This window comes from Mauremys reevesii, linkage group 1 (assembly GCF_016161935.1).
Source record: "Mauremys reevesii isolate NIE-2019 linkage group 1, ASM1616193v1, whole genome shotgun sequence".
NCBI classification, from domain to species: domain Eukaryota; kingdom Metazoa; phylum Chordata; order Testudines; family Geoemydidae; genus Mauremys; species Mauremys reevesii.
In genome coordinates this window covers 256,319,157-256,526,342 of record NC_052623.1, presented here as the reverse complement: position 1 = coordinate 256,526,342, position 207,186 = coordinate 256,319,157, and the positions used below count along the sequence as shown (strand labels likewise).

At 43.0% G+C, this 207,186-nt stretch overlaps 1 protein-coding gene and 1 long non-coding RNA gene across 6 annotated transcripts; one reads left to right on the top strand and one right to left on the bottom strand.

Annotated features, from left to right (window-relative positions):
• Window positions 1-48,228: 48,228 nt before the first annotated feature.
• CHRM2 (cholinergic receptor muscarinic 2) lies at window positions 48,229-189,723 on the bottom strand. Of its 3 annotated transcripts, XM_039485087.1 has the most exons (6): window positions 189,219-189,723; window positions 184,523-184,750; window positions 173,845-173,977; window positions 136,695-136,825; window positions 66,974-68,425; window positions 48,229-48,452 (listed from the first exon to the last, which is right to left on the bottom strand). In XM_039485087.1, exons 5-6 carry the CDS (start codon window positions 68,377-68,379, stop codon window positions 48,395-48,397), a joined length of 1,464 nt encoding a protein of 487 aa, XP_039341021.1. In that variant the 5' UTR covers window positions 68,380-68,425; window positions 136,695-136,825; window positions 173,845-173,977; window positions 184,523-184,750; window positions 189,219-189,723; the 3' UTR covers window positions 48,229-48,394. The 3 variants fall into 3 exon arrangements, with proteins under 3 accessions (XP_039341021.1, XP_039341030.1, XP_039341039.1); XM_039485096.1 differs by lacking the exons at window positions 48,229-48,452; window positions 184,523-184,750 and adding an exon at window positions 58,749-66,075 and having other exon boundaries at window positions 189,219-189,722; XM_039485105.1 differs by lacking the exons at window positions 48,229-48,452; window positions 184,523-184,750 and having other exon boundaries at window positions 66,948-68,425; window positions 189,219-189,722.
• Window positions 68,223-112,139, top strand: LOC120370428. Of its 3 annotated transcripts, none has more exons than XR_005583735.1 (6): window positions 68,223-68,361; window positions 69,054-69,120; window positions 71,191-71,315; window positions 109,575-109,635; window positions 110,495-110,635; window positions 111,972-112,139. It is a non-coding gene; the product is annotated as an uncharacterized LOC120370428 (long non-coding RNA). The 3 variants fall into 3 exon arrangements; XR_005583733.1 differs by having other exon boundaries at window positions 110,495-110,687; XR_005583734.1 differs by lacking the exon at window positions 71,191-71,315 and having other exon boundaries at window positions 110,495-110,687.
• Window positions 189,724-207,186: the final 17,463 nt, after the last annotated feature.

Below are 207,186 nucleotides of genomic sequence, written 5' to 3'. Positions count from 1 at the left end.
GTTACAAAGAGCTCAGGAAGGGTCTGGGGGAAAGGCCTAAATAAAGGCTAATAATAGGAAGGACTCCTTGGAGACAGTGGCAAGGTGTCTGACAGAGCAGACCTTGGCTGCTCATTCTAGGGTTCCTGGACTGGAGCCCAGGATAGATGGAGGGGGAGAGGTGGTCCTGAGTTCCCCTACCAGCCACTGGGAAGGTGGCATGAAGCCCTCTGACGTGAGAGGACGTGGATGATTTAGAACCCTGAGAGCGTGGCATAGGGCCGCTGGGCCCAGAGTCAGGGGCTGGCGATCCAACACAAGGTCTTGGAATTACTTGTTGGACTTTCTCTTACCCTGAAAGCATAGAACTAAAATGTTACCTGGCTGGAGGGTTGGGGCAACAACTGAGACCATCACAGGACCAGCGTCGCCATTGGCAGGAGGCGTGGGAGATGAGCTGCTGTACCACACCCAGCCATGAGGGTGTGCACCTGCAGTAAGTGCCCTATTTCTCAGTGGGTCATGAGGAGAATGTGTGGAGTGGCAGCAGAGTCCCTCCAGACCCAGCAGGGAGCAGGAGGCCATTGCAAGCCCATGTTGAGAAAAAGCAGCCCAGATGTGCAGGAAAAGACAGCTGGGCAGCGCTGTTGCCCAGGCCTGGGGGGACAGTGGGCGCACTGGAAAGAAGCAGGGAGATACCCAGAATGGAGGAAGATGATGCTTAAGTCAGGACTGTTTTTATAGGATCATATCTGTTTGTTTTAGGGAATTGATTGGAAAACACCCAGAGAAAGCAACTTCGTAAATACCAGGGAACAAAAGATAGCCAGAGATCAGGATTAAAGCTGGGAGGTGCAACAGAGACAGTCCAGTTTAGCGAGTCCAGGAATTAAAGCCCCCTAAGGCTTGAAAGTGCTGGATGTGAAAGCCTCTGAATTGAAGAAGACAGGCATATAATTTTAAGAGCATAGGCAGCCCAAGTGTAAAGCAGTGAGGAAAGCCTTTGTAAGTCTACACTGGGGGCAGGGAGCAGACTCACATCAAGTTGGTGATCAGGGCTTTGAACGAGATACCAAGCGTGTTTGTGTTCCATTTGTCGGAGAGAGCAAATATCCAAATAGTGAGGATTGACTGAGATGACAGAGCTCCCACCTGTGGGAGCGAGCTAGAGTCTGAGGCCTGGTCTACACTATGACTTTAGGTCGAATTTAGCAGCGTTACCTCGATTTAAGCCTGGACCCGTCCACACGATGAAGCCCTTTTTTTCGACTTAAAGAGCTCTTTAAATCAATTTCTTTATTCCACCTCCGAGGGGATTAGCACTGAAATCAGCCTTGCCAGGTTGAATTTTGGATAGTGTGGATGCAATTAGATGGTATTGGCCTCCGGGAGCTATCCCAGAGTGCTCCATTGTGACCGCTCTGGACAGCGCTCTCAACTCAAATGCACTGGCCAGGTAGACAGGAAAAGGCCCGCAAACTTTTGAATTTCATTTCCTGTTTGGCCAGTGTGTTTGCAGAGCTCATGCAGAGCTCATCAGCATGATGTGCATGTTGCCGGGGCACATTGCTGGGCCTGTACTTTGTGAGAAGTCTATGACCATGTTCCTCTCGTCACCGCACTGCCGTCACCTCCTAGCCTGGTTTTGTGTGAAACAATTGTCTGCCGTTGCTCTGACTGAGGGAGGGGTGACTGACGACGTGGCTTACAGGGAATTAAAATCAACAAAAGGGGTGGCTTTGCATCAAGGAGAAACACAAACAACTGTCACACAGAATGGCCCCCTCAAGGATTGAACTCAAAACCCTGGGTTTAGCAGGCCATTGATTTCACAAAACAAATCAGGTAAATTTCTTGTTTTGATCCATCTATCTTTTACATCTTAGGCCGGCATCAGACGGTGCCATACGACTGCAAGCCATCGTCATCTCCTGGGTGCTCGGCAGAAGATACTGCATTACGATTGCTAGCCATCATCATCTACTGGCTGCTCGACAGAAGACGGTGCAGTACGACTGCTAACGATCGTCATCTCCTGGGTGCTTGGCAGAAGATGGGAATGACCTGGCTGAGTCACTCCCATGTCTGCCCAGGTGTCCCTGACCAACCTCACCGAGGTCGGCTAAAAAAAGCACCCAGGAAGATGATGATGATGGCTACTAATCGTAATGCACCGTCTGCTGCCAAAAGGCAATGAGCTGCTATTGTGTAGCAATGCAGTCCCATATCTGCCAGCACCCAGGAGATGTACGGTGATGGTCAGCTGAATGGGCTCCATGCTTGCCGTGGTATGGCGTCTGCTCAGGTAACCCAGGAAAAAAGGTGTGAAACGATTGTCTACCATTGATTTCACGGAGGAAGGGAGGGAGGGCCTGATGACATGTACCCAGAACCACCTGCAACACTGTTTTTGCCCGATCAGGCATTGGGAATCTCAACCCAGAATCCCAACGGGCAGCGGAGACTGCGGGAACTGTGGGATAGCTACTCACAGCTACCCACAGTACAACGCTCCGGAAGTCGATGCTAGCCTCGGTACTGTGGACAAGGTCCGCCGACTTAATGCACTTAGAGCATTTTGTGTGGGGACACACACAATTGACTGTATAAAAACGATTTCTAAAAAACCGACTTCTATAAATTCGACCTAATTTCGTGGTGTAGCCATACCCTTAGTCACAAGATATAAACTGCTGTTAAAGAGAGTACAGTAATTGGGAAGGAACTAGCCTAGACAGTGAGGAGGCAGACTAGTGCCATCCACTAGACTATATTAGCCCTGAAAGCCATGAACTGCCATTGGTGTTTCAATGTAACTGAGTTTGGTATCACTGGGAGAGAGGTGTATGTGTGTTGGATGGAGTGCAGTGTATGGACCATAGATTTTTTTAGAACTGCACTGTTTTGGCCAGACTTCATTATAAGTAGGTTGCCTCTCTGGGAGGCACATAAGCTCAGTGTTTAAATCAGTCAAGACTTAAATGGTTCTAGAGAGAAATATAAAAGTGTTGTAAAAAGTGTGAATCTGCTTCACTGGGCCACATTCCCAACTGGTCTAAACTGGCATTGCTCCATGGAAGTCAATGGAGTGAAGCTGATTTACACTGGCTGAGAGTCTAGTTTCATGTCTCTTTAATGCTGCTTAGTGTAGCTCTTATGTGTGTGTGTGGGGGGGGTTATGGTGGTGGGGGGCTGGGAGTTGGCATGTGGATCTCTTAACAGCAATCGCCATTGAGCATATAACATTTTTATTCTTTCTCTCTTTTTCAAATGAAGGGTGATGTCGATAAGAAAAAGTTTCCACTAATCAGTTTATAAAATCACCCAATCATTTCTCTCTCCGCCCTTTCAAGACACAAAAGCAAACCAAACTGGCCAAATAAAGAGAATGAAAGACCTTCTCCGCCAGACTCCGCACTCTCACATCCCCCCCCCCTATTTTCCATAAGAAAAAGAATGGATTGAATTGTGAAAGCTGGGCACTCCAGCATCTCAGATTACAAGGAAATTCAACACACTTGCTTCCTTTATCAGGAGACAGAACTGCCCTGTAGTCACCATTTTAAATAGCCCCTTTCAAGGAACTGATAACAGCAGACTGGCTAAACATGGCAGTTTGACAGAGCTGGACTGCTTTTTATTGTTTTGCTATCTCTTTCCATTAAGGTTTCTGTCATTCTGACTGTTTTGCTACTGTGCAGGGGCAGCAAATACTTCATTTCGTACCTTAGTGCCTATCTGCCTATGGTAAATCTAGTATATTAAATCATGCAACAGACAAGTCATGAAACAAACGTGAATGTTCCCACAGCAATGTGACGTAAACGTCAAATTGCACATATGGAGTCATTTCAGTGCAGTTACCCAGCAGAGAATTTGGCTCATGATGTAGTATTTTGTTTACACCATAATATGTATACCTTAATGCATACACATACTGTAGCCAAATTAATGTTGCTGTGGGAAGACTATGTCCTGACTTTAGTACATTTTGTTCTCAACTTCAGTGTTTCATTAACTTTTTTTAGCTTTTGATATTTCATAGCAAGGAATGCAAGAAATACTCTGCAGTAGTCTAAACTGCAGATGATTGTATATAGGTGTATATAGGTGGGACATCAACAAAGAGACATCAACATGCAATAGGAATGGAGAGGACAGGATGGATTATGCAGATATATTGTAGAGACTTTTTAAGAAGCTGTGAAAGCAGCAGAAACAATATTTAACAGTGACCTGGATGTAAGGCATGAAGGAATCAAATGTGACATGGAGATTGTGTGCCTGGGATTTGAGGAAGATGGTGGAATTATTAGCCATGGTGGAGAAGGGAACCAGAGGAGAGCACATGGGGGAAGATGAGAAGTTCTGGATTTGCCATGTGGCGTTCGAGCTGACAATGGGGCATCCAAGAGGTGTTAGAGTTGCAGAAGTGAAATGAAACAGATGAGGAGAGGGCAGAGGTGAATAGGCATCAGGTCAGAGATGGTAGGTGAAGCTGTGAATCAGTGAGGACACCCAGGGATGGAGTAGAGAGGGAGAAGAGAAAGGAGGCCAAGGAAGAATGGAGAGTGGCAGAGGAGAGGATGTGGAACCACCAATGAAGCCACTGAAGGAGTAATCTGAGAGACAAGAAGAGAATCAGCCAAGCACAGATTTGCGAAGACTTGGGGAGAGGAGATCATGTTCAGGTGGACGGTATGAACAAATATAACTAAATAAAATGTTCGAAAATGAATTAGAAAAGTCATGGAGTATAGGTCCATCAATAGCTATTAGCCAAGAGGGTCAGGGACACAACACCATGTTCTGGGTGTCCCTAAACCTCTGACTGCTAGAAGCTGGGACTGGATGACAGGGGATGGATCACCTGTTAAATTGCCCTGTTCTGTCCATTCCCTCTGAAGCATCTGGCACTGGCCCCTGTCAGAGACAGGATACTGGACTAGATGGACCATTGGTAGAAGCCCATATGGCCATTCTTATATTCTTAAGATAGTGTTAAACACATCAGAGGAGATTGAGGAAGGACAAGAGGCCTTTGGACATGATTCAGAGGAGGTCAGTGACCTTCGTGATTGCTGTCTTAACAAAACTGAGTGGGCAGAAACCCAGCTGCAGAGAATCAAGAAGAGAGTTAGCAGAGAAAAGCAGGCATAGGACTGGTCAGAAAACAGGATGCCACTTGTTTTTATCAAATGTTCTAAATTCATAAATTTTCAACCATCTATCAGACGACAGCATGTTCAAAGAGCTAGGGAGTGAGCAGCCCCGCAGTCATGTGCAGAGCAGAGATGAGGCATCAAGGAACTGCAGATAAATCTCAGGAGAGGTAGGAGAAGGGAGAGCAGCCAGTATATGGCTGTGGATGTGTCTGAGCTAGTCCAGAGTGGGGCTGATAAAAGGGAAGGAGCTTAGCAAGGAAGCAACTGTGCAGCAATAGGTGGACCCAATAGAACCTCTGGGGAGCTGCTGAGGAACATCTCTGACTAAGAACTAGTGCCAAGGAAGCTGCCCCAGTGGCTGCAAGGGCAAACATGGGAGCCATCGACATCCTTAGATGCTGCATGGGTCCCAGGCAACAAAAGGTTGGACATAAGAGAATCCTGGTCGGAAGCCTAGCCCAGAGTCTCAAGGTTGTCCTAAAACATGCCATTTGGTTTGCCCCCTGAATCATATTTAGGACTTTATTGCTGAATGTGTCTTCTCATTGGGAAAACAAGGAACCTAGCATTTGAGGTGCCTACAACACTTGCCTCAGAGTGTAAGGCATGCCTGGCAAGTCACCAAGGAGATTTTTGATGCCAGGGTCTCTAGTGCAGTCCAAAGATACCTTGAGACATCCCAAAAGCAACTCACCAGTGATGGTGCCATTAAAATATCTTGCCACAATCTCTCTCTTGTTTTGTGTAATTAGTTTTTTTTTAAATGATCAAGGTCCCATTTTTTCCCTTATAAAACCATCAGCCTGACAAAAGAGAGAAGGAGCTGGAAAGAATTCCTCTTCCTTTCACCCTCTCTGGCTTCTTTCAAACTGAGCTATGTGAAGCTCTGTTGCAATCTGACATGTCTTAACTGAGGAGATTTAACAGACACTTCAGGAAGAGTCAGCAGAGGTGACTGGCTATATGTTCCAGCGGGGTCTTTGCCTCTAACTAGAGTATCTAGGAGTCTCCCTGAGGTCCTCCAGGAGAGGGAGGGATACTGGAAGCAAGTGCTGGGTGGCAATCAGTTTCAAAATGATATGAATCAGCTTACAGACTTAGAAACCTATACATAAAATGAATGTGTGTCCATTTAATGCTAGAGAAAGGTGCTGTCTTAGCAGCCGGGGAAATGGAAGCCCTTGTTTTTATGATGGGATTTGACATGGCAGAGGTGGCAGCTGGACCTTAGTCACTATCTGGTGCATTCTGATGTTGGAGTGCACTTTCCTGCTCAGGCAAAGGACCTGTGTTATGGGTCTGCCTTTGAACCTGGATTGAAAGCTTACTGTGCAATGAGCAGCCCATTCTGTCAATGGCCATGTTAGACATAATACTCTCTTCTTCACAGCTATCGATAAAATGGCTCCTGTTGGTTTGTTCCTCAGCTTTGTCCCCAGAGATGTTCTTGGTGTAAAGACAGTGGAGAAGAAGATTTGTAGAATCCTAGTGGAAATACTCCTGATTTGAATCAGACCAGTTAACCACAGAGTTTGTGAAGTCATCTGTGTCATGGTTGTATGGGAAGCAATGAGAGAATTTCTTTCTTTCATCAAAAATCTTGAAAGTTCTGGTAAGTGGACTTGGTGGTAAGTCACCTCATTGTAGTGGTTCATGCCTGTGTCACCATTCACCTTGAGAGCGGACTGTGGCAATGCATTCTATTTGGGGTTACACCTTACAGTCAGTCATACTTCAGCTGATGCAGAGCATGATGGTTGGTTTGTTAAGAGATCACTTTTTTTCAGGGAAGACATTACACCTGTTCCTCCCAGTTTGCACCGGTTACCAGTTTGTTGCAGGGTTCAATTAAAAATACTAGTTTACAAAGATATATATAAATAGAGAGATAGACTTTTACTAGTCTATCCAATTGAGTGGACAGTAGATGCCTGACGGAAAGCAAGCTATTTACAAAACAATCTTCTTTGATGCCATCACATTTTGTTCTTATTTCCCCCAGGAATTCAAACCCTTCTTTAGTTTACATAGGGCAGTCTGTTCTAAGCCATATGTAGCCATAATTAAATGGGAAGAGACAGAAAATCATACTGCAGGTATATTATGTCTTCGTTTTGCCACCATCATGAGCAGCCATTGGTTTTAGAGCTGGAAAAATGTCTCCTTAGTTGTCTTTAATTCAGAGGTATCACTCTTCCAGCTGAGGTGCATGGGATGAGACTGTGAGTTCAATTCCAATTTTTAATTGGATGCTCTGGTGGGTTGTTCCAACCTTTTCCTATCTTTTGAGAAGAAGGAATTTAGCCAATGCACAGATCTATCCCAATGCCTTTACTAGCATCTACAAAACCCCAGTGTCACTGCAAAGAGCAGTCAATGGAGTTATGACATAAATATAAGATGCCTAAAAGGAACTGTACTTCCATCGATTACAGTCTCCACTGTCTCTGCAGTCTTGGCCCCTAAGTCCCAGGTTAATGTACCTCCTTCCCATTGGGCAGTGGCTGATTCTTATGTCTAGTGCAGGCTCCTAGTGACCATATAACTTGGGCCTCTCCCTCAGCTCTGAGATCAGGCTCTGTTGGCTGGCTACATCCCTGCAGTGGCAGCACATGCCTTCTTCTGCAGCCTGCCCAGTCTGTCTCAGATCATGCCCCCCTACTCCGATGGGAAGAGAGTTGACAGCAGGAACTAGGGATGGGTGAGAGTGGTGAAGTCATCTTCTCCAGGCTGCCCATCCCCTAGCCAATCAGAGTATTGAAGGCAAGGCCAATCTTCACAGCAGTGCTGCCGATCGGTGGCATAGGGTCCAAACAGAGGTAGAGCAATATGAGGTGCTTTCTTTAACTCCCTTTCTCCTGTCTCTTCCTGGCAGCTGAGCATGTGGCAGCTACAGCATTTCTAGGCACACCGCTTGCTTTTCAATTTTTTTTTCTCTCTTTCCAATAGAACTACTCAACTTGGATTCACAGGAGGTAGAGCTGAATGAGACTAAACTAGGCCCATGCCCCTGCCAGTGCAGGGCTGGTCCCTATAGTATATTCATTATAGGTAAATACTCAAAGCTCTGTGGTTAAAACCCATCTGGAAAAACAGGCATCTCTTGTTTAGGAACTTAAATATGGCATTTTTTGTCATACTCCTCCTCTTGAATTGTCTTGACTCCTTACCATTAGGTGTCTGGGGCCAGACACAAAGCTCATTAATGTCAACTGGAATGCAGCTATTGATTTCACTGAGCTTTGGATCGGGCCCCTGGTGAATGGGAGACTTTGCTGTATTGTACAGTTTGTGTAATTCATAGGAAGGCAGGCTATGGAGTTATAATAATGGCAGTTAGAGTTGCTGGACTTTTCGTCCGAGCATTCCTGGACACAATGGCAGCAGTTTGCTGATAATCTGTAAGTCAATAAACAAGCAGCAGTGCGCTGATTCATGGCAAGAGAATACGGGATAATGACTGTGACTATTAACACTTCAATCCATTCCCATTCTGACAATATCTGATGGCAATCATTTTTAAAATGACCTCTGCTGAGTGCACACCTGCAAGGAAATAAATGTGAGCTAATGCACCATATAGATTTGTATGGGGGTGAGCTCAAAAATACCTAGTACAAATTGCTGACAACAAAAAATAAATAAAATAAAGCCAGTTCTGATAGCACTGCTTAGAGGCAGACTTAGGCAAGTAGATGCTTTGCCAGTGCACTTCAAGCATGATCTACAAGATGCCCTGCTATTCCAGCGCTGAAACTTAGATCCAACTACAAATAAAGGACTAAGATTGTGCAACCCTTACTCTTAATAGCAAAGACTTACTCACACAGGCATTCCCTGCCACCCCACAGAAGCAAAAAAAAATACATGAGTGAGTAAACGCTCCCCAGTGTGATTAAGGGTTGCATATTATAGCCCGAATTAATAGAGGAGAAGAAGAGTGGAGAATAGAGTATGGCAAAGAGTGGTTTTCAGTGTGTTCTTTTGGGGTGGGGGGAGGGGAAACAGACCCTTCAAAGGAAAACAGCCTGAGTCAGCCCAGCATTGCAGCCATTCACAGGATAAGAGGTGCTTCTGGACATTGCAGCTGAAACTCAGGCTTCTGAGTACAGCTGGGAGTGTCTGAGACCTGGCAGCAAAACTGTTCCTGTTTCGTATTTAAGCAGTATCTTTAATTTTAAGATATTACAAGTTGTCCCTGTTCCTCATTCTGTGTCCGATGCAGAACAGAAGCCAGTTTATGGTATTTCCTGCTCATACCTCCTCCAGATTCCACAGCAGGGCTTTGCAACAACCTGAGCAGAGTTCCTCCCAACCTGAGTACACACCAGGTGTTAGGCTATCCCCAGTGCATGCTGAAGAAGCCTTTGGGGGGTTAGTGACTAGCACTGACTGCCTCCCTTAAACTCAGCTGTGTGGGTCCAGCTACCACCCAGGAGAAAGAAGTGGGTGGGCTGGGAAAGGAGTGATGGGGTAGAGTTGTGGCCGGAAGAGTGAACACTGTTTCCTCACTATCACCATGGAGATGAGGGTGCAAAGGTAATGTAGCCTCAGGCAGGATTAATTTTCCACAGTAGGATCGTAAAGGGGATCCATAGGCAGCCCTGGGCTGGGCAAACCCTGGTAGCATGTCTCCAATGGAGCCCACCTGCCAGAGAGTGAGGGTGGTTGCCTGCAGGAACCACACAGGCACCTTGGAGGCCAGGGCCTACACATAAATTAGCCTGGCCTGCTGCACATCCCTCTAGATTAGCATGTTTTGTGGACCAGATCTGTAGTCTTTTCTGCTTTTCTGGTGGAATAAACACAGAGGAATTCCATAGGTTTGGTTTCTGGGTTTGTCCCTCAGTCCCAGGATGATCCTTAATGGAAGAAGTGTCTCTTGTGGTTCTTGAACACTTTCTCCTCCTGCCCTCTTCACTCTCCAGCTACATCATGGAGTGGTGTTGAGCACTGAATCCTCTTTGCCTTGAGAAGGGCTACACTAATATCAGGAAGTAAAGTGGAGGAAAAGTAACTCTTCTCACAACCTCCCTCAAGCCAAAAACTCCTTCTGTCATAAACACAATTTACGTTTGTGAGTTCTCTCACCTATTGAATTTTCAGAATATTACACTAAATAAAATGATGGTAGCTCTGCCCGCCCCCACCCCACAGCTAAAGGGTCAAACAGAAAAACATCAAAGGTCCTTCCCCGTCCCTCAAATCAATGAAGCAATGATCAATGCAGAAACTCCTTATGAGAGATTTTGCATTCTCCTCCCCTGGCATGCATACTGAGGATTGTTATGCAATGATATACTATATCATCTGACTTCTTCACCACCCAATCATCATCCAATGGAAATACTCTCCAGGTGGAAAACTGAGTCCAAAGAAGGATAGCCTTGTGGTTCTGGGTGAGATTCAGGAATCCTGTTGTCTATTTCTAGCTCTGCCACAGATTTCCTTTGTGATTTTGGACAAGTCGTTTGATCACCCTGTGCCTCAGTTTTCCATCTGCAAATGGGGGTGAGCCTGCCCTACCTCAAAGCAGTGTTGGGGGATAAGTTCACTGTTTGAGACACTGAATGCTATGGTGATGAGGGCGGTATAAGGACATAGGTAGATAGATCGAATATAGTTGATACAAAACAAACAAAAATGGCAGATAACGTCCTGTGTGCCACATGCATTTCTCTTTGTTCTGTTTTGATTATTTCTGAATAGTTCTTTTTCTTTCTTTATCTTGTGTTGTTTTGAATACTCCATACTGCAGTGACTAAAACTATTCAGTGGGTAGGTTTGCTTGACAGACTGTGGCATCTTATGATTGGTTGCAGGGCCGGCTTTAGGAAAGTGGGGCCCCCATTAACAGTTTTTTTGGGGGGGCAGGCATGAAAAAAAAAAAAAAAAAAAAAAACCCCCTTGATTGCCAAATTGTTTAATCGGTCTTCTGCAATCGTTGATCGATATGTATGTTTTAGATTTATTAGCTTTGAGAAATTCTCCTCTGAGGCTACAGTTACTGGAATAGTCAGGAAGATTGAATTGCTATAATAAAATTTAAATCCTCTGATCATGTTATTATATATATGCAATTAAAGAATTTTTTTTTTTTTTTTTCAATCCTGCAGCAGCTTTTCGGTGTCCTTCCTTGGATTTTTTTTTGATTTTAAAAAAAAAAAAAATTTCATGCTTTTGTAACTGTTTCAAACCTTGGTTCAGTGACTGTAAAGCTTTGTCTAACAAACTGTTTTTTCGTTTTGCAAACGTTTAGTAGTGGATACTACTGGTCATCTAGATCTTTTGCTGGCATTTCATTGGCACCAACAACACTTGAAAACCCTTCTCCTCTCTCTATTTTTTTAACCAGTTACAAAGCTTTTCAAATGAAGAAAATCCTGCAGAAATATCCATTGTATCTTCACTCTCTCTCTCTTTGAAATTCAAAAAAGTTTGGAGAGGGGCTGGGAGCCAGACCAAGGCTTTGCCCAGGCTGAGAGTGGGTGGAGTGCGGAGGGTGGGTGCAGGCTGGGGGACAGAGGGGGGGGGGAGGAGGGTGCTGGGGGGGCTGGGGAACTGACTGGGTTTTCCTTTCTTCCTCTGTGCCGATGGAGCTGCCCCTTGCAGTGTTTGCAGGAGTGGTGGCTGGGGGGAAGTCAAACTCTGGTTTTACTCTTTTCGCTGACGACGGGTTAACTAAACTTATATAAACTCCACCTCTCTCACTTCTCTACTGGGCTTGTTTGTTTTTTTTCTTCGGTGAGCCAGATGAAAAACACCAACCCCAGTGAGAGCAAGAGGCTGGAAGACTAGACCACCCCCACCATCCAGCCCCATCCATCCCCCAGCCCCCAGAGCAAGGTCCCCCCCCCCACCCCAGGCACCCCCACTCCACACCCCTCCCTCTCAAGCTGCCAATGATGCTGTGTGGTGTGGTGGGATTGGATTGATTTCCCAATTCCCCCCCCCCCCGCTAAATTTCTGCAATTATTTGGCAATATTCTGCCTTCAACCCCTCTAGAATATTATCATGCCCCCCAAACCTTTAAATATCACAAAGCTTTGGGGCTATTCCCATCAAGCCAGTCTATTTCATTGTTGTGTAGCAAAAGAAGGAGCCCATAATTTAATGGAAATATTCCCCCCAGCAGTCAGCTTGCAGCAGGAAAGCAGAGTTGATGGGGGAAACAGGGTCTGTATGGAGCCCCGTCCTCCTCCTCCTTTGCAAATAATTTGGAGAGAATTTTTGATCCAGTCAGTTCCTCTCCTCCCCCGGAGGAGGAGAGGGGGAGAAAAATGCCTGCCTGTGCATGCATCCTCTCTCTCTCTTTTTTCCTCTCCTCCTCTCCTCTCTCTCTCTCTCTCTCTCACCTGGAGTTCACAGCACACTCGGCTTTTTTCTTTTTGTTTTTTTACAGTTTAGGATTTTTTGAAACTTTAGTTTTGACAGACACAACCAGGCACACCACAAAAAACAACCAAAAAAACAACACAAGGGACCTAGGGGGGGGGGAATCACAAACACCTCACCTCTCCCCTGGAAGCCAGCTGATCGAGGTCAACTCCAGAGATCCCCACTCCCACCCCCCCCTCCTTCCTCCTCTCTCCAGGGGGTGTCCAGGGGAGGGGAGGGGGGGGGCTCCCCCCCCCCCCTCTCTCCCTCCTGCAAGTTCAGCCAGCCCCAGCCAGGGCCTCTGCCTCGCCAGCTCGTTCTCTGCAAGCTGCTGCTCTAGCCGGAGACGCAGCATCGCTTCCGCGGACGCTGACGGTGCGGGTGCCGGGCGGCGGGCCAGCCGGGGGGGGGCAGGCATCGGGCGGCGGGGCCCGCTCTGATTGGTTGTTAAACTCCTTGGGATCTTGGCTGTATTGTTTTCATTTTTTTTCCTCACAGGAGTTTCAGGAGCACTGTAGAATAACAGTTTAGTCAATACTAATTCCTTCTGCACTTATTAATATTAATTGCCCAAAGTTAGTGTTAGTGTGTGGGATGCAGTGAGTAATGCCTAAAGAATCCTGTTGTTTAATCAATGCTGGGCTACAGCCTATTTTAGGGTTATTGAAATTTGAGTTGTGAACCTTTGCAGACATCAGCATTTTGTTTCATCTGGTGTAAAGCTCAATGACGGTAAGTGACTCCTAGCTGAGGCAAAGCCTCCTGCCTGGGGCCCCAACTCAGCAAAGCAATTAAACACATGCCAAATTGTAAACCCATGGTTAACTTTAAACATTTGCTTAAGTCCGTCCCTATTTTTGTAAAGCACTTGAACATGTACTGAAGATTAAGCACATGCTTATCTGCTTCGCTGGATCAAGGCCTTTGTCAGGAATAGGCTGGCTCCTGGGGTGGTTCTACCTTTGGGACACCGCATCCACTGCCTCCCTCAGAAAAATGAAATCACGTACATTAAATGTACTTTTATACCACAGCTGTGTACCATTCCCAGCTGGTACATTAATAGAATAGAATTTCCATTTTCTGGATGAAAGATCTGTGAATGAGCAAGCTGCTCCTCTGATCCAGAGTGTGTCATGCACATTCCAGAAGACCTCCCCATCAAATAGCTGCAGAAATAACATATTTTGGGGTAGGGCACCTGTGTTCCCTTGCACAACCCAGCAAACACATGGAAGACTAACAGACACTTTCAAAGGTAGTGTAGTTTTTTCATACTCTAGGAAACTCTCTAGCGCTTCATCATGATTTTGGCTTGTTGTGCCAAAGACAAGAGTCATCTCTGTGGTCAGCACATTAGTCACAGGACTGATTATTTCTGTCAGGCAACCACAGATATTCCATATGACACTCTTTCACTGGGCCTGATGCTAACGATTGGGAACTGTGGTGAGGTGTCTGAATTCAAGGTCTGGCTCAAGCTGATGGTAACCCTTGTTGAGATCCTGTTTTGAGAATCCCTGTATGCTTCTCCACTGAGGCATTAGGTTCCATGGCATTCTCATTTAATTGCTGCATTTGGATGATACATGTTCACAGCAGTAAAAGTGGTTTTGTTCTCTGAAGGCTACTACAACTGGAAATATCAGCAGGATAGCTCCATGGACTTTCTCAGCAATGTCTTGCATTCCTACTCCTGGTTCTGTAATTCTCTCTCAATTATTTTTGGACACCTCTGCTCTTGGGCTAAAGGTATGATAGTTTAATCTATTTGTAGAAAAGCCCTTTGCTTTACCCAAGCTTTAAATATGACATTGTCATGGATTCTGCGCAGCCAGGATTGATTCTTGAATACTGTATCTTGATCAGGTTATTGTGATGATTACTGTATTCAGCTAATTGATTACCAGGTTACTTGGGAAATGCACCCATGAAGGGGGAGGTGGATTCTAACATATCCTTCACAAGTAAACATCTGAGCAGGGCCTGCTCCAGACCCCAGCGCGGCAAGCACGCGCGCGGCGGCCTTTCCTGGTGCGGCAGGCTGGGCTGGCGCGGCCTGCGCAGTCATGCCCCTGCGGAGGAGGCCGGGCCAGATGGATGACCGACCGCCCAGGCATGACTGCGGGCGGCGCGGCTGGTCTCTGGCTCTGGACCTCCCGGCTCTCGGCAGCTCAAGCAGAGCCCCGCCGACAGCGGCGCGCCCGCCCAGCGCGCGGACAGTCAGGCGCGCGGCCCCCGCCGGCCCCGGCGCCTCGCGCGCCCCGACTGTGGGCGGGCGCGGCAGCTAAAGCCGCCTGCCCCCTGCATCTGAGACAATGCAAAAGCCATTCACTTTGATGCTCTGGCTTGCCCTCTAGCAGAACTCACCAGATTGGACGTACTGCCCAAAACCAAGCCCACAAAATGGAGAACAAAGGGAGATGAAGGGTTTTTTTGAGACTGACACTCAGATTTCTAAAATGTAGGGCTCTGTAGAAAGATAGGCCTGCCTAGGACTCCAGGTAAGTTAGACATGCGTTGTAGGTCTTTTTGTTTTAAAATCCCTTTTCACTTATGCTGAGCTTTGTTCCTACTATTTAGATTAAACAATACCTTGTTTTAAGAGGGTGGTATTGAATCACTGTATTCATTCACCACTGGTCACTAACTGCTAAAGGGATGAACAGCAGGGACAGAGTGGAGTAGGTCCTGTTGGGGGGTAAGCATCAGTACACATGGTACTGAAACCTAATACCTGGACTCAGAGTGACAGAATGGTGGGATTCTACTCCGGGAAGGTGGTTGCATGAGGTCTTTCTGGGGTGCACCCAGACCAGAAAGGCTTCAGAGATGCAGCTAACCCTGTAACTGTGACAACGTATCTGTTTTCAACATCTGATAGGCTTTGACTTAAAAGGGCTACACCATGACGTTGACTAGCCAGCTACATCTGAGGAAGCCTTTCTCCAATCAGTAGAGTTTCACTCATTGTTTCATAAACTTTACATTCCTGTGCTGCTAAGAACGTTTGCAGTGCTCCACTGGTGGCTTGTTTTTATTTTATTTTTTTGAAGTGTGTGTGTGGAGGTGTGAGGCTGATCTGAAAGAACTGCAGTCTGCCGGCAAGGTGGGTCACAGTTTGAACCCTAACTTCACTAATGTGCACATTTATATACATGTTGGGAGACTCCCTCCATTCCTTAAGGGTGCTATAGTATCTGGTCATCAAGCAGGTTAACTTGAGGAACCCGAGTCTTTTGTCTTTGCCTTTAGACTCAAGTTGCATTTGCTTAGTGTAACCAACTTTGCTTTACTGTAACATTAATGACTTGGTCGAGGCAAGGAAGAATAATTGAGTTCAAGTACCTTGACCTTTTTTTTTTATCTCCACTCATATTTTAATCTCCATATCAATTATGTATTACAGGAAGCCAGAAGCAGAAGTGTCGGGAAAAAACAGAAAAGAAATTGCTTGAACATGAAGGATTCTCTTGAGCCAACTCATTCCACCATTACGTTAAATACATTTATACAAGGTTCTTCTTGTCTCATCATTTTATCCTTTAACTGTGGTTTAGTAAAAGAAAAGAGTAGAAAAATACCACATGCTGCAATGGACCTGTGTCTTTCCTGAGGCTGTTACATTGTTCCATTCTCAGCCTACTGGACAAGCTAGTGAGCTCTGGACCATTTTGTACTTCTGTGTAGTCAGATCAGCTGCCATCTCCTCCTCTTCTCCTCCTCCATAATAACATAGGTGGCCCATCTGTGACAAAAGGAATATAAAAAGCAGTAACACCTGCAACATTGTGCAGCTCGGCAGTCACTTTTCATAAAACTCATGGCTGCTCCCTAAGAAAGATCTAAATTAAAGTTCAAAATCAATCAAGTCATTTCTTTAAGGGGTACATGTTCAAAGTGTATCCTGTATAGGAATCATGCATCTAGCAGCATGCAAACTGCTTTGTAAATTCATGGGCCAAGAGCTTGGTCTGACTCCCATTCATGTGTATGGGAGCATTTCCATTAATTTCAGTGGGAGTTGGATTACTTCCTAAGAGGGTATGCTTCCATATCAATAGAACATATTTGCATGTGTACATGGGAGAACAGACTATATTAAATGCAGTAATTTTTAAAAATAACTTTTATTCTATACACAGTTCAGTGTTAAATGCCACTTCTTGCATGTAGCTGGTACAGTAATGCTATATGTGCCAGTATATGCATATTTGTGCAGCATTGCTATACATGATTAGGCCCATAGTTTAAGCTGGATGTACACCAAACATCCACAAGGCTTATCTGTTATGTGTTGCTATTCTTTGGGATTTGCATAGGACTAATAGTCTACTTTAATTTTATGGGATGGGACAAGCCATCTTAAACAAATGTAAATGTAAATACCCATAAAAGTTTTTTTGCTGACCTGCAGCTGGTGTATCTTATTTAGTAGAGTCTGTTTATAGACTTTATTTAATAACCTGGCTTATCAAAAAACCTGGGTTTGTCAAATGGGGCTAGAAATCATCCCTTAACAACCTTTCTTGAGGTATCTTGGCACTTATTCATTTCTGTGCCATGAAATGGCCAATGCTTTAAATGATACTCATGTCATATAACTTTAACTCTTTAAACAGGTGGTTGGGGGACGGAGAGAGAGAATCATTAATGCACATGGATCTCCACCTTCCCCTGAGGAAGGGTGATTTGACAGCCTCTGAGATACAGTTCTCCTTGTTCTAGGGCAGTTCCTCTACAAATCTGGGAATCATGATTGGGGAATATCTAGGAGGGGTAGGACTTGCGGTAGGGTGTGTCAGGGGTGCACATGATCTGTTGCCCAGTTACTAGTGTTAAGTCTGGAACTGCAGCCTAACTTGCTCTGTGCATGGAAACCTGTGGAGCATCTTAAGTTATTTGCAGGGTTTCGTAGTGGCACTGTCCTCCTCATGGAATGGTTTGGGGGAAACTGTGACCTCAGGGACCCCTTCTGTGGGTTTTTCTGGAGGTGTGAGCAAATTCCCCCTACACCCTCATAACATAAAGCATGATCCAAAGCCCACTAAAATCAGTAGGTTGACTTCAGTGGGTGCTGGATCAAGCATTTACTACATTTTTACGATGTTGTGTGGACAGCCTTCTGCAGTCTACTTGGCGGATGCTAACGTAACTACCCTGTAATCTGCACTGTGCTACAGGAGAGAGAAGTTGCAAGCTATCCTGCTGTTCACAGAAACACTTGGTACCACTGATCCAAGGCAAATGTAAGCTGACGATCAAGAAACAAAAGCCGCAGTATCCATTACTAGTCTCCTGAGCCATTCACTGCCTCTGTTGTTTGATTTTGAGTATGAAATTCTTGTGTACACACTGCTTCCTTAGACATCTAGTCTCACCACAGTGTTAACACAGAGGGCTGCAGTGTGCACACACTGAAGGGAGAATACAACCCTGAAAACACCTGGTCCCTATTCTGTGTGTGACCCTTGCTCCACAGCCAGTGTATATTGGCATAAACGTTGACTTCAATGGCATTATGTTGATTAATACCAGCTGAGGATGTGGCTATGTTTAGAGCTTCAAAAATAGTTGCAGGAACAAGCATAGTGAGTCTGAATTTAAAGCACCTTACAATGAACCCTTCTTGTCATTCCTTCTATTACGTAGCTTACTCATGTCCAAAATGACTGTGTGGTTCTCTTTGGGGGAAATAACTCTCCCATTTCAATTTTGGTTTCTTCATTCTGCATGCTATGTTTATGAGTTTTTCCAGAAGATTACTTCTCAGCAGAAGACTCTGGTATCTTGGGTGAAAGTCAGTGGGCAGAAACACAATCTGGTAATTTGCAAGGGGACTGGGTATCAAATTACTCAGCTTGCTGTAGAAAATAGTCATTTTTATTCTGGACTGTGCTTATCTATTTTTGCAAGTACATCACTTTAGAAAGCTACTTGCTCAGCTAATCTGTAACTGTCATGGAAATGTAATTTTTCCCTCCTCCAACCCAATAACAGGCACCTGGCAAGCTTGCTTGTGCACCCGTGCATTCAAGTCTAGCAGTTTCCATGGAAACCCATCAAGCTGTCGCACTAGTTTTGTAACATGCTGCCACTTCACAAACACAGGACAGGCTGTTTTGCACAAAATTTTCTTATAATGTTATTTTCTCTTTCCTCCAAAGACAATTCAGAAAAGACAGTGTCTGCAGAATGGAAGAATTACTTCTTATCCCAGAAAAGCAGTTTGTATAAATCAGAATATAAAAATGGGGGCTTTCACAAAGTCACTCAAAAATAAATTTTAAGCAATTGAAACCAACCTAGAAATGGGAAAAATGGAAAGCCCCGTCTCAGATTATTAATGTTTGTACCCTGATTTCATTGGTTCACAGTCTCTTTGAGAATCTGTCACCCCTTCAGAGTAAATATATGAATTCCAAATCCAAAATGAGGGACATGGCTGTCTCCATGAAGAGATTCTAATTCCAATACCAGTCTAAGAAACATGGCTCCTCCTGTTTATGGGCAGTTCAGAATTCAACCCTTGGCCTAAGGTGTCCATTGACTCCTTCAGGGGGCTCCAGAATATCAGCTAAGCAATAGGAACAAATCTCGTTCTTTTCTTGTATAAACTTGTGAATTCTGGCCCACTCTGAGAAACCTCGCTTCTCTTCATGGAGATTCTTCATTTGAGGAATAGTCAGGTGCTCCAAGTCAGAGCTCAAAAAGTACTCCAGCCAAGTGATGACAGTGAACAACCATAAACAGCTTGACGCAATCAAGTTTTGAATTAATACAGTGATTGCTCTTAAAAATGTCTTCCATTTTGAAAGTTTCCACCAGTTTAAGAACTTAAGAACGGCCATACTGAGTCAGACCAATGGTCCATCTAGTTCAGTATCCTGTCTTCCAACAGGGACTGGTGCCAGATGCTTCAGAGGATGTGAACAGAACAGGGCAATTTATCAAGTGATCCATCCGCTGTCATCCAGTCAGAGGTTTAGGGACACTCAGAGCATGGGTTTGCATCACAGACCATCATGGCTAATAGCCATTGATGGACCTACAGTCCATGAACATATCTAATTCTTTTTTGAACCCAGTTATATTTTGGCCTTCACAGTATCCCCTGGCAATGAGTTCCACAGGTTGACAGTGCATTGTAGGAAGAAGTACTTCCTTAGATTTATTTTAAACCTGTTTCCTATTAATTTCATTGATAACCCCTGGTTCATGTGAAGGGGGTAAATACCACCTCCCTATTCACTTTCTCCACACCATCTGTGATTTTATAGACCTCTATCAAATTCCCCCAGTCATGTCTTTTCTAAGATGAACAGTCCCAGTCATTTTAATCTCTCCTCATATGGAAGCTTTTCCATACCGCTAATAATTTTTGTTGCCCTTCTCGGTACCTTTTCCAATTCTGATATATCTTTTTTGAGATGAGGCAACCAGAACTGCATGTGGTATTCAAGCTGTGAGTGTACAATGGATTTATATAGAGACAATATGATATTTTCTGCCTTATTATCTAGCCCTTTCCTAATGGTTCCTAACATTCTGTTTGCTTTTTTGACAGCCGCTGTACATTGAGTGGATGTTTTCAGAGAACTATCCATGGTAATTTCAAGATCTCTTTCTTGAATGGTAGCAGCTAAATTAGACCCCATCATTTTTATGGGGATTGCTTGGGATTATGTTTTCCAAAGTGCATTATTTGGCATTTATCAACATTGAATTTCATCAGCCATTTTGTTGCCCAGCCATCCAGTTTTGTGAGATCCTGTAACTCTTCACAGTCTGCTGTGGGCTTAACTACCTTAAATAATTTTGTATCCTCTGAAAGCTTTACCATTTCACTGTCTACCTCTTTTTCCCAAATCACTTATGAATATGTTGAACAGCACTGCTCCCAGTACAGATCCCTGGGGGACCTGCTATTTACCTCTCTCCACTGTGAAAACTGACCATTTATTCTGACCCTTTGTTTCTTATCTTTTACTAGTTACTCATCCATAAGAGAACCTAACCTCTTATCCCATGACAGCTTCCTTTGCTTTAAAGCCTTTTGAGAGAGACCTCTACACTCTTAGAACTGGTAATCTCTCTCAAATGAGTAGAACCCTTTTTGGCCTGATTCTCCTCTCACTTATGCAGAGTATAACTATTGATTTCAGCAGTGTTACTCCTGATTTACATTGGTGCAAGAAGGGAATCAGGCCCTTTAAATTCATCCCTGGTAATATAAATAATGACCATTAGAGAAATATGCAGTTTAAATCAGTGTCTGGATTAAAAGAAAGTAAGAACCTACTCAAGAATATAGGCAGTGATTAATTTCTAATGTTGGTATCAGACATAGGGTTAAAGTACAATAATATACACAAGATTGTCTTACACAATGGATATTTATAATTGATAGCAGATGGATCAGGAAACCAGAGGGCAGAAAAGTTTTATCAAGGGTTATGTTTTAGCAAAAGAACCCTCAAATTGTGTAAAGCATACTATATATGGTTGAATCCACTTAATATCAATTTGCTTAATGGAAAAGTTTATCTATACCATTTAGTGCTAATATGCCCATTTAATAACAATTGATATTAAGCAGTTTCCCAGTTAACGCTAACTGAAAATCACTCTTCTTGAGCTCCAGATAGCACTTAATGTTACTTATAGCAGGCAGAAACAATGGATGTAACAAATCTTGTTACCCCACGCTTTACAGAAAGTGTAAAGTAAAGGTCTGCTCTTCAATTTTTATTAAAAGTTTTATTTAACTGCTTGATTATTGAAAAGAACCAATGAGAAAAGGCACCAAAGGCATTAAAGCTTGGCTAACTGCTGTGAAAACCATGGACTAGTCCAAGTGATTTAGAATCACTGCATATTTGTAGATATTGTTGTGGATTAGCATGGATGGGTGGCAGGAGGTGAGGATCCTTGCCTGACCATCACCATCTCCAGTCTGAAGTTAGGGCTCACTTTAGTTCTCACCAGGGCAAGTGGTCTTGATTTATTGGTCTCCTGGAGTTTGATGGACCCAAATTGGTTTTAATGTCAGTTAGGCATAGTGCTGTACAGCAGTGGAGAATTCTACTGACAGTTTGATATTATGATTATTGCTTATCCATGACAACTCATATTATGGCTCCTAAAAAACCTTGTCTTCATGTACCAACCTCATGCGGCTCGTTGGTGGGTAGATGACCTGTGAGAGACTAAATATATGGAGTTAGAGGTTAAAGCACAGATGGTGGCTGACAGATTCAGAGGTCAACTGAGGTGTAACAAAGGGGATATTTATTTTATCCCATACCTGATGTGGAGGAAAATAAAGTGTTCTTTTCTCCTCCATTATAGCATCTGCTGTCATCCAATCCCATTATTCATGATGATCATTAATGCTTCCTCAGGGAAACCAGAGAGTTAGCATTCCTCACACAAGTGATTGTTATGCCCTTGCCCAAGAAACTCTCTGTTGAGATTTGTGATCTAGCTAATGTCGTGTCTCTAGATTTTCCTTTTAGGGAAAAGTTGTTGAGAAGGTTGTGACAGGCAATTTTTGAAGGCTTTAGAGATCTAAAATTGCGATTGATACTATGGGCTTAGAGTTGACTTGACTGCAAATCCTTGCATGAGTCGATGGCATTGCTCTTAAATGGTTCCTTTCTGTCTTTCTTCTCAGAAAGTGCAAAAATGGTTATTCTGCCCAAACAATTCTATCTTGTAGGGTTCTACAGAGTTCTGTTCTGTCATCCCTTATGTCCTATGTGTACATATGGCTTTGGTTGGAAAATGGTAAGATATTTGTGCTGCAGAAGCCTCTCTATGCTGATGATGCGGCACTGAATTATTTTGCCCTACACAGGTGGTGTAATGTCTGAGCTGCCTCAGTGCCTGGCCATGATATGGACTTGGATCAGGGTAAACTGAAGAGTTTTACTCCTGGCAAAACAGAAGTGGTGCTGGTTTGCTGGGAGTTTGATTTGTCTTTCAGTGTGACTTAGGTTCCTAAGCACCTAAGCCACTTTTGAAAATGGGACTTAGGATCCTAAGTCACTTAAGCACTTTTGAAAATTTTACCTCACTATACTTCAATGGATGTTACTTCTAACCTGGCCAGGGTTGGGTCATAAATATTTCTTCGTCTCTTTCTTCTTTTATGTATCCATCTGTATGTATGAATACTTGTTAGTGTGTGCTAGTGCAATATAATGTTCTTGTCATAGGTTTATTCCCCACATTGAACTTTAGCGTCCACAAGCTGGGGACCTGCATCGACTCCTCTAAACTTAAATCCTAGTTTAAATCTGGTTATGCTGCCACCAGCTAGAAATTCCAGTGTCTAGCACACTCCCTGTTCCCCCAAAACTTTCCCTGGGGAACACAGATCCAAACTCCTTGGATCTTAACACAAAGGGAAATAGCCCATTCCCCCACCTCCCCCTCCCTTAGCCGTCAGGAGAGATCACCTTGATTCAAACTCCTTGAATCAAACAAAGAGGGATTCCCTTTCCCCCTCCTCTTCCCCTGAGATTCCAAACAAGGGAAGAAATCAATCAGATTCTAAAAAGAGAAGATTTTATTAAAAGAAAGAAAAGAAAGTACACTATTTTTGTAACACCAGGATGAAAAATATTACAGGGGTCTAGCTTATAAACCAGAGGGACTTCCCCTCCCCTCTTCTCAGAATAATTAAAAGTAACAGCAAACAGAAATAAATGTATTTGCAAATACAGAAATTAATTAGAAGACTAATCTGCCTTTCTAATACTCACTATACTGAATAGAAGAGAATACTTCAGGAAACTTGGAGAGCCTGGATATACGTCTGGCCCCTCTTAGATCCAAGGAGAGAACAACCCCCAAAACAAAGAACACAAACAAAGACTTCCCTCCACAGAGATTTGAAATTATCTTGTCCCTTGATTAGTACTCTGGTCAGGTGTCCTGTGTCAATGGAGTGGTATGCTTGTTCAGTCTGTCCTGGGGTGGCTGAGAACAAGGGGGTGAAGCAAGTGCATAGCTCCTTGATCTGCTGCCGCTGCAGACGTTCCAGGGTTGTGGAGAGGTTCACCTCTTCCACGCCACCATCACTTTTCCCTTCATAGTAGACACCTTCAGGCCACTCAGCGTCATCTCCTCCCTGGGCTGTAAACTGACAAACCTGTAATTCTCTGGAATAAAAGGGCTTTAGAGAGTTAACATGGTACACTTTAGGCTTTAAGGAGGAATTAGGAAATGCTATGAGGTAGTTAACAGCTCCCAGGCGCTCCTGGACCGTGAATGGCCCTTCCCATGACGCTTCCATCTTATGGGCCTGTTGCGCCTTCAAGACCATAACCTTGTCTCCTACCTTGAAGGAACGCTCTCTGGTATGTCTATCATACCAGGCCTTTTGCTGTTTGAGCATCCTTTAGGTTTTCTTTAGCAAGGGCTAAAGAGTGTCGGAGGATGCTTTGTAGGTTGCTTACCAAGTCCAGAATGTTAGTTCCTGGAGAAGGCGTAAACCCCTCCCATTGCTGCTTCACCAACTGTAATGGCCCCTTAACCTCGTGGCCATACACAAGCTCGAATAGTGAGAACCCTAAACTGGGATGTGGTACAGCCCTGTAGGCAAACAGCAACTGCTGCAACACTAGATCCCAATCATTGGAGTGTTCAAGCACGAATTTATGTATCATGGCCCCCAAAGTTCCATTAAACCTCTCCACCAGGCCATTGGTTTGGTGGTGGTAAGGGGTTGCAACCAAGTGATGCACCCCATGAGTTTCCCACAGGTTTTTCATGGTCCTGGACAGGAAATTAGTTCCCGAATCTGTAAGGATGTCAGAGGGCCAACCTACCCTGGCAAAAATGTCAGTTAAGGCCTGGCACACAGTTTTAGCCCTGGTGTTGCTTAGAGCTACTGCTTCTGGCCATCTGGTAGCAAAGTCCACAAAAGTCAGTTTGTACTGCTTTCCTCTGGGGGTCTTCTTTGGGAAAGGACCCATAATATCCACAGCTACTCGCTGAAATGGGACCTCAATTATGGGGAGTGGCTAGAGAGGGGCCTTGACCTGGTCTTGGGGCTTTCCTACCTTTTGGCATACCTGACAAGACCAGACATAATTGGCAACATCCTTGCCCATCCCCTCCCAGTGGAAGGACTTCCCCAACCTGTCTTTGGTTCTGTTCACCCCAGAATGGGCACTGGGATGATCATGGGCCAAGCTTAAGAGCTTTTCCCGGTACTTAGTTGGAACTACCAACTGTTTTTGAGGATGCCAGCCTTCCTGGTGTCCACCAGAAAGAATCTCCTTGTATAAAAGTCCTTGTTCTACAACAAACCAGGATCGGTTAGAAGAGCTGAGAGGCGGTGGGGTGCTCCGTGCTGCCGCCCAAGCTTTCTTAAGGCTGTCATCTGCTTCCTGCTCAGTCTGGAACTGTTCCCTTGAGGCTGGAGACATCAGTTCCTCCTTAGACTGTGTATTTGGGCTTGGTCCCTCTGGAAGCGGTGTAGGTGATGAGGTTGTTTCCGTTGACTGTGAACCGCTCTCTGCTGGTGCACTAGGTGATATTTCAGGCTCTGGTTGAGCCTCTTGGGTAGGGTTGTCTGCTGCTTTTGCCAGTTCAGGCCCGCTGGCGCCCTCTGGCGATGGGGTTGGAGATGGGTTTGCAAGCGCTGGCGTCAGTGCTGGCAATGGTTCTGATGCTGGTTGCTCTTCCAGTTCCGGTTCTGGGACTGGATGCACTATGGCGGTTTCAGTTGTTGGCATGGAATCCGGTTCCACCACCTCTGTCTGGGTCTCTGGTAACACAGACGAGGCCCTGGTGGACGGCTCAGGAACAGGGATGGGAGTGGAAGCTTGTTTGGCCTGGCTGCGGGTGACAACTCCCCTGCTCTTGGCCAGCTTCACATGGTTGGCCAAGTCGTCCCACAGTAGCATGGGGATGGGATAATTGTCATAGACAGCAAAAGTCAACCTTCCTGACCAGCCCTTGTACTGGACAGGCAATTCAGCTGTAGGCAAGGTTACAGATTTTGATGTGAATGGGGAAATTGTTATTTGGACCTCTGGGTTGATGAATTTTGGGTCCACTAAGGACTGGTGGATAACTGACACGTGTGCCCCGGTGTCTCTCCACGCGGTAACCTTCTTCCCGCCCACTCTCAAGGTTTCCCTGTGCTCCGGGGGTATTTGAGAGATATCTGGGCCTGGGGATCCTTGGTGTGATGATGGTGTAATGGACTGTACCGGATTGGGGTTCTTGGGGCAGTTGGCCTTTATATGCCCCAGTTCATTATATTTAAAACATCGCCCAGCTGACGGGTCACTGGGCCGAGGTGGGTTGCTGGAGACTGGTGAGGTGGGACCATGGGTAGTCTGGGGCTTTCCTTGGGTTGTAGCTGGGGTCTTGGGTGGCCCCTTGTTATATTCACTCCCTTTGATAGTAGCTTTTTTCTTTTCTGCTATTTCCACCCATCTGGCTCCAATCTCCCCTGCCTCAGTTATAGTTTTGGGTTTCCCATCTATGATGTACCGTTCTATTTCCTCAGGAACACCATCTAAGAACTGTTCCATTCTCATCAGGAGGGACAGCTCTTCAAAATTTTGAACCTTTGTTCCTGATATCCATGCATTCCAATTTTTGTCAATGTAGTAGGCATGTCTGGGGAATGACCCATCTGGTTTCCACCTTAGGGCTCTAAACCGCCGACGGGCATACTCAGGTGTTAGCCCCATTCTGATTCTGGCCTTTGTTTGAAACAGTTTATAATCGTTCATGTTTTCCTTAGGCATTTCAGCTGCCACCTCTGCTAAGGGTCCACTGAGCTGTGGCCTCAGCTCTATCACGTACTGGTCTGTAGGGATGTTGTACCCATGGCAGGTCCTTTCAAAATTTTCCAAGAAGGCCTCAGTGTCATCACCTGCCTTGTAGGTGGGAAATTTCCTGGGATGGGAAACAGTGCCTGGAAAAGGGTTGTTAGGGTTGGCAGGAACATTCTGCTTAGCCTTTTCTAATTCCAGCTCTTTGTCTTTTATCTCTATTTGTCTCCTGTGTTCGACCTCTTGCTTCTCCATCTCTCTCTTGTGGGCAGCTTCTTCCCTGGCCATTTGTGCATTAATTAGTTCCATCTGTTTCTGATGTTCTTTGTCTTTCTCTGTTGCTTGCAGCCTAGCTAGTTCAAGTTTGTCAACTGTTTCACTGGTACTCATGTTTGTGTGCTTTCTGGTGCTGGCCACACCCCTCTACAGTCAGTGAATTGACTATGTTGCTTGATTTACAGTTTCCTAACTTTTCTATTCCCGACTGAATAAAAAGAAAACAAAACTTTTCATTTGCAAATGTTTTTTGCTGTGGTTGCTGGCTGAGAAAGGACCAGAAAAACTGGTTTGTCCTGTCTCTCTCAAACTTGCTAATGCTCTCTCAGTGGGGGTCCTTTCTAACAAGCCTCATTAGAAAAACTTTACACCTCTTCCCTCAGGCTGTTTTTCCAACAGCCAAAAAGGAAAAACATCTCTGCTTTGGTTTCTAAAAAAAATCACCACCACTGCCTACCATGTCATAGGTTTATTCCCCACTTTGAACTTTAGCGTCCACAAGATGGGGACCTGCATGACTCCCCCCCTCTTTCTCAGAATAATTAAAAGTAAGAGCAAACAGAAATAAAGAGATTTCTCCAGCAAACTCACATTTGCAAATACAGAAATTAATTAGAAGACTAATCCGCCTTTCTAATACTCACTATACTGAATAGAAGAGAATACTTCAGGAAACTTGGAGAGCCTGGATATACATCTGGCCCCTCTTAGATCCAAAGAGAGAACAACCCCCAAAACAAAGAACACAAACAAAGACTTCCCTCCACAGAGATTTGAAATTATCTTGTCCCTTGATTGGTCCTCTGGTCAGGTGTCCATCAGGTTACTGAGCTTGTTAACCCTTTACAGGTAAAAGAGACCTTAACCCTTAACTATCTGTTTATGACAGTTCTCATTAGCATATGTTTGGTATAGATGTATCATAGCTTCATCATTTGCAAGTAATTTATCCATCTATCTAATCTCGTGTCAGCAGAGCGAGTATCATCCTATTCCCACTGTATTTCTCAGCCATCCCTTGCACTCTGCCAGATTTGTAATTCCAGTTTGCCGTGAATGTGATGATTATGTTTTCAGTGCGTTGGCTGGTTTATTTAAAAATGTGCAATAAGTCAATTGTACCAATGTCTGTTTTCTAAGTGATGCAGAGAAACTCTAATTGCTTTGTCAGTGGATTTGTGTGTGGCTTTTTCCAGGGTGTTTCTCTTTGCCAGCAGAAGAGTGTCCTGTTGGGAATACTTCTTCCCCAGTGTAGAGTACCCTGTATTTTTGCTTGGTGATAATTAATAACACGGATGTGATTAACCTTCACTATGTTTCCTAACCTCTCCAGCAAAGGATAACATAATTTATATTGTTAAGGAAGAAAATTATGGCACAGTCTCTCCCAAAGGGAAAATGGGTTTCCTTCACAATTCTCAGTTCTCTCCCACAGTGAATATAGCCTGTAGCAGCCTCTTACAAAGAAACCTAATTGCAGGGGAGGGAGAAACCTTATGGATGGAGCTACTTTGCTGTCTGCCTGACTTGCACAGGGAAGTGAAAGGTTGAATTCAAGGATATGCTAATGATGATGAGTCCACTTTGGACAGTAACTAGAAGGGTCACTGCCAGTGATGGATCATTCTACTTCTGATGCCTGCTGACATTTTATGTCTATATTTCTGAGCCAGTCTGAGGCATTCACATGCCAGTGTAGCAGCAGTGGGTATCAAAGCTGTTGATCTCCCTGTGTTTGCATTGATAATTCATCTTCTCTTATAAGCTTTTGACAAGCATGAAATTTTGAAAAGGCCAAATTTTGGGTCTCATGAGATTACTTCCTATCTCTGCTCTGACAGTTATGCATGTAAGATACTAGTTATATGTGTTTTGCAAGACCATTAAAGAGCGGAGGCCTGGCAAGTTGTTATTAGTACAGCTGGGCAAATAATTGACTTAACGCAAACATTTTTGAATCAAAGATCATTATTAAGGTTGTAAAGTCAAGCACTGAAAAGTCAATACTAGAATTAAGGTTGCCTGTGCAACTCTATGGCTTGCTCTGTGGGGCTAGTACACATGCATTCTAGTTAGATGTAGGAGCAGTGAGGGGATGCTCAGTTGCTCTCTAGGGGTGGGGCATGCATGGTGTGGTTAGCACTAGGACCTGTGAGAGCCTGCAACATGCTCAGTGAGGGTACAAACTTCAGAGCTTTTAACTGTGAAACTCTAGCAAGTCTCTACTGAGCATGTGTGAACTGGGATTTTTTTCAAAGGCTTATAACTTGGCTACATTTGGTCAGCTTGTTATTGAGATGGCCAAGGGCATATTTCTGATAAAACGCCATCCCCCTGCCAAATTTCAAGTCCCTGCTCCAAAGTGTGTGTGTGGGGGGAAATGCACTAGAGCATTTTAAAAAAAAAAGGTCTCAAGAATTTTTTTTTAAAAATGGGCAAACAATTTATTTTTCCTTAATCTCATTCTTGGAAATGGTTAAACCATTTACCTGAAATTTTTAATAGTAATAATAATAATAATAATTCAGGTTGAAGCAGACACCTAGCATGGAAATTTTTAGTCCAAATGATTAATGTTGGTAAAGTTATAAGCAACTGAAAACACAGTCTTATAATGGGAAGTGTTAGATAACCTTAACAGTAGGTAGTGCTACCAGTTTCACCTATAACAGTGTCTGCTGTATGCTATTACCTTCAAACAGTCCATAGCATGCTACATATAGCTTGCAAAACCAAACTCATCCTAAGAATAATTTATCATGCTTTATCTTTAACAGTTTGCAGACTCTTGCATCATATTTATATCAGTGCAATTCTTTTTTTCTCTCTTGATTTCTCCTCTGGTTGTACAGTAAGTCAGTTTATTTTTTATTTATAAGTGTTTTTTAAACACTTGAACAACAGAGTCAGAGCTCCTACTAAAGAATCTCATAATTAGAAACAGGCTGTAATGTATTATGAATTATTCTGTGCACATTGTAAACTATTACAATCTTGGGCATTCGTGCTTTCTTAGCACTTTGGGGCATGTAGTAGTACACCAATAAGCCTTGCATACTTTCAAGGTCATATTCCTGTTCTGTTTCATCCTAAAACTGTTCAGGCTTAATCACTCAATGAAATTTGTCTATGACTCAAAAATTTACAGAAAGAAAGATCTGATTAACTTTGACATACTGGAGTGGTTGATTAGGAGAAAGTTTCTTATTTTGGAAAGAGACAGAGACAATGTTTCTAGCCAGCTACTTTTAGTGGGGGGGGGGGGAAACATACCTTTTCGGAAAGACCAGGTCTCTTCACATTGTGAGGAAACAATCTGGCCCCAATCCTGGGTTCTATTAGGATTGCTTTGCACTGCTCCACCATCGAAATGCAGCCCTCAAGGCAGCATAGCCAGCCCTTGGAGGAGTATTCAAGATTAGGGAGATCTTCTGGCATCACAGAGCTACCATAGCAATACCTACGCTGTACTACTCCCTGAGGCTGGTGTAGAGGGAATAGTTGAGATAGGTGTGCCCGTGACATCCCTGAGGATCCATCAATCCTCAGCAGATATACAGGTCTCAAAGCTAGTGGAACTGTTAGATTACCTCTAGAGAGGCCTTGTCATTGTCAATGGAGAACCAGAACTTTGACTATACATGGTGCAAGGCAGGCTTCAAAGTGGATGTTTACACTGCCACTCAGATTTGGTAGCATTTTACACTCACTTTGCCCAGGTGTGAATGGCTATACAGGGCACAGGGCAGTGGAAAATTAGGCCCACAATGTTCTAATCCCACTTTTTCCTCTCAGTGCTGTATGTGTATTTTTTTTTATACCTCCACAAATCATTAGAAATGAAGATGTGTAGTTTTACATCTCTGAAGATTTAAACAAAGACAGTATCTAAGACACTTATTTCAATGTCTTTAATGACGACACACAGAGGCTGATGATCATCATGAATTAAATTGGCTACTCTCCATAAAGAGAAACCCCATCTCCTCTCTTTAGGGGTTTCCCATCATTTGTTGTCATTCCACTGGGACATCTCAGACAACCTCTCTTCCTCTTCAGCAGAGAAAAGCAAAGTGACGGCTTCTGGTCTGCAGGGCCTGTGCTGCCGCACACATTGACCTGGGCCAGAATTCATAGAGGCATCACTTGTTATTTCTTCTGTAGGAAGCCAGTAGCCGTGGATCTTTGATGACCCCACTAAACATGCACACCTCTTTGGTTTTCACTTTGGTTTTGGATAGCGAGGCTTGAGCTGGAGAGACCCCCTCATGGGTTCCTTTAGTTCTGACAGATAGCTCTGCAAAAATTAGTTATTTCTCCTTTCCATCTAACTTTGGTACTTATATCCTCCCATTACCATAGGATTTGCATCTTTAGCATAGAGTATTTATTTAATGTTAGAGCTGGTTAGAGAAAGGTGAACATTTTTGGAAACAATGTTTTTTTTTAATTTTTTCATGGAATCTTTTCATTTTTGAGGGAAAAATTGTTTCAAAATTTCAATGTTTCATTTTGGTACATCTCAGTTCATATTTTTCTCCTTGGTGACACAAATCCCACTCTTTAAAAATACCAAAATGGGCACAAGGAAGTAAAAACATGAGGTAAAGTGGGAGAAACCCATTCTCCGGTGGGGAACAAGGGAAGGAAGTTATGAAGAAGTGTCATTTCTCCCACAATTTCAAAACAAATAAAATTTTTAAAAAGTTGGGGTTTTTTTGTTTTTAATTTCATCATGAATCAATGAAATTGTGTCATGAAAAGTTTTAGTTGTTGTTGAAAACATATTTTATTTAAAAAAAAATTCCAGTAAAAAAATTCCCACCAGTTCTATTTAATGTACTTGTTCCAGAAAATGCAAATGGAGTGGCTCCTTATGAAACGGATGGATAGAACTAGTATTACATACATGGCATTAGCTTCTTACTGTGTGTGTAAGGTCTGCAAAGGTATGTGTCCGGATGCGGGCAGAAGTGAACAGGGGTTGCTCTAGAACAGTGGTTTTCAACCTTTTTTCACTTGTGGACACCTAAAATTTTTTGAATGTATACCCCTTTGGAAATCTTAGACATAGTCTGTAGATCCCTAAGGATCTATGGACCACAGGTTGAAAAACACAGCTCCAGAAACTAAAATCTCTGTCCTTTTCTTTATTCATAAATCTAGAACATAAACCAATTTATCGTTCACTGATTTTCATAGATATATACCATTAAATTAGGTCTTGTTCTTTCTCAACCCATCTCCTCTTCAGTATTTGATCTTCCAGTGAAGGCATCTTAATGGTGAATGTGTGATATACATAGCAACAGAGTATGATGTCACCAGAATGTTATTCTGAAATCAGTGCATGGTGAAGCAGAAGGTGATGCCAGACTGTGACAAAAACAAGTTCTTATAAGGCCCTTGTCCATATTAGTGAGCACTTGCTTTACTGAGCAGGCCCATCAACTTCAAGTGTTTACCAAATACACTTGTTTAAAATAATGGCAAAGGGCTCAGACACAGCAGTGATGGTGGCCAGCCAGCCAGCCAGATTAGTGGTAGCAAACAGAAAAGGTGTTTAGGTCTTTCATGTTTGCTGAACAACCATTCCCCTTTTTGAATAGCAGAACTGAAACAACTGGTGCCACAGGTTTGCTGGAATCAGAATTTGTTCTGAACTCATGATGAACAGGGAGGTTGCAAACATCTCAAAAGATGTTTGTGACAGGCCTCTCCTTGAAATAAGGCATATGCTTTTAATGGTAAAAAGAACAGGAGCACTTGTGGCACCTTAGAGACTAATAAATTTATTTGAGCATAAGCTTTCATGGGCTATAGCCCACTTCATCAGATGCATAGAATGGAACATATAGTGAGAAGATATCTATACATACAGAGAACATGAAAAAGTGGAAGTAGCCATACCAACTGTAAGAGGCTAATTAATTAAGATGAGCTATTAGCAGCAGGAGAAAAAAAAACTTTTGTAGTGATAATCAAGATGGCCCATTTTAGACAGTTGACAAGAAGGTGTGATCATCACTACAAAAGTTTTTTTTCTCCTGCTGATAATAGCTCATCTTAAATAATTAGCCTCTTACAGTTGGTATGGCTACTTCCACTTTTTCATGTTCTCTGTATGTATATATATCTTCTTACTATATGTTCCATTCTATGCATCTGATGAAGTGGGCTGTAGCCCACGAAAGCTTATGCTCAAATAAATTTGTTAGTCTCTAAGGTGCTACAAGTACTCGTGTTCTTTTTGCGGATACAGACTAACATGGCTGCTACTCTGAAACTTCTAATGGTGAGAGCAATTGGCACAATGTACCAAGGCTTGAGGTGGATTCTCCATCACTGGCAACTTTTAAGTCAAGACTGGATGTTTTTTCTAAACTATATGCTCTCGTTCAAAGAGGAATTAATTCAGGGACGTCCTATAGCCTGTGTTATGCAGGAGTTCAGACTCGATGATCACGGTGGTTCCTTCTGATTTTACAATCTCAGAATCTGTTAGTAAGACATTGCTCATTGAAGTGTCAGTGAGAAATGTTCTGTTGGTTCTCACAAATAATAATACAAATACCTGTTTCTTGCTGTTGTTGTTTTTAGCATCTTTTTCTCAGCCATGCTGGTAGCACGCATTAAAGAGAAAGGACAATCACCAAGTTTGTTGTGCAGAAAAATTTGCTAAACCTTTGGGATTGATTCCTGATGCTGCCGGTGTAGTTGCCAGTTAGAAATGTGTATGAGAAAGCTGTAGGCAAGTGCTATCCCAGCCTATTAGGTATTGCAAGAGATGGATGCCTTCTGACAATCACCCTGCTGGAAGCCTGGCAGCTCAGAAAACCCCAGACAGATAGCAGGAGCAGCAACACACACAAGGATTTCAAATGATGGCAAAATTTCTCTCATTGCTGTGTCTGCTGCATGGATGTGAAGTATTCCTCACTTCTTCAGAAACAGCAATCATTCAGAAAAGTAAGGGCTAGAGTGCATTCCAAGGATACAGCCAATAGTAAGGAGCATCCCTGGGCCATAGGGAATTGCAGCTCGGGGAGTCAGAATACTCGCCTTTTTCCAAAGGAGGTCATCATTTTCTGCTGGCTTTCACCAGCAACAAATTACTTCTCTGCATCCCTGCTGTGCTTATGAGTGGTGGATTGTAGTGTGTGGATGAGGGGGAAACTAAGCCTCTGCACATTCTCCTCTTCCTTCACTGTTGGCCTGTAAGTAGTGTGACAAAGTTCCTCCTCTACCTTGGTGGGTCCTGCAGATTTGCTTGCCTCACAGATTCACCCGGTGGATTGGGAAACAGCCCAGAGACCTTCCCCTCTGGTAGAAGCCACAGTCCAGGTCAATTCCTCCTGTGTCTGATCAGGAGTTGGGTTGTTTTGGGGGAACCTGGGCCTACCCTCTACTCCGGGTTCCAGCCGAGGGCCTTGTGGACTGCAGCTGTCTAGAGTGCCTCCTGGAACAGCTACACAACAGCTACAACTCCCTGGGCTATTTCCCCATGGCCCCCTCCCAACAGGACCTTTCTCCTGGTGTCTGATAACGCTTGTACCTCTTAGTCCTCCAGCAGTATGCCTACTCACTCTCAGCTTCTTGCACACCTCTTGCTCCCAGTTCCTCACACACACTTCCTCTCCTCTGGCTTCCCCTGGCCTGACTGGAGTGAGCCCTTTTATAGCATCAGAGGGGCCTTAATTAGAGTCAGGTGCTTAACAGCCTCACCTGACTCTTAGCAGCTTAATTGGAATCAGGTGTTCTCATTAGCCTGGAGAAGCCTCTGCTCTGGTCACTCAGGGAACAGAAAACTGCTTATCCAATGGCCAGTATATCTCCCTTCTACTACTCTGCTGTTCCCAACTGGCCTAGGTCTATCACAGTAGGTTCACAGTGACCTTTATCCATGTATGCCCAGACCCAAGGACTGGGTAACCTGCGTAGGGACAAGTGGGCTGGTCTTACTCTTTCTTACGCTCCTGTGATGTCATCAAGGCTGGGCTAGAATCTGGCTCTTAATGTATCAAAGCTTAGATGGAGCTGTGAAACCAATTTCTTTCTATTTCACTTGTCCCCATGTCCCAAACTTTGGATGGGCAAGGGAATTCTTTGGGTAAACACAATGGCAATAAAAAATTAAGAGATTTGTTGCTGTTGATTTATAGAGCACTTATTGCCCTTTCAATTAAATGAAAGGGAGCTTTTGCTGTTGTTAAAAGTGAATATATGGGTGCATATTTTTAAGAGCCCATCCAGTAAGAACACTATAGTGAGTCCTCTGAAAAAATACATATTGTCAATCCTTTGAAAATTGTAAGTGAAATATATTACAGAGTAGGCCAATGTTGATGGTATTTTATGTGAGGCATATGGATGGCACAATGTAGTTTAAATATGAAATAAACTGTAGAACTGTCTATTTTAGTGAAAAAGAAGCAGGCTGCCTAGTCATATTAAATCATTTTCACACTCCCAGATGGCCATTTGAGGGGGAGCAATGCAATTTGCTGTTGCTAGAAATAATTGCTGTCAATTATTTTTGCTGACTTTTTACAAGGTAGTGGATATAAACGAAAATTAATTCACAGTGAATATCTCCAGTTCTGATATACTGCATCAGGAAATGAACAGTTATATGAAATTAGCACTTGTGTTAGTATAACCACCCTCCTTCCCCATCGCACTTTTGCCAAAGGTATTGTTTCAGGTGCCTAGCGATTTAATTGAGCATTTTGATGACTCAGTTGAATGACCATCCTCAGTGATTTGAGACAAAATTTTTTCAAGGTACTTAGCAATTCTGTCTGTCAATCATCTAACTAGTTTTTAGCTAACTCTTCCAGTGAAAATTAATCTGTTCATTAGATTTCACTTTCAGATTCCATAAATTCACTTACTTAGTCTTAGCATAATTGCTGTCATTACCATTATATGTCATAAGATACCATGATATGTCACAACATAACCAATATACTTAATAGAATTATTGGGGGCTATGTCACAACGTCTTAAGAGGTATTTGTCTCTGTATCTGGAAATCTCCTTCCCGTAACAAATGGACTGTAGCTTGAAAAAGCCTTTTCTAAGTAACATTTATGATGTATGACCAGACGTATGACCAGATTTCATAGCAAGTTGTAAGGTGATTCACCACTTCATCCTCTCGATAACCTGATGGAGTGTTATTAACCAAATGTCAATTCTCTAGTTTTGGTATCACATCTGCGATAATTCTTCTCGAAGCTATCAGGAAATTGGCATAATTTAGAGGTGACATATGGACGTTCTGAAGGCAGCTGTGTGCTCATAGCCAGTCAAGAGCCACAGTGAAATGGAATCTCAGGCGCATTATGGATTTTTGCTGGGCGATATTGAAATAACTCTGGCCAGCTGAGGTGCCAGAGCCAAGAATGAATGAAGTCCATTTGTTATCAAGTCACTGATTTATTTTAAAATAACCTGTAGGTCAGCTACAGGTGCCCAACTAATTTCTCCAATAGGGCGACGTAAATGGCTCTGGCTCTAGTCTGACAGTAGAAACAAGCTATCCCTTTCCCTTGCCAGCATTCCTGCGGGCAAAACAACAGACAGGGCCAAGGGAGTCTTTTGTGAATTTTATATTGCTGAAAGTTTAATGCATAAAAAATAAAGAGGCACAATCAGTCACATGCATTTGATCCGCTAGAAAAGAGAGCAAACACACACACCCGAGTAAAAGGAAAGCTTTTCTGATCCATTTCTATTCTTAAGTGTTCGATTGTCTCTATTCCACGGTAATGTCATGCCATCCAATCATAGCAGTCCACAGAGGCAGGAGTGGTTAGCAAGTATGTTTTCCTTTTTCCATGTCAGTAATAGGTAAGATCTCTAAACCATCACAGGGGGAAAAGAAAGAGAGAATGCTATGTTCTATGGGCCTGATTGTGCTAGGCCCTTAAGAGGGTGGGGAAGGGAGCTCACCTCTCACATGAACTTCATTCCTGCCTATATGCCTTCCTCTGTGGGATGCCAGAGGCTCACAGTGCTCCAGAGAGGACAAGCAGAGGAAGGGATGATGTGGGTTTTGGACCCATCCACCTTCTTATGCACTAGTCAAGAGGAAGCCAGATGCACTGTGGCAAGGAAAAAGGATGCAACATCCTCTAGGAAGGTGTAACCTACATAGTCTCCATTGCTTAAGTATTCTGTTGGGTGAGGGATTGTGCCACCCTGAGAAATGCACTTTCCTACCGCCCCTCCACCCCGGCCTGTATATGGCTGTGTTATATCATGCCAGCTAGCCCCAATATCCCTCCATTTGGTCAGTTTGAGGAACACTTCCCATTTTTTCAAAGAACAGTTTCAATTGGCCCTCAAGTGCACAAGAACATTGCATGACCTCATAGACCTTACTGTGATGCAAAATGTTCCTGAAAGTCCATCTAAATTTTTCTTTGCTGTAACTGAGCCTGGACGAGAGAATCCCCCCCTTAATAGCCCATCAATCTAAGTGTATTTATTGTGTCCTTGTTTCTAATTAGTACTGTATTCCCTAAAAGTGGCAAGCGCTATTACACTCTGTTTTGGTCTGCTGGTATTATCTGTTGTTTGAGATATCTGACCAGCACTAGTAGTAGAAGACTCAAGTCAGACATAGAGGGAAGAACTTGTTAATACAGGTGATTAGTGTCTTTCACTTCTGGAGACCTGAGTTTAGATTCTGTCTGAAGGCACAAGTGAAAAAGAGTCAGGCAATGAGGGGTGGCTGGGGTTTCAAACTTCCCTATTGGTGTACATTACAGTACTGTGTAGGCCAGTATTAGATTAGGGACAGCTTCTGCTCCAGTGAAGCCTAGGTTTGAAATGCATGGGTGTAAATTAGAGCAAAAATTGTCTTTTTCAGGCTGATTCTCCAGAGTTTTGCACCTTGTGTCATCATTTATATATACCTGTGAAAAGTGAGTGCAAAATGTCACTATACTGATAGGAATGGAAAACCTGTCTTATGAAAGGAGACTGAAAGAGCTTGGCTTGTTTAGCCTAACCAAAAGAAGGCTGAGGGGAGATCTGATTGCTCTTTATAAATATATCAGAGGGATAAATATCAGGGAGGGAGAGGAATTATTTAAGCTTAGTACCAATGTGGACACAAGAACAAATGGATATAAACTGGTCACTAGGAAGTTTAGACTTGAAATTAGATGAAGGTTTCTAACCATTAGAGGAGTGAAGTTCTGGAACAGTCTTCCAAGGGGAGTAGTGGGGGCAAAAGACATATCTGGCTCCAAGACTAAGCTTGATAAATTTATGGAGGGGATGGAATGATGGGATAGCCTAATTTTGGCAATTATTAGCAGGTAAGTATGCCCAGTGGTCTGTGATGGGATGTTAGATGGGGCGGGATCTGAGTTACTACAGAGAATTCTTTCCTGGGTGCTGGCTGGTGAGTCTTGCCCACATGCTCAGGGTTTAACTCATCGCCATATTTGGGGTCAGGAAGGAATTTTCCTCCAGGGCAGATTGGCAGAGGCCCTGGAGGTTTTTCGCCTTTCTCTGCAGCATGGGGCACGGGTCACTTGCTGGAGGATTCTCTGCACCTTGAGGTCTTTAAACCACGATTTGAGGACTTCAATAACTCAGACATAGGTTAGGGGTTTGTTACAGGAGTGGGTGGGTGAGATTCTGTTGCCTGCATTGTGCAGGAGGTCAGACTAGATGACCATAATGGTCCCTTCTGACCTTAAGTCTATGGATCTATGTAGTAGCATTTTACACAAACTGTTTACGTAGGTGTAAATAAGAAGACAAGATGCAGAGCAGTGGAGAATTTATCTATGTTCAGGTTGCTTAGTCTGAGTGCTACAGAGTTAGAAAATGTTCGCTCCTTTATTCTCCTTGCACTTACTGAACTGATGAGATTAGTCTATGATGATATAAGAGCATGGCCTCTTTGGAAGGGTGAAATATCCACCATGGAGCACTTTCTGTCAGTTCATTAATCAACAATGAGCTGATATCTTAGGCAAAACTGAACTGTTAAAGTTTTCATGATTGCTTAATGGAAGGGACCAAAGAAAAGCCATCCAAAGCTCATCAGCTATTTGGGATTTGAATATGCATAAATTTCTGTTCATAATTAATGCAGCAGGACACTCGGGATGAGGAGAGAAATCACAGGTTCTTCAGAAAAAGATTTTCAGATGAGTTAGGGGCACCATGTTCTATTCTGTTCGAGACTCTGCTTAAGACAATAAAAATCCCAAAGGATCCTCGAGGAGATGTGTCACATGGTCCTTTTAGATATCTCCGTAATTCAAAGTCAAACAGAGAGAGGGAGAGTGCAAGTATGCATTTCTAGGATAATTACCAGTTTATAAGCATTCATTAAATTGGTTATTTGATATAAATCCTGTGCTGTTTCTTTCTTTTTTACTTAAAAATTCAAAGCTCAATTTGGACTGGAAATGGAAATACATTTTAATAATTCGTAAATTTCCAGAAAGCAAAAGTTATTCAAGACTATCTGGTACTTCAGTAATAGAAACATAAATATATATATTTAAGCTTTAAGAATAATTCAGGATCCATTTTGCAGGGCTAATAAAGCTTGTTGGTTTTGAAAGATGATATGTCTGTCCAGGGAGCTATATCACTTTGGTCAGGAAAAAAACTTTTATTGGAGGAGCCTTCAATTCCATAAATCCCAACCCCGCCCCCAACTCAGCCCTGCCTATAATATTGAGTAGTTAAGATCGACAGGAAAGAACTTGCCAGAAATGTATGGAGAGGGAGTCCCACATTCCTACTTCCTGTCAAAACTGATCACACTCCCCACAAAGCCACTAGTTTATGTTCTGTTAGGGTCTGATCCAAATCCTTTTGACTTAAATGAGAGTTGGTCCATTCACCTCCATAGGCTTTGTCTCAGACTCTCAATTCCTCCTTAAAACCTACCTTTGCTATGAGGTCTACAACGCACTACCAGATAAAAGCAGACAAACTGGTCACACCTATCTGTGACTACCACGACCACTGTGACTATAAACTGTTTCCTTTTTTCCCACCACTCACCTACCTATGGGTCTCTTTATCCACCTTTCACATATTGTCTAATCCCTGGATGCAAGGCCTATGTTTGTGTTATTTACTTGTACAGAATCTGGTGCAAGGGGGTCCTTACGCACTATGAACTCAATTGGAATTAATAATATTAATAAAAGGTAAAAATATCAACTTCTATTCCTAGCTAATTTGGAAGCAGAAAACCTGGTATTCAACTCATTGTGGGGCAGCCTGCTCCTGTTTAGAATGTTCTCCATCCCTCGCTTTGAAGATATGCTGCTGTTGGAGGATTTTCTCTCCATCTTCTTCAAGAGCCTAGATCAGACCTGTTAGCCCTTGAGCTGCTTCTGATTAACGGGAGTTGTCCTCCCACACATTTGATAACTGCTTCTGGTGAGGATGAGAGAACAGGAAAAAGAAATACCTAGAAATGTCAGAAATACGCTCTTCCTTGTGATATTTTAATGAGCTTGAAGCTTATGGTAATCAAGAAATTCCCTCCTCTGGAAATGAAAGGGGGTTTATGTTAATCTGTTGTGACACTGATTGTTTTCCCAGTGTGAAATGATGGATCTTCTGTGTAGCTGTGTGATAGCAGCTACACACTGTGTCACCTCCTCGCCAAGCCTGGAGACTTGGGAATGGATTTGTGTGAGGGATAACAGGGAGCTATTATCTCCTTATTTTAGCTGTCGAGGTGTCTTTAACAGACCCAGTATTAAAGGACATTCCTTTTCCCCATAGATTCATCTCTAGCAGCCGCTTGCCATTCTGTGGTTTCCTGAGGCACATACACCGATTTATAGTACCAGCCTTCCACACTCATGAAGAGATTTTAAAGTGTGGAATTAAGGCTGGTCAAAAATATTTTGTCCAATTTTATTTTTTTATGGGATTTTTTAACTAAATGAAAAATTTCATGCAAAATGTCTGCTTTCTTTGAATGGTCCCTTGAAATATGTGTTAACTACTTATGCTAAACAATCTGTTCCACCCTGTAGTTAGTTCTGACCTTCTTCAGGCTTGGGAAACTTAATCAGAGCTCCATGTAAGCGCAAAAGCTTTTCTCCCATCAACAGAAGTTGGTCCAATAAAAGATATTGCCTCACGCACCTTGTCTCTGTTTCCTTGGAAACTGTTGATTTTTTTTTTTAATCAGAAAAACAAAATTGTTTGGCCAAAGACTAAAAATGTTTTATTTTGGCAGTTTTTTACAACAAATTTTTGGTTGTGAGGTTTTCAATAGAAAGTCAAAATCTTTCATGAAGACGCTCTCATTTTCCAACTCAGCTGTACATGGAATGCTTTGCCTTTGCAAAGGGAGCCAGTAGAAGTTTTGTTCAGTCCTCTGCAATGGAAGATTTCATTGTGTATCATTGACCTTTGCTCTCCACTATCTTCTTCACCCTCGACTCTGTTTTCTCTTCCACTCAGGCCCCGAGCTGTACACTTGATCCAATCATCAGCATTTCCCTTCTCCCATTACTCATCATTCTATTAGTGAATTCAAACATGTTGAAACATCCTTTCCTAATTATAGGCCCCATTCTCTACTATGCAGGAGAAAGGAAACTCTGGGAGTTTCAAGAGTCTGAGTTCCTTAGGAGTTCTTCTATCAGGGAGATGGGGTTTGCCTTCGTGGGGAAGATGACAAGGGTGCACAGAGGCACATGTGCATCTCAGTAATCAACAGGATGAAAGGAGAATCCCTACAGGTGCATACAATACAAGAGGAGTCCATACAACTGAGTAATTTACAAGAGGGGGAATCATTGTTGTAAATGCATTCAAAAGGGAAACTAGGCAGAGGTATAAATTGCAAGGAGAATCCCCTCTGTGCAGGTGGATACGTTGCAAAGGGCAACCACTCACAGGGATTAATTGCACACGTAAATTAATCATGGGCAATAGTAGTCTCACAGACATGTTCTCATACATCGTTAAAAGCTTCCCCTCAATAGCGTGACCATATTTCCCTATGCTAAATACTGGACACCTGGTAAAATGACTTGTATTCAAGTGAGTTCAATGGCAATCAATCAGAACTATGCAGTGCAAATATTCAAATTAACATCAAATTGACTGAGCCCCTGTTAAAAAGAAATACTGTGTAGTTGGATTCTTTTTATTTACCTTCTTATCTTTAAGGTTATAGGGCTCACACATGGATGGGTGACACACCCACAAGGGTAGAGGTGACACACACACACTCCCCTACATCTTTCTCATGGGGGGGGGCAGAGGGAGGGTGTTGACCGACCGACCCAACCCTCCCTGTCCAGCGCTATCGACCTTCCATGCCTGGCTGGCTGGGCCCCTGGGACAGACCTGGCTGTCCTGGTACCGCATCTTCGAAGGCAACACTTGGGGAGGGAGGGCACACATGGGTCACACTTCTGCCAGGGTTCAGAATGTGGCCAGCGACAGCCTTTTGGCACTGTGTGGAAGGGAAGTGACAGGGGTGGAGGGGGGAAGGGATGACCTGGCCTGGGTCTTTGGAGAACTCTTCTCTTCCCCCTCCCCCGCCCAGTGTGGCTGGAAGCAGCTTGTCCCTTCCTGCCCACACAGTGTCAAAAGGCAGCTAACACCTTCAGGCTGCTGCTGGCCACAGCTGGCCTCCAGCTACAGCGCAGGCAGGAAGGGGTTAAGCCGTAAGGATGCATTGTGCACCAGGGCCCAGGGAACCTGACTGCAGGGGCTTCAGCTAACAGGGCCAGAAAGGTGGCTCAGCAGGGGAAGATGCCTAGAGGACAGAGCAGCCCCACAGTCCCTGGGGGCAGGACCCAGGGTGGGGAAGTGGGGGGTGAAGAGGGTTGCTAAGCCCCTGCCCCTGGGGCTGCTGTGGAGCCTACAAGCAGGGCCATCCCTAGAGGGGTGCAGGGCCCAGGGCGGAAGTGATGGATTCTTCTCTTCCGGGACCAACCACGCTGCCCAATCGCACCAGACTGCGAGGCCCCTCAAAGCACAGTGCCCGGAGCGGTTGTTCCAATTCGCCCTACCCAAGGCATGGCTCTGCCTGCAGGTTTGGGACGTGAACAGGCTGGAAATCACTTCCTCCCTCCAAATCCAGAGCTAAGTTGAGGGGCAGAGAAGCTTCATTGTGCCAGCCCTGTGCAGGGCTTTGACACATGCCGGGCTCAGCTTCTCCTGGCCAGTGCCCTGGGCCAGAAGGTCTTTGGCTTTCCCAGGGCACCAGCCCAGCCAGAGGCAGTGGGAGAAGGAAGGAGCCCCACAGCCAGGCTGCTGGTGAGCTGAGCGCTTTGACCAGGGACTGGTTCTCCTCACAGCGCTGGGAGTGGGACCCATCCCACTAGGGGGGTTATGGAGGAGCAGCAGGGTTGGGGGGGGAAGGGGCAAAGCAGGGAGAGGACAGCAAGAGGGGGAGCACATAGAGGGCCAATGGGTGGGCAGCAGAGGTGACATGTAACTGGCCACCGCCTGGCGCCTGCCTGCACTCACCAGCCACTGCAGCTCACAGCGGAGGCTGTGCTGATGGACCAGCAGGGGGAGTCACAAGCCCCATGTGCTGTATCTTCACCCCACCACCAGCCTTACACAACCACCCCTGTTGTTAGCCACTGGACTCCCTCCACTCACCGCTGGGGGGCAGGTGGCTGGCAAGGAGGGATCCAGCCAGCAGCAGGACCCACCAGTACTGATGCGGGGGAGACAGAAAATATGGGACAATTTGCCCGTTTTTAAGAAAAAGTCAGGACATCTGCAGGAGGGCTTAAATACAGGACTGTCCCTTTAAAAACGGGGCATCTGGTCACCTACCCCTCAGTTTCTGCAGAGTCTGCTGTGAAAGAAGTTAGGAATAGTGTAGTATTAAAAACAAACAATAAAGAATCCTAACCAAACCCTACCTTTTGGGCTGGATCAGCGGCAGTCACATAACTGTCTCTTACTGCTATTGTATGGGGTGCTCTGCATCAGGATTCAGAATGCACAACAGAAGTTGGACAAATAGTTAAAAGACTAAGGAAGCCTACTTTGAGGTTAAAAATAGTGAAGCTGAGCTCTTCTGTGTTCTTGGACATGCAAGCAATTCAGACCCAAATGGTGTAATTACCTGGGAGAGCTGTTGTAAGGACTGAGCAGTGCTATGAATTTGTGTTGCCTTTAGGCACGTTCTGTCTCTTTCTCTTTGCCTGAGGCCCAGTAGTTGGGAAAAACACACAGACACACAAATCCTTCTGGCTCAGGTGCTTTCTATTTCCTGAGACAGCAAGGGAGAAATGTGGCATGACTTGTTTTCAAAGTTGGTTCTTTAAGAGAAGAAAGCAGAGGGGGCTGACTTGTGTCAACTGCCAGCTTGCAGCATGTCAGGGGACTTAAGAGGGTGTGGATGGCTCTGCATTTCCCAAAGCCCTGTTTCCAGATGAACTAACAGTAAAACAGAGGAAAAATGGATGGTAGGCGGTGTGATACAGGAGGGCCAGGGAGCAGTGGGAGAGTGGTAGAGGGGAAGTATAAGCCCTAGGCTAATTAAGGCGTGGTTCCCTGTAGACTAGGGAGGGTTGCTACAGGTTAATTGGAGCACCTGTAGTCAATTAAGGCCCTGCTCCAGCCAGTCAGGGGAGAAGGAGAGAGGACTGGAGCTTGGAGGTGTGCTGTGAGACTTGGAAGATAAAAATAATAAATGGAGTAAGGGAGACCCTGCCCCAGCAGGGGAGGGAGACTCCCCACCCCAGCATCTAAGGACTGAAGGTACCCCACCCAAGGGGGAAGAGGGTAAGAATCCACTGGAGTTGAGAGGGGCTGGGGCTCAGCCTAAGGAGCAAACCCAGACCCCTCCCCTGCTTCCCTCCTTTACCACCTTCCTGGGCCACTAGTGGGGCCCTCGGTGCCCCAAGAGCAGGGACAAGGGGTGGCATCGTAGCCCCCCAGCAAGAAAAGCGCAGGACCCACCCTACTACATCGGCCATCTTGTCACAGTGGTTATAGAATGTTGTTTTGGTTTTTTTTCTGTTCTCTTTTCTGGATGGTCTGTATGTGTCTGAGATGCTGGCTAGTGTTTCCTTTCCATTCATTTTGAATCTTTCCCCTTCAATTCAACCATCTTGGCTGTATCTCTGCAGTAAAACTTGTGCTCCAGCTGGGAGGATGAGAAATGTGTAACCTTTCCAAAAGCTGTTTGTCAGTGATGGCGATAGCATGGTTGGATGGGCTCATCTGAACAACAATAATCTTTTTAATACTGCTAAATGCAAAGTCATATATCTAGGAACCAAGAATGTAGATCTCGCTTATAGGATGGAGGACTGTGTTTTGGAAAGCAGTGACTCAGAACAGGACTTAACGGTCATGTTGGCTAACCAAATGAATGTGAGCTCCCAGTGTGATGTGGTAGCTAAGAGACTAAATGCAGTTCTTCGCAGTATAAGTTGAGGACTATCAAGCAGAAGTATGGAGGTGTTAGTAGTATGTATATAGCATGAAGGAGACCATTACTGAAAAATTGTGTCCAGTTTTGGTATCCACATTTTAAAAAAAGTCAACAAATTGGAAAGGGTTCGGAAGGAGCCACTGGAAAACAAGCGTTATAGTAAAAGACGCCCAATCTGCTGATTAACTTTAACAGAAGGTCAAGAGTTGACTTGTTCACAGTATATAAGTACCTATATAGGGAGAAGTTTCCAATAGCCTTTAACCTTCTAAAGGCATCACAAGCCACAACAAAATCAAATGACTGTAAGGGGAAGCTAGACAAATTAATTACGAATAAGGGGCACGTTTTGAATTGTAAGGATGATTAACTACTGGAAGAATTTAGAGGAAGATGTGATGGATTTTCCATCACTTGAAATATTTAAACCAAGATTATTTCAAGACAATGTCAGGGTTGAGCAAGATATCGTTCTAAAAATATACTCTAGCTCAGGGGTGGGCAAACTTTTTGGCCTGAGGGCCACATCTGGGTGGGGAAATGGCATGCAGGGCTGGAGCAGGTGGTTGGGATGCAGGGGGGAGTGTGGGGAGTGGGAGGGGATGCAGTGTGCACGAAGGGCTCAGGGCAAGGGGTTGGGGCAAAGGAGGAGTGTGGAGTGTATGAGGGGGCTCAAGGAAGGGGGTTGGGGTGCAGAAGGGGTGCAAAGTGAAGGAGGGAGCTCAGGGCAGGGGTGCAGGGAGGGGTGCAGGGTGTGGGAGGGGCTCAGGTGCAGGAGGGGTGCGGGTAGTGGGGTGCAGGCAGGGGGCTCAGGTCAAGGAGTTGGGGTGCAGGAGGGGTTCAGGCTCTGGCCCCATGACACTTACCTGGAGCAGCTCCGGGGTGACAGCGGTGTGCCACTCCCGGAAGCCATTAGCTAATCATAATGGTTCCTTGGGGCCTTAAAATCTACATTAAATAACAATTCTGTAATTCTGGTGATGTCCTCATTGGCTCTTTTCCCTCCTGCGTCATCTGGAAGTAGAATGAATGCATTTCTAGTTTCCAGGACTCAGATTAAGGGACTTTGAGGATTCTCCCTGACTTGCATCTCTTGTGCTGATAGACCTCCAAATGTCGATGTTATAGTATCACACCTCTTCTCCAACTTTCTCCCCGGAAGTGGTGTTAAGTGGTGACTTTCACTTCTCCAGAGAACTATTCCCAAGAGCAGAGGCTTGGATTCCCTTCACAGTAGTTCTTGTGGGTGGTCAGGCAGGGGTGCTTACTAGGAGCTGTAACACTACTAAAAAGGAGATTCAGGGGGTCGTTTGTTTGTTTTGTAACGTTCTATCTAGATAAAAGGAACTAGTGCTATCTATTGGGGATTGAGGAAACCTTGTAGCTATGCTGCACAAGTGGGTGCCCTATCTATGGTGTATATACTTAGTTTATTTTTCTCACTTCCCCCCTCTCGGTCCCATCATTACTCCGTTTGGTAATAATCTCTTGGAAGCAGAATGGAAACTCAATAACATTTGTATTTGAAATATGGTTTTGAACATACATTGGGCAAATGGGATTGCAATGAGACAAAAGCAGATTGATCATCACTCACCTTTCTATGTGGATTATCTAATATCTGGGACTCTGCCCAACCCAAGTAAGGAGATGGAGGGGTGACCTGTTATGGAATCCTGCAGAAGAAGTATTTTTATATTAGTGTCTTTTAGCCTTTAGAAAACAGCCAAGATAAAGACAGATAAACATGTGACTATGGATAGACAGAAGGCAATCTGGCCACAGTTGGACAAGGACAAAGTGGGAGGGAATGGTTATACCATTCCTGAATCTCTTCTGTTAGACCTCACTGGTGCCATGTTGGTGTTAGTATAATCATTCTGCTCAAGCAACTCATTTACTTAGACAATTTCATTCTTTTTCCACTGAGTTTTGTAACTTCCTTTTCAACATAAGCAGACAGTTACACATACAACTCTTTCCAAAGATAAATAGATAAATCTGCCACTGGATAGATCCCTGATGTATCAGCTACAAAGAGGTGGTCTGCTTTGTATAGATGTCCCTTCACTTTTTAAAAAAAATTATTCTTGGAGAGTCTTATGTGAATCATGGGGCTTGGGAACTACTAGATTTGCAACTTAAGCGTTCCAATTAAAAGTATTACCTATAAAATGCAGATCACTCGAGTGAAAAGAGAAAGAGAGAGAAAAGAGGGGAGGGGAAGAAAAAAAAGGAAGTCTTATTTAAAATAATGCAACATTTAACTATATTAACTATAAGACAGCCATTTTCTCATGCATTGTTTCTTGATAAACTTGCCACGTGCATGGCAGAATTCAGGAAGTTAGGGATAAGTGAATGATCCTCAGTTCAGTTTGGATAAAGATCCAGAGGTTTCTTTCTCAAGCAGGATTCCTAATATTTCACTGTGTTGTCAGGGTCAAGCATGCTATACAAAGTATTTTTCTTGGGCACACTCCCACTTATGGTGCAAGGCACAAAGAGCATGAAGATGAATGAACCCACCAATTTCATATCTCAGAGAAGTTTCAGTATGAGGATTGGGTGATGAGTCAAGCCTTTTCATATGTATCTGAACTGGGTTCTCTTATTCCTAAGGTAAGTAGCTTTGTCTAGATCCTAGATTTCCACAGATTCATAGTTTAAAGCTAGAAGAGGCCACAATAATCACTGAGTCCGGTGAATTCCACAGTGCTGTGACACAAATGGAGTCTGCTGTTCAGTACAGTCAGTGAAATATGCAATAATTCCTTCTATGAAGAGGCGGGTAGGGGGAATTTCGGTGACTTTGCTCTGCACAGTTTGTTGAATGAAAACTAGGTTTCAGTGTAATCTCAGGGGAGCCATGATCACAGTTAACAGCCCTGTTTCTGCATACTATCCTTATCTGTCTGTCTGTTTCACTTTCAGTTCACCGGCAGGCAGGATATGGTACTGTATATACAAATATCCCATTTACAGTGCTGGAAACAAAGCACTCAGAATCTGATTTGAACAAACTGACGCCTGATAGTGTTGGACAGGTGGTAGAGCACCCTTGCTTGCAATCTGGAGTCACCCACTGCGCATGTAAAAGTCCCCCATAGGAATACTTTATCATTGCATTGCATTTGCTTCTGATTAAACATCAGGCAATGAACATCTGCAGACACAGACACATTTATTATAATGAGCAAATCATGAATACACTTCTCTACCACATTACTGGAAGTAAGAGTGACTGTTTTAATATTATGAATATCATATTGGACTTCTGCATGCTTCCCATGCATGAGATAGGTATGAAAGTATCATCTGGGACTGGTCAGATGCAGAACTCCTCCGGTATCCTAATGTATTATTACTAGGAACTTTGTAAGCAGGTTTTGTCTCTCTGTCCATCCATCTGTCTGTCTGCCTTCCTATATAGACAATAAAAATATACAGATGTGTTTCAAATGATTTATTTTACTCTGAGATACTTTCCGCTAAATAGTATCTGGGCAGAAAAATGGACACCAGGAAAACCCCCCACTGTTTAATGTGTTGAGCTTTTGCTAAAATGCTGGTGGCTTGTAACCATGCTGTGGTTTAACGAGCTCAGGTCATCTCCCTTTCTGTCCTATGTCATTGTAGACTCACTCCCTGAGCAGTGATACAGCCAGTGTGGGAACTGATCTTAGGCTACAAAATGTAACTAGGAGAACTCAAAGAAACTTATTATTTAAAGGAATAAGGAAGGGAAACGCTAGCTGGATTCTTCCCCTTTTGTATGAGTTTGCTTTAGGCACCTGGCTCTCGCTCCACAGAGCCCCCAAACCAAGAGAGTTTGCTGTATGGTTTGGTAACATTATTTTTTTCGCATAGCTGTGGTTAATGACACACGAGCTGCCTTATGGGTCAGTGACAATGGGACTCCACACTCTTCCTTCCCTTTAAGCCTCCCTTTCAAATGACACAGCAACATAAGGATGGGGGTCAATGGTTGCCTTGCCAGTGAGTAAGGTTTATTTATAATTAACTCAAGGAATGAGCCAGGCTTAGCTGCTATAGAAGCCAGATAGTGCTGGTTCCTTCCTTTGTCATCAACCTGTACAGGTGTCTTCCTCTGCCCCTAGGTGATGTTGCCTTCTTCTCCTATTGCCGGACAGTGCTGAGATTTCTCCACATGCTCAGCCATGGGTTGTGCCTTACCCTAGTGTTCAGGTGCATACCCTCATGCTCAGACAGCGTTCCCACATCCTGTATATGAGTCAAACCCTATATTCTCAGAGGACACCAAGACATTGCATGTAATGTAACAGATTTTTACCTTTTTGCTTTTTAAAAAAGTCTTGTACATAAAAAAAATGTTTAAAGAACATTATTAGTTGCAAAGTCAATTTGAAAATTAGGAAATGCCAGATTTATGGCTGACTATGCAACCATAATTCGAACCTTTTGTGCATATGTAGTAAGGTATAGAATCTTTAATGACATGATTACATACTTTTTCCCCACAGGATCCCCTACCTCATTTGGTGCACATGTTGCAGTAGTGAGAGGAATTATGGGATCATGGCCAGTTGTAAACTTGACATTCTGAACTTTTGAGTGCTTGACTTAGACTATGTTAAAAGCAAGTTATTTAGGTTTTGGTGCATGTGATGTTATTTAGCTTATCTAGCCAAATAGTCTTTACAACCAAAGCCTGTACTAGACAAAAGCTGCCAGTGAGTCTATAGTTCAATATTATACTTGACTGCAATCCAAGCACTTACTCCAGGTGAGATGCCTGGAGACAAAGTTCTTGTAGCTTATCAAGCAGGACAGATATCGAGCCAGTGACTGACTGGCCCTATATTCAACTGCAGAGTTTCATGTTGAAACTCATTATATTTTTACCCTCCCCGCACCAGTGGACTCTTCTAGTATCCTTTCTACTCCTTGAAGTCAGCTTAGTGGCCAAACCAAGCTGCCAAATAGGCAAGGAAAAGTGGGTGTCTGGCCTGAGAATGACTCAAGCACTCCTCAGAGAAGGTGTTTTATGGCCCTGTTGAAGACTCCTAGTTAAGATGCAGCAGCAACAGACTTCTGATTGCCTGGTGTGGGAGGTTTCAATGAAAGATTCTGTGAGTTCAATACATTTTACAATTGATAACACTTCTTAGCACTCTTCTAGTTGTTACTGAAGTGATCCCAGACTGGTGCTTATGAAGAAAAATATCCTTTGCATGTGTGTATATTTGAGCTGTTTTGGACCTATTAATAACCATGTGAGAGGACGGCTGCGTTGTGACAGATCAATACACAGAGTAGCACCCTTGAGGGGGATGCAGGGAGTGGTTTGGAATCGGTGGTACAGGAAACATTGCTGTTTTTTGCTGGTGCATATGAGACTTCCATCTGAATAACCCTTTTTTTTTTCTTGTGAGGTTATTGTCACAAACTCTGTTTGGGGACCATACCACAGTGGGGACTGGAGTATGAAGCCAAGCTTGGCCCCTTGCTCCCTGGGCTGGCAGGGACTTGGAGTATTGAGGAAGAGGCTGGCTCTGCCTTGTGTGTCAGTGCTGAACGACCCTCCTCTATCCAAGCTACAGGCAAAGTGCTTTGTGGAACACCATATTAACACTTTGCTAGTGGGCCCAATGGTCAAACTTGCATATCTGCTGGGGTGTGCAGAGGGCTGGAAATTCTGCAGCAGCTTCAAGCCAATTGAAGAAAGAAGTGTTTAATGATTAGATATGAACATAAATACTAGTCAGCACAATAGCCTCTCTGTTATCTACATTCAGATTAAATTACACTTGCTTCACTCTAACCCTAAACTCTCAGATTTCATTGCTTGCAGATTTTTGCATCACTGGGGAATGACTGCAGTGCAGATGCTGTCAGAGGAACTTGGAGGTTTCGGCAGCTTGGTAGGAGACAATTGGGGCTTTTGTCACCCCGGAAGACATAAGGGCAATTTGGGTTAAGCTCATTGGCAGGATGTTTCTGGTAAAGTGATCAGCAGTGAAATGGTTAACAATATTGCCATTTGCAGTGTCATGATTAGGTTGCAGAATCAACACTCCATTGAAATGAACGATGCAGTTCACATGTCTCTGAGCTATTGTTTCAGGCTGCCTGCAAACTCAGGAAAACATTACTGCACTCAGTTTGTATCTTTAAAGTGTTCTTCACAACCAAAAGGGCTAGAAGCCTGGTTCTTGATTCTGCTCTCATTTACACTAAATCAGAAATAACTCCACTTCAGAAACACGTCCCTTGTCCTGGTGCCCAGTGAACCAGAACAGCCCATGGTTCATCTGGAGAAAGAAATGTGACTCTCCAGGAGGGAATGGACAGTTGAAATAACCTGAATTACTTAAGGGATGCCATTCATGAAGGAAGAGTATGGGCCTGATCCAAAGCTCATTGAAGTCAATGGGAAGATTTCAAATGGTTTCAAGGGTCCAGATTTACAAAGGTATTTAGGCACTTAAATACCACTGGCAGGTTGAGATCTGCTGATAAAAAGTGCTATATATGAGCTAGGAATTATTAATAATAGTAATAATACATGCTGGTGAAATCTGCAAAACTGACAGAACTTACATCTGAAATCTTCTAGTTACACAGCAGCAGAACAGAAAAACCATTTCTCAGGTTGGTGGGGGGCACTCCATTTCACCTGTAGTTTTTTTGCTGAGACTGCCAAAAACTGCCAGTCATGGGTGTGTTTGTGCGATGTGGTCTCCTGTTTGCTAGGAAGTGAAAAGCAGCCATCAGTTCACTTCACAGGGGCTACTGAAAAGGTGATGGATAGTGGACAAGTGATATATAGCCCTGCCCACATGAAATCTGCATTTTCTTAGAGATCTCCTTTTAAAGCCTCACTTTGAGGCAGCAGAGCCACCAAATTGAAGATATTTTGTTGCCAATGGGTGGTAATGACTTTTAGCCAGTAAAGACTAAGAAATTATGTCAAGCCAACAGCCTAGAGATGAGAAATTCTGTGACATTCATTACCAGTTACATCAGAGCTAGCTAGGGCTCTAAAGAATTATTGTTCCATGCAGGGGCGGCTCTACAAATTTGGCCGCCCCAAGCAATCATGCCGGGCGCCCGCGCCGGGCGGGGCGCGGTTGAGCGCGCGCACGCCCGCCTGCGAGGGAGGTCCAGCGCCGCCAGCCAGCGGACCCCCCGCGCGCATGCCTGCGGCAGGTCGGTCGTCCCCCGGGCTCCCTCCCCTCCGGTCCAGGCATGAGGCATGCCCGGCTGCCCCAGCGCCCCCCCTGAAAGGGGGGGCCCCTGGGGGTGGGTGCTGGCCGCTGGCCGCCCCTCCCCTGGTTCCATGCATAGGCCAATAACTGAATGAAAAATAAGAACCACAGTAGAGGTAACTTTGAATACAGGGGAAAAGCAAATGCAATGAGCGAGAACTTGAGCAACCAAAAGGTACTTAAAACCAGAAGCTTAGTGGGTTTTTTAACCTCTGAACAAGTCAAAGGATGATTCCGTATGAGTGCCTTCATCACTTCTCCATCACAGATACAGCATGAGATATCCAAAGGACCAGGAACAACAGAATCTGATATGGAATTGCCTTTCCAAATCGATTATTCTCTGTCCCGTGTGAGCAATATGCAAAAGGGAGGAGGGCTAAAGAGGAAAGCACTCAGAAATCACTGCCTGTCAGTTATTCATCCTTAAGGGCTCTGTTCTATTATCCCCTTGCAATCAGATTAGCAGCCTCCTTTGTATGGCTCATATCATTTCAGGTTAATATTCGTGTGCCGTAATATTGGAAAGTGACATTCATAGTATATTAGCTAAGATGAATATTAATATGGAGTGATGGAGAGGAGCTAATGTGATAGGGCTGTCATACTGTGTTAACATTGCAATGCCGCTCCTGCCATTTCCAGCTCACTTTATACTGTCTGAGTGTCAAGGAGCTGAGCATATTTCTCAGTGCATTTCCTCTGAAATGAATGTGTATGGAGTGGGGAGGACAGTTCCACTCCAGTGGTTCCTCTTGAGATCAGAGCATGGAAGAGAGGCTCTTTCTCCAGTCCTACATTCCTTTGAATATATATCTCAGTTGCCATCCTATTGTATTCCAGTATGTCTGACTCCAGATGTCACAGGACTAGCAGCATTTAGAAGACCCATGCAGCATCCACACCAGGGATTTACTTTTTCAAACAGGGATATGTATTCCAGATACTCCTGGGGTGGGGATGGAAATGACGGGTTTGGAGTGTGGGAGGGGGCTCCGGGCTTAGGCGTGGGGTTGGGGTGTATGTCGGGGGAGGGGGTGAAGACTCTGGCTAGAGGTGCAGGCTCTGAGGTGGGGCTGGGGATAAGGGGTTTGGGGTGCTGGAGGGGGCTCGGGGATGGGGAGGAGGGTTGTGTGGGAGAGGGAGGGGATGAAGGCTCTGGCTGGGTAGAGTTGCCAACTTTCTGATTGCAGAAAACCAAACACCCTTGCCCTGTCCCTTCTCTGAGGCCCCACTCCCACCTCCCTCCATGGCTTACTCTCCCCCACCACTCGCTAATTTTCACTGGGCTGGGGCAGGGGGTTGGGGTGTGGGGCAGGCTAAGGGCTTTGGCTGGGAGTGTGGGACTGGGGATGAGGAGTTTGGGGTGCAGGAAGGGGATCCAGGCTGGGGCAGAGGGTTGGGATATTGGAGGAGGTTTGGGGTGTGGGCTCTGGGCGGCAGTTACCTCAGGTGGCTCTCGGAAATGGCTGGTATGTCCCTGCGGCCCCTAGGCACAGGGTTGGCCAGGAGGCTCTGCGCACTGCCCCCATCTGCAGGTGCCATCCCCGCAGTTATGGTTCCAGGCCAATGGGAGCTGTGGAGCTGTCGCTCAGGGAGGGGGCAGTGCGCTGAGCCTCCCTGGCTCCCCTTCCACCTAGGAGTTGCAGGGACATACTGGCTGCTTCTGGAAGCCACACGGAGCCCCATTGTGCCACCGACCGGACTTTTAAAGGCCCGGTCATTTATGCTGACTGGAGCTGCCAGGCATTCCGGTTGAAAACTAGATGCCTGGCAACCCTATACAAACTGTACCCTGTAAATTTTCTCAAGCTGGGCACCCAGATATATGGTACCCAAACTCACTGGTTACTGATGAAAAAGTAAGTCATAATTGCCAACTCAAAGGCCTTAATTTCTAACAGTTAACCTTGTGGTTCCACACAAATGGCCCTTGATCTGTTCTCCTCAAAACTGTTTCATGGCAGCTAAACTGGGTATGTCCAGGGATGATCACATGCTTTCACTACTATCTATTTAGTTATTGATTTTGTTATAAATAGCTCCCATCTGCAGCTTCTGTATATGTACAGTAGTTAAATGTGTGTTCAGCAAAATATAAGGAGTCCTTGCATCTGCTCTGGACTATAAAATAAGCACCTGTGGGTTGAAAAGACACATTCCAAATGTTATTCCAAAGTAGGAAACAGAAACCTCATCCTTGGTTACATAAAGGACCATTGGACAAGCTCAAAAAAGATCATCCTCTCCCCGGTGTGACCCAGGGAAAGGCCGTCTCCTCTGCCCTGTTTTCCCTTTGCACTTTCTCTCTCCCATTGGTGGCACAGGGCCGTGCCCACTGGCAGAGTCTGGGCCGGAGGCTTTGCCAGCAGCTTTCTCCATCATCCTTTGCTTCCCATCCAAAAGCATGTGACTGGATTTTTTCCAAAATGTGAACTTCCCTCTTCCTCCCTGACATAAGCACCTTCTCCCTAGCACCTGGCATTAGCACCTCCTTCCTAGCACCTTTTACTCTGAGTGGTTCTCCTCCCCAGCTGGGGTTCCTCTCTGATACCCACAGGACTCTCCTTTCCACTCAGCACAGTGTACTGGCAAATCCTTTCCAGCTTTTAACAAAAATGACATATTTACAACTGGGAAATGTCTTTCTTCCAGCTACCTGACATCTCCCACACCAGTAATATTGTCATTTTTTCATGTGTGCAGTGCCAAGTGTGCCAGTTAAAGCTGCTGCTCCCTTCTGTTTATGAGTGCGTTGTACAACAAGTATAGGATTTGACCTAGCCCCCACCCGCTATTTGGAATGCTACACCCATTCCTTCTACAGAATGTCCTGAGCAATCCATGCATACTGCATTGTGTTCCTCTCCTCCCCTCTTTATACCCTAAATTCTTATCAGGAGCAAATTGACTCGTGAGAGGGTGAATGTAACTTGTACCTTTGCACCAAAAGGACAATCCAGCTAAATGGCTCAGGAATTTCTTAATTATTTGTGCTATGGAATGTAGGTATTTACCAAAGGAAACACCTGTTCCTCTGTGTTGCTGTCATTCCTCTGAGAGTACCAAAGTTTCCATATTTAATGTGTCTTTTGCTGTCTGTTACCAAGGGGAGCTGTGACTTTCCAGTATCTTGACTGGGGTGATGGTTCAATTACTTTCCCCTGGCATGTTATTTATTTTAATAATGGTTTTCAGCAGGGCCTAGGAGGCTTTTATGAGGCCAGGGTCTATTTGTGTCCATATTCCGAAAAAATGATCAAGGAGGCTGTCACCTGTAACACTCCCATTTGTTGATGTTGTTGTCACGCCCTCTGGATCCAATCACCCTTGCTTTGGCCCTATTCCCAAACATTTTACAAAGGCATCCAAGGTCATAGTTAGTGATTATGGTAGGTGTCAAGTAAAATCTATGAGTCTATAAACTTAACAATCAGCCCAAATTTAATAGCCTTTGAAATGTTCCAACTGTAGCTTCTTTCCCTCCTATCCCATTCCTCATTTTTCAGGCTACAGATACAGCTCTTAACATGATTTACTCTGTGCCTTTTAGCAAGTTTTTCAGAAGAGTGAAAGCCGGAGAGCCCATTGAAAGAGGTGGGAGAAAAACAAAGAGAGGAATCTTTTTGTACGGGGGTAAAAGCTTCTCTCTTTTTCTCTCCCCTTCTTTGAAATTATTATTCCCTCTGGATCTGTGAAGTGGTGGAAATGGAAGTTGGTAAGGCCCTGAGAGAACAAAGCGGGGAAGTCCATTTCCTTTCACAGCCAAGTGGGTTTCCATGTCTAGACAGTGAATAAAATAGCTGGCGAGGGGCCAGAAGAGAGTTAATAGATTTACAAACTATCAGTGTTTTCTCTGTATTGATTTTCCCAGGATATTTCCTGAACACAGCAAACAGTTGGCAGTTACAATGCACAGTTTGAGTTTCCGATGAATAGCTGGCTCACAGGGAAGTCACTAATGGAGACACTGCTGGAGTGGGTAACTTTATCTCAAGCACTCTCCTCCAGAATATAACACACCTGATTCGGGAGCACTGGGAAACAAGGAGCCTCCAAACGCTCACAAAACATTGAACAGGAGGAAATGCTACTGGGTTGGAAGGGAGGCATGGGTGACATTAGGTATTGCCATTGCTTGGACATGATCCAGTACCATTAAAGAGAGGGGTAATTTTGTGAAAGTCCAGATGGCAAGATGATTAGGGAAGAGTATATATTCCTTTTTGTTAGTTTGTTTGCTTTGGTTGCCAGCCACACATTCTATCTTTTCCCCCTGCCCTCTCTCCACACGCTCAGGCTGCAGAATTCTGACAACCCATCTGCTCACTGAAATGCTACTGTGAGCATTCGGGTTAGATGGTGCAGAGGAAATTAGTCATTAACTCAGTGTTGTGTGTGCACAGTCTAGACTAGTACATCCCAGTCTGATGCTTTGCATTTGCTGGTCCAAATACTGATAGGCTCAAATTTGGGTTCCCATCACCCACCTTGAAATTTCATGAAATGAATACTGAACCTCTGCCCAAATAATGTTAAAATACATGCTGGAAAGAAAAACATTTTGTCTTTGCTTCACAAAATATATGGAGAAGGATCTAGTTAGTCTTAGTGTTGTCAACTATCACACGTCCAGAAGTTGGCCCTCATACTCTCCTTTTCACTCCTCTACCAAAACACTCATCACCTGCATTTTGAGGGTGTGCTGGAGCCACACAGTAGCAATTCTCAGGTATTGCAAAGAGGAAGTGCAAATTGGGTGGATTGTACTAGTAGGTTAATAAAATGGTTCCACGGTGTAATGGTTAACACTGTGGACTCTGAATGCAGTGATCTGAGTTCATCTCTTGTTTGGATTTGCATTTCCTTTGGAGATAAAAGATGGTCCAATGTTTGGGACACTAGCCAGGGACTTGCAAGACCAGATTTCAATTACCTACTCTGCCACAGACATCCTATGTAACCGTGGTCAAGTCACTTAGTCTCTCTGTGCCTTAGTTCTCTATCTGTATAGTGGGGATGATAGTATTTCCCTCCCTGATGGGCTACTGGGAGGATAAATACTTTAAATATTGCGAGGTACTCTGATACTGTGATTCGGGGGCCATATAAGCACCATTCGTAGAATTGCCTGTCATGAAAATTTAATTGAATGTTTCACAAAGATGGTGAATTGCAGGATATCTAATGCAATCTGTGTTCTAGCCCTTATTCCAAGATCAAGGACTTTGAGGTGGAGATATGGATGAAGGTTGGAGAAATGGAGGGAGGAGAGATAACAGTGAGAAGAGATTGAGAGAGAGGCAAGCATGGATGTCAAAGCTGCTAGAAGGAGAAGAGCCAAATCAGAGAAACAAAAAGATCTTGAAGAAAGGAGAGGGCTTTAGAGAAAAAATGAAATCAAGCATTTAAACAAGGATGTGCTGGAGGGAACAGCAGGGAGCCACCTGCTAGGAAGAGTCAGGGTGATGTCCCTGCCTCTTACAGGGTTATCCCGTCTCTCGATACTGCTAAACATCCCTGCCAGAGATGATATATCCATTGTGCTCATGAAGGTCCTGTTTCTGATTCCATTGAAGTCAATGGTTAAAGTTCCCGTGACAGTAGTTGGGCACCATGATACTGGCACATTTTTTTTTTTTTGCTTTTTGAATATAGCAGATTCCATCAGTTGACAGGGATGGTTCCAGGGATGATATCTCTGGGCTTCCCCGGTGGTGTCTGTATGCAATGTGGTCATGATGTTGCAAAGTGGTGAGTATCCTATGATGTGCTGAGATCCCTCAGTTCTCACTGACTTCAATGGGAGTTGAAGGTGGCTCAACATCTTGGACGATCCAGTCCGATATGCTTTAGGAACAAATTATAGCCATTTCAAGCAAAGGGCGATTGCTATAAGTTTGTTTGCCAGTGATGCTGCCTCCCTCCTGCTAAATTGTGAACACATGCCTTTGTTTAAACAGGAAAAGCAATGAATAGCTATCCCAGTCCCTTCACTGCTCCTCTCTTGTAAGAATTGTGCCCCAAGGACATGGGACTATACCCCAAGCTAAGTCAAAGAAGAAGGGATATTTTGTAGGAGCCCCTTGTTAAAATATGGACAGGACCCTGCACTTAAGGTCTTCTGAGGGAAAACAGTGACACTGAAAGAGGCCGAGGAACAGATGTATAAAGATACAGCAGGGGAAGCGGAGAATGAAAAGAGTGAAAGGAGGACTAAGATAGTTGATCCCTATTTTGTAAAGCTGGACTACCTTCCATTCACCGGGAAGGTTTAACTATCACTAGCCACTAAAAAAGAGAAATACTGAACACCCATGTAACTCAGGCTGAGGGAGTTTAGTGACCTGATGCCTCCCATTATCCCAGGTGGGCAAACAATGTAGTTTGCTCAATAAGGGAAAAACAAAAAAACAACCACAGGTACCACATACAAAAACAGTTTTATTATTATTATATTTTGCTATTTAATGCAATGCTTCAACTAGGAATACAACTCAGCAGAGGTACATACACATATATTGCATGTAATTTTCATTGTGTCTTCAAAACATTTCAAACCCTCATCATCTCAGTCCTTGGTTAACTGTTATGCTGGAGCCTCTCCTGCCTAGCTGGCTATGGCTCTCCTCATCCTGCATAACATACTCTAATGTCCCTGTATAGCAGTCTTTGTTCCCTCTGAACTGTAACATTAAGCACAAATTCCCAGAAATGTCTCTTAACCACCCACTTCTTTCACTGTGTGAATGCTGTATATAATATGTATATATCTATACAGTATATATAAATATATATATATCTAAGGTGTGTATATATAATAACATGGGTTAGCTTTACATAGCCAACCAGAAAACTTGTGCTTATCTTATTTATATGAGATCAAATGTACGGCATCAAGAATGCTACCAAATTCCAGCAGCCCTAGTTTGTATGATTCTCATTTCTCAATCTTGCCATATGATTTTGGACACCATTTACATTTAATGCACTTTTTTCATATAGTATATTTCTTTTAAGACAAGAATACTCAATTTTGCAAATTAACAATAGGTCTTTCATACTCTTGAGATAAAAAATAATAAAAAAATTAGATTTCAAGAGGAGACTAGGCCCCTCCTTGTACATACAGTTTGAAGAGTAACTGAACATTCATTGTAGATATATTTACATTGCAACCTTATCTTGATAATATTACACATATTGTATTATTTCTGTACATAGCCAAGGTATGCTGTTGGTCATGTTAAAGCACACTGCCTAAAGGTATTTACAGTTTGACTATTAGACTCAAGCTCACCAATGACCTCCTCAAAATGGCACCAGAAGTTAAGGGATAAGTCATAAAAAGGTCAGTTTATTACTGACCTTGGCACATTCTCACTTATTATATTTTTATTATTATTATCATCATCACTATTATGTGCTTCAGAAAAGGATGGATATCTTTGGGGTAGAACGTTAAAGATGGAATCATCTCTGGAACCAAAACCTCTGAGCCTCCCCAGAGCAGATGAAAAGCGGTAATGCCAGAATGCCTGCAATCTGCCTGTCCGTTTGGAGCTTTGGGAACAGAAAATGTGTCTTGTTTCCCTGCCTACTGTGCTTTTTTCAGTGACAGAGGGTGAAACAATGTATATGTTAAATACATGGAAACAAACCCTTTGTCATGAAGGGCAGCAGAAACAGGACCTTCCATTTCAATGACTACTACAGAGATACTGCATCTGATACCCGCCAGATACCAAAGTCTCCTAGAGAGTCAGTAGAGTTGGGGATATCTTACAGGAAAAGCTCTTCATGCATGCTCCTTCATAAATACAATTCAGGGGTGAATTTTGCCCACCATATCAAAAAAGAAGAGAAATGGCAGTCTCCAAACATCAGGTGAAGGGCTAGACAGAGATATGGAGTGGGGAGTGGTCCACTTTTTTTTTTCTTTCTTCAAGCAGCGGCAGATTAATGTGTGTGCCAAATCCACCAGCTACCTAATTCAAGCACAGGGAACACTGATATGTATGCAGTGCTACTGCTTTCCCCCCTCTATAGTGAAGAAAAGGAGATGATAGAAAACTGAGGGAAGTAAAAATATGAAAGAAAATATTTGCAAGACATTGGTTGCAGTGTGTGGTACTGATCAAAATCAGACTGGCTCTGGTTACAGACCCAGTTTTGGGATTCCCTAGTGAAAAAGGCAGTGGAAGTCAGAGAGCACTTAGAATATTTTAACAGTACCTGGGTAGCTCAGGATGGATGACAGGGCCCCCAGTTTGTCATTTCATGATGCACAGACCACTGCACAGTGTTTTGTCATGTAATATTTCATCATAACAATATATAGTCTCCATAATTACCTCTGTTTTTTTCTGGTTTTGAGCTGATACACTTTTAAAAATGGGAACAGAAAGGATTGTCTTGCTTTTGTGTTTTTTCTTTCTAAAATTAAAACATTTAAAAGGGATCTTGATTTGAGGTTACTGTCTCCAGTAGTACATCTAAGAACATGGAATTGAATCAGGCTTGTTTGCACACTACAGAATGGCAACACCCTAGCAGGGCAGAAGTATCAATATACTAGCACTCACTATGTCTGAAAGATGAGAGAAACTGCAGATCCATTGCTGAAATGGCTGGGAAGGACATTAATTAAAGCAGTGAGGTGAGAGGCAACATGGCTTTATGACAGAGGGGGAGAAGTGGGAAAAGAAGGAAAAAAAGAAAAGCATAAAGTTGGGGATCTCTACCAGTGTATGTCACTGATGCAAGGGTTTATTAAATTAAAAAATGTTTCTTTTTAAAGTCTACAGTGAAGTGCAACAACATGGACAGAGGATACATTGGCAGAAGTTTTGTTCACAGCCAAAGGCACTATACAGGGAGCACAAAAGAGTTAGTAGATTTGGGTGAAAAAAGTCACACGCTTTTATCATCCTAATTTCAACTGTTTACTCTTCCGCCAGCCGTGTCTACACTGATATTTAGGGGGAGGTTTTCAGAGGCACAAAGAGCATTTAGGCACCTAACTGTCATTGACTTTGGTTGCTCAACTCCTCTTTGTGCCTTTGAAAATCTGCCATCTTAAGACAGACTGTTTGTTTATTGTCCAGCAATCTGTTCCTTGGTATGAATTTAGCTTCTCAAGCAATGAAAGCATTGACTTGTGACTTTTTGAGTTATTTGTACGGGGTTTTAAAGTAAAAATTGTGACCAGAATTGGCAGCATACACCAGCGCCAGTTCTGCGACACAAAGATGGTTTAATGGGCTGGTTAAAGCCAGGTGAATGGCTGCTATGTGTTGCAGGAAAGGCATAAAGCAGTCAGAGGGGAAAGGCTTGAACATTTGTGGCAGTATAAAAGAGTAAAATCCATCAGCAAATAGAGCCTAGGGCAGCGACAAAGCCCTGGGAGTGGGAGAGTCTTTATTTAGCGCCAGATACACGAAAGCAAAGCTAAGCAGTGGTGGAAGGGGGGAATCCAGTAGGTTTGCCACACTGAATTGCAGAGCAGCACCAAGTGCACATCCAGCTGTGAGGTGAGGTAGAGCAAGGAAGGGGCCCTCTTTGCCTGCCCTGGCCCTTTTATTAACTGTCCTCAGCCAGACAATCCAGGAGCCTGCTGCAAACACCACTAAAATCTCCTTCATTGGCTGACTGGTGTCACAAAGTAGCCGGCCTTCTCTTTCAGCCTTTTCCCACACTACCATGCTGGCTGAGTAGCCCAGCTTGCCTTAATATTGTCCCAGCATCATAAAGCAACCAAAGCACAGAGGTGAATCTGGGTCTTTTACTTCAGAAACAATTTTTTACTGATTTGGCAACTGCTTCTGATGCTATAAAAGAGGACCACTCATCAGGAAGTGAGATGGGGGGAATAGGAATATGAATTATATTATAAAGGAGATGCATGGGATATTCCCAAAGTATTGCCATGTGGTCATCATTTTTTGAAGCAGTCTGAGTGAGAAGTTAGTTTAGAGTCCCCTTCCCAAAATAAATCAACAGAGAGCTAGTGTATGACCCCTATTTCATCTGCTTTGCACCTCGCTGGCAGCACAAAAACAGCTGGAAAATTAGCTTCACTGGCCAGCTGCCACTTTCCTCAGTGTAAGGGAATCTGGAGTGGCATTACAGCCAGCATGTCTGGATGTTCATAGCCTGCTTTCCTGGCCTTGGTATGCTGGGTGAGTTGGGGGCAAGGCAAGGGAGAGACTGCTGGGGGACACTGCAGCTGGTGTAATTTTGTACACACCAGGAGTTCTCTAAATGGCTCCTCCAGGCCAGCAGCAGACGTCTGGTCTGAGGATTAGGGAAATGCAAAAGTAACGTACAGATGATTTTTTCCCCTCCATGCTGTGCTGGGTCTAAAACAACCAGTGTCCAGGATCTGATCCTTGGGTGCCAGTCTTTACTGGCATTTGAGAGAAAAAAGTCTCACATATACTGACTTTCTTTTGTTTTGCATGGCCTATTTTTCACAAGGCAACAATCAAAAGCATTTCTATGTCCAAATGGACCCCTTTGATTCCTAATAAATCAAGTAAAAATGCCAAACAGATGGCTGACCAGAATTGTTCCTTTGGTTTTTGCACACAGCTGAAAGCAGATTTCTCAATGTTACTTTGGCTGACAGTTGCAATAGCTCTACCCTTTTTTTCCCTCTAGAGTGATGTTAATGCTCACAAAAGGCGCCATATTGACATGCCTTCAGGCTGTTGTCCTCTCCTCAGAAAGCAGCTATAGACTGGACAGTGACAATTGCAAGTCTTCCTACACTGGACTGAAAAATGTGACTCAGTCCTGACCTAGAGGGGAAGAAAGAGTGGTTCAAGCTCAGTGCTTAGTCACGTCTTGTCCTCTGTCTGGAGCCTGCCAATAAGGGGGGACAAGTAGTGCTAATTGTTGTCTTCCATATTTCTTAATGAGTTACATATACAGTTTGCGAAAATTACATGTAAAGCTCAGCATGAACTGTGAAAAATCCAGCTGAGCTTCTTCTGTCATCTGCATTACAGAGATAATGGTGCTAGTATTACAAAGATAGCTGGCATTGTTGCTGATGATGCATGGACCAGAACAGAATGCAGCTTCTCTTTCCACTGCTTCATTGGTTCAGCAGCACCAACAACAGTGGTTTTTAATCAGTCAATGAAGCTGACAGATTCAGATGACAAATGAGGAGCTAAAATGGGTAGGCAGAAGGCACCATTTTCTTAAGAATCACATTTACAGCCTGCAAAACTATAATCCAAAGGGGAATGAAGTGAATGTGATGTATCCTGTAGATTTGGAAGAACAAGGAAAGGCATGGGGAGAGGGATTATAAAACTCATATAGGTTTTTTTAACAAGTGCCTCTTTGTTTGAAAGAACAAATAACTGAGTAGTCATGAGAGACTATTCCCTATGGGACCTCGCTAATCCACCCTCCAAACTGAATTTAAACCTTACAGATTGTGTGAGGCTTTTTGAGCCTCAGTGTCACAAGGAGGGTATACACAGCATGAGGAATAGGAATTTGTCTTGCACCTCAGATTAGATGATAAGGAGAGCAGCAGGGCTATCATTCCCATGCTTCACACTGAATATTGAAAAATGTATATTGCACACACATGCTCTATGCATGTGTGTGTGTTTGCAGACACATTATTTCATGTTTGGAACTCTAAAGTTTTGAAGAATGTGTGTGTATATGTGTATCAGGAGAGACATTTTACATACAACTAAGAAACATACACTAAGGGTAAAGTATAGTACAGTATGCAGTTAGTGTGGCCTCTCAACCTTTCAAATGTACTGTCTGTTAATACAATTTGAAATAAAGTCTCTCTTTTCACAGGCTCAGAGGTAGTGATGGGTGTTAGGAAGAAGCATTAGAAAGCTGTATGTTATGTTTAATTTCTTGGTGGGTCTTTGGCACAATGTCCATTTCTCTTCACATCACGTTGTGCCTCATCACATCATGAGATGTAGCAGAATGTCCTGTGATTAACTGTGTACTTTTTAACCTGAGGAGGTGTCGCATGGTGCTAAGTGGATTTGTAATTCGTGTCCTGGTGATGACTTGAGAGTTCAGAATGGAGCCTGGACACACGTCAGAGGTGCAAGATTACAAGATGAACTGTTAGTGGTTTCAGGGAAGAATAAACTGCCCCTCCACTCCCCCTTTGGGAATGTGTTATTGCTGGGAGGGAGGAACAGGCACGGTCTCTTGGAAAGCTGTTCTTTCCTGAAGAAAGGTATAGAAAGTGAACATATTTCATGCTCTTTGATTTTTGTCTCTGGATTTTTCACCATTTGGAAGAAAATAAACAACACAGACTGCTGAAACATGGCTAGATAACTTCCTTTAGGCCTTCAAGACACATCAGGTGAAAGTAGCTTTGACAGATACTCAGGGATCAATTTTGCAACCCTTACATTGAGCAGCACTTACTTAAGTGAGTAATCACAGTAAAGCTGGACTCATGGGAGTGAATGCTGTTCAGTGTAAGGGTTGCAGAATCAGACCCATAGGGAGCAAGCATTTGTTCTGTTAACTTAATGCCTTGACCTGTTGAAGTCTATGGAAGTCTTTCAATGGACTTCAAAGGGCTTTGGACCAGACCGTTAATGAGTTAATTCTTTTATTCACCAATAATGGCACCTTAAATTACAAGCCACTGCAATTCAAGAAAGGGCTGGTCAAAACATATCCCACATAGGTGCTTTTGGACCTCATTTTGTTTCATGGTTAATTTTCCCTTTCTGCCAGGAACTTTGGACTGGTACATGTCAAAAAGATCCTATTTCCAAAGTGCCCCAATCCACAGTTCTGTTGAGCATCTGAAAAAGTTAAACATTAAGTCGTCATGGTTAATTTCCCTGTAATCCAAAAGGCTGCTACTTTGAAGTTCACTTTGGAAGACTGTAATATAGAAGGATGATATACCTAGATGACTTAGTGGTCTACTTGTTTACATCATTCCAGATGATGGTGAATATTTTTGGATTACAATGAAGGAACCCCATGGAAATGTCACTATAGAAGGCTACTCTTTGGATAGCAAAATCCACGGGCATACCTTTGTAAGTGCCTGGAAGTGTCAATGAGAGGAGGAATACTGACAGATGCAAATCTCGCAGGGAATAGCTGTCTACTTTAATCTGAAGCACTTTGCCAAATTCACACAGTGCTCAATTTTGCCACAATATATATCAAATACTGCAAAAGTAGCTATTCTACAGGCAGGAGGAGTCAACTCTCTGGAGTAACTGACAATTTTTGGAACATTTTAAAATAATGATATTGCAGTGCCTATATCTGTATAACCACTGTTTTCCTCCCTGTCCCTTTACTAGTGTTATCCCCTGATAGGTAGCGATAATATTGCTCCATGCTGATACAAAAGGCAACATGGCCAGCACTGTATCTTTTCCATAAAGTATACATAGTCCCCACCATATGCCTAAGAAGGACTTTGGCTTCTTCCTTCCAGGAACATACCCAGAGTCACTTCCAGGTAGGCACAGTAATCTACATGCAGTTATTCTTGTCCTTAGAACAAATATATTAGTAGGAACCTTCTCTCTGTTGGACATTAAGATGGACTTTCTAATGTTAACCTTTCACCTCTGGGAGCCACAAGCAAATCCTGGACATAAAGTCTGTGCCCATCGGAAATGGAGATAACTCTCTCGTTACCTATTAACAACTGCTCTTGCTGGTCTCAACTTACTTCCTTGATTTGAGCCCCATGGTTGTTAATTTGATGAAAACTTCTAATTCACAGCTGGCTTTGGTTTTCAATCCTTATGCCCTGGGCAGGGAGGTGCAAAAAAGAAGAAAAGGCTGATTGAAGAAAAATACAACTTCCTGGGGGATGGTACATAAAAGAGCTTAAGTGAGCTAAATCCTCAAAGACTTTGGCTTATAAGGGCCTCAAGACAGTCTCTGTGGTACAGCAAGCTGGAAAGGACCTCCTTTTTTCCCTTTCATTTTCATATTCATTTTCATTGGCACCATGGGAGCAAACCCCCCCCCCCTCAGTTAGAGAAAGCTGATATGCTTGGAACAATGGATAGTGAACCATGGGATCCATGGTGAGATAAAGAATAATTTTGTCTGATATATTTATGGTGATGGGAGAGAGTTATAGATACTATATTAGCTGTCATAGTTAGCCTACCTTTAAGTTTCTCAACATGAGACCCTGACAAAAATAATTGTCAGCTTTTAACTTTGGAAATAATCTTTGCAAGAGGAGTTTGAATTGCTCAGTGTCTCTCTATCTCCTCTACCCTCCCCTCTCCAATTAGGTATGTTATATTTGTTGTCAAAGTGTCCTTACATTTTTTTCTTCAGACAGACAGACACATACACAAAGATTATTGTTATTCTATAAGAATGGACAAAAATCATAGACTCAAAAAGCCCTTCTGCATGATACCATGAGAGAACAAGGAACTGTGCCTCAAGTTCACATTCCCTACTGACCCCTCATTCAATCACCATTTCCCCAAGACCCATTGATAATAATAATAATAATAATTAAAAAAAGATTTTAAGTGCAGTTCTTGAAGACAGAGCTGACACCCCAGGTCAGTGACTCCACTTGGCTCCTTGATTGCATGTTCCACACTAGAGCATAAAGTGCTATGGCATTGTTTTTTAAAACTTGGAACTTTCCCCCTCTTTCCACAATTTTTATTTTTTACCTTGTGGCGCCGATGTTCTTGTAATGACACATAAGGAGGTGCTTAAAGGTTTTCTTAAAGGTAGCATTGCAGAGCGCATAGCAAGCAGGGTTGATGGTGCTGTTGATATAACAGAGCCAGTAACCAATAGTCCATACAGTGTTGGGGATGCAGGAGACACAGAAGCTGTTGATGAGAACCATCACATTGTATGGTGTCCAGGTAATGATAAAAGCCAAGAGAATAGCCAAGATAGTCCTGGTCACTTTTTTTTCTCTAGAAGGGGGTGGTTTCCTTTTGGCAGGCTGCTTGGTCATCTTGACAATTTTACGGGCCACATTGTTTTGCTTCTCGTCCCCATTTTGGCCATTAGTACCTACAATCTCCACGGTGGTGTTGGTTGGGGCACAGCAGTCACCCTTTTGGGACTTAGTGACTATCCTGATGCACGTCAGCTTGGAATTCTCCCCTTTTGAGTGAACTTGGGAGACAGAAGCCTTGGTGGCCTCTTTGGTAGCTTCATCCTCCTTCACATTGGAAGCAACCACGCTGACAGAAGTGGAGTCATTAGAGCTCTCCTTCTCTTCCCCTGGAACGCAGTTCTCTGTCACAGCCTCTCCTGTGGTTTTACCATTCTGAATTTTGCTGTGCTCCAACCCATCCCCACTCGTTGGGATGTTGTTATTGTTTGGTTTCACTATTTTACTTTGGACCAAACTGGGAGAAACTGGATCCTGGGTTTGTGCTGGTTCCTTTTTTCCTTTTTTTATCCTGCTCTTGCTGGCACGAGATATCTGCCAATAGAGGATGGTCATGATGATAACGGGCAGGTAGAAGGCTGCAATAGCAGTGCCAAAGGTGACAGCAGCATTGGAAAAAAATTGGATGTAGCACTCCCCATCAGGAACAGTTCTTCCCCCAACAATGAACTGCCAGAACAGAATCGCAGGTGCCCACAAGATGAAGGACAGCACCCAAGCAGCTGCAATCATCATACCTGCCATCTTAGTGGTCCTCTTTACAGGGTATGACAGAGGCTTGGTGACACAAAAAAATCTGTCAAAGCTGATGATGAGAAGGTTCATGACAGAGGCATTGCTGACCACATAATCAAGAGCCAGCCACAGGTCACACACCACAGGCCCCAAGGGCCAGTAGCCAATCACAGTGTAAAGAGTGTACAGGTTCATAGAAAAGACACCAATAATCAAGTCGGCACATGCCAAGCTGAACAGGAAGTAGTTGTTGACAGTCTGCAGGTGCCTGTTGACTTTGATAGACACCATGACCAGGATGTTCCCAATGATGGTCACTAGACTGAGAGATCCTGCTACCAGGACTATGAAGACCACCTCAACAGTTTTATAGGGACTCCCCAGTGCCATAACATCCTCGGCGGAGGAGTTTATGTAAGTTGAGTTATTCATTTCTGTGTCTCTAACAAGAAACCCGATGACCAATTATCACTTAAACCTGCAGAGGAAAGAAAACAAAAGGAATATCATTATGAAATTAGCCTTTTGATTCTGGCAAATGGAGCCCAGAAAAAATGTGTATGCAAAGAACTTCAGTGTAGCAGATTGTGGTTTGGCAGAACCACATGGGCATGGTTTATCTAAAACACTCTGCTGTTTGTAATTTCCTGTTGGGAATAATATATAGAGGTGATTAAATTAAAGCTTGAACCAGGATGCAAAATTTGGATCCAGACCTAGATTTTGGACACACTAATTTGCATATTTGTTGAGATCCAAATTTTTTTTCTTGTGGCTCATCATAAAACTAAGAACTATTCACAACATTTGGAACTGAATCTCAGTTTCAAGTCACTCCCTACACCTCCAAAGTTTAGGCATGCTCTGATCCAGGGTTTTGGTTCAAGACCATAGCTAAATTAAATCTCTCTTGGGAAGTTCATCAAAGAGTTGTTAACATTTTGAATGAAGATAAATTTTATTTGGAATTGGATGGTAAGGGTAACAAGTTTCTCTCTGTTTTGTAAGGTGCAACCACGAAGGCTTCTGTGAGGTACACAGAACAAGCTGGTGTAATTTCTCACAATAATTTTCTAATATTACATACCAATTACTTCTTTTAACAGTTTGAAAAGAGGCTTGCCGTGCATGGGAAACTGAAAATTTTTCCTGCTGCCCAGATGCCCCGCTGATGTAAATATGCATAGCTCCATTGAAGTCAATAGAGTTAAGCAATTTCTGCCAACTGAGGATCTGTTCATCTAATTAGAAACAAATCAGTATGTGTGCTATCAAGTTTTTTCCCCCACAGATTTCACCAAACTTTTTTAAAGTAGTTGTGTATAGTCTCTTTCCTGTCTGTGCATGAAAAAAATGCTTTTTTAACATGAAGATTTAATTGTCTAATGCGTATCCTTTATTTGTCACAATCCTCTGTTTTGTGACATCATAAGTGGTTGAAATCACTAATGTCACAGAGAACTGAGCCGTAAGGCAGGTGAACCATAAAGAAACAAAACATCCAGTTTTGTTCATATTTACCAACCTGTTTTCTGCCTTATAAAACACACTGTCAGCACTCAATAAATAAAAGTAAAATACTAGTAACATGCATTTGATAGATGACCAAGTGTTTTTGCCAGATGGTTATACAGCATCCTTTTGTGTGTCTCCCTCTGAAATCAACACAATGCAATGGAATTGTCAGTGCAGCCTCTGAGTATACGTTATTTATGTGTTGTATTCAAGGGATTATTAAGGCATGAAGGCCAGATGTGACAAAGAAGTTAGATTGTTTCTAATTGGAATGTTTTCCAAAGTTCTCCACAAGGCATCAGATCTTTAATATGTAGCTTTTAAGTTTGTGTGAGTGACATTATGTAAGCAGGGGAATGGTCCCGCTATTGTGGAGAACTTTCCTGGCTTCTCCACTACCCCGGTGAAATGGGCTAGCGGAAGGATCTGAGTCCTCACTCCCACTTCCTTCACCCAGAGGCCTTCCTACCCTTCAGGACTCCCCTTGCACTCTCCTGTCTGGCAGAGTCCTCGTAACCCCAAGAAGGCTGGGCCCAGGATTCCTGGGGGGGCTCAACCCCCAACCCTGCTGTAGTCACCTTAGTTAGGGGCTAGGGTGTCCCCACTCCGGGGTACTCTCTCTGCACTGGATGCTTTCCTGACCCACTGATCATTACATATGATTTAAAGCAATACAGTTTATTTAATTAACAATTAGTTTTAAAAGGAATAAGGAAAAATGGGAAAGGTTGAAGGAAACACATCACCCCGCTCTGTGGCAGCGAACATCACAAACAGTGTCTCTGGAATGTCAGGGCAGTTCACAGTCTGTTCCTTGTAGGTCCCAGGCCTCCTTCTCAGGCCCTGGCTGTGCTGAAGAGATGCTGCAGGTCGGACACTTGCTCTGGCAGTGGCCACACGCTCTCAGGCGCCAAGTGGCAGGACCGTTCTTACCAGCGTTGCCCCCGTCCTGTCAGGGTTATGATCCCCCTCCAGGTCTGGCCTGCAGAGCCTCTTGGCTGAGGCATCTCCCTGTGGTGGGCCCACTGCCCAGGGTCCCCCTCGCTCTCCCCAGCTGCTCATCGCACCCGGCTCCGGACTGCTCCAGCCCCAGCTCCAGACTGCCTCAGCACTGCTGCTGCTGCTGCTGCTCTGCCTTCAGCTCCCTGGGCTGCTTATCTGGCCCCTCTGGCTCAGGTTGCTGCAGCTCTGCTCCCAGGGCAGGTCTGCTCTCTCTGGGCTGTGCTCTGGCTTTGGGGCTGCAGCTCTGTTCCCCAGCTCAGCTTGGGCCCCTGCTCTCTCCTTAGCTCAGCCCCGCTCTGTCTGACCCAGGCAATTCCAGCTCACATGGAGGACGGGATCCACCCTGGCCTCCTGACTCCCTGATTAGCCTGCCCGCCCTGTCAATCAGGCTGACCTGGAGCATTGGCCTCTCTCCATTGCCCCTGGGGACTGTCAGTCTCAGGGTCCTGATTTCCCATCGACCCTTCCCCTTTTGGTACTGGGAGCTAGCAACTAAAACACCCCCACTGACTGTTAGTAAGGGGATAACAGTCCCCTTACATAAAGGAAGAAAAAAATCCACTCAACTTGCATAATGCATGTATACTGCCCTAGGAGATCAAGAGTTTCTTTCTGTGGTACTTGCTACTAACCAGGTGCCATATATGCACATATAATCCATATTTCATAACCAGGATGATCCTTTTTCACTGGAATGAAATTACTGCACTTTTTCTTTGGGGCTAGAAAAGACGAAGATGATGGGAGCGGTCAGCACAGTAAATAACCTGTAATCATAAAGAAAACCGAACAAACTTGGGCCTTTAGGGATGTTGGAAGAGTGCACCAAGTTTAAGAGTTCTTTGCCTGAGGTCAGTTTACATCATTCTAATTTATATCCGATGCAGAACAACTGACTAAAAATGGAGCTTATGTATTTGTCTCTAACATTACAATTATCTGAGATTTTTGTTTGGCAAAGGTTGAGGTGATGGGAAAACACAGCTGGGAAAAAGATTTTCAGACTCTATTGTGATGAGGGTGGCATAAAACCCTGAATGGACAGATATTCTTTTTTCTATTGATCAATCAGTGAGCATTAGGGCGGGGTTGGATGGAAGAAGAGTATTTCAGAGAAAGGGAGAGAAAGAGGCTGAAAAGAAGAGTGAAATCATTTTAATTCACATGTGTGCTTGCTATAGTATGAATAGGTTAAAGGGAATACAACAGAAGAGTCACAAAAGAATAAGAACATAGATGCTATTTATTAATAATGCTGTAGGTTTAGCAGTGTACTCTATGTATTAGACATGCCACCCGCCTGCCTCAATGGGTGAGGGAACCTGATGGGCTGGTGGTGAGGGGGGACAGTCCCAGCTGCAAGAGAGGGAAAAACTCACTGAGGGACACCAGGTAGCTCTTCCCCTCCCCCTAGGGGTCTCTGGAACCCATTGGTCAGCTGAGGGCGAGGGGTGCTGACTGGACAGCAGTCCGCAGCTCCCATGATTTAACCTAGAGAGGGCCCATGTGGAGCCTCTTTCAGCTCTATTCTGCCCAAGTAGTGTTGGCTGGAACATTTTAAATGGAGCCTATTTTAGTCCAAATATGCTGTTTTGTCAAAGCCAAAACATTTTGTGGAGATTTATTGATTTCAACAAAGTTTTCAATGGGAAAATTTGAGAGTTCCAGGGCTCTCAGGTTACTTCTCCCAGAGGGAGAAAGAGAAGAGCTGAACTGAAAACTGGACCTTTCCAATCCAAAAATGGGCATTTTGCCACAATTCCATTTTTTGGAAAACATTTGAAAGTTTTCTCCTTGTTCCTATGAGGACTGAAAGCAAGTTTTGAAACCTCAAAAGTTGTCGTATAGAATTGCTGCCACTCTATTACCAGCCTTTCCTAGCTGCACTTTCAACTCACCTTCTTCTTCCTTGGGGAATTTTGGTAATTCAGGAATAGTTCACCTGATCCACATGTAGCAGAGAAATCCAGGTTAATTCTACCTGCCAGAAGCAGGAGGTTGCTTAGCCTTTTCAAAAACAGGCAGACAAGGGAGTTTTCTCCTCCAGCACTTTCTCTTTGCATTAAACTCGCCTGCAGTGAGAAAGTCAGTACTAGCTGTGAACTGAAAACAACATGATCTGCTACTGTTAAAATAGATACTTCACTATGGGGTAAATCATTCCCATCCCTTCCCTTTGACACTAGTTGTTGTACACGGGTTGAGGGCAGAATTGATGGATTTGGTGAGGCTAAAGTGGGTGTGCACCCCTGGCGTGACACAAAACCCAGCTCCCTGAGTGGGAAGTGGGGGTTGTGGTTGGTAGAGGCAGAGTAGGGTCAGGCTGCTGAAGTAACGGGGATGAGGTCAGAACTTCGGCTACTACACAAACTCTCCATGACTTCTAGCTTGGCAGATGTTGGAGTAGCCTCCACAGAGCACCTCCATAGCTACAGCACGTTCTTGAGAGGAAAGCTTTTTTCCTACTCTCCTACTGGCTCTCCTCGCATCCAGCTGAGATATTCAGTCAGGGTTCTGAGGAGTGGATTTGTACCTATAAACTGAGGTTCACTATGAATGGGAACTGCAGTTTGCAGAATGAAACAAACTGGTAGAATTCAATATGTTCATTCTAGTACAATACAGACCCTGAAAAGACAGTAAAAAATCTGAATACATGAAGAAAAGACTAGACTCTGAAGTGCATCACCTCACCAGCATTACTATTAGCAAATGAAACATACTTGTGAATTACACTCCCATGATCTGCTTTGCCCTAGACCAGTGGTTTTCAACATTTGCAGACCCCTACATTATTTTTACTAGAGGTGTGGACCCCTTTGGAAATCTTAAATGTAGTCTGTGGACCTGGGAGTCTGCAGACCACAGGTCGAAAACCACTGCCCTAGACCCTCATGGTGTTACACCTCTAGGGTACAGCTTAACCCTTTAGCACAGGTGCAATTCTAAAGTCTTGATTTAGAAGATATATTCAACATCCCATACAAAGTTGATAACAATAATTTAGTGTATGCTCAAAAATCTGGCTGATGTGACAGGCCCACCAGAGTTTATTAGGTAAGTACTTCCTTTTTTATAAGTCCCCAGTTTTAATATGGAGAATCTGGAAGGGCTTCTCTGGTGCTTAGGACAATATACAAAGGCAAGGAGACCCATAAGGAAACAGACCTTCCATGTTTGAAATTTGGGTCCAGTGACTGGAATGGAACTACTCACAGGAGCTTAAATGTTTTGCTGATTTGGGACCAATATACTGAGCATCTTTTAGGATTCAGTCCTCAAAACACAAGCAGAAAAAAATCATATTTTCTCCCACAAACTCATGAAGAAGAGAGTTGATTTGTTCTGTCAGTCAGAATGGGTCTTAGTGTTCGCACTAATCTCCAGTCTGCATCATTACTGGGTCTCATTTCATTCCATGCACCAGTTAGAACATAAGAATGGTCATACTGAGTCACATCAATGGTCATCTAGTCCAATATCCTGTTTTCTAGCAGGTGCCAGTAGTGAAAATATTTTGCCAGTCAACTAACCACATTTGGCAGACTTCATTGCAGAATTTAAGAGATGTTATAAATTTCACCTTTGCTTTTGGTAAAAAATTCATGGAACATTCCTAAACAGCAAAAGGACAAAGTCTTCCCTGTATGAGTTATCTCAGGGAATCTGACAGAGTCAAGACTGGAGGCATCTGTATGGAGTGTCATTGCCTCTGCATTCTTGCCCATCCTCCTCATTTCTGTCTCCCCGTGGCCCCTGAACAGCACATTTTCTTCAAGGACTGTGTCCCAGGGGGTCTCCTGACCCTGGTTTTCCCTGGCTCCCCCAGAAGGGGAGTTAAGGACATACCAAGAAATCTCTGCACGTGTATTTAAACTGTAAACAGAGCACAGTTCCATAAAATTAACAGAACAAAAGCATATTCTGTCTCGCAACAGCAGAAATAAAGTAAAAATAAAAATACTCCCTTAAGAATAGTAGGGAGTGATATATGAATAAGTGGCAATGCCTGCATTGATGTTACTGCCTTAATTCCATCTTTTGGGCTTGGGGATTTGTACAGCACTTAATTACATCTTGCTCACCTCTGTGCCAATAATCTAAAACTGGTTAATTTACTGACTTTAGCACAATGATTTGAATTTAAAATTGCACAAGAGAAAGCCTGGTTTGGCAACATATAGTCGCTCTAGTTGTGGGACGCTCCAGAGAAGAAGCTGTTGTTTCCATAAGGCTCTGAATATTAATGAGTTGTTTCTTCATTATTATTATTCTCATTGTGCCCAAAGGCCCCTGTCAGGATCAGGATATCCTATTTCGTGTCTGTTCTTTAAAAGTTTCTCCAGCAGCTGTTACTTTGTGTTGGAGTATTTGACCATCTGTATGATCATGAAAGCATTTGTATTCTCCTTTTGACCTGCTAGCATCACTTCCAGTTTGCATTTCCTTGTTTACTACACTGGGCAAACCTGAAAAATACAAGGTAAACATGCAAACTTTATCTAAGCATTTTGTCCATAAAACTGGACTTTACCTCCTGGAGCAAAACACACACCATCATTCAGAGATGTCCTTCTCCCTGCATACAAAGAGTCCTTTTTCCATAGACTAGTGAGAAGATCGTCAAATCCCATCCTAAGGAGGTGAGGTTGTACCTTGACTACTGTGTGCAGCTTTAGGCACCTGAAAGATGTTTACAGAGTGGAGGGGATTTGGAGAAAGGAAATTAAAATTAAGGGTCTGATTTACCACTGGATTACTTCAGTTGTATACTGGTGTAATTCCGTTGACTTCAATGAAAATAAACTATTCAGAGCACTTTGGCTGTGGAAAGCTGAAAAAAGAGACAGATTGGTTATTTTTCCTATTTCATGTAAGGTTGGAAGAAGACTCTGGAAATCTAGGTGGCTGCGATTATGGGACATCAAATGCCAGGAAGCAGTAGAAAGGAGAAAGTGTATTGTGGATTTGTTTTTATGGATTGAGAGGCAAACGTGAGCTGTGACTTTAAGGAGAAGGGAAGAAGCTATTGTTGTTCTCCTCATGCCTTCAACATTGACTGATTCTGTGGTATTTCACCTGACATCTACTTCAGCTACAAGCAGAAGGCTCTGAAAAACGAGACTGCAACCTCACTGCCTTCCAAATGGACTCCTGTTCATTTCCCTTTTGCATCTCAAAGAGGGACGGAAAAGGAAAGGGAAGGAAAGAATGAGCAAACATTGTCTTTTATTTGCTGGGATCCTTTTGGGGGTAGACTTAGGAGATGATGGCCCTTGGGCTGCTGCCAAAAATCATGTCAGCTTGGGAATGGGAATAGTTACAGTGGGATGGAGAACTGTGCAATTATAAGAGCCTTTAATGAGGCGCCTGGGCAAAAAAGGACCTAGAATGCCAACAATGAAAAAGGAAAAATAATGCTGAGAGGAAATTTTCCAGCAGAATGTTTTTCCATCAGAAAATGCTGATTAGTTGAAAGTGAAACATTTTGTGGTGAATATTTATTTTGGAAGGAGGGTCTTAAAACACATTATTCATCCTGGTGACGTTCAACCGTGAGAGCATCTGTAAAACTACTGGCTGCTGCATTCTGTGCTTCCTGCATTATGGACAAAACATAAATGGGAGCACAGCAGACAAAAGAATTGCAGCAGTCAAATCTTGACAAGTTGAAAGTATTGTACAATAACTAAGTGAAGGTCTCCGCATGGCAATATTCTGATAAGAAATGTTCTCATTTCAAAAGCTTGAATCCTGCCCTCCTCTCCATGACATCAGAGGGCTTCAGACATCCTGGAATGGTATGGTTCCACTGGAGTTTGAGGAAGCAAGATTTGGTTTACCCAGGCAGATGGTTTACACCGCATGAGGCAAATCTTTCAATGGAACTAAGACAATTTGCACCACCTGGGGATCTCTTTGCATGAATTCTATCCAGGCAAGCCAGCTTTGTGAGGGCTCTCTATGCATTTCCATGCATTAGGCGCAGGGGTTGGGGAAGCCACGGCCAGCACAACCCTCACCCGCGCCACTTCCCGCTGCCCCCATTGGCCTGGGATGGTGAACCGCGGCCAGTAGGAGCTGCGGTCCACCGAACCTGCCGACGCGGCAGGTAAACAAACTGGCTTGTCCCGGCAGGGTGCTCACCCTGGCGAGCCACGTGCCAGAGGTTGCCGACCCTTGCATTAGGGTCTGGAGGGCAGGGCAGACAATGGTGAGGGGAGGAGCAAGTTTTATGGATCCTGTATTATGAAGAACACAAAGCAAAGCAGTGATACCAGAGTGGTGGACACCAGTGCAGCCAAAGCCATGCAGCAGCTCTGCCGCTGGTCTGCAGCCTGTGGTGGAGAATTCCTTTTTATTCCAGTGTCTTTGGGGCCACCCTGGTTACTTAGGCCTGGTACATGGTACAGGATTTACTAAATATATTGACATATCATATCTGGGCCCAAGCTCTTTGTAACAGGAGCTGGGCTCAAAGAAATACATCACCAGGCTGGATGCGCCACACAACAGATGCTTGGAACCAGCTAGAAAAATCTTAATTTTGTTTCAAATTTTAATGAAAGTATGCATTCTCTCCAGTGGGATATGCTGAAAGAAAGCTCAGCCTGGCAAACTGATGGAATCCTGAGGTATCAGTGGATATGAGTCACATCTGCCAAACAATGAAAATATAGAATTGAAGTACATGAAAACAACCCCTATCCTAACTATAACAATGTGTGGCTAAAGAAAAGGAGTGATCCTAATACTGATCCTTGAGATACATCAATGCACAAAGGAGTTGGGCTTAATTTGACCCATGATAACCATCATTGTTTGATGTTGCAGATAGGACTTGAACCAAATCAAAGTGGCGCCTGACAATAGATGGTAAATGTGTCAGACATATGTCATTGTCAATTGCATCAAATGCTAATAAAACTAAGGCCTACCTCTTCAGCTCCTCCACTGGAGCTACGTTAGGCTTGCCACCTTTCTAAAAATTGTTGGTAACAGGACCCCTGAGGCCCCGCCCGCTCCTACCTCATCCCCCATAAAGCCTTGCCCCTGCTCTGCCTCTTCCCTCGAGGCCCCGCCCCCTTTCCTGACTCTTCCCTCAAGGCCCCCACTCCCATCGCTCACTTCTCTCCCCCTGTCATTTGCTGGATCATCTTCACTTCCCTCCCGTGCCTCCCTTCCCAGGTGAGCGCCCTCTGCTCTGGTGCTGGGATGGGAGCTGCTGCAGCCTGACAAGGAGCCTGCCGGCTGGTAGGAGGTGGCCCTGGCTGAGCAGGGGCTAATACCGGTTAATGACCCAGCACCTCCCCACTCCCCGCAGTAACCAGACTTTTGGTGTCCGGTCAGTACATCTGACTGGACACAGCCAGGTCCCCTTTTCGACTGGACTTTCCAATTAAAAACTGGGCACCTGGCAACCCTAAATGGCAGCCAGACACAAAAGCTAAAAACTGGACTGTCCGGGTAAAACCCGGACGGGTGAGAACCCTAAACTACGTTGATTTACACCAGGCCCCTCAGGTCATTCTACTCCCTTCACCAGCGCAAGCTCTGTGCTGCCCTGCCATCTCTATGGTCTCATTGGAATTCTTCCTATACACTGAGCTGAACTAAATGAGTTTGTATCTGAATATAAATGACTTCTTTGAGCACTGTAGACAGAATACTTAAATTAGAAACCTAATGAAAATTAGTCATATCCTCAGCTGCCAAGGAAAATTCTCCTCAGCAAAGGAGGTATTCAAGCTTCTTTTAAGATTAGATGGAACGATACCAGATTCCAAGGAGATATTCCTTGAATAATTCGTGTCATGACAGGTAAACACTCCCTCAGCAGCCAAGTAGGAATTACCCTCAAGGTATGTATCATGTCTGTGATATCAAACAGAGAAACCTTCTTAGAACAACACAAAGTCCCTGGCTGGCAGGTGAAAAAAGCCACAGGTGGAGGAGGAGATTCAGAAAGCTGACTCAAGCTGATATCCAAATTACTATCAATATTTGGAGCTAATTCATGACATAACTGAAGATGTTATTAAAAACTTCCATAGATGGAGCCAAACAAATAAAAAAAGACTTTTTTTTATTGGTTTCAAAGATTACAGTACCTCAAAGGTTGCAGGACTATCGGATGTGAAATAATGATAGCAAACAAAAACACTTTAAGGCTTCAAGCAGTATACAGAGTTTCTCCGGGGATCGCTTGTAACATCGCAGAGTCTGCCAAAAAGTCAGGCAAAGGCCTGAATGGTCCTATGCTGTGCCAGAGAATCACTCCAGATCGCTTGAAATCACACAGTGTTCCCACAGAATCCCAGGGAATTCTGCAGAAACCCACAACATCCCACAGTGATTCTGCAGCCCACAATAATATCTCTGATAGTTGTTTCAAATAAACTCAATGGGAGTCTTTCCATTTACACTAATGGGAACTGGTTCTAGCATTTAGCTATTATCAGTGATTTCCCTAATCACAACACTGCATAGCATTCATCTGTCATCTAGCCAGGCTCAAAGTCTCTTCACATACACCAGCTTTACTGACGACAGAAATTCCCCTGGTTGCCTTTCTCACCAGCTACAGAAAGCATCCAGCTGTCCTATGCCTGAGAAGCCAACTAACTCATTGAATCCTGAAGGAAGGCTTTGCCCTCAGCCACTGCCTTCACCAGCATCTCAATCGTTTTAAATAGAATTGTGCCAAGAAACTGCTACATCAACAGCTACATATTCTCATCAGTTCAGAGAAGTGCTTGATTCTGTTGACTTCCTGGCTGCAAAGTTTTTTATAGTGTTCACTCAGCTACAGCTAGACCTGGGCTGGAAATTGTTTTTCTGTCCCACAGGAATTTTTGAGAGTTCATTTTTTCCCCCCGTCTCAATCTGGAACAAAAAGTCAAAACCTTGAAAAGTTTTGCTAAACAACAAAAACAAAAAAATAGAAATATTTTCTGTCAATTATTTTGAAATGTTTCATTTCTATATCGACCTTATATATTTTATTTTGTATTTTTATTATAAATTAACTTACATTTTTAAACGAAAAGTCATTTTGGCCTGAAAAACTGAATTTTTTTGTTTAAAAAATGTTTCAAAATAGGAAATTTGATGAAACTGACCCTTTACTGTGAACAGTTTAGATTCTGATTATCAGAACCACTCAACTCTGGCACTACTCTAGACACTCATCTCAATAGCTCCACTGAACAGATGGTGGTTACTCCAGTGGTCATATGGCAGCAATTGAATCGCTCCAATCATGCGGTAAAATCCCTTTGGTCTTCCACTCCAGAAGAAGGGCAGGAAAAAGGGTGTGGGCATAAATCAAATCTGAGAAGCAATCCTATACCTAGAAACTAAAGATACCGTGAAAGAACACTGAACAGAAAAGACAAATACTAAGAAATAAGCACAATGATCAGAAAGCTAATGGACAATAGAGTGAAATAGCTGCAGATGCTCAAAAGCTGCAGTATGTTTCTGTTTACTGAGGCCAGTGTGTAATCCTCTGAACCATAGAAGAATGTGCAGATTAAACTTGATACATACTGCACATGGAGCTGACTTTGCTCCACTTCTGAGTTTACAGTAAGTAGAGGTCCCATTCTGTTCCAATCCAGACCTTTGCAGGTTAACATTTTATAGACATGCAGATGCAAATCAGGTAGATAGCTGTCCAACTGCTAAAACTGTCACTCATCATTCATTCTGGTTGGGTGTGGAAAGCATCTGCAACTTTTGCAGGTGCAAATTATGCCTACCAAAAGGAGGCAGAGTTTTTGAATATCTATTCTTCAGGATATCATCTAATCCAGGGGTAGGCAACCTATGGCACGCATGCCGAAGGTGGCACACAAGCTGATTTTCAGCGGCACTCACACTGCCCAGGTCCTGGCCATCGGTCCGGGGGGGCCTGCTTTTTAATTTAATTTTAAAATGAAGCTTCTTAAACATTTTAAAAACCTTATTTACTTTACATACAACAATAGTTTAGTTATATATTATAGACTTATAGAAAGAGACCTTCTAAAAATGTTAAAATTTATTACCGGCATGCGAAACCTTAAATTAGAGTGAATAAATGAAGACTCGGCACATCACTTCTGAAAGGTTGCTGACCTGTCATCTAATCTATCCATCTATTGTATTTATAGAACATCAATCAACGTTGTCTCCATATGCCAACCACAATAAGAAGAAAAACAAAATAATTTATTTGAGGTGGATTTTAAATCATTTAAATGATTTTAAATCATTATTTAAATTTGGAATTCTGCCCATTCCTATTCCTTCCTTCCTTTCTTTACTCTCCCTCATATTTGCTCAACTCTATCTCTTTTTACAGGTAGGCTGCAAAAATGTGGATTTTGCTCTATGTTCTGAAAATAGTTAGCTGGAGCTTGCTAAATAAGATCTTATAATGTTATTATAGTTTGGATGTCTATACATGTAGGTCTCCTGTTTGGGAATCTATAAATTGAATGTGCTCTCTCTCTCTCGCTCTCTCTCCCTCTTTCACCAATCAATGTGTTATTTAGGCATCAGCTATAATACTATATCTAGGTTCTACTTCTGGAACAATCTTCTGTAGAATGTTATCCGAAGACATTCTGAACTTTAGTCACTTTTTCACTGAGTTCTGGAGAACCTGGAAATGGCGTCCATTTCTACATCTTCCATATCCATTCAGTTTGGTTGTTACTCACCTCCCTTTCCACAAATCTGTGCAGATTCAGTTTAGAACTATGGAGAGAACTGGCTCAGATAAAAGAACTGTCCCTAATTTTCACCAGGAAGTTGAACCAATCTCAAACCCACTTCTGAAGCTAAAAAAAAGTTTGGACAACTTAATAACGTTTTATGTTTGAGCACCTCTGCAGGTCATGTTCCCAGCTGTGACTATTGTTAAATGGTATTTCCTATCCTACTAAAAATAGGAGATACCAGAAGCCTCATGACAAAATCTGTTCTTGAAAGATTTCCAGGCAGGTGCTGCAGTTCAAAAGGTTTAAATAATTTGGGAAAGGATGGGAGAACAGCATCCTACATCTTGTGTTCCTTCATCTGTGAAATGGGGATACTACCCATTTTTGTAAAGTGCTTTGCATTTTTCAAATGGAAGATGTGATATAGCAGATAAGGTGTTCTTATTACTATTGCTTTGTGATTCTTTGCTATGAGCCTGCACAATTATCTCCCATTTTTGTGAGACAAGAACCTGAATGTTTGTTGTTTCTTTGAGGAGCGAAAATTCAGTTAGCAGTTTGTCTGTAGATGTAGCCTTTTTCATTCACAGTTGCTACATTTTTAATAATCCCTGTAACTGTCTGGCTGTGCTACATCTCAGTAAACAACAGGTACCTGCTTTGCTTTTAATTAGATAGATTGTGGTTGCAGTCAAATTGGATTTTTCTCCACTACAGATTTAAAATATTCTTGCAAGGGTAATTCTGGCTCTGACACATAGCTACCAATATTGGTCTTAACACACTGAGGTTTTGGTTAACAAAGTACCATATTTTAGCTTTGAATATGAATCATTCACTAAAGGGAGAAGACCAAGCCTCTTATTCTATGGTCACCAGAAATATAATACTTAACAGGAACAGCTTAATAACATATGATTTGGGGACTGTCTCTGACCTTGTTAAAGACATATACAGCATCTTTGGACTACAACACTCAAGGAAATAGCCCCGGGCTGATTCCTCACTTTAGTTGAGAGACACTATAAAGATTGCTCAGATCAATATTTGACCTACCTAGTTTGTCTAGAGCAACAATCGACATGTGCAGCCTTGCATCCATGAAAAACATTGACACCACACTTGTGTGAATGTGAAAGAGTAAAGGAAAATACATGTCAGGCTTCCGGTGGGGTTATTTCCAATTCCAACTTTGAAGAGTCTTAGATATGACTCTGAGTGACACAGTACAGATGGGCAGGGAAGAGCAGATTAGATTGCTACAAAGAACGAGCTATATTGTAACCCATGTTAGGGCTACCTAGATTGCAGCCTTTCATATCCAGGGCTGCCTTCCAGCTCCTCCATCATGTGAGCCAGTGATCTGTGATTATGTAGAGCCCTCCTTCATGTCACCAACTTACTGGCCACTGGTGCTGGTTGGATGCATGTGAGTAGGTGGAGATTATGCTGTACTCCATAAAAAGATTTTTTCAAATTACTATCACCCAGTTCAATAGTGGCAGCTCCGAGACACAATGCCTCCCGGCGGGGGGATGGTGCACCTCTGCGATGCCCCTTATGGTGGGCTGCCTGCAAATCCCAGTCTAGTCCAAACTGAGTTTTTTAAAAAGAATTTACCAAAAGAAAAAAAATACCCTTGAAAGGATGATTTAAAGTTGATGTTGATAGTGATTGGCATATAATATGAAACTGCATTGTGATAGGCTTTGCTATGTCAGCCTCATTGCTGGACATTGGCCCATACAAGGAGAGATTGCTTTCTCATCTTTTGCACTAATGTCATCAGAGCTGTTTTTATTAATATGCTACAATTCTATTTGTGTGTCTTTTAGTCCTTGCTCCCTTCCTTTGGCTGGTGCCTCTGAGATTTCCTGCTTATGTGCCATTTGTAGTCCCTTGGTTCAGGTCCCCTCTCCACTGCAAACACTTCTGAGGTGGATAATACTGCTAAGCTATAAGTTATGCTATCTGAGTTTTCACTTTACTCTCATTATATGGAATGTCACCAGCATGACCTAATTCACTCAGCCTAGTTCCATATTTACTTAACAACCCATTAAAGATGTTCTTCCACATTGGAGCAAATTTATGGGAAACCAAATACGGTCTGGAAAAGTAATTTACTTGGGGACAAATCCCTGTTGCGATAATTGCGCCTACACATTTACCCTAATTGTAAGCTCAACTGTAAAACGGGAGTGAAAGTTCATAAATTGTCACAATGACCTGTTTCTGTGTGTGTGTGTGTGTGTGTGTGTGTGTGTAATATATATATATACAGAGAGAGAGAGAGAGAATTTTTTTTAAGTAAGAAGGAGACAGAGAGACTGAATTAATTTAAACAGAAAGGGATTGACTAATACCACTCAAGGACTGTGTTAAGATTATGACTGGTAAACAAGAGGAATAGAAAACTGGAAATCAAAGAACCAATATTGGTGTGTTGGAAATTAGGCCTATTGGTGGTCAAAATAATCAGAGGACAGACTATTCCTCCCAATACTCCCTTTTAGGGTTCTTAAAAAGAAATAACTATGGAGGGTGGGGGGAAGCTGGCCACAGTGACACTGGCTGATGAAAAAACAAAAAACGGAGAAGGAGCGAGCTTCACCATCATGGCTGCCACCCCCAACTGTTTCCTAAGTCCCCAGACCTTCTTCATCCTCATCCTGAGAAATATTCTCACCAGACTGGGCCAGAGAGAGAGTCCCAGATGACATTGCCAGCTCCACTGGCTCCAGTGAACTCCCAAACACCACCTGGGATTTGAGACTTTGGGCAGGTGAACACTAGAAGCGCTACATCAGCGCAGCTGCACCAATGTAGCTGTGCCACTGTAGCGTGTCTTGTGAAAATGCTCTATACCGACTGGAGAGTGCTCTCCGTTGGTATAATTACTCCACCTCTGTGAAAGGCGAAGCTATGTCGGCAGGAGACCATTGGTGTAACTTGCATCACTCAGGGGGGCGGGGGAGTGTCTTTTTCACACCCGTGAGCAATGTAAATTACATCAACTCAAGCAGTCGTGTAGATCTACCCTTCGTGTCTCTCCTCCCACACCCTGCCACCATGTGTCCTTTTCCTTCCCTACCTTATGTCTTCTCTTTCCTATACTTCTCCTTTTGCCTTCTGTCTAATAGGAGTCTGGTTTAGCTGGTCAGGATGGTATATTTTGCAACACTGCTATGAGCCTATGACCAAAAAGAGGCAGCTAAAAGCAGTGCTCCAAACAGCCTGGTGTTGGAACAAGCGAGCCAGGTCTCAGAGTGGCTGATAAGACCATGTGCTGTTGTGTTTCTCCAGCAGTGACTTTGCAAATGAGTCAATACCTGAGAGAAAAGCTACATTTTCTGTCTTTGCTGTTCTTTTCTTTTCCCTTTTGTGTGTGTTTGGCTTGTTTCGTTTTCTAGAAATTGGGACTGGACTTTAACAGCAGCAGCAACAAGAATAGCTCCCCACCATCTCAACTCACTTGTCTCTTTTCCCAAAAAGAACAGTTATTGTCATAAAAAAGATTATAGAACAAGAGTTGGGGTTTTCTTTCCTTAAAGACTCTCTACAGCCATAGAGAAAGGAAAGAAGGAACGTTGTTAAAATAAAAGCCTTAATACTTTACATTTCAAATGCTTTAACTGTTTTTCCTTCTTCTCTGGATCTTTAATGGAGGATTTAAAGGATTTTTAATAATGTTAACGTGGTCCTGAGCAGGCTGAGGTCTCTGTATATGAAACTCTGAAATTTGTTTAAAACTGTTTAATATTGAACAGTTTTAGGTTCATGTTAACATCTTTGACTCCTTGGCTCCCTTTATTCCATCTACATTAATACAGCCTCCTTCCAACTTCACACCCTCCATCACATCCACACACCTTGCACTGAGCTTGACTTAGACAGTGTTGGCACTTGAGCTTTTTTGAGGGGTGGCGTGTCTGTAAATAAATCCATCCCATCATGCCACTCAACAGCAAAACCACTTTTCAGCCATTACTGCCACCACGAGGCAAAAGTAGCCCTGGTTACAAGTGATGCAAGAATGAGCGGTGGACAACACTGTGTGCTTGGAGAAAGGGATGAGGGGAGAGTGATTGAGGAGAGGGAGAGAGGAGAGAGTTAATTGCAAAAGGGAGCTGACGTGAAGAGAGAAGGCATGGAAGAGGAAAGAGAGCGGATGAAGAGAAGGCAAGAGGGAGTGAATGAGATGGGAGTGAGGGATTAGGAGAAGAGAAGGAGTGTGAGTATTGACTAGGTTTGGTCAAAAAATAGAATTTTTTTGAACAAAATGAAAAACAATAGTTTAAAAAGTGTTCCTGAAATTGTCTGATTTCTGATTAAATTATTTTAAATGATTTTTCCCATTTCTGTTAGAAGCTAAGGGAGGCTAAATTAATATTTTTTTTCAGTTCCCTCCCCCTGTGTTCCTTTCTTTCACTTCCCTTTACTTTTCCACAGGGGAAAGTGACCAACCCCCCCCCCCAACCTGAAAACTTACAATATTAATTTTATTCTAATCAAAATGAAAATATTTTGTTTTTGGATCTTTTAATGGAAAACTTGGAAAATACTAACAATAGGGAAATTATTTGCAACTATTTCTGCATAGCTCAAAAAACCTTTTGGCTTTTGGCTCGAAAAAGCATCCCTAATAGAATCATAGAATCATAGAACTTAAGATCAGAAGGGACCATTATGATCATCTAGTCTGACCTCCCGCAAGATGCAGGCCACAAAAGCTGACCCACCCACTCGTGAAATAATTCTCTCCCTTGACTCAGCTGTTGAAGTCCCCAAATCCTGCTTTAAAGACTTCAAGTAGCAGATAATCCTCCAGCAAGCGACCCCTGCCCCAGGCTGCGGAAGAAGGCGAAAAACCTCCAGGGCCACTGCCAATCTACCCTGGAGGAAAATTCCTTCCCTACCCCAAATATGGCGATCAGCTGAACCCCGAGCATGCGGGCAAGACTCTCCAGCCAGACACTCAGGAAAAAGACTTTCAATATCCCAACATTGACCCTCGGTACTAATTACCAGTGGCGGCACGTTATTGACCTATTGACTAAATAGTGTTATCCTATCAAACCATTCCCTCCATAAACTTATCAAGCTTAAACTTAAAGCCAGAGAGGTCCTTCGCCCCCACTGTTTCCCTCGGTAGGCTGTTCCAGAATTTCACTTCCCTGATGGTTAGAAACCTTCATCTAATTTCAAGCCTAAACTTCCCGACTGCCAATTTATATCCATTTGTTTATATCCATATTCACAGCATGTCACAACTCTTACTTAACTTCGCCTTTATGTAATGTGTGTGTTGGCTGTGTGGGGGGTCCATGCCTAACTGCAGGAAGATCAATGATTCATTCTGTTCTTTAGAGGGAATTTGGCACACACACACACAGCATATCTCGCACCATGGGTTAAATTTTCAAAAGGCTCCTAAAATCATGTAGGTGCTAAGTCACATTTTTAAAGTGATGTAGGCACTTGGAAGTCTAAATCCTATTGATTTGCAATCAGACTTAGGTTCCTAAGTATGACACAGAGGCACATTGGTGGTTCACAACGCTGTGTCAGCAACTCTTGTCAGGTCTGACATACTCATTACACCTAACACCTAAAAGATGTCATGCAAGATATCACGTACAAACTGGTAAAATATTGATCCTGAAAATCATTGTGTGGTATATGTACAGAGTGTGTACAAAGAGCTATAAATATGTGCTGGAATTATGTTCTTAAAATGTGTTTGGCAAGCAGTGCATAAATACAGACTACTCTGGACAAAGGAATCTACATTTGCTTGTCTGACCAGCTGAGTCATCAGGCAGAGACAGTGAAGATATGCTTGAGGATAAGGTAAACAAAGCTATCAAGCTAACAAGCAGGGCGGGAGACTTTGCCTGGTCTTACTTTTCAAAGACTAGATTGCAAAGGTTTGCTGGACTATAAAAAGAAGGGGAAAGAACTCCATAGTTATCCATCACTAGAGCTTAAGGGGCCAGAGCTCCTGAAATCATAGAATAGTGGAGCCTTCAGCCAAGGGGGGTTGAAGTCTCTAGGATCTGAGTATAGGTGAGAAACCTGCATAGACAAAGAGTGTAACTTGCTGAAATTAAGTTTTAGTCTTAGTAGTGTATTTTTACTTTTGTTTGTTGGTAACCCTTTTTATCCTTATTCCTTACGCTTGGTATCACTTAAACCTATGCCCTTTTGATAATAAACTTGCTCTATTTTTACCATAAACTAACTCCGTGCTTTGATTGAAGTGGAGGGTTTGTCAACCCCAGTTAGGTTAATAAGCTGCTGTGTATTGTCTCTTTAAAGGAGCAATGAACTTGATAAGGTTTTCACGGTGCTACAGCAAGAGGGACTGAGCACAGCAGAGAAAGACATTTTTTGTGGGAGGACTCAGGACTTGAAGGGTTGTTAATGTCCCCCCGCAAAGAGTAACTGGTCGTTGGAAGCCAGGGTGACCTGCATGCTTGTGTATTGGCTGTTGGTGCCAAGGCTGTGAGCAGGGGCGGCTCTAGGCACCAGCAAAACAAGCTGGTGCCTAGGGCGGCAAAATCTAGGGGGCGGCAAAAGGCTGGGGCCCCAGCTCATCCTGCCGCTGCGAGCCGAGGAGCGGCCCGTCCCCTGCAGCCGGGGGGGGGGGCGGCAGGCTGGGCCGGCGGACCTGCCGCAGTCATGCCTGCGGGAGGTCCACCGGAGCCCCGGGACGACTGGACCTGCCGCAGGCATGACTGCGGAGGGGGCGCTCGTCCCGCGGCTCGGCTGAACCTCCCGCAGTCATGCCTGCGGCAGCTCAAGCGGAGCCGCCGGACCCGCGAACCGTCCGCAGCCGCGCGGGGTCCAGCCGAGCCACGCGGGACCAGCGGTCCCTCTGCAGTCATGCCCGCGGGAGGTCCGCTGCTCCCGCGGCTCCGGAGCACCTCCTGCGCATGACTGCTTGGGGCAGCCAAAAAGGTAGAGCCGCCCCTGGCTGTGAGCCACAGAAGCATAGCCCTTAGGAGTTGCAAGGCAGGTGTTCACTGAACTCCTTACTGGACTGGTTGAAGTCCAGAGGGTCACACTGAGTCTCATTTGAAAATGGGACTTAAACCTTTTTAAAATGCTGCCCTTCTTCTGATAATTGGGAAGTCCATCACTGACAGTTCCACTCCCCGAGGGAGGCGTGAAGAGGGGATGGGTTTATTCCTTTGGCAATGTCTTTTCTTTGCTATTATTTATCAGTGGATAACAGCTCATTCCCTTACAGTCAACTCAGTCTCTTCTTGCTGAATCTGGCCATGAAACCATGATCTTATGTTTAGAACCATTACAATCCATTGTAATGATGGGACAGTCTCAAAAAGTTTAGAGATTCAGATAAACATCCATAAGCTCAGATGCTTATCCCTTGGTGTGATGCTGTATGATTGAATATGATTATGTATATCATTGACTTTGCCACTGTTATACAATTGCAACAAATCTTGTATAAAGTATGTCATGGAAAGTGTCCATGGAAAAGTTATGAGTTGCTAAGTGTGATTATCCTGTTTATATGCATGTATCATCTTTGTATCTGAAGTTATGAATATTGGCTATGTACTGACATCATACATGTGTGTTGTAGTCCTAGGTAACACCCACCGGATAGACTTTACATTAGAGCCACACCGCTATGTTTTGATGGCCCATTAAGGATCTTTCACTCCGACAATGGGCCATAGAAGAAACTCATCCCATCCAGTAAGCCTTCTTGTGGGTGCCTCAGCAAGAATATGGGCAATGGCTTCTCCCCGTGAGTCAACAAAGCATGTAAGGACATGTGATGTGCTCATGTGATCCTGCACTCCATCTTGAGATAGTAAGTTTCTAGGCACATGGCAGAGGATATAAAAGACCCGTGAGATATCTCCATTTTGCCTCTTTCCTGCCCTGATTTTCTGGACTGTGGCTTTACCGCTAAAAGGAACATTTTGAACTATGGACTGATGACCTTCCAATGTTCTGGAAGTTACCAGAGAGACTTTATAAGCTAGCAGTCTATTCCATCACTGCTACAAACCTGATATAAGGACTTTGCAATTTTATTCTTTTCTTTTTCTTTTATTATTAAACCTTTAGTGTTTATTACTAAAATATTAGCATCAATTTGATTATTGGGTAAGATCTGATTCATATATTGATCTGCCTAAGTGGCTGATCTCTTGGGATTAGAAGGACCCTCTAGTTGATGAAACTGGTTTCCAGTAACCACTCATCCTAGAGTTCAGTGTCTGGGTGGTAAAACGAGGGCTGGAATGCCTAAGGAGACTGCATTTTTTTGACTTCTTGTTAACCAGTGTGGTGATACAGAAGTATACTTTTGTTACTGGTTTCATATAATCTAAGGATAGCATATCCACCAATTTGGGGTGAGTCTGCCCTATTTCTCAGCAGTTTGTCCTGAATTTGGCATCCTTATCTATCACCCACTGAGACATGATGATACTTGGTGAGGCTGGTTTCAAGGGGGGCTGGAAATACTATAAGAATCGCAGTTCTCATGGCATTTTTGTATTTCTGTTTCTCGTCCCAGATGAAACCAGGTTGTGCATGACAATTAAAATAAGTAAATAAATAATCTAAGAAAGAGAAAAGATTTGAACCCCATGAGCTCAGTGTCCAGAACACCATGTCTCCTGTTTCCCAACTATATTGGCAGGCCCGCATTTTAGCTACCTGGAGTTGCCACTGATTTGTGTTCCAGGCATTTGAGTTGCCTTGGTATCTTTGTTTCGCCTTTTACTTTATTACCAACCCCCCTTTCGCTCTAGAGCTCTTCCCCTATTTAACATTCTACTCTCAGAGCTGCACACTGGGACTCATTTACGGAGGAGCAGAGTATTGGAGTCAAAATGCAACTCGTTGGTCTGAGAAGAATTTTTCATCTTTATTATCCAAATTCATCTTCCTTTCATGCTCCTTTCCTTTTTGTCACATGTTGTGTTATAGGGCTCTCCTATAGGTCCATCCATAACCTGCTGCCATGTTTTCTTCATCCAGAGTTTTCTGGAGTCCTGATAGTTGCAGTTCTTGTTTCTTTCTAGGCTGAAATGTCCCAACATCCCTTGCCATCACTGCTAAAGCAGTGCTTTGGACGCTTTGAAATGCGGAGACAAAAGTAGCTTCTTGGTGCCTGGAAGAAAGCAAGAACTTCAAACCATGAGGACTTCAATGAGGAGCACAGCTGTACTGTAAAAATAATTATTGGAACACCACATTGGTACCCTCTAGCCCAAGTTGAACACTGCATGGGAGTGCCCAGCTACTCCACTATACAGTTTACATGACATGATCATCATGCTCAGTTTTCCTCCAGAGTTTACATGGAGCTGATATATTTCAGTGTGTTTGTTCCAGAGTCATGTGAAGCTGGCATTGCACCGTATGTTAGAGTTGACCTGAAGGTCACACTGTACTTTGTATAATGTTTTTCATTGGCAACCATGGCAAGAAGCTGCCTTGGCTGAGCCATGAAGGAGACCGATGTGGAACAGGGGACATTATCAGTCAGGACTGAGGTGCACTGGCAGCATTATGAATTTGCTTAAGAGAATCACAGGTCTGGCTTAGGAGGGGGCACTTTGGGTCAATGCAATGGATGGTTCAGTGGCAGAATTTCTTTGAGGGACCAAAACCGGAATAGTAGGGTTACTTCAGGTGGATATCTAGCATTGTATTGGGGCCCAGGACCACAGCAGAGTGACAGAGCTGTGAGAGAAAGAAAGAGGAAGCTTATAATGGAACCTATCTGCATTATCCTTGGCCCCTCCCTCAGCAGCAAAATTCACCAACACTAGTTTTGTGTGTACTGGGAGAGCTGGGACTAGAAGGGAGGGGGAACTGTCTATATATTTTTCACCACTGAACTCCTCCATGCTCCTCAAATTCCCACATTTGAAACTGAACAAAGCCTCAATGATGCCACGCTGATGTGCAGATGTCATATGCCCCAGTCAGCCATGCCCTGTGATGCTCTTGAAGAAATCTATGACTTAGAGGCACATTTCATCGCTCCCTGCTCTCAGTCACTCACACTACGAGCCTGTGACTTCAAAAGGGTATCTGAAAGAGAATGTTTGAAAACAAGAGAGATTTCCGGGAAGTCATTTTTCCTCTCCCAGGATATAAGCAGCTTTAGAATATTTTGGTATAACTGCTTCTCAGTGGGATTTTTCTTATTTTACAAAGAAAACAAAAAGAACTTGGCAGTGGAAAAGAAAACACAGCTATATGCTCTGTGTCCACATGCTATGATATTAAAGTAGGAGTCTCCAACTCCCACTGCTAGCATGCTACTCTCCATCCTGATGCATGCCTTTCAGATGGAGCAATGCATGCTGGGAGCTGTAGTTCTCATAGGCTAGTGGTTTTCAACCTTTTCCATATTTTGACCATATGTTACAGTGTAGAGTCACATAATGGACTTCCACAATGCATTTAGCTATAAAGAAAGGGCAGGTGCTCAGGAACCCCTGAGACCTGTTTGTGATGATCGTGGGGCTTGTGCCCCCCGCTTCCCCTTTCCCCCCAGGTTTCAATAACCATGCTATAGGCCATATCTCTAAGGTGGTGTTAGATTCAGTGTTCTCTGTTTTTATGCAACTAAGGTTTGAGGGTAGATATTGTCTAACCTAGGGGTTTATGTTGCTGCCTGTCTCCATAGTATTTGAGCACCTTCCACATAAAATCAATAGCAATAGTGAAGTGGCTAATGGATTTCATGGAACTTCTGAGACTTCTTTTTAGGGTATAAAGATTCTGCTTGGAGGTAGGGTTATATATGGAGTATAAAAGTTATAATTAACTATAATTCAATGCAATTTTATGTAAGGTATAAAATTCTACTTGAGGTTCAGATGTGTTTTCATTTGTCTGATTGACTTAATTAATATTGGCGGGGGTCTTTTTGCTATTTTAATTTTTGAACTTCAATGTCATTCTTGATTGATTAAAGTTCGGACACTCCTGTTGTAAGATACATGATCAAGTGATTTACAGTTGGGTACATGCTTGCCTGGTTAACCAGTTGCATGCCATGGTGGGGGAATGTCCTTTATATTTTTAATTATCTGTATCTTTACATTTACTACTTTGCAAATGAGCATTTAAAAATGTCAGTAGTCTCCCTTTTTAGAAACCTGTAATGAATCTGCTTCCACCCATAAGTAATGCTGTCATCCTAAACAAATGCCAATAAAACCTCTGTACATCCATGCCATTATATATTCCCTCTGTATACATGAGTTGGCTTAATTCTTCATACCCTGGTCCACAACACTCAAGGAGACTGTTGCCCTTCTATATTTCCCAGTTGCTTTATGCCTGATGATGTGCATATTCAGAACATTCCAAAATCCATTATTACACCTTTAAAATGAAGGGCTCCATTAATAACAGTGGTAGGGGTATGGGCTGAGCTGTTCTGAAGAACGAACCCTTAGGAGTAGCCCACTGGGGGAAGAAGAGATAAGCTAAACTTGTGTTATATACAAGTTGACGATGAATAAAGCCAAACCTTAGGAAGCAGCTTAGTTTGGACACTGCATAGTGCGTGGACTGTGTTCTTAGGGAATCAGCTCACAAAACAACCAAAAAATCCCGTTTTATTTCAGTCCCTCACATGCATGGGAGATCAGGGAATGGCCTGGTTTTGTTTGTGTCCGGGGGAGGCCGAGGAAGTGGTCTTGAAAACATTCACCATTCTGACTTTGAGTAGAGACGAGGATGGAAAGAAGCATTGATCTAATTATATGATAAGGATGGACAGGGTCAGGAAGCAATAGGGTGACAGGGAGATGTTTATCGCCAGAGCTTCTGATAGTGTTCAGGGCACAGTGACCCACCTGGGTGTTATCAGTTAATGAGATCCAAGCTAACTGTCATCCTGGGCTATGTGGTCAATGGAAGAATATACAATATGATTTACGAGTGAAATGAAATATAGCTCTGCTCTCCCACATCACATACTCATGCACTAGGAATGAAATCCCAGCCAGCGCTACCTCAGAGGCAACAGGCTGGAGAAGGCACTGCCGGTGGAATCCCGGCTGTTTCCTTTGCTCTGTCATGAAATGATGATGGTTGTAGCTGCTGTACATGACCAACGGCTACACTGATTTTGGTGGCTACCAATTAAGTAGTTGCCACTCACAAATCTTTTTAGCATTATGGTTTCTATGTCACAACATTTATTTTCCAAGCAATGGTTTAGCTGTGTACACATGTGAGGTTGCGAGTGTCTGTGTTTGTGTGCTTGTGTGCGGGCAACTCTGTGTGTGTGTCTTTTGATTTTGTGACCATCTGTCTCCCTGTGTGTGCATGTGCATCTATGCAAGAATGTCTGCTTATGTGTGAATGTATGTATGTGTACATGTCACGTAAGCATGTGGGGCTGTCTGAGTGTTAGTGGGAAGAGGATCAAGCAATCCTGTAACCCTCATTGGATCAGATGCATTCTTTACATAAAGAATAGTCTGGCCTATTATTGTCAGACACACTTATATGCTTTCAACGGCCAGCTCCAAGGCATGTGTCACTCATCAAAGTTCAACAGACAAGGAGTAGCGGGAGCTGGAGGAAGGGTTCCAACAAATGGCAGGGGTATGAAAAATAGGATTTTTCCTTGTTTTCAGCTGAAGCAAATATTTACAAAAAAACTCTTTCATTATTTTTGCAAAGCAGTTGTTACCAGTAGGTACCAGTTTAAATCATACACAGAAAACCTGGATTGTAGTATTAATGCAAATAAGATTAAGCATTAGGAATAGTTTTCCCAAATAACATTGATACATCTGATAGATGGAATTCCTGACTACTCCTGCTGGCCATGCTCTACAAACATTCATAGCAGAGGTCAGAAACAAGTCCATGCTTAAACCTGGAAAAAGGTTTGGGAAGGAGAATGGAAAAGTAGCCAGGTTCTTTTGATGACAAGCTTCCCACCCTATTATGTATGCTGCATGGAGAAAGACAGCCTATTCCTCTTCTTCAATTTGCTTCCCTTTGTGGGTGTATATAGTGCTTATGAACGTGAGGGGCTGATACAACTATCTAGAACTAGGCAGAGTCTGTGAGTCCTAAACTACAGTGAAAATATACGTCAACCTTAATCTATAAGAAGCCCCAGTTATTCCAGTTGTGAGTTTCTACACAACCCTGCAATACCTTTTGCCATTCCAATATTAGAAAGGAGGCCCAGTGCTCCTTTGGCATTCAATAAATAATGATGCTGCAGAAAATGTACTGATGCCAGACTAAAGACAATGATCATGTAATTGAATGAAAAAAAATAGGTTTCTTTGTAGACTCCCACTAGGTGGATCATTAAGGCCTGGTCTACACTACGGGTGGGGGGGTCGTCGAACTAAGGTACGCGACTTCAGCTACGCGAATAGCGTAGCTGAAGTCGAACTACCTTAGTTCAACTGACTTATCCGTCCAGACGCGGCGGGGTCGAACTCCGCGGCTCCAAGGTCGACTCCGCCACCGCCGTTCGCCGTGGTGGAGTTCCGGAGTCAACCGGAGCGCGTGGGGAGTTCGAACTATCGCGTCTTGATTAGACGTGATAGTTCGAACTCCGAGAAGTCGAACTCACTGCGTTAACCCGTGCGGTAAGTATGGACCTACTGACCACGTTTATTTTGTGTTGGCTACTATTAGTGTTAAGGTAAAGCATGTGTTTCTATAAATAATGCCACTTTTGATGCAAAATCCATTTGAGTAAGTAGCCTGAGGAGTGGGGTCTCATCTCTCACATGCACTATAGAGATTTTCTTCCCCTTAACATGCCTACCCTCCTCCCCCTTACTTTAACAATGATGTGCTGTTGGGGCTGCAGGAAGCCCCTTGTTAAAACTCTGCCACAAAACTGACAGGCGCTTTGGATTGATTTCTCTGCCTCAGATGGAGTTCACCATCTCCCTGGCTACTACTCCAGCATCCCTGCCAAACAGGGCATCCCTGCAGCTTATACAAATGGTCATGAAGAACTCTTTAAAAAACACTTTGTGATTGTATCAAATTGCTCCAAAATATCAGATATTTTTAACACATGGAAGGAACCTCCAGATCCCCTAAAAAGACCCCACCTCCAACTCAAGCTATACAAGTTGACCACTTTGCTATGCGGCCAATGTTTGTAGTACATTTTTTCAAGAGCAAAGTATAACCATTCTCAGAAATCACCCTTCATATAAATGTATTTGCCTACTGGTGCTATCTCATTTGGTTGTGGCTATGAGAAAGCATTTGTATTTGAATGGCAAAATAAATGAATGGATTCCTCATTCTCTCAAACCCATCTCTCTGTGAACATTTGCACCCTGGACCCAGATACAAAAGGAGATTTTTGTGGAAGCCCTTACCAGTAGAGCCCTGTGCAGATACAAAATTTGTATCCGCATCCAATCAGGGATACGCACATATGATCCGTGGATATCTGCATCCACAGATGTGGATACCCACGTATATAAAGTAGATAGCCACAGATTTGCAGGGCTCTAGAAATAACATTTGGATCCGCATCATTCTGCAATCTGCAAACATGGGCCGCAGATACCCACATCTGCAGATTTGCAGGGCCTGATCCAAAATCCATTGAAGTCAAGGGAAAGACTCCCATTAACTTGAATGGGGTTCAGATCAGGCCCAGAAAGCACAGCTGTCTCTAAGGGTCTCTGAAGGGGTCAGTAAAGCATTGTGTGTGTGAAGAGTGCTGCCCTTCGCTTTGACAATTCCTGAAAAGTAGGGATCCTAAATTGCTTTTGAGACTTATATGCAACCAGTGAGTGAGAGCCAGTGTTATTGATGGGCAAACTGCAAAAGGCTTTAGTGGTTCAACTTAGATAAACAAGCCATAGGCCGTATGCGAGCCTCGTGAATCTGCAAATTTCGAAGAACTGGCTCATCCACCAGGTTTCTGATGCTTCCTGCTTCCAGTCAGGCTAGGTAAACTATGGGTGATTTGTAAGGTCCATTGCTGGGTCTCATCGGAGCCTGGAAGATTAGAGGCAGAGGAAACAGAAAAATCTCTTTGAAGGAAAGTTAATGAACATTTTACCAAACTCCAAAGTAGCAGGTTGAGTTTTGGGCAGTGGTGAGGAGATATATCTGTCCCTCATTATAACCAGCTAGGTTGAACAATCATAGTTGAAATTTTCAAAGCCACTCAAAGTGTGTCTGAATCCCCTAGTCAGCTTTGGAAAAGTCAGCCCATATGCAGCGGTGCTTCTTTGTCCTGAACGAGTAGTCAATAATCAGAGCCTAACAGGATTCTTTCCATGAGAAATTGATGCTATGAGTCTGGAATATTCTTGGTCTTATCTTGCTTATTTACACAGAATGTACACAAAGCCCTATTTCCCGGAACACAGACACAAACAGCAGCAGGAAGTTTCCTTGTCAGAAATCCAAAGGTCTGCCACGTCAGTGAGCTCCGTGCCCAAGAAGCCGTGGCCTCTGCTTCCTCTCAGAGCAGTGTTCATGATTCCTTTTGGCCTCCAACCCACACACAGCCTGCTGCCAATATACTAGCCCTTCTGTTTGAAACCTCAGTCCACACATCTGGTGACTTGGGCGGTAGCCCCACAGCCCTCAACCATTAACGGGGTTTGAATGCTCCTTCTTATGATCCTGAACAGGAGTCCTTGGCACACCCATTGGCTTTAATGAGTTCTGTGGTTGTCTTTGGAATTTATACTCTGCTCCTGGCAGCCATTAGCACCTTTCAGCATAACAACTAATTCGCACAGTCACAAGGGTGACATAAATAGTTGTGTCAACTACACCCTCAATACATGGTGTACAACAACAGTCTGAGGAGGTGCAAAATGGCAGCATTATAGAAAGAATGGCAATCAAAAGGGGGATGTGTGGTCTTGTAAGATTACTTCATTTTACAGCCTCCTGTTATGTGCTTTTCTTGCTACCATTTTGCCTTTCTGCCTCATACTTCCTTGGCATGTAACATGCACTTGCTGAGGTGAGGCTTACACTTCCATTGACATCACCTCAGAACTGAGCCCATAGAGAGCTGGCTACTTGCTGCATATGGGCATCATTCATGGACAGAAAAAAGACTCTTTTTTCCCTCCTCTCTTGAACACTCCCAGGAAAAACCTCATGCAATTAAAGCTGCACTGACTTCTGTGAAGTACCTCCTCCATGCTGGAGATGCTCCGGTCAGGCACCTCAGGACCTGACTGGAAAAAGAACTTCCCTGCATAGGTTTTCAGTATCTTATGGCTGTTGCTGCCAGGATGGTGGTGGAACTGAAGTGAAATGAACAGGACAGTTAGGGTTATTTTTGTAATTTTAGGGACAGTCCCTAATCAAGGCATGATTTGAAAATCATTAGGCATGAGGGACTGCATGCTTGGCACAGCCACAAAGAGTGCACCTATGGTATCACCAGAAGTTCCACGTGTATGACAGCATCTTACAGATCTAAGGAGAGTATTAATAGGACTGCAGCATAGTAAATAAACTGAAGGAACGGCAGTGAAGTGCGTGGGCCAGTTTATCTGTACTATGCTGGGGGTCTGGTTTTGATTCCCATTCCAGATGTCTGTCTCTCCCAACTTACATGGACTGGGAGTGCTACAGAGAGGAGACAGTATCCCCGTGACTCAGTGGTGACCATTCTGGACAAATAAGGTGCAGCATTTAGGGCTCCTAAGAGAATCCTATCCTGTTCTCCTTAGCTGGCAAGCAAGGCAGTGAATTATAAAATTCCATTTAGCCTGTACACCCTGTTTGAACAGGGACTGTCCCTTACTGTGTGTATACACAGCACCTAGCGCAGTGGGGCCCTGATCTCAGTTGGAGCCTCTAAGTGCTATGGCATTGCAAACTAATAAATAAATAATAGTAATTAGTAATACCAGTGGTAAGTGAGGAGATCTTCAGATCTCCAAAAGGGTTCTGGGGACATCCTTCACAAAGGAAAAGTTTGTTAATGACACTTGATAAAAGCATCCATTGTTTGTCTATTGATGATTTGGCCATATAGATCTGCCTTATTTATGCAATTTTACTACATTTTTACAAATATGACATAAAACATTTACTATCTGAAAATTACCACTTACTCTTTCCTTCTGGTAAAAATATTAGACAGATGTAAGAAGCAGTTATAAGCAGAGTGGCTGTGGGCAATTTGCATGTACTGTACAGTGCTGAACATAGGAGGACACAGCCTGCTGGCTAGCTAAGTAATGCAACCTGTCTCCTGTCACATTAAAAACATTCAAAAGATACCTGGGAATCTGTTTCTCATCATGGGAGACATGCAATAAGTGGCTGAATGAAGAGTAAGAACATCCAAGTACCGTATTATAATCTCCTGTGTCTGTCTTCTCATACAGAGGGAAGATAAGATCCACTTGTGCAGTGTATATCTGATTCTTCTCAGCTCTCCTCATACTGTTTGAATTCAGAATTGAATATTTCCTTTTTTCCTTTCTTTTTTATAAATAGCCCAGGTATTTCTTCTTTGTTCCTATTGTGACATCTCAGGTATCTCCTATTATCCCCCTGTTTTTATTCAAGAAGCTTCTACAGCAGCAGCAGCAGCCTCCACTGCAGACAATGTAAAGTGTAGTCAGGACTAATCATGATTCGGGCTATTCTTTTTCTTACCTCCTTTACAAAAAGCTGTTCTGCAATAGATGGAACATCAGAAATAAATGCAATGCCTGCAAAATATAATAGGATATATACATAGAGAGAGAGGCAAACACCTATCTCTCTATATATATGTTTATTGTATTTATATTCTTTCCTTTCCCCTCCTTTTCTTTCTTTTTGTCCCATTTAATTTTCTTGATTTCTTTCTCTCTTCTCAACATCACCTTCAAGGGTTCTGGACTTAGCTATGGGTATTGGATGGAGAACAATAAATCCAGTTTCAGAGTGGTAGCCGTGTTAGTCTGTATCAGCAAAAAGAATGAGGAGTACTTGTGGCATCTTAGAGACTAACAAATTTATTTGGGCATAAGCTTTCGTGGGCTAAAATCCACTTCAGCGGATGCATCAAGTGGGTTTTAGCCCATGAAAGCTTATGCCCAAATAAATTTGTTAGTCTCTAAGGTGCCACAAGTACTCCTCAATAAATCTAGTATAACCCTAATTATGTGAGCTATTTAAACCAACTGTTGTTTCAGTTAGGAAAGTGAAAGCCCACTGAGATATCTTGAATCTCTCAAACTTCTTTTTGGTTTAAGGATTTACCATTTTTTTCTGATTTCACAGCAGAGCTAGGGGTTTATCTAAAATAAAGAGAATATTTACTGGAATAAAAGCTGAATTCACTTTTTCTGCTGTTTCCGCATGCCACTTCTGTGTTTGTCTTCTATGAATATTCTAGAGAATAGATTTAGCAGTGGGGATGTTCATAAAAACAGCAAATTTTAAGTGGATATTAAGAAAATAGCCATGGAAAACAAATTTTGAATTCCTACATGTCAGTATTCACAATGGAAGCCTGACTGCCTTTGTTCCCAGTCCCTGCTAACTATCACTGTTTGAATTTCAAATAGTCACAACAAACTGCTCACAAATAATATAGAAGCCAAGGGCCTTGCTGAAGTCAAAGGAAAACCTCTCACCCTGAATCTTTTGAGACCCAGGCTTCTTGTGCTGTTTTGCTACTGAACTTGCTCACCAGAATGTAGCACAGATAGACAGCCAGAGGAATGCAGTCATGAAAAAAAGAAACAAACATACAGTCCTGGGTTTGTTCTTGACAGGTTTCCAAGCAGAGAAGTTCTCCAAGTTGCTGTCAGTGTTGTGGACCTCACATTGTGGAACTGACAGATACATCATGATCAGGCAGGAGGTTTTATTTTTATCTTGTGTTTTTAGGTTATATTTAGGGCATACCAGCCTAACAGTATCTATGTTAATGATCACGTGTGTGTGCAACTGGAAGTCTCCCTTCTACTGTTGAAGAGATATAAAACAGGCCAGAATGGTTGCCTTCATTCAGATGGAGATAAAACAGAAGACCTGATTATTCAGTCGTTTCAAGATCCGCTGGCCTTTTCCTCAGGACTAGGGATCTGCTGTCTTGGCAAATCCCAATTTTGGTAATTACATTTTGCCTCAATTCATAAATGTCATGGCCAGGTCATGGGCAGACAGACCTAGTGGTCACAGTCCGGGTCCACAGTCATGGGACGGGAGCCAAGAGTCAGCTGGGTCAGGATACTGGGAGATCAGAAGCAGGAGACAAACTTGAGAGCACAACCATGAATCAGGCCGGGTCAGGATACTGGGGGTCCGAGGCAGGAGACAAACTGAAGATGAGAACCATGGGTCAGGAGTCAGAGTCAGGCTGGGTCAAGATTCCAAGAGGTGAGAAGCAGGAGACAAACTGGAGTCTGGAACTACAGTCAGATGCCGGGAGTCAAGCCAAGAAGTTTGGATGCAAGGAAGTCAAGCCAGGGGCACAGGAGCCACACAGTCCAGAGCAGGCTGGAGCCCAGTTGCATGGACAATTTCCTGTTCTTGTGCTTGGTTTATATAGAAGCTGTGGACCAATCAGGATTCCCAGCATTCTGCCAGTCAGGGTCCAGGACTTGAGTCCTCTGTCAGGGTTCAGCTTCTGTCCTAGGAAGTGTTAGCAGGTCACTGGGTGGCAGGCTGGAGCTTACTAGACAGTTCCAGACAATAAGGAAGAGACTTTCAAAGGCACCAATGGTGTTTAGGGGCCTAAATCCTATTAAATGTCAATAGGAATTGGGCACTGAACTGCCACCAGCACCTTTGGCAATCTCATAAATAAATAAAATTTAGCATTTATTGTGCTTCTGTTCTTCCAACCACATTGCAAACAGAACTGGAAGAAAGCAGCAAAACATTTCCCAGCTGCTCTTCATTCAGATTTGTAAACACTTGGCTTTAGCTGTGTTCAGACTCATTTGTAATTTCTTTTGGCTAATGTTGTAGGCTGGGATTTTTGGAGGAGCTTAAGGGAGTTAGGCATCCGACTCAATGAATTTCAATGGGATTTAAGCACCTATCTCATTTGAACTCCTTTGACAATCTCAGCACTTGCAAAGAAGATACTAGCAGGAATATATGCAGAATCAGAAGATTGCAAGTAAACAGTGAATACATACAGAAACATGGAGAAGCGCTTTGCTTTCTTGCTCATGTCTATCTTCAACCTTTGAGCTAGATGTGTCTAGAGGCCAGAGCAAATTCAGATTGAGCTGATTGCCTGTATAGTTGTGGGGGGGGGGGAATGCTCTATTTTTTGTCCAACCAGCCTGCCTCCTTCCTGAACACTGCAATTGCTAATGGAAAGAACGGAAGGATCGAAGACCTCAGCAGCTATCCAGCTATCCCCCTTTTCATTGTTTTGATTGGGCCCATGACTGTTCTCCCATCTTTCCTGTTTTCAGTGGCCCTGAGAAAGCACCTGCCATTCAGAGCTTCTGAACCACTCAGGCGCACAGCCCCCTCCTGTGTAGCTTAAAACACCTCAATGGCATCCATATCATCCAACCATCCATCCTGGCGCCTTACAAGACAGTGCTTTTTCCCCATTTCCCATTCTTACAAGCCACACAAAGCTCTCAAGCTTGGTTAACATATAATTGCCAATTTGGCGCAGAACTCAGGGCAGCTCTGCCACAAAACTAGTAGGGGCCTGCCCACATAATTCAGGTCTAATTTGGTGCACGGTATCACAGGGTCTTAGATACAGTATTTCTCACGTTCCATGCTGAGCAGTGTTGTCTGCTAGTAAACAGCTGCTATAATTCACCCAACAGGCATCTGCATTTTGGTAATGGACAAAGGGATCCCTAGGTATGTAAGTTGTATAACACTTTAAGCTTGTAAAGTAATTTGGAGCCCTCAATAAAGGGATAAAAGTCACTTCGTGGATGAAAGAATATAGTAAATAATGAAAAGCATGGTAATAATGGTCAATAATAATATTATTAATATATCTAAGAAGGAAAGGCAGATCAAAAGAATACAATTCAGTCTTTGGGATTAACTTATTCTGAGGAGGAGCCATGGATAACATACTTAAAGAAAAACTACACTGGAAATTAAAACCAAGGAAATAGTCACAGGGGACAGAGTTACTGGAATGGAACTGAATGGCAAAGATTGGACCATCATGTTGCTAACAGAAGGAGGGAAAGAAGTTATGTGACTGCCATGGGCTACTGTTTTTAGAAATAAGATCATACTCATAATAGATCTAAATCATCAGCAGTGTTGGGTGGAACCAAACCTTGTAACCAAGTGGTTAAGACAAAAGAAACGTTAAAATGCTAAAAACACAAGAAGAAAAAAAAAGCCCACTTTCTACTGTATAAGAATGGCCATACTGGGTCAGACCAGTGGTCCAGCTAGCTCAGGATCTTGTCTTCCAACAGTGGCTGCTGCCAGATGTTTCAGAGGAAGTGAACAGAACACGACAATTCATCAAGAGATCCATCTGCTGTTGTCCAGTCCCAGCTTCTAGCAGTCAGAGGTATAGGGACAACCACAGCATGAGGTTGCACTCCTGACCTTCTTGGTTAAGAGCCATTGATGGACCTATCCTCTATGAATTTATCTGATTCTTTTTTAATTCAGTTATACTTTTGGCTTTCACAACTTCTCCTCGCAACAAGGTCCACAGATTGGCTGTGCGCTGTGGGAAGAAGTACTTCCTTATTTTTGTTTTAAACCTGTTGCCTATTAATGTCATTGGGTGACCCCGGTTCTTGTGTTATGTGAAGGATTAAATAACATTTCCTACTTCACTTTCTCCAGACCATTCATGATTCATATCCCCCCTCAGTTGTCTCTTTTCCAAGCAAAACAGTCCCAGTCTTTTTAATATCTCCTCATACGGAAGCTGATCCATACCCATACCCATTTTTGTTGCCCTTCTCTGTACTTTTTCCAATTCTAATATATCTTTTTTGAGACAGGACAACCAGAACTGCACAAAGTATTCAAGGTGTGGGCATGCCATGGATTTATATAGTGGCATTATGATATTTTCTATTTTATTATTTATCCCTTTCCTAATGGTTCCTAACATTCTGTTTGCTTTTTTGACTGCTGCTGAACATTGAGCAGATGATTTCAGAGAACTATCCATGTTGACTCCTAAATCTCTTTCTTGAGTGGTAACAGTTAATTTAGACCCCCATCATTTTGTATGAATAGTAGTGATTATGTTTTCCAGTATACATTACTTTGCATTTATCAACATTAAATTTCATCTGCCATTTTTTTGCTCAGTCACCCAGTTTTGCAAGATCTATTTGTAATTCTTTGCAGTCGGCTTTGGACTTACCTATCTTGAGTAGTTTTCTATTGTCTGCAAACTTTGCCACCTCACTCTTTATCCCTTTATCCAGATTGTTTATAAATATATTGAACAACACTGGCCCCAGTACAGATCCTTGGGGGGACCTAGCTATTTACTTCTCTCCATTGTGAAAACTGACCATTTATTCCTACCTTTTGTTACCTTTTGTTTCCTATCTTTTTACCAGTTACTGATCCTTACTTTGCTTAAGAGCTTTTGGTGAGGGACCTTGTCAAAGGCTTTCTGAAAGTCTAAGTATGCTATATCAAATGGCTCACAATTGTCCACATGCTTGTTGACACCCTCAAATAATTCTAATAGATTGTGAGGCATGATTTCCCTTTACCAAGGTGTGCTGACTCTTTCCCAACATACTGTGTTTATCTATGTGTCTGATAAGTTTGTTCTTTACTATAGTTTCAACCAATTTGCCTGGTACTGAGGTTGGGCTTACCAGCCTGTAATTGCCAGGATCGCATCTACAGCCTTTTTAAAAAATTGGCATCACATTACTTTTCCTCCAGTCATCTGATACAGAGGCTGATTTAAGCAACAGGTAGTAGTTCTGCAATTTTATATTTGAACTCCTTCAGAATTCTTGGGTGAATACCATCTGGTACTGGTGATATATTAGTGTTTAATTTATCTATTTGTTCCAAAACCTCCTCCATTGATATCTCAATCTGGAACAGTTCCTAAAAAGAATGGCTCAGGTGTGGGAATCTCCCTCACATCCTCTGCAGTGAAGACCAAAGCAAAGAATCCATTTAATTTCTCCACAACAGCCTTGTCTTCTTTGAGAGCTCCTTTAGCACCTCACTTTTCCAGTGGCCCCACTGATTATTTGACAGGCTTTCTGCTTCTGATGTACTTTAAAAAAACTGGTTAATTTCTGTCTTCTGCTAGTTGCTCTTCAAATTTTTTTTGGCCCCTAATTATAAAGCACGTAGATCCAGATTCTGGCTGTGACACAGGCCCTTTGTGCTGCTCTGATGGTGTCAAGGGACCACAAAGCTGAGCTAGCCAGATAGATTAGTGAGTGTTCTCTTGTTCTAGGGAAATCTCTGGGTGGTGCAGAGCTGACATTTTAAAACACTTTCAAATGTGACTAACTAGAAGATACCACAGGTGGGCATGTTGGAGACTTTAATACACAGGACACTAATTAGAGCCGTTTCTGTTTGAAAGTGATGGCATAGGGGAGTCCGGTGGTACATTTGGAAATTTCCCATTCCAAAAATTAATGACGACTATAGGAAACTCATACAGCACATCAGCACCATTAGCCTTGAAGACCACAGCTTTCAATTTACCCAGGAATCTGTACAGAAGGGTAGTGGCAGTGCACGCTTCTTTCATTCCCAAGAAGCTGTCTAAGCCCTGCCCTGAACAGGAGGAAAGAATCACCACACTAGAGGTATTTTATACTCCATGTCCTTTCAGTCTTTGACTTGACTTTGCTGAGACGACTAACAATAGAGTTGATTATCAGTGGCGGTGATGGTGGTGGTTGAGGCGGACATCTGCTCACCAGGAACTGGACTCCGACCACTAGCTCTTTTCACATCAGCCAGCACACAGCTGACAGATGACAAATACATCCAGTCACAGCTACAGTTTACAAGGCCAGATATCTGTAATACAACAGTTAATTTGCCTTACAATGGCCATATCTTGAAAAGTAGTGTGTGATCGAATCACAGATGTGAGACCAGTAATGGGATCATTCTTCATGGTAATCTGCAGGAATGGGCAATACTGTTAGCAATTAATAGTAATATTTTGCATTTATGCCGCACCTCTCATCAGTGGATTACAAAGCTCTTTAATGGTATGTCTACACTATACACCCCTGGCAGTGCCATGGAGGGTAGGGGTACAAGCTGCAGTGAAAACCAAGCTGCCCCGACACTGTGGTGTGTAGCTACATGTGGCAGTGAAAGGCTCTGGCGGAGGGGTGCAGGGCAGTGGGGAAAGGCTGTGTCAGTGTAGAGCTGCCGGAGCCTTTCCCTGCTACCTCCCCCCTGACAGAGCCTTTCCCTGTGGCAGGGAAAGAGTCCAGCAGTGAGGAGGAAGTGGGACACTACACTGCTAAAAATAGCAGAGTACATGGGAGTGGCATTGCTTGGGCATGCAAAGAGCCATGTAGGGTAAATACCCACAGGGTTCAGGCATGTCTTTCCTCGCCTAAGCAATGCCTCACTGTCTACACCATGATTTATACCCACGCTAGGAGGGCATGTAGTGTATGTACTCTACACACTGCCAAAAGGAGTGTGCAGTGTAGACGTGTCCAAAGTGGTGTCAGCCCTGTTACAATGTAAGAAACTGAGGTCCAAAGAGACTTAGGAGCAACATCTCTGTGCAAAGGTCTCCTATGTGGCAGAACGGATGCAGTTCCACTGCACAAGGTTTGTGTTGAGGAGAGGGCTGCAGGCCATGCGCCTCCCCCATCCCGCACTTTGCACAGAGTGTTCCAGGGTGGGGAGGGGCTGAGGGTATGACAGAAGCTGGCAGGGGACAGAGCCAGTGGATTGCTTTGTAAATGTTCTGGCTCCCTACAGAAAGATGCAGCACAGACAGGATCAAGGCGATTGCAGTGGCAGGGCTGCAGTGGCAGCTGCTCCCTGGCCAGATGTGGGAGTTAAAGATTCCTCCTCCGAGCCTTTGGGAAGATCACCGGCTCGCAGTCTGCTACTCAGGATGTATGCTGATTCCCAAGAGTTGGGCTGAGGTCTCCTGACTTCCCAGACTCTGGGCTGAATTAATAATTGCCATAGAACCCCTTTATACCAGCCAGTGTGATGCAAAGAAGCCATAGGGCAGGCGAGGACCTCTCTGGGGCATGCTCTCAGCACAAGAGGCTGCTATGACAAGTACAGATCTAGCTCTGCCAAAGCTGTACCGCTTCCACAGGGGCCCCAGTTCTAGGGCTGGGAGTAAGAGGGGGTATGACTGTGTCGAACCTGCTTGCATCAGTGCATTGGCTCTTTGGATGTACATCTGGAGCATGAGGTAAAGCCACCCTTAGGCAGGGATGAATCTGGCCCTGTGCCTCCATTCACCCCCATTTTTCATTCCTGTCTCACCCTGTGATAACACAATGGCAGCATCTTTGCAAATGGGAACAAACAAAGGTCAGTGGGTAGGTTCTGACCATGCAATCTAAAAAAACCCAAACAATTGTTTCTCCAGCCTTCCAGTTCCAAACAGACTCACAGGATACCGGTACTACAGGTTTGCACACAAGGAAGCTTTCTCATTTTTCCAGCTTTATCATAGGCTCTGCATTCTCTTCTTCCCCCACCCCTCCACTTACTTTACCAGCAGTCACCTGCCAGCCTCAGCTTCTGGTCCCAACCACATGCCTTGAGGGGCCAGATGTTTCCTCCCTCGCTACAGTAACCATGACACTAACACAGTCTGCACTGATCATTCTGCTTTGATTCTTTTAGATTTCTCTCTATGCAAACACTCACAACAGAAGCATCACAATCAGGTCAGCCACCCGTAGCTCACTCACAAAGGCACCCAGGAAAATACTTAGGGGTTATTATATCACAGTTTGAGCTGGATACATGACGGGCCATGTCCTCAGCTAGTGTAAATCGGTATGGTGCTATGCCAGTTCCCATCAGTGGAGGATCTGTTCCTACAATTGTAAAACAACATATCTGAGGAATTCCATGACATTTTTTCAATATTTTTCCCATTATTTGCCCAACTCTAATCACAATGCAGATAGATTAGGGTTGGCACACATGCCGTTTTTTTTCCCTCTCCTGATTTTACTGGGCCATTCCTATATCCTGGAAGTCTAACTTGTAAGGTATACAAAGGGTCCCAAAAGAACTTCTGGGGCTGTGCAAGGGCAAAGTGCTGTATCCTTGCATGATGACATTGTATTATATAATGCAGTGATACTTACCTTGAGATGGAAACTAAACACTTTTAAAATCTGGGCTTTAGTTCCCAATTTTCTCCTTGGACGTTTTTGTCATTTTTTATCTGTCTTACTATTTGGACTGTAATCTACAGGGCAGGGACTCTTTCTCACTATGTGTTTAGACAGTACTTTGCACAGTGGAGTCTCTGGGCATCACTAATAAAATAATAATAATAATGATAAAAAATGTGTCACAATTCTGTGATGCATGTGTTATTCTCTCTCTCCCCCCCCCACCCGGATAAACAGCAAAAGGCATTGAACCCTCAACACTAAATAAACTATATGTCTTTTATTTTTAACTGTGTGCTACCTGCAGTAACTTGTACCCAATAAATTGGTAGGAATTAGTGGAATTTCTCTGCAAGCCATTGGTGGTGACCATTCACTCATGAGACACCTTTTCTAAGGCAGGCCCAGGAGAATGCTCAAAGATAATGGAAAAAGCAGGGGCTGAGACAGGAGTAAATGATAAAAAGATTAAATTTAACTCAGCAGTGCTAGGCTAACCCCTGGATGAAAGCCTAGCAGTTATACAGGGAAGTCAGTTTGAGTCCTGCAGAACTGGTCTAAGAAAGCCCATTAAATAATAGGCGATTCATTCTTATCGCTCCCCTTCTCTTTCACTTTTATGGGCTGAACAGTAAGAGATCCTTTATTCCATATTTCTCTTTTCAATGAAACAGTAAATAAGCAAGTGCCAAGCTCCAGCTGTAATAACAAGAGCTGGCAAGAGCCCAATGGGTCTGCACTGTTTTTTTGTTTTGTTTTGCTTTTTTTTTTACTTTTTATTTATTAAAATGCTCTGGGTGCAGATTTACTTTCTTTGCTCCTTCTATATTATTGCTTCACCTGCCTTGAATTGGGAATTGCAGGCACTTTGATAAATGGATTGTAAAGTTGTCCAGATTCACTGTGGCTTCTTAAAGTGCCTTTGTATCCTCGGCCAAAATGCAATTTTGTAACTTCCTGCAGCAATTGCTCCTCAGTGAATCACAACAAATATCACTCTGCCTCCCACAGAACAGGACACTAGGGGGGCTATTTCCTCCCTTCCCAGTGGTGAAATTATGTCAGTGTCACAAAGTATTTTATTACATCATTGAAATCATGTAGCCACAACTGGTCCTGGCTTTAAAGGTGAACAGCAAAGCTACAGTCACGTTCCAGGGCCAGATTCAATTAGTTTTGGATCAGGCCTAAAGTAGACTTTCTCTGGGAGTTAGGCACCTCAATCCCATTAGACTTCTAGCTGTCTCTTTAGGCACCTAAATACCTTTATAACTCTTGCCTTTACTCTGCAAGGAATCTCATTGATTTCAGTGGGACTACTTGTGGAGTGAATCACTGCTTATGAATCATTAGGGGTATCAGAATGTGGCCCACTGACAGAAGATGTTTCATTGTAACCAAAACAACTCATCAGCAATGTAAAACTGATGCATTGTGGGATATTTTTGGTAAACCAGAGAAAGTGATGAAGGAATCCACAGAGGGAGTGGTCATTTTAAAATGTATTTCTTGGCTGGATTCCCACCTCAGATCCCAAACCTGCATAGTGAAGAGTTTCTCCACACAAATCTGTGCTTAGCTTGGTGGGTTTTTTTAGTTCACCTTACAACTGCAGGTCTAACAAAATACACTCTTCTCCATCAGAACACTGAGTGAGGATCAGTTCTCTCTGTTAGGAGATATAATGCAACTAATTACTAATGTTGCATTTCAGTGCTTCATTTGATTTATATTATATTCACATACACACATACACACAAAGGCTCCAAAACAGAGATGATTTTTCTGCTGGAAGACAAAATCTCTTTTATACTGTTTTAAGAAGTCAGTTCATGAGTCATACAGGATACGTTTTACCTCATTAATCCACCTGAGCCCTCCTGATATATGCTTCATGAGTGCTAAATAAGACAGCCTTGATGCAAACAAGAGCTTATATCATTTTTCTGTGATCATATATTCTCAGGTGATTCTGCTCAGAATACAGGTGTATTAAAATACAGCCTGCTCTTAAATTCTTTTCGTTGCACTTTCAGCCCTTGTCAAAATTACTAACGTGCCTTTAGCTTAATCTTATTTCTCATTACAGAGTCTCAAAACTGCCTGAAATATTCATGTGATGGGAAAGGAAGAAAGTGAAGAGCCAATTGGTGGGTGTCTTTTCCAGAAGCTGAAGAAAAATCACATAAGCTGAGGAAAATGTCAATGCCTGAAACTTTTACTTTTTTTTTAATTGACAAATGTTGCCAATTAGATGTTTTATTTAAAATGTGTTTTTCTGTCCAAATCTTAATGAAAAGTAAGGACCAAAAGCCAGATCATTGCCCCTGAGAAGGCTACAGCAGAGTTTTTCAACCTGTGGTCCACAAACTAGGTACAAGGGGTCTGCAAAAGGTTGTCATTACCATAGAACAGTGGTTTTCAATCTGTGGTCTGCGTGCCCCTGGGGGGTCCTCAGACTATGTCTAAGATTTCCAACAAGGCGCGCACCTCCATTTGAAATTTTTTAGGGGTTTGCAAATGAAAAAAGGTTGGAAAGCACTGGGCTACATTATTCCAGGGACGGAAAGGAACCTTTAAGAGAGACCTGCTGAGACGTCCCATGCTATAAGGGAATCGTGATATATGCTTCCACACACTATAAGGGGCATTTATGGAGCATGTTTATGGCTCTCTATTGATTCCTCAGCTGCCACAACACTGAGTGCCATTACAGGAGCCTTCAATCTGCTGTAACTTAAGACATGGGCCAAATTGCCCCTCAGTAGCCCAGAGGATCAGGAGAGCACAAAAGTGGCATAAGACCAGCTTCACTCTCATCCCCGGGCTCTGCACCTGAGCACCTCTTGTCTGGACTTAAGAATCATGTCCCTGAACTGCAGCTACAGTTAGAAAAGTGACTATAAATGGCCTCATGGAGATCCTGAGAGGCAAACTGGCCTGGGCTCAAGTGTCCCTATTTACTTCCTGTGGCATTAAGTGCTTCTCTTCCTTGTTTTGCTCCTGCAGTTTAATTATCTACTAGTTTCAAACTGGCTGATACATGTCGGGGAGTTGGATGCAGACAGGAGAAAGACCCCACTGGAGCAAAGATGGTGGTGTAGAAGCTATGTGAGAAGAACCCTCCATCACAGCAGGAGAGAAGGAATGGTAGATAATGCAGAGGATCAAGTGCATTCATTGCCAGGGAGATAATGAAGAGGTAGGGAGGAGGAATTGAGGAAAACTAAGGAAGTGATGAGGGGCAGGGCTAAGAGAGGGATGGGAATAGAGTGAGAGACAAAGGGATAGAAGAAGGGGAAAACACGAGAGGGGAATGAAAAGAACAGCACAGGGGATGAGAAGGGAAGAAGGAGGACAAAAGGAAGTTGAAAAGAAAAATAACAATGAGACAGAGAAAGAGGGAAGAAAAGGCGATGACTGTTGACATGGCAAAAGGATTTGTGGTTTCATGAATAAAGCTTCAGAGAATATTAAAATTTCCCTCTTAGTGGAACCCCAAGATCATTTATGTCTAAATGGGACAATAACTGCAAAGAGAAATCACTACATGTGAGTAAAAGAGAGAAAAGATCAGCGAGAACATGGGCCAGATTCACTGCTACATTGGCTGGTTTGTTTTTTTTTACCATTCCATTCATGCAACATAACCATAAACTAGAGGATTAAACTATGTTTACAGTTTACTCTATTGCCACTGCAACACAAAGTATTCAGCGTGTGTTAGGAAATATGGGTCTATATATCTCACACACACACACAAACCCTACATCAAAAGAACATTATTAAGATTACAAAGTCAAGCATATTCAAGTAAGGAAGAGGCAGAATTAAGGCCTCCTTGTGAGTGTGCATTGTGACAGTGTAATTTTTAGTCTCTGTATTTGTCTCTTCAGGACAGTAGTTCTGTGTCACTACCTAACATTTTAGAGGAAATTGCTCCATAATGCATTGAGTTAATTAATTGTGCACAATGCACTTTCTGGACTTCCCTCACCCTCTGTTTCTAATCTTAGGGAATGCCTGGATCTCATCTCTATTCTTGTCTCCCATTTGTCCCCCTCCCCCACCCCTTATGTGCAGAGTCAGTAGGAGAAAAATGACAGTCTATCGAGTATGTTATAAATACCTTGAAAGGAGTGGAGTAAACAACATGGTAATAACATTTCATAAAGCTGGCCAGCCAGCCAGCCTCCCAAGTGAGACACTTTTTATTATGTTCCGCTCCAAGTGTCATTTCCCTAATGCTGCCCATACATCTTGTGCTGGGTGACAAATCAAATCTGTATTCACTCTTGCTTTCTCTGGCAGCGGAGAGGCACGGCAGTGGCCGGCTCATGGCATATAAAGTGCGTCATAAAACTGCAAGGGTTCCCTCGTAATTTATTCTCCTGGCTTTTGTTTTGTTGTTGTGAGGGAGGAGGGGGACAGCAGATGACTGCAAATGTGCATTCTTTGACTGCCTTGCCTGATCTGTTTCCTTCAGGCGCTGTGTTGTTTGTTTGCTTTGACAATTGCACATGCCAGAGAAATAGGCGCAAGCTTCAGGTGGGGCTTGAAGGGCATGCCCTATCCTACACAGATGGAGTGGAGTCTTCAGTCAGGGAGTGGATGATGCCTCGTTATGGGTGACTGAGGAGAGCAAATAAACAAGAACAAAATAAAATGACAAATCTACTCCTCTGGTGGTTATTTGTTTGGGACAGTGAAGATAGTATTCTGAAAGCAATTGCTTAAGCACCCACCTGGGATTGAATGAACTGGGTGGGAGAGACAGAGACAAAAGGTCAGGGGCATACTGGGTTACTAAAGGTGATCTGGGTTCAGTCTCTGTTTCAATCACCAGTTAAGTGAGCTTGATCTTTTCATGCCAGTGCCATAAAGCACATGCAACTAGATTTGCAGTACTGAATAAACCTAATCTCTGCCCATCTCTCCATTAAGGAGAGACAAATAAGTATAATTCAAAACCCCACACTGAACCATCCAGCTAATCTGCAATCCCAAGGCAGGTACATCTAAAACCCTCACAGTATTTACATCTTTTGGAAAACCAGTCCCCTCCATCAAAAACAGCTCCAATAGTCAAAGGCCTCTTCCTCCTCATCATAAATGTCCCTGCTCCTGGTCAATGCATGTGTTAAGCTTTGAAAACCTCTACAGGGGAAAAAGACACAAAATCTTCACTTCCATCCCCCTAACCCACACCATGAATTGATCTGATTGTTCTTGTTGCTTCAAGAGCTAACTCTTGCACTTTTTACTCAATGTGATCCAGTAATGGAAAATAATGTGAATAATTATTTGAAGGAAGAAAAATAGCAACATTGGCCAGCAAATTATTCCAAGCTGCGCTGTTCCCAAGCCCTGCAACTGAATGGGCCTGACACTTTGAAACTCAAGATTCTTCTCTCCACATACTTCAGATCAATACTATCTCCTTCTCTTCTTCAGCCTACATTAAGGTTTATTTAGCTGATCCTGTTCCCACTGAGAGATTGAAAAGATTGGTAATGTTTACCTTAGAGATGAGCCAGTTAAGAGGAGACTGGATAAAGATATACAAAATAATGAATGAGAGATCAGGTGGGTGAGGTAATATCTTTTATTGGACCAACAATGTTACCTCACCTACCTTGCATCTCTAATATCCTCGGACTGACACAGCTACAACTGCACTGCATAAAATAATGACTGTCATACAGAAGGTAGATAGGGCACTTCTGTTCAGCCCCTTTCAGAATACAAGAACCAGGAGACATTTGAAACAGAACATCGGCAAAGTTAGAACCAGTAAAAGGAAATTATTTTTCACATAGTGCACAATTCACTTACAGAACTCCTTGCCACACAGTGTCACTGCGGGCAAGAGCTTAGCAGGTCTAAAAATGGATTGGACATTGATATGGCTAACAAGAATATCTAGAGGTATTTTAGTACAAATTTAGCCAAAAAAAAAAAGGGGTTTGGATACAAATATAAACTCTTCCACTCAAGGGCTTAAGGTTTTAGGCCAACCTCTAACTATTCAGGATTAAGAAGAAACTTTCCATACGAACAGGTTATCCCATGACTGCTTTCTGCAGGGCTGCTGGACATTGTGAAAGACAAGGTAATGGACTACATGGACCATTGGGTTTTTCCAGTGTGTCCTCTGTTTCCATGTTCTACCAGTCTTGTCTAGTGAAGGGTGTTTTGGGATCTAGGACAGACCATGCATAGTTCTTCAGCCCTGATTAGAACACTGGCTCTCCCATATTTGCCTGTCACCAGAAAATCAGACATCCCCCCCATCTTCCGTACCTCAGTGTGCTCTGGGAATCTCCCAGGAGGAGCTCTCTGCAAGAGCAGAGGGGTTTTATTTCTGGACTCTGACTAAAATGCACTTACAATGACATAACTGAAGTTATTGATAGTAGTAAGCAAATGTACCCATTCTACACTTTGCAGCAATGTTTAGCAATTTGTATCAATGTTTAGTAATTACACAATCCATTAATTAACTGAGTAATGCATTTAATTACTTTGCACATGGTATTTAGGAGTGTCCCTTGTTATTTTGTTTTGTGACTTAAGGGCATTAAGAAGTTTCCAATAATATGTACTTAGGTAATTGCTAGTAAATACAGATACATTACAGGTACCTATTTTACTCTGTACCAGAAAATAATGCCATTCTTGCTGCTGTAATAGCAGGGGATCCCAAAGGTCAGGACTAACATATGTTGGCAGAGTGCCAGGACTGAGGGTGTGGCTGTTCAGGAAGGACTGAAACACACTTTTAAATTTGTGTGGGGCCCCAGAATTGAAATATCAGAGGAAGTTGCTGGTCAAAACTGAGATACATTAACAGGGCTGTGTGAAGGGAAGTTTACTCTACAACTATCTGTACTATGCTCCAGACCTTCCATCCTCTGGTTATAAAGCAGCATAGCTCCATTGAAGCCAATAGAGTTATGCCAACTGGCACCCGCCGAGTGTCTGGCACTATGTCTGATTTTAACCGGAATTATCATTCTCTCACTCACAAGCACAACAATTCACATATGTTTGTAAAAGGCAGTGATAGATTATGGGGGTGACTGTCTGGCTCAGAGGACTGGATGAAGGGCCGTAGAGGCTTTTACATCTAGGACATTACCCATTTCAGGTTAGTAGTGACTGAAAATTGTTGCCATCTCATGGCTATTTAATAGCCTGTGCAAAATGAATTGCTAGGCTTAGTTCATTTCCTAATATCCAGGTTTTCACACTCTTCCCCTGCTTCCTAACCCTCCCCACACAATATCACAATCAGCACTAATTACCATCACTGCTGACAGCCCTAGTAGAAATGTCAAGGATCAAATGGTCTTGAAGATTATCTATCCTCCCTGCATGTCAGGGCTGAGGCACTGAGGTAAGGACTCCGCTCCTTTCAGAGCTGTGAGTATGGCACCTTTTGCCAGCACAATCCTCCCGTATCTTTTTTTAAAGACATTTGAAATGATAACGGAGAAAATCCCCTCTGTTCTTAGCAATCCCTCAGCTGATTTCTTCCCTTAAAAGCCTCTCCAGAGACAATTGCCCACAGGTTCTGTCATGAAAGGAATGAAGACAGAGCCCCAGCTCTCCAGGAGAGCTCTGAGCCTCCTTTAACTGCAACATAACTGATGTTTTTATGGAGTTCCACATCATTTACTGGTATTAAACACTGCAGTGGCTTAATCCTTCCTCACACAATGTGTAAAAAACAAATAACAGCTCGATAGACTTCAACTCTCAAAAAGGGCAGACAGTGCAGGCCAGCCAGCATGAAAATACCTTAATTATACTTCACCGGAGAGATATCACAGGCGATGAAAGAAGGCACGCATTTCTTCTTTCGTCACTTTCCTTGGGGGGGAATTTATTTGAGGCATACAAATGATTGATAAAAATGGCTTTTGGGTCTAAAGAGGGAGTTTCTGGAGGCTGAAAAAAGAGAAGCCTCTGGAACAAATAAAAGGATGCACCTTCAGTGGACACCAGCAAGCACTCATAGAAGCAACTCCTCCATTTCCTTACAGGAAAGCCTGCCCAATGAACATTGAGCACTGCACTGAAATGTCCTTTCACTGGACACCAGACATATTTGATCAGCTCTTTGCTTGACTTTGGGAAGGACAGCCCTCCTTGATAGACACCACAGAGATGTTTGCCCTCACTGGACACAAGATATTTTGGAAGAGCTACCTCACTGGAGCATACAAGAAGCATTCCTTTGATAGTTGTTCAAACGTTCTGCCTAGCCACTGAGGGCCAGATTTTTAAACGTATTTAGGTGCCTAAAGACGCAGATAGGCACCTAATGGGATTTTCAAGAGCACTTGCTGCCAAACTCCCAATGACATTTTTGCTAATTACAAAATTCATTCTTTGCTTAGGCGAGGCTCAACTGAAATAGCAGGGGAATAGGCATGTCAAAAATTAAATGCATTTTTGGAGCTTAACTCAAAGCCCATTGAAGTCAATGGGAGACTTTCCATTGACTTCAATGGTTTTGGATCAGGCCTTTGCAAGCTGCATAATATCTGGTATAGTAGGGAGTGTTGCAAATTACACTTACAGTACATTGGGTCTATTCATCCTTCTCTTCATAGATTCATAGACTCTAGGACTGGAAGGGACCTCGAGAGGTCATCGAGTCCAGTCCCCTGCCCTCATGGCAGGACCAAATACTGTCTAGACCATCCTTGATAGACATTTATCTAACCTACTCTTAAATATCTCCAGAGATGGAGATTCCACAACCTCCCTAGGCAATTTATTCCAGTGTTTAACTACCCTGTCAGTTAGGAACTTTTTCCTAATGTCCAACCTAAATCTCCCTTGGTGCAGTTTAAGCCCATTGCTTCTTGTTCTATCATTAGAGGCTAAGATGAACAAGCTTTCTCCCTCCTCCTGATGACACTCTTTTAGATACCGGAAAACTGCTATCATGTCCCCTCTCAGTCTTCTCTTTTCCAAACTAAACAAACCCAATTCTTTTAGCCTTCCTTCGTAGGTCATGTGCTCAAGACCTTTAATCATTCTTGTTGCTCTTCTCTGGACCCTCACCAATTTCTCCACATCTTTCTTGAAAGGCGGTGCCCAGAACTGGACACAATACTCCAGTTGAGGCCTAACCAGCGCAGAGTAGTCATCTTATACATCATCCAATATTTTTATGTTGTGCAGAACAACATTTGATAAGAGTCTCAAAATTACCCATCTCTAATGCTCAAGTGATCTGTAAATACATTTTTGTGTGAGTACCTGTTACAGGTAACTAATCTGCTTGCTGTGTGCCATGGTAAATGATAGCACCAAAGAAACCTATCAATGTTGCCATAATAAACTAGGGCAAACACTAAAAAAAAATTTGCTTTCTCTTTCTTGGCAATTCATGTAACACATTGCAGATCACTCGAATGGATAAAATTGACTGCATAAAAGAAATATGTAGCAGAAATGTTTTACTTATGTTAGTCGGCTTCTGGCACAGGAACAGAGAATGCTGGAAAAGGCCAAAATAGCCTGTCTCATCAGCTATCCTGTCTCCAACACTGGTCAGTGCTGGATATTTCAGAATAAGAATTAAAAGTGGGATTTTCAAAGCTTCCAGCATTGGCTTACCTCTGCTCCCGCTGAAGTCAATGGTAAAACTCCCATTGGCTTTTCAGTGGAGGCAAAGTTGGGCCAGTGCTGAGTGCTTTTGAAATTCCCATCCTCGGTCCCTGGAACTCCAATAATGCACCTAGTTGTGAAATAATATATCATGTGGGGAAACTTTTTCCTGACTCTCCTTGTTGATTGGCTAATGCCCAAAAGCACAAGGACTGATGCCCCTTGCAATTCATATAAGCAGAACCCTTTTCCAAATCTTACTAAGCTATTAGTCTTGGTAATATTTTACTGCAGTGATGGTGAACCATTTAATTAAATGTTGCATAAAACTGTATTTCTTCTCATCTGTTTTATATCCATTGCCTACTAACGTGTCTTATATTATGAGACTGGGTAAACAGAAGTGTCCAGATGGCCTTCTCCATGCAATTTATTAGTTTTCTTACCTCTCTCTTTTCAAACTAAACTGTCCTACTCTTTTCAGTCACTCCTCACACTGATTCACTCCTTCAGTACCTCTGGACCTTTTCTACTTCTTCTCTGTCTTTTTTTCCAGATTTGTTGATCTAAAGTGAATGCAGCACTGACGGTGAGATGGAGGCATTAATTTATATAACGGCGTGATATTTTCCATTGTATTCACTTTTCTCTCCTTAACATCTTGCCTATTTTTGACCAACATTAGAGTAGTGAATGGAAGCTCTCAACAACAATTTTCTTTACCCTGAAAGGTCTGGTTCAAAGCTTATCAGTATGTAGGGGTAGTCTAAATTGTTCCTTCCTTCTGAATTGTTTCCCCCACTATCTTGCCTAATTAGGTCCTTCTGGAGTTCCTCAAATCCTTCCTTGCCTTTCCTGACTAACCTAAATAACTGCCATCAGCAAATTTTGCCAACTCACTATTCACCCCCTTTTCCAGGCAGTTAATAAATATAATGAACCACCAGGCTCCCAGTACTGATCCCTTGGGCACCCCCATTTATTAACCTGTTCTGATGCTGAGATTTAATAATTTATCATTACTTCTTGCTTCCTGTCTCTACAGGCATTTTTCATTTTGTGCTACTGCAACAGTTCAACTCAGCTGAGGGATTCAGGATAATAGTCTCCGGATTTAAATTGGGGGATCGTGGTAACTTGGCAGTCTCAGAGACATCCTCAGTTCTAGAACTGACTACCCTTGTGTTCACAAGATCCTGACAAGAAATCTTGAAATTTCAATATTTGTTTTCATTCTGAAATTAATAAAAATATGAAATATCAAAATTTTTCAAGGAACAAAAAGTTGAAAAAAAATCTGTTCAGAAATATTGAAACACAAAATGTTGTTTCCAAATTTTGATGCTTGACATTTCAAAATAGTGGTTTTTTTCACAAGTGGAAATTGTGAAATGTCAATTTGAAACAAAAATTTCATTTACAATTTTCCCATTGAAAAATCAGAAAAAAAGTCAAAAGTCAAATTTTCTCATGGGAAATTTCTATTCTGATGAAACTGCACAATTTGCCAGGAAAATGTTTCGATCAAAAATTTTAACTAAGTATTTTATCAAGTTTTCCCCAGCTAAAGGGAAATGACTTGAGAAGGAGAGTTTTGGTGCCAGTTTCTCAGTTGGTATAAGTGCACTGAAGTTAATTAAGGGAATTAAAGAAGTCAACTAGATGAAAGAGCTCATGGACTTAAATGTAAAGGAGGCTTAAGATTTCCTTCCAAATCAATCATACAAAAACTACCTGCCATTCACATTCCAAGCAAAGATGAAAAACTTGTAAGGAAAGGCTCCAGACCCAGCTGGATGAATAACCACCTCAAAAAGCAGAGATCCTGTAGGTAATGGGAAAAGAGGTTGCTCAGCAAAAGAAAGCTATATCTTGGAGGTTAGAAAATATAGGAATAAGGTGAGAATTACTAAATATCAAGATGAATTAGCCCTTGTCAATAAAATTGAAATAAATAATAAGCAGTTTTGTAGTTATATAAATAAAAAGAGAATAAGGAAGGATGAGGCTGCAGTGTGATGGCAAAGAGATTAGATAATCTAGGTATGGCCCCAAAAGTAAAATAATACTTGGCCTCCATTTTCAATAAGGATGATAATATGGAACATGGGCATGAAGACAGGATGGCTGATGAAAATGAGTATGTAGAAATGGAAATTACCACATCTGAGGTGGAAGAAAAGTTTTAAAAGCTTAATGTGCTCAAATCTGGGAAACCGGATAATTCCCATCTCAGCATACTGAAAGAACTGGCACATGAGATTGTTTGTCCAGTAGCAAGAATTTTTAATGAATCTATTTACTCTGGAATAGTACTGTATGATTGGAAAATAGTTAATGTCATACTTATATCTAAGAAAGGGAAAACAAAGTCATCTAGACAATTACAGGGACCTGTTAGTCTGACTTCAGTAGTATAGAAGGCTTTAGAACAAACTGTGGAGAAAGAATAATTAAATGGATGGAGATAAATGGTAAAGATGATGAAATGCAACATGGGCTTAGCAAAGTTAGATCATGCCAGACTAACCTGATTTCCTTATTTGAGAAAAGAACTGATGTTTTAGTTAAGGGAAGTGCAGTAGATCTAATATATTTGGACTTCAGTAAAACATTTGATTTGGTACCATATGGGAAATTATTAGTTAAATTAGAGAAGATGGGGATTAGTACAAGAATTGTAAGGAACTGGCTAAAGGGGAGAAGGCAACGGGTTGTGCTGGATGATGAACTATCAGACTGGAAAGAGGTTACTTGTGGAGTTCCTCATGGATTCAATATTTCTATTAATGAGCTTGGCACAAAAAGCAGGAGTGTGCTAATGAAATGTGTTGATGATACAAAGTTGGGAGGCATTGTCAATGCAGAGGAGGATAAGAATATTGCACAGGAAAATCCAGATGGCCCTGAAGATGGGAGTGACAAGAATGAAATGAAATTCAATAGTACACAGTGCAAGATCATGTCCTTAAGGTCTAGTATTAAGAATTTCTGCTACAAGCTGTGGGCTTGGAAGTTGAAAGAAACAGAGGAGAGAGACCTGGGTGTGGAGGTTGATCACAGGATGATTATGAGCCATCAATGTGATGCGGCCATGAAAAAGGCACATGTGATCCTAGGTTGTATCAGGATGAGGCATTTCTAGTAGAGATAGAGAAGTATTAATGCCATTGTACAAGACACTGGTGAGACCTCCACTGGAATACTGTGAACAGATCAGGTCATCCGTACTCAAGAAAGAATAATTCAAATTGGAACAGGTGTAGAGAAGAGCTACTAGGATGATCAATGGAATGGAGGGTCTATGTTATGAGACAAGACTGGAAGAGCTTGGCTTGTTTATCCCAGTAAAAACAAAGGCTGAGAGGGGATGTGATTGCTCTCCATGAATATATCGGAGGGATAAACACCAGGTAGGGTGTAGAGCTATTTAAACTAAAGGACAATGTTGGCACAAGAACAAATGGGTATAAACTGGCTATGAATAAATTCAGGCTGGAAATTAGAGGAAAGTTTCTAATAATCAGAGGAGTGAGGTTTTTGTACATTAGGAGTCGTGGACGCAAATAACAAGTTTTAGAAGTGTGATTGTGTAACATGAGGGCAGGAGTCAACAGCTCTGGCCTCACTTCCAGTTTCTGTCATATGATATGTTCCTAAAAGCTCATGCTTCAGGGCTTCAGCAAACTACCTGCAGAGGTCAGGAAGGGTTCCTCCTCCCCCCAAGTATATTCTGGATTTGCTTGGTTGTTTTGTTTTGTCTTGTCTCCTTCCTCAGTCCTGGCCACTACTGGAGATGAGACACTGGATGGGGTGGGCCAGAGTTCTGAGGTAGCACCAAGCATTCTCTCTCTATCAGGTGCTTGGCTGGGTGGTTCTTCTTCACATGCTCAGGGTCTAACTGATCACCATATGTGGGGTTGGGGAGGAATTTTCCCCCAGGACAGATTGACAGTGACCTTGGGCGTTTTCCACTTTCTTCTGAAGCATGTTACTATGGGTCACTTGTTAGCATTATGTGGGTACATCTCACTTAATCAGTTCCCTGCCATCGCAGGGGCCTTAGGAATTAGTGCACAACAGTCCCCGCTATTCCCTCTTTGTGGCACATCATAATCTAGTCTCCTGTGTGCTGTAATACTTTGGTCACATTTTGGTTGCTAGGTTCAGTGTGTGAGTGCTGGTGGCCTGTGATATACAGGAGGTCAGATTAGTTGATCTGGTGGTCCCTTCTGACCTTACACTCTATGATTTATGATGCCAGCTGAGGATCACGTTCTGTATTGTAATGGGAATGGAGAGCATTTTGGGGCATTGTCCATTTTGAAATGTGCATTGTGTCCTTCTAAAGTAATTGCACATCCACTGAGAGACTTACATGGGTGCATTTAACATTATAAATGGAAATAAAAATAATACAGTGCAAGTATTTTCCTCTCAGCCTATGGTTACCAAGTTTCTTTAACAGCCTCTACTTACTGAATTTATTAAAACACATTTGAAAATATAAATTAATTATATCCATTGCCTTTCCCCCACTTTTGTTAATGTAATACCCTAGGAAAAAATTGCAGAAAAAGAGTTTTTAAAAGTGACAAAAGAAAAATACTAGGAACAGAAGCAAACATAAAAAAACAATTACTCAAATATATGTTATGAATCTTTTTTCATCAAAATCGCCTTGGGTCCAAAAAACATCTGTGAAATTGGAGTAATTTTTACAAAATGCTGACAATTTTTCATATGAAAATTATATTTCCTGTTAGGATGAGAGAATCTGGTGACAAGTTTCACATTGCTTTTCAAATTTCAAAGGGGCTTCATCTCAGCCTGTAAGATTTGTACCTATACATTGGCATCCTGTGTAAAGTGGATAGGTAGAAGTCCAATTTAGAACCATGGTAATAGGAGCACAGGCAGGCAGACAGACATGGGTGGGCAACATTGTGATTCAAAAGTTTTCTGCCTCAGAACATATCTGAACAAAACGTAAATCATGGGTGCAATGTGCCACACTGTATCTTACATAAAATGGAAACTGACAAATGTGATATTTTAAATATATTGTCATATATCACTTCATAACTGCCTAGAAATTGTCCTTAGCCGGTGTAAATCAGTGTATTACACCAGCTGGTGATCTGGCCTTGAATGCATGTTTAATAAAAGTGTCCATTTTTTGGACCTCTGCATATTTATGTCTGTATATATTCTTTCTGGGTAATGTTGGCCTTCCACAAGACAAGTATTTTATTTATTAAGAAAAAAATTCTTTTCAGACAGTCTCTTCTCTCTTAATCTGTCCTGAATAACTCTCTCAGGTGTTCCAAGCTGCTAAGGGATTTCACACCTATCCTGGAAATGGCACATTTATGCTGATTGCTAACACTGTGGCAAATTAACAGCTCCATCTGAGGCACTGGGTTGGTTGAATGCCATTGTTCTGCAGCTGAGACATATGAAAAGGTGGAATGGGATTTTTCGCTTGGCAATGATGAAACATGAAGATGTCAGGCCTGGGAAATCCAGATTGAAAGTGATAGAAGTATTTGGCCAGAGAGCAGAATCAGCTATAATCAGAGGATTTTTAGCTGCAGGCTTTAGTCAGTGTACTTTTAGATGTTATCAAACCACACAAAGAAATAACTGCAAGGAGACATTTCATTTTCTAAATTAGTACTGGCCTTTCAATCACCAGTTAGGGCCTCACAGGTCATCCAGCAGTGTATTAGACATACTTGTCTGCCTTGCCTCTATCCACCTTTATTGTTTGTGTAATTTGAGAGACTCATTGCAACTGCACTTTTGTGGTTCAGTATTAGTTGTTTCTTTTGCTACAAGTGTGGAATAATACTTATGCTTTGTACTTATGTAATTGCTTTTATCCAAAGATCTTAATACCCTTTATGGACATGAGTTCTACCAGCCATGCAATACTTCTCTGAGCCAGTTAGGTTTAAGCACACACATTTTACAGATGAAGAAATTGGTCAGGTTAAATGATTTGGTCAAGGTTAGACAGAAAGTCAACGGCAGACCCAGGAGTGGGCCACAGGAATTGTGACGAGAGCTGAGAGAACCATCCCCTGCATAACCCTAAACCACACAACATTCCCCTAGCTTCATGTTTCATTACAAATGCAAAGCTTGTGCCTGATTCACCAGCTGTCACATCCTTTCCAAACAAACTTAGAGCCAATTTCAAACAAACCATGTCTCGTTTGTACAAAACTAGGTGAAACTAGGGGTTTCACCTTGATGTTTTGGGTCATTCAAAAACACTCAAAGTTAATGTGAGCCCATAACAAACAGAAACCAAAGAGAAGGTTGGCATGAACTCCTACCAACCAAACCCATCTAGTTCCACACACCTCTAGGTCTGACACTGAGACCTTTAGTGTAAGTAAGAGATAAATTCCCTGCACCGTTCTAAACTGGAAAAAAAAAATTTTCAGCAGATGATCTTCAAAGACTAGGATGCCCCAGTTATACAATAAGCCAGTTTCATCCTGCCCTGATTCCCCTTTGCTCCCAAAGACCCCTCTTGTAGCTGGGCACAAAAATGCCAGGGTGACCACTTCAGTTCCCCATCTCAGGTTCCATCACGTGTTCTCCCGGGTACAATATTACCCTTACCTGGAGCCAGTTTGTTATCCCGCAAAGTGCAAATAGTTCTTGAAAGCCAAAAAACAGCCCATTTATCCTACGCAGTGCACATAGTCCCTAAAAGTCCAAAAACATAGTCCAACCACATACCAGCATCAGTATTTGCTGCCACATCTGGACTTTCCTTCAGTCCCCAAGTGTTCTTTTACAAAGCAACCCCCCAGTCCTTCCAGCTGAGTCCTTCCCAGGCTTCTTCCTGGCTCTCCAGCTCAGGAAGGTCACAGACTAGCCCTTCTGCTGGCCTTCTGCCCTCAGCCTTCCCAGGGAATGCCCCCCAGTGACCTCCTTTCCAATTACAGCTGTCTTCCTTTAATTTTATTAGCCTCAGATACAGCCCCACTCTCTTAATCAGGCCAATCTGGGATGTACTTGAACTGGCAGAGAGGAGCGGGGCCCACTTCACTTAAAAGGGGCCAGCTACTGAGTAAAATATCCCCTTCCATCCAAATCCAGAACCAAATCCCTTACTGTTTTTACTCAGTTATCACTCAGGTAAATTCCTGTGGGCTTAATGGAAGTTTGCCTGAATAAGAACTTTCTAATTTGGCCATCTGTCTGGATACACAACTGTTTCCCAGACCACTGCCTCCCCCATTTGCTCCTTCTCCCCCCTCCTCATTGTACAGCTGCATGTCAAATTTCAGAAGGGGGAAAGGAAAGCCACAACACTGCAACTTTCCCCTTCATTTAAACTGAATTACATGCCCTGCAGGGATAACGTCAGTTTTGGAGACAAGCCTCTTCGATTCTGCTATATGTGTGCACGTGCTTCCCTGGGCCCCAGGAGTGGATGCTGGTATTCATCATCTCTCTCTGTATGTTCTCTTTGCTCCAGTTTAAAACTTCAACTACTCTCCAACGTATGTGAAAGCCTCAGGCTCATTTGCCCTTTGAGTCACTGAAAAAATCCTGATTATACAGAACCAGCTGTTATGTGCCAACAGCAGAAATTAGAGGAGGGAGGTGGATTTGCAACAAAGAGTCCCTAAACCTATACGGACTTCTAACTGAATTCCTAAAATCCCATCTGGGAGACCTAGTCAATGCACCTCATCACCCTCCAACCAACCCTCACACCTATCTCATGTGTTGTTCCTTTAAAAACTTCATTTTCAGAGCACCTATTCTAATCTCTGACCCTATTAACACAGTTTTTCTTGAGCAGTTATTTGGATTAAACAAAGAACACACTGACTCAGTTTGATTAGTACCTTCTGCAATTTAGCTGCTGAGTTACCAGCCATATAGAAAGGAGGCATATAAAGATGATGGGAACAATGGGTTTGAAACAAGGGGCCCCTGCTTCAACCTGGCTGTTATTTAGGGGGGCAATGCACATTATCTTCCCTTGCTCATGAAATCCACACACCTTCTGGGTGCGGTGTTCTGTCCCATCTACTGGCACTGAGACCTCATAAAGAGAGAGAGAAAATGAATCTGCTCTACAGCCTCACCTAACAGCTAGTTGGCTTTTAGCTCATGCAGTAGAGACTCATGCATTAAGCTCCAAAGGGCCCAAGTTTGATCCTGCCCGCCGGCAACTGGGGTCTGTTGGTGTTACAGCAACACAGTTCAATGCCTGTACTGTGTTCTTGAAAAGAAGAAGCGGAAATGAATGCTCCGGGTTGCTGTGGGCAGTGGGTTGTAACGGGGTCAGCACAATATTGCAAGCAGAGCCGCCTGTCAAATGGAGTTAACTGGGATTTGCCATGGCTCTGCAACACTGTACATATGTGTGTATGATAATATACACTGTGTATACATCACTTTGGTACCACAAGGATAGATACCTTAGGAAAACCTAAGATAGATATGTGCATGTGCATGTGTGTGTATTCAACCTTCACTATGCAGCTGTGACCGCTATAATACATGCACACAGAGACTGCAGTAGATAAGCATATAGGACCTGATTCACCAGCACATTACTCCAGTTTTATGTAAGTCTAGTTACACTGAAATCAGTGACGTTTTACCAGTATAACACTGAAATAAAGTATAGGAGAGTCAGGTCCACATACTATATACTTTCCATGCCCTAGTCTCACTCTCTCTTTATAATACACACACACACACACACACACACACACACACACACACACACACACACACACACACACACACACACACACAGAGTATATATTGCTATATTTTAGCAGCAAAAATATATTGAGACTAGAGTTGTGAGATTATTGCAAAAAACAAATATTTGTGAACATTCATTTGAATAGATTTACTTCAGTGGAATTCATCACCCTTTCCCCCCTTCATTTGGAGGTTTTGTTCATAAGTGTGGTTGCAGAAAGAGAAAATATCTCATATACTGTACTAGAGCTACTAATAAAACAAGACTTTACCACTAGACTGAAATAGATAAGAGCTCAACATTGTCATAGGTAATACATTTCTCAGGAATGAATCTCTTCAGAAAATGTCTAAAATTAGACATGGGTGATAGATTAATTAACTTATGGAATCCACCATCACTCTGTAAATGAGTTGCCATGATGGGTGCTAGCATATCACTGTCAGACAGTTAGACTACTGAAATCTCTCCATATACTGTATTTGTCTCTGTTGCAATTAGCACATGCTGACAGATCTTTCAACTGTGTTCATATACTTTAGATATACTTGCAGTTTGTATTGTTCTCATACAAGCTGTTTAGATACTTCTTGTATGTAGGAAAACACAAGAGGAATGAACACATTCTTAGATGGCTGGTATAGGTCACAAGATGACCCTGGGGTCAGAGGACTTTAGAGGTTCAGGGACAGATCCTGGGCTGCAATAAAAGAGAACTCAGGACAGCTCAGGAGACAAGTGCAAAAGAGTTTTTATGCTTTTATGTTTCCCTATCTTGGAGCCATCCAAAGGCTGGTCGGGTATCTGTGTGCTGTTCTAATTGGTGCCAGCTGCCAACTCCCCCAAGGGATCCACAGCCTTGATCTCCAGGGCACCGGAGATACCTGACCACATACTTTTTTTCATGGCCACACCATCTGCCTCAATAGCTGGAAAAATGGTTACACTGGAGTTTTAAAGGTTCATCAGTACCTGCAGATTCTCATACAAAGAGGGAATCCTGGACAGCCAGATCCACCAGCTTTGCACTACAGGAGCACCAGAAAGCAGCCCCAATATACTCGAGGATCAGGGACACAAGGCTATAATATTATAAGTGTACATCCAGACTACCCGCCGGATTGGCGGGTAGTGATAGATATATCAGGGATCGATATATCGCGTCTCGTCTATATGTGATATATCGATCCCCGAACGCGCTCCTGTCGACTCCGGAACTCCACCAGGGTGAGCGGCGGAAGCGGAGTCGACGGGAGAGCCGCAGCCATTGATCCTGCGCTGTGAGGACGGGAGGTAAGTCAAAATAAGATACGTTGACTTCAGATATGCTATTCCCGTAGCTGAAGTTGCGTATCTTACATTGACACTGCCCCCCGCCCCCAGCGTAGACCCGGCCTAAGTTACTTACATGTAAATGCATACACCTAACATATATGTGTGCAAACATCCAGTGTGTGTAACTGCAATGTACAATTAGATTGGTAACTGGTAAGTGCATACGTGTATACCTGTTTTGCGAATGCACATCGAGTTTTTGCATTCAAATATATGTACATGCTCAACTTTTAGAAATTTGGCCAGGCACAGTGTCATTCATTTAACCCTTTTATAAAAGTTACAGGTCCTTGAAAACTATACACAAACCCAAGGCAATATACAGAGTTAATTAAAGCATCCCATTTCTGAAGATACACCTGCAGGACTTCCTAACAAAAAGAGATCAATTTATATTCTGTTCCAATTCATGTATCATCAGTAAAATTGCCAGATAACTTGATTACAGAATCTTTCATTTTTGGTGATGATGTCTGAAGGAAAAAGAAAACACAGTATGTTTCCAGGGATGAGGTTTACTCGTGGGGGCATTCTGTGCCAAAAAGTAAAAATTCTGCGCACAATATTTTAAAATTCTGCAAAATGTATTTGTCATAATAACACTACATAATCATGCCAGTGTCAATTATTTTGGTAATTTATTTCAAAATATCTGTCAGCAAGTATGTCTGTAATAATACAGACACACACAAAATTTTCCCCAGGAATAGAGGTTGAGCTTGCAGTGCTGACAGTTAGAACAATCTTGTTCTGACTTGTGAATTGATGAGGTTGGGTGGTTCTGGATCTAACTAGCAATGGGTGAACGTCGGAATGTTTAGCTGAGTTTAGATAAGCAACCAAAAGTTCAGATTCCTGATTGAAGCTATGTTATTCACGTAGCTGAAGTTGTGTAGCTTAGGTCGACTTATTGCGGTAGTGTAGACATAGTCATAGTCAAAAGTTCAGTGAAAACTGGCATCAAAATTCCTAATTTCACCAAAAACCAGGGGAAATATTTTAAAGAAAATGTTTGCAAAAACTTCTCACACTCTTGATCTACTATGGAGCTAGTCATTTTTTTAAAAAAAGTGATGAAATGTCAAATTTTCTTATTTCAATAAAAAACAAGATGTTTGTTCTTATGGGATTTCCAGTGGGGTTTCTAGAGCAAAGAGATTCAGATAAATTTGCTTAAGCTTCAATCAGGAGCTTAGGTCAACTTACCGCGGGGTCCACACTGTGGTCGGTTGACAGGAGACACTCTCCCATCGACTTACCTTATTCTTCTCATTTGGGGTAGAATACCAGGGTTGACTGGAGAGCGATCTGTGGTCTATTTAGCGGGTCTTATTAGACCCGCTAAATCAACCCGGTTGCATCAATCCCTGGAGAGTCAATCGAGGGGTGGGGGGGAGGGTACTGTAGACATAGTCTCTCTCTGCTTCTGATATTTCCAGTACTACTTGCTTTCAGCATGGTCTGAGATACAGTCTGATGAGAATAGTTTTTTTCTTGTGCTATTTTGGTATTTCTATACATGGGTGCACATAGAAAGGTTAAATATACATATATTAATATGAACTAGATAGTCTAATAATAGAAAATAGGTTTAGGTTCAGGTAAATTTTCAGGCAATTTCTCATTTGATCTAAATTGGATTGTCTATTAATTAATTACCAGCCTGAATCTGATCCAAAATATAACTTTTCCCCCATTAGGAACAACTTCTGCTGGATTCCTTCTCCAGTATCTATTTGAAATTGTTCATTGTGGAAATGAGAGTTGCTGCAGCTCATTAGCATTCCCCTGCATATACAAACCCAATGTCCTCGAAGTTTCAATTACTTTCAAGTAACTCAGTTCGTAGCCACACAATGATTTTAATGGAGAGAGTTTAACCTTGGGCTCAAAGGTATGTGAAACTGGGATAGCAAACGTCTGTTGAAAATAAAGCAGGGTAAGGCAAAAGGAGGGGAAATTACTTCACTTAGAAACCACAGACTGTCTTGGCAATGCCATTAACTTTTTGCTATCTAATGGGAAGCAACAAGGTGAGGACATGCGGGGGAGTGTGGAAGGCGATATTAAACACATCATAAACCTGGAGAGTCCGGAGCTGACATTGTGTGGAAATATAAACACTCATTCTGTCTGCCTGAATCCATCACAACGATTGTCTAACCTTCCCTGTTTGGGGACCTCATGCGTCTCTGCTTTTCAGATCAGAGACCCAGAGGGAATAGGAAACGGAAAGGGAGGATTTCAAGGGCAACATCCTCAGCTGGTGTAAATTGATGTAGCTCCATTGTGACTTCACAGCTACACTCTATTTTTAGTGTGCTAGCTCAATCAGATCTAGTGCGGGTATGTCTCCTCAAGCTGGGAATCACATCCCCAGCTCAAAGTGTAGACGTACCAATAGTGTGATTGAAGGCTACATTTTCTTCTGCACCAGAGCTGGGGGGTGCATCAGGGAGCTAGTTACAACTTCCTGATTCACAGGACCAACCTCAACCAGGATGTGACTTAGAGCACAAACTATTCTTTTCAGTGGAAAATGCCAGCTCCTCACCAAAAGCCCCAAACCTGAACATTTTTCAATTTTCAGGGGGTTTTGATTTTTTAAAAAAAATCTTCAGTTGTTAAAACTGACAAAAAAAATCTCACTGTCAGGTTTTCTGGTAAAATATCAAAAATCTTCAAGGAAAGCAGACACTTTCCCTAAACATTTTCATTTAGTCAAAAAAAAATTTTCTGGAGAAAAAAAAGATTTTGATGGAAAATGTTTGCCAATCCCTTGTTGGAAGCCATATAGCAGAGGTTTCTCACACTGTGGTCTGATGAGCACTGATGGTCCATGAAGAGCATGCCAGTGGTGCATTGATAGCTGCCTTGCAATATGGTACTAGCTTTTCTCCTAGTTTCCTGTTGCTAAGTATCATTAGGATCCTGTAAATGAATTCAATATTTTTCTAATATTACTAGAATTAACAATTTTGGTTGGACGTATTCCTGGAGGTTTCATCATATGACATAATCTTTAATTAAAGATTGGCCAAACCGGGCAGTCTCTACGTAAAAGAATAAATGGACACAAATCGGACACCAGGAATGGTAACATACAAAAGCCAGTAGGAGAACACTTCAATCTTCCTCAACATTCTATAACAGATTTAAAAGTAGCCATACTTGAACAAAAAACCCTTCAGAAACAGACTTCAAAGAGAAACTGCAGAACTAAAATTCATTTGCAAATTTAACACCATTAATTTGGGCTTGAATAGTGACTGGGAGTGGCTCGCTCACTATAAAAGCAGCTTTGCCTCTTCTGGAATTGACACCTCCTCATCAAGTATTGGGAGTGGACTACATCCACCCTGATCAAATTGGCCCTGTCAACACTGATTCTCCACTTGTGAAGTAACTCCCTTCTCTTCATGTGCCAGTATATAATGCTTGTATCTGTAATTTTCACTCCATGCATCTGATGAAGCGGGTTTTTTACCCATGAAAGCTTATGCCCAAATAAATCGGTTAGTCTTTAAGGTGCCACTGGACTCCATGTTGTTTTAATTAAAGATTAATCCTTAATTCCTGGAGACTCTGGAACAATCCAGGAGGGTTGGCAACCCTAAATAATATAATCTTACATAAATCACAATTGCTGTAATTGCCCTGGGGCTATTATGTGATCGTGAATATGAGGGAAGATAGTCTGGGGAGCCGTGGATAGAAAAAGTGTCAATCCACAAAACAATACCTCTCTTCCACACTATGAAAAAGTATGAGAACCACTGCCATATTGTATTAACCCACTTGAACCAGGCATTGTGATTTCTGAGCAAAACAATAGCATCCAGCAGTGTGTGGCCTGTGAGATCACAAAAATGCAAAGCGTGTTATCTTGCGATGGCTGAGGAGGTTATCACTACCCTATTTCTTATAAACAAAAGGAGGGGTCAGGCCACCAAACTCCTTTCCCCTTTCTTAGTGCCAAAGCAGCAGCAAATTCACTACTCCACAACAAACAGTGGAAGTCAAACTCTTCCTACTTTCTATAGCAATGTTGCTAGGTAGGATAAACTTCCAGCCAAATGCAGCCTGCAGTTGTGTAAGGGTTTGTGTTCCTTGAAGGTGCTGCTGTGCAAGGAGCAGCAGGACAACCTGTCCCAACAACCTGTGTTGTCCAGGCCTAGAGGAGAGCTGTTTGTGGTAGAAGACTTGGCCCAGAAGGCAGGTGGCCCACATAAGAGGAATACTGTTTCAGAGACTTCAGAGCAAAGATTTAGCTGCCTGTTTTGAAGATGAGCCTGTGAGATGGATGTAAGTAGAGGGCAGGGGAAGTCATGGAACCGAGCAAGTCAGCAACCTAGCAGGAGTGCTCAAGTCTGACAGTGTTTGTGAGACAAAATGGTTGATGTGGGGAGAGGGAAAAATTGATGTACATGCATCAAGATGCTGTTTGACTGTCAGTTACAGCTGCAGGGGAGTCAGTCAGGTGCATTGCTGTGCAAGGGCAGGTATGCGGTTCAGGAAAGACCTCAGGACCTGCACTCCCCAGAAGGCTTCAGGAACATTATGAATGTGATGCCACTTAGCCTCCAGGCATAGAGCTACTCACTAGTACACACTACACCCCCCCACACACACAATAATTATCCTTTGAAAGATACTGTGATGCCTTTGGGCCTGATGCCCAAATGGTACTGCACCTTGCAAAAATGGAAACCCTCCCATTGACTTCAATGGGCTTTGAATCATGCCTTTTTCAGGGAAGTTATGAGGTGAACAAGTCACTGGTGCTCTGAAGTGGGGTAAAGGGAGAAGGAAACATTCAGCATGATGTGGCTGGCATTGCCTAGGCCCTGTTGCCTATGGGGGAGCAGCTGCCAACTGGTTAAACAATAAAAAGACTGTGGGCAGGAGAGGAGGAGAGAATGGGCAGAAGAGAGTCTTCAACAAAAATAGCAGCAAGTGAACAGCAAAAGCTAAATGCTAATATTCCTCCGCCAGTGACACACAGGGGCATAGTGGGCCAGGCCTAAGTTTAAATGGAGGAATCTTAGGGCACCTTTATCTTTTAGTATGAACAGAAAATAAATAAAACAAAACAACTGTTGCCTGATGAGCACTGGTTCCCATTTCAGGAAGGGAAAGAAAAATGCCAATGAAAATGTGCTGGTTTCAAATTTGGGACGCCACAACATCCCTCTAACCCTTTTTGTAACAATTCTTCAGTTGCAAAATGAAAGCCCAATGGATTCATCACAAAAGGCTGCCTGCCAGCATAACCTACCGATTCCCTGTCATGTCTTCTGCCATCTGTTAAGAGGTCTTGCTGCTTGGCTCTTTGAGGGCTCAGCATTTCCATCAGCAGAACCAAGTGGCTTTCATTCAGAATGCTCAAGAAGTTCAAACTCAATCATGAAGGGATACTGTCATTTCCCCAGGCAGTACTGGTCCTTGGAAAGATTGTCTAGTGTATTCTCGTCTCCCAGAAAGGATTTCATAGATCACAGAAAAAGAGAGAGAGAGAGAGGAATAATGCACTGACATATCTGGCCAGCATTGTCATTCGCATCTGTAAGGAACAAACCAACCTCAACAGTCCTCCAGACAAAGAGGGGTAGGTGATAGATACCGCCTGTGAAGAAGGTGTCACTTTCTGCAATGGTTCCCTTGTGGGTGTGCTCTGTAGCTGAGTGGTCTGTCAAACTTTTAAACAAGCTATCTACCTTATTCACTGTATATGCCGGCTGAGTTCTCATCCCTTGGTAAGAAGCAGAGAGGTTGCGAGAGGTAACACCTAGGCTCTCCATGAAATGAAGGGGGGAGGTAGGCACCTCGGAATGGGATTCACAAAGGCCAGCATGCTAGGTGGCTCCTCAGAATTGGAGATGCCAAGGAGAGGGGTGTAGGCTAAGCCCCTTTCTTCTCGGTAAGTTGAGTGCTTAAGACCAGGCTGCAAGGAGGTACCTATTGCCTCTTAGGATTCTCAACTGAAAACCCTCTTTGAATGTTAGGTCCTCCTCCTCCTTCCTCACATCTCTCAGTCACCTTCGGGGCCCAATCCAGTAGGTGAGCTCTGAGCATGCTTACCAAATTGGGTCCTGCAGGCGAGTTAGGCAAAAGAATGCCTATCTTCCCGGGTTCATGCATCACACTGAGGCGTAGGCATCCAGATGTCTACAGGCAAGCAGCAGCAAGCTTCACAGAGGCAGAAACATAGGTGCCTAGGGAAATTTTACTGCAAAAAAATTAGGTGCCAAGCAAATTTATTTGCCTACAGGGTTCTGTGGCAGCTGAGTGGGCATTTTGTGAATCCCAATGAGGCCTAATTCTTGGATTTAGGTGCCTAAAGTGGCAGCTAAGTGCCTAAATCCTTTTGTGAAACTAGCCTAATGATGTCACTGTATACAGCTAACCAGATTATTAGATGATGTCACATCACCCTCAGAAGTATAATGTTGCTATGAATGGAGAAGATGACAGGACTCCTTGGAGTGATAATGTTCAATATGGTGCCAAACACTGGTTGAGGGGCAGGTCATGAAGTCAAAAAAATGATACTTCCAATACTTCAAGACATCAGAGTGGTTCAGAAGTTCTAGGCAGCCCATTTCAAATGAAACCTTCACTCCAACCCCCATCACCTACTGCAAGTCTGGAACTTGATTTTGAGACAGTAGTTTGCTCTCACACTCAGATCTGGCTCACCAAGGTTTTGGTAGTAGGAGACACAATAAGGAATTCATTGGATCTGTGTCATTGGGCAGCATGTCCTAGTTTTCTGAGCTTATCCTGTTTAATGAATATAATTTCATTCATTATTTTTCTGTGTATCTACAGACACAGTAGGTCCTCTAATGTATTAGAAAGCATTGCAAACCCCGTAAATGAGACCCTTCAGAATGTTGGTGACAGATGAAGGACACAGGCATATGAGGAAGTGGGAAGGAGGCAAAGATGACCCAGAGCATTACTATACTCAGGCACATGCCCCCTCATTCACAGACCATTTCCAAGACACGCCCCTTTCGGGATCGAGAGGGTTGTTTTATTTTAAAACAAAATGTGAGGGTTTCCAGGAAAATGCTGATCAATTTTGGGGGGAAATGATTTTTTGAAACCCATGTGCAATTTTTTCAAAAAATAATTTAAAAGATTGTTTCAAATTACGAAGATCTTCTAGAAGAAAAATCCACATGGATTTGGTGTATGATACCATGACCAAGCCCTTCCCTTTCTATTATAACTAATGTCTTAAATGAGATTCTCTGTCTATACTCCTGGGTTTGTATTTGTAACATGAAAACAAATGTCTTGATATTGTTGAGCACCATTATACTTAATGTATACACTGAGGCTTGGAAGAAAAACTGCCCTGCTGAAGTCTCATTAGCTTTAAGAGGCCTGTTTGCGCCAAATTGGCAAAACAATTCCCAAGGGCCATGTCTTAAAAACTCTCACAATGATCACCCAGGAGAATTATTAAAATAAAGAAAGAATCTAGGAACTAGTTGATCCACCAGTAGAGGAAAAAGAAGTGTCTGACAATCAAAGACCTTGGTGTAGATTCTCTACTGAAGTAGAACTCTGCTTAATGGACCATATACCAGTAGAGGACTGGCACAACATAGCATAACTTTGCCTCACTCACTCTTGCCCCAACTTGTCCCCAATATCAGGGGTGGTGGCAGAGGCCCACAATCTGGCCCAGTCACAGATGTGCCAGCTGAGAGTTGCCCTATGACAGGGGAATTCTCTGCTGGTGATTTACAGATGGATGATTCTCCTTTATGTCATCTGCACGATACAAGGGGCTGCAACCAGATTTCAGAATATGGCCCTTGTATGAAATGAGCCTATTTTAGGGTGAAATCCACCCCTGTGCAGAAGAGGCCTTTACACTTCTTACATGACAGAGTAGTATCTGTGTAAAAACAGAGACCACATTGCTAAAGAAACAGCCGTATCAGGACAAATTGCATTTTAACAAAATGACAATCCAAATATCACTTTGCCCCTTTGTGTATTTCCAAAAATCTTCAAAGAAAATGTGGCTGCAGCTAACCCAAGCTCTGGGCACAGTGAGACATTGCCTCCCCAGTGAATTACAAAACACATCCACGTGGTTTGAGAGAAGGCAGTTTTCAGCCATGCTCCAAGAGTCAATATGCATTTTACTGTATTGTAATGGAGCTTAATGTTCCAGGTCACAGACCCTTTTCACAGGAAAAATTGTGTGATTAAAGACCTAATTAAGTTTATTTTCCCTGTATTTACTCTGTATACCCTAACCTGATATTAGAAGTCTAATTTGTTTAAGGAAACCAAAGATGATTGCCCTAGCTAATTTATATTTGGCAAAAATACTGTAGGATTCTTTCAGAAAAGAATATTACTTTTTTCTTCAGCCGGAGGCAAGTAAATGTGATGTGAGTGACAACCTGGTTGCTGGTGGTGAGTTAAGAATGAGGCTGGGTTTTTGACTCAGATGACGTGTCACCTACAGGTACAATATGGACTTAAAGGGCAAAATGACATGGATGTAGCCAGCAATGTCATACCCTCCATGTGCCTCAGGCAAGCTCAGCTGCAAGACTATATAAAATGCAAAGAAAAAAAAAGGGCCATTGAAAAAATGCAAATGAAGAATCTAAACTGACCTTTGCTGGGGAAATAAATTATTTTTTTAAAATGGTTAGGTCTCTGCGTGACTGACTATGGGTAAATGATAAGATCAGGTCTACTAATGTCTGCTACCCTCCTCTTTTCCCAGTCCAGCAATAAATGCAAGAAAAGTCAGGTATCTTCCACATGGATCTTTTCCTAGTCTCTCTTGCCTGATTTGAGTCCAAATTCTCTGCAAGCATAACTCCATTGAGAAATTCCCATTACAACCGGGAAAATCAATGGATCTGGCCCTTCATCATCAGTTGTGTAGGCATGTAACTGCAGTTTTTCTGAGGCACCTAGTGAGTTGTAACCTGTGAAAGCGGAGCACCATTGGGATACTCTGTAGTAATGCTACCATTTTTTAATGGAATTTACAAAAGCCCCTGTGTGCCAGCTTGTTGGAGGAGAATAAATACAGTACTTGCTTATATTTGAATGCTATAACTAGGAACAAGTGGGGAGAAAAATTGGAAGACCCCCTTTAAATGCCATTAAAATACACTGGATGAGTAGAGCTGTTTGGAAGGATAAAAGGAGAAATGGTAAATATTTTGCTAAGAATTAGGGATGACTCCTCTTAACTATGAGGATCTGGCATGTCGGTGACAGAAAGTGGTAATTCTGAAAGTTACAGTACAAGAAAAAAAGCTTATAGTAATTTAAGATGGAATGCCATTAATATTTTCTGCTGTACCACTGAATCCTATTAAATAAAATAGGAATGTATCATTTAGCTCTATGGCTTTTGCAATATTAAAATTCAGTAGAGATGTGGGTTGATTGGTTGTTTTTTATAGACAATTAAAAGAGCATTTTTTCTTTCATATACCCCACCTGCTGTTCTAGTAGCTTATATCTGGGAAGAAGGAGGTTGAAGCAACAAAGTATGTGTTGTTTTTTTCCCCTGTTACTGCAAAGGCAGATCTCAGGTCTGTCTTCAGGGTTCTGGAACAGAAGTTGGAGGTCTGTAAAAAAAGATACTGTGAAAGTTCTGGAAGTTGGGGGGCAAATGTACACCTTTCAATGACACTAAATGGTACTGCACCATGCAACATCGCAACCCTCCTCAGTCACACAGACCTATTGCAAGTTGCAGATTAGGTAAGCCACCAAAAGTAGGATTTGGGTTTCATTTTTCCATGAGCATCAGGGATATGAGATGCTTTTGAAAATTGAACTATGTGACTTAGGAGGTTACGTCCCATTTTCAAAAGTGATTTATGCACTTAGGAACCTAAATCCCATTGACTTTCAATGAGACTTAGGCTCCTAAGTGCTAAGTTACCTTTGTAAATGGGCCTTAAGGCTCCTAAATAATGATGATGGTAATTATACCATAGTTTAGCAATTGTATGTGGTTATATTAGCTTAAAAAGGCTCACTTTTTTTGTTCTCTCTCTTTCAGTTTTAAAGATTGTATGGTAGAAGCAATTTTCTTCACAGTCCTAGTCAATCTCTACATGCTGCCTGTCGTCAAACTGGTAAGATAATATGAACTCAAGTACCAGGAGGAAAAAAACAAACAGTGTGACTCAAGAAGCACACTGGAAAGAAGACTGTTCCATAGCCAATTAGAATCATCAATTTTGTTTCCCTTTATTTGCATCCTGATGGCATTGGCTTAAAGTGATTAGGGTTTAGAACAGAAAGATATTGCAAGATTCTAAAACAGAATTCTAGAAATGAAGGATTCTAGAATTTTAGGATTTTGAAACTGAGGGATTCTAGGGCAGCAAGATTCAGGAACTTGAAGAAATGGAGGATTGGAAGACACAGGAGACAGACCAGGACCATATCTAGTTATGCTTTTATGTGGCCTCCATTAAACTAATATCTGAGCACCTTACAACCATTAATTAATTTATCCTCATTGCAGCTTTGAGAAAGAGGGCACAAAAGACTGTTCTGCTGAGGACAGGGAACTGGGGAAGTTCTTCAGAAGTTGGGAATTTGACCAGATGAGCTATGTTTTGCACTGATGTGGCTTCAGAGAATTAAGAGCTTATCCTTTAAGATTTGAGACTCAGAGACTGGTATTGCTGGAAATGCTTATGTGTCAACCAGAGAAGTTTATGAGACCTGCATAAGACCTAATATATCCCCAGGTGAAATATTTAAAAGGGAATTTTTTGAACAAGTTCTGGGTTTATTTACAGTTGATGTGATCTATTAAACTGAGTACTATTGCATGAAGAGTCATTACCAAATTTGGCCAAGCAACTTTAACATACACTATATACATAGATAGTATTTTCAGTTCTATACCCATTAATAAAGTTCAAGTTTAAGGCTTGGCTTCAGCATCCTTTAGGAACAATGGGTAACATTTTCAAATGCACCTGATTTACTTAAGAACCTAAATCCAAATGAAAGTCAGTGGGACTTGAGCTTTTCAGTCACGTAGTTATTTTTGAAAACTTGACTAATATGCTTGTATTAATAATAAATACACATTTGGTACCAGACAGTTCAAAACCTAGGAAAGACAGGTTACAATCCCAAACCATACAGGTGAAGTCTGTCCTCTAATCCCCCTTTCCCTTGAGAATACTGCCCTTCCCCCAAACAGTGTCATGCAGTAAGGCCAATTTGTTTAAAAGGGGCCTCTGATTTGGGGTCCCTAATTTGAGACAATTAGATGCCTTTTGTTGGTCACCTAAATGCTGAGGCATCCAAAATTAGAGACTCCTTTTGAAAATATTGCTGTAAGTTTCCAGTGATCCTCTCTGAAACCATAAAAAAGTTTCTCATCTAGGTGGAAACTCAGTTTAAAGCCTCTTTCCCTGATAAATGTAAATGTGATTAGGACTCCTAGGAAGGCTGTCCTTCAGCCTCTGTTCAAAGACAGGTTGTCTGGGTACTGATGGGGAGGACATTCAGCGTAACTAATGAATACACTTGTATCCTCTTGGGCAAAGAGATCTGAAGGGAGAGAGTGAATGAAAGAGTAGCCAGGGGTGGCAGGTTTGTATCATTTTTGGTGGTGCCCAGAATAGGTCCAAGTCCTGTCCCCCTCCCCCCACATGCCTTGTAAGCTGATACATCTTTTTTAAAATAATGTAAAAATGTGAGGGCTCTGGGGTAAGGCTGGTGATGAGGGGTTTGGGAGGGGCTCAGGCAGAGGGTTGGGGTGCAGGGGTGAGGGCTGTGGCGTGGGGCCAGGGATGAGGGGATCACAATGTAGGAGGGGGCTCAGGGCTGAGGCAGAGGACTAGGGTGCTGGGGTGTGAGGGCTCTGGCATGGGGCCAGGGATGAGGAGTTTGGGGTGCAGACAAGCTGCCCCGGGGCTGGGGACAGAGAGGAGGACTTCCCCCAGCCCTCTCCCCACTGGCAGCAGCGAGCTCTGAGAGAGGGGTCCCCCTGGCAGCACACTCACCCGGCACCACTGTCACTGCACGTGTTCCTAGGGCCCCTCTCAGGTCCAGAAAGCCCCATCACCTCCCCTGTGGTGGGTGCCGAGAGGGGGAGCTGCCATCACATGTGTGCCTCCTCCCCTGCTGCTGCCCCTCACTGTAGCCTCACTGGGGTGGGAATGGGGCTGCCCCTTGCCCAGCGTGGGGCAGGAGTGGTGACTGCGGGTGTGGGGGGGGGGCTGTGCTGGTGGAGGGTCCTGCCAGAAAATGGAAGAGTCCCAGGTGCTAGGGCAGGGTTAGGGTCAGCCTTCCCTGGCGCTAGCGGATGGGTAGCGCTAGGACCCTGCGGTGGCAGTTGATGCCAGGAGCCAACAGAGCTGAGTGCAGCCCAGAGCTGCAGGTGGCAGCCACCGGCTTGAGGCAGGGACACTCCGGGCCTGGGGGATGTGCGCGGGGGTGGCAGGTGGGGCTGGAGGAAGAGACCCGGCTCCAAACATTGGTGGATCCGGGCCTCCGGGCCCTGAATATTTCTGCAGCCTGGGCACCACAGGCCCATATAACTTGCTGCCCCTGAGAGAAACAGTACAATAATCCAGCCCAGGGCTGTCAGGGAAGCATGGGTCTAGTAGGTAAGCAGCCCCAGAACAGCTGACCTCCTTGTGACAGGTGCAATAGATGAGCCCAGGACTTGAATGGGTATAAAGGCTGAATTACCCCATCGTGCTGAGTGGTGGGTCTTCAAATTCAGGTTTGAAACATGTGGGTGGTGCAATCTGGGGAAGCTTTCACTGCTGCTAACCATGGCCTGGATGTTTTCTGCTCAATGTTCATAGTATAGAGGCAAACACAGACCCTCATTCTCCCCATCTGCCAGCCTGATACTTTTTCACCAACACTCAATGACCTTTACATTTTAAAAGGAAACATTTTTTAAATCTGTTATCTTACACATTAGAGGACAATCAATGCCTGTCTGCTATAGTCATCTTTCACAGAGATAAATGACATGTCCCAATCAGGCATTCTTCAGGGACTTGAACTCCTTTATCACAGTACTTATTATGGTGGACCAATGGTTCTGCTAGCTACCTAATGAATACAAATCCACTTATAGCACAATAGCATTCTCCTTGGAAAGCTTTCAAAAAAACAAGGCAGGTTAGTAATAAAGGCTCTCTAGTTGGGGGTGTTACTGTATTCAGCAATCATACAACACTTTACATCCTCAGAGGACTGTAATATATTAATTAAAACTCATCACATTCCAATGAGATAGCTAATCCTATCCTGTCAACTACTTTGAAAGTACAGGTCCACCTGTGTCATAAACAGACAGTCCAGGGTTAATTCCTCTTTTACCTGTAAAGGGTTAAGAAGTTCACATAGCCTAGCTGACACCTGACCAGAGGAACCAATGGAGGGACAAGATGTTTTCAAAGATGGAGGAGGGAAATGAGTCTTTTGTCTGTTCAGAAAAGTTTGTGCTGGAGTGAAGGATCCAGGAATCAGCCATCTAACATTTCTTAAAAGTAGTAAGTGTTTAGAGAAGGAATGTATTAAATTATGTTTATTTTCTTTTGTGACTTCGTTTTTGCATAGAGGGAGAATCAAATTGGGTGTCTTTGTGTAACTAAGGTTTTTGCCCAGAGGGACATTCTCTGTGTTTTGAATCTGTTGTCTGTGAGAGTAGCTTGCATGCTAATCTCACAGAGGTATTCCTTTCACCCTTTTTCTTTTTAATTAAAAGTCTTCTTTTAAGAACCTGATTGATTTTTCCTTGTTTTAAGATCCAAGGGTTTTTTGGATCTGGGCTCACCAGGAATTGGTGGGAGGTGAATCAGTCTCAATCCTGCCAGGAAAAAGGGGATAAAGGCTGGGGAAATATTTGGGTGGGAAACAGTTTCCAAATGACTCTCCCGTAAACGGTTGTTTAAACTATTTGGTGGTGGCAGCTACTAGATCTAAGCTGGTAAATAAGCTTAGGGGTTATCTCGTGCAGGTCCCCACATCTTGTACCCTAAAGTAGGAGCAGCTTGCAGGAGTGGGATCTTAGTATTATTATCCCCTATTACAGATAGAGAAACTTTAAATTATCCACCATTATTTCAAGTATATTCACTGGGAGCATCCACTCCATCCCTGTCAAGAGTCTGAAGCCTCAGCAATGGCATACGAGAGCTAAAACAATCTGGCAACATATGCAACATAGTAATAGGAAGAGAGAAAGAGATGGATGAGACACAGGAAAAGAGAGAGAGAAAGGAGGGGAAAGCACTAGAAAAGAAAGGGAGATATTTTCCTGCCTTTTCAGAGACAGTAAGGCTTTTCCCTGGAGAACTCGTCAGTGATTGTAGATGGCGAATTACCCAGTATTTAAGGCTTTTGAAATTTCAGTCCACTTTCTGGTTACACAATAGCTGGAAGCAGTCTGGGATGAGTGCAGTTCTTTGTTCTTTTCATGAGCAGGAAGAAAGGCTTGGCTTGTTTGAATCTGTTGGAGAGGACCTAATGATTTTTTTTTCTTTGCCTTAATGTTTTGTTAGTTTAAAAAAAGGGAGAAAAATGCTGTTGCAGCAGCCCAAGTGAATAACACAGGGCTGTCACCTGCCTCTGTTTTCACCAGATCACCATGGATTCTGTATCCTGAAGGACATGCACAGAAATCCAGGAGCTATGCAGCTAGAGATAATACCATAAAAAGCTTTCTTACTGTGTGTAAGGATGACTCAGTGCATGATGTCTGTGAGCACTTCTCAGCCTGTTTGATCAAGTTGAGAAGCAAAGTTGGAAAAGTAACAGACATACTTCCCTGATGGATTGTATTTTCTAAGGGACAACCTATCCTAAATTCTCAATCACTGAGGGACAATCTACATTCATTCCTATATTTGCTTCCTACAACCAACTCTCTGAATAACTTTTCATGAATGATGTACCCAAATATTTGGATGCTAATATCTAAACTGTATTGTTAAATTTATTCACCTAAATTTGGGTTGTTTCAGATTATGTACTAAATAAGAACATAACATAAGAACGGCCGTACTGGGTCAGATCAAAGGTCCATCTAGTCCAGTATACTGTCTACCGACAGTGGCCAATGCCAGGTGCCCCAGAGGGAGTGAACCTAACAGGTAACGATCAAATGATCTCTCTCCTGCCATCCATCTCCACCCTCTGACAAACAAACAGAGGCTAGGGACACCATTCCTTATCCATCGTGGCTAATAGCCATTAATGGACTTAACCTCCATGAATTTACCCAGTTCTCTTTTAAATGCAGTTATAGTCCTTATGTATCTTATGATTTTTAAACCAAAATTTGTATTTGTGGATAATCTAAGCACTATACCCAGATGTACAGACACTCTTTCCTCAAACTGTGTATTATATAATGTTAACATTAGCTTTAATAAAATTTCTAAATCAGTTTAATATCAGATATCTACTCTATCAGGAGAGAGTATCCTGCCCTTGAAGAGCTTACTAATAGATCTTTTTTCTATCTCTAACTGATATAAGCCCACATATGTCATGAGGACATATATTGTGACATGACACTGTTGAAACATATTAAACCATTGTCACACTGATGCACCATTATGGCATCATCGTGTTGTTGTACTTGGTCCTGAAAATAAAGGTTTTAAAGGTGACAACTGTAATCAGACAGAGAGCACTGGCTTATCACCATCATAGCTTTGGTTCAGAGGTAGCTCAGAAATGAAGCCCTATTAAAACATATTGCAAAAGCACCACACAATTGCAAACATTTTGATATTTCTGCACATTTTATAATGAGCTGAATTTTTATCTGGTTGGATTCTGTGTAAGACATTGCCTACACTAGACAGCTATACTGCTTTCACTATAAATTCCTGAACTGGAGTTCGGCCAAGATTCTTCGATTAACATACCTAATTTTATGAAACATACTATAGGATGTATAACAAACAGAAAAGGCTCATTCCAAAATCCATAGGCTGTAAAAAATAAATGAATAAAAGATAGATTTTATTCATTTCATATTCATACCATGTGTCATATCCACACCTACTGTAATTAGCTTTGCAAGTAACACACCATGAGACACCGTCAAATGATTTTCCATAATTAAGATATGTATTATTCAAGCATTTGATATGATGTCTGAAGAAATGCTACTCTCACAATTAATGCTTGGATATGAGCATTGTCTATCACCTGGATTGAAAAAAGCCAGGGAACTGCAAATGAAGAATAATGTTTAACTGCAATGTACCAGATTTGGAGGGAGACATCTAGTAATGTGTCACCGGGAGCTGTGAAGGTTTGGTTTTATATAACATATTCATTAAGGGCCTGGAAGAACATATTCAGCATGTAAATGAAATTTACAAATTATATTAAAGTTAATGTTTAAAAATAAAATATCCACAGGTTAAGAGGGAAGGTACTGTACATCTGGGGTCAGGCTTGAATTATGAGAGATTACGAGTATCGGTTACAAGGTTCACGAGATATAGACATATGGACATGGATGCTGATTCAGTAAAGAACTTAAGTATGTATTTAAGTCTATCCCTATTCAGAAGAGCATGTAAGCACATGCTTAACTTTAAGTATCTACTTAAATCCCCATTGACTTCAATGGAACATAGGCACATGCCTATGGTTAAGCATGTACTTAAGAGCTTTCTTGAAAAGGGATGCTTTCATGAATCAGGGCCTTAGAGAGGTTTCAATCATGAACAGAAAATAAAATGTTTCAATTTGCAAGTTTGGGAGAATAGTCAGAAACAAATATTCAATAGAAGGGAGAAAAAAATAATGTGGAAAGATACTTGGGGTTATAATAGACATTAATTGCATGTGATTTTGCAGTGCTATATAGCAACGTAAAAGAGCAATATGATTTTGGACTGCATAGTGAGAAGCACTGTGTCATGGTGGAGAGAGGTACTAGTCACTCTCTCTATAACAATTCTGCTGAGTATGCACATGGAGTACTGAATTCAGTTCTAGGCACCTCATAACCAGAAAGATGTAGACAAATTACAGAGGGTTCAAAGAAGAAGATAAAAGAGTTAGATATGACAATGACAAAAGGGAAGGGATTGAAGGGTATAACATTTTATTCATGTCAACATCCTGGAAGAAAAGGAACTTTACAGTATGGCACAAGGTGGTATAACCAGAAGGGAGAATGGGATGAAATTAAGAAAAAGGAAAAATGAGATTGAATATCAGGAAATGACAGTGAAATTGCCTTCTCCAAGGGAAGAGGTGGAGACTCAATGATCATAGACATTTAAAGTCACGCTGGAGAAGGACTAAGAAACATACTATGGGGATCAGTGACGGGGCTAGAAGAACAATGAACTACTAAGTGGCCTAATAAGTCTTTTTCTAGCTCTGATCTCTATAATTCTGTAATTCATTTCATTGTATTTATCTAGCTTTCTTAAGTATGGCTAGCAAATTAACACTGAGTCTTAGTACATCTAAAGGATATCAGTGCATGAAACAGCAATACTATTCCATAATACATATAGGGCTAAAACACCTCTGGTGTTCATGGGCGCACGCTAAAGGTAGCACTCTAGTACACCTGTGCCAAGAGCATGTATAACCTGCTTCCTAGTGCTGGAGAGGGCCCAGGAGGAGTAACCTGCTAGTGGTATGTGAAATACTTAGTAGCACTAAGGCACTCGGATACCATGGTGATGGGCGTGGTGCAAGACTAGACTAGGTGTTTCTGTGTTGGGCATGGGTGGGCTGTGGTGTATCACTTTTATAGGTGTAGAAAGAGCCACTCTGCACAGTGCTTCCTCCACCCCTAGTGCCCAGGAAGTATTATGGGGCTGCTTCTCTACTAGCGTGAGTTAGCACTGTTCCATTGTCTTCAAAGGAGCTACACCAGTGGTTCTCAAACTGGGGTTGCCACTTGTGAGGGAAAGCCCCTGGCATACCGGGCCGGTTTGTTTACCTGCCGCGTCTGCAGGTCCGGCCAATTGCGGCTCCCACTGGCTGCGGTTTGCTGCTCCAGGCCAATGGGAGCTGCTGGAAGCAGCGCAGGCCGAGGGATGTACTGGCCACCGCTTCCAGCAGCCCCCATTGGCCTGCAGCGGCGAACTGCGGTCAGTGGGAGCCGTGATCAGCCGAACCTGCGGACGGGGGAGGTAAACAAACTGGTCTGGGCTGCCAGGGACTTTCCCTACACAAGCAACAACCCCAGTTTGAGAAAAACTGAGCTACACCAATTTATAACAGCCAAGAATCCGGTCCCATGTCTTTTAAAGGCATAATGTATTTTGGCATAATGTGGTCTTACTCTTAAAGTCATCTATCATTAGATACTACCTACAAATAAAAACACGGACATCTATGCATTAAACTTTTTCTATTGAAGTTTTTGAAACCAGATCACATACTAAAAACCAAAGCTTGGAAATGTCCTTATTAGGATAAAATACAAATGCATCATTGCATACACCATTTTCTTGGGTTTTACTGGATTATACTTAACATTTTTCTCATGAGTACATGGTGACATATGAAAAATTAAGCAAATCAAAAAATAAAAAGAAATAATTGTATGGCCCTATAGAATCCAAGTCCAAATGTTTGTAAAGTGCTATAAGCCATTACAAAGGGGTATCCTCAAAGAAAAGCAAAATCCTCTAGTAGTTTTCTCATTAAAGTTCAATACTTTAGTGGCAGAGCTTCTAAAATTATATTCAAATGGGCATAAAATTCATATATATGCTTATTTTGCAAAGGTTACAGTTAACAGTAGAACTTCAAAGTAGTCATTAATAGCAGGGAAAAAGCTGTGAGGTAACTTGGTGTATATATACAGAGAGAGAAAGGACACACACTCACTCTCTTTCTCTCCCCCTCTGCCCGCCCTCAAAAAGTTTTAGCTTTTTCCCTGCTATTAATTACTATTTGAATTTCCACTGCTAACTGTAACCTTTGCAGATATATATATATACGTAGTTAGACCTTCCAGCAATATATATATATATATATATATATTGCAGGAAGGTCTAACTACACTGTGGATTTAAATCTGTCTAGCTTGTTAACATGGAAAACGCCACTATTCTAGAGCTCTCAAGAGAAAGCATGTTCACGATACGTAATATTTTTGTAATATTTTAAACTATAGCAAATCTAAATATCACATGACTAAAATGCCGTTTGGGGTATTTGCATCTGAGGCAAGCTGCATGTGATTTAGGAGTAATTAAGGATAAACAGAAGTACAACTGTAAAGCCAGTTGGCTCATTTACATTGCACTCTATTAAATCCATGGCTTTTGAGGGGAGCAAATTTCTTGCCTGTGATCATCAGGAAAAAAGTCGTAAATCAGAACCCCATTCTCAGGAGTTCTGTCCATGGGTGAATATACTGAAAATCAAATATGCTGCTGAAATAAAATGTTCATGAGACCTTCTTTAATTAAGGAAGGTGTTTTCCACTGTGAGAAAACGTTGTTTGGCTCAAGGGAGGTTATTATTTATATACAAATGTAGCTGTTAGTATGTAAAAATCAAATTACATTATGTTGGAGGAAGCTGGTCCTTTAAACGTATCTCCTGGAGCAAGCATAAGTGATTAGAAACAAAAAAGTCTACCAAGAGCTGTAGCCCACATATAAGGCACTCACAGTTAACGGGCTCATTAAGTTAGAGGGGTGGTTAAGGTTATTGTGGGCTGGCCCTAGAAGTGTAGCATAAGCTACATGTTTATTTCTGGAAATCATTTTTTTCTGGCGATTTAAAGTCAACTGAATTAAGTTCTTTGGGGCTGGGACTGGGACTGGGACTGGGACTGGGACTGGGACTGAGACTTCCTCTATGTTTATACAGCACCCAGCATGATGGAGCTCTGATTGGCGCCTTTGGGTGCCACTGCTGTGCACATAAATAGGAAGGAAATGGATCTGGCAGGCTACAGAATGCCTTTGACCGCTAAACAGTAACACAGAAACAACTTTGCTCCATCTGCTGCCACTAAGTGCTTTAGCAAATGCCATTCAAGGTCTTAGCATGGCTTACAGGCTCCAGACCTCAGATCTTATCATGCCGTTCTCTCTTTCAAGAGGAGAGATTGTTTGTAATGCTTACTAATATTTTAACGAGGCGCTGTCTACACAGACACACACTGCTCACCAAGGGTATGAGAAAGCTCCCATTAGCAACAAAACTCTCATTGGCTTTGGTGGGACAAGATGAAGCCTCAGCAGAGTAACCACTTCCAACCCCATCTACCAAGAATACACTCCCACACACGCACCCTGCACACCAAGAGAGCAACCCCTCTCTATGGCTATATGCTAACAGAACACCTTCCCCACATCAGTACAGTAAAGACAGCACCTCTACCTCTTACTAATATGCCAATCAAGTGCCTTCTCCCCTGCCACACCAATCAATCACCTCCACACAGAACAAAGCACCCAGTCAACAAATAGACCACCACCTGCAGGCGCTCACATGCCTCGCCCAACAGGGCATCTCTCCCCTTGCCAATCTGCAAACAGGGACAACCCGTCAGACATACTTACACAGAGCTCCCTTTGTACAAAGCTCAACAGGACAGCTTCATACATCTTGTCAGCCAATGAGCACACCTCTGTATAGTGCAGGAACTAGGCATATCTTTGGGAAAGCCTGGATCTCTTTCTTCTCCACTCATATCAAAATCCATCTGTTTCTGGAGCAAGGAGCCTAGAAATGACAGCCTAAGAAAGAGGCATGAAAGCAGATGCATGCCCCTTTTCCCCAACTTGCTGCCATTCCCTCACTGCACAGTTCTCCAGGCTGCAGAGCAATGATCTGGGCACACAGAGGGCTAGTAAACTGGCATGCTCCATGGGCTTCTGAAGTTTTCCAGGAAGGCTGAGAGCAAAGGCAACACAACGAGGAGGGTGTAATCAGCTTTATCCCACCCTTGGAACTGTCAGGTGCAACATCATGATGGACTTCCCAGCCTGGGCTGTTGGCAGCTCAGCTGGGTCATTAGCAACAACTGTCTATCCAGCGGCAATACATTAATACATCTCTGTCACTGAGTCAATCTGTCCAGCATGCTCTCCCTTCATACTTCATCATAAAAGTTATATTGAGGATTATGGGGAGGCAACACTTTCAAGTTAAAACAAAACATCCACTGTGTTTTGAGAGCGGGGAAGTACAAGATTTGGCCAAGATGCTCTTCAGATGTTACCTTCCCACTCCTACTGTTTAGCTGGAGTGAGCTACTACTCTGAACAGGATTCCAGCTGTGGAGGTTTCAACCACAAGTGGGAGACACCATCACATCTTTTTGCTGGAAATATGTTAGTATTTATTATGATTATTTTCTTTTGTCATTAGCAATTGTTGCTGAAATACATGGGACTGTTTGGACATTTTTTAGACACAAATCCCCAGTCCTCTGTGATTAGTGAAGATTTAGCTCAAAGGTGTTTTTTCTCCTCCTCCATTATGTATGCAGGGCAGAACTCAAAGTGAGCAGAGATGAGATGCAGGTAAGTTTCTTCTGGAAACAGAGCAGTTTAATACCAGTTTGTTGCCAACTTAGAACAAGGTGGTAACCACAAAAGTGACTGTAAAGGTGACCTATCTGGGATTCCATTCCAAGTTTGCTATCTTGCATTGATTTCTGTATCATATTTGCTCAGTGTGAAAGTCAAAAGATGATCTCGCTACCTGCTAGTCCTGCAAACCCAGCCTGGTGTCTAAACCTGAGTTGTGTTCTTCCTGGATTTTATATTAACCCCAGTAATAATAATGCAGTGATTAGGACTTTGCTGACAATTTTGCTTATGGTGCATATGTCAGAATAGAATGCAGCCCATTCTTGTAGATTGTAATAATTCTGCTTTGCTAATAATAGACAAACTTGGTTTAGTCAGTAAATGAAGCAGAAATCTCTCAAGGACACATGGACACTGTAGAGAAAGAAGTGCTGCTTTCTCACGGACACTTTATAGACTTCATCTACATGTTGAGTGCTTAACTTTGATATTTAGCTACATCCTGGCATTGGGCAACAGTGTCCCTAACCAAACAGGAGCACGACAGTCATTGTGGACAGTCCTTCAGGGGTGCAGCATGTACCTGAGCACAAGTGGACAGATGTGTTGGCTGGTGCAGGGGGGGAAGTCAGTCACAACCTCTCCCTCTCCCTACCTGTCTCTTTTTGGAGTGACTTATGCCTAGAGCACTAGTAAGGAGCAGCCCTTGTGGAAGGACATGGGAACTAGAATTGTGGTTGGTCTTTGTGCAGGGGCCAAAAGAAAAAGTAGGCTACTTCTCTCTATGTGCCTATACAAGGCAAGGGAGAGTAACAATCTAGCCAAGGAATGGGTTCCATCTTCCCTTCTAAAGCTGTCCCATCATTTATTGTGTCTGTCTTTATTAACTTCCCTATCTGATAATATAATATTCAATTAAAAGCAGAATTTTCAACTTCACAACAGCTCTACTTCCTTTGAGAACCTATGAACACTCAGTGCTCAGGATATGGAGGACAGACCACTAAGAACACCCCATTATTTATGTTTTTTCTAAAAGCAAAAATAATAACCCATCAGAAAAAGTATCTATGGATCAAGGAAGGCCAAATCCAGTGTTGACAACTCTGATGATTTTATCACAAGTATCGTAATACTGGCTGTTGTTCTAAAAGCGCATGCTCCTGGAATCAGGTGATTCTGACCATCTCAGCTTTCATTTTATTTTAGGACTGCAGAGGAAACTTTGAAAATGTGAAGTCTAAAGGCTCAAACAACAGGGGGCAAATAAGAACCCCGAGTTCATGATTTAAAAAAAAAAATCTCATGATTTTTAAACCAATCGTGTTTTTCAGGGGCCTGACTTATCATTTTTCAACATTTGGAGTTGGCAGTACTGCATGCGTCTCCTCCATTTTAAATCCTCTCAGTCTTTGTTGTTAGCCACTGCTAATGTCACACTCTGTTGAAATGATCTACATCAGCGTGCTGCAGGGGGAATCTCTAAGAAGACAGAGCCGGGATAATCCCCAGAACCAGGGCTGGGACTTGACCACATGGCTGATGTTTGTATTATGAAAATAAAAGAAGAGAGAGGTGGTGAGTGAGTTCTCTCACCAATGGAAGCTGGTCCAATAAAAAAGATATTGCCTCACCCACCTTGTCTCTCTCGTATCCCGGGACTAACACGGCTAAAACTACACTCAGTATAAAAGGAGTCATTGAGGACTAGATGTAGCCTTTGCTTGGTGCCCTGGGAAAGAGGTGGTAGTTGTATCACCAGAGGAGAGGCACTCGAAGTCACAATTCCTTACTCCCTTACCGCAGGGGTATGTAACTTAATGAAGTCCTTTGCTCTGCTAGCCTGCATGGAGAAAGGCGGAGCCAAGTCTCCCTCCACTCTTCTCTGCCCCCTGCCTGCCCACCTGCAAAGTGGTGCGACACGTTAACATTTTCACAATGCCCCCATTCCCATTCTGTAAAGAAGGGGGAGAGCACTAACATGAAGGAGCGTAAAGGTGTCTAACTCACTGCGTTAAGCTGGGCCAAACACTGACCCTTGAGCTGGGCCACTTTCAGTGCAGTTTGTTAAACAGATTCCCCAGCCCTACCCAAAGCCAAAAGGATGAATTTACAACCTTTATTAAATTGGCAGGTTGAAATGAGCAACTTGATTAGCTGGTTGCAGCATGTGTTGAACATCTCACAAGCTAAATGCACCAGCTGGGATGACTCAGCCTGTTAACAAATATCCATATGCTGTTAAATTCCATAAACAATGAAAATAGCCTTTTGTTGGTTCAAAATGTATTTTTTTAAAGCCCTCTGCAACCAGACATAGACCAGCTGTAGTTAAATCTACAGGTACAACATACTGAATAATCAACTGTCTTCTTGGATTGTTATACAACATTGAATGCAATCTAAAAATAAAACCTAAAAATAAGAAAAGCAGGTTAAATGAGAGCTGAGATTTTTCAAAGCAGCCTGAGGGAGTAAGAATCCATTGGGGGTGGGGGACAAACAACCCCCTTCCCTCCTCCAAAGACAACCCTAGTATGCTGGCCAATGTTCTCCCTTTCAGTGAAATAGTTTGACTAGCTTGTGCTGTGTGAGACCTGTTTCTGAAAATGCCCCGTAACTGTAGCCTCAGCCCTCGCAGCCACTGCACTACAGCATCTAACTTGTTGCACTGCAAAGCCCCTTTGAACATCTGTCGTGTGGAATATCTGCTGGAAATGTCAGTTCCTGATTAGCATGAGTGGAATAAGCCTTTTGAATGTTTCAGTGACTTTTAGCCACTTTGGAATCCATAAATTCCCTTTGTCACGTAAGGTCATTGGCAAGAAACACCACCCTGTGCACATTCTCACTCTCTCAGTCTGGCGTGTGCAACTACTGAACATTGCTTTGGAGAGGGCTCCTCTTACTCCTGTGTCAGCTCAGCAGTATGCTAATGGAGCACTCGAAAGTGAGTAATACACTGACTCCACTCTCTGTGATTATCAACCCACTCCTCTCCCAAGTCATTGCAAGCCGTTTTAAGGGCACGGGGAAAAGAATAAAATAAACGGCCATTCAGCTATTGGCTCTTTACAAATTCACAGCACATAAAACATCCCAGGCAAAGTGGAGAGCAAGAGAGCTTGTAATTCTAAGTAATTGCAGGGCCACTCACAATCAATACAGTATAATACAGATGCATTGTTTGTCTTGGGAGTCATTCCTCCCCCACCAACAAAGATTTCTCTCTCTCCCCCAAATAAAAGAGAAAGTAGAAAAGCCTTTAAAAAAAGTCAGAAGCCTGTGAAAAATCCATCACTTTAAATTGCTTGTCAGTGGCAGCCCAGCCATATTTAAATGATGGTTCGATGCAGCATGCACAAGGATGTCTTGTTTCATTTGATTCTTGCTCTTGTTTATTTCCCTTCCCATTTTCTCTTCCTCCCTTCCCATCCCCAAAAATAGAAATACTTCTGTAAGGGAGAACAGAAATGTAAATGGACACACATCTTTTAAGCAATGAACTCACTTCTGCCATTGGCAATTCTTCAAGCCAATACTGTCTGATCCTGCTTCACCCTCCCTGGAGTGCCTAGGTGCTCACAGGCACAGCAAGCCGATGAGTCTGCAGACTGCAGCCCCATGGCTTGCTGGACTAAGCAAGTGTTTTCATCCCCCACAGTTATTCTTACCTTCCAGCCATATGTAGGATGAAATGCCTTTGCTCACTTAGAGGTGTTAGGCCCAGATGAATAGCTCAGGAATCAGGATGAATCTAGTCTATATAAATATGTTTGTTTTCATGCACAAGATATGACCCTATTTGTAGACCTATTAAACAGGTTTGGTTTAATTCCCTGAAGGATACATCCATCTCATATTTCAGTAGCACTGCAAAGGGCATTATTCTTGCTATCATCATTATGCTAATAGGAACATAAGAACTGCCATATCAGATCAGGCCACTGGCCTATCTACGTTCTGTCTCTGGTAATAGCCAGAGCCACATGATTCAGAGGAAGGTGTAAGAAACTACACAGCACACAGATCTTCTTCAGCTAATAACATGATTTTCAACTTGCACTAATATTGTGTAGGTATCCTCCGGTTATGGATGTTTGCTGCTTCTTGTCTTCAGACGTGGGTTTTTGATTTTCCAGCTGGATGACACCCACCAACTTGGATGGAAATGACTTAATCAGAAGAGCTTCAGTGGGGGACAGAGAAAATGGCCAGGTAGCTGAGAAGGAGTCATTGGCTTCCGCTGGTTGTGAACAGCTCAACAGCATGGAGTCCTCCAGGTTGGTGTATCTCTATAATCTTGACCCACCTGGAGATCCATGGTGTCGAACCATGAACTTATGAAGACAGCGCTGCCTCCAAGAGGTGGGAGAGCTCCTCTTCACCCCCAGCACGTAGAATAATCCATTACTTGCCACTTTCTTTGCCATTGGTTCCATTCCACACACATTCCTGTGTCTCTTTTACTACTCCTTTTCTGCCATATGCTTTTGCCTACATCATTCCACAACTTAATGCGTATGTATGACTAGAAGCAGTACTTACTTGTCTGTTTTAGGCTTTTACTGCCCCCCATTCCCTTGGGCTTGTAATAATGAGGCTCCTAGTGGACTTCATGGGATCCCTGGTTCTTCTCCTTTTTTGTGTTATAAGCTGCTCTAGATGATGTAGGGTGTTTTATTTTTTTAGTTTTTTGCAAGTAGGGGGGGCATCTAAACTGAGCATTTAACAGTAAATTTTGGGTCACATTTATCAAAATATTTCATTCCAATTTTCACCTTTCTTTGTATAAGTTAAATAAAATGTTGAAACAAAGTCATTTTGAATTGAAACTAGAAACTGTTTTAAAAAATGCTGAAACAACTTTGACAATTGTGGGGGTGGGGGGGGAAATCAAACATTTTGTATTGCAAGACTCAGCTAAAACAACTCTCTCACAGGTAGCTTGGGTTGCAACATATTGACTTCCAGTGAGAAAAAGTTTTGTCAGAAGATTCCTGTCCAGCTGTAGTGAACTCACACCACCAGTTTACTCCCACAGGGTCCAGATAGCTCACATAGAGACATAAAGAGGTACCCGCTCCCCCTTAAGTTCATGTGTGGACCTATGGTTCAAGTCCCTCTCAAACACTGTCTTTTTCCAGGGCAGTGCAAAGGTGTACATACACTCTCCGCTAGTGGAGAAGTGTGAGCCTACCATTTAGTTGCTATCTGTTATACTCATTTTGCATTGCATAGATTTGTTCAGAGATGGTAATGACAAGATCATTTGCAGAAGCTGAAAATATAAAAATATAAGGCGAGCTGGCTAATCCATGCCAATAAATACTGTTTCTGCATTTTAGAGTATTCTCTCCTGGAGATGCCTCACAAAGTTCTTCAAAATGTGTTATCTGGAGAAAATTCTCATTTCTAAATTAAATAGTTTTGCTACTTCTCTTCTCTTGCATTGTATTGCTGTGGGTAGTTGCCCAAAGACAAAATGCATAGGTTGGCATAGTTGTTGTGGGGATTTAGGAGATGAGAGGAGGGAGAGGCATATATGTATTAAGCATTCATCTACTCCTGCTGCTTATTCCTCAATCTGAAGTTGCAACTGCCCTGTTTATGACCTTATCATTTGTTGCAGTGGAGATTATTATGATGGCAGAGAAGAGGCAACTAATGAATATAAACAGCAGGATCAAATAAACTCCTAAGCAACAAAGAACCTGGCTTTCATGCACAGGCTCATGGTAGTTTAAAGCAAACAGACAGACCCACAAAGATACTTAGGCTCCTAACTTCCACTGACACCAATGAAAGTTAGGAGCCCAAATACCTTTGAGAATCTGGGCCACATGGACTAAGCTGAATCCTGTCATCCTTATTGAGTAGTATCTTATTCCTTGGAAAGCCCTGTGAAATATGTGTGACTGCTGTGAGTAGCAATTTACTCCCTGAATAAGCCTTTTGAAGTATATGGAACTACTAGTGGCTAGCACATTACTACTAGAGTAGCCCTATTTAAATACACAGGACTATTACTGAGTAGCATGTTAATGCTTGAGTAGCCCTATTGAAATACACAAGGTTGCAGCTGAGTAGTATCTTAATCCTGCAGTAACCCCACTAAAATGTATGGGACTATTAGGACAGTGGTTCTCAACCAGTGGCACGCATACCCCTGGGGGTATGCAGAGATCTTCCAGGGGGTACATCAACTCATCTAGACATTTGCCTAGTTTTACAACAGGCTACATAAAAAGCACTAACAAAATCAGTACAAATTAAAATTTCATACAATGACTTGTTTATAGTGCTCTATATACTATACGCTGAAATGTAAGTACAATATTTATATTCCAATTGATTTATTTTATAATTATATGGTAAAAATGGGAATGTAAGCAATTCTTCAGTAATAGTGTGCTGTGACACTTTTGTATTATTAGATCTGATTTTGTAAGCAAGTAGTTTAAGTGAGGCAAAACTTGGGGGTACACAAGACAAATCAGACACCTGAAAGGGGTACAGTAGCTGGAAAGGTAGAGAGCCACTCTATTAGGGGAGAAGGGTACTGTGCTGAGAAAAAGTGGCAGAATCAGGATCAGGGGGAAAAGAAGGAAGAAAAATAGACACAGTACCTGATAGATCATCTAAATTGTTACTAAGCTGCATGGTTTTGAAAGTTTTCTACTAAGCATCAGCAGTCCCTTGATTAATTTATCGGATAATGGGTAGTGTAGATTTATTGGTTTTGATTTCATTTTCAACTGGCATTAATCTGGCCAGTGAAAGTTTTAGTAGAGCAAGCCGCATCAGAAAGTCTGGAAGAAACTGGTAGCTGCTTCCATAAAGTAGTAGTTCAGGCGGAAGATACATTAAGGTTAAAATTCATGTTCTCCCTGCCCTCATCTCCTTTTCAAGTGGCTCTCCTGCCTCCTCCCCAACCCCTGAGGAACTGTAAACTAATACTTCAAATATGCTGTAGTGAGATTGGCAGTAAGATACCATATCACTGAAAAAAGGTAATTTATGTTGCATTAAGTTACCATACTTTCACTGATGATCTTGTCACTACTTTAGTAGATTAGCCTCATATGCAGCATCAGAAAAAGTTTGTTCAGAATTTTCTGACCAGCGACTACAGCACAAAGAGCTAGACCAGGGGTTCTCAAACTGGGGGTCAGGACCCCTCAGGGGGTCACGAGGTTATTACATGGGGGGTCGTGAGCTGTCAGCCTCCACTCCAAACCCGCTTTGCATCCAGCATTTATAATGGTGTTAAATATATAAAAAAAGGTGTTTTTAATTTGTAAGGGGGGGTGTCGCACTCAGAGGCTTGCTATTTGACAGGGGTCACCAGTACAAAAGTTTGAGAACCACTGAGCTAGACTCATCAATGAAAGCCTAGAACGATCGCTTCTTTAGAGATGGGATATAGATGGAAAGCTCTGAGTTTAGCCTTCCTTCAACTTACGTTAAACATCTTGAGAGGGTGGCAGGGGGGATTTCTCCAGGCTTCCCCATTGCACAGAATGAGACATACATCCCCTGCCTCCAACACTGGGCAGCACCAGCTGTTTCAGAGGAGGGGTCAAAAACTCACTGCAGGGAGTCATGAGATAGTTTGCCCCCAAGGAAAATTCCTCCACCCTCCTGCTTGACAGAGGTTGGATTTTTCCCTGAACTAGGAGAGTTCATATCCCTTCCCAAACCCTTGAAGTATGTTTGTTAACTTGGGGAAGGGAGTTAATATTTACTGTTGTAACTGCATGTTCTCATTGTTCATAGAAATGTCCAATCTTTTTTGGAATCCTGCAGAAGTTTTGGCCTCAATGATATTTTGTGGCAATGAGGTCCACAGGCTAATTATGTGTAAAAGAAATTACTTTTATCAATTTATTCTCTTTTCTTCCTTCCTGGTTCCCTTAAAGACCACTGTTATGGTATCTCTCATTTCAACTAGTAAGGGCCAGATAAAGCTGCCTCCATAGCCCACAAATGATACTGTGAACAAATATGAATGGCTCTTCTTTTCTAGGAAGTGAACATGCTGGCCTTGGGAGCAGGGCCAGCTCTACTGTTTTCCGCCGCCCCAAACAGGGCGCCAAATTGCCGCCATGGACAGCGGGGGCAGTCCGTGTGCCATTAGGACAGCATGCGCGTTTCCACAGCGACAGCAATTCGGCGGCAGCTTCTGTCTTCAGCCAGAAGACAGAAGCTGCGCCGCCGCAGACAGCTGAACATGGAAGCTGCCGCCGAATTGCCGCTGCCGCGGAAACGTGCATGCCGCCCTAACGGCACATGGACTGCCCTCGCTGTCTGCAGCGGCAATTCGGCGCGCTGCGTGGGGGCAAAAACACATGGACTGCCACCCCTTGCAGATTGCCGCCCCAAGCACCTGCTTGGAATGCTGGTGCCTGGAGCCGGCCCTGCTTGGGAGATCAGATATGTTGCAACTATTCTATGTTGGGTAATTACATTCTTCTGTCCTAGATTTCTCCTGCAGTTACAATTAGATACAGTATTCTTCATTCCTACCCTCAGCTGATATGCAGTGTTGTGCATTCTGAAATGTTTCACTCCAGAAGCAGCTGTATTTCAGTGGTGGGTGAAGCATAAGATTGTACAGTCAATTAGTACTGTATTTTATGATTGCATGTAGATGAAAGGTGACATGTAAAAGTAAGACCATTATCATTACCAGCCCAGAACTTATATTAAACATTCCTGATGTCTGATGTATTATTTTTTGCCTAATAGGCCTGATCTTCAAAAGTGCTGAGCACCATTCGCTCCAATTAAAGTGTATGGGAGCGTGGGTGGGTTGTGGTATTTCCCAGAAGCTCTGAAAATCATGCATTTCCCTATGGTACTCCTGTGAAGAATTCAATTTAGTTTTTCCTAGTGATATGAGGGATTTCCATATGTGTAAGATGGGAGTTGTGAAGATTAAATTACACTTTCAACACAGCACTGACAGCAGTGGCACTTAGCATGAAAGTTACTTGTATTAAAAGTAGGTTCTGCCAAGTCTGAGGAATTTCATGTCTGTTAAAGGTAGTAAATCAAAGGATAAGCCAGAGGAGAGATGAGCATGTTTTAATCTGGAACACTAGGGGTGAAATCCTGACTTCGTTGAAGTCTGTGGCAAGACTCTCGCTGACTTCAGTGAGGCCAGGTTTTCACCCTAAGACAGTCAAATACTTATGGGCTATCCAGCCTGCTTAGTCTTTTAAAGGGAAAGAGGATCTGATATCCTGCAGTGGTTCATCCTTTTTTAGTCTGAAGAAAGCTATTGCTAAGTACTTGGCATCCACAAGCTTGTGGGGTGAAATCCTGGCCTCACGCAGTCAAAGGCAAATCTCCCATGACTTCAGTGTGTGCCAGGGTTTCCCCCGTGGTGGGTACTTTTGATGTAAGATTTCTGTCTACAGCACAAGGCCAGACAGAATCTATTGTATGTATCGACACCCTCTGTACTATTGAACTAATGAGTACTCACTGTTGGGTACTCTAACTGGAGGGCTTTTCACTGTGTTGAATCACATCCTTTTTGCAGTCTGTCAAAAAATGAAATGATTTCTATAAGGGCCAGAACTTGCCTGAAGACCAGTAAGGGCCAACATTAATCTAAAGCCTTAAAAGGGACAGAGAATACGATGGAATTATTCATTTCAAGGCTGATGCTGGCATTACCCAATAACCTCACCATGCACACTCCATGTTGCAAAATAACCTGCTCAGTCAAATACTTAAAACCAAAACTGAAAACAAAAGAAATTTCCCCCTTCTCGTTATAAGCACCTTATAAGCCATACAACTATTTGCTCACGTCAGGGAAAAATCAGAGAAAAAGCCAGGATGAAATGAACTGATTAGCACTGGAATGATTGGCTAAGGACATCAGCAAGTCTAATAATTGCTTATCGCATAATTGCAAAATAATTGCATATAGCTATGCAATAGGTATTGTAAAAAGCAACCAAAGGTTTCTTTTGTCTGGAGCAATATTTTTAGATGGTACTAGGGTGATATTCTCCTACAAGGGAGCTCTGAGACTTCATCAACCGGGGCAGTTCAATTACAAAGAGGAGACTACCTGGCCATAGCTGGGATACAGTCTTGCCCTAGATCCAGATTTGATCATTTCTTTCGTGAGCTTATATAAGACCTCCTTTTGAAAAGGGCACGCACCAACAAACCAATATGTATTAAAAATAAATCATCTGGTGAGGACGTTGCTCTTGATAACTCCCTCCTGTGACAAGTCTGTGCTCTGACAATTACGACGTGTTTAGTGCTGAATGTGGGTGGGAGGAGCATGTGGCCAGGACATTTTCAAAAAAGGCGTAACATATTAGTTGTGCAGCTCTGCTGTCTCAACCTGCCCCTTAATAAAATAAAATAATGTCTAGCTCTTATATGGCACTTTTCATCTGTAGATCTCAAAGTACCTAATAAAGGAGGTCAGTATTATCATTGTCATGTGAGACGCCAATCTACTCATGCAACACTCTGCACATGGAATGTCACACTGTTTAGCAAAAGGAACTAGACATCTGAATCCTTGTATGGAAGAATCGTAGGGATAGCACAAGTCAATTCATTTGCCGAATAGCCAGGCTTTAGATTCATGATAGCCACATCACACTTTGAAAAATGTAACTCCATACACTATGCCATCAGAAATTTTAGCTTGGCAGGAACAGCCCTTTTTAAAAAATAGCTATGTTTGAGATAGGACATAAATCCTCACAAGTTAGAGGGTGACTTCTCATGCTATCACAACCATGGTTTCAGTGCAGCCATGGGCTTCAAAATGCTCCATACCCACTGACCATTAAACTACATTTTAGAAAATATGAAAAATTTGATCCTTTAGAGAATGCAGGTGGCATTAAAATTCTGGTCTCAGATTTTGTTTTACAAGGAGAACAGAATATACTGCCTGACAGGATCTGTGGTGGTGGCTGTCAGGAGAACAGGTAACAGGTAACAGGTAACAGTGGAGGCCTGGCTCACATGCATCACACTCAGTCTTGTGATTCTCCTCAGATGTCAGGCCCAGGAGTTAAGGCCATGTCCAGTTCTGCAGTGGCATGGTGCTTTGCTGGATAAATTTGTTTGAACGCCTATAATTATTTCTGTAAAGCTACTAGGTGCAATTCCTGACAGATGGCAGAGCGAGGAAGAACACCTGTGAACTAGGGAAAACCTCAAGCAAAATCAGTAAAGCAAACTCACTAAAGCAAAAGTGAAGATGGGAAGAAAGTGAAGTGACAATACCCTATCCAACAGAGGCACAGACATTTACTGTGACACATGTAACATTACTGTTAGTTAAACGTGGATGTGTAGAATGGCAAAATCCTTTACCCATTAATTATATCATAAGTGACAGCAACAGAACTAGGAGGCAAAGATAAAATTTACATAAAAGACAAATTGCATTAAAAGAAATGCTCTAGCCATGTATTCACATTTTGGGTACTGCAATGCAATACTGATTGGATATTGATTGCAAATCTGTTTTTAATCTACTTTGTAATGACCTTCCCTAAAAACCTGAGGAAAGATCAACAGCCAGATGGATAGAGAATAAACAGACTGTGACAGACCCAGACCAGTGGTGTACAGGAGTCTGGTAGAAGGCAAATATACTGGCCACTGGATGAGTAGTTTTCTGTTCCCTGAGTGACCAGAGCAGGGGCTGTGCTAGAGCAATCAGGAACCTGCTACAACCAATTAAGACAGGCAAGCTAATTAAGACACCTGGAGCCAATTAAGAACATACTAGAATCAGTTATGGCAGGCAGACTAATCAGGACACCTGGTTTAAAGGACCTCCCATCAGTTAGTGGAGGGCATGCAAGGAGTGAGAAGGCATGCTGCTGGAGGACTGAGGAATACAAGTGTGATCAGGCTTCAGGGGGAAGAGCCTGTGGTGAGGATAAAGAAGGTGATGGGGGGAGGCCATGGGAAGTAGCCCAGGGAGTTGTAGCTGTCATGCCGCTGATACAGGAAACACTGTAGACAGCTGCAATCTACAGAGCCCTGGGCTGGAACCTGGTGTAAAGGGCGGGACTGGGTTCCCCCATCTCCTGATCGGACACAGGAGGAACTGACCTCATCTGTGAGCAACACCAGAAGGGAAGGTCTAATTTGGAAAGGGATCTGGTCTGTCTCTGACCCACTAGTGGGACACAGACTGTGGGGATTGTTCTCCATGTTCCCCATGCTGGCCAGTAATGAGGTTAGCTGAATGAACAGCAGGTTTGAGCCTCTAGCAGAAACGGCCAAACTGAGGGCTGCCATAAACCTCTGAGGTGAGCAAATCTGCCAAAAAGCACAGGACCCACCAAGGCAGAAGAGGAACTTTGTCACAAGACATTAAAAAGAGTGTCTAGGGTTATTTATGAAATTACATTAAATGTGGCTTGACAAAAGCAAAAGGAACTAAGAAACAAGCCAAAAGCAGGAGCAATTTATTTTAGCCCTCAGAAAATAGTGGTTCTCCTCAAACATTATTAAGCTGACTTTTTTCCCCCCAATTAAGCAAACAGAAATTCTGGTTTCTTTTTGGTTACTTCAAGCTCACTCAGGACATGGGTGTTTTGAGCTAAGTTTTCACTCCATGGCATTGTATATCACATGGTCACTGCCAACAGTGTTCAATAGTGTGGGACATGTTATGACATTCTCTGGGAGATCACTGAGTATCTCGGAAGGGAATTAAACTTGCTGTACAACAACATAATGCCGAAAGCAGTGTTTCAACGTGTCTGTCATTGTAATACTAATTCCTACAAGTACCACATTGCAGAGATTTAGACAGTACAATGAGAGACTTAGCATCAGGTCAGAAAGCAAGTAAGGTCTGGATAGCAAAACAAACAAAGGCCTGGTCTACACTAGGGTGTGGGTGTGTGTGTGGAGGGGAAACAGATCTAAGTTACTCAACTTCAGTTACGTGAATAATGTAGCTGAAGTTGATGTACTTAGATCTACTCACCATGGTGTCTTTACTGCAGGGAGTCGACTGCTGATGCTCCCCCATCGACTCTGCCTGTGCCTCTCACAGCGATGGAGTATAGGAGTCAACGGGAGAGCACTCAGAGGTCGATTTATCGCATCTAGACTAGACGCAATAAATCGACCCCTGCTGGATCGATTGCTGCCCGCCAAGCCGGCAGGTAGTATAGACATACCCAAAGTAATAGCCTGGGTTAGCAGGCTCTTCAAAGAAAGGGGCTAGCTACCTAGTGATCCAAACAACTGCTGGATTACTATTCACTCTCTGGAATATGATAATCAAGAACATGATATGTCACACGGTAATTCGACATAGCACGCAACATGCAGTATCATATCATATCATAAAGTAATTCTACTGAGTGATAGTCTAGCCCTATTTACCTGTTTGCATGCTTGTATGGCCCTCTGCACCACAATTAACTTTTGAATTATTTTAATTCCCCAGTCAATGGAGTGAATGATCTAGTGACTAAAGCTGGTTGGAAATTTTCATTTTTTTTTAAATAAAAACTACTGTTTTAATCGAAATCAAGATGTTTTGAAAGACATGTCTAATTTTGATGAAATTTTGTCTGAAAAAAACCAACACTAAATGTTTCAATAATATCAAAGCATCTCAGTTGGACATTTTCAGAATGGATCATTTTGACTTTTTGGTTTCTAAATGACTTTTTGAAATGAAATTCTCATATATAATTTTTTAAATGTCCAATTTGGAATAAATGTTTTGATTTTATTTAAATAAAATGTTTTAATCAACCCCAAATTATTTTTTAAATTTAATTTCACAGGTAATTTCAATTTTTTTTCATTCCATTTCAGAATGGAAAAAAATTGAAATTTTACAATTTCCCACAAACTGAAAACCCCCTTCACACCCAACTGTACTAGTGACATATTTCAGAATATCTTGGAAGACTACCTCTGACCCAACTGTGTTTGGATAAAAGGGTGTGTCTCTGCTGACAAAAAGCATTAATAATACAGCAGATAACTCTGCAGGTTGGAACTGAAGTATGCCCTATTTTCAGAGCAGCCTTTCCTTTGAGAAGTGTCCCCCACTGCTGCAGCCCGGCAAAGATTTCACTGTTGGCTCATGGAACCACTCCTGTGGGAGATTATTGTCCATTAGCTTCCTTAGTGCCAGCAGACTGCAAACTCTGAGCCATCCAAGCCAAAAAGTCTCTCCATTCATTGGTCCAAAGCAGCTAGCCCAGGGTTTCTCTTCTAGTCACCAACATATGAAAGTAATGAATACAGGCAGTTTAGAGGCAAGAGGGAACATGCCTTCATCTGACATGGAAATACACTGGGCTCAAACATTTTAGAAGAAAAGGAATTCTCTGCAATAATATGGTGTGTAAGAGAGAGAGCACCAGCATTTCTGTGAGGGGCACTGTGACCCTTCTTGACTGATCATGTGCTGATTAATTTAGGATACCTTTGGAAAAAGTTCCTTAGTCCTCTGCTATGGCTGCCAAGCTGTCCAGTGGAATGCAGGCGGCCATCAAGAAATCCTGATATTGCTGCAGCTTTGGACACACCTTGTGGAGTATGCACGACAGGCTTGAGGAAAATGGAGGAGATGCCTGGAAATCATATCTCCTTCAGAAGCTGAACTTGTAGAGATGTTAAATCAATGGCCGTGAGCAGTGCGTGGAAGTGGGCTGAAGCCAGACTAAATCAAAGATAAATCTATGTCCACATGTTTCTGAATGAGCCAATACAAATTTCAGCGAGGTGGCCCAAATAGCAGAACCACCACTGCACATGTGCACTCTGAGCCTGAGCCTGAGCCCATTCAGGTCAATGTGATATTTTCCACTGACTTTAATGGGCTTTGAATCAGCACCTTCGTGCAAATTATGCCAGGAAATACTATGTGAGGAGTGTGGGTGCAGTGCCAGGGCCTCCCAAGTAGCAAGAATCTGTCTCAGCCAGCGTGGCTTTGCTTCAGCCATCACAGGTAGCCAGCGCAGAGGGACTGTAGCAGATTGTGAGGGGACGTAAATGGAAAGACAGGAAATGAAGGCAAATTTCAAACTTATTTTTAACTATAAAGAAACAAAAAGAAAATGAGTGAAATAAAAATCAAGGGCCAGGTTTGTGGCCCTATCTCCAGCTACTTTGTGCCAGCCTGCAGCTGCTCTACGTTACCCCGGGGGCCATTTTGGCCTTTGGATGGCCTAGAATTGGCAGAGCAGAAAGTTGGCACAGAGCCACCTTCTGCCCCTCATTCCACTCTCTTCAGCAACATTGCATATAAACTCACCCCAGCTGGTGATGAGTTTACCAGTACCACAGCTGATGATCCGCATCTATGGGAAACAAAAAAATGGGCAGCAAAATGGAGAAGAAAGGGAAGAGAGAGAGGGGAGAGAAATATATAAAAAGTCAAAGCTCTAGAAAAAATAAAGAAGAAAAGGAAAAGCAACAAATACAAAAGCACCCGAAGAAAGATGGGCAAATAGTAACAAACTGGAACAAAGATAACCTCTGGCACTGCTAAACATACACGACAGCTTAAAACAAAACCAGAAGAGGAAACAAGATGTCGAGCTGAGGAGACAGACTTCAGAACCAAACTGGACTGAAAAGGGAGAGACAGAGTCTGAACCAAGCAACAGAGTGGTGTCATTGCTAATGTATTCCTCTAAGAAAATTTGTGCAGGCTGCTGGAGTCATGTGTGTTGCCATCACCAGACTCACGGATGCATTGGCAGCATTGCTGCAGTTTCTTGATTCCTTCTTTCCATTGTAATTAGATTAGACTCAATACGTTCAGGATATCAGGAAACACCTTTCCTCCCCCTCAAGATGATACATACAAAACAACAAAGAGGAGGCGTCAGTCACTCATTTTGGCTCTGAGTGAGTGGGCACAAAGACTGATCTTGTCAGTTTTATAAAGGAATATTTCGCTGGCCTGAGGCCAAGATGAAAAACAGAGCAAGTTGGATTGCTTTTGTGTGGGCGTAAGATTATATATTATATGTATGACCTCCCCAGGACCCTGTAATGATTTTCTTTCAGCTGCAGCCAGAGAAATAGACCTTGAGATTGAGTTATTTCTTCAGGAAGGATAGATGTTTTTAGACTCTTTCTTCCCTCCTGCCCCCATCTGTTCCCTCTACATTATGGGTTTGTTCTTGAGCTGGTAGAATAGTTAAACACTGCTGCTTAATTTGTAATGAAAGAGGTGCTGGGGATCAAGCAATGATTTAATTTTAAATTTTAAACGTATGACTTTGAATGCGTGATGATATTATTGTCATTACCGAGGACAATCATGGTATGGTATTGTTACCCTTACTTCTGCGTTGCTGCTGCTGATGGTGCTGGCTGCACAGCTAGGCAGCCGGAGAGCAGTGGCTGGTGGCTGGGAGCCCAGAGGTGCGGGGCTATGAACTGACAAACCTAGAGGTGTCGGGGCTCAGGACCAGCACAAATAAAGCACTCAAACACAATAAAACCAAGACTCATTAATATTTTTTACAAGCAAATGTGCAGACTCCGCTCAGGTCATGCTGATTCATGGTGTCATATTATTCATCATTTCAACATGTGCCAGGTATTTGCATAAACACTTGCAAATCCCCAGATTTTCACTAATCTTAGCACAGGTGATCACTTGTCTGAAAATTCAGACCTGAACTCTATGATTTGCTATTTGTTCCTCATTATTCCCAAGTTCAAAATATTTCACTCAGTCAGGTCCCAATTCAGGACAGTACTTAAGCACATGCTTTGACTTCAGTGGGATTTACCCTGTCCTGAATAGGGATACTTTTCTGAATGAAGGCCTCACTCTAGTACAGGGGTGGGAAAACTATGGCCTGCAGGCCACATCCGGCCCACGGGACCATCTTACCTGGCCCCTGAGCTCCTGGCCCAGGAGGCTAGACCCCTGACCCGGTCCCTCCCCTGCTGTCCCCCCTCCCCCGCAGCCTCAGCTCGCTTGCTCTGCCGCTGGTGCCATGCTCTGGGCAGTGGAGCTGTGAGCTCCTGGGCCAGTGCAGCTGCAGAGTCCGGCCTGACCCAGTCTCTGTGCTGTGTGGTGGTGGCAGCGTGGCCTGGCTCCAGCTGCTTGGCACTGCTGTAGTGCCGCCAGTCACCCGTGCTCCAGGCAGTGCAGTAAGGGGGAAGGGAGCAGGGAGGGTTGGATAGAGGGCAGGGGAGTTTGGGATGGTGGGCAGGGGGTGGGGGTATGGATAAGGGTCAGGGTGGTTGGGAGGGTAACAGGGAGCTGAATGGGGGCAGGAGTCCCAGGGGGCAGTCAGGAAGGAGTGGGGGTTGAATGGGGCGGCAGGGGGCAGTCAGAGGACAGGGAGAAGGGCCATCAGGAATGAGAGGAGGGGTTGGATGAGGCAGCGGGGAGTCCAGGGGTGGTCAGGGGACAGGGAGTGGGTGTGTGTGGATGGGGCATGGGTCCAGAGGGGCCATCAGGGAACAGGGGGTTGGATGCGGCAGGAGTCCTGGGGGGGGGCAGATAGGACGTGGGGGCCGGGCCATGATCCCCTCCCCTAACCGGCCCTCCATACAATTTAAGAAACCCGATGCGGCCCTCAGGCCAAAAAGTTTGCCCACTCCTGCTCTAGTAGTCCCAAGTAACCTATGGAAGTGGATCAACCACACAATATGAATCACAATTAGTAAAAAAAAAAAAAAAAAAAATGCAATGAACAGCCCCTATTGATCCAAATTATTCAGCAAGTATATATGTTTGATAAATAAATTCAAAGAAAATGAGATCAAATTGCAAGTGATTCAACAAAAACAAACAAACAAACAAAAACAAAAAACGATTGCCCCAATTTACACACACAAGCTTAACTAGAACATGTGAATAGTCCCACTGAAGCCAAGGGGGATACTCATGTTTCAAAGTTAAACATGTGCTTAGATGTTCACAGAATCAAAGCCTCAGTTTGTAATGAATAGTTCTAATCTACTTGAGGAATTCCTATATTGGCCAGATCAACAGGGAAAGTTACCTACCATATGGTAAAGTGTAAGGCACTCCAAAGGTAGACTAAGGGTATGTCTACACTACCCACTGGATCGGCGGGTAGTGATCAATCTATTGGGGATCGATTTATCGCATCTAGTGTAGACGTGATAGAATCGATCCCTGATCGCTCCACCGTCGACTCCGAAACTCCACCGCGGCAAGAGGCGGAAATGGAGTCGATGGGGGAGCGGCAGCGGTCGATTCGCCGCCGTCCTCACGGCCAGGTAAATCGACTTAAGATATGCTGACTTCAGCTATGCTATTCGCGTAGCTGAAGTCGCGTATCTTAGGTCGACCTCCCCCCCCGCCCCCAAGTGTAGACTTAGCCTTATCCATTAAGAATTATTTAACTTTAATTTTATTCAGCAAAATGTCAACATTTTGACCCAAAGTCTTTTTTCAGGATATATTTCAGTAATAACAAATACATCTCCTCCCGCAACTACTATCTCTCAAACATTATCTGTCTTTACTTTTCTCCCCTTTCCCTTCACTAACCTAGCATTGGTCTCTTCTTTCTCCATTCACCCAATCTGGCCACTGTTAACGTGAGAGCCTTCTCTTATGCAACTCCTGTCATGTGTCGTCACTGGATAGAAAGTGAGATTCTTCCTCTGCCCCAGGGAAAATTTTGATTAATATTTCAGCAGCAAATTTTGACTTTTTGCTGGGGAAAAAAAGGAAAACTTGAAAATCCCAACATTTGGGAAGGTTGGCCAAAAAGTTTTGATTTTTGATTTTCTGAGTAAAAAAATAAATTGAAAAATTTCCAAGGAAAGCAGACACTTTCTGTGAAAAATTTCATTTAATAGAAAACCAAATTTTTCATTGGAAGAGTTTTGATAGAATTTTTTTGACAAGATAAAATAATAACCTGCCTACATCTCTGGAATTCATTTAGCATCCATCACTTTTCAGATTACAGCTGAAAATATATAATTTTTCCCCAGCCCAGGGTGTTTAATTTATCCCTCTCTCTGATGTTATGTATTATCTGTCATTAACTTTAAGAGAGTTTATATGGAAGAAGCTAGTCATGTTGCTGCACTTTATTTTAATTCCGATTTGTTATGTGCAATAGTTTAATAAAAATGTACATAATATTCAATAGTGACAGGATCACCTCACATATCACTGCCAGTGGACAAGAGCTGGAGACAGTGAAACAGTTCAAGTATTTGGGGGCAATCACTGATGAAGGATCAAAGGCAGAAATTCTGGTAAGAACTGCGCAAACAACAGCAACAATGGCAAAGCTAAAGCCAATTTGAAGGAACAAGAACATCTCCCTGGAATCCAAACTGAAACTGCTGCACGCACTGGTCATCTCCATTTTTTTGTATACGTGCGAGACATGGACCCTTATGGCAGAATTTGAACAGAATATACAGGTAGTAGAGATGAGATACTTCCATAAAATCATGGGCATCTTCTACTTTGACCATGTCACTAATGAAGAGGTCCACAACATCATCACCCAATGCGCTGGGTCATATGAAGATTTCCTGGCGACCGTGAAAAAGTGCAAGCTGAAGTGGTACAGCCATGTAACAAGATCATCTGGACTATCCGAGAACATCTTCCAAGGGACAGTACAGGAGAAGAGAAGAAGAGGTAGACAGAAGAAGAGATGGATTGACAACATAAAAGAGTGGAGAGGAATGGACTTCCTGGAGACTCAAGCATTGACACACAATTATCAGGGGTGGAGACAATTGGTTGTTTGCTCATCAGCGATGGTGCCCCAATGACCAGTGTGATTATGGGAGAGGTGATGGTGATGAATATTCATAACAATGATTATGTATTACAGCTATTGAATTAAAATAGGGAAGAAAGAGCCACATAATTTAAAGAAGTGAATTTAGACCTGAAACTGAAATTAGAAGATCTTTGTAAGTGATGCAATAACTCTCACTCTTATAAGTGAATTAGGGAGTGGAACGAAGATGACAAAGGAACAGGAAGACAGACTGAGACAATGGTACATACTAGTTCCACACTATGTCTTGAAAAACATTAAGATTTTATGAATGTTGTCCCATTTAATAAAGGACGTTTGATCACATGAGTGCTACTTCCCTTCCCAAGTATGTGAAGAAAGCAAAACCACAACACAAATTGTTCTATGTAAAGAAGCCCAGTACAGTCCCTGGATTTTTTAAATGTAGATCAATGCATTCAAGCTAATTAATCCATTCACTGCTACATTCTACTAAGGCAACAACATGCTGATGGAGATCAGTAGCAAAATGAGTCAATTTTCCTGAATGAGCTGCTCCAAGATAGAGTGTACACAGGAATGTTTTCATCTGAAAGGCTAGCAGCGTACTCAGAGTGAGCTGGGCTGAAAAACTGTTTTAGTTAATTAGGGCGGGAGGAGGGAGGAAGCTCAGCTGGTGTAAAATCAGCTGAGCTCCATTAACTTCAGTAGAGCTACCCTGATGCACACAATTGAGAATCTGGCCCATACCCTTCATTATTAATTTGTATAGTGATTTGTTCCTGAATGCCAGGGAACCAATTAGAGATTTCAGTACACACATTACACACACTTTATTTTTAAAAGAGTAATGGCAACTTCAACTGCCTTGTCATTTGCGTTTCATCTATATCACTCTAAAATACAAAATGACAATTAGACCTTTACCATCTTGCCAGTGCTTGGAGATTTCTGCCAAATAATAGGAGCTAACTCCTTGACATGTTATGTCCAATTAAGGAATCCAGTTCTGCAACCTTTCCTTTAACTAATAGACTTTACTCATGTGAGTAATCCTACTGGTGTCAATGGGCCTACCTGTGTGAGTGATCATGCAGATTCTGGCTACAAGGAAAAACTACCCACCGGAATTAGGACTAAGGGCACTGAGGTAGCATCAAAGACGGTTAGCAACACAAAAAATGTAACCTGATATCATTATTTACAGAGTGCACACAGTACATGCCTCTGAACCAAAGTGCAAGTTACATGGAAAGTACTGCTAGATTTTATGACCAAATGTGATTCAAAGGAGTCTGCAGAGACTGATTGGAAATGCACACTGTAGTTACACAGCATTCATCAAGTCCTACACACGTAAGCTGTACTCACTCGAACAGTAACAGGTCCAACAGGTGTTAATATAGGAGCAACAGTGTGGTGGGTGCCTTACAGACAATATAAAGACAAGATGAGGTTCCTGCCCCAGAAAGATTCTTTAGCACTACATTGTTCTTCTTCTAGCCCAGATGATGGGCAGCATGTAGGGGTGGGTATTGCCCTGGGAGAACTGTGAATCAGGGAGTTACAATTCCTTCTCTGCTCCCCTTTTGCTCTGGAGGGATCAGTTGCTTTTTGAAATTATCTATTGGTTTATTGAAATTTTGGAATGTCAAAAAAAAAAAACATGTTCAAGTTTTTTGATGGTCAAAAAAAAAATTGGGGGCAGATTTTTTTCATCATAAATTGAATTTTGACTGAAAACTTTAATTGGAAGCTCAACATTCAGATATTTTGACCAGCTCTAGGATTTGGTGACTGAATCCAAATGTGGTCCAAATAAAGGGGCACGTTTCCACTAAGAATACGCTGCAGGAGCCTCTCTTCATGGTCTGAGTTAGTGCCTGGCTTTAGACGTGTATGTGATTAAGTTAGTCCTGTTACAGTCACACAGCAGTGTGGGCCACTGAGAGAATCTACATCCTCCCCTTCCCATCCTTCCTTATAATTGAGACACATTTTTCAGCTGAAATATCATTTTGCCCCTGTAAGTATCCATAAGCACAGAATAGAGGAAGAGGCATGAGATGTACAAAACAGGGATAGATCACTTTTATTTCAGGCCAAGCCCTGCATCTCTTGGGAGTTGGAAAATAAAAACAGCTTGTGACAGGCAATAACCTGTTTCAATGGCAAAATGGCCCCTGTAATGAAGCTGCAATCACTCTTCCGATCTCCGTCAGTCTTGTTTCTTTCCTGAGGAACTGGCACTTCCAATCTATTCTAACTCTCCTGATTCAAGGCTTTGATTTATACAGGCCTGGCTATTGTATGTCCTGTCAAAGGAAGGAGGAGTCAAGGATAAAGGGGCTCACATGTGGGGAGAGGAATTCTAAGATAGGAAGTGGGGGGTTAAGGGTCAGTCCCAAGTTGGATCAGACCTCTCAAATGCATGGTATTTAGCCTGGCTAACCTGTTTTCAGGTAGATACGTTCCTCCCTTTTAGTTCTCCTTCCATTCCAGCTGACACTGGCAAATATAAATAAAGCTCCACAAGGAAGGCAGAGCATTGGAGGGGGGACAGGAGATCTGGATTCTAGTCCTGGTGCTGCCGTTTGTGACTTAACATAAGTATCTTATTTTTCGCTGTGGTTCAGTTCCCTCTGCCCCCATCATTACTGATGGGGATACTGAAGTCCCCTATCTCATGGGGTATTGAATGAAAGTTTTTAAAAGCACTCTGACACAGTCAGAGGGAAAGTACCATAGAAGCAAAAAGATCATCCTCACTGAGCTTCCTTTAGTTCACTCCCATGTAAGCTTAAATCTCCTGTTCTTCTTCTAGTACATAGACTAATAGGAATTACCACACTGAAAAAAGACCATTTGTCCCTCTGGTCAAATGACCTGACATGCAGAAACAGTCTGTATTTCATGCTCCAAAGCAACACAAAAATGCTTTTTAAAAATGCCTATTTATTTCAATGACTGTCCATGGTCTATAATTCCATTGAATTAAATTAAAAGTCATGGAGTAAAATATTTCTTTTGCTCAGTTTCAGATTTGCTGTCCTGTATTTTCAGGAAGTGCATATGCTGGCTGTGTACGTGTGGGAGTGAGGCTGTCAAGAGGCAGGACGAGTGAGAAAGCCAATGAAAGAGACATTTGGCCACCCTTGCTCACAGTGAATACTACCTTGCTCTGCAAGTGGCTCTATTGATGTGACCAAAGGTGAGGGGTGATGCTCAAACAGCAGAAAGGTCTCATGCCTGGAGATGCACTTGTTCCAGCTCCTCAGTCTGCAGCAAGGTGTCAGTACAATGGTCAGATGCTGAACCCGGGGGTAGGGAGAAGGGGGGAATCAAAGAGCAAGGACAACTTCCCTATGGGATCACCTCTATATGTGACATAGATAGATAGATATAATAATGATCCTATCTATAGTTCCTGCAGTGTCATCTGATCTATATCACCTTTCAGGGCTACATTCATCCTTGGGCTGGTGGAACTGCTGTGTGTTCTCCATTCTAGGTTAGCTCAGCTCAGAGGGCTAACCTAAACTGCATCCTTACTGTAATGGCACTATGGGTCACTGGAAAGGCATAAATTGCTGGGCATAAGAACACTCCAGCCACACCCTACATCCTTCATTCCACCCATGGGACCTCCCAGGACTGTCCCCAGGGTTTTTCGCAGGATGGGGATTGTACCTACCCTATGGTTCCTTTGCATTAGCCTAGCTCTCTTAAGAGGGTCTGTATCCCACCTACAGCCTTCATCACTGTAGTGTATCAGCACTATGGATGAGGGCTGCTGGGAGGGAGGAGGTGCTATAGTGTTGCTGCTGTTAATGTCATGGAGTATGGTCGGTTGGGGCGAAGGGCAGAATAGGCAAGAAATAGCAGTACCAGTTAGGAAGGATGGGCCCACAGCAATTATTTTATGTGACTAGAACAGGAGCAAAGTGAATTTAAAGTCCGCTGAATAGCCAATGAATCTGGCTCATATTCTGTCTCTCCCACCCTACTGTTTTGAAATTAGCTATGTACATAGCCAGATCTCATGCTCTCTCCTGTCCCCCTTTTCACTAGAGAAAATTTAAAATGTCTTAGCATTCTCTACGTCTGTCTGTCATGCTTCCACTCTGAGGGAAGTGATAACATAGTGGTCTTTTCAGACTCTGCTCTGTTTATAAAAGACAGGTCATCCAATCAGGGAACAGAAACCAGGTCATGTGAGCTGGATGATCCTACATAGAGACTACTGTGTTCTGAGCGCTGAATACTGGATGGCACCCTCACTACAAACAGCTTGTGAGACTCCATCAGCCCTAATTTGTTCATGAAAACTATTATTCAAACCACCAAGAAGAGTCCCTCCCCAATTTCCTTGAGGCCTTACTACCTCCAAGGTCTCATATCCCAGTAATCATATTGCCAGCTGTGGAGGAATGGATTAGACTCCTTCTGAAACTCACTGATGCTGTCCTTTAACTAGCCAGAGGAGTTTACTGTTGAGCAGCTGGAGGCCTCCTCTCAGATCATGATGACAGAAAAACTACAGCAGACCAAGCGATAACAGTCTCTAAAATGTGTGCCTTTCGGTGCTCCAAACAGGACTATAGTCCCTACTGTTGTTTAGGGAGATTGGCATCCCGCAGTCAGAGCTCAAAGAGTAGTGAAGTCAGAGCAGGACGCATACGCACACTCACTAACTGCCCTGTGGCAGAACTGAGCTCTGCAGAAGGGAGCAGAGGATTAAAACAATACACAGGAGAGAGAGTTAGTGTGACAACTGCAGAGTGGGTCCATGTAGCCTGTGAAATAACTAATCATTGCAAAGTAAAGGATAATCATCACGTCTTAACACTGCAGTGCAGGAACCCAGCTTCACGGCAGTGCACAATGGGCTGAAGAGATGGAAAGCTAATTAATGCAACAACAAAAACAACTCACTGTGATCCCCAAAGCACAGGCCTGAGTGAACCCTCAAAATAAGTAATTGATTCCTCCTTATTTACTCATTCTCTCTCTTTCCTGGCTAGGTGCTAAACTGCATATTTGCCTTCTGTCCTGTCTTTCGTGTTTTTATTTCACCTGCTTGATTTAGTGAAGCAAGAAGAGAGAAATAAAACACTGGTACTGAGCTCCAGCTATGTAATTAAAAAAGAAAAAAAAAGCTGGATGTAGGCTGCTCAAATTTCTTCCTCACTCTCATTGCTTCTTATATTCAAAACTAACAATGTGCGAGGGAAATAAGTCCACAAAGAAATGCTTGGGGGGCAGCAGGGGTTGAGCTCTTCCTTCATCCCACCCACCAACCTTGTTTGAATTAAAGTTGAACCAAAACTTTTTACCTACCTGGAGGTGGGTTCAGGGGCCTGGGCTCCTGCTGCAACAGTCAGGGACAACACTGGCATCTAAGCAGCGTGAGGAATGAAGACAATGCAGCTCCGCTATGCTGCCGAACTGTAGATGCTTACGATGCCATCATCTGTAGTGAGGAAACACAGCATTCTGAACATGGGTCCCGGTTGCTGGCAAGTGAAGGAGGAACTGATATTTCAACCATCCTTTCAAAATAAAAGTAAGTCACTATCCAAATCCCAGCCATGAAAAATCTCTAAACTTTGGATGGAGGTGGGGTGTCAGACTATCTGAACCTAGGTCCACATTTTGCAAATCAGTCAGAGATTTCTGATGAGCTAAACCAAAGTCCTGAACACCCCCAATGTAAAAGAGTTTTGAAAAACTAAACCCTTGATCCACAATAACCTGTGTCTTTATAACAGCCAAACCAACCCCTCATCACAGGGCAACAGCAGATTTGAACTTACAACTGATCAGAAGCACTCTAGCACTTGAGCAAAGGATGAAATCTTTGCTCTAATGAAGTCAATGGCAAAACTCCACGGCATGTATATAACACGTTGTGTAGTGGCTTACAAAACCACCACCAAACATTTTGAGGTTCAGAATTTTGTCTTGCTGAGGCCGTTTCTTATCATATATTTCTCTGTAATTTTTTACATCTATACTTTGTGTGCGCTAGAGTTGAATCCTGCTATGAGGTGTTGAGCGTCTCCCAGGAGCATGCTAAGCTCCCGCTGAAGTCTATGGGCCTATCTTGCTCTCTTTAAGTCAATGGGAGCTTTCCCACTGATTTCAACAGATCAGGATATGACCAGATGGAAGCTGAGAGCACTCAGCACTATCCACACTGATCAATACCTCACAAAAATGGATGTTTAGTAATTTTATGTACTGATTTTAATGCTTTTCACTTCACTCATTACCCAGCTAAACTTTGAAAAGTCCTGTCCTTTTCCTTCTCCCCATCTCCATCTCTCAGAAGAGAATGTCATTCAACCATCTGTCAAAAGAACACAGTTTTCTTGTTCCACTCACAGTGGCCTGTAACAACAACATTTTATCACCTGCCTGCAAAGTTCCCACTAGCTTCTGAAAGCCACAAAAATCAGCACTGCCCCCAGAACAGGATGCCCTGCTAATCTCTGCACAGTGGGCCTGATTTTCCGCCCCTTTGCACCCTGGGTAGTCATCTACACCTGTGCAAAGTGGGGATAAAAGGTTATCACATCGTAATGGCAGCATGTCACACCCACTTCGCACAGCTGTGAATGACTCAAGAGGCAAGGCCGTGGGAGCTGGGCCCATGCTGCTGTTACCAATTTATCTTTAAAAGGCTGTGGCCAAATTTTTCAAAAAACTTGTGCCTAAAGTTACACATCTAAATCCATACTTAACTAACTAAAAAGTAGCCTGATTTTCAAAAACGCTGGACACCCCGAGGTCTCCTTTCAAACTAGTAGGAGCCGCTAGGGGGTTCAGTCCTTTGGAAAGTCAGGCCATTGATTTAGGCCCCTAAATATGAACTTAGAGAAGTCTAACTGTAGACATCATTTTTTTAAAAACTTGGCCTCTGTTTATTTCAGAGCTTTTCAGTTCCTTTTTTCCCCCCCACTCAGGTTTATTCAAAATTTTAAATTGGTATGAATATACTGTACAGAACAGTCCTGAACAAGCCAAGTAATGACTGTGATTCACACAGGACCAATGATGGCCAATTCGGCAGGATGCTAGCCTAGATAGCTTCCTAATAACCTTCTGTCCCACTACCTGGAGATATTAAATGCATCAGCAATGCAGCAATCATTTTAAAAAAGCACCATCCATCGTGTTTTCAGCTTCGCTTTTTATTTAATAGGTTTGAGCCTTTAAAAAAAAAAAAAGAAGACCTGCTAAGCCCAAATCCTGATGCCAGTTTACATAGCAATATGGGGTGCATGACCCCCAGCAGGCTGCATCAACTTGCTACACAAGGGACCATTTCTCCTTCTGCAGTTGGGAGGGGAGGATCTTATGCAAATGAGCAGAACTCCTTGAGCAACCACCTGCCACTTTTGCAGCGTGTTAAGGCCTCACAACAGCAGTCCATGCACTCCTCGCATTTCTGGGTTACGGGGACTGCTCAGTCATGCTTCACACAGGTAGCAGGATGCTAAAAGGAGGGCAGGGAGGAGGCAAGCCTCTGCTGCCCACCACCCCCAGTCTCTTTACACTGATTCATGGATATTCCAAGACAAGAGGATCAACATGTAAGTTATAAGGCTCTGTGGCATGTGGGGGTGCAGCATCATAGATCAGATTGCAGTATCAGGCCTATAGACAGTGAAAGGCCAGACCACATACTGGAGTTGGCAGTGGGGTACTGCACTGATCCTCCTGGAACCCACAAGTGTGTTATGATTTTCCCTCTGTTCCAAGTGAACAGGTTCTAGATAAAAAAAAAAAAAGATTTTATACTTATTTCACTGAGGGGCAAGAGGTTAATTAAATTGCTTTCAAAATTTCTTGTACTTCTTTTGGTGACCTCCCACCCAAGGATGACAGCAAGTATCTGACTTGCTGCCAGATTAACGCTAATGCCACTGAAGAGCGCTGTCAGAGGAGCACAGTCGCCCACACAAATATATATACCCATTCAAGCATAGGGACTGAGACAGTACCCCTAGAAGGGAATAGAAAGATTCTCATTGTCTCCAGTGAGACTCGGAGCAGGCCTATAGTGCACAACTATGTTTTTTATAAGGAATAAATGAGAAATGTTTTAAAAGTTACTTTATTGTTTATTTATAGAGGTCCAAACCAAGCTCCGAGCCCCATTGTATAGGGCGCTGCATGAGACATTTCCTGCCTCAAGGAGATTACAATCTAAATAGGCAGGACAGACATAGTATGTGAGAAAGGGAACATTATTATTCACAATTTACAGCTGGGAAACTGAGGCATAGGGTGATCACATGACTAGCTCATAGGAAATTTGTGATAGAGCCAGGAATTGAACCCATATCTCCAAAGTCTTAATCAAGTGCCTTAACCACAAAACCATCCTGAATCATTTTAACTAGCCCTCTTTCCATTTTCCCACTTACTAAATTGTTAAGAACCTTTAAAGAAACCTATCTGGTACTTCAATTGCCAAAGTCATGGTGCCAAAGAGTGACACTGTTTGTGGATTTTCTTAGGCCAAATAGTTTATATCCACCTGTGTCTCATCACTGAAAGCATGTTCGCTGACTCTTTCCTGAGGTGAGAAATTCACTCATTTTCTCCAAGCAGGATACATCAAAGCATTGTTGTTTTTTCTTGCTTGCTTCCTTCCACTTTTATATTCTTATTTCCTTGCATTTATTGCTTCACAATTGTAAAATTAATAATAGGTAGGATGTTCCTCATAAGGAGCTTCTCCTGATGTCAAAACCTCTTGGTAAAGTCCTCTAAGTTCCCACCCCGTGTATAAATTGTCAAAATGACTTGCAGATACATTCTCATTAAAATGAGGGTTTGAAAACAGCGAGCCCTTCACTTGTTGTTTCCCTCTAATGAAAGAAGTGTTTGTTATCATAGATGTCAGAAGCAAAGTGGTACCTGCTCTAACTTCCTCCTGTCCTATCACTATACAGCTCACTCGCATGAGGTTCATGTTTGGGTGGAAGGAAAATCTATCACAAGTGAGATACCCAATGTATATCCTCCCTGTTGGGGCCCAAGCACATGCCCTCAGCTGACTGAGAAGGTGTGAAATTGTCAGACTAAATATAGAACATAGCTTGGTGGTGGCCATCTCTTTCATGTCACTCATGTTCACCAGCCAGGAAGTCATGTGTCAAAATAGAAAAGTGAACTTAGTGCTGGTGAAAGATGCCAGAGTGACAGATCTGGAGACCAAAGCCTTCGATTTAGCCACCAAGCAGAATGGGAAACAAGCTTCTCCCACGCCTGTCCCCTTCCCCTAAAGCTTTTCTTCCCTTAACCATAACCCGGAGTGATTGTTTTTAAGTTCCACAATATAAATGAGTTTATCATCCTGAGGGCAGGAGTCATTCCAAAAATTAGCTCAGTGACACTACATTTAAAAAGTGGGGGTTAAAAATAAATAATAAAAAAGAGTAAGCTAATTAAAGACCCTAGAGTCAAAAATAAGAATTTTGACTCAAAATGGGGCTACTTACGCATACCATTTTTGAGTCAGAGAAGGCATGAATGCACCAAACAGAAAGGAACGAGAAAAGCAAGAAGAAAAAAAAAAGTGCTTAGTTAAATGGCAAGGTTCAAGAGCTTATTCGAGCCAAAGGAGTAACTTCCACGAAATGAAAATCCCTCCTAGTGCAGCCAAAAATAAGGAACATAATTTATGTGTCAGATGGAAAATAAGATGGCGAAGAAAGCAGTTGATGAGCAAATACAGAAAGATAGTCTGTAAGCATATTAAAATCAGGAAGCCCACGAGAGAACTTGCAGAGATGCTGACTGATTTATTTGAATCAGTCTTCACCACAAGAAGATGTTGCAGTGATGACTACACTGGGCCTATTCTTTTCAGGGAAACAAAGGAAACATAAATTGTCATATTAGAATTGGTCAGGAAATGGTTTTCCTGTCCTGTTAATATTTTTTGAGTTTTTGAACTTTTTCTCAACCCACATTGGAATAAAAGTCAAATCTCAAAAATATTTGTGAACCAAAAAAAAATTTTTTTTTCATTTTAGGTCAATAAAAAACAGGATTTTCTTCAATAATTTTGCAATGTTTTACTTTGATTTTCATCTTTTTCCTTGTTTAATATTTAGTTCCAGCCTACTTAGCTTAAATTTCAAAAAGAAGAGTAATTTTGAACTGAAAAAAACCCAGATTTTTTTTATTATCAAAATGAAACATTTCAACAGTTTCAAAACTTTTTTCTTTATCTTTTTTCAAGTCCGGAAATTTGTCTAACCCATGCCCTCTTTGCAAAAAGTTTCAGTTTTGACAAATTGGCATTTCTGATGAACAAATGATTTGTTGAAAAAAATTCTAGCCAGCTCCATCTCAGATATTCAAGTGTTAAAAAAGAAAAACTGATAAATTAAATAGCATCATTGTCGCAAAAACTGAATGGTTGTACATCCCAGAGTTTGGGAGGCATTTAAAAATGAAGTCACTGGGCTGATAACAAAAATATGACAAAGAGTCCTGTGGCACCTTATAGGCTAACAGACGTATTGGAGCATGAGCTTTCGTGGGTGAATACCCACTTGGTCAGATGCAAAAATATGCACTCTCTTATTGGAGTCAGATATGCTGTAGAAGGACTGCAGGACGACAACCATTGTACCTGTGTTTAGGAAAGGCTGATTCTAGGAATTATAAATCAGAGAACCTAACTTCACTACCAGCTAAATTGGTTGAAACAACAGTCAAAAATAGAATGATAAAACACCTACATGAAAACCAAATGAGAGAAACAAACCAGCACAGCTTTTATAAAAGAAAAATATGTCTCTTGTATATGTTAGAATTGTTTGAACACATCAACAAGATCACAGATAAAGGAGAACTGGCTGATATAATTTGTTTGAACTTTCAAAAATCTTTGATAAAGTCCCTCCCAGGAAGGTATTAAGGAAACTAAGAAGTCATGGGGTGAGAGGTAGAGTATGATCCTGAATTAGAAACTGGTTAAGAGATGAAAACAAAGACTACACATGAATGGTCTATTTTCAACCAGATAGGAGATTAACAATAGAGTGTCCCATGGTTCTATACTAGAAACAATACTGTTTGTTTATTAATCATCTGGAAAAGTGAGAGAACAGTAAGGTTGCAAAATTTACAGATACAATTGTTTGGGTTAAACAAGACTAGAAGAGACTGAGGAATTTTAGAGGGAACTAAACAAGCTAGGTGAATGTGCAGCTACAATATCAAATTAAATGGTGCGTGAACTGGTAAAAGGTGATGCACATTGGAAGGAATAATGTGAAATATTTCACACCTTACTGCTTTCTAAATTACGTGGCACTACTGAGAAAAAAAAAAAAAAGACCTGGGCATCATTGTTGACATTCACTTAAAAACTCTGCTAGAGGTACAACAGTGGTAAAAAAAAACAAAAAACACAAAAGAAAATAAATGTTAGGATATTTAATGAATGGAATGGAGATTAATACTGAAAATCTGATGTCATTAAATAAATCAATGTTACTCCCTCACTTGGAACACTGTCTTCACCATATCTCAAAAAAAAAAAAAAGTATAGAAGCAATAGAGAGAAATTATTAGAAACCTGGAAAAACTTCCATCTGAAGAGCGACTGGAAAGACTGGGACTGTTTAGTTGAGAAAGGAAAAAAGAAAAGGAGACATGATAGAGATAAATTAAACAAATGAATGGTACATATAAGATCAGTCAGACTCTCCTATTTGCCCTTTTTCATAACACATGAGAATGTAACAACATTCAGAGGCAACACATTTAAAATGAATTAAAAGTTTTGGTTTGGGTGTTTTGGTTGGCTTTTTTTTTTTTAATAGAACACATAATTGACCTGCTGAACTCATCACCACATGATATTACTGAGGCCTAGAGCGTAATGGGAGTCAAAACAGGATTAACTGCTAATATGGATAATGAGAATACCCAAAGTAACATTACAATGGATAAGGGGTTTTGTTTGGGGTTGGGTTTTTTTTTAGAAGGGATATGAACCCTCATTTTCCTAAGGGATAAATCAGCCAGTAACTGGTGGGTATTAAGAAGAAATTTCCTTTATGGGCAAGTTACTGCATAATTGGCTACAGTGGTGTTTCTTGCACTTCCCTCGGAAGCATCTGGTGTTAGCCACTGTCACAGACAAGATACTGGACAAGATCAATCAGCAATCTGATCTACTGTTGCAGTTCCTATGTTCCCTAACTGGACGACTGAAGACTTTTTACTAAGAGAATAATAATGAGTCATTATTACAAATAATGCGCTTCCAGTTAATTATCCATGCTAAATTCATGAAATGCTTGAGATGAATGCACAGGAATGCAAATCTTTGGTCACCCAATACTCACAAACAATGAATAACATAACTTCGCAAATAACAGTGGAATGAACTTGCCATATTTATTCGTTAAAATATTTGTGAAATGTCTTTAATATATGACCAGTTCTAATTCTAAGTGTTAGGGTGGCCTAATGAAAGGAATCACCAGCCCCTATTCTCTGTATTATGTTCCTGTGAAAATTAACTGGCTAAATATGAATTAGATGGGTTGCAAAAAAGGGGATATTAGAAAACCTATTGTAATGTATGAGGGGAAAATTCATTAGTACCTAGATTGGAGGAATATACAGCTTCTGACTGGGCAGAATGTTATTTCTTTCATTGTCAAGATGTGTAGTTTTTCATTCTTCACAAGCTGAAATAGATTTACAAAGATGAAGGGCCATATCCTCAGATGATGTAAATCAGCATAGCTTCATTGAAGTCAAGGGAGCGATCCCCATTCATGCCTGCTGAAGATTGAACCCAAAGAAATTAGAGAACGAGGAGATCTTTTTTTCTGTTTGTTATTAACAAATCATTTTATTTTTTCTGTGTGTCAAGGAGGGCTTTTCACAATAGTTCAAGACTAGCTAGACTTATTAGGGCATTGTATCTAACTCCCTGTCTGTGCAGGAATTTTATCCATCTGCAATTTCTCCACTGCTTTTCAAAAAGTTTGTCGCAAACTCTGAGAGGTGCTAGGAGTTGCAATTGCTCATCACCTTTTGTGCTTTAGTCACTATTAAAGATGTCTAATTGCTATCATTATTAGAGCTTTTCCATCCCACTAATCATGTCCATTATCACACTGTGTTTTCCCTTTAGTGGGAGCAAGCTCCTAAGAGCTGTTTAGTAAGTAGTTGTCAAAATCTCAGCATATCCTGATGAAGTTTCTTCAAGAAAATGTTACTATTAAAAGGCAAATTCTGAGCTAAAATCCATTGGCATAAATCAGGAGTAATTCCATTAAAATCAGTGGAGTTTCTCCTGATTTGCACGAGTGGAATATAATTAAGATAAAAATCTAGCCCATAGATCCAAATACGTTGCTAGGTAGCAAGGATTCAGGACAGCATCTAGTCAAAAGAAAAACAGAGGGACAGATCCTCAGCTGGTATGAATCAATGTAACTCTATTACCTTGCTGAGGATCTCGCTCTGAGTGATGATTTGGTTTATTTTACCCTTATCATATTCTTGAAAATGAACATATGGCAGCACATGCACTATTGGGACCACTGGATAGATATGGTTTATTAGCGAGCATACTCTGTAAAGTGCTTGATAGAAACAAAATGAAATTTAGTGCACCTTGACCCCATCCTCTCTGGTCTTAAAATCACGCTACTGATGGAGATAATAATGATAGTGACGTGAGAAGAGGCATCTGTTTGGAGCCAATGCTCATCTGCAGCACTGTCTGCATGGGACACAAGCAGTGTTAGGCACAAAGATACAGCACTGAAGGTAATGCTGCAAAACTTGTCTGCCAACAACTTCCTACACCCACTAAATAATATCTTTAAACCTGAGAAAGGAGACTAGATGGCAGAGACCCTGGGAGAAGGTCTTTTTAATCCAACTCTTAGGACTGACTTCATTTCTTAATTCTGCTGGGTTGTGTCAATGGAACTGGTGCTGGAAAGGGGGAGTACAGTGACACAAGCCATCTATCACCCTCATTCTGCTGGGGATCCAGAGCTAAATGGTGCAGCCCAAAGGCACACGTGGTTTGTCTGGGAAGTGGTGGAGCTAGGACAGCCAGGTAGCTGATTCATTACATCTCCTGGGCACCTTCCATCTGGGAAATGGTATGGAGGCCTAGACAGAACTGTAAATTGCCTTTACCAGACAGACAGGATTTCTTGGGGCAGATGGAAGAAATACTCAGTGGTTTAATTCCCCTCAGGTACAGCTGTTTTCACAGGTCTGGAGGAGATGAGGAAATTTGCAACTTTGTGCGCAGGGGAGTGAATCTGCCTCTTCTCTTATTTTTCACTAGGGTTTGAAAATACCACCATCTGATTTTAGCATTTAATACTACAAGCATTTGAAAAACACCACCTTTGCCCTCCACCAGGCTGGATCTAGGCTTGAATGATGCCTCTGGACCTTCCTTAGCCTGATTACTGTTACCCACCGATGCCCACACAGGTGCACTATCTACAAAGCATATATGATAAGGCTAACATTTTCAAAAGCCTTCAGTAATTGTATGTGCCTTAGCACTTTTGAGAATTAGGCCCATAGTATCTCAAGTTGGAAAGAAAACAATGAGGCTTCCAAAGTTAGTGAATAAAAGGCTAATATAGACCCCCTCCACCAGCTCCAATTACTGCTTCTCTGGAGTTGTATAATCAATTTAGAATTTGATGCCTTAACCTGCAAGACCATAAAGTGAGATCAGCTGGGTTTTTAGAGTATTCACAGAAGAGGAAAGAACTCATTGGAAACAGACAACAGATGGAGACAAACCTACCTCATTTTGTTTTCTTGCCCTTTCCCCCCTGGACTACAGAGGAATCAGACAATGGACTCCAATGTCTCTAGGTTTGTCTTCATGCCACACAAATTCAACGCTCTCCCTTTTTATTATAGTGAATAGTTCATAGCAGAAATTTTGAATCAGAAAACTGGGGGTATAGAAAACTTCACAAAAGATGACCAAATAAACCCCACAGTTCTCTACACTAATGTTTTTTATCTGGCATGTTTTGGGTATTCTACCCATATTTGGGCCTGGGCAGACTATGAAGTACAGAGCTGGGGCAAAGTCGGCAAGATGTAAATGAGAAGGGATAGGTATTGCCCTGACTGGGATTCTAAGAACACTTGGTGCTTGATGTTGTTTTCATCTTCAAATCACTTTACAATCATTAACCATTCTAATGCACCCATGCCACTTGGTATGTGTGTTCTGTATTATTAAGCCCACTTTACCTAGGGAAACTGAGGCAAAGAAGCTAAGTGTACCATGTGAGTCTGTGTCAGAGCCAGGACTGGAACGGGCTTGCCCTCCTGTACTCGGAGCACCTTACTGCTGCATCCACTGCTATACTGCAATGGAGGGCGAGTGGACAGACCTGAGGTGGGGAGGACAGCCAAAGACCTAGCTCTGGAAGTAAGACAAGTGCAAGAAATTGTGCAGCATGAGCAACAGTTCAAGGAACAGCTGTGAGACGGAACAGAAAAGACTCCGTAGAGAATGATCGGAATCTCTTACCGTTGAGACATCCATAGAACAAGGTATTTAAAGCTTTTGGTTTCTTTCTGATCATATGAAGGTAGCTGGGGAACCAAGCTATGACTTTCCCCTTCCCTTGTGGGGACCAGCCTCTTATAAAAGAGGAGAGGAAATTGACTCCCCCCCCCAATCCTCTCCCATTTTCCCCAAGACATAACCATACTCTACCAAATGTCCATGGAAGGCAGACATCCGGGGAAGTTGTTGGCTACACATCACATAGAGATTGAGAAGACACCTTCTTTCTTTCCCCGAACACCTGAGTTCAGTTTCACCGGTGCATCCTTCTCACCCACCCAGTTTGCGCATCCCATCGGAAGTGCCTAACCTCGTTAGGAATCAGACACGTAACTTAAAATGCCTGCGGTAGCTTAGTTCTGAAAGCACCACTAGGTGCCCGTCTCGCCTAGCACCTACTTCGGGAGGTCAGTTCCCGGAGCGGATTTGACCAAGGGCCGCTTCCCACTCCCCAGCGGTGTTCTCCTAGCCTTCCTCGGGCACTAGAGGGCGCTGCCATTTGAGACTCTGCGAACTCCCTTCGGATTCGGTTTCCCCTAACTTGAACTCAGAGAGGTCTTGATGTCCTTGGGGGCAGAGGATCTGTTTCATTACGACTGAGCTTGCCGTGTTTCCTGTGTCGTATTGCTATGGAAACAGCACCAAGAAAGAGCATGATGTATGTAGGTCATAATATCAATGAAGATGAGAAAGTTGGGGCGGGTTGGGGTAACTGTCTGGGATTCTATCAGTGGAATGGGTGCGGGGGACTCTCACATCAGACACCTGTAAAGGGAATAGGAACAGCAAACCTGAAACAGGCGGAATGATTCAGACACATTGAGCAATAGAGACCCATAAAGGGCACATGGAGACCCAGACCAGAGGCGGGGGGGTGGGGTGGGGTGGGGTGGGGGGGGTGAACAGCAGCGGCTAAAAATGTCCATAGTTCTTAGAGATTCGTTGTCACACAATAAGACGACTTCGCTTATCTCCCTTCACGGATATTGGTCCCACATACACCACTTCCAACACACGCACTGGTACCTAAACTGGACCCTCCTACAGGCAACACTTTTGGTTTAGGAAGGTGGCTCTCACTCTGTGCAGACAGCAAAGATAAAATGTCTTGGGCAAATAGCCTTTGATTATAACTGTGGCATTGACCCGGAGAAAGCAGTGAACCGACGGGTGTTTGACCCCCTCCCACCTTTCTCCAAAGTAATGGAACAAACAGAAAACGGGGCAACCCAAACTGAACTCGAACCTATTTTGAGTACTAGTAGAGCAGCCTAGCTGCTGACTGCAATGCAGAACTTCCAGGTAGGTCTCAGGCAGGGCGGAACGGGCCAGCTTTCCTGCACCTGAGATTGCCCATTGGCCCAGCCCAGAATATGCTTTCGTGATCCAGCTGTTAAAGCACAAACTGCAAATAAGTGTTAAGAGATGGGGGGGGGGGGGGGGCTGAGCCAACATAACAAAGAGTTGCCTAAATAAGAGAGGAAAGCATTCATTGATCAGCATTACAAGGTTTATACATGTGTTATCGGAGTGGTTTGTGTCATATACCACAAGATTGAGGCAGGGAACGCAGCTAAAATTACAGGCTTTGTAATGCCATAAAAGCGTACCGCGTGCCTACTTTTTAGATCAAATGTTAACCTCCCATTCCCCCCTCCCCCTCAGCTGCAAGTACAGAATGTCAGTCGGGGGGGCAGCCCCGTGGCCTCTGCATTTCAGAGCAGAGATGAGGGACAGCTTCCAAGGAAGGAGGCTGAAATAGGGACATGCTTTCTGCTTCTCTCTGCAAAACCACCCCTCGCTGGCAAGCCATAGCAAGGAGAGAGTCCTAGTGCGAAGGGATTGCCGACAGGGACATACTCCCCCAGTCGAGAAAGAGAACTCCATTCCCTCAATCGAACCTGATCAGAGGAGGTCATAGAGAAAGGGTGGAGGGGAGAAAAGCTACTTAGAGATAGCCTGAATGGGGTGATATATTATTTATGACCTTATTCCTCTTCATAATTTGCGAAATTAGGGCCTGATCCAAAGCCCACTGAAATAAATGGAAAAAACTTCCACTGGCTTCAATGAGTGTTGGGTCAGACCCTTATAAAATAATCCTGCCGGCCTCTTTAGATGAGACACTTTAACCCTCCTGGTGCTGGCTCACATGCCACCATAAATTGGTGTGCTGTGATATGACAATGACACAGTCCCTCCCTTGCAAGACAGAGAGCATCTAGTTATCTGTCAAAAGAACACTATGTCCTGATGGAACCTGCTCTTTGGTCTTCTGTACGAAGTCACACACCCGGGGAAGTCTGACCTTGTCAGTTACATAATAGTTGTCTCATTAATATCAAGCTCTTTTAAAGTCTTTAATTTGCTTGAACAGCAAAGGGAAGGGGAAGGGAGGCCAGAGGGGGAGAGGTTTGTGGTGGCTGTAGGAGGGCAAGCAATATAGGCCAGGAAAATGTGCCCCCAAACTAAGAATTTTAGCATGCCTCTTTGCGCCTCCTTGAGACCTGTGCAATAGTCCCACAGGCTCTGGTAGGGGAAGGGGAGCAATTCGACTACAGCGGAATGCTGTTTAAATTGGTTTTGAATCCGTATGTGTCTGATTTACAGCACCCATAATGCGGCTAGTTCCCCTTTAAACTTGTAAAGTGTGAGCTCTACAGTTTGATTTCTTTTTCAGGGTTGTCCCATCATACCTCCACCGACACCACTACCCCTGCCCCTTGGTGTAGCTTTCCTTGTGGGAAGCATTTCGGAGGGAACTGACTTTTCGGTGCCTACAGAAAAGCATGTGTGCAGCAGACAAAAACAGAAATAGAGCTTGTTTTGCATGGAGCAGGGATTTCCTATTGCGGCAGCCCGGGCACAAAAACACCCCCCTCCACTCAGTGCAGCAGCCTCATCTTAGGGCTGCTACAGCATTTGCACAACTGGGCTTTATGACGAAGATGAGCCGGGGGACTTGATGACGGGCATAAAAGAAGAAACCGAGGAATCTTTACAACAGTTGCGAATCGATGTTTACATTTAAACAGGTGGTGGTGGGCCTGGTGGCAGGAATGTAAGTGTATGTGTGTGTCTTAGGGCTGGGGAAGGAGTGGGCAACTACCTGATTGATGAGCCAGAGAGACAAACAGAAGCTCGGGCAGCTGTTATTTCAGAGGTGGATTTTCCCCAGAATTCCGGGTCTGAGACCCTACTCCCTTGTGATATGCATATATCTCCAGATACTGTGCAGTCACAATAAACACAAAGTGACATGGTCAGAGACAGCCTATTTGGAACATAGGGGCGAAATCTTGCTAGCCAAACTCTAACCCATTGAAATCAATGGGATCGGTCCCCTAGATCTAAGACACCAGGATCCGGCCCCAGAGCATTCATCCCCTGACACCTCACCATTTTGGTGGCTTCTAACTCTCCTCATACAAAAAACCATCCGAAGGGTGCATATGCTTGTGAGTGGAGCAGTGCTATGCAAAGAAGTAATGTTCAGATGGGAATGGAAAGTGCCTATGAACGGCAATAGTATGGCTGGTGTGACTTCAGACTCTGCATGTATACACTCTGCATTACAGTTCTGCCACTAGGTTGTTTCCCCCCCCCCCCGCGTTGTGTAGATTCCCACCCTAATCCTGCCTGTGATGTGACCCATCACAGTATTCGAGACAAAGAGGCACATTAGAACGCAGAGATCCTGGGCCTGATCCTCAGCTGAGATAAATCATCACCCCATTGATTTCAATTTGTGTTCCTCGATTTACACCAGCTGGGGAGCTGTAATACTGAGTATTTCTGGCGGGTCGCTCCTGTGGTTTGGGATCCCAAATACCGTTTCCCGCAATCACATCTTCGCCTCTCGGACCTGCCTTCCTCTCTTTCTCCCTTTCACTTTCACAACAACTACTTGAGCCCTTCGGTCCTCCCACTGTTATGAAAGTTTCAAAGATAACATCTGCCTTAAGTAACCTACGTGTCAACAGCTCCAAGCGCCCAGCTCTTCCTCCCCCGGTCCCCGCCCCGCTCTTTGGGGCATTTAGACCGCGCTGTAAGCGCAAATCACTAGTTCGAGCCCAACAAAGGGAAACTAAGGACAGCAGCAGCGGCTATCACCGAGGCTGGGGTGTAAATTAACTGTGCGATCGTCTCCCCACCCCCAACGCCTGCGTTCCTAAAAGCCCTCCGGTCCTGAGCGTTACAGTGATCACAGCTGTATTTGAGCCAGCGAGGTAACAGACTGTCTCTATCACGGTTTGTGCCTCCTCATTTTCCGAACCCCGGTTTGAGGCAAGGGCCTGTCAGGGCAGGGGCGGCTCTAGGAATTTGGCCGCCCCAAGCAGGGCGGCACGCCGCGGGGGGGGGGGAGCTGGCGGTCGCCGGTCCCGCGGCTCCGGAGGACCTCTTGCAGACATGCTTGCGGAGGGTCCGCTGGCACGCTGGGGTCACCTCTTCTTCCCACCCGCTCCCCTCCCACTGCCTGGCGAATATTTGCTACCTTCTTTCAACTATCATCGGTAAATACAGTGTCCTGCGGTATTAAAGCAAAATCCCTTTGATGGGAGAGGGCAGGCGGGATCATGCCTTAGCAGGTAACATCTCTCAGAAGTGGAGAAATAAACATGTCACATCTCTAGGCAGGAGTGACACAGAGCCCAGAAAATGCCATGCTCCGTTGGAATGCAGCAGTTACATTGAAAAGCCGTGGATACTTCTTAAAACAGACGAAGGAGTCTGCAATCAGCGTCCTGCTCCTCTTTTTCACTGCTGTACCATTTTAGCCTAGTTTCTAGGGTTATCATTACATTGATAATTCAGAACAGACCGTTGTCTGGTTGATTCAATTGCTTTCCGTTATCCCTCTAACTACTACCCCCTTGTCGCCCTCCCCACGCCCGATCCATTTAGTAAAAGTTTCCTTTTGCCAAATCAGATTTTCTACTGGAAAACAAAATGCAAGGCTCAATGATTTTTAAGATCCTTGCGCGGGCTTTCTTATAACAGCAGCAGCTGAATACCAAGTCAGCCCAGCGAGGACACATGAAATAAAGAAAAGACAGAAAAGACCAAGTGACAGCCACCACAAAGGTATCCTTACCTGTAATGCAGTCACGAGAAGTTGCATCCCAGGCGATTTGCTGGGAAGGGCGATTGGGCAGCCCACCCAGCCCTGGAAGCAAAGAGCAGACTGCACACAGTCAGAGTCCAGTGGCAGCCTCTTTATCTTTCCCTTCCATATCTTCGACAGGGGGTGGGTCGGCGGAGGGGAGGGGGGAGAGAGTCAGATTAGTCGGTGCTGTGATATTGGGGGAAAGAACACCCGTTTGAAAGCTTTGGGCAAGAGGTGGTATTGTCCGCACCGATCGAGTTTGTCACACACACAAACACATACAGCTCAGCGGCGTCTGGCACTTGGGAGCCTCTGCCTCAGCTCAAGTTTAATTGCTTAAAAAAAAAATGTAGAGCAACAGTGCTATCAAACCGGGCTCAACGGTTTAGACAAGACTCGGCGAATTAAAAATAGCAGAGGCTGGGGCTCGTAAGTGGGTTGGTAATAATTCATTCTTCCCCCTAACGCTCTTGGAGCCACAAGGACCGGCTGGGAAGAAGCGCCTAGGTGAACTTCTCTGTTATATTTCCTTGTTAGCACGGGAGTTAGAATCGTCAGGCAGCTCCCCTTGTGCCGTGTGTGTTCGATTAGCTGCAAGGGGCAGGCAGTTTCTGCAGAGAACATTTACCATTTTATTTCAATATGACAGGATTAGTTGCTGTTGAAGGCTCTCCTCCAATAAGATCAGCACTGCTTTCTGATTTGGTGGCTTCACTGAATAGAAATTACTGCTTCTTGTTATCTCGCTCTCCCTCTTCCCCTCTCCCTCATCAGAAGTCTTTATCTACAATTTGCACATCAAAACCGATTTTTTTTTCAATTACCTTTCCCTCCCCCCACATACAACACCCCCCCCCTTTATTTCTGGTTGCTCTTGCAATCCCCTGATAGCTGTAAATCTCACCCAATGTATAGCGGAAAAGGAGATCTTGCTTTTAGATTATTGCAATCATGTGTCTCTGTACACTAAAGGGGGGGGGGGAAATGTTATTACACTAAATCCAGTTTGGTTTTTCTAAACAGATTATTGTGCCGAAATATTCATGGGATGTTGTTTCCTTGGCACAATGACAAACGAATTAGAGGAAGGAGATACATTCTGCGAACAACAGTTAATTCTCCTTGGGTGTAAAGCATTCCCTTTTAATTAATAGTCATTAGGCTGAGGAGTATTTACTTTCCTTTAGGGAATTTGCCAGTTCGGGAGAAATAATCTAGCTACAAACATCTTTTAAAAAAATGTTTGCCGTTCTGGCAACCCGATATTGATTTGTATGGATTTGTGCTATGGGGTGATGATTATTCCCTTGGTGGTGGGGGGGGGAGATACTGGGTGTTGGGAACTAGAAGAGGGGAGACAATCGGTTCTGGTATCCAAAGAAACATATCTTGTAGGACAGATCTGAAGAGAGAGAGTTTGTGAAGGTGACATCAGCTTATGGCTTGGTGTTATGTGCCCTGCATTTTGAGAGTCTAGCCAATAATACCAATGCTTTATATCAAATAGCTAACCCGCAGTTAGAAGGGCCTACTGCTTTTAGAACAGGATACCACACCGTGTAAAAGCGATACAGCACAACCTGAACTGGTTACCATTAGTTCTATTACGTAGGACTGTAGATAAATTATCTAAACTAGAATTGAAACTGATGGCCTTGTTCCCCTTAACCTCCGTTACATAGAAGCCACACACTTCAACAGATATGGTTCTCAGGGTGTGCTTGCCCGTTCTGCTAGTCCACCTGCTCCACTAGGGACACCACACTGCTGAATTCAGCTGATGCCTCTTTTCCTGGGACCATACTAAACACACCAGCACTACGTACAAAGCTTAAAATGTCTAAAGGGACCGAGGACCAATGAAGACATCTGAAGTTCTTATTTTAGGGACAGGAGAATGTTCACCTATGCAATCATTTTCATTGGCCAGTTCTTGGTTCAAACAAGGCTATACAGATTGTCAAGGTAGTGGTGTTTAGCCCACCTTGCCTAGGAAGTCAGTGAACTTTGGATTTATAAGGCTTTGGGTATAATATAGTTTTCAATCCTGTCCTGGACACACTGTCCGGGGGGTTAACTACTGGCTGATGCGCAACTCTTTAGCTGTAAAATACAAAGCGTGCCAAGGCAACTGGTGCATATATTCAAACCTAGTACTGTTTATGTTCTTATGCCACCTAGAAAAATTCCCCTGGCCCTCATAGGAATGTCAGATAATTCTGAATTAATGGGGTTGATTTTCTTCTCGCATAAACCGTACTCCAAAAGTCATTTAAATCAACCACATCAGTCACCCCTTTGGCTTCGAACCAGGGTCTTACAGCGGTTTTACTACAATGGAACTCCATGGAGATACTCTTGATTTACCCCAGCAAAAGCGAGAGCGAGAGGAAAGTCAGGCTCTAAAAGTACTCACCCACCTACATTTACAACAGTCTTGCTGGTGTAAGAGGACTATTGAAACAGATACTCCAAACTCTTAAAGTCACATTAGCAAACTCCGAGACCTTGTCGCTTAACATATTTTAAAATGCATTAATCAAGATCCTCATTAGGGGAAAACGGGAGAGTACACGCCTCTTCCCCCCTCCCCCCAGGTGCGTTGTGAATGTTTGATTGTGCAAGTTGATTCCTGTGGAATTAATTAGAGTTCAATTATCATATACACAAACCAGCCTTGCCTATGGCGAGGCGGTTTAAGAGGTGTGACAACTATGGCCCAGTTTGAACTGTTCTCCCTTCTCAGGTATTTCACTAGCACGGGTGTCTGAAAATGTTGCTTCCTTCATTTCATGAGAAGGAAAAAGGACTTCTTTTTTGGAGGGGAGGGGCACTGCCCTTGTCCCACTACCATCCCCTCCGAAGTACATTACTTCACAGGGAGACTTTGAAGGCAGTAAGTAGCCTTCAGGATAGGACGTTAGTGGCTCTAACCAGCTACAGGGGGCTCCCCAACACCATACTGATTTAAGCGGGTTCCTATATACCTTATCACAGCTCCAGCCCAAAGCTATAGACACCCATCGGGATCGCACTGGATTAGAGCCCTAAGTGATAAACATGTAACCAAATGACCCCCTAAGCTGGCTTGTTTCACTTCAGTCCAACCCCCCTTCCCCAGAGAAATAAAGCCACTTGCTGTAAATCGTAGTATATGAAAATGCACTTCTTCTTTCCTGCACGTCGTGCCTAGGGCCTATTAAGACATCTTGTCTCTGAAATTTGTAGTATACAATATTTCTTTCCTAGGGAAATTAGAGGGGTTTCCCGCCTCTCTCTCTCCAAATTGTGTTCATAACCAGTTTTAGCAGATATATCTCGATGACACCCAATGACTCTTTGGTAAACAATGCCTTTTAACTTTGACAGAGCATCTGTTATTGCAAACTCCTTTCTTTGGAGCAGTAAATCTGTTTTACAAACAAACTACAGCACATTTGCTGCTCCCGAGCCTAAAATATTTAAAATGCAGAACCCTTTCTCAAAGAAGCAAGGGCAAACAAAAAGCCTAATCGCCGGCAACCTATTAAACAGCTGGAGAGGGAAATTGATGTTAAGAAGGGGAGCGGGAGCAGTGTAACCTGAAGCAGATATTTACTAACACCAGACTTATCTCTCCCCCCATCCCACCCATGAGGTTAGGGGTGTTGCTGGAGGAGGAAATAAAGTTGGGAAGGTTTCAGTGGCCGATGTTCCTAATGTGATTCACCGTATTCACCGTATTATTCTATAGCTATATGATAACAGCGCCCAGGCAGGGGAGAAGCCCCCTGTTACGTTGAGAGCGGGAAAAGAAAGAGTCCTCGCCCCGAGGAGTTTGCAATCTGGATAAATGCCATGGGGCGAGGGCTGGAAGGATGCAATCGGATGTATTCACCATGAAGACATTTTCCCTGACCTCCCTACGGCCGTTTTTATTGTCTATCCTGCGGGAGGCGGTGGGTATCTTGCATAGTCCTTTCTGAGGGGGTAGTTCTTGCAAGATCAGAAGGAAGTGGTTTGATTAAACTCTGCAGCGATTCCCTGATTCAGCGCCTCAGTGCGCACTGAGAAGAAGATAACATAAGGCTTCAAAACCTTGCAAGCCTGAAGGGAAATCGGCGTCTCCCCAGTTTTGCAGAGTAAACCGCTCAGCTATTACCGTGAGTGCGCACAATTACCCAAACAACAGCACGACCTGGCTCTAGGTGTAACATAAGGTGTCACTTCAAGGACATACGAGAAATCCCCGTCTTCTGGGAAGTGAAGTAACTGGGGGGGGGGACGCTGCACATTTCTCACCTTGCTCTCCCAGGGGTATTGATACCATTAGAGCATCCAAACCCAGATGAATGCAGGGAGCTCCACTCACGGTATCAGAGTTTCTACTGGGGGAAAGGGGAACTAAATTCTGCTGGCCTCGCTCTCGCTAGGGGTCCCATTGCAGTCTACTAGAGGGCAGGATTTCCTCCTTGCTGTTTTTGCGATAAAAAGGAACCTGTTTGCTCATCCCGTTTTCAGGTAACCACTATGCTCTCTGTGCATGGGACTAAACTCACGTACACCAGCTATCAGTGCGCTGGTAAAACCACACGTGGAGCGGTACTGCATGTAACTGATGCATGCCTAACTGCTAGCAAAGTTTCCCTAGAAAGAGCCTGGGTGTTAAAAGCCGCGCACCTTCACAGCGCCGCTGACAGCAACACGTATGTCTTAACCCCAGGGGCAAAGAGTTGGCACGGCTACTCTTCATTCATTCATGTAAACACCCACTCGGTCATTCCTTTTCCGTGAAAACGCAGGCTCGCCTCTAAGGAGCAGGGTCTCAAGACACAGCGGTTCCAGGGCTGGAACCAGCTCGCGTTCTGACTGATGGCTCCTCAGTCCCGGGGATGGGGTGAGAGAGAGAGGACAGGACACCCACCTCTGCTCCCGAAGAGAGGGAGACTGGACCATTTACTTCCCCGTAAATGGGTTCATCTCCCTGTCCCTGGGGTCTGTTGGAATCAGATCGCTCCTCCGTAGGGAAAAAGCGGCACCATGAGAGGAATGGACGTTTCAGACTGGGACAGCGTCTCGGGGATACCCATGGACTGCTTCTTTTTCCTTTAGGAAATCAACCAGCTAACCGCAAATTTATCCATATGCTTCCTTGTAGCTTAAGCAGTCCAGTCAGTGCGGAAGAAGGCGATTTTAGGCTAGGGGCCTCTCATAATAATAATTAATACAAGAGCATGAGCCTTTCTTTGGAGAAATAAACGCCTGGATGTGGACACTTGGTCTAAATGCTTCTACCGCTCGCTGTTTATTGTATGACTCTCACATTGGCTGCCAGGCAATGAAAGGAGAACCATTAAACTCATCTAGCCGGGGCTAAGCCACAATACCCTGTGGCAGAGATGATGAACAAAGGTCTCCGAGTAGTACCTGTAGCACTGTATTCACAACCTTTCCGAAAACTATTGTAGCTTCTGACCTCCCCAGCCGCACTGCTGGAAGACTTCTTCAGGATCTTCCACTAAGGCACCGAGGATAGGCTACACACTGGGTTATTTCTGCAGCGGGATATTCTAGGGTTTACGTGTCAATCTAAATAAGATTAGTGACATTAGTTTTCTGCTGCTTATCTTTCTAGGTGCCACAACACCCATTTAACTCCATCCTCGTATGGAAGCCTTCAGATGGCTGATGTAAAGGAGCTGGGTAGGGGTGCAGGCGTTTGACAGAGTCCAGTGCAACAACGGTAATTGGGAAACTATAAACAATCAAGTGAGAATGAGACAGAGGAAACAAAACAAAACAACAAAGTAAGTCTCCATGCAAAGAAATGGTTAAACGGCACTTACCCAACCGAAATTCAATGCTCTAGTTGAACTGATGTTCATACCTTTAACAGATAAGGGCATATACTCAGCTGCCTAAGTCCAGATCAGTCTGTTCATATGAGTAAAGTAAAGTTAGATCTGCCATGAGAAGGCAGTGAATCATTATAATATCGCAGCTCAGGAGCTAGCTAGCCAGGGAACTACGAGCCGCATAGCTACTTCCTCCCGTCTGAACGCACTCGAACAGAGAGCAAGGAGATAGATGCCTTGTTTTCCCCCAAGCTAAAGGAATTAACTATTGAATCGGTAATAAACACTATTTTTCTTCCTTCCCTGAGCGATGACGGTTGTTTCCTAGACCTTTGGAAGCTCAAAGCCCGAGATAATGGGAATGATTCAAAACAGACCGTACCGGTTAATTTGAAATTCGCAGCGATCTGGGATGAGAGTCAGAGATCAGGATGATTTTCAAAGCCAAACTGATCCACTCTCGTTCCAAGGGGAGTGTGGCTGGACACATTACATCTACTGTATTATTAAGGGTATAAGCAGTGTCTGGAAGACCATTCCGCCAGGCACAGAAGCTAGCACGTCGGAGGCATTGCTATATGAACGCGCAATGAGTTTGTCTGTCAATAAACCCCTCAAATTGCAGGCGTCTCTTTGGGCGTCTAGATATAGATGGCATTCCTTGGTCTTGGCAAACACCATAGGTTCCTACGAACGGCGGCAAGTATGTGGACTGATCTCGACTATTTCAGATCAATCTGGAAAATAATATATATTTATTGAGCCACCAATGTAATCTCATAAAATACATGGAACTTTGCATCGGTTTAGGCAAATGCTTGAGACATGACTGGCCAGAACACAGCATACGTTCACGGCCGTCAGAAATATTTGTGAACCTTGCTTTAAAAGCAGAGGACAAGTAAGCACACTGAAGGTGTACGGGCTGCATTTAGGGTGTGTATGATTTCAAAGTACAGCTGGCCAGCCGGGGTTATAATGACCCAGGTCTTGTAGGTACAACATACCAAGTCTACTGCCGAGGCCGATAGCTTTAAGGCAGTTCGCCCTGAAGCAGGAAGTAAAAAAAGGAAACCAAGTTACTTCCCGCATCATGTTTTCTTAGTTACTGCACGTAGAAGCACAAACTTACAAGACCTAAAACCCCAGCTGACCGGGTGCTTTTTAAACTGACGTCTCTGTACAGTCAAGCGAAGCTTCAAGTCAGAAAGAAGCTAACTGAGGCTGAGGGCCAGACCAATCTAAGAAACTTGAGCGTCTCGGTGAAAGCCCGAGGGATGATCGCAACTTTACTAACCGCTTTCAGCACTCTGGACAGTTCAGAGCTTCTCGGCTCAAGCCCTCGGAGAGGGACGGACTCCCGTCCTCCTGGCAATGGCAAGCCGGCGTCTGCCATTCCTACTGATGTTTAACGTTAGCTTGGTCTTTATCTTTCTATCTGGAAACTTGGGCAGCAAACTTCCCCGCACACCAGCTTTGGGAAACGTTCTAAAAGCCCAGTTCCCAAAGCCCCTCTTCCCTTGACAGGGCAGAGGGGCGAAGCCGTGCTAAGGAATGGCACTCCGTGTGTAATTAACCCTCCCTGCTCCGCAAAGTAACGTCCTTGCCATTATTGCTCCCCCCCCCCCCTTCTTAACGCTATATTCCCAAATGACCCGAAGTGACTCAAAGCGCAGCCACGGATCAAATCAGCGGTTGGAACGAGGGTGCTTGTCTTTTGGGCTATTCTCCCTTAACTCTTTGGAGCTCACAATATGACATGCATCTGAGGAAGTGGGTATTCATCCATGAAAGCTCATGCTCCAAAATGTCTGTTAGTCTATAAGGTGCCTCAGGACTCTTTGCTGCTTTTACAGATCCAGACTAACACGGCTACCCCTCTTAATATGATCTTTGTATTCCCCAGGCACTACTAATTCTCCTTCTGCTTATCAGCTGCAACGCTTCCCGCCCACCTAGCCATGGCCTATCTTTGTATTCTTCATTATTTCCTCTATACAGCAAGACAAATATTACACATCTGTCACAGGGGTATTTATGGTTGTGACATCAGTTCTTTTTAGGGTTGCTTGCTTGCCTTTGAAGGAGACTTCTGTCAGCTCGCGGGAGAGGACTCCCTTGAATTAAATGGATACCTTAATTTGAAGAGTTTGCAGCTACGAATCAGAGAGGCCGCCAATGCGTTGGTGAAGTTGTCCACCCCCTCCCCCGCAGAACTCAGTAACCCCAGGCTCGGTAACATCAATAGCTCTCTTCAGCCCAGGCTCTAAAGTAGCTAATTAGTAGCCATACTGCAAAGGCGTCAGTGGAATCTCCCTATAATGAGATTTCAGTCAATAAAGCCTGCCCTGCTATACCTATAAATACCCACTTTCCTCTGACTAGACACAGACGTGGTGTGCGCTACAGAAACACGAGTGTAAATCATACCCTGTTTTTTTTTTCATTTTAATTAACTGGATAAAGAGGAAGATGGGTTCAAAATCCAATAGGTCATAAGAGATGCCAAACACTCAGCTGCTGTAAATAGACAAAGCTCCAGGGACTTCAGTGGAACACTGTTGATTTACACCAATGGAGGATTGCACTCTGGTGGATGGATTTGCAGAGGTTCTGCTTCTGAAATGAGAGAGGCTCACAAATCCATGGAAATTGTTTTCTTCTGCCAGAAAATGTTCTGTAACCTGGCCTGAGAGTGACAGAAAAATAACGCTGTGTTCTCCATTAGGCATTAACTTGGTGATTTATTGGTACTTGATGACAAAGGAAAATCATTTTGATAAGATCCTGCCCTAGAATAAAATTTAAGGGTTCTCTCCTGTCATGCTTCAGGTGTCCAGTAAATGGAAATCTACCCTGCTGATCAAGCAACTTCAACCTTCTTCTTAAGAACTGGTGTCCAGCTTGAGAGATATAGGAGAGGGGTAATTTTAAGACTGTGTGTGTGGTAGTGGTGAGGACAACAAAAGCAGTAAAAAGGAATGAAGAACATTAAAGGAATATGCACATAGCATGTGCAGTCACACAGCTCTGCCTTGGCCTTTTTCAAGGCCCACTCCTTTGCATGCATGGATGCCTGACCCAACACAGCTCTGTGTTCTGGGGACAATGTCAAAGAGGTGCAAGACCTCCATGGCTCCATTCCCCATCCATTCAGACCTCCACCTATGGATCCAAGTAAAATAATAATTTTAATCACTCTGTGAGTATAAAGCTCTAACGTAGAATGAGGGTCTTCGTGAATTAATCCCATATTTTGGTTTTATTATTAATTCATATACATATTCACAGCTTGCAAGATTTCTTAGATTTTGATCCTGCAATGTTCAGTGCATCCTCATCTCATTGGGGCTTGCAGGATCCAGCTTTTGGGCTCCAATTTGCCAAAGTATTTAAGCACATGCTTCACTTGAAGCATATACTTATACATATCAATCCATACCCAGCTACACATCTAAACATGGGTCAATGGGATTTAAGCATGTATTTAGTTTGCTGTATGAGAGTGTTAGTACACCTATTTGAAATTGCCACAACATTCATACTATTGTTATTGAACATTTATATTGTAGTAACACCCACAGACCCTAATAGGAATCAGGCTGTCATTATGCTAGATGCTGTGCAAATGCACAAGAAAACATGGTTCCTGCCCTGTAGTGCTCATAATCTAAGGATCATATTCTACCACCCTTGCTTATGATGATTAGCACCCTACCTGGGACCTGATCCTGTACCTAGTGAAGTTAATGGGAGTCTTTCCACTGATATGAAAGGGCTTTGGATCAGGCTCTTGGTGAATAGTGCTACTGGAATTAATTGGACCTCTGGCTAAATTGGGTGTTACTCATGAATAAAGGTACCTCAAAGCAAGACCTGACAGTCTAATCCATTTTCTATTAACAAACTCAGAGTGTCACAGGATCACTTACTGAGGATTATGTATCTGTCTTGTATCTCTTCTATCCACAACTCTTTGTATTTTTTTGTGAGGGCTAAGTTGAGAAGGACAGGTCAATCTTTTGGTTGGGATTCGCTGTTTATTGAATCTGTCTACAACTCTCACTTCCTTTCTCAGAACCAATAAGTCATTTAAACCTTCTTGTTAGTTTCAGGCTAATGCCTCAGGAAACAATGGAATCACCAAACTGGATCAAATTCATGGACCAGTGACTGCAGAATTTTGTCTCTAGCAGTGGTCAGCACCCAGATGCTTCAGAGGAAGATGCAAGTAACCTTACATTAGGGTAACCTGCCCTCTATATTAAATTGCCTCCTAATCTCTAATAATTGGAGATTGTTTTACTTGTTTTAAATTCCAAAGCATGTGGTTTAATAGTTCTTTCAAAATTTATGCTAGTATTATCAATTATAACTCTGGATCTTCTTGCCATCCATATTAATATCCAATACTTTTGGTACCTTGCTAAGTTTTGGGCCACAAGGTCATCTTGGACAATGAGTTTTACTGTTTAATTACATGTTGTCTGTAAACATATTTCCTTTAATCAGTTTTGAATTTTACACCTTTTAATTTCATTGAAAGTCCCTCACCACATATAAGACTGGGAGTTTCTGTTCCCCCAGTCTGCCTTCTCTAGATTATTCATTATTTTCTATACTTTTATCATATCCTCTTATTCATCTCCTTTCTATGATGAACAATCATAATTTTTTTCTAGGACCCTAATCATTCTTGTCACCCTAATCTAAAACCTCTCTAAGTCTGCCATATCCTGTTTGAGAAGGGGTGTTAGGACCCAGATATGGCCAGTCTAACCTAGTGGTCAGAGACAGAGTCCAAGTGCCAATGGTCAGAGCCAGAGCCAGAATCAGGATCCAGGAATCCAGCCAAGAGTCAAAGAGCCAAAATCAGGAACTGTAAGGACCCAGGGACTAGCATCCATGTCTGCAGCACCTGGAATAGCTGATATCCCCTCCGTACCACCAGGAGGCCATGCAGAGGCATACCAAGGGAACACTATGAAGTGTAGGTGATGCAGGAATTACCTCCCAAGAGACCGAGAGTGGTGGTTTCCTGTGGCCCTCTGAGTGGCTATGCACTGTGTTTAACCTCAGGGGTTGCCCCAGGAAGTTGTCAGGCACCCACACAGACTTTGGCTGCTGCAATACCAGACTTTTCTTGATCTCATGATCTCTGAGTCCAGCCTGACTCTGACCCTGATTCCTGCCTCTCAGTTCTGGACTGATACTGCCTCTGGTCTCTGGTCTCTGACTCTGGCACTTGCTTATGGAACCTGGCTCTTGTGATTCCTCCAGCTTCTGCCTGGTGACTACTGTCTCTGGTGGTGGACCTCAACCCAGCTGTGACTGCTAGACCAGGCTGTCTACACCCTGGTCCCTACAGGAATGAAGCCAGGGATACGGGCCAGAATAAGGATCTAAGAACCAAGCTAGGAGTCATAGCCAGATTCAGAATCCAAGGATCAAGTGAGAGTCAGGTCCAGTAGCCAGTCAGGAAGTCTCTCAGTCAATTTCCTTTGCCTCCTTCTGGCTTAAATACTGTGGTCAGGTCAATCGATGGGGCTGATCATCATCCCTAGCAAGATCCTCATGGGTGATGCATTTGGGGGAGGGGTCAGAGAGTTCTGCCAGCCCCTCATTTCCAGTAGGGCTGGGTGAGCTGCCCAATAGAGGCCAGGTTGTGAGGGCTGCCTGGGAACCCATGGACCCTTACATGGAGTGGCCAGTACTGCACACACTATTCCAGCTGAGGTTGCACCATTGATTTGTATAATGGCATGATATTTTCCATATTATTCTCAACACTGTTTGTTATTCAACCTAACATCTTGTTTGCTTTTTTAACCACAGCTGTACATTGAGCTCAGGTCTTCACTGAGCTGTCCCCACTAATGCCTAGGTCCCTTTCCTAAATTGATATATAGATATTTGATACAGTTAATGTAGAACCCAACAAGGTATATGGATAGTTGATTTCCCCCCCTCCTCCAGTGTGTAACACTTGGCATTTATCAACATTGGACTTCATTTTCCACGGTGTTGCCCATTCTTTACCTTGCTTGGTTAAACCCATTCATCTTTCTGCACTCCCACAACTGCCTCCTATTCATCTCTCACACTAATAATCCTTCTGAGTGTCCTTGCTCTTCCTCACTGCCTCTAGTCACCCCTCAGCAAAACTAGTCTGCAAAAATACTTTCATCTTTATTACTGCCAAATTCCAGCTCTTTTTTTCCTTTACGTTAGTCTACTCCAGCTCAATGGGTAGTTTCCCTATTTCCTGTGTGAACTCTTTTAAAATGTTCACTTTATTGTGCTTCTCACTGTAAAGTTTTTTTGGGAGCTTTGTGTGAAGGGGACTATATAAAATACGGATACAGAGCCAGCGCCTCAGCTGGTGTAAATGTAATTTACATTGATGGAAATCAGTGTCACTTCATGGCAGTTTGTGTATATACACTATCCTGAGTTTGAGAAATATCAGCTACTGCCATATATTCCAGCACCCACTTCTTTACTCTAAAATACATCTTTCTTCAATCTTGGAACTTGCACAGCCTTTGTTTATCTTCATGGAAGCCCATAACCCTCTTTTCATTATTATTTTATTGTTATTATTATTACTACTATACAGAGGATTTTAAAGTTGTCCTAAGAGATCTGGTAGACTTATTGGTGTACCATCATTACTGAAAATCTAGCCACTGTTTCTACAGCAAGGCTGAAATGTGTTTAGAAAACATGAGAATAGTAAGCAAAACTTTGCTCCCCACCCCATCGCGGCTTTATTTAATTAGCTTACATTATAATAATAAAATAGATAACCCTGATTGCTTATGCAAGTAGCCCTTCAGGCACAGGATAAGTGCAACCTCTCTGGCACTGCTCAGATATGCTTCCTATAAGTTACCTGAATTGTATAGGTCCCTGCAGTAATACCTCAACAGGATTACTTTACAAGGAAGTGAGAGACTCCCTTGAGGACATGTGACAATAGCTTAGTAGCTCAAAATCATATTATATCTGGTTGAAACAGCCTCTCTAATATGTTTTGTTATTTATAAGGAGGAAAAAAGAAAGGTCCCAACTGAAGTTTTAAATTGTTGCAATGATGATTGTGCTAATTATTAATATAATAAATCCAGAGTGGTCAAAGTTCAGCCAACAGGCCAAATGAAACCCAGGGAGTTCTATAAAGTGCCTTGCATGCACTGTCTTCTTTAATATGGCCTGTGGTGACTACACATCCCAACATGTAATCCTGCAAATTGAAGGTGGAATGTTGGGATCTGTAGTCTAGACAAATCACACCTCTACATTAAACATGAAGATAAATCTTCCCCTTTCTATATGGCCTTTAGCCTCGTGACAAGTTACCACTGTGATCCATGGGTGGCCCAAGTTTCTGTGTCTTTTCATTAAACCATAATTTCTATTATTAATCTTTCTAATTTTACCACATACGTGTTATGTATCTTTATTAATGCTGATAAGAACAATTCATTCTTGAATCCATCCCAGAGAGAGATGAGGATGATGAAATGGAACATGGTATAATTCCATCAGGAAAGGTCTGTGATGATATCACACCTGTCTCCCTAAAAATCAGTACCGAGCCAATGCAGAAGCACATTCCTGCACTAATACCAAACGGAGGCTGAAATACATATACATTAGAGGTGTTTGTTGTGAGGCAATGGGAATATACTGATGTCTGTGCATTTCCACACCATTTGGAAAAAAGTCACTCTGTGGTGTAAACTTAATAAATTATGAAGCCTGCTAATATTCTGCTCTTGATTTGCATCTTCAGGAAACAACCTGAATTAACTCAATGAACTGCATAGATCCCCTGTATTATTCCAGTTGATTGTATCTATTTAATTTTTCATGACTTCCTTTGAAAGATTATGGTGAACATTAACTTAGAACTTTTGCACGGTGATTGATCAAAGGAAAAGAGCTACTTTTCTGAACCACTGGGGGATATCGTATACACATATTTTGTTCCATATTAAAAGAGAGATAAAATAAATGTATACATTAATTGGATTTATAAGATGTAGTAATATCCCATAAAATCTGTCTCTAGTGGTGTAGGCACCAACTCAGGAAAGGGCTTTAGCAATTGCTAAATTTTAAGCATGTGTTTACATACTTAAAGGTAAGCATGTGCCTAAATGCCTTCCTGAATAGGGAAACTTTCCCAAATTGGATCTTAGTATTTTTAGTACAGGGCAAGGAATCAGGATTCCTGGATTGTCTTCCTAGCTCTCATTTAGGTGAGTCATTTTAAGCCCAAATTTTCAAAAAAGAGCCTGCTACTTTTGGGTGCCATAGTTTTTGTGTTCTCAACTTAAGCTCCCTGGTAACTGCCTGGTTTTCAGAGGATCTGAACACTGACAAATCCAGCTGAAGTCAATGTGAGCTGTTTACCCTCAGCATAATTGAAAATCAGGACCTAGGTATCCTGGGTTAGTTGCTCAAAAAGTGAGGCACTTAAGAAAATGTAGGGCATAACTTCTCTATGGCTTGGTTTTCCTATCTTCAAAATGGCTGCAATACTTACCCAACACAGAGCTGTGTTGTGTAGCTTTATTAATTAATGTTTGATAAACAATGTAAGATACATGGAGGAAAACTGCTACTGCATATTAGTTCAAATAGCAGCAGCAGCATACATGTACATAACTCTTTAATTTCAGGCACTGATTTTTCACCTCTACAATTTGTCAGGTATAAGTATTTGCTTAAAGTTTAAGTTCAGCATATGTTTAAGTGCTTTGCTGAATAGGGGTGGACACTTGCAGGTTCACAGCTGCTTAGGTGTTTTGTTGAATCAGGGCCTATGCTATGGAACTGTATTGTAGCAATTAATGGGAGCATGGATTATGTATATAGAAACCAGCAGTTTCCTTTGTTCTTATAGCATTGGGAGCAGGGGCGGCTCTAGGAATTCCGCCGCCCCAAGCAGTGTGGGGCGCGCTCTGGCGGTCGCCGGTCCCGCGGCTCCGGGGGACCTCTTGCAGACGTGCCTGCGGAGGGTCCGCTGGTCCCGCGGCTCTGGTGAACCTCCCGCAGGCATGCCTGCGGATGCTCCACCGGAGCCGCGGGACCAGCAGATCCTCCGCAGGCATTTCTGCAGGAGGTCCACCAGAGCTGCTGGACCAGCGGACCCTCTGCAGTCATGCCTGTGGGAGGTCAGCCGGAGCCGCCTGCCGCCCTCCCAGCAAAATGCCGCCCCAAGCGCACGCTTGTCGCGCTGGGGTCTGCAGCCGGCCCTGATTGGGAGTTATTTACTGGAATTTTTCCATACTCCTCCTTTGTGCATATATTTTTATGCAGAGCCTTCACTCTAATAAGATGTTCCTGAACTTCAGCATATTTCACAAACTTCATATTATTTTCAAGTCTTCATTGTTGACAGACACTTCAGCTTCTAATCTGGATTGAGTGTGTCTAAGAACTGAAAAGCCCCCTAGCAATAAGAAATAGCCCCAGGAGAAAGTCCAATTACCAGTTCCATCTTATTATCCAAGCTGTTGTTGTAGTTGAATAAATAAAAAAAATCAGCAACGCAAAGGCCAAAACCTGTTTGCTTTCGACAACACATTTAATAAGGGGTGCAGGGTATCACGTTAAAGTGGAAAGAGGGGGTGAAAAGAGGAAGCATTCTTCAGATCATACTGAACTGTTCTCTGGGACTTTGAAGGAAATGCACTTAACCATATACTCTTTATTGCAGCCTATGCTGTAAGGAAAGATGAACCATTGGATAAAAGAGGGGTTTATCTCCAAAGATTACAAACCTTTTCTCTTGCCAACTATGCAGGTGAACTGGGAAGAGGTTTTAGGGTCTGAGTTTATATCCAGGAAGTCAATGGCAACACCCTCTGTGACGGGTTTGGTCAGAGAGACCCCCTTGGGACTGTCACCTGACGTGCTGAGATTACCTCTGAGCCCATTTTCCCTGCCATCTTGGGACTCCAGAACCCTGCCTTGTTGAGCCAGACACACTGGTCTGCTGCAACACAGACCCAGGGTCTAGGCCATGTCCCCAAAGCTGTAGGCTTTAATCAAAAACTGCTTAGCAGGTTTCCTATCTCCAGCACCCAGACACCCTGCTCCCAATGGGATCCAAACCCCCAAATAAATCCATTTTACTCTGTATAAAGCGTATACAGGGTAAACTCATAAATTGTTCATCTTCTATATCACTGATAGAGAGATATGCACAGCTGTTTGCTCCCCCAGGTATTAATCACTTACTCTGGGTTCAATAATAAACAAAAGTGATTTTATTAAGTATATAAAATAGAATTTAAGTGGTTTCAAGTAATAACAGACAGAACAAAGTAAGTCACCAAGCAAAATAAAGCAAAACCATGCAAGTCTAAGCCTAATACATTAAGAAACTGATTACAGGTAAAATTTCACCCTCACAGATGTTCCAATAAGCTTCTTTCACAGACTAGACTCCCTCCTAGTCTGGGCCAAATCCTTCCCCCTGGTACTGTCCTTATTAGTTCCTGCAGATATCTTAGGTGGAAACTAGGGGTTTTCTCATGACTGGAAGCCACCTTTGTTCTGTTCCACCACCTTTCATAGCTTTGGCACAAGGCAGGAATATTTTGTCTCTCTGGGTACCCACTCCTCTTTCTAAATGCAAAAGTACCAGATTTAAGATGGATTCCAGTATCAAGTGACATGATCACATGTCCTGTGAGACCCCCCCAACCTCCATTCTTCCTGGCCTGGCCTACAGTACACAGGAAGGTTGTAAGTAAACAGAGCCATTTACAACCAATTGTACTAGTCAATGGGAGCCATCAAGATTCTAAACGACTATTAATGGGCCACAGTTTGCATAATTACAATAGGACCTCAGAGTTATACTTCCTATTTCTAGCTTCAGATACAAGAATGATACTTACAAATAAGAGGAATATATTCAGTAGATTATAAGCTTTGTAATGATACCTTACAAGAGACCTTTGCATAAAGCATATTCCAGTTACATCATATTCACACTTATAAGCATATTTCCATAAAACATATGGAGTGCAACGTCACACACCCCTCTCCATTGACTTCAAAAGGTGCAGAATAAGGGTCTTGAAAAATAATGTTGTTTTCCCAGGGGTTGAAGAATTCAAGCTAACCCCAACTAAACCATACTCTGAAAATGTGCTGTTCTTAAGTAGTTTTGATTACAGCTGTGGTCTCAAAGTTGCCATTGTTTCTAATGTGCCTCCAGGTGTTAGTGGCCCAAAGTAACTCTGATCTGGTGACTGTTTGGTAGCACATATGAAAGAAGTTAGTGGCTTCAGTCCAATTCTGAGTGAACATGTTTCTACATGACAAAGCAAAGTTGACATTAATTGGCTGTGACATCATAATGAACAGGGAGTCTTCGGACCCAAGCTCTATGGCCTGAAAACACCTCTCACCAGTACTGATTTTCAAGTGGGCTACTTAAATTACAGATCATACTTTGGAAAAAAAACCCACATCCTCTAGAAATTCTTTTTCAGTGACCTGTACTACTCAGATTCTTGAATAGATCTGACTCCATAGTACTGATATCAAGAAAGGAATACCAAAGCCTTTATTTCAAACAGTAACTACAATGTCATTTCAATTCTGTTAGAAATGTGGTATGAGGAATCCCCAGCTTGCTGCACACTCCACCCATAAGATGTTCAGGCTGCTGCAGGAAGTATTGTTGGTGATCCTTTTACCTTTTCCACTTAGTCTACAGTGAACCAGTGACACAGCATATCATTAGGGACCATTCTGAATAGAGAGATGTAAAACCAATTTACAGGGCCCCAAATCTAACAACCCGTGAAGTTAATGAAAGACTCCCATTACCTTGGCTACTTGTAATCATTAAAATGTAACCATACTTTTTGCAAGAGTAGGGAAGTTAGTCTCAGTGCCCTGGCCAAATTCCTCTTTGAGTAATAATGTGTCTTCTTTAAATTCCCTCTTAAATTTCTGCTGGACACAGTGTTCTTCACTTCTTGCCATAAACTACTGCACACTGTTCTGTGTATCTGTTATACCACAAGTTTCACATCGGTGGTGTCTACATCTCAGTAACAGGTGACAACAGCCCTATACAATAACTTACA

Bases quoted from the DNA above. Each gene is read 5' to 3' on its own strand.
- CHRM2 (XM_039485087.1), bottom strand. From the start codon at position 68,379: ATGAATAACTCAACTTACATAAACTCCTCCGCCGAGGATGTTATGGCA. The intron at 48,453-66,973 runs GTAAAAAATAAA...TTGTCTATATAG, and splicing joins AAGAACATCGGCGCCACAAG to GAAGGCAGACAGACAGATGG.